Source organism: Salmo salar, chromosome ssa06 (genome assembly GCF_905237065.1).
Source record: "Salmo salar chromosome ssa06, Ssal_v3.1, whole genome shotgun sequence".
Classification (NCBI taxonomy): Eukaryota; Metazoa; Chordata; class Actinopteri; order Salmoniformes; family Salmonidae; genus Salmo; species Salmo salar.
Window position 1 is genome coordinate 17344086 of NC_059447.1, and position 258898 is coordinate 17602983.

General features: G+C 43.7%; 4 protein-coding genes and 1 long non-coding RNA gene across 9 annotated transcripts; 3 read left to right on the forward strand and 2 right to left on the reverse strand.

The window, feature by feature from the left end:
- The first annotated feature begins 35256 nt into the window (after positions 1-35256).
- On the forward strand, positions 35257-133074 carry LOC106606471 (ras-related protein Rab-26). The gene is given in 10 exon segments (XM_014202684.2): positions 35257-35925; positions 35928-36086; positions 41642-41752; positions 80235-80276; positions 81426-81492; positions 90450-90502; positions 125456-125521; positions 126580-126636; positions 131623-131699; positions 132588-133074. Coding segments are annotated over 10 exon segments (777 nt in total). The 5' UTR covers positions 35257-35880; the 3' UTR covers positions 132688-133074.
- A 6932-nt stretch (positions 133075-140006) lies between these two features.
- LOC106606469 (arf-GAP with dual PH domain-containing protein 1) lies at positions 140007-165842 on the reverse strand. 3 transcript variants are annotated; one of them, XM_045719859.1, is made up of 11 exons: positions 165452-165842; positions 158733-158863; positions 156419-156510; positions 153151-153233; positions 148139-148251; positions 146638-146784; positions 145740-145823; positions 145344-145406; positions 143168-143239; positions 140676-140904; positions 140007-140163 (listed from the first exon to the last, which is right to left on the reverse strand). In XM_045719859.1, exons 1-11 carry the CDS (start codon positions 165540-165542, stop codon positions 140135-140137), a joined length of 1134 nt encoding a protein of 377 aa, XP_045575815.1. In that variant the 5' UTR covers positions 165543-165842; the 3' UTR covers positions 140007-140134. The 3 variants fall into 3 exon arrangements, with proteins under 3 accessions (XP_045575815.1, XP_045575817.1, XP_045575816.1); XM_045719861.1 differs by lacking the exon at positions 158733-158863 and having other exon boundaries at positions 165452-165835; XM_045719860.1 differs by lacking the exons at positions 158733-158863; positions 165452-165842 and adding an exon at positions 157853-157933.
- Positions 165843-179074: 13232 nt separating this feature from the next.
- LOC106606407 (uncharacterized) lies at positions 179075-182260 on the forward strand. Its single transcript, XR_006770159.1, has 3 exons — positions 179075-180258; positions 180457-180636; positions 180801-182260. It is a non-coding gene; the product is annotated as an uncharacterized lncRNA (long non-coding RNA).
- Positions 182261-227735: 45475 nt separating this feature from the next.
- LOC106606404 (RNA-binding protein with serine-rich domain 1) lies at positions 227736-233797 on the reverse strand. The gene is made up of 7 exons (XM_014202571.2): positions 233529-233797; positions 232818-232964; positions 232445-232612; positions 232023-232128; positions 229367-229520; positions 228638-228779; positions 227736-228288 (listed from the first exon to the last, which is right to left on the reverse strand). Coding segments are annotated over exons 1-7 (819 nt in total). The 5' UTR covers positions 233531-233797; the 3' UTR covers positions 227736-228188.
- On the forward strand, positions 233605-247396 carry LOC106606409 (uncharacterized). 3 transcript variants are annotated; one of them, XM_014202581.2, is made up of 4 exons: positions 233605-233816; positions 234431-235159; positions 235449-235595; positions 245527-247396. In XM_014202581.2, the coding sequence occupies exons 2-4, from the start codon at positions 234503-234505 to the stop codon at positions 246544-246546; spliced, it is 1824 nt and encodes a 607-aa protein (XP_014058056.2). In that variant the 5' UTR covers positions 233605-233816; positions 234431-234502; the 3' UTR covers positions 246547-247396. The 3 variants fall into 3 exon arrangements, with proteins under 3 accessions (XP_014058056.2, XP_014058057.2, XP_014058058.2); XM_014202582.2 differs by having other exon boundaries at positions 233606-233816; positions 234403-235159; XM_014202583.2 differs by having other exon boundaries at positions 233614-233697.
- The last annotated feature ends 11502 nt before the right edge of the window (positions 247397-258898 follow it).

Sequence of the window (258898 nt, forward strand, 5' to 3'; positions counted from 1 at the left end):
CACACACACACATATCACACACACACATATCACACAGACACACATATCACACACACACACACACACATATCACACACACATATCACACAAACACACACATATCACACACACACATATCACATGCACACACACACATATCACACACACACATATCACACACACACACATATCACACACACACACATATCACACACACACACACATATCACAGACACACATATCACACACACATATCACACACACACACATATCACACACACACATTACACACACACACACATATCACACACACACACACACACACACACACACACACACACACACACACACACACACACACACACACACACACACACACACACACACACACACACATATCACACACACACACACACACATATACACACACATATCACACACACATATCACACACACACATATCACACACACACACACACATATACACACACATATCACACACACATATCACACACACACATATCACAGACACACATATCACACACACACATATCACACACAAACACACACACCTATCACACACACACACACACACATATCACAGACACACATGTCACAGACACAGACACACACACACACACACATCACACACACAAATGTCACACACACACACACAAATCACACACACACATATCACACACACATATCACAGACACACATATCACACACACACACACACATATAACACACACACACACACACATTTATCACACACACATATCACACACACACACACACACACACACACATATCACACACACACATTACACACACACACATATCACACACACACACACACACATATCACACACACACACACACATATACACACACATATCACACACACATATCACACACACACATATCACACACACACACGCACACATATCACACACACACACACACACACACATATACACACACATATCACACACACATATCACACACACACATATCACAGACACACATATCACACACACACATATCACACACAAACACAGAAACCTATCACACACACACACACACACACACACACACACACACACACACACACGTATCACACACACACATATCACAGACACACATGTCACAGACACAGACACACACACACACACACACACACATCACACACACAAATGTCACAAACACACACACATATCACACACACACACACACACATATCACACACACACACACACATATACACACACATATCACACACACATATCACACACACACATATCGCACACACACACGCACACATATCACACACACACACACATATACACACATATCACACACACATATCACACACACACATATCACACACAAACACACACACACACATATATCACACACACACACACATATATCACACACACACATATCACACACACACATTTCACACACACACACATTTCACACACACACACATATATCACACACACACATACACACATATCACACACACACATATCACACACACATATATCACACACACACATATCACACACACACATATCACACACACACACATATATCACACACACACACACACACACACACACACACATATCACAGGCACACACACACATATCACACACACACACATATCACACACATATCACACACATTTCACACACTCACATATCTCACACACACACACACATATCACACACACACACATCACACACACACACATCACACACACACTTATCACACACACACACACACACACATTTCACACACACACATATCACACACACGTCACACACACACATATCACACACACACACATACATCACAGACACACACATACATATCACACGCACACATATCACACATATCACACACGGACTTATCACACACACACACACACACACATATCACACACACACACTTATCACACTGTCATGACGTTGGCCTCTTTGAGTACAGGGAGGCCAGTTGACCCCCTCCCCCTTGCACCATCCCCCAACCTACCTTCCCCCACCCAGGCCCTGTGTGAAGGGGTGGTAAAATTCTAGAGGAGAATCTCTTGCCACATGTCCCAGTTGAGACACAGAGGGGTTTCATAGAGAGACACAGGAAATTCTTCCAACTCTGGATGACTCTTAGTAAAGGCTGGGTTCGTGCAGATACAACAATTTACGACGTTTGGAATGAGACTGGACTCGAGGTAAAATACACCATTTAAACCAGAAGATAATCGGCCTATACTATAATATAATATATAATATTATAATATAGGAAAGTTATATTAGGAAAATTATAACTTTGTAATCTGAATATTTTCTTTGGTGCCCCGATCTCCTAGTTAATTATAGTTAAACGATTAATCAGTTTAATCGCGTGATAATAATTACAGGGAGTTATTTTGATAAACATGTCTTCAGTTTAATGGTACCCCAAAGACACAACAACACACACACACACACTTATCACACACACATTTTTCACACACACACATATCACAGACACACATGTCACAGACACAGACACACACACACACACACACACACACACACACACACACACACACACAACACACACATATCACACACACACATATCACACACGCACAGACATCACACACACACACACATATCACACACACATATCACACACACACATATCACAGACACACACACACACACATATCACACACACACACATATCACACACACACACACAGACACACATATCACACACACATATCACAGACACACACACATCACACACATCACAGACACACACATATCACAGACACACACACACACATATCACACACACACATATCACAGACACACATACACACATATCACACACAGACATATCACACACACACATATCACAGACACACGCACATATCACGCTCTCTGAGTCGGTACAGCCACCTGGTTTCTTCACGCTTCACGCAGACAGAAACAAGCATCTCTCTGGTAAGAAGAAGGGTGGGGGTGTAGGCTTTATGATTAACGAGACGTGGTGTGATCATAACAACATGCAGGAACTCAAGTCATTTTGTTCACCTGACTTAGAATTCCTCAATATCAAATGCCGACTGCAATATCTAGCAAGAGAATTCTCTTTGATTATAATCACAGCCGTTGTATATCCCCCCCAAGCAGACACCTCGACGGCCCTGAAAGAACTTCATTGGACTCTATGTAAACTGGAAACCACATATCCTGAGGCTGCATTTATTGTAGCCGGGGATTTTAACCAGGCTAATCTGAAAACAAGGCTCCCCAAATTCTATCAGCATATCGGTTGTGCTACCAGGGCTGGCAAAACCCTAGACCACTGTTATTCTAACTTCCGCAACGCATATAAGGCCCTCCCCCACCCTCCCTTTGTAAAAGCTGACCACGACTCCATTTTGTTGCTCCCAGCCTATAGACAGAAGCTAAAACAGGAAGCTCCCGCCCTCAGGTCTGTTCAACACTGGTCCAACTAATCGGATTCCACTCTTCAAGATTGCTTCGCTCACATGGACTGGGATATGTTCCGCATTGCTGCGAACAACAACATTGACGAATACGCTGACTCGGTGTGCGAGTTCATTAACAAGTGCATCGGTGATGTCGTACCAACAGCGTCTATTAAAACATTCCCCAACCAGAAACCATGGATTGATGGCAGCATTCGCGCAAAACTGAATGCGCGAACCACTGCTTTTAATCAGGGCAAAGTGACCGGAAACATGACCGAATATAAACAGTGTAGCTATTCCCTCCGCAAGGCAATCAAACAAGCTAAGCGTCAGTACAGAGACAAAGTGGAGTCGCAATTCAACGGCTCAGACACGAGAGGTATGTGGCAGGGTCTACAGTCAATCACGGACTACAAAAGAAAAATCAGCCCCGTTGCAGATCACGATGCCTTGCTCCCAGACAGACTAAACAACTTCTTTGCTCGCTTTGAGGACAGTACAGTGCCACTAACACGGCCCGCTACCAAAACCTGCGGGCTCTCCTTCACTGCAGCCAATGTGAGTAAAACATTTAAACGTGTTAACCCTCGCAAGGCTGCAGGCCCAGACGGCATCCCCGGCCGCGTCCTCAGAGCATGCGCAGACCAGCTGGCTGGTGTGTTTACAGAGATATTCAATCAATCCTTATCCCAGTCTGCTATCCCCACATGCTTCAAGAGGGCCACCATTGTTCCTGTTCCCAAGAAAGCCAAGGTAACTGAGCTAAATGACTACCGCCCTGTAGCACTCACTTCCGCCATCATGAAGTGCTTTGAGAGACTAGTCAAGGACCATATTACCTCCACCCTACCTGACACCCTAGACCCACTCCAATTTGCTTACCGACCCAATAGGTCCACAGACGACGCAATCGCCATCACACTGCACACTGCCCTAACCCATCTGGACAAGAGGAATACCTATGTAAGAATGCTGTTCATTGATTACAGCTCAGCATTTAACACCATAGTACCCTCCAAACTCGTCATTAAGCTCAAGACCCTGGGTCTCGAACCCGCCCTGTGCAACTGGGTCCTGGACTTCCTGACGGGCCGCCCCCAGGTGGTGAGGGTAGGTAACAACATCTCCACCCCACTGATCCTCAACACTGGGTCCCCACAAGGGTGCGTTCTCAGCCCTCTTCTGTACTCCCTGTTCACCCATGACTGCGTGGCCATGCACGCTTCCATCTCAATCATCAAGTTTGCAAACGACACTACAGTGGTAGGCTTGATTACCAACAACGATGAGACGGCCTACAGGGAGGAGGTGAGGGCCCTCAGAGTGTGGTGTCAGGAAAATAACCTCGCACTCAATGTCAACAAAACAAAAGAGATGATCGTGGACTTCAGGAAACAGCAGAGGGAGCAGTCCCCTATCTACATTGGCGGGACAGTAGTGGAGAGGGTGGAGAGTTTTAAGTTCCTCGGCGTACACATCACGGACAAACTGAAATGGTCCACCCACACAGACAGCGTGGTGAAGAAGGCACAGCAGCGCCTCTTCAACCTCAGGAGGCTGAAGAAATTCGGCTTGTCACCAAAAACACTCACAAACTTTTACAGATGCACAATCGAGAGCATCCTGTCAGGCTGTATCACTGCCTGGTATGGCAGCTGCTCCACCCATAACCGGAAGGCTCTCCAGAGGGTAGTGAGGTCTGCACAACGCATCACCGGGTGCAAACTACCTGCCCTCCAGGACACCTACATCACCCGATGTCACAGGAAGGCCAAAAAGATCATCAAGGACAGCAACCACCCGAGCCACTGCCTGTTCACCCCGCTAACATCCAGAAGGCGAGGTCAGTACAGGTGCATCAAAGCTGGGACCGAGAGACTGAAAACAACTTCTATCTCAAGGCCATCAGACTGTTAAACAGCCATCGCCAACATACTGACTCAACTCAAGCCACTTTAATAATGGGAAAATTGATGTAATCAATTTATCACTTACCACTTTATATTATTTATATTAGATAATGTTTACATAACCTACATTATTCATCTCATATGTATATACTGTACGCCATACCATCTACTGTATCTTGCCATCTTGATGTAATTAGATGTATCACTAGCCACTTTAAACAATGCCACTTTATATAATGTTTTCATAACCTACATTACTCATCTCATATGTATATACTGTACTCTATACCATCTACTGCATCTTGCCATCCTGATGTAATCTATCACTAGCCACCTTAAACAATGCTGCTTTATATGTTTTCATACCCTACAATACTCATCTCATATGTATATACTGTACTCCATACCATCTATTACATCTTTCCTTTGCCGTTCGGTCATTACTCGTTTATATATTTTTATGTACATATTCTTATTCATTCCTTTACACTTGTGTGTACAAGGTAGTTGTTGTGGAATTGGTAGATTACTTGTTAGATATTACTGCATGGTCGGAACTAAAAGCACAAGCATTTCGCTACACTTGCATTAACACCTGCTAACCATGTGTATGTGACAAATACATTTGATTTGATTTGATCACACATACACCCATATCACACACACACATATCACATACACACACACACACACACACACACACACACACACACACACACACACACACACACACACACACACACACACACACACACACACACACATCAAACACACACATATCACAGACACACACACACATATCACACACACACACACATCACACACACACCCATATCACAGACACAAACACACATATCACAGACACACACACACATATCACACACACACACATATCACACACACACATATCACAGACACACACACACATCACACACACACATATCACACACACACATATCACACACACACACACACACATATCACACACACACACACATATCACAGACACACACACACATATCACACACACATGTCACACACACATATCACAGACACACACACACACACACATATCACATATCACACACACACATATCACATATCACACACACACACATATCACACACATATCATATCACTGAGTATTTTTCTTGAAGCCTAAGACCTTGCTTACCAAATGAAAATAAAAGTGGACTGGAGCCGGAGTTAATGTGCTGTTGTGGTTTTGGAAGTTGGTATTGAGGTCCATGGGGAGATGCTGTGCGTAGAGTCTCCTATGGCCGAGGGCCTGAGGCTGAAGTAAGGAGCGTGTGGATGCTTTCTGGGTGGTAATGTGAACAGTCAATATATCAGTCAATGTTGGCCTTGACAGCTCGCTCTGTCTCTATCTGTCTCTCTGTCTCTCTGTCTCTCTCGCTCTCTCTCTCTCTCTCTCTCTCTCTCTCTCTTCTCTCTCTCCCTCTCCCTCCTCGCGGCCTCGTTCAACCTTTTTCTCTATTCGAAGTGTCCCAATCTACATGGGGCTGATATCAGTCTGGGGGCCACAAGAAAGCAGCTTGCTGGCCTGACGGGACTCCTAGGCCTTGAATTCTAGTCCACAGCTCTACTCTCTCCGTATCAGGTCTTCAGTAATGGAAATCAGGTCCCTTCAGATGCATGCTGGGTAGTGGGCGTGGCTAGTGGGTATATTACGATGTGGCGTTTACAGGGGCTAGACGGTTATCGCCCAGGTTCAACAAGGTGGGGTGTTGAGGTGGGGTGTCAGGAAGGTGTAAGGTGGGGTCCAGGGGCCCTGAAAGAGCGCTCACAGTGTGTCTAGGCTGGGGGGTAGACTGGGGGTAGACTGGGGGTAGACTGGGGGTAGGCTAGGGGTAGACTGGGGGTAGACTGGGGGTAGACTGGGGGTAGCATGGGGACTGTGTGGGGCTGAGAGCGACAGAGCACTCTTTTTTGAAACATGGAAAATGTTAATCTAGTCGTTGAGTTCCTTTAGGTATGGTGTGACTTCTCCTGACTTCTCCTGACTTCTCCTGACTTCTCCTGACTTCTCATTACTTCTCCTGACTTCTCCTGACTTCTCCTGTCTTCTCATTACTTCTCCTGACTTCTCCTGACTTCTCCTGTCTTCTCATTACTTCTCCTGACTTCTCCTGACTTCTCCTGACTTCTCCTGACTTCTCCTGTCTTCTCATGACTTCTCCTGACTTCTCCTGACTTCTCCTGTCTTCTCATGACTTCTCCTGACTTCTCCTGACTTCTCCTGTCTTCTCATGACTTCTCCTGACTTCTCCTGACTTCTCCTGACTTCTCCTGTCTTCTCATGACTTCTCCTGACTTCTCATGACTTCTCCTGACTTCTCATGACTTCTCATATACAAAGACTTGACTGATAAGAGGGGGCTGCTGCCATGCTAATGGGGCGGCAGGTAGCCTGGTGGTTAGAGCGTTGGGCCAGTAACCAAAAAGTTGTTAGATTGAATCCCCGAGCTGACAAGGTAAAAAATCTGTTGTTCTTCCCCTGAACAAGGCAGTTATCCCACTGTTCCTAGGCCTTCATTGTAAATAAGAATTTGTTCTTATTAACTGACTTGCCTAGTTAAATAAAGGTTAAATAAAAAATGAGGGTGGGTGTTTGGGTGTGGCATGTGTGTGTCTCAGCCCTTCTGTACGTCCCTATCTCTCTATATGTCTCAGGCCATCATGAACAGGAAGTGGGACTGCCTGTCCTCCACTGTGATTCTGATTCAGATAGCTCCCTGACGTCTAGGCCTAGTTGTTCACTACACTTGGAGGTGAAGTTCCATAATTATGCTCCCCGGGGCTATTTGTGTGTTTTATGGATCTGAACTTGTGACCTTGGCTACATCACAAAACAATTAATCATATTGTTTTCCTCTTCTCTTTTATACATGTTAAACATCTGGGGGTTAAACCTCCTCGGGTTGACGCTAGTGACAGTTAAGGAGTTAAACATGAGACTGCATAAATCCTCCCTTTCCTCTGTACCTCCCCATCTCTCCCCTTCCACCCTCTCCCTCCCTCTTCACCCTTCTTGTGTGTGTGTGTGTGTAGTCTTGAGGAGTGCAGATCCCCACCTTCCTCTTTAAATCCCCCTCCTCCCCCTCTTCCCCTCCTCTCCCTCTTCCCCCTCTCCCCTCTTCCCCTCTCTACCTCTTCCCCCTCTCCCCTCCTCCCCCTCTTCCCCCTCTCCCCTCTCCCCTCCGCCCCTCTTCCCCTCTCTCCCTCCTCTTCCCTCCTCCCCCTCTTCCCCTCACTTGCTCTTCCCCCTCTCCCCTCCGCCCCCTCTTCCCCTCTCTCCCTCTTCCCCCTCTTCCCCCTCTCCCTCTCCCCTCCGCCCCTCTTCCCCTCTCTCCCTCCTCTTCCCTCCTCCCCTCTTCCCCTCACTTGCTCTTCCCCCTCTCCCCTCCGCCCCTCTTCCCCTCTCTCCCTCTTCCCCCTCTCCCCTCCTCCCCTCTTCCCCTCTCCCCTTCTCTCTCTTTTCCGCCCATGTGTCTCAGTAGTCTTGACTCTCGTCCTTTATCCCCCTTCTCTCCTCTCCCATCTCTCCCATCTCTCCCTTTCTCTCCCTGCACTCCCTCTCAACCCCCTCTGAAGGAGTGCAGATCCACACGTTCCTATACCTCCCCCTCACTGCCCATCCCCCTTCTCCCTGTCCACCCCCCAATAGCCTCAGTAGTCTCAAAGAGGGCAGATTCTCTGCTGCAACATCTGAAGTTTATTTGGGATTCCCCGGGGAGATGCGGTGGGGCTCCGCGTCTCGAGGAAATTGCCAGCGCTCTCCACTTGGCACACACACTGCACTTCACTTCACAGTCTCTCTCTCTCTCTCTCTCGCGCGCGCGCTCTCTCTCCCCCTTCTCTCTATCTCGCTCTCTCTCTCGCTCTCTCTCTCCCACCTTCTCTCTATCTCTCTCTCTATCTCTCTCTCGCTCTCTCTCTCCCACCTTCTCTCTATCTCTCTATCTCTCTCTCTCTCTCTCTCTCTCTCCCACCTTCTCTCTATCTCTCTATCTCTCTCTCGCTCTCTCTCTCCCACCTTCTCTCTATCTCTCTCTCTATCTCTCTCTCTCTCTCTCTCTCCCCCTTCTCACACTCTCTCTCTCTCTTCCTCTCTCTCGTTCTCTCTCTGTGATCCTCCTCTTCACCCTTCACCAGTCCTCAGGTGCACCACCGGGTATTCCATTCACAGATAAGAAGACCAATTCATTGATACAAGTGAATTTTCAAATATCTTTGCTACTTTTTATTCATTTATGTATTGTCATTTATGGCAAGTGGTATTGGGACTGTAAAACAATGCGTAACCGTCCAAGTGTATTAGTCCACAAAGCAAACAACAATACTCCTCTTCTTCCTCACAACCTCAGAATGTTTCAATGCCTCAAGGCCCTTATCCACAGTCTTTCAGATAATCGGCCTTCCATCTACACTAAAGCGGACATGTCTACCATTATCTGCTAAGGAGCTGCCATCTCTGACTGACTGAGTCTGTCTAAACGTGGCCAGTCCAACCCAGACTTTGTGCAAGAGGAAATCTTGAGGAGAGAAAATAGAGGTCTACACTCCACATAGGAGAAGCCTTTTTGGTTCCATGTAGAACCGTCTGTGTAAAGGGCTCTACATACAGTATAACTCAGAAGGGTTCTTCAAAATGTTCTCTCATGGGGACATGCACCCTTTTAGGATCTAAATAGATAAAGCTCTGACGAAGGCCGTGAGCTTATTAAAGCTTATTAAAGCTTAATAAAGATCAGTGATACTATCAAGAGCCGTGTGCAGTTTCCTTTTCCTTCCTCTTGTTCAACTGTTACCATGCACCTGCCAAAAATATTGCTCAGATGTGCGAGTGCCTTTTGAATTTAGAATCTAGATAGTACCATTTTTACTAAGAGTGTATACAGTAAGTAACCCAGCTCATCTATGAGCTATCCAAGTTAACCCACTGTGACAATTCCCCATGCAGACACCAAACCCGAAGACCACTGCTGGGAAGAAAGATGATACCACCCCAAGGCCCACAACAGACCATCTAACAGCCATGTTCCGATATAAGTTAGAGGAGGCATAGGAGGAGGAGGAAGAGGAGGAGAAGGTGGAGGAGCAGTGATGAATCTGACTATGGGGTCTGACAGTCTACCACTCTCTCGCTCTTTGCCTCTCTCTCTCCTTCTCTTTCTCTTTCTCTTTCTCTCTCTTTATCTCTCTTTCTCTCTCTCTTCTCTCTCTCTTTCTCTCTCTCTCTCTCTCTCACTCCCTCTCCCTCTCTGCCCTGTGCACCATTCACGTGACTTCCAGATGGTGAAGATGACACAGAGTTATGTAACCCTCCCCCCTTCCATCACCATCCTCCCTTCCTCTCCCCCCATCACCCTCAAGCACTGCACCCATTCCCTCTCTCCCCCCTCACCCTCTCCCCGTCTCCCTCATATATCTATTTCCCACTTGGCTGTAGTTGGGGGTTAAGTCAAGTTATCCACTCTCGGGGCGGGGGATGGTCAGAGACAAACAGAGACAGGGGATGGCATCTCCAGTGACCCGGAGGTACTTATCCCCTGATCCATGGTGACCCTCGGGGCAGGAAGTAGCGTCTGTGGCCAAGTGACCTCCACTGACAGCCCTTTTCCTGTCCCAGCGCTGCAGGAAGGAAGGATGCGGTTTGTTGTCCTCAGGCGCCGCTCCTCTCCTACTTTCCTCCTCTCCTCCTCTCCTCCTCCACCAAATAAAGAAAAACGTCATTATTAATTCCAGGCTCATCTCTGGAATCCAACTCTCGCTTTGTCCCTGTCCTTCTATTTCTCTCTGAGTCTCACTTTTTTATTCTCTAGGTTGTTCTCTCTCAACTACCCTCTCCTAAGCTCTCTCTCAACTACTCTCCCCTCATCTCTCATCATCTACCCTCTTCTCATCTCTCATCTCTCTCTTCCCTCTCAACTACCCTCTCCTCTTCTCTCGTCTCTGTCTCTCTTCCCTCTCAACTACCCTCATTGAATCTTTCTCTCTCTCAACTACCCTCTCCTCATCACTCATCTCTCTCTTCCCTCTCAACTAACCTCTCCTCATCTCTCATCTCTCTCAACTACTCTCTCCTCATCTCTCATCATCTACCCTCTTCTCATCTCTCATCTCTCTCTTCCCTCTCAACTACCCTCTCCTCTTCTCTCGTCTCTGTCTCTCTTCCCTCTCAACTACCCTAATTTAATCTTTCTCTCTCTCAACTACCCTCTCCTCATCACTCATCTCTCTCTTCCCTCTCAACTAACCTCTCCTCATCTCTCATCTCTCTCAACTACCCTCTCCTCATCACTCATCTCTCTCTTCCCTCTCAACTAACCTCTCCTCATCTCTCATCTCTCTCAACTAACCTCTCCTCATCTCTCATCTCTCTCAACTACCCTCTCCTCATCTCTTATCTCTCACTCGCCTAAGTTTCCCACCACTTTTTCCCTCCTCTCTTTTGTCATCCTGTCTTTCTCCTCTCTTTCTTCTCTTCATCTCTGTGCCCGTGGTGTGAGACATAAGCAAACATTGTGGACACTGGCAGACCACAGAATCACAATTCCAAGTCTATTATCCCTTAGGGGCTGGTGGGATATTGTTTTATAGTTGTTTTACAGTCACGTTATAGTCTCCTCTATAACATTGATTTGTTTATTTGTGTGTTTGTCTGTTCCATTGACCGAATGTCTTATATATATATATATATATAAAACACAGACAGGAATACGATGGATTTTGTTTATTGTGGTCCCGAAACCCCACAGTCAGGCTTCTGGGTTTAGTCTCATCTCCAATGATGCACACACACACATACACACAGACTCATACACACACACACACACACACACACACACACACACACACACACACACACATACACGCTGCCATTTGGTCTTAGTTAGGATTTAAGGGGACTTCCAGTCAGTGAGCCTACATCAAATGTATTTTGTTTTGTCTGTAATTGATATATTGAATATGAACTCAGTAGCAAGAGACTGTGAATGTACTGTAGTGTTTGGGTAGGAGAGCTCTAAAACCAGTCCTCTATTAGCCGTCATTTATTATTTTGAACAGTGGGAACAATAACAATCCATGCGAAGATATACAGTGAATTCTAAAAGTATTTAGACCTCTTTTTGTTACGTTACAGGCTTATTCAAAAAAGAATATGTTTATGTCCTCATCAATCTACACACAATACCACATCATGACGAAGCAAAAACTGTTTTAGATTTGTTTTAAAATGTATTAGAAATAAAAATAACAGAAATATCACATTTACATAAGTATTCAGACCCTTTACTCAGTACTTGGTTGAAACACCTTTGGCAGTGATTACAGCCTTGAGTCTTCTTGGGTATGACGCTACAAGCTTGGCACACCTGTATTTGGGGAGTTTCTCCCATTCTTCTCTACAGATCCTCTCAAGCTCTGTCAGGTGGGATGGGGAGCGTCGCTGCACAGCTACTTTCAAGGTCTCTCCAAAGATGTTAGATCGGGTTCGAGTTTGGGCTCTTGCTAGTCCACTCAAGGACATTCAGAGACTTGTCCCGAAGCCACTCCTACATTGTGTTGGCTGTGTGCTTAGGGTTGTTGTCCTATTGGAAGGTGAACATAAGCCCCAGTCTGAGGTCCTGAGCTCTCTGGAGCAGGATTTCATCAAGGATCTCTCTGTAATTTTCTCCGTTCATCTTTCCGTCGATCCTGACTAGTCTCCCAGTCCCTGCCGCTGAAGAATATCCCCACAGCATGATGCTGTCACCACCATGCTTCACTGTAGGGATGGTGGCAGGTTTCCTCCAATCTTGGTTTCATCAGACCAGATAATCTTGTTTCTCATGGTCTGATAGTCCTTTAGGTGCCTTTTGGCAAACTCCAAGCTGGCTGCGGTGCCTTTTTTTCTGAGGAGTGGCTTCTGTCTGGCCACTCTACCATAAAGGCCTGATTGGTGGAGTGCTGTAGAGATGGCTGTCCTTCTGGAAGGTTCTCCCATCTCCACAGAGGAACTCTGGAGCTCTGTCAGAGTGACCATCGGGTTCTGGCTCACCTCCATGACCAAGGCCCTTCTCCCCCGATTGTTCAGTTTGACCGGGCAACCAGCTCCAGAAAGAGTCTTGGTGGTTCCAAACTTCTTCCATTTAATGATGGAGTCCACTGTGGTCTTGGGGATCTTTAATGCTGCAGAAATGTTTTGTTACCCTTCCCCAGATCTGAGCCTCGACACAATATTGTCTCGGAGCTCTACGGACAATTCCTTCGACCTCATGGCTTGGTTTTTGCTCTGACATGTACTGTCAACTGTAGGACTTTATATAGACAGTTATGTGGCTTTCCAAATCATGTCCAATCAATGAATTTACCGCAGGTGGACTCCAATCAAGTTGTAGAAACATCTCAAGGATGAGCAATGGAAACAGGATGCACCTGAGCTAAATTTTGAGTCTCATTGCAAAGGCTCTGAGTATTTATGTAAATAAGGAATTTCGTATTTGTTATGTTATTTTTACATTTACGAACATTTCAACAACAAAAAACACTGTTGTAGCTTTGTCATTATGGGGTTTTGTGTGTAGATTGATGAGGGGAAAATATGTCATCCATTTTAGAATAAGACTGTGACGTAACAAAACGTGGAAAAGGGGAAGGGGTCTGATTACTTTCCTAATGCGCTGTATGTATATAAATAGTGATTACAGAAGGTTGGTGGACATTAATTGGGAAGGATGAGCTCGTGGTAATGGCTGGAGTAGAATAGGTGGAATGGTATTGAATACATCAAACACATGATTTCCACGTGTTACATGTGATTCCCTGTGTTCCTTTCTAGCTTTGATTATGACCCGTCGTCCCCTAAGGAGTCTAAACTGAAAGTGATGCTTCCTGACTGAGAGATGTGGTTGTCTCTCTTAACTACTGTGCCATTAATATGAATACAATACTGTAAATTACTCTGGAAAAGAGCGTCTTCTAAATGACTGAAATGTCTCAATGTCTAAAATGAATTGAACAGTGAACCTGAGTACATCAGTTTGGATTCCAGGCTAAGGGATGACTCCAGCAGAAACTGTGCTAACTCTGCAGTGAGCCATATTCAACATTCTCCTCAGTAAGACACAATCTGTGAGCTTTATGTGGAATGGGAAAGTGATGATACTGTTTCAGATAATAGGATGTGTGTTACTGCTAGAGAAATGTATTGACATGGCCAGTGGATTCTACTGAGGTCCCCCAAATCTGCAGGCAGGTGTTATTGCTCCCCACTGCAGTGTGAGTAGTTATACTGCCACCTAGTGGGCATTACAGTTCAGAGAGAATTTCCTCTGATAGATCTACTTCTGTAGCTGTGTTTACACATTATTATCATTTTTTAAATTGTAACCTTTATTTAACTAGGCAAGTCAGATAAGAACAAATTCTTATTTACAATGATGGCCTACACTGGCCAAACCCGGATGACGCTGGGCCAATTGTGCGCCGCCCTATGGGGCTCCCAATCACTGCCAGCTGTGATACAGCCTGGATTCGAACCAGGGTGTCTGTAGTGACGCCTCAAGCACTGAGATGCAGTGCCATAGACCGCTGCGCTACTCGGGAGCCCTATTCTGGGAACCCAATTCTGATAAAAAATCACTAATTGGTCTTTTGACCAAAGATCAAAGATCGGCTCTGAAATATATTTGACGTGAAAAGATCTGATGTGATCGGTGAAAATACCAATTAGTGAAAATAATTATTGGAATTGGGCTGCATGTGTGAACACATTCTAAGGGGCTGGAATGGAATACATGGAATGGCATCAAACAGATAGATGGCATCTGCTCCAGCCATTACCACGAGCTCATCCTCCCTAATTAAGGTGCCACCAACCTCCTGTGCAGCCTATGTGTCGCAGAGGAGTAAAGTTGCACTCATTTTATGGAATGTAAAATGTATGATTAAATGATCAAATTGAGACATATTACCGAACTTTAAGCTTATTATAGATTGTCTGATTTTATAGGATTGCGGATTAAGACAAGTCAAGCTTTCACCAAATCCTATATAGTCCTTGTTGTCTGCCTGGATGAGCCTGGTGGTCTCACTCTCCTTCACTACACATCTAGATCCAACCTGATAGCTCTCAGACCCACATCTGGCCCCTCGAGTAGACCCCTGCTCCATGGTTAGGCCCCTGGCAAAGACTGGAGAGGTGGTGCGTTCGTGCGAGTGTGTATGTGCGCCCGCGTGCGAGTATATGTGCGCGTGCGTGTGTGTGTGTCAGAAAATGAAGGATTAATCATTACTTACGACCAACCAAGAAAAGGCCTAGGCATCACTCTAAAACCTTACTGCTAGCTGCACAACCCTGTGGAGGGAGAGACGGAAAGATGGAGAGAAAGAGGGAGATGGAGACGGGTGAAAAAGAGAAGGTCGTAAAAGCGGGAGCGAGGTTTGTTTAGCCATGTTGGGCTAATTGGTCTCAGCGGGCCAACTAATGGTTTTAGTTTTATGGCCGGCATCCGTTGAAAATAACTGGGCACGAACACAGAGATGTTTGGTTTTATGCATTTTCATTAATTTTTTCATTAAACCCAGGGAAATTAACCCAGAGTGAAGTCACCTAATTTAACGCCACACTTGCTGCGGCCTGAAAATGGATTAATTCAACAGATGCTCAATATGTAGGCCTATTTAACTTACCAGGTTTAATAAAGGCAATAAATACCTAAATTACTTTTGGCATGTTTTAAAACTATGGCAAATACTGTAATTCACTTTTACAGAAACAGAGTATTTCATATGTTTCATATTTTAAAGGATTTATATTGAACTAGAATCTAGATTGTAGCTGATCACATATTTCAGCAGGGTCTGTGCCTTGCCCTGTACGATATATCAAGTTGTATAATGTGTTTTTTAGAAACCAAGTATTTTATATTTCACATTTCAGATGACAGGGAACTATATTGAAGCTAATCAACATTTTTCAACCACACACTGGTTGACATCTCTCTCTCTCTCTCTCTCTCTCTCTCTCTCTCAGTTGTAAGTGCCCCCACTCATATTCTTCCCCTTCACCACCAGTCCTTATTGTCCTCCTTCATCAGGCTGTGGCTCAAGCATGTGACACCACCACAGCTCTCTCTCACATGGTGTTAGTCCGCCTCAACAAGCCTCAACCACCTATCAAAGGATCCCAAACCGGCCTTTCATAATTTACTTAACGAGTGTTTGTTCTCCTGAGTAATCTGATCCTAGATTAGATTCGCCCAGAGAGCTGTAGTCCTCCCAGTCCTGTGGTCTAGCATGTGACCACAGCGAGAATGGCGAGAGCCAATGCCAACTGTGAGTTGACGCTGCGGGCCTGGCAAGCCACAGCTTGTCCGCCGGTAATGAAAAAACAACACGGGGTGAGGCTGGAGTGATGGAGCGGGGCCCGGGCTAGTCATAAGATAGCGCCAACGCAACTGTCCCTGCCACATTAGTTGGCACTGGCCGTAGTGCTGCACCAGTTGTCACGGCCCCTAATCCCGCCTGTTGAATGACCTCATCATTGCTCGACCCGGGCCTGGCCCTGAGCACTCTGCAGCGGCTGCCATCGCTCGTTACTGCACCAGCCAGGCAGCCGTTAGCTGCTCAGCACGCGCTGACAGAACATGTGGAGGTATAAACAGGCACGTGTATGTGGAGATGTAAACATGTAAACATGATTAGCCTAAATAATGAGTTAGAAGCCAGTCTACAGAGGCTGTCATTGCTTACTCCTGTAGTAGGCAGCCGTTAGCTAGTCAGCACACACACATAGAACATGTGAAGGTACACACACTGAACATGTGAGCTGGCAGGCTTCCACAAAATGCCTTTTCTACAATATACACACAACACACAATATACACACAATATAAACATGCATGTGACTAAAATAACTAGACACTTGCTCTGTTTGCACCTCCTCCACACACACACACACACACACACACACACACACACACACACACACACACACACACACACACATCCCAGCTGTCACCACTGCAGAAGCCCTACAAACACACATATGCACCCTCACAAATACACACACTCAACCACCCACACACACACCATTTTCATTTCAGTTCTGAACCTAATCTGCCCACTCTGAACCTAATCTGGTGTGTGTGTGTGTGTGTGTGTGTGTGTGTGTGTGTGTGTGTGTGTGTGTGTGTGTGTGTGTGTGTGTGTGTGTGTGTGTGTGTGTGTGTGTGTGTGTGTGTGTGTGTGTGTGTCACCCTCTCACAGTGCCATGGTACCATGCAAGCTTCCAACTGAGCCCAGTAAAGTGGCACTGAGTCAGAGGGAAAGGAAAGGCATGGTCTGCTTCCCAAATGGGACCCTATTCCCTGTTAAGTGCACTCCTTTTGACCAGGGCTAATAGGGCTCTGGTCAAATGTAGTGGACTATGTCGGGAATAGGGTGCCATTTGGGACACAACCTCATGACCTTTTACTGAGCCATTTACTGGGGCCTCCTCAGTGCTGTGAAATATTACTGCCACCTAAAACAGAATCTGCTTAGAATCTACTCCTAGAGGAAAGAGAGGAGTGAACACAACTCATTTGACATGCCTTGTATTTGAACTATCTTCTCCTTCATCTTTCTCTTTCTTCCTGTCTATCTCAATCCATCTCTTAGCCTATCTTACCCAACGTTAAAGCTTGTAGCATAGCCATCACTCCGTATGTAATCTGGCCTGTGCTTACGCTGCATTTCTCCCTGCTGTTTGCTTGTGTACTCTCCCTGTCACCACATCGCTCAGCAACCGTTAGCGGCTAGCGCCATGTGCGAGGTCACAAATCACGTCACCTCTGCAACGGGAGACGGTGACACTGACACTTTCAGGAAGCACCCTGGGTGTGGGGGATTTATGGCAGTGGGGCCCCGGGAAGCCCTGAATGCAGAGAATGACCCCATTAAGAGGTAACTGGCATCCCTCCTATCCCTCCTTGTAGAGAGGACAACAAGTGGTGGTTAGCACTAATCGATAAATCAGGAAGAGATTTATCTGAGAGAGAGAGACAGAGAGACACAGAGAGAGAGAGAGAGCGAGAGAGTGAGAGAGAGAGAGCGAGAGAGTGAGAGAGAGTGAGAGAGAGTGAGAGAGAGTGAGGGAGAGCGAGAGAGAAAGCGCCGGAGAGGGAGAGATATATATAGAGAGAGATATATAGAGAGAGATATAGAGAGAGAGAACAAGAGAGAAAGCGTACGAGAGAGAGAGGTGTATATATATATATATATATATATATATATATATATATATATATATATAGAGAGAGAGAGAGAGAGAGAGAGAGAGAGAACGAGAGAGAATAAGAACGAGAGTAAAAGAGAGAGCTGAATAAATGCGTAGCAGATATATTTTCCCCTTGATGATAATTCTGGCACTATTTGAGTTTTCCGTCCTGGAACCCAGGCCGTTGCCTGCCTGTCCATGGAGTATTGAGCATGTATTATTTTCAACACCTCAGATTAAGCCCCAGCTACAGCTCTCTGTGGCCTAGCTATCTGAGACCTCCTGCTGGGTTACTGTTAAATACAACATGAAAAGTCCAGGCCTATTTAAAAAGTGCCAAAGCAGGGGGGATTGCCATGTTGCACTAGGCTACAATATTGTCATGATGTTGGTGTATGAGAGTGCAACTGACACAATGGCAAGTCTAAGGGTACGTCCGAAATGGCACCTCATTCCCTACATAGAGCCCTGGTCAGACGTAGGGCACTATACAGTGTAGGAATATACCACCTACTCACTGGAGAAGGGGAAAGAGTTTAAATATCACACCAGCGTGATGTTGTCATTGACTTGGTATCTGTGGGGTATATCAGTCAAATAGAGTGGCTGAAAGTAATATACTAAAATGCTGACATATAACCCAACCCGTGGCTTTACCAGTCAAAATGAATGACAAACCTGCTAGTGAACATGGATCAAGTAGATCCATTCCACTCCACTAGCTTTATTGATTGTGTTTTGATCCAGTCTTGATCTCTTCCTGGGCTCCTGAGCTGTCATTACTCTAAGTACGGTGCTACTTTAAAGTCCCATACAGTATATATGTATGTGTGAAGGTGACGTCATGAAAACAGTTGAATGTTTTATGAGTCAAGTAATAGCATGGAAAACAATTATATTGAGAGTTTGTTAAAACTGCTTTGCCATGGCTTTGAAGCTTGTCTTTCTATTCTTATTACTAATTTTGGTCTCTCTCTCTCTCTCTCTCTCTCTCTCTCTCTCTCTCTCTCTCTCTCTCTCTCTCTCTCTCTCTCTCTCTCTCTCTCTCTCTCTCTCATTGGGATGGGAAACGTGTTAACATTGCCAAAGCAAGTGAGGTAGATAATATACAAAAGTGAAGTAAACAATAAAAATTAAGAGTAAACATTACACATACAGAAGTTTCAAAACAATAAAGACATTACAAATGTCATATTATGTATACTGTGTTGTAAGAATGTACAAATGGTTAAAGTACACAAGGGGAAATAAATAAGCATAAACATGGGTTGTATTTACAATGGTGTTTGTTCTTCCCTGGTTCCCCTTTTCTTGTGGCAACAGGTCACAAATCTTTCTGCTGTGATTGCACACTGTGGTATTTCACCCAGTAGATATGGGAGTTTATCAAAATTGGGTTTGTTTTCGAATTCTTTGTGGATCTGTGTAATCTGAGGGAAATATGTGTCTCTAATATGGTCATACATTTGGCAGGAGGATAGGAAGTGCAGCTCAGTTTCCACCTCATTTTGTGGGCAGTGTGCACATAGCCTGTCTTCTCTTGAGAGCCATGTCTGCCTACGGCGGCCTTTCTCAATAGCAAGGCTTGTCACGACTTCCGCCGAAGTCAGTCCCTCTCCTTGTTCGGGCGGCGTTCGGCGGTCGACGTCACCGGCCTTCTAGCCATCGCAGATCCACTTTTCATTTTCCATTTGTTTTGTCTTTGTCTTACACACCTGGTTTCAATTCCCCAATTACTTGTTCATTATTTAACCCTCTGTTCCCCCATGTTTGTTTGTGAGTACTTGTTTATTGTATTGCGGTCCGTATTTGTGGCCTTGTATTTATACAACGTGTATTGTGATATATTTGAGTAAAATTGCTTTCATTACTCATATCTGCTGTCCTGCGCCTGACTCATCTCACCAGCTACACACAGACGCTTTACAGAATTACTCACCTGAAATGGAGTCAGCAGGACTTTTTCCTTTTCGGTCGAAGAGTGCGTCCAGCAGCACACGACCATGTTACAACGTCTGGGCACCGCCATGGATCGCGTGCTGCAGACGATGGATCGATGGGAGAGAGAAGGAGGTCTTCCAACGCCTCCACCAGCCCCACTACAGCAGGCTCCACTGTCCACCCCTCCTTCACCCGGTCCCAGCGGGATTCGGCTCGCACTCCCGAGGGAGTATGATGGGACGGCTGCCGGATGCCAGGGGTTCCTACTCCAGCTGAAGCACGACCTGGCGACCGTCCACCCGGCTCCTTCGGGACGTGAGAGCGTGTCCGCCCTCGTCTCCTGCCTCTCAGGAAAAGCCCTGGAGTGGGCCAAGGCCGTATGGAGTGAGAGAGACGCGGCGTTGGACCATTACGCAGAGTTCACCCGCCGCTTTCGGGCAGTTTTCGACCACCCGCCTGAGGGTCGAGCGGCAGGTGAACATCTGTTCCACCTGAGGCAGGGGACGAGGAGCGAGCAGGATTTCACTTTGGACTTCCGGACCCTGGCCACCAGTGCGGGATGGAACGACAGACTGCACTACCGGTGCAGTCTGCGCGAGGACGTCCGTCGGTTGTTGGCCTGCCGAGACACCACCCTCACGTTGGACCAGCTGGTGGACCTGTCCAGAGGAGGGGTCATTCCCTGTACCATCTGTGGCCGCAGAGGGCACACTGCAGGTCAGTGCTGGGGGGATTCCTCAGGGAGTCGAGGCAGCAGGCAGGGCACTATCGTGTCACCCCAGGTGAGTCGGCACCAGGCTCACCCAGAGCCCCCTGTTGCTCACATGTATGTGATTATTACATTTCCTGAGTTTTCTCCGCATTCCCAGCATAAGGCGCTCGTAGATTCAGGCGCAGCTGGGAATTTTATTGACCGTTCATTTGCCCATAGTTTAGGGATCCCCCTTGTTCCTGTGGATGTGCCCTTCCCTGTGCATGCCATAGATACTCAACCATAGGGTCAGGGCTGATTAGGGAGGCCACCGCTCCACTAGACATGGTTATGCAGGAGGGTTACAAGGAGAGAATCAGTCTCTTCCTTATTGATTCTCCTGCGTTTCCCGTGGTGCTGGGCCTACCCTGGTTGGCCTGTCATGACCCCACTATTTCGCGGCAACAGAGGGCTCTCAAGGGGTGGTCACGAAAGTGCTCAGGCAGGTGTGTAGGGGTTTCCATCAGTGTGACTACGGTGGAAAGTCCAGACCAGGTCTCCACCGTGTGCATCCCTACAGAATATGCCGATTTGGAAACATATGTCTCCAAATCTCTGGGGCAGGGATACATTCGGCCCTCCACTTCACCTGCCTCCTCGAGTTTATTTTTTGTGAAGAAGAAGGATGAGGGTCTGCGCCTGTGTATTGACTATCGAGGTATCAATCAGATGACTGTGAGGTACAGTTACCTGCTGCCTCTCATCGCCAGTGTGATTGAGTCAATGCACGGGGCGCACTTCTTCACAAAATTGGATCTCAGGAGTGCTTACAACCTGGTGCGTATCCAGGAGGGGGACGAATGGAAGATGACATTTAGTACCACCTTAGAGCACTATGAGTACCTCGTCATGCCGTACGGGTTGATGAATGCTCCATCAGTCGTCCAGGTCTTTGTTGACGAGATTTTCTGGGACCTGCACGGGCAGGGTGTAGTGGTGTATGACGACATTCTGATATACTCCGCTACTTGCGCCGAGCATGTGTCCCTGGTGCGCAGGGTGCTTGGTCGACTGTTGGAGCATGACCTGTACGTCAAGGCTGAGAAATGTCTGTTCTTCCAAAAGTCCGTCTCCTTCCTAGGGTACCGCACTTCCACTTCAGGGGTGGAGATGGAGAATGACCGCATTTCAGCCGTGCGTAATTGGCCGACTCCCACCACGGTAAAGGAAGTGCAGCGGTTTCTAGGGTTTGCCAACTACTACCGGAGGTTTATCTGGGGTTTTGGTCAGGTAGCAGCTCCCATTACCTCACTGCTGAAGGGGGGACCGGTGCGACTGCAGTGGTCGGCTGAGGCGGACAGGGCTTTTGGTCACCTGAAGGCTCTGTTGACCTCGGCTCCCGTGCTGGCTCATCCGTGTCCCTCTTTGGCGTTCATAGTGGAGGTGGACGCGTCCGAGGCTGGGATAGGAGCCGTGCTCTCTCAGCGCTTCGGCACGCCACCAAAGCTACACCCCTGTGCTTTCTTTTTGAAGAAGCTCAGCCCGGCGGAGCGAAACTATGATGTGGGGGACCGGGAGCTGTTGGCTGTTGTCAAGGCTCTGAAGGCGTGGAGACATTGGCTTGAGGGGGCTAAACACCCTTTTCTCATCTGGACTGACCACCGCAATCTGGAGTACATCCCGGGTGGCGAGGAGACTGAACCCTCGCCAGGCAAGGTGGGCCATGTTCTTTACCCGTTTTGTTTTCACTCTGTCCTACAGACCAGGTTCCCAGAACGCCAAGGCAGACGCACAGTCCCGGATGTATGACACAGAGGAGCGGTCCATGGATCACACTCCCATACTTCCAGCCTCTTGCCTGGTGGCACTGGTGGTGTGGGAGCTGGACGCGGACATCGAGCAGGCGTTACACACAGAGCCCACTCCCCCCCAGTGTCCAGCTGGGCGCCTGTACGTTCCGTCTGCTGTCCGCGACCGTTTGATCTATTGGGCCCACACGTCACCCTCCTCTGGTCACCCTGGCATCGGTCGGACGGTGCGTTGCCTTAGTGGGAAGTACTGGTGGTCCACCTTGGCCAAAGACGTGAGGGTTTATGTTTCCTCCTGCTCGGTGCGCGCCCAGTGCAAGGCTCCCAGGCACCTGCCCAGAGGGAAGTTACAACCCCTACCCTACGGCCGTGGTTGCACCTGTCGGTGGACTTCCTGACGGATCTTCCTCCCTCACAGAGCAACACCACGATCCTGGTCATTGTGAATCGGTTTTCTAAGTCCTGCCGTCTCCTCCCTTTGCCCGGTCTCCCTACGGCCCTACAGACTGCGGAGGCCCTGTTCACTCACATCTTCCAGCACTACGGGGTGCCTGAGGACATAGTCTCTGATCGGGGTCCCCAGTTGACATCCAGGGTCTGGAGAGCGTTCATGGAACGTCTGGGGGTCTCGGTCAGCCTCACCTCAGGTTTTCACCCCGAGAGTAACGGGCAGGTGGAGAGAGTAAACCAGGATGTGGGTAGGTTTCTGCGGTCATATTGCCAGGACCAGCCAGGGGAGTGGGCGGCGTTCATCCCCTGGGCAGAGATGGCCTAAAACTCACTCCGCCACTCCTCCACTAACCTCTCTCCCTTCCAGTGCGTACTGGGGTATCAGCCGGTTCTGACACCTTGGCATTAGAGCCAGATCGAAGCTCCTGCGGTGGACGAATGGTTTAACCTCTCTAGGGTCGGCGGGACGAAATCGTCCCACCTACTCAACAGCCAGTTGAATCCCGTGGCGCGTTATTCAAATACCTTAGAAATGCTATTACTTCAATATCTCAAACATATTACTATTTTACACCATTTTAAAGACAAGACTCTCGTTAACCTCTATGGGCTAGGTGGGACGCTTGCGTCCCACCTACTCAACAGCCAGTTGAATCCTGTGGCGCGTTATTCAAATCCTTAGATATGCTATTACTTCAATTTTTCAGAAATATGACTATTTTACACCATTTTAAAGATAAGACTCTCATTAATCTAACCACACTGTCCGATTTCAAAAAGGCTTTACAACGAAAGCAAAACATTAGATTATGTCAGCAGACTACCCAGCCAGAAATAATCAGACACCCATTTTTCAATCTAGCATATAATGTCACATAAACCCAAACCACAGCTAAATGTAGCACTAACCTTTGATCTTCATCAGATGACAACCCTAGGACATTATGTTATACAATACATGCATGTTTTGTTCAATCAAGTTCATATTTATATCAAAAAACAGCTTTTTACATTAGCATATGACTAGCATGTGACTAGCATTCCCACCGAACACTGCCGGTGAATTTACTAAATTACTCACGATAAACGTTCACAAAAAACATAACAATTATTTTAAGAATTATAGATACAGAACTCCTCTATGCACTCGCTATGTCCGATTTTAAAATAGCTTTTCGGGTAAAAGCACATTTTGCAATATTCTGAGTAGATAGCACGCCATCACAGGCAAGCTATTTAGACACCCACCAAGTTTAGCCCTGACCAAAGTCAGACTTACTATAAGAAAAATGTTATTACCTTTGCTGTTCTTCGTCAGAATGCACTCCCAGGACTTCTACTTCAATAACAAATGTTGGTTTGGTTCAAAATAATCCATAGTTATGTTCAAATATCCTCTGTTTTGTTTGTGCGTTCAAGACACTATCTGAATGGTAAAGAAGGGTGACGCGCACAACGCATTTCGTGACAAAACATTTCTAAATATTCCATTACCGTACTTCGAAGCATGTCAACCGCTGTTTAAAATCAATTTTTATGCCATTTTTCTCATAAAAAAAGCGATAATATTCCGACCGGGAAAGCGTGTTTACGTTCAAAGACGAAAGAAAATAAAACATGGGGTCGACTCGTGCACGAGCCTCAGTCTGATGGTACTCTGACCGGCCACTATCCAAACGCGCTAATGTTTTTCAGCCAGAGGCTGGAATTACATCATTCAGCTTTTTCCCGGGTTCTGAGAGCCTATGGGAGCCGTAGGAAGTGTCACGTTACAGCAAAGATCCTCAGTTTTCAATAAACAGAGCCAAGAAGAACAAGAACTTGTCAGACAGGCCACTTCCTGTAAGGAATCTTCTCAGGTTTTTGCCTGCCATATGAGTTCTGTTATACTCACAGACACCATTCAAACAGTTTTAGAAACTTTAGGGTGTTTTCTATCCAAAGCCAATAATTATATGCATATTCTAGTTACTGGACAGGAGTAGTAACCAGATTAAATCGGGTACGTTTTTTATCCGGCCGTGCAAATACTGCCCCCTATCCCCAACAGGTTAAGCGCTCGGAGGAGACCTGGGACGCCGCCCATGTGCACCTGCAATGGGCCGTGAGGCGGCAGAAGGCGAGCGCCGACCGCCACCACAGTGAGGCTGGGTCTGGCTCTCGACCCGAAACCTGCCCCTCCGCCTGCCCTGCCGGAAGCTGTATCCGCGGTTTGTGGGGCCATTCAAAGTCCTGAGGAGACTGAACGAGGTATGCTACAAGTTATAGCTTCCCCCAGATTACCGTATTAATCCCTCGTTCCATGTGTGTCTCCTCAGGCCGGTGGTGGCTGGTCCACTCCAGGAGTCTGAGGTGCGGGAGGTTCCTCCGCCCCCTCTGGACATCGAGGGGGCCCCGGCGTATGCTGTTCGAGCCATCCTGGACTCGAGGCGTCGGGCGAGGGTCCTTCAGTACCTCGTGGAGTGGGAGGGGTACGGTCCAGAGGAGAGACGCTGGGTGCCGGTGGAGGACGTCTTGGACCCTTCGTTGCTGCGGGAGTTCCACCGTCTCCATCCGGATCGCCCTGCGCCTTGTCCTCCGGGTCGTCCCCAAGGTTGGTGTCGGCACGCTGCTGGAGCCGCACGTCAAGGGGGGGTACTGTCACGACTTCCGCTGAAGTCGGTCCCTCTCCTTGTTTGGGCGGCGTTCGGCGGTCGACGTCACCGGGCCTTCTAGCCTCCGCCGATCCACTTTTCATTTTCCATTTGTTTTGTCTTTGTCTTACACACCTGGTTTCAATTCCCCAATTACTTGTGCATTATTTAACCCTCTGTTCCCCCATGTTTGTTTGTGAGTAATTGTTTATTGTATTGCGTTCCGTATTTGTGGCCTTATATTTATACAACGTGTATTGTGATATATTTGAGTAAAATTGCTTTCATTACTCATATCTGCTGTCCTGCGCCTGACTCATCTCACCAGCTACACACAGACGCTTTACAAGGCTATGCTCACTGAGTCTTTACATAGTCAAAGCTTTCCTTAAGTTTGGGTCAGTCACAATGGTCAGGTATTCTGCCACTGTGTACTCTCTGTTTAGGGCCAAATAGCATTCTAGTTTGCTCAGTTTTTTTGTTAATTCTTTCCAATGTGTCAAGTAATTATCTATTTGTTTTCTCATGCTTTGGTTGGGTCTAATTGTGCTGCTGTCCTGGGGCTCTGTGGGGTGTGTTTGTGTTTGTGAACAGAGTCCCAGGACCAGCTTGCTTAGGGGACTCTTCTCTAGGTTCATCTCTCTGTAGGTGATGGCTTTGTTATTGAAGGTTTCGGAATCGCTTCCTTTTAGGTGGTTGTACAATTTAACAGCTCTTTTCTGGATTTTGATAATTAGTGGGTACTGGCCTAATTCTGATCTGCATGCATTATGTGGTGTTCTACAGTGTGGGAAAAAAGTATTTGATCCCCTGCTGATTTTGTACATTTTCCCACTGACAAAGAAATGATCAGTCTATAATTTTAATGGTAGATTTATTTGAACAGAATAACAACAAAAAAATCCAGAAAACGCATGTCAAAAATGTTATAAATAGATTTGCATTTTAATGAGGGAAATAAGTATTTGACCCCTCTGCAAAACATGACTTAGTACTTGGTGGCAAAACCCTTGTTGGCAATCACAGAGGTCAGACGTTTCTTGTAGTTGGCCACCAGGTTTGCACACATCTCAGGAGGGATTTTGTCCTACTCCTCTTTGCAGATCTTCTCCAAGTCATTAAGGTTTCAAGGCTGATGTTTGGCAACTCGAACCTTCAGCTCCCTCCACAGATCTTCTATGGGATTAAGGTCTGGAGACTGGCTAGGCCACTCCAGGACCTTAATGTGCTTCTTCTTGAGCCACTCCTTTGTTGCCTTGGCCGTGTGTTTTGGGTAATTGTCATGCTGGAATACCCATCCACGACCCATTTTCAATGCCCTGGCTGAGGGAAGGAGGTTCTCACCCAAGATTTGACAGTACATGGCCCCGTCCATCGTCCCTTTGATGCGGTGAAGTTGTCCTGTCCCCTTAGCAGAAAAACACCTCCAAAGCATAATGTTTCCACTTCCATGTTTGACGGTGGGGATGGTGTTCTTGGGGTCATAGGCAGCATTCCTCCTCCTCCAAACACGGCGAGTTGAGTTGATGCCAAAGAGCACAATTTTGGTCTCATCTGACCACAACACTTTCACCCAGTTGTCCTCTGAATCATTCAGATGTTCATTGGCAAACTTCAGACGGGCATGTATATGTGCTTTCTTGAGCAGGGGGACTTTCTTGCGGGCACTGCAGGATTTCAGTCCTTCACGGCATAGTGTGTTACCAATTGTTTTCTTGGTGACTATGTTCCCAGCTGCCTTGAGATCATTGACAAGATCCTCCCGTGTTGTTCTGGGCTGATTCCTCACCGTTCTCATGATCATTGCAACTCCACGAGGTGAGATCTTGCATGGAGCCCCAGGCCGAGGGAGATTGACAGTTCTTTTGTGTTTCTTCCATTTGCGAATAATCGCACCAACTGTTGTCACCTTCTCACCAAGCTGCTTGGCGATGGTCTTGTAGCCCATTCCAGCCTTGTGTAGGTCTACAATCTTGTCCCTGACATCCTTGGAGAGCTCTTTGGTCTTGGCCATGGTGGAGAGTTTGGAATCTGATTGACTGATTGATTGCTTCTGTGGACAGGTGTCTTTTATGCAGGTAACAAACTGAGATTAGGAGCACTCCCTTTAAGAGTGTGCTCCTTGTCTCAGCTCGTTACCTGTGTAAAAGACACCTGGGAGCCAGAAATCTTTCTGATTGAGAGGGGGTCAAATACTTATTTCCCCCATTAAAATGTAAATCAACTTATAACAATTTTGACTTGCGGTTTTGGGGATTTTATTGTTGTTATTCTGTCTCTCACTGTTCAAATAAACCTACCATTAAAATTATAGACTGATCATTTCTTTGTCAGTGGGCAAAGGTACAAAGTCAGCAGGGGATCAAATACTTTTTTCCCTCACTGTACGTTGTACACGGAGGATATATTTGCAGAATTCTGCATGCACAGTCTCAATTTTGTGTTTGTTCCATCTTGTGAATTCTTGGTTGGTGAGCGGACCCCAGACCTCACAACCATAAAGGGCAATGGGTTATATGACTGATTCAAGTATTTTTAGCCAGATCCTAATTGGTATGTTGAATTTTATGTTCCTTTTGATGGCATAGAATGCCCTTCTTGCCTTGTCTCTCAGATCATTCACAGCTTTGTGATAGTTACCTGTGGCACTGATGTTTAGGCAAAGGTATGTATATTTTTTTGTGTGCTCTAGGGCAACGGTGTCTAGATGGAATTTGTATTTGTGGTCCTTACGACTGGACCTTTTTTGGAACACCATTATTTTGGTCTTACTGAGATTTACTGTCAGGGCCCAGGTCTGGCAGAATCTGTGCAGAATATCTAGATGCTGCTGTAGGCCCTTCTTGGTTGGTGACAGAAGCACCAGATCATCAGCAAACAGTAGACATTTCTAGTAGGGTGAGGCCGGGTGCTGCAGACTTTTTTAGTGCCCGCGCCTATTTGTTGATATATATGTTGAAGAGGGTGGGGCTTAAGCTGCATCCCTGTCTCACCCCATGGCCCTGTGAAAAGAAATGTATGTGTTTTTTGCCTATTTTAACCGCACACATGTTGTTTGTGTACATGGATTTTATAATGTCGTATGTTTTACCCCCAACACCACTTTCCATCAATTTGTGTAGCAGACCCTCATGCCAAATTGAGTCGAAGGCTATTTTGAAATCAACAAAGCATGAGAAGACTTTGCCTTTGTTTTGGTTTGTTTGTTTGTCAATTAGGGTGTGCAGGGTGAATACATTGTCTGTTGTACGGTAATTTGGTAAAAAGCCAATTTGACATTTGCTCAGTACATTGTTTTCACTGAGGAAATGTACGAGTCTGCTGTTAATGATAATGCAGAAGATTTTCCCAAGGTTGCTGTTGACGCATATCCCACGGTAGTTATTGGGGTCAAATTTTGTGGATTGGGGTGATCAGTCCTTGGTTCCAAATATTGGGGAAGATGCCAGAGCTAAGGATGATGTTAAAGAGTTTTAGTATAGCCAATTGGAATTTGTTGTCTGTATATTTGATCATTTCATTGAGAATACCATCAACACCACATGCCTTTTTGGGTTGGAGGGTTTTTAATTTTGTCCTGTAGCTCATTCAAGGAAATTGGAGAATCCAGTGGGTTCTGGTAGTCTTTAATAGTTGATTCTAAGATTTGTATTTGATCATGTATATGTTTTTGCTCTTTGTTCTTTGTTATAGAGCCAAAAAGATTGGAGAAGTGGTTTACCCATACATCTCAATTTTGGATAGTTAATTCTTCATGTTGTTCTTTGTTTAGTGTTTTCCAATTTTCCCAGAAGTAGTTAGAGTCTATGGATTCTTCAATTACATTGAGCTGATTTCTGATGTGCTGTTCCTTCTTTTTCCGTAGTGTATTTCTGTATTGTTTTAGTGATTCACCATAGTGAAGGCGTAGACTCAGGTTTTCTGGGTCTCTATGTTTTTGGTTGGACAGGTTTCTCAATTTCTTTCTTAGATTTTTGCATTCTTCATCAAACCATTTGTCATTTTTGTTCATTTTCTTTGGTTTTCTATTTGAGAATTTTCGATTTGATAGGGAAGCTGAGAGGTCAAATATACTGTTAAGATTTTCTACTGCCAAGTTTACACCTTCACTATTACAGTGGAACGTTTTACCCAGGAAATTGTCTAAAAGGGAATGAATTTGTTGTTGCCTAATTTGTTTTTTGGTAGGTTTCCAAACTGCATTCCTTCCATCTATAGCATTTCTTAATGTTACTCAGTTCCTTTGGCTTTGATGCCTCATGATTGAGTATTGCTCTGTTCAAGTAGACTGTGATTTTGCTGTGGTCTGATAGGGGTGTCAGTGGGCTGACTGTGAACGCTCTGAGAGACTCTGGGTTGAGGTCAGTGATAAAGTAGTCTACAGTACTACTGCCAAGAGATGAGCTATAGATGTACCTACCATAGGAGTCCCCTCGAAGCCTACCATTGACTATGTACATACCCAGCGTGCGACAGAGCTGCAGGAGTTGTGACCCGTTTTTGTTGGTTATGTTGTCATAGTTGTGCCTAGGGGGGCATATGGGGGAGGGAATGCTGTCACCTGCAGGCAGGTGTTTGTCCCCCTGTGTGCTGAGGGTGTCGGGTTCTTGTCCGATTCTGGCATTTAGGTCGCCACAGACTAGTACATGTTCCTGGGCCTGGAAATGATTGATTTCCCCCTACAGGATGGAGAAGCTGTCTTCATTAAAGTATGGGGATTCTAGTGGGGGGATATAGGTAGCACACAGGAGGAAATTTTTCTCTGTTAAGATAATTTCCTTTTTAATTTCTAGCCAAATGTAAAATGTTCCTGTTTTGATTAATTTAATAATGGAGTGAGTTAGGTCTGCTCTATACCAAATTAGCATACCCCCTGAGTCCCTTCCCTGTTTCACACCTGGTAGTTTGGTGGATGGGACTACCAGCTCTCTGTAACCTAGAGGGCTACCAGTGGGTACGTCTCCTCTATACCAGGTTTCTTGCAGGATGACAATGTCTGTATTACCGATTTCTTTGGTGAAGTCCAGGTTCCTGCTCTTTAGGCCAAAGGCAGATGACCTCAGGCCTTGGATATTCAAGGATGAGATAGTGAAGGCTTTGTGTTCCATAAAGTGTCCAATGTTGGTCGTGTGGTTTGGCCTCAGGCCAGTAAGTGTGAGCAGAGCCTGCTGAACATCTGGTACATGCCATTGGCTTGGGCTAGTGTAAGAGTGGGGGTTGGGCCTGTTTGCCCGCTCACTGCCTGGGCGTATGTGTGACTTCCATGTTGAGGCCCTCTTCACGGGGGTGGGGTGCATGGGGTGAGCAGGAGGGGCATAGGTCTGATCTGAGGGGGCCTAAATGGGGTGTGGGCATGGTTGACTTGGGGCGGTGTTGATTGGTTGGGGTGGGGGTGTGGATGTGGCTGGTGGTGCTGTGGTCTGGATGTAAGTCCTCTTGGTGTGTGTCCTCTATGTGTAGGTCCAGGGGGGGTCCCGCAGGTCTGGGAGGGTGTCTCGCTGGTCTGGGCAGGGTGTCTATTGATCTGTTGCTCCTGTGTGAAGTGTTGGGGATACGTTTGAGAGCGATGTCCTTTAGAGTCTCTCCTCTCCATCTCTCCTCTCTATCTCTCCATCTCGCTCTCTCTCTCTGTCTAAATCCATCTCTTCGCCAATCTTACCCAACGTTAAAGCCTGTAACATAGCCACCACTCCGTATGTAATCTGGCCTGTGTTACGCTGCATTTTTCCCTGCTGTTTGTTTGTGTACTCTCCCTTTCACCACCACTTAGCTTTCATCCCTTTTCACCAAACACATGTTACTACCAGGAAACACCATTTGAGGTGAGTCTCAAACAACAATAACACATACCCATGCCAAAACACTAAGGCCAACAGTAATAAGCTTTTTAATTGAAACCCCAAGTCACCCCTCCGCCTTTCTCTGTCCCTGGTAATCTTTGTTCTCTCTGTCCACTTTAAGACACCAAAGGAATAGAATGAGCTAGAGAAGGAGGGAGAGAGTGAGTGCCCAGCAGTCCAGTGGTGGTCACCCTGCCAAGTAACGACTGAGAGTCGTAGGAGAGGGACGTGCACTGGCAGGATGCCCCTCGGCCCTCGCAGCACTTGGTACTGTAGGGGCAGCTGAGGGAGTGAGTGAAGGTTAAAATGCTACCCCCCCAACACTTGCTAGGTCTTTGGGTGGGGTGGGTGGATGAGCGGCTGGCCCGGGCGACTGCAGGGCCCTTCAAGCCCCTCTTAACCCACGCTCAGGGCACCTGACCCTGGGTAAACGTACACATTCCTGGGGCTCTCTGGACGTAGATGGACGTGCTGTGTGTTGTGACACCGAGTGTGTTCTGACCTCACAGCAACGGCTATGGCACACTGCCCCTATGTCCCCCATCACTTCCAAATCAACGTATCTAGTACCCAAGCACCTGACCAAGGACCTGCTGGCATTCGTTACTGTAGAAAACACCTGGGTTCAATTACAATTTGAAATCTTTCAAATACTCTTAGCGTTTGCTTTAGCCTGCCTGGAGTGCCATATGGGTGGGATCTGCACCAGACAAGCTCAATCAAGAACAGATAATGCATTTGAAATTATGTAAAATATTGTTTGGACCCAGGTCTGATGTTTCAGGGTGTTGGTGGTGATTTGAGATATTGTCATGGTGATTTGAGATATTGTCTTGGTGATTTGAGATATTGTCATGGGCAACACTTCATGCCCAAGGTGTGGCTAGTGTGATGTTAAACTGTGGGCGTAATGACGTTGATGAAATCATACAGTAATTAGAACAATATTTGCACAGTTAAATAACATTATACTGCTAACATCTGCAGGGACATAAAAGGAAGATAATAGTATCTGTGGCGTGTTTTTATTAGTTTGAGCACAAACAACATAATGTTGTGTCCCAGTTATCACATCGATCTCAAAATGAAATAAAAACATGACACTCAAGCTGGTCTCTTAAACTCTAAGGAGTTTTGCACACGCATGCTGAAACACATGCACACACATGGCAATTAAACGCCCGTATTCAGGAGCACACTGACAGGTCATATTCAACCCGCCTTGACAAGGCTGTTCATTTCTCTAGGAGCATGGATGAATTCCAGGCCACTCTTTTTATCTCTGCCCTCCTTTCCTCCTGCTTTCCTCCTGCTTTCCTCCTTGCCTCTAACATGTCCAGCTGTTCCAAGTGGAGACAGCTGCGTTTGGAGTGGAACCAATCAGCTGTCAGAGGAGAGAGAGGGGTGACGGAGAGGTGGGGGATGAGGGTTTAGGGGGTGAGTGGGACAAGAGGGGGATGTGGTCCCAGGGAGAGGCCTCTGGCTCTGTCCCCCTCTCTGAGGTAGTGGTGGGGGGAGGGAGAGGGTGGTGTGTTGGAGCAAGGGAGGGTGGAGGTCTAAAAATGCTGACAGACAGCAGTTTTGGGGCCAAGGAGAGGTGGGCCTGGGCTGCCAGCTGTCCTTGTGCGTCCAGACAGTCCCTCTCGTCCCTCTCACTAGACCGTTGAGTTGGGCAGCAGGGTCAACTCACTGGTTTGACCATTAAAATGTCTCCTGAGTGCATAAGTATGAACTTTATTTCTTTATTTCTATGAGTGCTGGGGTAAAAAGGTCTAAAGACACTGTCTGTCTGTCTGTCTGTCTCTGTGTGTGTGTCTCCCTCTCGGTGTGTGTGTGTGTGTGTGTGTGTGTGTGTGTGTGTGTGTGTGTGTGTGTGTGTGTGTGTGTGTGTGTGTGTGTGTGTGTGTGTGTGTGTGTGTGTGTGTGTGTGAGAAAATGTCAAGACAGACAGATCACCTTTTTGGACTGAGCTAAGTAATTCAAAGAAAACCTATAAACAAAGTAACGGAGGTAAAAAAGCACTCAATCACGTGTATGACTTTTCAATAGATGTGCCTGTTCATTTGTCTGTGATATGCCATTAGCTTTCCCATTGTTTTAATATTGTGATGCCTGGAGCAACAACAACAAAAATACTAAACATATTAATGTGAAATTAAAATAAAGTGAACATGAACATGCTAATTGAATGGTCTTTCTTTTGCCCTTCCAATTCCAAATGTAATGTCTGGCCTGTAGCTCCCTCTGGTGGCGCTTTACTAAAATCATTTAAATCACTGTAAATCTTCAATAGACTGATTCTAATGCCCAATCGACAATACAATCATAGTTTATCAGGTGCAGTCTTCATTGTTCCAACTGTATTAAGTTATCATGCAGATATAACGTGGTTAACAGATCCATGGCTCTGCGTGGTAGTCTAGGATACAGTCTGAACACAGTTGATGTTGAAATAGCATGACTGGTGTGCAGGTAAACGTTGAGCACTAATTAAATTCTCATATTCGGGATGAATTTAGGTCTGTGGATTACGTTATCTTGGTTTTTGAGTAAAGCGAATACTTGCGAAATGTGTGTCTGCTTATTCAAAAAGTTGTGTTGGTTATTAACATAGGAAACACAGGAAATGGCTATCACTTTGACTTTGAATTATTGTTCAGATGTGAATTTACATATGCATTCATGTTGAATAGCCATAGACTAATGAACTTTGAATCACTTCGAGATTAGATCACCGTGCTGCGCATGTGCAGTGTTAAAGCAAGTTCCTTTCTATTCAATAAACAAACGTAGGCTACCGCCAGCTGGTAGTTACCACAGCCACAAAGTCATAATTATGACTATACCTCGCCTATTTCTACAATGTATCTTCTTAAAATCTGATTTTAAACCTAACCTTAACCTTTAATTAAGACCAAAAATTCCAAAATACAATTTTTACGATAGGCCTATAGCCAATTTGACTTTGTGGCTGTGGTAACGCGCCTCGATACCCCAGAACAACAAGAACAATAATTATTGTTCACTCACTGGCATAGGGGCATCTGTGCATAGTTGACTGATTGATTCTTGATGAACATTTTACAATTATTACTCTTGTCATCCCAAGAACTGGTAGGTATACTTTACCGACTCACAACAACAATTGGCCACTTAACGCGCGCATACGAGGAAAAACTATGAGTTTGAAAGATAATTAAACAGAATTGTGTGTTTTCAGAAACGTATACTGTTTCAGCCTAACCAGCTCAGTATTGCTCCACTTTACAGATAGCCGGTGGATGTATTTGAAAGGGCAGCGGTCGCTTTCCATGGTGCTGAATGGCTGTTAAAATGCAGTGTTCCTTTGAAAGTATTTCATAATTCCTACAAGCAGCCCGCGAAATGTTGTCCATCAGCACTCAAAACTTCGCTTTTCTTCTCGCTCACCGCACACGCTCGAAAGGTGGAGTTTGTTAGTGCGTTGCCTAAGAACCCCGGCTGCCTGTGGCTATTGGAAAAGGCTGCTGAAATCCCAGTCTCATCATTGGCAATGCAAAAGCAGGAGGGACCGGAACAAGGACAAGAGCGCAAGTCACCTCTGTTTCGGGAGGTAGTCTAGCAGTGTGGGTTTCGCTCTACAGAGAGAAGACGCAATTGGAACCGTTAACTCGTTCTATTGTGACATGAGAAAGGTGTCGCTAGCCATGATTTCAACGTGCAGGTGAAACCGGAGAGGATGTTTTTTATTTCAGTCCCACTGCACAACTTCTAAAACAAAAAACTATAATTCAACTTGTTTATCGTGCGCGAGCGCTCAGATATTTCGCGCCACTCTCAAACGTCACACTTTCTCCACAACTATAAACTGTTTGGAGTGAAACAAATGTCCCGCAAAAAGGCGGGTAAGGGCAAAAACGCCAACAGCAGCCCGAAGACAGGCAGCCGACAGGCAGCCCCACCGGAAAACAGAAGGGGGAAACTGGGAAGAGCACCGTAGGGACGGGGAGCGTGGTGCAGGCGAACGGTATGGTTCATCCGAGCAGACCCTCACTCAGCAACAGCAGCGAGTTTTATGACATCGCATTCAAGGTAAATGCACCTGAGCATTATGATAGCCCTTATTTGTAAACAATAACATTAGGTAACTTTATTATTTCATCTCAGTATATTGCTAGTTTGCTAGGCTATTGTTAGGGCTGCGTCAATTCAATTCTGGTATCAGAACAACATTTAACACTAGGCTACTGAATATATTTTCAGCTGTTTATTAATAGAATTAGTCAAGCAGAATAAATGGTAAATGCAATCTTCGTATATACGGGTTCACTGTAACACCTCGCAGGGCAAACAGAGAACTGAAAATGACATAAGTTCTTCATTAAATACTCTGACAGAGATAGTTCCTGCTCACTGCTGGCCTGTCAGAGGGAGGATGAGCGTGGTTTAAACTTACTCATCCTATCGTTGGCGTGCAGGCTGGTCCCAGCCTCTAGACGCATCTTTGTTGCCAAGCATAGTTGTCTTCTAGCTTATCTTCATGTGTGTACCCGAGAGTCAGACACCCAAGGACAGTGCCTGTTCTTGTGCCACAGCCATTCTCCCCTCTATCAGTTCCTCACAATCACCTTTCCATGAGCGGCCCCACAACCAGGCATTGTGTGTGTGTGTCACGAGTCTACTCAGCCTACACTACTAGCCAGCAACCCTCCAGTTAGTCATGTCTATTATATGTTGCTCAATCTATGTTAATACAATATAAACCTATTAGTGCATTACAGTCCGTTCATACTTAGGCCTACATCTACTGTAAATGGTAATGCATCACATCTAATAAGTGAAATAAAACCCAACACTGTGTGTGTGTGTGTGTGTGTGTGTGTGTGTGTGTGTGTGTAGGGCTACATACACATGACCGGTTGATGGGCTACATACACATGACCGGTTGATGGGCTACATACACATGACCGGTTGATGGGCTACATACACATGACCGGTTGATGGGCTACACACACATGACCGGTTGATGGGCTACACACACATGACCGGTTGATGGGCTACACACACATGACCGGTTGATGGGCTACACACACATGACCGGTTGATGGGCTACATACACATGACCGGTTGATGGGCTACATACACATGACCGGTTGATGGGCTACATACACATGACCGGTTGATGGGCTACATACACATGACCGGTTGATGGGCTACATACACATGACCGGTTGATGGGCTACATACACATGACCGGTTGATGGGCTACATACACATGACCGGTTGATGGGCTACATACACATGACCGGTTGATGGGCTACATACACATGACCGGTTGATGGGCTACATACACATGACCGGTTGATGGGCTACATACACATGACCGGTTGATGGGCTACATACACATGACCGGTTGATGGGCTACATACACATGACCGGTTGATGGGCTACATACACATGACCGGTTGATGGGCTACATACACATGACCGGTTGATGGGCTACATACACATGACCGGTTGATGGGCTACAGGTAATAAATGTAATGTGTGAATGTGCATCAAGCAAATAGACCTAGGTTAGCCTACATGTTTGAAAGGACTAATGGGATGTAAACATTATGTTGTGTTTAACTTTAATCACCACAGTGACCTTTTGTGTTCACTTTGTCAAGCCTGGGGTGTTCTACAAGACCACAAAACACTCATTCATCAAACTGAGCTAATGCCTCTGCCACAGCTGTGTCACTAAAGACAATCAATAGCACCTCAGCAACCAATGAAGGTCACATGGGACCAAGAGCCAACACATCTCATAATGTTCTCTATTTGGCAGTTTTCTGTGTACTAGTGAAGCCTTGATGTCTTAAGGCTAATCAACAGGTTGTGATGGGTATCAATTCATCCTGTCACTGCTTCAAAGTTCTCTCTCTTCCTTACCCCATCTCTCTCTCCTCTCTCTTCTTTCTTATCCTTTTCCTCCTCTCTCTCCATTTCCCTCTCTTTCCCTTTCTGTGCCATGCCTAAATGTGTTGCCAAACTCTCATCCCCCTGGCTGTCCTTCTGGTGATGTGCCTGTCTGTCTTTGAAGTGACTGTTTGATGTGATGACTTGTTTTCTGTTTTTCACATATCTCTGACTATTGAAAATATTGTATTCCCTGCTGAGTGTAATTTCTCTACTACATATACCTCTAAATGTAGCCTATCTTTTCCCACACACATGTATTTTAGTAAGAGCCAACTGATTAAACAAAGGGAAGCAGTGGTTATTAGGAAGAGCCAACTGATTAAACAAAGGGAAGCAGTGGTTATTAGGAAGAGCCAACTGATTAAACAAAGGGAAGCAGTGGTTATTAGGAAGAGCCAACTGATTAAACAAAGGGAAGCAGTGGTTATTAGGAAGCGCCAACTGATTAAACAAAGGGAAGCAGTGGTTATTAGGAAGAGCCAACTGATTAAACAAAGGGAAGCAGTGGTTATTAGGAAGAGCCAACTGATTAAACAAAGGGAAGCAGTGGTTATTAGGAAGCGCCAACTGATTAAACAAAGGGAAGCAGTGGTTATTAGGAAGAGCCAACTGATTAAACAAAGGGAAGCAGTGGTTATTAGGAAGAGCCAACTGATTAAACAAAGGGAAGCAGTGGTTATTAGGAAGAGCCAACTGATTAAACAAAGGGAAGCAGTGGTTATTAGGAAGAGCCAACTGATTAAACAAAGGGAAGCAGTGGTTATTAGGAAGAGCCAACATGTTTTCTACCAATACCCATCCTATTGATGAGTCACTGTTAGTTAGGCTGTCTGAATGGTAGTCTATTTCTCTGATATACTCCTGTTCCTCCATTAAGAGTGAGGATATACTGAACCAAAATATAAACGCAACATGTAAAGTGTTGGTCTCATGTTCCATGAGCTGAAATAAAAGATCCCTGTTAGTGAGCATTTCGCCTTTGCCAAAATAATCTGTCCACCTGACTGTTGTGGCATATCAATAAGCTGATTAAACAGCATGTTCATTACACAGGTGCACCTTGTGCTGGGGACAATATTAGGTCAACGTTGTGAACAGTGTCCCATCTTGGCGATGGGGTTATGGTATGGGCAGGCATAAACTACAGACAACAAGAACAATTGCATTTTATCAATGGCAATTTGAACGCACAGAGATTCAGTGACGAGATCCTGTGGCCCATTGTTGTACCATTCATCTGCCGCCATCACCTCATGTTTCAGCTTGATAATGCATGGCCCCATGTCAAATGAATCTGTACACAATTCCTGGAAGACTAAAACTGTCCCAGTTCTTCCATGGCCTACATACTCATCAGACATGTCACCCATTGAGCATGTTTGGGATGCTCTGGATCAATGTATGACAGCGTATTTCAGTTCCTGCCAAGATCCAGAAATTTCGCACAGCCATTGAAGAGGTGTGAGACAACATTCCACAGGCCACAATCAACAGCCTGATCAACTCTATGCGAAGGAGAAGTGTCGCGCTGCACGAGGCAAATGGTGGTCACACCAGATACTGACTGGTTTTCTGATCCATGCCCCTACCTTTTTTTTTAAGGTATCTGTGACCAACAGATGCATATCTGTATTCCCAGTCATGTGAAATCCATAGATTAGGGCCTAATGAAATGTATTTCAATTGACTGATTTCCTTATATGAACTGTAACTCATTGAAATTGTTGCGTTTTAATATTTTTGTTCAGTTTTGAAGGAGCGTGCAATTGGCATGCTGACTGCAGGAATGTCCAACCGGCCTCACAACCCTTCATTGTTTTAGCCAGTTAGAAATGTGGCAGCTCTTGAAAAGGATAGGCCTAGAGCAACAACCCAACCCCTGGAGAGAGTTGCAGATTTACAGAATGAAGAGGCTGTCATTCAATTTGGCACCCTTGAGACTATTACACATAAATACTTTCACAGTGGAGCTCATTTGTAGCATTTCATACATTGCTCACCTCAGTTGAGCTCACAAGCATTATGCCAACTGTAGGCTGTTAATTACATCATTCAAGCCCAAAACCGAGAGAGCCTTAAAGGATCACTTCACTTAAACTGTATTTAGATATTTTGTTCATTATTCCACTGTTGATACATTCCCAAAACAATGTGCATGTCACAAGATAGTTTTTGCTCTGTAGTGAAAGTGCTCTTATGATGAAGATGCGTTCAGAGTGAAATATCAGTTGAAACAACGGCTAAAACCAGTGGGGAAAAAACTCCTAACACCAATGTTCTTCCTTCGCATCACTGACTCAAACATCAGAGAGAAGTTCGTTTGCTATGTGCTGAGGGAAACTCTGCTCATAGACACTGAGAGCGAAACCACAGCGTTTTCCAATCAGTTTACTGGGCCCCGAATGAGATGTAGCCTGCACCCTACAAAAGGGTTTGATTTGCGGAGCACCATTGGATCCGCTGTTGTATTTCAGCATATGAGGAGTGTGCAGGGGCTGGCGGCCTGGGAGAGCCTGGTTTATTACAGCTGATCTGTGCTGAGGCAGCGGCCATATGTCGCTCACCGTACACTCTGTAGAGCAGCACATAGTCTGGGTGATGATTAACAGAGGAAAAACAGGGCACTTCACTTCCTGCTCTATTCACTCTGCCTGGGTCTGTTTAAAATACTGCTGTTTTAAAGAGGGAGACAGAGAGGATGAAAGAACAGAGGAGGGGATGAGAGGGGAAGAGGGGTAGATAAGGATAAGAGAGGATGTGGGAACAGGAGAGAAGATTAGAGGAATGAAGATGCCACTGAGATTTTATCAACCTGACCTGACCTGGCTAGATCTCTACTGCGTCTCTCCTTCCATCACCCCTCCACCATCCATCCTTTCCTCCTCCCCTCCTGGGATGACATGATAATCCTTCAGACTGAGGCCCCAGGCCCCTGTGGTCCCCCAGCTAACATGATTACACTAAACACATCCACTCTATAACATCATCAGGCCCCAGAAAGAGAGGAATGTGTGCAGCAGGACCCTCACTCATGCACACACACGCACAGAATTCAGTATTGCTATCTGACCCAAATTAAGAGGAGAAGCTAATTTCCAGATGCCCAGTCACACTCTCATCTCTACTGGCCAAACACCAACATGTCGAGACAGAGAGCTTTAATCCATTTATCATAATCAAGGTTTAATGAGAATCTGATAATAATTCTGAACAAAACAAATGACCAGATGTGCAATAATGTCTTGGTGACTTCCTTATAGCCACTTGTGTTCCTGATGTCTACCTGTGTTATGTGACTTTGGGTCGGCCTCTTAAGTGAATGGAATTATCGTGGTTGTCTGGCTGGAGGTCTGATATTTCCTGTAGTGAACATCGGCATTGTGTACAGCAGTGATTCTTAACTAACCTGGAGTATGGCTGGAACAACATGGCTGGAACAACGCGCTGGAACACACCAATATGTTGTGACCAGGGACGTTATGAGGGAGGAGATTGGGGGTTGTGCTGAAAGACTATTGGACTGTTTTGTCTCTCTGGGGAAGTGCACTGGAACCTGTCATGTTCATGTTGTCCTTGTTACATTGAGACAAAGGGAATGTTCACTTACTGTTTGACCTTGCTTTGTGGGATGTGTGTTTAAAACCCCTTTCATTCAGTTTGTCCCTCTTGCTGTGCTGTAGGTGATGCTGGTGGGAGACTCCGGGGTGGGGAAGACCTGTCTGCTGGTGCGCTTCAAAGATGGAGCCTTCCTGGCAGGAAGCTTCATCTCTACTGTGGGCATCGACTTCAGGGTGAGTGGGGATGGATAATACATGGACACACACACACACACACACACATTTCTATAAAAAGGGTAACATTCAATCAATGTGCTTCATACCTCATATTTGTATCTAAAATGGGTCCATTCCTGGCTGAACGTTTCAATAGATTGTTTCCAGAACAGATTTTTTCCTGTGTCTTTATGCCCTCTGGCTGGAAGTGTTTCCTCTGTGGATACCCGTCTCTCTGGAAGACATATCGATTCTTAAATTAGTTTGACATGCTTTCATTTAGGAACCGTCCCCTGCTGATTGGCATCTCCTCCCCTGTGCCAAATTCACGGCCCCCCATGGGCAGAGAGAAATACATCTAGGAATGAATCTGGGTTCTGGAATTTAATTTCCAATGAGTATGGGGGGGAGGTTGTTTGTGTGTGTGTCAGTGGAGGCTGCTGAGGAGAGGATGGCTGATAATAATGGCTGGAATGGAGCAATATGTTTGAAGTATTTGATACCATTCCACCTATACTGTTCCAGCCATTACCACGAGCCCGTCCTCCCCAATTAAGGTGCCACCAACCTCCTGTGGTGTGTGTTTGTGTATCTGTTTATCTGTTGGTGTGTCACGGTTGTTGTCGGTGAATGAGGACCAAAACGCAGCAGGTACGTGAATGCTCATCTTGATTTTTAATTATCTTCAAAATGAACGTACAAAATAACAAAACACGAACGATCAACAAAAACACTCTGGTAAGGCACAAGGCGAAACACAGAACAATCACCCACAAATCACACACACAAACACACCCTAATATATGGGACTCTCAATCAAAGGCAGATAGACAACACCTGCCTTCAACTGAGAGTCCCAACCCCAATTAACCAAACATAGAAACACACACACCAGACTAACCATAGAATACAACCACATAGACCATCAACCAAAAACCCAGAAATACTAAATCAAACACCCTTTACACAAACACAACACCCCGAACCACATAAAACAAATACCCTCTGCCACGTCCTGACCAAACTACAAAAACAATTAACCTTATACTGGCCAGGACGTGACAGTACCCCCCCCTTAAAGGTGCTACCCCAGAAGCACCTTAAAAAATAACCCCAAGCAACACCAACAAAAAAAAGTCCCCTTTTCTAAAGGGAGGGAAGGGAGGGTGGCTGCCGTCAACGACGGCACTGTGCTACACCCCCCCTCCCCAACCCACCTATTTCTGGAGGTGGCTCTGGTTCCGGCCGTTCCAGGCTGTCGGGCCACTCTGGCATCGCCGAGGGGCAGTCGGGCCAGTCTGGCATCGCCGGGGGGCAGTCGGGGCAGTCTGGCAATTCGGGACGCAGTCGGGGCAGTCTGGCAATTCGGGACAGTCGGGGCAGTCTGGCAATTCGGGACAGTCGGGGCAGTCTGGCAGTTCGGGGCAGTCTGGCCACTCCGGCAGTTCGGGGCAGTCTGGCCACTCCGGCAGTTCGGGGCAGTCTGGCCACTCCGGCAGTTCGGGGCAGTCTGGCCACTCCGGCAGTTCGGGGCAGTCTGGCCACTCCGGCAGTTCGGGGCAGTCTGGCCACTCCGGCAGTTCGGGGCAGTCTGGCCACTCCGGCAGTTCGGGGCAGTCTGGCCACTCCGGCAGTTCAGGGCAGTCTGGCCACTCCGGCAGTTCAGGGCAGTCTGGCCACTCCGGCAGTTCAGGGCAGTCTGGCCACTCCGGCAGTTCAGGGCAGTCTGGCCACTCCGGCAGTTCAGGGCAGTCTGGCCACTCCGGCAGTTCAGGGCAGTCTGGCCACTCCGGCAGTTCAGCGCAGTCTGGCCACTCCGGCAGTTCAGCGCAGTCTGGCCACTCCGGCAGTTCAGCGCAGTCTGGCCACTCCGGCAGTTCAGCGCAGTCTGGCCACTCCGGCAGTTCAGCACTGGCGGGCAGCTCTGACGATGACTGTTGACTGGCGGGCAGCTCTGACGATGACTGTTGACTGGCGGGCAGCTCTGACGATGACTGTTGACTGGCGGGCAGCTCTGACGATGACTGTTGACTGGCGGGCAGCTCTGACGATGACTGTTGACTGGCGGGCAGATCTGACGATGACTTGACTGGCGGGCAGCTCTGACGATGACTTGACTGGCGGGCAGCTCTGACGATGACTGTTGACTGGCGGGCAGCTCTGATGAAGACTGTTGACTGGCGAGGCTGGGTTGACGCACTTGTAGCCTGGTGCGTGGTGCTGGTACTGGGCTTACCAGATTATGTACACGCACCCCCAGGCTAGTGCGGGGAGCGGGAACAGGACGAGTCGGACTGGGTTGACGCACTTCCGGGTCCGCACGAGAGTCAGGAGCTGGAAACCCAGGGCTATGGAGGCGCACAGTCGGTCTCGATCTTACCTCCTGCACAACCCGTCTTGGCTGGATGGAACTAGTAGCCCTGTACGAGCGGGGTGCCCGTACAGGGCAGACTGGGCTGTGCAGGGGCCTGATGGTAGCCGTGCGTAGAGCGGGAGTTGGGTAGCCTGGTCCTCGGAGGCGTACCGGCGACCAGATGCGCTGCGCAGGCATCCTCCTACCAGGCTGGATGCCCGCTCTAGCACGGCACCTGCGAGGGGCTGGAATAACGCGCACCGGACTGTGCGTGCGTATGGGTGAGATAGTGCGCTCCTCAGCGAAACATAGCGCTCTCCACCCCATACGCTCCTCCATATAACCACGAGTAGCTGGCTTCTGGCTCTTCTTACGCCTAGCCAAACTACCCGTGTGCCCCCCCCCCAAAATTTTCTTGGGGGTGCCTCTCGTGCTTCTCCTTCAGCGCGTACTTGGCCTCGTACCACTGCCTCTCTGCCTTGGCTGCCTCAATTTCCCACTGCGGGCGTCGATAATCCCCAGCCTGGTGCCAAGGTCCGGCCCCGTCCAGAACTTCCTCCCAGGTCCATTTCTCCCGCCAGTCCAACTCGAACTCCGTCTGCTCCTTCCTCTGCTGCTTGGTCCTTTGGTGGTGGGTGATTCTGTCACGGTTGTTGTCGGTGAATGAGGACCAAAACGCAGCAGGTACGTGAATGCTCATCTTGATTTTTAATTATCTTCAAAATGAACGTACAAAATAACAAAACACGAACGATCAACAAAAACAGTCTGGTAAGGCACAAGGCGAAACACAGAACAATCACCCACAAATCACACACACAAACACACCCTAATATATGGGACTCTCAATCAAAGGCAGATAGACAACACCTGCCTTCAACTGAGAGTCCCAACCCCAATTAACCAAACATAGAAACACACACACCAGACTAACCATAGAATACAACCACATAGACCATCAACCAAAAACCCAGAAATACTAAATCAAACACCCTTTACACAAACACAACACCCCGAACCACATAAAACAAATACCCTCTGCCACGTCCTGACCAAACTACAAAAACAATTAACCTTATACTGGCCAGGACGTGACATGGTGTGTATGTGTGCCTGCATTTGTGTGTGTGTTGTTCCTGGTTGGTTTCTCCTTCATTGTATTTATGTATTGCTTCTTGATGTAATGCTACTGCACTGCTTTTGTTCATCTCTTTTCATTACGTTTAACTGCAGACTCTATAGACTCAAGGCTAGTGCAAGCTATAGCCCTTAAAGCCTTTCCTTTAGAGTGGTCACACATGCTGTAGTATTATCTGACTAGCCACAGCGGCTCTGAACTCCTAACATAAAGGCTTACTGCCTCGTTTGCTCATGTCATATTGATTGATTATTTAATTGTGTTGCTGCCCTGAGACCCTCACGATTACGTTTTCACCCTCAAGGTTCTCCCTGACTCTCCTCTGCATGGCCTCTTGGTAAACCGTTCCTCTACTGGATCTCATCCAGCTTGTAAAACCTTTGTGATTCACACCATAAAACCTTCCCATTCAATCCTATTAAATCTATAATATTTCAATGCCATTATATTTCAAATTCTTTGTCATTATTACCCTCAAGGTTCTCCCTGGCTCCCCTCTGCATGGCCTCTTGTTACAGTACAACACTTCCTCTACAGCAGGGCTCATCAACTAGATTCATCCACCATGTAAAACCTTTGCGATTCACACCAAAGAAATTGAATGAATATAACTGATATTCTAGTAATTATATTTCTATGTTTCACTATTTCTCATAAAATGGTCACAATTGTGGCTTTTGTTGATTCTCATACTGCATGAACCTAGATATAGCAGGCATAGAACCTTCATATCTCTACTGGGCCACACCATTTTTGCACCATTAGTTGTATTCTATATGTCATGTCATGCTGTAGAAACCATTCCTTCTGGCCATGTTAGTGCCTTCTCCATATACTATCATAATGCGTTGCAGGACTTGCTAAAAGCAACCATAACTTATGTATCAGCCTCTATGTTGGCTTTAAGTATGGGATGGATGTGTGTCTACGGTCTAAGTATGTGTGTATATGCAGGAGAGGGAGAAGAGTATTAAAATCTATAATTATCGGTAAATGATGGGAGGGTTTGCTGTGGCAGAAGGCCATCCACGGGGGGATGGCCTTCTGCTTTTGCCCATAGGGCTCTGGTCAAAGGTAGTGCTCTATGTAGGGTAGTGCTCTATGTAGGGTATCGGGTGCCATGTCGGACACAGACCAGGAGATTACTCTGTGCTTGATTGCTCTGGCCTCTGGAGTGCCTGGATCATGACAGACCCCGTAAATGATTACTCAGCCTCCCGTCAGCAGGTCATGGACAGCATCAGCAGGACAGCGGCTCTGAATGGGAGGTGTGTGTCTGGTCCCATATTGTGTGTGTGTGGGCGTAAATGACTTTAGACTTCTGCTATTGAAATGTTTTCAGTTGAGCTCCCAGAGACCTGGTGAAATGGACTTCTGATACTTTCTTCATCTCACAGTTCAATGGCGTTCGTAGCAATTTGCATTGTGTATCAGATAGCTTTTTCAGTGAGGGATATGTCTCCTTTTGTATCATAAAAACACCACACACACACACACGTAGACAGACACGCACGTGCAAACGCAGACAAACACACATATGCATGCACACACACAGACACTAATCTGTCATTTTGGTAAAACATACTGGTGGAAATACTTTTCTTTGTAACAGTAACTTTTAAATAGACCAGGAAGACACAGCTGTACATTGCACTAGTTCAACCACATACTGACCCAAAACTGTATTAATAGGTTGTTTCCATGACGACGTCACAGCATTGAGCGGTTATATAGAGGTCTACTGAGTGGCTCAGTTCTCTTATCTTACAGAAGACCTCAGCAACAAACTTCAGAGTGAAATAATCTGCTGTTCTAGAACTTTGTAAAGACTTAAGTTGTCATAGCTCCTCTAGAAGTTCAACATCTCTGCTGTTCTGGAATGTCTTTGAGTCACATCCTTGTTCCTCCTGAAAAGGAGCACAAGCCAGATTCAGTGTGAGGTCTACGACTCCATGCCAAGCTCCGCATGGAGCTCCAACCTGCAGGCCACCAGAGCCATGACCATCATGGCTATTATCCTGGGGTTTCTGGGAGTCATGGTCTCCATGGTCAGGCACAAGACCACCAACTACATTAAGGGCAAGATAACCAAGTTGATAATTATAAGAAGAATATTCTTCATCCTGGCCGGAATTCTCATCCTCATTCCTGTCTCCTGGAAGGCCAGGGCAATCCTCAGCGACTCCTCCAATGAGTTGACCGGAGAGAAGAGGGAACTGGGGGGAGCACTCTACTTTGGCTGGGGGGCTGCAGCCTTTCTCCTGATTGGAGGGGCCATGCTTAGCAGAACTCTGTATGCGATCTACCTACCTCATCCCCATATTGTTTTTATTTACTTTTCTGCTCTTTTGCACACCAGTATCTCTACTTACACATCATCATCTGCTCATCTATCACTCCAGTGTTAATCTGCTGAATTGTAATTACTTCGCTACTATGGCCTATTTATTGCTTTACCTCCTCACGCCATTTGCACACACTGTACAGTATATAGACTTACTTTTTTTTCTATTGTGTTATTGACTGTACTCTTGTTTATTCCATGTGTAACTCTGTGTTGTTGTTTGTGTTGCATTGCTTTGCTTTATCTTGGCCAGGTCGCAGTTGTAAATGAGAACTTGTTCTCAACTAGCCTACCTGGTTAAATAAAGGTGAAATAAATAAACACAAGTGGAACAGAGGTCGCGGCCATCACCACGGGGGTCATAGGATGGATAATCTCCATGGTGACCTGGGCATGTGCTTTAGGAATGTTAGACCTTCTGCAATACAGAAGGAAACTGATTTTATCCTTCTCCTCCATTATGCCTGGGCTGATATTATTTTTAGGGCTGATATTCTTCCTCTACAGATCAAAGTACAATAACTGCATCAAGAGGAATCCGTCTAAAGCCGAAGTGATTAACTTTGTCGGACTATTGTTCGTCATGGCTGGTTTAGATCAGCTGATCTTTACCTCCTTTGTTGCCTTCGACTTGACACAACTTGAACCCTGACAACTTCCTGCAGAGTAATGGCCTTGTGTTTTCAGCTGAACCCATTAGGTGGGCTGCTTCAATAGTTCTAATAGGAGGGACTATACTCTGCTGCTGCTTTAAGAAGAAAATATTTAAGAAAGAAAAGCAGAAGTTGACAATTGACTCTACTGTATTGACCTAAATCGTGTCCTGCGTGATCTTTATTTATCTTAACCTTACCACTTCTGTGTTTGTGAATCTGAGAGCAGCAAATAGTTGTAAGCAATTAGATGATTGGTGATGGATACGCTTCATGGTCTGTACCCACACTGGACCCTGCAGGGTAAGATTGCCCACCACTTGTCAAAACACTTGAAAGGTAGATGTAAGCATGTTGTATAGGGCTGACTGAGGTGGGATGTTTTATAGGTGGTGGAACTGACACCAAAATCAATTGCGTTTCCATTATTATGAATAATAAATGCTATTAGTCAACTCCTGTGCTGTCTCCTGACTTCATTTGTTTATTGGGTGGAACTATGTTCTTCCTCATAGCTCAGGTTGTTTCTGGACAGTGACAACATGTCAGATCAAGGTGTAGCTTTAGACACTCGGGGTTTTAGTTGATCACACAAATGTATATTGAACTAGTTGTTCAGCTATGTGGGTATCAACAACTCTCACTCACTCACTCACTCACTGTATCACCCTCTCCCCTTCTATATTTTCTATTTCCTACCTCCCTGACTCTCCCTTTATCCCTCCATTATGTAACTGTTGCCTCTCTGGTGCTCCAGTGTCAGGGCTGGGTTCATGTCCAGGATGGTGCAACTCAATATTAGGAAGGTGTTCCTAATGTTTAGTATACTCAGTGTGTTCTGCCTCTTTAAGAGCAGAATGTTGATTAATGTCCAACATTCATTTAAATGTTGGTAAATTTTTGTTGTGATTATGTAAGCTTGTTTCAGCTCCAATTTTCTATTGGTTTAGGAACAGGCATACGCTCCCAGGAGGGTTATGTTTTGGTTTGGTTACATAAGAGAGAGAGACACAATTAATTCACTGCATCAATCAGTGTTTTTTTAATTTTTTATTCATTCATTTCTTATATAATCTGCGTACTCCGTTATTAAGAGGAACATACAAAAATCTCTTATTGACGAGAAAGAGGCAGTGGCTGCTGCAGCTGCCTGGCACATTTTCAAAAGGAAAGACAACATTTCAATGATTGTCGTTCGTATAATACATTTTCCTTTATGAAATAGGCCATCAAACTACTCATGTGACAGCGAATGAAAAGATTGGGGGTGGGCTCTTCTAGTCCATATTTAGTCTCAACTGTGGTTGCTGGGGAAATGTTTTTGCAGCGAGGTTAAAACTGGTTTCTGGTTTCAAGGCCTTGTTATTACGAAGAATGCTAGATGCTTAATGTGTCCAGGTTTTACCTGATTCCAGGCACTTTATGATGCGTCTCCAATATCCACATGGTTTATTAGTCAGCAGATTGCCATTTCCACATAACATGGTGTGTGTGTGTGTGTGTGTGTGTGTGTGTGTGTGTGTGTGTGTGTGTGTGTGTGTGTGTGTGTGTGTGTGTGTGTGTGTGTTTGCATTTGTGCAAGCGAAAGTGCAATATTCCAATGAGAGAAATTGGAGGAAGCTAAGTCATTGTGTATGCATCTGAGGCTCTCCAACCACCTGTCTCTCTCTGAGTTCGGTTAGTCTGTTGTCTCACCAAAGCACGTCAATCAATCACTTTATGGACAGACTCAGTTGTTCCAGATGTGAACAATATGTAATAGACTGTCAGACGCTCCAGTCAGGCTCATCAACTCTGTTACCCACAGATACAAGCAATCAACGTTTCAACCCATTAATATCAATGTGCTACACACACACACACACACACACACACACACACACACACACACACACACACACACACACACACACACACACTACACACTGTTCTCCTCACATTGTGATTGTTCTCATCCATCATTGTCTGAGAGTCGAAACATAGTCATGTCACTTCAGTTATTCTCCAGATTGCTCTTTGGATATTTATATATCTCATTGCTGAGAATAATATGTGTGAGGAGGAGTGGGTCACAGTGTCACTGCTGTTGACTCCCCCAAAGATACTGGTGGGGAAATGGAATCATACAGTATCTCATCAACAGCAGTATATCCCATGGCAACTCATTATAGCAGAGAGAAACTATACCGTCTTGCTGAATTTGATCAATTTGGCTTGGTCTAACTGGTATTTGTTCAGTGCAAACCAGGATATAAATAGCATGTTTTATTTGAAATACTTTAGAAGCATTTGATTTAGTTTGTCTGGTATAATGGAACCAATAAAACAGTCCTATCAGGTAAGCTAAATCAAGCGCACCTAAAATATTTCAAAGAAAACAACATATTTAAAATGTTCAACCCAGGTCTGCACTCAGTGCACCGAATACTATCAACATCAGCATTTACCCTTACATGTCTTCAACTTGAGCGAGAGGGGTTGATAATTCCCATGACAACCAATATTCCCATGACAACCATAATGGGTCAAGGAAATGTCCCCATTGGATGCCAACCAACAGCGGTACGTCCTCTTAAAAGGCATTGAGGGAAAGGAAGGATGAGAGCATGAAAAGACACAAAAGGGAGAGGTGGAGAGCAGATTGTATAGAGCAATATCCTGTTTCTCTCCTCTTCTCCTTCTCTCCTCTTCTCCTTCCAAGCCAAATAACAACCTCTTCTGATGGGCTCTGTTTATTACTGATTTGTTGTTGAGCGTTAGAAAGACGCTCTCCCTCCCTCCCCATTTCTTTGTATAATCTACCTCCCCTCTTCTTCTGTGTAGAAGTAATCTCTCTCAATCCTACTGCTCTCACTCACACTTCTAACTGCATAAATCTGTCTGTTCCCTCCCTGAGTGACATCTCCTGGCATTATACAGCTACGTCCCAAATGACACCCTGTTCCCTATTCAGTGCATTACCTTTCACCAGGGCCCATAGGGACACAGCCTAGATGTATGCCTTTCGGGACAAGACAAATGTTCTGTTTCATCATGTATGAAGTCGGTTGGTTAAAAGGTATGAGTGGAATTGATGGAAGCTCATGTGGATCTGAGATCAAAGCTGGGGTTCTGGGCCCGTATCGAGAGAAAGCGTGCTGATCTAGGAACAGATCCCCTCCTGTCCTTGTAATCATATTCGTTATGACCTAAAAGGCTGAACTGGTCCTAGAACAGCACTCCTATTCTGAGACAACCCTGGTGGTGTTTCTTGTTATGCATCCATATAGGCGTTCACAGAGACCAGTGTTGTTAGTGGCGGTCCACAAGAAACGTTCCCAATCACCAAGTCCCATTGATTAGACTATTGATAGCTCTGTCCTTGTTCTCATTCAGGTCCTGCTGGGTATGTCAGGAGCTTGACCGCTCTTGTCCTGACACTGTCACCATATGTCTCCTCAACTGTTGTCATGTACAGTGTCCTAAGTCATTTGTTATTGTCTCTCCTTGGTTGAGTGTGTGAATGTCTTTCTATTGACAGGTGTTATTGTATTTATGTACACCTGTGCGTGTCTGTCGACGCCTGCGTGTGTGTGTGCATCACCATCTCTGATCAGAATGCAGGGCCACTGTTGACCTCGGTGGCTGTCATCCCTTCCCCTGATCCCAGCCTTTCTGAGCTTGTGTGTAATAGTTCAGTCTATATCGACATGCGTGGCACTTCTAATGAGCTGTGGTCTGTCTGTGGTGACAGGTCATACATTTACATGTCAGTCATTTAGCAACTGTTCTTAAATGCAAGTAAAACTAAATGCATGCTCTTCAACCGATCGCTGCCCGCCCATCTAGCATCACTACTCTGGACGGTTCTGACTTAGAATATGTGGACAACTACAAATACCTAGGTGTCTGGTTAGACTGTAAACTCTCCTTCCAGACTCACATTAAGCATCTCCAATCCAAAATTAAATCTAAAATTGGCTTCCTATTTCGCCACAAAGCATCCTTCACTCATGCTGCCAAACATTCCCTCGTGAAACTGACTATCCTACCGATCCTTGTCTTTGGCGATGTCATTTACAAAATAGCCTCCAACACTCTACTCAGCAAATTGGATGCAATCTATCACAGTGCCATCCGTTTTGTCACCAAAGCCCCATAAACTACCCTCCACTGCAACCTGTATGCTCTCGTTGGCTGGCCCTCGCTTTATATTTGTCGCCAAACCCACTGGCTCCAGATCATCTATAAGTCTTTGCTAGGTAAAACCCCGCCTTATCTCAGCTCACTGGTCACCATAGCAGCACGTGCTCCAGCAGGTGTATTTCACTGGTCACCCCCAAAGCCAACTCCGCCTTTGGCTGCCTTTCCTTCCAGTTCTCTGCTGCCAATGACTGACTGGAACGAATTGCAAAAATCACTGAAGCTGGAGACTTATCTCCCTCGCTAACTTTAAGCGTCAGCTGTCAGAGCAGCTTACCGATCATTGCACCTGTACATAGCCCATCTGTAAATAGCCCACCCAACTTCCTCATCCCCATATTGTTATATATATATTTTTTGCTCCTTTGCACCCCATTATCTCTACTTGCACATTCATCTTCTGCACATCTATCACTCCAGTGTTTAATTGCTAAATTGTAATTATTTTGCCACTATGGCCTACTTATTCCCTTACCTCCCTAATCTTACTTCATTTGCACACACTGTATATAGACCTTTCTATTGTGTTATTGACTGTACGCTTGTTTATTCCATGTGTAACTCTGTGTTGTTTGTGTCGCACTGCTTTGCTTTATCTTGGCCAGGTCGCAGTTGTAAATGAGAACTTGTTCTCAACTGTCCTACCTGGTGAAATAAAATAAGTAAAGACACTTTTATCCAGAGCCACTTACAGTTAGTGTATTCATCTTAAAATAGCTAGGTGAGACAACCACATATCACAATGGTAGTAAGTACATTTTTCCTCAAAGATGTTATCAGCAAGTTACCAATAGGATAACTATTGCCCTCCCCATCTCTCCCTTGGGGATAGATTACCTGGATCATGTTCATTAGGGCATACAATGGAAAACGTTTTGTAGTGGGAAAATGAAAAATGTTTCTTATTGGACAAGTCTGGGTAGTCCCTCTCTGTTTCAATCCATTTACATATGTTTGGACCGACTGGACGCAACCCTGATGGCTGACATCAATGCCATAATCCTCCTGGCATTGGCTCCTCCATCTTGGACGAGGAGGCTAGAAGTGATACGTCTAGCTGCTTGTCCTTAGACTACCCCACATATAGGTCAATCTATGGCCCTGAGTTGTTCCTGACCACTTGGACCGGGCCAGGAACAACTCTGGGCCCTTATAGGTAATGCCTCTGACCTGTTGGCCCTAACACACCCAGAAGAAAAAACACTTACCGCAGGGAAACGTTTTTTATCCGAACAGTTGCAGGCACTACGGCACTCTAGTGTCAGCTAATTAATACTACTTTAGCGGTCCCAAAAAACTTTTAGTGCCTGCAACTGTACATTATATCTGTCAGTGGAGCTTTTATACATTGGAGGAGTCACAGAGAAGCTTTGTCTTAGTGATGGACTGTAGGGCTGGTCTTTTACAGTGATGCAGGTGTCCTGGGGATCTATGGACTCCGCCCTACGGAGTCCAGCCATAGAGATGGACAATGGGCACCCTCGGCTATCTTTGCCATTGATTCTTTCTGCAGTCTAAGTGAGGTAGGTGTCTCTGTGATCTAGGACACCATGGCCACTCTATAGATGCTAGGTTTTGCAGTGTGTTCGGGATGTCTCAATGTTTGTTGCTGTTAGCATTGCCCGGGTCTGATTTAGTAACTTGTCGAGTGAGATACTGACTAACAGATAAAGAAATAGATATTCTCACAGATGTCAGTCAATCTGGTGCCTTATGTGCAGTTTATAGGATCGGTATATCATGTTCCTGTGGTTCTTGAATGTTGCAATACTTTGCAGAATTGGAACATACTCAAGTATCAGGTGTGTAGATTACCAAGTTGCTCTTGCCATAGACCATCAGTGGCTCCAGTTCCCTGGCACCTCGGGGCTTCAGAGTACGGAGTGGATGAGCAGAGGGCCTATTGCATAGAATCGATCTCTCCTACCTCCTTTCTCCCCTTGTTCAGATGAGACAGAACTGAGCTCAGCACATTCTGACAGGGAAGTTGCAGCTGGTTAATGCATTGGAGTGTATGTTAGGTAGCCATGGGAACCAGACCTGTCTGTGTTCTCATTCTACTCTTTACCAGGTGCAACTCCTTGTCATATGCCAAACATGTATGTTTTTAGGTTATGTTTTGGTATGTTTAGGGTGCATTTTTAGGTCATTCTGCTGGAATTAATTGTGACAGGATTAGTGGAATGTTGACTTGTAGGTGAGTGCACTAGGCTAGTGTATGTGAGAGGTTTAGTGTGTCTCTCTATCCCCATGAGTATAAAGGCATTGCTTTGCACCTGCAGGGTCAGTCTAAATGTCACGCTCACAGTTAGCCTTCCTCTTCCTACTCCTCATCCTCTAATTTCTTACATTCTTTCCTCCTCTCCCGGGTCACTCAATCTATCACCCGCATAAATGCTCACACACACACTACAGAAGTGTCTTCCTTATTTCCCCATTCACTTTCTAAGGACACAGTACATTTTGACCCAACACAAGACGTCATTTCTCACCTCAGTGATATGCAGTTTGGTGGAAAATAGAAAAACAGTTGTGCCATTTCACCTCGCAGCCGGATGCTTTAAAAACGAGACATTGGCCTCAGCGGGGTGGGTCAGATATGAGTGAGTGTGCGTCTCTCTCTTTTTCCTCCTCGCTGTTTCTCTCTTTCCTCCTCGCTGTCTCTGTTTCTCCTCCTCCCCTCATCTTTCTTTCCCTCCCCCTTCTTTCTCCCCATCCCAAAGTCACACTGAGCTGTGCCTGACCTTCAACCACTGTTCCCCTCTCCTCTCCCCCTCTCTGCACCTGTCCCCAGGCCACATCGTCTGCATGTTAACAGAGAGCGAGCGAGAGAGACCCACCCCCTCTGGCATCCCTGCTGTATTAACCTTGATCAAAGGGTGATGTGCTGATTGGAGGATTCTTCTACTACACAAGGGCTCTGAACTCCTCTACAGTGTCTCCTTCATCATTGCTTTGTGGTCTAGTGAATGTTTAATGTTTCTCTTTCTGCCTTTAAAGTTATCTCGGTTAACCCAGAATTAAAGTCTTGTGTAATTGGTCAGATGCACGATTAAGTTCTGGGTGCATACTTAAGAGAAAGGAGGATGGGAACCGGAATGAAGCGCTCCACACTCTCTCTTTGCAAGTCTATGGGCCAGATGTCCCCTCCCCTTCCGAAATTCTAAAGATGCTAACAACTGCGATTATTTTATTTTTTTTCTCTCCAAATAACCAGGGACGAAAAACCCAAGAACCAGAACTGATGCTGCTTGTTATCTCACGTATCATGACAGATCTACCATTTATGTTTTCGTAGTCTGTCCATTAGCCTTAACGAGACATAAACCTCTTTGAGAAGATGCTATACAGTAGCTACAACTTATGAATAACTGTTGAGCACAGTTGCGGGCACTAAAACATTTTTTTTTTGTAAGAAATAGCCAGGTCACAACTCTAGCTCATGCTTGCGTTTGACAGGTCTTAGAATGTTATAATGGCATCTTAAAGCATTATATCCAGTGACTTTAAATACCTGTCAGCTTCAACGACAGTGTTACCGAAGTTTCTAAATGTGGTTGTAGAGATATGAATGCAACTGATTCTGTCTGGGTGAATATCTTTTAATCATAGTGAACTGTACAGACGCCAAATCTTAATTTTATCATACTGAAATGCAAACTTTTAGTGTATTAGAGGTTTAAAAAGGCTTCTAAAGTTTATACTTTCTGCTTTAAAATATCAGCCTTGATTTTTCTCTAATTCATTTTTTTTTATCAACCCCTATAAAACAATTCCATGAATTATAATCCACAATCCAATTCACATTTCCTGTTGCTGCAGGATTATTTTCCTGCTGTGTGAAACTGGCACAAATTAAGATACGGCATCTGTATGCAGACAGCAGCCTTCCCAGGGTGGAGAAGGAGTAGGTGGTGTGCGTGTGTTTGTTTATGTGGAGGACTGTGCAACAGGTTTGGGTGTGTGTCACTCAGTCTGTAGAGGTTGAGGAGAAGAGGCCAAAGGGGGAAGCCAGTGATGTTGCATGCTGTCTCATTAACTGAACCACTGAGCCAGTCTTATGGAGGGAGCAGATCACTGAACCACTGAGCCAGTCTTATGGAGGGAGCAGATCACTGAACCACTGAGCCAGCCTTATGGAGGGAGTGGATCACTGAACCACTGAGCCAGTCTTATGGAGGGAGCGGATAACTGAGCCAGTCTTATGGAGGGAGTGGATCACTGAACCACTGAGCCAGTCTTATGGAGGGAGCAGCTGTCTAGGCTGGTCTAATCTATAGCACTGCCATGCGCGGTAATCAGAGAGCATCAGACTACAAACACACCACCACGCTCACACACACATACTGTAAACATGCAATCGACACTCACAACACACACACACACACACACACACAGATACTGTAATCAACAGACACAAAACTCTCTAATGTAGACAGACTCAAAAAAACACTCAAAAGCACCCACACACACTCACAACATTATAACGAGCGCCTTTTAAAAGCCTCATTTTTGTCTGTCCAGGGTGCTGCTCTACGGCTTGAATCCCAGCCTTAGAAAGCTCAGGAAGAAGCAGCTTCACTGTCTTTCAATTATTCTAAGAGCGGTGTGTCTTGTGAGTGAGGTGTGTAAAAAAAAAAAAAAAAAACTCGGTAGAAAACCAGAGGAGAAAATAATTGTACTGTAGCGTTCAACATGTGGGAGGATGATAAGAAGCAGGCAGGCAGTGAAGTAGACTGATTAACCATCATGAAAACCAGCCAGGCAGTGAAAATCGACTGATTTAACCGAGGCTTACTGAAGTTCCTCTCTGGTTTGATATTTCCGTCATAGAGGAGTTCTTTACTGGCACCGCTGTCAGCTCTCACAGGAGGAAGCAAAGCTGGGAGTGTGTGTGTGTGTGTGTGCGCCTTTTTAGTTCCTTGTAAGACCAGCCCGTCCCCATCCATTAGCTAGAAGATATTGTGTATGTGTGTGCGAGCGTGCCTGTGTTTTCTCTATTATCTTCTCACTTGTTTGAGGGTTTGTGAAATGATAGACCCAGTCTTAATCACTTCACAGAGTGACAGTAATGTTTATTCTTGAGAATTAGATTTAGATTAGTTAGGGCTTTTATAACACACGCACAATCGGAAAATAAGTCGTCTCGAGACAGCTTCTGTTTGTGCTTCACTCGAGACGGGAAGATTAACTTTATAATTGTATCATCATCATTACCATCATCACCATCATCATTAGCACCGTCATCATCATTCAGCATAATAGGATGTAAGTCCTGCTTTTTGCTTTGGACCGACTTAGCAGCAAGTTTGTCAGAGCTATTCTCTATTGTGGTGCATCGGGCTGAATGGTAATATCACACTGCTACATTATGGTCCTGTAGAAGAAGACATGGAAATAGTACAATATATTGGTGCTGCATTGTGCTCCTGTAGAATGAAGAAGATTCCAGAACAGCAGAGATGTTGAACTTCCAGAGGAGATCCTGGAGCTATGACAGTTTCAGTCTTTACAAAGTTCTAGAACAGCAGATTCGTTCACTCTGAAATTTGTTGCTGAGGTCTTCTGTAAGATAAGAGAACTGAGCCACTCAGTAGACCTCTATATCTGCTCAATGCTGTGATGTTGTCATGGAAACACAACCTATTGAGGCAGTTTGGTTGTGGTTGATATCCACATGGCTGAAAAACAAGTGCAATATACAGCTCCACCCAATGAACACATTAAGTTAGGAGTTGAATAATAACATTTTATTGTAAATAACTGTCACTTTTTAGGCGACCCAACCAAATTCATACATAAATGTGTGTTATAGACCTGTAATTTTCATTGAAAGCAAGTCTGAGTGGTATATGTTCTATTTGCGCTATTTCTATGCTTCCCGTTCTTACATTTTGATTTGTGTCTTTTACTTTCGGTTTTGTACACCAGCTTCAAACAGCTGAAAGTACAATATTTTTGGTTATGGAAAGTATGTTCCACGGTGGTTTAGATGGTACAATGATTCTCTACACATAAACTGAAATTAGGCGAACTATTCACATTTGAGATGTCTGCATAGTGCAACTTTAAAGCAGCAGAGTATTGTCCCTCCTATCAGAAGCAGCAAAGCATGGTCCCTCCTATCAGCAGCAGAGGGCATTACTCCGCAGGAAGTTGTCCGGGTCCGAGTTTTGTGTTAAGTCGAGGGCAAAAAAGAAGACCGATTTAGCTGGATGATACCAGCCATGATGAACAATATTGCGGCAGAGTTAGTAACTTAAGCTTTAGATACTCCAGCTGAAGTAGAGCACTCCCCCCAAGTTCCCTCTTCTCGCTGATCAACAATTTGTAGTCACTCATGTCATCATGGAAACAACCTGTTAATACAGAATTGTGGTTGTGGTTTGTATCCATAGCTGCAGCACCCCTTTGATAAATCACAAGAAAAAAATATAGATATTAATAAAACATTTGTACACTAGGCCTTTATTGCGCCTGCATGAGCGTAGAAAAATACTCGCCAACAAAACATTTCCTTAGCACATTAGGTCTACTTACCACTATGTTTAGCCAACTGTACAAAGTTTTTCTACCGGTAGCTTGCAAAGTAAATATGATCAGCTAACAGTACATCGGCAAATACACCCCTCTGCTGCTTGACAGGCAGAGCCCAAAAGGGATGGGAATGTAACCTAAACCACTCATACTTGTCAGGTATAATTCACTTTAATTTTATACCACTCAAATATCCAATTAATAGTGGCCGTTATGGAGAGATATCGTGAGGCTCAGTGGAGGCTGCTGAGGGGAGGACGGCTCAAAATAATTGCTGGAACGGAGTAAATGGAATGGCATCAAACACATGGAAACAATGGGTGTTTCTCAATATGCATACTACCGTGCTCCACACTCTCATGCTCCAAGTGAATTCCCCAAGGAGGTTCTCTTGAGTATGTTCTTGTGTGGAGAACGCATAACATTACATTTGAGAAGCACTCGCACTCCCCCTACTATATTACCTTACGCTGCATCTCCTCATTCACTGAACCTTCTTCCATCCATTTGTTGGTAGCTAGCTAAAAATTATTTGTGGCTATCTGGCTAGCTAACAGTAGTAGCTTGCCAGTTAGCTCTATTGACTTACTATGGGCTTGGGACCTACGCACACTACAATGGATATTGGAAGCAGGTAACCGTGCCAAAATGAACACAGCATGTATTTATTAACGTATCAAGATAAAATATTTTACTTAGGCAATATATGAGATGTGAATAGGCAACATTTCATTGCGAAGTCAGTTTATTTTCTCTCGCTTCATAATTTTTTTTTACAGTTGCATCATATTTCTTTGCATACTTTCTGTTGAAGTTTGCATCGATGCATGCTTCAAAATATGTACAAATGGAGTGTGCATTCGAGAAGTGCCCTGCATGCTCCGTTTCGCATACTTTGATTTTGACTCATACTCCAACCCTCCGTGCTCCAATTTGCGTGCTCGGACCCCAGTAGAATGCATTTTGAGAAATCCCATGTGTTTTGATGTACAGTGCCTTCGGAAAGTTTCCATTGATCATCCTTCAGATGTTTCTTCAACTTGATTGGAGTCCACCTGTGGTAAATTCAATTGATTGGACATGATTTGGAAAGGCACACACCTGTCTATATAAGGTCTCACAGTTGACAGTGCATGTCAGAGCAAAAACCAAGCCATGAGGTCGAAGGAATTGTCCGTAGAGCTCTGAGACAGGATTGTGTTGAGGCACAGATCTGGGGAAGGGTACCAAAACATTTCTGCAGCATTGAAGGTCCCCATGAACACAGTGACCTCCATCATTCTTAAATGGAAGAAGTTTGGAACCACCAAGACTCTTCCTAGAGATGGCCGACTGGCCAAACTGAGCAATCGGGGGAGAAGGGCCTTGGTCAGGGAGGTGACCACTCCTCAGTAAAAGGCACGACAGCCCGCTTGGGGTTTGCCAAAAGGCACCTAAAGGACTCTCAGGCCATGGGAAACAAGATTATCTGGTCTGATGAAACCAAGATCGAACTCTTTGGACTGAATGTCAAGCGTCACATCTGGAGGAATCCTGGCACCGTCCCTATGGTAAAACGTGGTGGCAGCATCATGCTCTTGGGATGTTTTTCAGCAGCAGGGACTGGGAAACAAGTGAGGATCGAGGGGAAAGATGAACGGAGCAAAGTACAGAGATCCTTGACGAAAACCTGCTCCAGAGCGCTCAGGACCTCAGGCTGGGGGCGAAGGTTCACCTTCCAACACGACAATGACCCTAAGCACACAGCCAAGACAACGCAGAAGTGGCTGCGGGACAAGTCTCTGAATTTCTTTGAGTGGCCCAGCCAGAGTTCGGACTTGAACCCAATCGAACATCTCTGGAGAGACCCGGTAATAGCTGTGCAGTAACGCTCCCCATCCATCGTGACAGAGCTTGAGAGGATCTGCAGAGATGAATGGGAGATGCTGCCCAATTACAAGTGTGGCAATCTTGTAGCGTCATACCCAAGAAGACTTGAGGCTGTAATCGCTGCCAAAAGTGCTTCAATAAAGTACTGAGTAAATGTTCTGAATCCTTATGTAAATGTGATATTTCAGATTATTTTACATTTGCAAACATTTCTAAAAACTTGTTTTTACTTTGTCATTATAGGCTATTGTGTGTAGATTGCTGAGGAAAAAAAACAATTTTAGAATAAGGCTGTAACGTAAAAAATGTTGAAAAAGTCAAGGGGTCTGAATATTTTCCGAATGCACTCTATTTGATACAATTCCACTAATTCTACTCCAGCCATTACCATGAGCCTGTCCTCCCCAATTAAGGTACCACCAACCCCCTGTGGTGAGGCTACCCTTGTGTACCTGATTGTGACATTAATAAGGACCTATTAAATGACATGTAGGGCTATGTCATGAACCAGCAAAGTTCTAAAATGGTGTGATAATGGCAGCCATTTTGGTCAGGGAGAAATCAGAACCATTCTAATTGGAATGAATGGCAGTGGAATTATAGGCAAAGCCAAACAGAATCTTGGGGGATCTTTTTTCTATTTTCTGTGGCGATTTCTTCTGAAAATCTGCATAATTCTGTGGAAAGCTTTTTTTGCCTCTTGTGTAGTAACATTATTTAATAACTTTGGGAACAGGGATTTATGTAAATATATGCTTAATTATGTGTATTAGATGACAATGAACCTACAGTTATCCTTCTACTAAAGCTCAGTCAAAAATAACCTCTACAGACTCAACCATTTTATTGTAAATGTTTCCTTATGGAAAGATATGACATAAATAAATAGGGCATCGTCAACAAAGTGCAAAGGCATATAAATACAAATAATACATTGATGAATCCATCTGTAAATTGTGACGTACAGCAGATCAGCCACCAGGGGGAGACTCGTCGAGGCCTGGTAACAGATGGAGTATACATCACAAGGCAATGGCTCCATCTGCTGCACGTGCCAGGTCTCGACGGGCTCTCCAGCCAGGACTAATTGGGGCTGATTGGGAGCTGGTGAGTAATCAAGGGCGGATTGCTCACCAGCTGTGCAAGGCCAACATCATGACGCCACAAGGAAGCTGCCAGATGACGGTGGGTGTAGTGCCAGAGTTGCCGGTACCTCTCCGAGTAGGACGGGATTGTCCTCTGTTCGCAGCCTTATGGGGGCACGAGTTGAGGAAGAAGGTATGAGCTGACCGAAGAAGAGAGCGGGGACGACCAATAACTTGCGTGGCCCGGAAGCAACCGGTTAACCTCTATGGGCTAGGTGGGACGCTAGCGTGCCACCCGTGGTGCACTCCATCAACAGCAGGTGCATTTCAAGAGCGGCAAATTTGAATCCAAATAAATGTCAAAATTCAAATTTTTCAAACATACAACTATTTTACACCCTTTGAAAGATAAACATCTCCTTAATCTAACCACGTTTTACGATTTCAAAAAGGTTTTACGGCGAAAGCATAAATTTAGAGTATGTTAGGACAGTACATTTACAAGAGTTGTGTGTAATGTTTTGTCAAGTCAAAGACAGGGTCACCAAAACCATAAAACCAGCTAAAATGATGCACTAACCTTTTACAATCTCCATCAGATGACACTCCTAGGACATTATGTTAGACAATGCATGCATTTTTAGTTCTATCAAGTTCATATTTATATCCAAAAACAGCGTTTTACTATGGCATTGATGTTGAGGAAATCGTTTCCCTCCAATAACCGGCAGTCAAGTCAGCGTCACAAATTAAATAATTAAAATTAGAAAACATTGGTAAAATATTATATTGTCATTTAAAGAATTATAGATTTACATCTCTTGAACGCAATCAACTTGCCAGATTTAAAAATAACCTTACTGGGAAATCACACTTTGCAATAATCTGAGCACTGCGCCCAGAAAAATACGCGTTGCGATACAGACTAGACGTCATGTTGGGGAGATCTAAAATCGAAAATACGATGTAAATAATCCATTACCTTTGATTCTCTTCATCAGATGTCACTTCCAGGTATCACAGGTCCATAACGAATGTAGTTTTGTTCAAAAAAGCTCATCATTTATGTCCAAAAATCTCCGTCTTGTTAGCACATGATCTAAGCCAGCCGGACTTCTCGTCATGAACGAGGGGAAAAAATATATTTACGTTCGTTCAAACATGTCAAACGTTGTATAGCATAAATCATTAGGGCCTTTTTAACCAGAACATGAATAATATTCAAGGTGGACGAATGCATACTCTTTTATAACGTATTGGAACGAGGGTACCCAACATGAACTCGCGCGCCAGGTGTCTAATGGGACATCATCGTTCCATAGCTCTTGTTCGGTCAGATCTCCCTCCAGAAGACTCAAAACACTTTGTAAAGGCTGGTGACATCTAGTGGAAGCAATAGGAAGTGCCAAAATATTCCTCAGCCCCTGTGTTTTTCAATGGGATAGGTTTAAAGGCAATACAACACATCAGGTATCCACTTCCTGTCAGAAAATGTCTCAGGGTTTTGCCTGCCAAATGAGTTCTGTTATACTCACAGACACCATTCAAACAGTTTTAGAAAATTTAGGGTGTTTTCTATCCATATATAATAAGTATATGCATATTCTAGTTACTGGGTAGGATTAGTAACCAGATTAAATCGGGTACATTTTTTTATCCAGACGTGCAAATGCTGCCCCCTAGCCCTAACAGGTTAACCAGCAGGTGTCTATGGCTCCGGAGTCGGAACCCGAACCCCCTGGGGAACCCCTGGAGGAGTCCAGCCTCCCCCTCCTCGATTTCGAGGGGCCAGTCGAGACCCCCACTGGGGGCCAACTGAGGGAACAATTCGGAATGGCCCAGTGGGAGGATCCGAATTTGAAAGCTGCCACCACCCAAGTGATAGCGGTGGATGGACAGCTACTTTCAGGGGTGAGTGACTGGCGATACCCCCATTTCCAAATTAAGAATAACCTTTTGTATCAGGTGTCGCGCCAACAGGGGGAACTTCGAGAGGTATTGTTGCTGCCCTGACGGTACGTAGGAACTGTTCTTCAGCTGGCCCACACCCACCTGTTGGGGGTGCACCTGGGAATGGAGAAGACCCGGGAACGGATCGCCGCCTGGTTCCACTGGCCTGGGATGAGGAGGGCCGTGGAAGACTACTCTCGCAGCTGCCCGGAGTTTCAACTCACAGCCCCGAAAGCACACTTCCAAAACCCTCTGGTCCCCCTGCCGATCATCGGGGTGCCCTTTGAACGCATTGCCATGGACATAGTTGGACCCCTGGTAGACTGCACGAGGACACAGGTACATCTTGGTAATAGTAGACTATGCCACCCGGTATCCCGAGGTCATTCCCCTATGGGCGGCGGTATCCAAGGGAATTGCCCGGGAGCTGCTCCACCTCTTTAGCCGGGTGGGCATCCCGAACGAGATCCTGGCAGACCAAGGTACAGAGTTTTATGTCCCGCCTCGTGAAAGAGTTGTGTGCTCTCCTGCAGATCAAGCAGATCCGGACATCCGTTTTTCACCCGCAGACGGATGGGCTCGTCGAGCGCTTTAACAAAACGCTCAAACAGATGCTGCGGAAGGTCATCGAGCAGGACGGGAAGAACTGGGACCAGCTACTACCCCATCTAATGTTCTGAATCCGAGAAGTACCCCAATCCTCCACTGGGTTTTCCCCGTTCGAACTCCTCTACAGGAGGAGGCCACGTGGCCTACTGGACCACGCCAAGGAGGTGTGGGAAGCCCAACCGACCCCCTTACGCAGCGTGGTAGAGAATGTGGAGACGATGCGGGAGCGGATGACAGCCATATGGCCAGTCGTGAGGGAATATATGGAGAAGGCCCAACGCGCCCAAGCCCAGGTCTACAATCACAGAGCCCAGCCCCGAGAATTCCAGGTGGGAGACGGGGTGTTGGTATTGATCCTCCCCAAGTAAGTTCCTGGCAACATGGCATGGACCATACGAGGTGATTGAGAAGCTGGGACCTGTCAATTACCACGTACGGCAACCGGGGAGACGGAAACCCCAACAGGTTTACCACGTGAACCTGTTGAAGAAGTGGCACAAGAGGACAGCCTTGGCCATGTTATGGTTGGGACCCAGGACGCCAATGGTACCAATGGAAGTCCCGTTGAATGAGGACCTCGACCCGGCCCAGAAGCAAGAGCTCAGGGAGCTTGTCGATCGGAACAGGGCGGTCTTCTCCGAGAAGCTGGGCCGCACGACCCTCATTGAACACCACATCTGTACCCGGCCCGGGGAAACGGTACGAAAGAGGCCATATCAGATTCTGGAGGGCCGAAAGGAGGCCGTGAAACAGGAAGTGGAGGCTATGCTGAGGATGGGGGTCGTGGAAGAGTCCCATAGCGCATGGTGCAGCCCCATCGTGTTGGTGCCCAAACCGGACGGTAGCCTCCGCTTCTGTAACGATTTCTGGGGGGTGAACGACATCAGCTTGTTCGATGCATATCCCATGCCGAGGGTGGACGAGCTCATCGACCGATTGGGAAAGGCCCGGTACATCAGCACCCTTGACCTGACCAAAGGTTAATATCCTTTCTTCCACCTACCACCTGGGCTGGATCTAGAACAGTTAGTGACTTGATCCAGGTGAAGGCAGGGGTGCTTCTCCAGCACAGTCTGCAGCTTGATTGAGCATGCTGCCATGGCATACTGGAACAACTCAGGCTCTCCTGCACTGTCTTCCTCTGGAAACTGCCCCAGCAGTTCAGTTGTATGAGGGCGCCAGCCGTCAGCCCCAGCTGTTCTGCCATTCTCAAACTGCATTTGCAGGTCCTCCAGCTTGCTGGCGACGTTGTGAGCTGTTGGCACAGAGGTCTCCTTCAGCTTAGTAGCTAACCTGACAATCTTCACACTATGCTCCACAATGAACACTGCCTGGGCCTTCTGCTGGGTCTTGTTCCCTCAGCAGCTCACAAAGGTCCTGGTCACACTTCGTCATTTCCGGTAAGGTCGTAGTGAAGTCGGTGAGCACATCCATGTAATCTGCCAGGTAATCCACAGCACGTATCCAGGAACCCCACCTGGTCTGCACAACATACACAGGCATCACAGTAGAATGGACATTTTCAAGCATGAATGATCTCAGCTCCAGATAACGCTGGGGTGCCTGACAGAACACTTTCTTCACCAGAGCACACAGCCTGTTCATGTCCTCCAGGCTCAGGAGATGGGCAAAGCAGGTGACGTGTCCGGAGTTGTGGAAAAGGCCCTTCAAGATGCTGGTGAAAGCCTTCTTCATGTAGCTAGCTGAGTCGCTTACAAAAGCCCACACATTATTAAAGTCAACCCCATTGTTGTTGAGATAGGAAATGACAACTTGGGACACAGAGGTAAAGTTTACTTTATCCAAGAAAGGCAGATCTGCTACAACAAGTCGTTTACACACCGGCTGGTGTAGGATGGCGAGTGCACATCTTCCAAAGGCATCGATCGTCTCAAGGATGACATAAATATCCTTTCCCTCTACAGTATCTTTGATGTCCTGCACATAGAGATCTGGCAAGTATTCTGTACGCAGATGGGGTGGCGCTGGGATACATTTTACATTTTTTTACATTTTAGTCATTTAGTAGACGCTCTTATCCAGAGCGACTTACAGTAGTGAATACATACACTTCATTTCATACATGTTTTTTTTTTTTTTTTTCCTTTTTTTCCTGTGCTGGCCCCCCGTGGGAATCGAACCCACAATCCTGGTGTTGCAAACACCATGCTCTACCAACTGAGCTACAGGGAAGCCACAGCTACAGGGATAGACCCTCCCTGCTTGCAGTGCTTCTTCAGAAATGTGGAGAACTTGGGCCCCTTCTCGAGGTATATCTGCTTTAATTAATGATCTTGAAGTCCAAGATTAACTCCTTTCTCTCAGCTGTGGAGGGAATCTTTAACAGACAGTAGGCCAGGGGCTGTGTTCTTGTTTGGACTGGAAAACAATTTAGAAAATAAATAACAATGGTTCATTTGGTAAATTTAAGAATTTTCAGGTTGAGTTCAATAGCAGGCCTACAATAGATCTCAGTCTTTGAAGCTAAGCACACTCTCTCCTGAAGCCACACACATACACAGACCGCCCATAAACCTGACAGAGAGGCCTGGAACACATAGAAACAGACAGCCCATAAACCTGACAGAATGTCTCTCACACAAAAACATTTTCAATCAATGATAACAAAAAAAGTCACTAAATATGTCTGTGACTTGCTGCTTTTGTCTTTCCTAACTTGTCACTTGTTTTGATAGCTCCACCACGTCACTTTGGCTAATTTGTTAGCTAGCTAACATTACTTCAGCATTACTTCAGCTAAGTTAGCTAGCTAGCCTAAATGATGTGATCGAGCTGGAGTGACAGCATGGAAAGCTTGCCAGGCTAATGTTAACTAGCTCACTTGCCACTCTATGTAGATACAGACAAAAATGGATTTGTCAAGAACAGATATTAGCTAACTACAACAAACCTACTAGCTAGTTAATATATCTGTCGCTAGCTAAAGCATCCAAATGTTTACCTGGTCCACTAGCCCTCCTATTTTTCTGTCGGAGTGACCTCAGGTGCTCCACCTCAGTTTGACACCGACTGTAATCGATTGAATGCTGACAGACTTTGCGGACAAGTACTCCTCCATCCTCGTACAGTTCAGCTGGAAACTCCTTGGCCTTATCCCTGGCTGTTATTCTGGTCGCCAAGTATTTACTCCTCAGCTCCTCTGCTGTTAATCTGTTATTTTTGTTGATACTTTTTTCCTCAGACAGCTGTCATTCATCCACGGAGCTGTCTGCACCCTGCACCTCTCACTCACAACTTTTCGTTGATTTGAGATACATCAATGAGGAAAAAATGTTATTCAACAAGTCAATTTTATTTAACTTTGCTATCAGCTGGCAGCTTATTTTTAGCTTTAGAATCCAATGCATTTAATTGGAAATTCTGCGGATTTTCGTCGAGGTCTTGTCATAGGTGACGCATTTCCTGCTTTTACTTATGCAGGAAAATAAAAGTAAGGCATGTGATATATAATTATTGTCAACCTAAAATAATCTCATATAATTATAGTTCATACAGGTTTTATACCAACTCTGTATACATAGCATCTAAAATATACATTGAGCGTAGAAAACATTAAGGACACCTACTCTTTCCATGGCAGACTGACCAGTTTAATCCAGGTGAAAGCTATGATCTCTTATTGATGTCACTTAAATCCACTTCAATCAGTGTAGATGAAGGGGAGGACCAACTGACCTACTCCCTGACCAAAATGGCTGACATTTTATGCTGTCATAATAACATTCATGTCCATTCTTGTATTCCAATGGCTAATTATATGGCTTTGACTGCCTCGTCTATTTCAAAATTATAGAGAAGTCATAGAAAGGTATTTTTTCACATCTATGTTTCACCTAAATGACTGACTGAGACACTGAACACACTATATGGAACAAATGTTTACTGTTTACTGTGTGTGTGTGTGTGTGTGTGTGTGTGTGTGTGTGTGTGTGTGTGTGTGTGTGTGTGTGTGTGTGTGTGTGTGTGTGTGTGTGTGTGTGTGTGTGTGTGTGTGTGCCCCTGCTTATTTGGGTAATGATAAAATCGTATTGTTTGATCCACTGTCATCTGGTTATAAACTCAGACCACCTACGCCTTCATAAGAAATGTTATCCCTGTCCAGGAACAACCCCTGAGCTATGAGGAAGTACATAGTTCCACCCAATGAACAAATGAAGTTAAGAGACAGCACAGGAGTTGAATAATAACATTTTATTGTAAATAATAATGAAAAAAGTAATTCATATTAATGGAAAAGCAATTCACTTTGATGGCAGTTCCACCACCTATAAAACTTCACACCTCAACCAGCTCTTAAACAACATCTGCATGTCCCTTCAAAGAGTTTTTAAAAGGAAGTGACTACTGTGAGTCTGTTTCATGCATCGCTGAGTCAAGACAAGTAGTGGGCAATCTTACCCTGCAGGGTCCAGTGTGGGTACAGACCATGAAGCGTAGCCATCACCAATCATCTAATTGCTTACAACTATTTGCTGCTCTCAGATTCACAAACATGTAAGATACGGTTTAGGTCAATAGAGTCAATGCTCAACTCAGGCTTTTCTTTTTTAAAGCAGCAGCAGAGTATAGTCCCTCCTATTAGAACTATTGAAGCAGCCCACCTAATGGGTTCAGCTGAAAACATAAGCCCATTACTCTGCAGGAAGTTGTCAGGGTTCAAGTTTTGTGTCAAGTCGAAGGCAACAAAGGAGGTAAAGATCAGCTGATCTAAACCAGCCATGACGAACAATAGTCCGACAAAGTTAATCACTTCGGCTTTAGACGGATTCCTCTTGATGCAGTTATTGTACTTTGATCTGTAGAGGAAGAATATCAGCCCTAAAAATAATATCAGCCCAGGCATAAGGAGGAGAAGGATAAAATCAGTTTCCTTCTGTATTGCAGAAGGTCTAACTGTCACGTTCTGACCTGTAAAGGGGTTATTTGTTATTGTAGTTTGGTCAGGACGTGGCAGGGGGTGTTTGTTTTATGTGGTTTGGGGTTTGTTGGGTTATGTTATTATGTAAGAGGGGTGTTTGTTTAGAGAGTTTCGGGGTTTGTTGGGCTATGTTCTATGTTAGTATATTTCTATGTTTATCTAGTATGTCTAGTTCTATGTTTAGTTAATGGAGTTCACCATCAATTGGAAGCAGCTGCTCCTAGTTGCTTCTAATTGAAGGTCCTATTTAAGAGAGGTGTTTTTCTGTGGGATTTTGTGGGTAGTTGTCTCCTGTTTAGTCTCTGAGCACCTGACAGGACTGTTAGTGTTGTTCATTTGTTTTTGTATACGTGATTTGTTTGTTTTTCCTTCTTCACATTAAAAAGAAGATGAGTACACACGTTCCCGCTGCGTTTTGGTCTGATCCTTACGACACCCGTTACACTAACTTTCCTAAAGCACATGCCCAGGTCACCATGGAGATTATCCATCCTATGACCCCCGTGGTGATGGCCGCGACCTCTGTTCCACTTGTATACAGAGTTCTGCTAAGTATGGCCCCTCCAATCAGGAGAAAGGCTGCAGCCCCCCAGCCAAAGTAGAGTGCTCCCCCCAGTTCCCACTTCTCTCCAGTCAACTCATTGGAGGAGTCGCTGAGGATTGCCCTGGCCTTCCAGGAGACAGGAATGAGGATGAGAATTCCGGCCAGGATGAAGAATATTCTTCTTATAATTATCAACTTGGTTATCTTGCCCTTAATGTAGTTGGTGGTCTTGTCCCTGACCATGGAGACCATGACTCCCAGAAACCCCAGGATAATAGCCATGATGGTCATGGCTCTGGTGGCCTGCAGGTTGGAGCTCCATGCGGAGCTTGGCATGGAGTCGTAGACCTCACACTGAATCTGGCTCGTGCTCCTTTTCACACAGCTCATCCACAGGCCGTCCCAGACCTCCTCCGTGGTGACAAAGTTAGCTGCTATGAAGGTTGTCTCCATCCAGGTGGGGAGTGCACACACTACAATGGTGGTGATTAATCCTATGACTCCCAGGACGATGCCCTCAATCTCCATGCCCATCGACATCCTGGGTCCCTGGGTGCATTTCTCTACACCTGCCCTTCCTGGAGGAACAAGGATGTGACTCAAAGACATTCCAGAACAGCAGAGATGTTGAACTTCTAGAGGAGCTATGACAACTTAAGTCTTTACAAAGTTCTAGAACAGCAGATTATTTCACTCTGAAGTTTGTTGCTGAGGTCTTCTGTAAAATAAGAGAACTGAGCCACTCAGTAGACCTCTATATAACCGCTCAATGCTGTGACGTCGTCATGGAAACACATAACCTATTAATACAGTTTTGGGTCAGTATGTGGTTGTGGTTGAACTAGTGCAATGTACAGCTGTGTCTTCCTGGTCTATTTAAAAGTTACTGTTACATAGAAAAGTATTTCCTCCAGTATGTATTATTAAAATTACAGATTTGTGTGTGTGTGTGTGTGTGTGTGTGTGTGTGTGTGTGTGTGTGTGCGCGCTCTGGCTGGGGTAGCGTTTCTAATTAGTGAGATTGAGCTGTTCCACCTGCTGTCCTAATGCCACCAGGATGCAAAGAGGCCGACCCTGAAGAGGAACATGAATATTTAACAGCACTTACTGGAGGGACGGAGAGATGGTGTTATTTTGCTCAGTAATTACTGACAGACCCTGGGGTCTAGGCTAGACTGGACTGTACATCTCCAGAGCAGCTTGTCAGAGAGCACAGTAATGGGGAAATAAACTCAAAGACTGAGGCCCTCTGAGAGATGGGAAGGATGGAGGGAGTAGAGGGAGGGAGGGAGAAGGCGGAAGATGGGAATGGACAGGTAAGGAGGGGGAGAGATGTGGCAGAGGGAGAAAGATTGAGAAGAGAGCGTGAGAGATGGAGAGATTAGAGGACAGGGAGGGTAGAGAGAGGATGAAGAATCGTGTGGGTGTGTATATATATGTGTATGTATGTATGTATGTATGTATGTATGTATGTATATATATATATATGTGTATGTATGTATGTATGTATGTATGTGGCATGGAGTATATATATATATATATATATATATATATATATATATATATATATATATATATATATATATATATATATATATGTGTGTGTATATATATATATATTGTGTATTATATATATATATATATATATATATATATATATATATATATATATATATATATACTGCTAAAAAAATAAAGGGAACACTTAAACAACACATCCTAGATCTGAATGAAATAAATAATCTTATTAAATACTTTTTTCTTTACATAGTTGAATGTGCTGACAACAAAATCACACAAAAATAAATCAATGGAAATCCAATTTATCAACCCATGGAGGTCTGGATTTGGAGTCACACTCAAAATTAAAGTGGAAAACCACACTACAGGCATATCCAACTTTGATGTAATGTCCTTAAAACAAGTCAAAATGAGGCTCAGTAGTGTGTGTGGCCTCCACGTGCCTGTATGACCTCCCTACAACGCCTGGGCATGCTCCTGATGAGGTGGCGGATGGTCTCCTGAGGGATCTCCTCCCAGACCTGGACTAAAGCATCCGCCAACTCCTGGACAGTCTGTGGTGCAACGTGGCGTTGTTGGATGGAGCGAGACATGATGTCCCAGATGTGCTCAATTGGATTCAGGTCTGGGGAACGGGCGGGCCAGTCCATAGCATCAATGCCTTCCTCTTGCAGGAACTGCTGACACACTCCAGCCACATGAGGTCTAGCATTGTCTTGCATTAGGAGGAACCCAGGGCCAACCGCACCAGCATATGGTCTCACAAGGGATCTGAGGATCTCATCTCGGTACCTAATGGCAGTCAGGCTACCTCTGGCGAGCACATGGAGGGCTGTGCGGCCCCCAAAGAAATGCCACCCCACACCATGACTGACCCACTGCCAAACCGGTCATGCTGGAGGATGTTGCAGGCAGCAGAACGTTCTCCACGGCGTCTCCAGACTCTGTCACGTCTGTCACATGTGCTCAGTGTGAACCTGCTTTCATCTGTGAAGAGCACAGGGCGCCAGTGGCGAATTTGCCAATCTTGGTGTTCTCTGGCAAATGCCAAACATCCTGCACGGTGTTGGGCTGTAAGCACAACCCCCACCTGTGGACGTCGGGCCCTCATACCACCCTCATGGAGTCTGTTTCTGACCGTTTGAGCAGACACATGCACATTTGTGGCCTGCTGGAGGTCATTTTGCAGGGCTCTGGCAGTGCTTCTCCTGCTCCTCCTTGCACAAAGGCGGAGGTAGCGGTCCTGCTGCTGGGTTGTTGCCCTCCTACGGCCTCCTCCACGTCTCCTGATGTACTGGCCTGTCTCCTGGTAGCGCCTCCATACTCTGGACACTACGCTGACAGACACAGCAAACCTTCTTGCCACAGCTCGCATTGATGTGCCATCCTGGATGAGCTGCACTACCTGAGCCACTTGTGTGGGTTGTAGACTCCGTCTCATGCTACCACTAGAGTGAAAGCACGCAAGCATTCAAAAGTGACCAAAACATCAGCCAGGAAGCATAGGAACAGAGGACTGAGGATTTACTGTTTTGCCCCTGTGCCTGTTCAATCCCAGTGTGTCTTAATTTAAGTTACTTGTAAAAGGCTATTGGGACCTGTCTTGTGGCCTGGTGGGAGATGAGACCTGTCTTGTGGCCTGGTGGGAGATGAGACCTGTCTTGTGGTCTGGTGAGAGATGAGACCTGTCTTGTGGCCTGGTGGGAGATGAGACCTGTCTTGTGCCCTGGTGGGAGATGAGACCTGTCTTGTGCCCTGGTGGGAGATGAGACCTGTCTTGTGCCCTGGTGGGAGATGAGACCTGTCCTGTGGCCTGGTGGTAGATGAGACCTGTCTTGTGGCCTGGTGGTAGATGAGACCTGTCTTGTGGCCTGGTGGGAGATGAGACCTGTCTTGTGGTCTGGTGGGAGATGAGACCTGTCTTGTGGCCTGGTGGTAGATGAGACCTGTCTTGTGGCCTGGTGGTAGATGAGACCTGTCTTGTGGCCTGGTGGTAGATGAGACCTGTCTTGTGGCCTGGTGGTAGATGAGACCTGTCTTGTGGCCTGGTGGGAGATGAGACCTGTCTTGTGGCCTGGTGGGAGATGAGACCTGTCTTGTGGCCTGGTGGGAGATGAGACCTGTCCTGTGCCCTGGTGGGAGATGAGACCTGTCCTGTGGTCTGGTGGTAGATGAATAGTGGTCTGGGAAACTAACTCTCACAGTCTCACATCAGAATTAGATGTCCATCCATGTTTCTCAAATGTCAAATTTTGAAGTTGTTGCAGACGTCAAAATTAAAATTGTGTTAACCATTTGGAGTGAATGCCTAAACTTTATGGTAAGGGTGTGTGTTTGTGTATCTGTGTGTCTTTGAGCGTGCACAGTACCGTTTGGCAAACCCTGACAGGTCTCCAAAAAGGAGAGGAGCAGAGAGGGCCTTCCTATCTCTGAGGGCCTCAGTCTTTGAGTTTATTTCCCCATTACTGCTCTCTCTGACAAGCCGCTCTGGAGATGTCCAGTCTAGCCTAGACCCCTGTGGGTCTGTCAGTAATTACTGAGCAAAATAACTATCTGTCTTTCTCTTTCTGTCTGTCTGTCTGTCTGTCTGTCTGTCTGTCTGTCTGTCTGTCTGTCTGTCTGTCTGTCTGTCTGTCTGTCTGTCTGTCTGTCTGTCTGGCGGTCTCTCTGGCGCTATCTCTCGGTCTCTCTGGCGCTATCTCTCGGTCTCTCTGGCGCTATCTCTCGGTCTCTCTGGCGCTATCTCTCGGTCTGTCTGGCGCTATCTCTCGGTCTCTCTGGCGCTATCTCTCGGTCTCTCTGGCGCTATCTCTCGGTCTCTCTGGCGCTCTCTCTCTCTGTCTCTCTGGCGCTCTCTCTCTCTGTCTCTCTGGCGCTCTCTCTCTCTGTCTCTCTGGCGCTCTCTCTCTCTGTCTCTCTGGCGCTCTCTCTCTCTGGCGCTCTCTCTGGCGCTCTCTCTGGCGCTCTCTCTCGGTCGGTCGCTCTCTCTCTCTGTCGGTCGGTCGCTCTCTCTCGGTCTCTCTCTCTGTCGGTCGCTCTCTCTCTCGGTCGGTCGGTCGCTCTCTCTCGGTCTCTCACTCGGTTGGTCAGTCTCTCGGTCGGTCTTTTGCTCTCTCTCGGTCTCGGTCGCTCTCTCGGTCGGTCGCTCTCTCTCGCTCTTTCTCGGTCGGTCGCTCTCTCTCGCTCTTTCTCGGTCGGTCGCTCTCTCTCGGTCTTTCTCGGTCGGTCGCTCTCTCTCGGTCTTTCTCGGTCGGTTGCTCTCTCTCGGTCTTTCTCGGTCGGTCGCTCTCTCTCGGTCTTTCTCGGTCGGTCGCTCTCTCTCGGTCTTTCTCGGTCGGTCGCTCTCTCGGTCTTTCTCGGTCGGTCGCTCTCTCTCGGTCTTTCTCGGTCGGTCGCTCTCTCTCGGTCTTTCTCGGTCGGTCGCTCTTTCTCGGTCGGTCGCTCTCTCTCGGTCTTTCTCTCTCGGTCGCTCTTTCTCGGTCGGTCGCTCTCTCTCGGTCTTTCTCAGTCGGTCGCTCTCTCTCGGTCTTTCTCGGTCGGTCGCTCTATCTCGGTCTTTCTCGGTCGGTCGCTCTCTCTCGGTCTTTCTCGGTCGGTCGCTCTTTCTCGGTCGGTCGCTCTCTCTCGGTCTTTCTCGGTCGGTCGCTCTCGGTCGGTCGCTCTCGGTCGGTCGCTCTCGGTCGGTCGCTCTCTCTCGGTCGCTCTCTCTCTCTGTCTCTCTCTCGGTCGCTCTCTCTCTCTGTCTCTCGGTCGGTCGGTCGTTCTCGGTCTGTCAATTGGTCGGTCGCTCTCTCTCGGTCGGTCGCTCTCTCTCTCGGTCTCACTCGGTTGGTCAGTCTCTCGGTCGGTCGTTTGCTCTCTCTCGGTCTCGGTCGCTCTCTCTCTCGGTCTCACTCAGTTGGTCAGTCTCTCGGTCGGTCGTTTGCTCTCTCTCGGGCTCGTTCGCTCTCTGTCTTTCTCTCGGTCTCGCTCGGTCGATCGGTTTCTCTCTCTCTCCCTCCTCCACTAGTACTGTATTATCACTGTTAATTCATCTCCTCCACTAGTACTGTATTGTCACTGTTAATTCATCTCCTCCACTAGTACTGTATTGTCACTGTTAATTCATCTCCTCCACTAGTACTGTATTGTCACTGTTAATTCATCTCCTCCACTAGTACTGTATTGTCACTGTTAATTCATCTCCTCCACTCTGTAGGAACTAAAAGGCAGGAAAGCTAAAAGGGCTTACTCTCCTATCAGTGTTTTCGTTTCATACCTTGAAGGGCCTTCAGTCAGTACATTGTGAAAGCACTTTCCTTAAATCTTGTATTATAAATGCACTCTCCGCAGCTCTTCTGAGAAATATGCCTGGGATTTATTTATATATTAAGTGCAAATAGGAGAGCTCTTTATCCAGCTTTTACTGTAATGGAAAATAGTCTACATTATCAGGTAGTATCATTTTATTTTGTAGGCAGGCTTTTGTGTGTGTGTGTGTGTGTGTGTGTGTGTGTGTGTGTGTGTGTGTGTGTGTGTGTGTGTGTGTGTGTGTGTGTGTGTGTGTGTGTGTGTGTGTGTGTGTGTGTGTGTGTGTGTGTGTGTGTGTGTGTACAGTATATATGTATGGGGATGGTCTGACTGGCGCTTTGGGAATGGAAAGGACCTGAGAGAGGGAGGGAGGTTCCCTCACAGAATCACTCAAACTAAATAATGTTCAGTCATGTGTTTTTCAAACATTCTTAGCCTGTAAAACAGTGTTAGATTGATCCATGTGTCTGATAATGATTGATGCGAGGAGAACACAGCTTCTCTCAGCCCCGGTAGATTGACAGATCAATTGACCATCATACAATACCTGTTGGCAGTGCCTCCACAATCAACTCTTTGAGAGAGAGAGCCCATTGGAGTCCTGTGGCAGTTTCAGCTGCTCTAATGCCATCAGGCTGAGTGGACCTAGACATGATACATGATGATTAGGCCTAGTCATCCCATCTATCAGTGCATTCTAGCGAGCTGTATCCTAAACCCCACAGGGCACCACTTTACAGTGTGTTTTCTCTGGGTCACTGAATATTGAACAAGCCTGAAGCACGATGTGAGCTGTCTTTCATGGCAGAGACACACAGACTCCACTCATGTCTTAGACTGTGATTACTGAGAGGAACAACCCAGAGTCGTGTTCTTTAGGGCACGCAATGGAAAATGTTTTTAAACATTTTGCAACGGGCAGTGAAAATTACCTTTGTTTTTTTATTGGACCCATCCAGGTAGTCCCTTCTTGTTTCAGTCTGTTTTCTTCTGTTTGGTGCCTAATGAACACCACCACTGAATATGTATGAGTCCTCTTCACTAGAACCCTGGGAGGGTAAATCAACAAGTCATCAAAGATTGTATCTTTATCAGTAGTGCTCTGTGTGGGCGGAGTAGGCGATCTTGAAGGAGTAGAGCATCTTTTCTGTTTCCCCGGGGAAGGGAAAGCAGGGGGGTCAGGCGCATCTCACAGCAACAAGGGATAATCTGAGACTGTTTTCTGAGCGTCACCATGGGGTTGCCATGGCGTTAGTGATGAATCAGACCTGCGTTTTGTTTGTGCTTTGATTTGCTTCATTGTAATGTTGATGTAAGCTTGTGAACAGAGGTGAGATCACAGAGATTTAATAGTTTTATCTTTAGAGGGGAGTCATACTGTAATTTATATATGCCTTCCCTACCTCGGTACACAGATACATGCAGATACACAAGTATACACACTTTAAAGATGTTAATTGATGAGGAGGAACTAGGAAGTGTCCCCTGATAAATTGGATACAGAGATTAACTGAGTTTATTGGTCAGTTTGTTGTGTAACCATGGATATGGAATGGCTCCCGGAAGGGTCTTTGAGAAAAAACAAATTGTGTGAATCAACTGTTTTTGTTCAGGATTTAAAGAGTAAGGTATAAAAAAAAATATATGTTTAATATCATGAATACTTACTGTACCTTTGGTGGCTTTTATTTTATTGACCTAAAACATCCAATCCGGTATTCAATCTGATCGTGCTTGTCGACAATGCACCATTTTAAAGGTCATTTCTGATCAAGCTGACATATGCTGCATTTTACTGTGAATGCAATCTCCGCGAAAGCAGTGACATTGTCTTTTAAAAGCTGCATTGTCGGCAACGTGCGATCGATCATATTGAATCCCAGGCCTAGTGACAGTAATTCTGCGTAACTCAAGATACCAGTTTGGAGATTTCCTAGGACAATGCCCTGTAGAATAGTCACATTGACCTGTGATCGATGGAAGAATAGATGACTTCCCAGAACTGTCTGTGGTATTTAACCTTGCTGTAGCCATGAGCTGAACTTTGCCATTTGTCACTTTGTGGCTGTAGGATCTTAGAGAACATCCACGTTGAGCTGAGTCACTGATGGCTAAGTTCCAATATCCACACTAGCGTACTACTTAGAATGCATGGTCAATATACAGGTAACTGCCAAAATAACGGAAACACGAGGAGATGAGGGATACAAAGTGTATTAAAATCAGGTGCTTCCACACAGGTGTGGTAACCTGAGTTAATTAAGTAATTAACATCCCATCATGTATAGGATCATGTATAAAAATGACCAGTTCCCCATTATTTTGGGTACCATGGCTAGAAGAGATCTGTGAGGAGGTGTCTCAAAGGAGCATACTGCTTTAAAGTGTGTGTGTGTGTGTGCACCAGATATTAACCCAATTGAACACCAGTTATGGGAGATTCTGGAGCAGGGTTTTCCCACCACTATCAACAAAACATCAAATAATGGAATTTGTCGGGGAAGAATGGTGTCTCATCCCTCCGATAGAGTTGCAGACACTTGTAGAATCTATGCCAAGGCGCATTAAAGCTGTTCTGGCTTGTGGTTGCCCAAAGCCCTATTGACACTTGGTGTTGGTGTTCCTTTCTTTTTGCAGTTACATGTACATTGCTTCCTTCACTAAGTGGTATGGGGGTGTTGATCTTGGGGAAGAGCCACCTCACCTGTTTCTGGAGGGAGGAGTGGAATGCAGTGGAGCGCATCACTAGAGAGCTGGGTTATAGAATAAGGACTGAGAAGATGAGAGAGGGATAGGTGAGAGAAGGAGAGGAGGGGGAGGAGGAGGAGGGAGGGAGAATAATAGGGTTAGGTGAGAGGAGGAGGAGAGGGAGAAAAACAGGGTTGGGTGAGAGGAGAAGGAGGAGAACAAGGGGCGACGAGGAGATCCTCTGGAGGAACAGGCCAACGTTATTAACAAAGGGACCTGGAACACTGCATTATTGATGGAGGGAAGAGGAAGAGACAAAGGAGAGGTGGACAGGTGGAGGCTATTATGCCATCAGGAAGGAGAGGAGTGAAGGGAAGGATTTCTCCATCTCTTCCTGATTTGTAAAGTATGGGGAGAAGTTTCTCACACACTGTAGCTGCACGAACACACACGGAGAGAGAGAATGTCATCTACATTTTGATTTGGTTATCTAAGCTATTTAAGTACAGTGCATTTGGAAAGTATTCAGACCCCTTGACTTTTTCCACATTTTGTTACGTTACAGCCTTATTGTAAAATGTATTAAATAAAACATTTTCCTCATCAATCTACACACAATACTCCATAATGACAGTGAAGATAGGTTTTTAGACATTTTAGCGTGTTCAGACCCTTTGCTATGAGACTCGAAATTGAGGTCAGGTGCATCCTGTTTCCATTGATCATCCTTGAGATGTTTCTACAATTTGATTTGAGTCCACCTGTGGTAAATTCAATTGATTGGACATGATTTGGAAAGGCACACACCTGTCTATATAAGGTCCCACAGTTGACAGTGCATTTCAGAGCAAATACCAAGCCATGTGGTCGAAGGAATTGTCCGTAGAGCTCTGAGACAGGATTGTGTTGAGGCACTGGGGAAGGGTTCCAAAAAATGTATGCCGCATTGAAGGTCCCCAAGAACTCAGTGGCCTCCATCATTCTTAAATGGAAGCAGTTTGGAGCCACCAAGACTCTTCCTAGAGCTGGCCGCACTGCCAAACTGAGCAATCGGGGGAGAAGGGCCTTGGTCAGGGAGATCACCAAGAACCCGATGGTCTGACAGAGCTCCAGAGTTCTTCTGTGGAGATGGAACCTTCTGGAAAGACAACCATCTCTGTAGCGCTCCACCAATCAGGCCTTTATGGTAGAGTGGCTAGATGGAAGCCACTCCTCAGTAAAAGGAACGACAGCCCGCTTGGAATTAAAGGACTCTCAGAACATGAGAAACAAGATTCTCTGGTCTGATGAAACCAAGATTGTACTCTTTGGCCTGAATGCCAAGCGTTACATCTGGAGGAAACCTGGCACCATCCCTACGGTAAAGCATAGTGGTTGCAGCATCATGCTGTGGGGATGTTTTTCAGTGGCAGGGACTGATGCTCCCCATCCAACCTAACAGAACTTGAGAGGATCTGCAGAGAATGGGAGAAACAGACCAAATACAGGTGTGCCAAGTTTTTATCGTCATACCCAAGAAGACTCTAAACTGTAATCGCTGCTCACAGTGCTTCAACAAAGTACTGAGTAAAGGGTCTGAATAATTAATTTGCAAAAAATGTAAAGAATCCCGTTTTTGCTTTGTCATTATGGGGTACAGTATTGTGTGTAGATTGAGGGGAAAGAACAATTTTAATATATTTTAGAACATGGCTGTAACATAACAAAATGTGGAAAAATTCAAGGGGTCTGAATACTTTCCGAATGCACTGTATGTCTTATTAATGACCATTCATGTATTCCTGCTTTCCTTTTCCAGAATAAAGTGCTGAACATTGACAGACTGAAGGTGAAGCTTCAGGTAAGAGCCTTATAATGGATTCTATAATCTGTCTTTATTTCTCAATCCTCATCAGTGTGATGCCCAAACTATACAGCCCCTGTAACCCCATCAGGCGGTGTGTGTGTGTGTGTGTGTGTGTGTGTGTGTGTGTGTGTGTGTGTGTGTGTGTGTGTGTGTGTGTGTGTGTGTGTGTGTGTGTGTGTGTGTGTGTGTGTGTGTGTGTGTGTGTGTGTGAATTCCCATCTCTCCTACAGTGATCTATCAGGGTTATCACCACAGATTAAGTGCACAATCAATAACCTCATTTTTTTGTCTAAATAACTAATAAAAATAATTAGGATTCAGTAGTTATATCTCCATGAATCTTCTACACTAAGCCCAATGTTCTCCTGACCCCAGTCACTCACTATAGAGGCTCTCTGTTTCTCTGTCTGTGTGTCTTTTTCTTTCCCTCTCTCTCTCTCCCTTTCCCTCTCTCTCTCTCTCTTTCTCTCATCCTCCTCTCTCTCTGTCAATTCAATTTAAGAAGCTTTATTGGCATTGGAAGCATATTTTTATATTGCCAAAGCCACTACATTGGATTTGTTTGTTTTTTGTGGGCTGTGTGCACATAGCCTGTCTTCTCTTGAGAAAAGGGGGAGGGGGGGACAGTAGCAAATGCTGAAGGAGATTGAGAGGCATAATTAGCAGAAATTCCACAGAGGTTGGACGAATGGGGTGACAGGGCGGAGGCAACCACTAGTTTATATTCATGAGTATGACCTTATGCCTGCTTCACCTACCTGCACAGCATGCTGGGAAGTCACTAAGACTCCATATTCCTTATCGAGCTTCCCCCCAGTTTGAATACTAGTTCAAAACTTTCCTAAAATCAATTCTAAATTGGTCCTCTACCCCCTACTTTAAGTTAAGTGAGAGCTACAGTGAATGCCATTAGAATTTTTGTTTGTGAGACTTTAAATCTATGTTTTACCTCAAAGGAGCTTTAAGTAAAGCAATGAAACAGTGGTAGTGAAGTGATTCATTCCTATAGAGGTGAATCCTAACTTCCCATTGACATCACTGCAAGAGTCAGTGACAATTTGACTTGAGAACTTAATTTCCCATTGGGGTGAATTCTATAAATTTACCTTTAATAATAATAGTTCTCCTTCTTCTTTTCTCCAGATCTGGGACACAGCTGGACAGGAGCGTTTCCGCAGCGTCACGCACGCCTACTACCGTGACGCCAATGGTGAGACACACACACACACACACACACACACACACACACTTCCTCTTTTTCTCTCACACACCCAGACAAACACACTTGTGTGATTCTGTCTCAATACCGCTCCAGCTGCTGTGGTGACAGAAACAAGAGGGATTCTCTCCCTCATTAAGAAACAAGCTGCATTATACATTACTTAAAGTGCTGCTTAGTATGCTGAGTTTCATAACATTTAAATGCAGATTAGGATGATATGTAAATTAGCTGAACAAAATGTATGGTTCACTTCTTTGTGTACATGTCTATGAGCATGCAATTTGATTATTACCATTGGTCTTGAAAGCATGACTGTCTTTAAATTAATCCTCTTTTTTCATTTTTATTCTGGATGGGTGAGTGGATGGATGGATGGATGGATAGATGGGTGGATGGATGGATGGATGGATGGGTGGATGGATGGATGGCTGGATAGATGGATGGATAGCATATTCACATGGTGCATGTTTCTAATGTTTCCAGTCTCCTTAAAGGCATGTGCTCACCTTGATTCGGTCTTATTTAGCAACATTTGAAATTATGTTTTTTACATCGGATAAAAGCCGCGAAACAGAGCTACAAAATTATATATTATTCACTGCATATGAGGAACAATTGGAAAGTAGTTCTGCTTTGAATGTTGATAAACTAGTAACCTCACTTTTGAATGTTTTGGTACCTACTGGAGAGCTCTTCTTTGTCTACACCCATTCAGCATCGTTCACACCCTCTTAACCTCTATGGGCTATGTGTCCCACGCCAAGCGTCCCACCCCTGGTACACCCTATCAACAACAGGTGAAATATCAAGAGCGCCAAATTTGAAAACAATTAAATGTCATAATTCAAATTTCTCAAACATACAACTATCTTACACCCTTTGAAAGATAAACATCTCCTTAATCTAACCACGTTGTCCGATTTTCAAAAAGGCTTTACGGCGAAAGCATAAAGTTAGATTATGTTAGGAGAGTACATTGACAATAGCTGTGTGTAATGTTTTGTCAATTCAAAGACAGGCGTCACCAAAAGCAGAAAACCAGCTAAAGTTATGCACTAACCTTTGACAATCTCCATCAGATGACACTCCTAGGACATTATGTTAGACAATATATGCATTTTTTGTTCTATCAAGTTCATATTTATATCCAAAAACAGCGTTTTACTATGGCGTTGATGTTGAGGAAATCGTTTCCCTCCAATAACCGCCAGTCTATCAGCACAAATTAAATAATTACTATTCGAAAACATTGGTAAAATATTATATTGTCATTCAAAGAATTATAGATTTACATCTCTTGAACGCAACCGGATTGCCAGATTTAAAAATAACCTTACTGGGAAATCACACTTTGCAATAATCTGAGCACTGCGCCCAGAAAAATACGCTTTGCGATACAGACTAACCGCCATGTTGGAGAGATCTAAAATTGAAAATACTATGTAAATAATCCATTACCTTTGATTCTCTTCATCAGATGTCACTTCCAGGAATCCCAGGTCCATAACAAATGTAGTTTTGTTCGAAAAAGCTCATAATTTATGTCCAAAAAGCTCCGTGTTGTTAGCACATGATCTATGCCCGCCGGACTTGTCTTCATAAACGAGGTGGAAAAAAATATTTACGTTCGTTCAAACATGTCAAACGTTGTATAGCATAAATCATTAGTGCCTTTTTTAACCAGAACATGAATAATATTCAAGGCGGACGATTGCATTCTCTTTTAAAACGTATTGGAACGAGAGTACCCAACATGAACTCGCGCGCCAGAGTCTAATCGGCCATCACCGTTCCAAGGCTCTTGTTCGGTCAGATCACAGTTCGGTCACAGTATAAGACTCAAAACACTTTGTAAAGACTGGTGACATCTAGTGGAAGCCATAGGAAGTGCTCAAAGATTAATAAGCCCCTGTGTGTTTCAATGGCGTAGGCTTAAAGGTAATTCAACACATCAGGTATCCACTTCCTGTCAGAATTTGTCTCAGGGTTTTGACTGCCATATGAGTTCTGTTATACTTACAGACACCATTCAAACAGTTTTAGAAAATTCAGAGTGTTTTCTATCCAACCCTGAACAATAATATGCATATTCTAGCTTCTGAGTTGGTGTAGGAGGCAGTTAAAAATGGGCACATATTTTTTTCAAAATTCTCAATACTGCCCCCTAGCCCCAACAGGTTTTAAGTTTAGCTCCACCCATCTCTTTAAGGGTTGATCTGAGCATTCTGTCCTAACAGCAGTCAAAGCACCCAAGCTAACTGGCTAACAGTTGTCGCAGTGACATTCTATTAAAATGGACACTTGCATAGTGGAGTCTATTGTTAAGACATGTAGCTAGCTAGCTAAACAATGAACCATAACCACAACTCATGACGTTACTACTAGGTTCAATGTTAGCTAGCTAACATTAGGCTATAACAAGCAAAGCAAATGGCTCTGAGATACGAATAATAAGATCATACATGTAACATTGGGGCGGCAAGTAGCCTAGTGGTTAGTGTTGGACTAGTAACCGAAAGGTTGCAAGATCGAATCCCCGAGCTGACAAAGTAAAAATCTGTCGTTCTGACCCTGAACAAGGCAGTTAACCCACTGTTCCTAGGCCATCATTGAAAATAAGAATTTGTTCTTAACTGACTTGCCTAGTTAAATAAAGAAAAAAAAATTAGCTAGCGAGCCAGCCAGCTAACTTTAGCAAGCTAGCTAACAGTACACTTTAACTTGGAATGAAAAGACTATGTCAAAATTAGAAACGTGTAATATCTGAAAATGTAGATAGCTAGACTATCTTACCCGTGGTCTGAAATCGGAGTAGCTAGCCAGAGCGGATTTACCAGCTACGTCTATCAACGGTTGCCGCCGTGACATTCTATTTTGTTGTAGCTAGCTAGCTACCAACCACTGGTGCCACTGGTGTCCACTCCAGGTGGTATTGGAATGGTTTTATAAAGAGAAACTCCTCTCCTCTGGCTAGCCAGATTGACATAAATCTCCACTAAAGCAGTACCGGGCTGGCTGACCTGTCCTCTCTAGAGGCTTTATTAGGACAAAAGGTATTATATTCATCATGGAAAAGGTTACATTTAGATATGGACATCATCATTGTCATCATCAACAGCAGTGTCTCCTTCATCTTCATGTCCTTATCATTATTCATGGTCATCATCATCATAATATTCATCATCATATTTGTCTTCTTCCTCATCATTATCATAATCACCACTCTCATTATCGTGGGGGTGTGTGTGTGTGTGGCTCCCCTGTAGCTCAGTTGGTAGAGCATGGCACTTGTAAAGCCAGGGTTGTGGGTTTGATACCCACGGGGGACCAATACAAAAACTTATGCACTCAGTACCGTAAGTTGCTCTGGAGAAGAGCTTCTGTTACAGTAAGTGACTAAAATGTATGCTCCAGCTCTCCACTCAGCCATTTGATCAGGTATGTGGGGTGTATGTTTTAGCCTCTACACCCTGTCACATAAACACTTCATCCACATCAACTGAATGTGGTTATAACCCCAAAGCTTTTGCTTTTGATATGGTTCCCTGGGACATTTCTGTAACCCAAACAACTTCTCAGCTACCCTGCGAGATAGGAAGTCAGTGGCTGCTGCCCAAATAGCACCCTATTCCCTATGTAGTGCACTACATTTGACCAGGTCCCATAGGGCTATGGTCAAAAGTAGTGCACTACATAGGGAAGATGGTGCCATTTGCGCCGCACACAGTTCCTTTTGAAGTCAACGAGGCACAGACATTAGTTGAGGGACTGCTTCAGTGATTTCTACAGCTTTAGTAAAGCAAAGACAGTCAAACCCCTGGCAGCAAGTCACTGCCTCCCACAGCTCGGCAGATCTCACTGAAATTCTCAGCAACAGCAAAGAGTTCTACTGTATCACTTCACTTTTTCAGTGCTGAGAGTATTGTGTGCCGTGCATAAAAAGTTTTCCAGAAATAATAATAACTCTCTCTCTCTCTGTCTCCTTTGTTGCCTTGGCCGTGTGTTTTGGGTCATTGTCATGCTGGAATACCCATCCACGACCCATTTTCAATGCCCTGGCTGAGGGAAGGAGGTTCTCACCCAAGATTTGACGGTGCATGGCCCCGTCCATCGTCCCTTTGATGCGGTGAACTTGTCCTGTCCCCTTAGCAGAAAAACACCCCCAAAGCATAATGTTTCCACCTCCATGTTTGACGGTGGGGATGATGTTCTTGGGGTCATAGGCAGCATTCCTCCTCCTCCAAACACGGCGAGTTGAGTTGATGCCAAAGAGCTCCATTTTGGTCTCATCTGACCACAACACTTTCACCCAGTTGTCCTCTGAATCATTCAGATGTTCACTGGCAAACTTCAGACGGGCATGTATATGTGCTTTCTTGAGCAGGGGGACTTTCTTGCGGGCGCTGCAGGATTTCAGTCCTTCACGGCGTAGTGTGTTACCAATTGTTTTCTTGGTGACTATGGTTCCAGTTGCCTTAAGATCATTGACAAGATCCTCCCGTGTAGTTTTGGGCTGATTCCTCACCGTTCTCATGATCATTGCAACTCCACGAGGTGAGATCTTGCATGGAGCCCCAGGCCGAGGGAGATTGACAGGTTTTTTGTGTTTCTTCCATTTGCGAATAATCGCACCAACTGTTGTCACCTTCTCACCAAGCTGCTTGGCGTTGGTCTTGTAGCCCATTCCAGCCTTGTGTAGGTCTACAATCTTGTCCCTGACATCCTTGGAGAGCTCTTTGGTCTTGGCCATGGTGGAGAGTTTGGAATCTGATTGATTGATTGCTTCTGTGGACAGGTGTCTTTTATGCAGGTACCAAACTGAGATTAGGAGCACTCCCTTTAAGAGTGTGCTCCTAATCTCAGCTCGTTACCTGTATAAAAGACACCTGGGAGCCAGAAATCTTTCTGATTGAGAGGGGGTCAAATACTTATTTCCCTCATTAAAACGGTTCAAATAAACCTACCATTAAAATGATAGACTGATCATTTCTTTGTCAATGGGCAAACGTACAAAATCAGCAGGGGATCAAATACTTTTTTCCCTCACTGTATATCCTCTATCTCTCTATTTATGTATCTATCTATCATCTCCCTCCGTTCTCACCCTTTGAGGAGAACCCTGTCTGGCCATGAGACAGATAAGAGAGACAGGACATCTACCAGAAACAAATAGCCCAGTGGAGAGACTACTATAGCCTAGCCTACACCCGCTCTACTTAGACAGGGATGTATGTGGAAGTGGCTAAATTAATCATCCGTGTTTTTAGATGGTGAATAGCCTGGTCCCAGATCTGTTTTTGTTGTCTTGCCAGCTCCTCCCAAACAATGACCTCAGGAAATGGCAAGACGGCACAAACAGATCTGAGATAAAGCTAGAGGGAGAACAAACACTCCCCTCCTCTGTTTTCTCATTACCCTAATCTTTCATCATCTTTCCCTAATTGTTTACCATCCTACAGAAATCTACAGTCATTGCTCAGAAAGAGAGAAAGTAATTTAATATTCTCCCATGCCTTTTGGGTGAAATATCACAGCAGCAAGATTTGTGAGCTGTTGTCACAAGAAAAGGGCAACCAGTGAAGAACAAACACCATTGTAAATACAACCCATATTTATTTATTTTCACTTTTGTAGTTGAACTATTTGCACATTGTTACAACACTGTATATAGAAATAATATGACATTTGAAATGTCATATTATTCCCATATGTTTCCCATGTAAATAAAGCCCCTTAAATCGGAGAGGGAGGGAGGGAGAGAGAGAGAGATTTGGGAAAAAGACCGTCCTCTTTCTCGGAGTGGCAGCACACTCAGCCACAGAGGAGCATGATAAATGAAGTGTGCGGTTATCTGAGAGAGTCAGTCGACTTTAAGTCTCTGGTTTGTCCAACAGAGATCAGTCTTTTGTAGTTGTAGCTTGTTATTATGGATACCTCGGATACATCAGACGTACCAATGGTCGTTTGATAGGGAAACGTTTTCCAGAATGGATCTTTCAGAGTACCACCCGGTAGTTTTCGGTCATGTTAACCAGACTAAAGTACTTAAACAGCTGCAGACTGAATGTTCCTGTGTAGCCTTTAGTTTTGTAGAGATGTTCTAGTTCTCTGTTGAAGTTTCAGAGTTCTAGCCATTACGTCCCTCTCAGCTCACACTGTTGGACTCGTTGGTTTAATGTACATTTTATCGGAAGTGGGTTTTATACACTTCTGGGAAAAGGGGGTGCTCCATGACGCCGATGTAATGTCTGCGCTCACTTGGGCGTGGCCAACTGACTTGGTTAAGACTTCATATGAAAAACAATTCTCTCATTTAGAAGGCTAACTTCACATTACATCTTCTCACAAATAGTTTCATATTTAACCTCTATGGGCCAGTGGGACGCTACTCAACAGCCAGTGTAATCCCGTGGCGCGATATTCAAATACCTTAGAAATGCTATTACTTCAATTTCTCAAACATTTGACTATTTTACACCATTTTAAAGACAAGACTCTCGTTAATCTAACCACACTGTCCGATTTCAAAAAGACTTTACAACGAAAGCAAAACATTAGATTATGTCAGCAGAGTACCCAGTCAGAAATAATCAGACACCCATTTTTCAAGCTAGCATATAATGTCACATAAACCCAAACCACAGCTAAATGCAGCACTAACCTTTGATGATCTTCATCAGATGACAATCCTAGGACATTAAGTTATACAATACATGCATGTTTTGTTCAATCAAGTTCATATTTATATCAAAAACCAGCTTTTTACATTAGCATGTGACTAGCATGTGACTAGCATTCCCACCGAACACTTCCGGTGAATTTACTAAATTACTCACGATAAACGTTCACAAAAAACATAACAATTATTTTAAGAATTATAGATACAGAACTCCTTTATGCACTCGCTATGTCCGATTTTAAAATAGCTTTTCGGTGAAAGCACATTTTGCAATATTCTGAGTAGATAGCCCGGCCATCACAGGCTAGCTATTTTGACACCCACCAAGTGTGGTACTCACCAAACTCCGATTTACTATTAGAAAAGTTTGATTACCTTTGCTGTCTTCGTCAGAATGCACTCCCAGGACTTCTAATTCAATAACAAATGTTGGTTTGGTTCCAAATAATCCATAGTTATATCCAAATAGCGGCGTTTTGTTCGTGCGTTCAAGACACTATCCGATGGGTAAAGAAGGGTGACGCGCCCGACGCGTTTCGTGACAAAAAAATTCAAAATATTCCATTACCGTACTTCGAAGCATGTCAACCGCTGTTTAAAATCAGTTTTTATGCTATTATTCTCGTAAATAGGCGATAATATTCAGACCGGGAGTCGTTGTTTTCGTTCAAAGAGAGAGAAAGTAAACATGGTGTCGGCTCGTGCACGCGCCTCCAGTCTCATTGTCCTCAGATCGACCACTTACAAAATGCGCTAATGTTTTTCATCCATGGCCTGCAAAGCCACCATTCATCGTTCTGGCGCCTTCTGAGAGCCTATGGGAGCGTTAGAAAATGTCACGTCATGCCAGAGATCCCCTGTTTTGGTTAGAGATGATCAAGAAGGCCATGAAATGGTCAGAGAGAGCGCTTCCTGTTTGGAATCTTCTCAGGTTTTGGCCTGCCAAATGAGTTCTGTTATACTCACAGACACCATTCAAACAGTTTTAGAAACTTTAGGGTGTTTTCTATCCAAATCAAACAATTATATGCATATTCTAGTTACTGGGCAGGAGTAGTAACCAGATTAAATCGGGTACGTTTTTTTTATCCGGCCGTGCAAATACTGCCCCCTATCACCAACAGGTTAATCATATACGTTCCCCCGCATTTGGATGTGACCCTGACAACTGGGAAATATATACGTTCAGAGATAGTTATGTTGTTATACTGTCCTTCGTGAGATACCCAAACAACTGATCTGACTTAATTATTCTTCAAGTACCCACGGACCACTCCAACTGCTTAGATTTACAGAAATATTGTTTAATTCCCCACTTTTGGATGATGGAGTTTTGGCGGGAAGAATGTCTTTGTTCTACAGAGTAAATCCTCTCTCAGTACTGCATGACCGTCATAAAACGGCCATCTTCCCCTCTGCGGGAGAGAGAGGGCGCTGTAGAGCGGACCCACTGTAACCTGATCCTTCAGATTCTCATCTCTACCCCCGTCTCTCAGTGTCTCTCAGTATCTCTCATCTCTACCCCTGTCTCTCAGTATCTCTCTTCTCATCTCTACCCCCGTCTCTCAGTATCTCTCTTCTCATCTCTACCCCCGTCTCTCAGTATCTCTCTTCTCATCTCTACCCCCGTCTCTCAGTATCTCTCTTCTCATCTCTACCCCCGTCTCTCAGTATCTCTCTTCTCATCTCTACCCCCGTCTCTCAGTATCTCTCTTCTCATCTCTACCCCCGTCTCTCAGTATCTCTCCAACTACCTCCAGGTATTGTCTTAATCAATTTAATATCACACTGTCTGGATCAGTTTAATGGGTAACTATATATCACACTGTCTGTGGATTGTCTATCATATAAACAGGAGCATATGATATGTTTGTTAGGTCTTTTGAAATATGTATTATGTAAGAATTGCTTGTCATAAAGGATATATCTCAAAAGTAATGTTTACACATTTTTAGGCCTTGTCCTCTCTGAGCCTGGGCAGGCTGACTGGCTGTGTAGGGCAGGCCTGTCTTAATCAGGCCCGCAGAGAGCAAGAAGGAGAATGTACTCTGTTATGTGCCCTCCTCAATAAAAATGAATAAAGGAACTCTGTCAACCGTGAACTAATTGGGAAGCCACAGGTCCAAGAGGCTAAGCCTAAAGGACAAATTGGAAAGTTAGCCGAGAATTAGTTTCAAATTATCTCTTTGTTGTCAATGGGTACTGCCAGGCCTGCTAATTCACTACCATTTTCTCTCTCTCCTCTCTTTCTCTGTCTCTATCTTAGCTCTCCTGCTACTCTATGACGTGACCAACAGAACATCTTTTGACAACATAAAGGTAGGACTCTCCATTTCTCTTCTTCTTTTATCTTCCCCTTTTTTTGTTCTAATAAGCCCTGAAAATAGCCTGTAATAAGCAGACCAAGTGCTTTCATAGAACCTATTTGGCTAATTATTGTGTTAGAAGCTTTCTAAGTGACTTGGAGGTCTGTTTGATAATGAAGAAAATATGTCTGTCTCTCAAGTGTAATTTTGTAACAAAGCCATAACAGTGTTATGATATATCATTATATTGCGTGTGGGAGGGATGTAAGATCCTGTCTTTTCTTTATCTGCTGCTGCTGCACCTGTCAGCAATAGGGAGAGGGGGAGAGATTGTACCCTTGTGTGTGTGATTGACAGTGTAGCTTTAGCCCTAGGGGGGCTGTTAGTCCCGGCTGTCTGTGTGACTCTGTCTCCCTATAGGCTGCCTCAAGTACCATCCGTCTGTCTGTCTTTGTCTGTCCGTCTGCCAGCATGCCTGTCTCTCCTCATCACCAGAGCTCTCAGCGGAGCCTCTAACAGTGTGCTGATGGCCACTGAACGGATGTGGCTCACAGGGCGTGTTTCTGTCACTCTGTGGTATTGCCTCAGACCTGTGATTAGTGATTCTACGAGATGGAAAAATCAGGTGTTGTTCTGTGTGCTCACCATGGACCTTGTGCTATTCACTTTCAAGTTTGATGTTTTTCCTAACGTCAAAGGTTTTTAGGGAAGCCTATGCAATTTTCTGAAAAGATATATGGTAAAGTTTTACTCCAAAGCATCAACACTTGTGGCAGTCATTGGTACATTGATTTGTATTCATTGTTTCCCTTACACCTAATGCCCATGAACTGGACCTGCTGCCTACCAGACCTGGGTTCAAATACTATTTGAAATAATAGTATTAATAAGATGTGCTTGATTGAGCTTGTCTGTTGCAATGGAACCAAAAGAGATGTCCCATGTAAACCCCGCCCACCTGGTACTCCAGACAGGCAAAGGCAAACGCTCAAGGTATTTGAAAGATTTGAAATAGTATTTGAACCCAGGTATGCTGCGTACACTACATTACAGTACAAAGCCTAACTTGAGATGTGCACACTTAACTTAACCCCTTAGAGTTGATTGACGCACTGTTGCATCAGTTGAAGTTGCATAACAAAAAAATCCCCATCAAAATATGTCAGTTTAAGCTAGAGATATCAGTTTTTTTTATATCAGTCTCAATCTGAGGTGAATGGTGGCAGAGCTAGAGTGGTGTTTGTCAGACCATGAGACATCCCAAAAATCGGTCTTCTCACATAAATGTCTGTAGCGTCCGAAAGCTTTGACCTACAAACTAGGACCCCTCTATGGAAAGATCAGACTCACGAACATGATGTGTTCTCAGATTTGCTCTACGACCCCCATAAGTGTCAGGAGTCTGGTCTGAAGTCGATGTGCCAACTTCTGTTTGCCAACTTGTGTTTGGCCCTCAACCATTTGGGCTACAAACTAATGGGACCCCACAAGTGTCACGGGACTCGTCTGAAGGTAACCGGTACTGGTTTTTAAAAAACAATGGAAGTATGAAGGTAGTGTTGTGCCTACCCAAAAAAAGGTTAAATATGTGTAAAAAAATCTATGAAACAAAATACTTCCTGAGCTTTCTTATATCTCGTAGATATAGGACATGTACACTTCAAATCCTTTTTTGCCATTCATAAATGTGTTATTCAATGCGTAGTAAAGGCCAAAATCTATATTTTATCAAATAATTGCTTCATATTTATTTATTATTATTACACGTAAAGGGGTCCTAAAATTGAAAAATCAAATGGCGAAATACTCCATAATATAACCATCCTAAAACAATTCCATATGTCATCTTAGCACCCCTCCCCCCTCCAACGTCTTTGACTGTAAAGAAATTACACGTTAATCATGCATTCATGCCAACGGAAGATTTGCTTGAAAACTCTATTCACATGTAAGTCCCTCAAGTTAGGATTTCAGGCCTGTTTTCAACTAATGTGTTCAACTTGAAATGAAACTGAACACAATGAGCAGGATTGGATGGCTGTAGCCAGGATATGTATGTTAGCTCTGGATGAAGAATGGTTTGGCCTCCTTCTGGCAGCAGCAGCAGGAACACTGGTCCCAGATAACAGGATGAAGAATGGCGTAGATAAGAATTACCCAACCACTCACAAAGAAGACATTCATTATCTACAAGTTATGTGATTTATTGCATTGCAGTCCAACTCCCGTTTTTCTGGTGTATGAAGTAGGGTTCTAAAATGTCGGTATCTTTCCCACAATTCCCAGGTTTTACAGAATTCCACGTAGGAGGATTATTCTCGCCTGATTCCAGGAATGTTTCAACCAGGACCTCTGGGAAGCCTGGACATTTTGGGAAAGAGAGTAATTTTGCAACCCCAGTGTGAATTAGATATGAAGGATTGTATAGTTCATACCAGTGGGATCTTACTGGTCAAAAGGACTATTATAAGGTGGTGTTTATAGGCTTGTGTGCTGCTTATAAATATAATAAAGAGCTTTATTTCTGTAGTGTCCCATGCCTCTATATTTGTGCCATCACTTGCTATAGCTTCATTAAAGGACTCTTCAAAGGGCTTTCTTACTCTACATGCTAACTTACATGGGAAGGCAATTTGGTTCATTATGCCAATGGCTACCGAAATATTACCACCCACTGAAATAAATGTCTGATTGCGAGTCGTCTTTTTAAAATTCCTTATTTTTATGACTCCACACACACATTTTCTCCAAGCCTCGTGAAAGGGTGTTTTAGAATGGAACATGGGAAGAAATGTTAACAATTCTATCATTTCTACAATGTGTGAACTCTATTCAGGGCCAGGGCAGAACCATGGGATGAGCCGTGAAAGTGAATAAAGGAAAGGAGTGGAATAGAGATGAAAGTAAAGAAGTGCAGAGAGTTGGGAAGTGAGAGGATGAAGGGGGGAGGGATGGGAGAGAGGAGAGAGAGATCCACATATGGTGTGATTATAGCAGGCTCATGCTTAACCCATTTTCTGACAGACACTACCAGCCCAGTACTCACTACTTTTGAACTACACTCTTACAAAAAAGAGTTCCAAAAGGGTTCTTCGGCTGTCCGCATAGGATAACCCTTTTTTGTTCCAGGTAGAACTATTTCGGGTTCCATGTAGAACTGTCAGTGGAAAGGGTTTAACATGGAACCCAAAAGGGTTCTTCCTGGAACCAAAAGGGTTTTTCAAAGGGTTCTTCTATGGGGACAGCCGAGGAACTGCTTTAGGTTCTAGATGGCACCTTTATTTCTAAGAGTGTGACATCCTCTATGTATTATAGTGATTTAACTGTACCCTACTGTAACAGTTGTTTTGTTGTGTGTTGATGTTGAAGGGTAGGATTGCCTCATTTGTTAGAGCAAGACTTCCAATGCTTTCAGTGCCATGGGTATGTTATCAATGACATCTGCAAGTCATTTACATCCTGCGTATACTATTTATCTAAAAGCATTTCTCTTCCCACTATATGAAAAGGGAGAGGTAATTTAGCAGAAGCTTTTATACAAACGTACCTAATGACTGCATACATGTTAGTATACGTATGTGATCCCACTAGGAATCAAACTCACAACCCTGGTGTTGCTAGCGCCACACTCTTACCAACTGTGCAACACAGGATCTCATGTCTGTGTCCAGAATGATGTGCCAAACAACCTGGTGTTGTTTCCACAAAGTTGTCTTCCTATACAACAGAAGGTGTGGTCATTCTTAACAGCCATGGGAGATGAGAGTCCTTTAGAAGAAGGGATTTAGAGAAGAGAGGACAGAGGGATAAAGAGAGAGTTGTTCTTGTTATTGCCACTCAATTCAAAGAGAGAAATATGGTTTGTCCATCTGCCCAGAGATGAGGACTATAAAGCCAGGTTCTCCTGGAGAGGCAGCTGTGTCTCACCCTCAATTACTGTCACTACCACTGGAAATGAGAATGAGAGAGAAGCCATTCCATCTCTCCTCTCCCTTCTCTCCTCACCTGACATGAACTCTCCTCTTTTCCTTTCCTCTTCACTCTCTTCCTCTCCTCCCTTTCCATCTCCTCTCTTTTCAGATCCCCTCCCTCTCCCATCTTCCCCTCCCTCTCCTCTCCTGTCTTCTCCTCCTCTCATCTCCCTTGCCTTGGCATCCTCATTCAGTCACTGAAGATTACAGCTGCAGTGACACACTGACGGGCTGCAGATGCCCAGCGGTGCTCCACTGCCTAATGACCATAACGAGAGCTAATACATGTTAATTAATGCTAATGGTGATGAATACCAAAAAACAGGACGAAGAAGGAGCGAGAAACGGGTAGGCCAATCCTTCGATCCTCTATCCCCCTAACCCTCTATCGCCCCCCTGCCATGCATCAGTCTAGCCCCAGATGACATTGGAGAGGCACAGACATCAGAACCACAGGAGACTGAGAATGACCCTTGGGAGAGCTACTGATCATGCACGGTGTCCTTCAAAACTAACTGACTTTAAACTGTAAGGGAGTGAATGTTATTTATAATAAGGATTACATGGAGAAGACCGGACCTCTCTGAAATGAAAATGGATGGTCCTCCATTCAGCAAAATATATTTGACCTAAACCCTCCCTGAACACTTGACAAATCCCTGAACACTTGATAAAAAACAAGTGACCTTCCCGTATACCACTAATAATAATTAAAACTATGTGGATAGCAGAGAACATGTCTACCGTTTACCCTCCTTGGACAGACCAGAGCCTTAGATATGCGGTTTTGGAAACTGTTCTTTGTTTTGCAACCATTACATGGCAACGCAGGAATTTAGATATTTTTTTTATGGTGTACAGGGCTGCAGGACAGAAGGTTGTGGGTTCGCAGACCACCGTGGACAAGAGTAGGGGTAGAAAGACGGTAGGTAAAATGTGTAAAATCACTGAGGAAGCCAAGCCAGTAAAAAATCCATATTTCACCCTATGTTGTGATGTTCATTCCTACGCCATCGTGATATACAATAAGGCCATGACAACAAAAGACAACAGTCACACAGTGGCGGAATAAATTCAACTACACATACGTTTGTTTCATCACAAAACAGGAGAGCGACGTCTGTCAGGTGAAGTCCACAAAGCAAATATTGATTTCTGAGTGCGTTCTCAAATATATTTTTTTTTGGGGGGGGACTCACCCTACTTGTAGACTATTTGAACGCCAATGCCGTCCTCCTTTCATGTTGGCAAAGCGGTCTATGGCTCTGTACGCTTTTAGTTTTTGTTTTCATAGGCTAGCAAACATTTTAGCTAGGTAGCCTAACTTCCTTGCATGGGCAACAATGAATCAGCTAGGTTAGCTAGCTGGTTAATGTGAGCCTACTAGGCTACATCTATGTTACATATTGAACTTCAATCATCTCAGGCCAGTGGCCATATACAGAGCATTCGGAAAGTATTCAGACACCTTGACTTTTCCCACATTTTGTTTTGTTACAACCTTATTCTAAAATGGAATAAGGCTTTTCCTCATCAATTTACACACAGTACCCCATAATGAAAAAGCAAAAACAGGTTTTTAGACATAAACTGAAATATTAAATTTGCATGAGTATTCAGACCCCTTACTTTGTTGAAGCACCTTTTGGCAACGATTAAAGCCTCAAGTCTTCTTGGGTATGATGCTACAAGGTTGGTACACCTGTGTTTGGGAAGTTTCTCCAATTCTTTGCAGATCCACTCAAGCTTTGTCAGGTTAGATGGGGAGCGTCGCTGCACAGCGATTTTCAGGTATCTCCAGAAATGTTAGATCGGGTTCATGTCCGGGCTCTGGCTGGGCCACTCAAGGACATTCAAAGGCTTGTCCTGAAGCCATTCCTGTGTTGTCTTTGCTGTGTGCTTAGGGTCGTTGTCTTGTTGGAAGGTGAACCGTCACCCCAGTCTGAGGCCCTGAGCAATCTGGAGCAGGTTTTCATCAAGGATCTCTTTGTACTTTGCTCCGTTCATCTTTCCCTCCATCCTGACTAGTCTCCCAGTCCCTGCAGCTGGGAAAACATTCCCACAGCATGATGCCGCCACCAACATGCTTCACCGTAAGGATGGTGCCAGGTTTCCTCGCTTGGCATTCATTTACATTTTAGTCATTTAGCAGACGCTCTTATCCAGAACGACTTACAGTAGTGAATGCATACATTTCATACATTTCTTGCTCCGTACTGGTCCCCCGTGGGAATCGAACCCACAACCCTGGCGTTGCAAACACCATGCTCTACCAACTGAGCCACACGGGACCGTTCAGGCCAAGGAGTTCAAACTTGGTTTCATCAGACCAGAGAATCTTGTTTCTCATGGTCTGAGAGTCCATTAGGTGCCTTTTGGCAAACTCCAAGCGGGTTGTCATGTGCCTTTTACTGAGGAGTGGCTTCCGTCTGGCCTCTCTACCATAAAGGCCTAATTGGTGGACTGCTGCAGAGATGGTTGTCCTTCTGGAAGGTTCTCCCATTTCCACAGAGGAACTCTGGATCTCTATCAGAGTGACCATCTGGTTCTTGGTCACCTCCCTGACCAAGGCCCTTCTCCCCAACTGCTCAGTTTGGTCTGGCGGCCATCTCTGGGAAGAGTCTTGGTGGTTCAAACTTCTTCCATATAATTGTTTTGTCAAGGGAGGCCAAATGCATGCTGGCATTAATCAATCAAATGCTACAACAGCAACATGTCATACTCTTTTGTTCCAGACAGCATTAGATACATGGGCTACACATATTGAGACAGAGGGGCGCTGTTTCCCTCTGATGATTTCTCAGGTGATATTCAGCCACTTGCAAATCGATGGAAAATTCTGAAAACCCAGAGAGCGGAAAGATAAATTATTTTATAATATTTGTATTTAATTGGTGAAATATTTGGAAGTCTGGCTTCCCTTGGCATCTATGAATACACGTTGCTGTGGAAAGCTGTAAATGTGTTACGTGCGTTGATGGAATGATCGGACCAAGGTGCAGCATGGTAGGCGAACATTTTACTTTTATTAAAATGAACACCGACAAAACAACAAAATACAAAAACGAACGTAAAGTTCTGCAGGCTATACAGCAGCTATACAAAAACAAGATCCCACAAACTAAGGTGGGAAAAAGGCTGCCTAAATATGATCCCCAATCAGAGACAAAGATAGATTGGGAACCATACCCGGCAAACAAAGAAATAGAAAAACTAGAATGCCCACCCAAATCACACCCTGACCTAACCAAATAGAGAAATAAAAAGTCTCTCTAAGGTCAGGGCGTGACAAAATGAATCTATCATTGTATTTGCAGGTCCAAGAAAAAATTGCCTTTCATAAACATTCCATGCAATTCTATGTCATTTGACATATTAGCAGAATATTTTTTTTATACCACACAAATTAATGAAATTACGGACTAAGAATGGACAGTTTGAGAGGCTTAGGTGTTCATCTTATCATATTTCTCCAATGCCAAATCAGTGTGTCTTGTTTGCAACGAAACTGTCTCTGTTTGCAAACAATTAAATCTGAGACATCGTCAGGAATCTGAGCACCACCCCAGACAGAGTAGTCCTACCGACGCAGAAAAATGTAAGCTTTAACTGCTGGCTACTCTTCTTCCGTAGCTTAACCCTACGAGTGATTACTTCCCAAGCAAAGTCTACTTTTTGTCTCCTCGGCTATATGTATCGGAGTCACGTCTGTCCCAGGTATTTTATAGCTTATGGATCATTTGATTGAGACCACACTAAATAGCCTTTAGGCGCGCATGGTATTGCGCGCCCAGCGGAGAATCCGAGATGAGGGGCGGCATCAGGCACACATTGATATATAGCCTAATAAGCAACTTATTCAAAAACACTGAGAAATATTCACATTTCATCAATTACAAATTACATGACCCTCCCCTGGACTAGAGTTAAAAAATACTAAACCCTTCCCTCGACTGAAAATGAAAAACATGACCCTCCCCCATTTTCCTCCAGGTAAACGTTCTGAAAATGTCAATCCATCACTAAGCAAGTGGTATTGCTAAAATTCCTTTAGAAGGGCACTTCACCCATTTTTAACATCATATTCATGATCTCCAGCATCATTCCAGTGTCTACATGGATGTTATACATTCTTTAGTCAAGAGCTTTTCTTCTTTCTTCAAGATAAGAAGAAGGGGTCTAGCAAAATAAACGCTGTTGACCTGTGTTTACCCTTCACTACATCCCTGGTTGGACCCACAGAGACGTATCGCTAGTTACTGTGGTCAGTGCTGCCATGAATCTGGATTGTTTTCCTTATTGAACTGACCAGAGGACAAATTCGTCACTTTCAGACATTTTAATGGGAAGAACCCCCCACTGACCGATCAGCAGAGGAATAAATGTTTTTAGATCAGAAGACAGGTTTGAAGGAGGAACATCTAGGGTTCTATAAACAAGCATGTCCAAAGTAAGTCATGCATGATCTGAGATATGTATGGAACCAATTGTACAGTTTTTAATCGAGTCAGTAAGGTTGTGTGGAACAAGATAATAATCATATCCTGAATAAGAGTCCATTTGTCTCTTTGCTGCTGTAAAATGTAGTCCACTGTCAGTGGTCCTATTCCTATATGTACTGGTGTACAGTAGTTCTGTTGATGAGGCTGGCCCAGTAAGGGCAGTTACAGGCTGGAATATCAACGAACCAGCTATAGTAATGTCTATGCATTATCTTTGTTGTCCAACTAGCTTACTTCCTATGAACACAGGGCTTATTCTCAAGGCTGGAAACATCTACCTGTATGGGGAGTTTACCTAGCAGGAGTTCTTCTGTTTTGTTTGTACAGTAAAACCCATCTGTGATTGTATTCAACCATAAAGAAAAAGAGCTACTGAGCCTAATGTTGTTCTGTCCAGCTTTTCATTTGGACGTTCTTCCCCCAGGGTGCGTCGAGCGGTGGCTGTGCAGTGATCCAGGTATCTGCTCTGCTCACAGCACCAAAGCCACTCAGCTTTATAACCACATGACCAATCAATGTCTCCAAATTGAATTGGGAATATTCAATCTGAATAAACTGCACGCTTTTTCTTGTGCAATTTGAATCAGCACTGTTCACCCTCCAGATGTTCTATCTGCACTGAGGCTGTGTGAGTGTGTGTTTGTCTGCGTCTGTTTGTGTGTGTGTGTGTGTGTGTGTGTGTGTGTGTGTGTGTGTGTGTGTGTGTGTGTGTGTGTGTGTGTGTGTGTGTGTGTGTGTGTGTGTGTGTGTGTGTGTGTGTGTGTGTGTGCTTGCACCTGCCTGCATGTGTGCGCACTCTTCAGACAGAGGAGAGACCACTGACGGTAACAGCAGCAGAATTTAAACCTTTTGTTCTAAGGTTTCCTTCATGCTCACAGTGCCCCAGGGGCCATGGGGCTACCTTCATGTTTCTCTGCACACTTGTTATTTAAATGTCAGGCCACCTTGTCAGATGCCCGCCTGCTGTTTCAGAGTGAACAGTGTTAGTCTGTCTAACAGAGTAATAGAGGCTTCCAGGGGAATTGAATAGATGTTGGTCTGTGCATTTCTCACCTTTCCAGGCTCTGTTTGTGTTATTTAATAGGTTAATGATGTGCTGTGTATCCAGTTACAGAGTTCCCCCTGATTTATGGAGGTAGAGTCCTGTCAAAAAGACGTGGAAATAGATGTTGAGGAGACGGTGGATCGTAAACTGTTAGAGAAGTTGCATCATAATGCTTGTGGGCAAATCAAAGCACTGAGAGACAGATTTCGTAGAATGACGTGTCATAACCCAACACTGTGACATGGTGATGTCTGCGTCCGGTGCTCATTACCTTGTCACTTATCAACATAATAGTTAAGGATCCAGTATAGATTCTATAGATTATAACATCTGGCTCCAACCGTCCATTAGCATGTCTGTTCCATAGCCTCTTCTTATGATTGCATGTCCTTGACTGTGATTGAATGCATGGACAGAGAGAGGTTCATCCCAAAAAGGGTTGTCACAGAAAATTGATTCCCCATGACTAACAGTTCCTCCTGTGGATAGTTCCATTTCCCTTTACGTCAGCCTCGGGGAGAAACATGGCACTTTCATTGTATACTACACACACACACACACACACAACACACACACACACACACACACACACACACACACACACAGGTTGTCTGGAGACGCCTCATAAGATGTCACTTGATTTTAGTCACCAGCTCAATTTGATTTTGTGCGAGAGATGAACTAGCGTGTGGACCCAGCTGAGTGTGTGTCCAGGGTGGGACGATCACTGAGAGTGTAGCACTCTGTCTGCTTAGTGAGCCAGTGATTGATGAGAGCAGCAGGGTGGTGAAGGTTACACCCATTTTGGCATTTGCATTAGAGGTCGACCAATTAATCGGCAAGGCTGATTTAATTAGGGCCGATTTCAAGTTTTCATAACAATTGGTAACTGGAATTTTTGGATGCCGATTATGGCTGATTACATTGCACTCCACGAGGAGACTGCGTGGAAGGCTGACTACCTGTTATGCGAGTGCAGCAAGGAGCCAAGGTAAGTTGCTAGCTAGCATTAAACGTATCTTATAAAAACAATCTTAACATAATCACTTGTTAACTACACATGGTTGATATTACTAGTTTAACTAGCTTGTCCTGCGTTGCATATAATCAATGCGGTGCTTGTTAATTTATCATCGAATCATAGCCTACTTCGCCAAACGGGTGATGATTTAACAAAAGCACTATCGTTGCACCAATGTACCTAACCATAAACATCATTGCCTTTCTTAAAATCAATACACAACTATATTTTTTAAACCTGAATATTTAGTTAAAAGAAATTCGTGTTAGCAGGCAATAATAATTAGGGAAATTGTCACTTCACTTGCATTCAGTGCAAGCAGAGTCAGGGTATATGCAGCAGTTTGGGCCGCCTGGCTCGTTGAGAACTGTGTGAAGACCATTTCTTCCTAAAAATGACCATAATTAATTTGCCAGAATTTTACATAATTATGACATAACATTGAATGTTGTGCAATGTAACAGTAATATTTAGACTTAGGGATGCCACCCGTTAGATAAAATATGGAACGGTTCTGTATTTCACTGAAAGAATAAACATTTTGTTTTCGAAATGATAGTTTCCAGATTTGACCATATTAATGACCTAAGGCTCGTATTTATGTGTGTTTATTATATTATAATTAAGTATATGATTTGATATTTGATAGCGCAGTCTGAATGAGCAGTGGTAGGCAGCAGCAGGCTCGTAAACATTAATTCAAACAGCACTTTCCTGCATTTGCCAGCAGCTCTTCGCAATGCTTGAAGCACAGCGCTGTTTATGACTTCAAGCCTATCAACTCCTGAGATTAGGCTGGCAATACTATAGTGCCTATAAAAACATCCAATAGTCAAAGGTATATGAAATACAAATGGTATAAAGAGAAATAGTCCTATTCCTATAATTACTACAACCTAAAACTTCTTAACTGGGAATATTGAAGACTCATGTTAAAAGGAACCACCAGCTTTCATATGTTCTGAGCATGGAACTTAAACGTTAGCTTTTTTACACATATTGCACTTTTACTTTCTTCTCCAACACTGTGTTTTTGCATTATTTAAACCAAATTGAACATGTTTCATTATTTATTTGAGACTAAATTGATTTTATTGATGTATTATATTATTGATGTATTATATATATATATATATCTAAAAATCGTCCGATTTAATCGGCATCGGCTTTTTTTGGTCCTCCAATAATCAGTATCGGCGTTGAAAAAATCATAATCGGTCGACCTCTAATTTGCATTATGTCTCTCACCAAGGAAAGCTGTGATGAGAAGCAGACTGCCTGAAAATATCTAGGTAGCTATCTATATAAAATTTATTTTTGTCTCTGAACATAGGTTGGTGAAGCAGTTATACCTTCGATTTGCTCAGTAATGCTCCTTCTGTTGTAACCAATAAAGTTTTTTTGGCCTTGTATAATGATGAGGCGTGAATGTTCAAAGTCAAGACAGAGTTCTGGGTACTGACTGGTCATTGTGCTGTATAACTGTTCCCTTCCTCATCGTGTACCCTTGGTAAGCACTCTTGGCACTCTATAAAATATCCCTCCCCAAATTATCTATCAGTCTCATAATGTGTTTGGTTACAGTGGAGATATCCCCCTTAAAATGGTCTATCAGTCTCATAATGTGTTTGGTTACAGTGGAGGTATCCCCCTTAAAATGGTCTATCAGTCTCATAATGTGTTTGGTTACAGTGGAGATATCCCCCTTAAAATGGTCTATCAGTCTCATAATGTGTTTGGTTACAGTGGAGATATCCCCCTTAAAATGGTCTATCAGTCTCATAATGTGTTTGGTTACAGTGGAGGTATCCCCCTTAAAATGGTCTATCAGTCTCATAATGTGTTTGGTTACAGTGGAGGTATCCCCCTTAAAATGGTCTATCAGTCTCATAATGTGTTTGGTTACAGTGGAGATATCCCCCTTAAAATGGTCTATCAGTCTCATAATGTGTTTGGTTACAGTGGAGATATCCCCCTTAAAATGGTCTATCAGTCTCATAATGTGTTTGGTTACAGTGGAGATATCCCCCTTAAAATGGTCTATCAGTCTCATAATGTGTTTGGTTACAGTGGAGATATCCCCCTTAAAATGGTCTATCAGTCTCATAATGTGTTTGGTTACAGTGGAGGTATCCCCCTTAAAATGGTCTATCAGTCTCATAATGTGTTTGGTTACAGTGGAGATATCCCCCTTAAAATGGTCTATCAGTCTCATAATGTGTTTGGTTACAGTGGAGGTATCCCCCTTAAAATGGTCTATCAGTCTCATAATGTGTTTGGTTACAGTGGAGATATCCCCCTTAAAATGGTCTATCAGTCTCATAATGTGTTTGGTTACAGTGGAGGTATCCCCCTTAAAATGGTCTATCAGTCTCATAATGTGTTTGGTTACAGTGGAGATAGATAGATAGTTTTGAGGGGGATATCTATTATGTCACCAGAATAACACCCTCAATATGTATTGGAAAGGAGCATCAAGTTTATCACCTTGAAATAAGTTCTGATAATCTTGCATCTGTAGCTTAATAAACGGTATGCTTTCCCAACGAGTCGTAGTGGGAGGACCACAGAACATGTCATCGCGTGACTCCAACTTTACTTCCATATGATTGCTATTATGTCAATATTTGCACCCAGACGTTGTAAATAACCATTTGAAATAACCATGTGTGTGTCTCAGAGGAGGAGCACATATTTCCGTACATCATTTACAGCACTACAGTGCATAACAAAGTGCACTTTATGAGTGGGGGCTACAGTAAATTGTTACCAGACAACATCAGTCTAGGTAAGCTCAAACTTAAAATGTCTTTAACCAGGTCCACTTCATTCAACCAACTTGAAGAGCCACTGAACTGACATATTTAAAATTGTTCAACGTTTCGCATTTACATGCCATTCCACCGCTCCCTCTTTTATTGAAATGCGTGAAAACTTTCAAATATTAGTTTCCAACTTCGTATGAATACATTCCCTATTTGGGGAAAAACCTATTCACCGTAATAATGCGTTTCGTGCTCTGCCAAGGACATAGCCTTTGTCCCAAATGACTCCCTATACCCTATGTAGTGCACTACTTTTGACCATGGCCCATACGGCTCTGGTCAAAAGTAGTGCACTATGTAGAGAATAGGGTGTCATGTTGGATGCAGACATAAGACTTGGTGAGCTGCATACATTCCTGCAGTATAATTGCCCATCACTGTCCGTGTGTGTAACGCATAACAGGTGCTAATGCAGGATTTATTTTTTACACCTGCTTCAATTAGGCCCATGAAGAGGACGCACGGCACTGAGGGGTTGTTGAGATCATGCTATGAGTGATAGCACGCCCAGGGATAGGCAGCAGTGTGATGGGTGCGCTAATGTTAATTGATTCCAACCAATGTGTGATGTGTGGAATTTTAAGAAGGAGGAAAGGAGAGGAAGCAATGAATAGCTAAGCTAAGTCCAACCCCTCCCATGTCTACCTACATTATATATTTATTTTGTTCTTTCTTTCTCTCGTCCCTTTTCATCCCCCTCTTACAGAATCACTTTCCCTCTACCTTTCTATCCCCCCTCTATCTTCCTCCTCACCCCCTTGTTGAATCACTCCCCCTTTTATATTTCTCTCTACCTCTCTCATTAGCTCTCTCTCTCTTCCCCTATTTCTCTCTGTGATGAGGTCGGTCTTGATCACTCCTTGATCCCACGTTAAGTCTATTTTAAGTCAGCCTGGTCCTTTGTAGTCTCCTCTGTGAGGTGGGGCGATAGTGAGACGTTGGGGTTAAACTGTGCTCTGCATAGCTTTTTAATTGTTGCTATATTTACTTGTTTTGGATCTAAAAGGCATTCAACGTGAGCAGGGTGCAAGACCTTCTGTTGCTCTGTCAAGGCTGTCTCTAAGCTGAGGAATAAATCTTGCCCTCTCTCTCTCTTGGTCTCTGTTTCTCTCTCTCTTCACAACATGAGTTTCAAAAGAATACAGACATTTTAAATGTTATATTATTGGCTATGTACAGTGTTGTAACAATGTGCACATAGTTGAAGTACGAAAGGACATATATAAACAGGTAAATATGGGTTGTATTTACAATGGTGTTTGTTATTCACTTATTGCCCTTTTCTTGTGGCAACATGTCACAAATTTTGCTGGTGTGTTTGCACACTGTGGTATTTCACCTAATAGATATGGGTATGTGATATGTGATTTGCTTTAAAATTCTTTGTGGGACTGTGTAATTTGAGGGAAATGTGTGTCTTGAATATGGTCATACATTTGGCAGAAGGTTAGGAATTGCAGCTCAGTTTCCACCTAATATTGTGGGCAGTGTGCACATAGCCTGTCTTCTCTTGACAGCCAGGTCTGCCTACGGTGGCCTCTCTCAATAGCAAGGCTATGCTCACTGAGTCTGTACATATTCAAAGCTTTCCTTTAGTTTGGGTCAGTCACAGTGGTCAGGTATTCTGAAACTGTGTACTCTCTAATTAGGGTCAAATAGCATTCTAGTTTACTCAGGTTTTTGGTTAATAATTTCTAATGTGTCAAGTAATTATCTTTTTGTTTTCTCATGATTTGGTTGGGTCTAATTGTGTTGCTGTCCTTGGGCTCTGTCAGGTCTGTTTGTGTTTGTGAACAGAGCCCCATAATCAGCTGGCTGAGGGGACTCTTCTCTAGGTTCATCTCTCTGTACACTCTTAGAAAAAAGGGTTCCAAAAGGGTTTTATGGCCATCCCCATTGGATAACCCTTTTTGGTTCCAGGTAAAACCTTCTTTGGAAAGGGTTCTACATGGAACCAAAAAGGGTTCTCCTATGGGGACAGCAGAAGAACCATGTCAGGCTCTAGATAGTAAAAAAAAGTATAAGTGATGGCTTTGTTATGGAACGTTAGACAATCACTTCCCTCTAGGTGGTTGTAGAATTTAACGGCTCTTTTCTGGATTTTGATAATTGGCAGGTATCGTCCTAATTCTGCTCAGCATGCATTATTTGGGGTTTTACTTTGTACACGGAGAGTCTCAATTTGGTGTTTGTCCCATTTTGTGAATTCTTGGTTGGTCAGTGGACCCCAGACCTTACTGCTATAGAGGGCAATGGGTTCTATAACTGATTCAAGTAATTGAGATGCCGAATTTGATGTTGCTTTTGATGGCGTAGAAGGCCCTTTTTGCCTTGTCTCTCAGATCGTTCACAGCTTTGTTGAAGTTGAAGTTACCTGTGGTGCTGAGGTAGGTGTAGTTCTTTGTGCTCTAAGGGAATGGTGTCTAGATGGAATTTGTAGTCCTGGCAACTGGATCTTTTTTGGAACACCGTTATTTTTGTCTTACTGAGATTCACTGTCATGGCTCAGGTCTGACAGAATCTGTGCATTAGATCTAGGTGCTGCTCCCACAACAACGCTTTCCATCAATTTATATAGCAGACCCTCATGCCAAATTGAGTGAAAATATATATTTTTTATCAACAAAGCATGAGAAGACTTTGCTTTTGTTTTGGTTTATTTGTTTGTCAATTAGGGTGTGCAGGGTGAATATGTGATCTGACGTATGTTAATTTGGTAAAAACCCAATTTGACATTTGCTCAGGACATTGTCTTCACTAAGGAAATGTAGGAGTCTGCTGTTAATGATAATGCAGAGGGTTTTCCCACGGTTGCTGTTGACGCATATCCCACAGTCAAATTTGTCTCCACTTTTGTGGATTGGGGTGATCAGTCCTTTGGTCCAAATATTGAGGAAGATGCCAGAGCTGTTAGAGTTTAAGTATAGCCATTTGGAATTTGTGGTCTGTATGGTGTCTCTCTCTCTCTGTCTCTCTCTCTCTCTGTCTCTCTCTCTGTCTCTGTCTGTCTCTCAGCCGTCTACTGTTCAATGTCTATTCCTCTCTTTGACAAGTTCAACTTTCCTAATGCTTGTCTCTGGGGTGGTTTCTCCTCCACAACTATGAAAATATATATATTTTATTTTCTAACCTGTCTTTTTGTCTTCATCAAGGAGCCATGACTGGATAGTTTGGATGGGCCAAGCAGAATGATACTAAAGTGGGAAGGTTGGGAGAGATTGGGAGGGACTGACAGAGAGTACTGCCTCAGGGCATCACCAGGGAGATAGTTAGTTAGTTACATTCTCTTCTTACTCTAGCTGCATCAGCACATTCACTTTATCCCTGAGGGAGGGAGGGAGGGAGGGAGGGAGGGAGGGAGGGAGGGAGGGAGGGAGGGAGGGAGGGAGGGAGGGAGGGAGGGAGGGAGGGAGAGCAGGGGGAGCAGGGGGAGCAGGGGGAGGGAGAGCAGGGGGAGGGATTGGTTTTCAGTTTCACTTCACTAGGAGGCCAATGACTTGTTGATCTGAATTGGATCTCAAACCTGCGACCCACGAGCTAAATATGTCCCGTGAGTCGATGTAATGTGGCTCTGAAGACCATTAATAGTGGGTCTACTCTAACCTCTTTGGCCTAGGAAAAAATTCTGGAACAGTGTGGTGTTCAAGCAAACTGCTGATAATATCAGTCACTCACAGGGACTTTTCCCTCTGAGAAGTGAAGTTGGGATGGATTTTGTTAAACTTGGACTAGATTGCTGATTGGATACTGCCTCGAGGGGAGAGGAGACGAGAGAGCCTGTACGGTCGCGCGCACACACACACACACACACACACACACACACACACACACACACACACACACACACACACACACACACACACACACACACACACACACACACACACTATGACAGCTCCCATCACTCTTCATAAACACTTCAGTCAAAGGCAGGTTGGTCAGACTCCACTCTCATCCCTCTCAGCAGATTCAAGCATCAGTCAGGTTTTTTTTTTAGGAACACGAAAATAGCTTTTGTTCCGCTGCCGCCCCTGGCCAGAGAAATTAGACAATGACTGTTGTTTTCAGTTTTAGTTTTGTGTTACAGGTTTATTCTGTAGGCAGGTGAATGAATGTCATTAGATGTGTTTTTAATTCCTATTTGTATAGTTTGCAGTGAAATGTAGTGATTCCGGCTGATTCCACTGAGCATTCAGTCATTCTGCTGAGCTACTGTTTACTATGAGATCATGTTTACCAGCAGTTACTGTTTTACTATGAGATACTGTTTACCATGAGATACGGTTTACCATGAGATACGGTTTACCATGAGATACTGTTTACCATGAGATACTGTTTACCATCAGATACTGTTTACCATCAGATACTGTTTACCATCAGTTACTGTTTACCATGAGCTACTGTTTACCAGCAGTTACTGTTTACCGTGTGTGTGTGTGTGTGTGTGTGTGTGTGTGTGTGTGTGTGTGTGTGTGTGTGTGTGTGTGTGTGTGTGTGTGTGTGTGTGTGTGTGTGTGTGTGTGTGTGTGTTCAGTTCACAGAGGGTAAGAACTTTAGGAGACTGGCAAGTTTCAGAAGAAAGTTCTTTGTTTCTGGCCATTTTGAGCCTGTAATCGAACCCACAAATGCTGATGCTCCAGATACTCAACTAGTCTAAAGAAGGCCAGTTTTATTGCTTCTTTAATCAGAACATCAGTTTTCAGCTGTGCTAACATAATTGAAAAATAGTTTTCTAATTAGCCTTTTAAAATGATAAACTTGGATTAGCTTACACAACGTGCCATTGGAACACAGGAGTGATTGTTGCTGATAATGGGCCTTTGTACGCCTATGTAGATATTCCATAAGAAATCTGCCGTTTCCAGCTACAATAGTCATTTACAACATTAACAAAGTCTACACTGTATTTCTGATCAATTTGATGTTATTTTAATGGCCAAAAATTTTGCTTTTCTTTAAAAAACAAGGACATTTCTAAGTGACCCCAAACTTTTGAACGGTAGTGTGTGTTTAACAGTTGCTTTTCGACTATGCTTCACTTTGGTCTGAAAGAAAGCCAGACAAGTGTCTCACAGTGGCTGATCCGCCCCCTCACAACGTTGATCCATATTATAGGGCTCTTACCTTAGATACAGCTGTCTGTCTGGACTATCAGTCATTTAAAAAAACATGTTTAATCTGGGAGGGATAGAGGAGAGATGCTCAGCTAACCCTTTAGATAACTGTGTGTGTCTGTGTTGTCTGGAAGCTGTGAGAGACCTGTTGCTCCTACCTGTTCAGGCAGTGTGTGTGTGTGTGTGTGTGTGTGTGTGTGTGTGTGTGTGTGTGTGTGTGTGTGTGTGTGTGTGTGTGTGTGTGTGTGTGTGTGTGTGTGTGTGTGTGTGTGTGTGTGTGTGTGTGTGTGTGTGTGTGAAGAGGATACAGGTGCAGTAGAGAGTACTTGTACACCAGCACAAACAGCATGTCCTGAAACATGGTAATCTCAACAAGTGACTTTCTTTTCTTCGCTAGGTTTATCCTAGCTTTCAGGTCGATCATGTTCCCCCTCCCTGGAGATGAGGCCTAGATTCTCCCAGAATCCCTAGATTCTCTACATGGTCTGTGTCCAAAATGGCACCCTAGTCCCCATATAGTGCACTGCTTTTGAAAACAAGGGGCCCTATAAAGGGAATAGGGTGCCATTTGGGATGGAGACAATATAACTAGCGAGTGCTTTCTTCAGAGCCATTTTACCGTGACTGTGCCTGTTTCTGTGAGCCAGATTACACAGTGCTGCCTGTCTGTTTATGAAGAAACTCAGATGATCAAAGAGCAGGCAGAACAGCACTGTCAGTCAGCCAGGGAAAATCCCCTCAGACTTACACAACAGTGTGACACAAACATCTGGGAGTTTGGTATGATGCCGTATAACACTAAGTAACACAGCAATGTCTTTTGGCTCTGTACTATACAATCAATTAAAGGTTGCAAGATTGTTGCTGTAACCAATGGCAAAATCCGGGACATTGTCACCCTGCCCTCCAATTAAAGCAAAGTAGGACAAACAGCAAACATGGTATCTGCAGTGCCCTCACGTTCTCCCACCTGTCACTCCACGACACACCCCTGTCAGGTACACAACACGCCACAAACACCCCTTTCTCACCTTTTCAATCATTCTCTTTTCTCTTTCTGTCTTTCTTCTCCTTTCTGCATCCACCTGTCTCACCTTCTTTCTCCTTCAGTCTCTCTATTTTACTAGCACTCTCTCTTTTTTCTAATTTCTCTACCCCACCCTTTCCCCCCCTCTCTCTCCCCACCCTCTCCCCCTCTCTCTCCCCACCCTCTCCCCCTCTTTCTCCCCAACCTCTCCCCCTCTTTCTCCCCACCCTCTCCCCCTCTTTCTCCCCACCCTCTCCCCTTCTCTCTCTCCCCACCCTCTCCCCCTCTTTCTCCCCTCTTCTCTCTCTCCTCTACCCTCCTCTCTCCCCCCGACCCTCTCTTCCCACCCTCTCTCCCCACCCTCTCCCCTTCTCTCTCTCTCCCACCCTCTCCCCTTCTCTCTCTCCCCCACCTTCTACCCTTCTCTCTCTCCCCTACCCTCTACCCTTCTCTCTTTCCACCCACCTTCTCCCCTTCTCTCTCTCCAGCCACCCTCTCCCCTTCTCTCTCTCCCCCAACGCTCTACCCTTCTCTCTCTCCCCACACCCTCTACCCTTCTCTCTCTCTCTCTCTTATGCTTTCTTTTACTGTTCAGTGCACAGCTTGAGGTTAACATATCAGCTCCAGTCATCCTTCTCTCCCTCCCTCCATCCCTCTATCCCTCCCTCCCAGCAGTCTCTCTGTCATTTGGGCCCTGACCGTGGCCCTCCACAGCCCCACATATTCAAACCATCAGTCACTCTGATGGGAGTTCTGCCGGAGTCCTGCTGTATGTCGGGACACACACACATATATATAACACACACACACACACACACACACACACACACACACACACACACACACACACACACACACACACACACACACACACACACACACACACACAAAATCATACTTCCTCTTTCTCTCTCTCTCCCTCCATCTGTAATATTATTGCTCCATCTCATCTCCAACATTCTCCTCCCCCTCTTCTGCTCCCCCCTCTTTGAATGTGCTAAGAGTGAGAAATATGGTCTCACTCACTTTAAACAAGAATATGCCTCATTTCCTTCATGTTGAGTGTGTGTACATTTCGTGGCTATCCATTTTCGTTTATGGCAGTTCAACAAACATGGATTAAGAGCAGAAATGAAAGTAGTTTTTAAGACATACCAAAGTCAGATAACTTGGCTTTATCTTGTTATGAAGTCAGTTGACAGAATATGAATAGAAATCCCATTGATCCATTGGCCATGATGGGATTACATCTCTCAACTACCCCTCTGCCATGTCTGTTGGATGGTTGGAGGGTTGATTCCAGGGCTGGAGGGATGGAGGGTTGATGCCAGCCAGGGTCCCAGAAATAGATCACCCCCTCTGCCACCCTCTGTCACCTAATAATTTGCCATTTGGCTGCATATGCATTTGGGATAAGTGGTGTCCGACTGAGTCCTGCTGTTCTGATTGGACCTCACTGATAACCCCCTCTGCGCATCACTTCCTGCCAGTGGGGTGAACCACGTATTGTGGGGCCAGATTGCACCTTACGAACATGTAATTTCCTCCTGGGAATGAGGGGATTATTAGCATGCCAGGTGCATTGTGGGGTATTGGAGGAGTAACTCCTTTCTCAGTTTGTCTTTCCTTGGTTACTTGTGTCCTTTCTCCTAACCACCTTCTCAAAATGCATTGGATGAGAAGACCTAAGGGAAGAGACCTTGAATCTCCTCCTCCAATACGTTTTGAGAAGGAGGCAAGGAGAGAGGACATGAGGAATTGAGGAAAGATGAATAACTAGTTAGCTTCAAGAACCTTCTCCACTGAGAAAGAGCCATAAGGTTCTTCAAGAACCTTCTCCTCAGTGAACTAGCTATAGACTTTGAAGACTGACCTCCAACAATATGTCTGCCAACGTCTCTCTGCCTGATATAACACTTTACTAAAATTACATTTCATTTAATCATGAGGAGAATCCGTATTCTCTGTCCAGTGCAGGTGTTAACTATTGTCAATTCAGTTCAGAGCATTCAATTATTTACACCGTCCTCGCGGCTGGTAAAAAGTCTCTCCTCTCGTCTCTCCAACAGGTTGATAAGCGGGTGTGTAATTGGACATAAAGGATGTGTAACACGTTAAAGCTGCTCTGGAAAATGGATTGGTGTCAACACTGTGGAGGAGAGAGAGAGGGAGGGAGGGAGGGAGGGAGGGAGGGAGGGAGGGAGGGAGGGAGGGAGGGGAGGGGGAGAGAGAGGGGGAGGGAGAGAGATATGCCCTGACTTAGCTCCGGATAATTGTTGAATGTAATGAGAACCGACTTCACAAAATACCCTTTGAGGTTCATCTGGAAAAGAAAAGAGAAACGTTCTCTGAACTGTAAGTATGTTTGGTGTTTACTTTGTTTTAATGAACACAGGTCATCACCACCACTAGGCTGGAGAGATGGTGCTTATTTACACAAACAGTATGCTAATGTCTGTTGCAAATATACCAGTTTGTTTGTGTAAATACAGAAACAGGCGGAGAGGGAGGGTGAAATGGAGAACATTTTAGATTTGGTTGGGTTTGTCTCTCTTTGTGTTTCACTCGTTTAAAAAGCACTTTGTGGAACAGCCCTTTGCTGTCTAAATCATCCCTGTGCGGCCGTAGCGTAGCTATCGTAGCTAAATGCCTGTGGTTGTTTAGTATTCACCAGGCCACTGTCTCCTTTCCTAATAGGCTGTTAATCACACGGCTCCTATTCATCTAGGGCCTGTCATCATACCCACGTTCCAACACTAGTAAAGGAGAGGTTAATTACAATGTCTGTTCGTTTTCTCATTCAATCGCTCACTCTTTATCATTCTCTCTTTTCTGCTCTTTCTTTCTCTCTCACACACTGTCTGTCTCTCTCTCTCTCTCTCTCTCCCTCTCTCCCTTTAAGATTTATATTCTTCTACACCTGAGCTGTCATGATTCCAACGGAGCTGTCTTGAGTCACAGGATGTTTCTCCATAGCAGCATTGTCTGTCCTGCTAGTCGTAGTCAGTGTGTGCTAAATGCCTTAGCAGGTGACCAGTCACTTCTTATATCAAACACTTGTTATATCAATGACCCGTTTCCAAAGCCAGGATTCAGTCATATGTTTTCCTTCAGGCTGTCTGCCTACACTGTATCCTGTATACAGTCGTGGCCAAAAGTATTGAGAATGACACAAATATTAATTTTCACAAAGTTTGCTGCTTCAGTGTCTTTAGATATTTTTGTTACTATGGAATACTGAAGTATAATTACAAGCATTTCATAAGTGTCAAAGGCTTTTATTGACAATTACATGAAGTTGATGCAAAGAGTCAGTATTTGCAGTGTTGACCCTTCTTTTTCAAGACCTCTGTAATCCGCTCTGGCATGCTGTCAATTAACTTCTGGGCCACATCCTGACAGATGGCAGCCAATTCTTGCATAATCAATGCTTGGAATTTGTCAGAATTTGTGGGTTTTTGTTTGTCCACCCGCCTCTTGAGGATTGACCACAAGTTCTCAATGGGATTAAGGTCTGGGGATTTTCCTGGCCATGGACCCAAAATATCGATGTTTTGTTCCCCAAGCCACTTAGTTACCACTTTTGCCTTTTGCCACTCCATCATGCTGGAAAATGCATTGTTCGTCACCAAACTGTTCCTGGATGGTTGGGAGAAGTTGCTCTCGGAGGATGTGTTGGTACCATTCTTTATTCATGGCTGTGTTGTTAGGCAAAATTGTGAGTGAGCCCACTCCCTTGGCTGAGAAGCAACTCCACACATGAATGGTCTTAGGATGCTTTACTGTTGGCATGACACAGGACTGATGGTAGCGCTCACCTTGTCTTCTCCAGACAAGCTTTTTCCCGGATGCCCAAACAATCGGAAAGGGGATTCATCAGAGAAAATTACTTTACCCCAGTCCTCAGCAGTCCAATCCCTGTACCTTCTGCAGAATATCAGTCTGTCCCTGATGTTTTTCCTGGAGAGAAGTGGCTTCTTTGCTGCCCTTCTTGACACCAGGCCATCCTCCAAAAGTCTTCGCCTCACTGTGCGTGCAGATGCACTCACACCTGCCTGCTGCCATTCCTGAGCAAGCTCTGTACTGGTGGTGCCCCGATCCCGCAACTGACTCAACTTTAGGAGACAGTCCTGGCGCATGCTGGACTTTCTTGGGTGCCCCGAAGCCTTCCTCACAACAATTGAACCGCACTCCTTGAAGTTCTTGATGATCCGATAAATGGTTGATTTAGGTGCAATCTTGCTGGCAGCAATATCCTTGCCTGTGAAGCCCTTTTTGTGCAAAGCAATGATGACGGCACGTGTTTCCTTGCAGGTAACCATGGCTGACAGAGGAAGAACAATGATTCTAAGCACCACACTCGTTTTGAAGTTTCCAGTCTGTTATTTCAACTCAATCAGCATGACAGAGTGATCTCCAGCCTTGTCCTCGTCAACACTCACACCTGTGTTAACAAGAGAATCACTGACATGATGTCAGCTGGTCCTTTTGTGGCAGGGCTGAAATGCAATGGAAATGTTTTTGGGGGATTCAGTTCATTTGTATGGCAAAGAGGGACTTTGCAATTAATTGCAATTCATCTGATCACTCTTCATAACATTCTGGAGTATATGCAAATTGCCATCATACAAACTGAGTCAGCAGACTTAATATAAAATTCATATTTGTGTCATTCTCAAAGCTTTTGGCCACGACTGTACCTGGTCCTTCTGTGATTGGAATACATATACTCTGTTTTGAATTACATTCCAGCCCGAGAGTAGAACTCCACTGTGTCTCTCTGTATGCTTCTCTTTTCGCTGGTATCTTCATCCTCTAGCCTGATCCCAGATCTGTTTGCGCTGTCTTCATCCTCTTGCCTGGTCCCAGATCTGTTTGTGCTTTCTTCATCCTCTAGCCTGGTCCCAGATCTGTTTGTGCTGTCTTCATCCTCTTGCCTGGTCCCAGATCTGTTTGTGCTGTCTTCATCCTCTAACCTGGTCCCAGATCTGTTTGTGCTGTCTTCATCCTCTAACCTGGTCCCAGATCTGTTTGTGCTTTCTTCATCCTCTTGCCTGGTCCCAGATCTGTTTGTGCTGTCTTCATCCTCTAACCTGGTCCCAGATCTGTTTGTGCTGTCTTCATCCTCTAACCTGGTCCCAGATCTGTTTGTGCTGTCTTCATCCTCTAACCTGGTCCCAGATCTGTTTGTGCTTTCTTCATCCTCTTGCCTGGTCCCAGATCTGTTTGTGCTGTCTTCATCCTCTAACCTGGTCCCAGATCTGTTTGTGCTGTCTTCATCCTCTAACCTGGTCCCAGATCTGTTTGTGCTGTCTTCATCCTCTAACCTGGTCCCAGATCTGTTTGTGCTTTCTTCATCCTCTTACCTGGTCCCAGATCTGTTTGTGCTGTCTTCATCCTCTAACCTGGTCCCAGATCTGTTTGTGCTGTCTTCATCCTCTAGCCTGGTCCCAGATCTGTTTGTGCTGTCTTCATCCTCTAACCTGGTCCCAGATCTGTTTGTGCTGTCTTCATCCTCTTGCCTGGTCCCAGATCTGTTTGTGCTGTCTTCATCCTCTAGCCTGGTCCCAGATCTGTTTGTGCTGTCTTCATCCTCTAACCTGGTCCCAGATCTGTTTGTGCTGTCTTCATCCTCTAACCTGGTCCCAGATCTGTTTGTGCTGTCTTCATCCTCTAACCTGGTCCCAGATCTGTTTGTGCTGTCTTCATCCTCTAGCCTGGTCCCAGATCTGTTTGTGCTGTCTTCATCCTCTAACCTGGTCCCAGATCTGTTTGTGCTGTCTTCATCCTCTATCCTGGTCCCAGATCTGTTTGTGCTGTCTTCATCCTCTACCCTGGTCCCAGATCTGTTTGTGCTGTCTTCATCCTCTAGCCTGGTCCCAGATCTGTTTGTGCTGTCTTCATCCTCTAACCTGGTCCCAGATCTGTTTGTGCTGTCTTCATCCTCTAACCTGGTCCCAGATCTGTTTGTGCTGTCTTCATCCTCTAGCCTGGTCCCAGATCTGTTTGTGCTGTCTTCATCCTCTAACCTGGTCCCAGATCTGTTTGTGCTTTCTTCATCCTCTTGCCTGGTCCCAGATCTGTTTGTTCTACCGTTTCCCGGGATAGATGGGGACGAGATGTCACCTGGAAAGAATTATGGTTGTGGCGTTGGTGGTGAAATTACCCATGAGGGGGAACCAGCCGTAAACAGCTCAATAATGGTTAATTACTGGTTTTGGTTAATTACAAGTCAAAATGGGACCAGAGGACATTTATAGGCAAGCTGTCGAATAGAGGGGAGAGGTTGTGTTCCAGTCAACTTGATTTATTGTTGGAGAATGGTTATGAGACATGAAGGGACGTGTGTTCAAGGTTGCCATGTTGGAGAAATGTCTTGTTATATAAATGTTTAGGGAGGCCAGGTTTGAAAATAACAATTTGTTATGATACACAAGTTATGATACACAAAGATACTTGTGTTGAGGGTTGGTCGTGTTCAGGGTTGCCAGGTTGAAGAATAACAATTATTTACCCCTGGCTCAACTGGTCTGGTTAGGAATAAGGCCCCTCATGGTATTCTGCTGTGTTGTGCTGTTCTGTCGTGCTTTACTAGTCAGACAAGGTTAAGGAGAGCCAACGACTCAGTTCTGTTTTAGTTTGTTACTCTGTTGCCCTGATAGGGAGTGAGTTGCGTTGACGATGAGCAATGTGACATTGTGTCTTTTCCAGTCAAGTTCCAAGCAATAAAGTGTCAAGAATGAATCAATAGTACAACATTCAAATCAAAATATGTTGATCCATCACCGATTACTCATGTCTGTATTCATGTGCTCACATCTAGTCGATAAGTAGCAAAGTGCTCAATTGAGTAAATGACAGTTGGTCATATAGAATGTAAATAAGTGGGGAACGCATTTACTGTGGGAGACCTTGTACACTGTCCTGAATTGGGTATTACACACTCTACCCTCCTGAATCACTCTGTTCTATAATATTCAAAAAGACGACCCAAGTTTAACTCAATTATGTCAATGAAGGAAGTAAATTGAAATTCCTAATTTAGGTTTCAGTTTACTTCCTGAATTGACTGAGTTGAAATTGACCATGATCTCAACCATGATCTCAACCATAGACATGACTGTTTTAATGTCTCCTTGGTTTACATTGTAAACACAAGTAAATGGCCCCTCTAACATCCTCTGTCTCCATCTGCCTCCCTGTTTATCTGGGTGAGTAAGGTTGTGTACTATCAGGCAGGCTTTGAGGGCATTCATCAGCCTGAAGAGGTGGCCTGGAGGCTGGGTTGTGGACGCAGGGTCTCCCCCTCCCTTCCTTGGCCCATGGTGCCTCTCTCCTGGGTTATTACCTGGGTTGTGTATATTAGGGCACACAAAGGAAAACATTTTAAAACGCTTTGCAACAAACAACGGACATTAGCGTTTCTTATTGGACGAGTCAAGGTATTCCAATAAGTTTGTTTTCTTCTGTTTTGGAGCATATTGAACTGAGCCCTGCCTAAACATCCCTGACCTCATTAGCGCTGAGTACATTAAAACACAAATCCGATTTCCTATAGTGAACTCAGAGGCTAAAAATACACTCAGACAAAGGGATGGCTTCTCTCCTAACAGGCTGAGGAGGTATGAGTGTTGAAGACAGATAATACATGTTGTTATCTTCTTATAGCCAACCATCGTCTGTCCAAATGGGCATACATTACAGAGGTTAGAAGATGTTTTCACACACACATGGCTACATGCATGGCGCACACTACACACTACCAGGGTTGGAAAAAGTACTGAAATATCCTACTCAAGTAGAGGTAAAATTACTGGAACGACTCATAGAAAAAGTGCTCAGAGTAAAAGTATTTGAGTTAAATAAAAACATTGACCTTGACAATTAGCTAATTTCAGTAAGGTTACCTGAACGTTGTTTACACTGATTTTTTCCATGCATTACAGGAAGTGAGGAAATGAATGTACAGTAGGAACTAAGTACAAGAAGGCACATCTGTATGTTAAAAAAACGTAAGTATTTGTAAAAAATATACTATTAACATTTGGAAATAAATTAAACATTCAAAGCAATTAGTGTATTGATAAATAAAAAAGCAATACAAAATAAAGTGCATAAACCATGAAGTTGCCAGACTTCAATATACTTCAGACTCCATATAAAAACATGTCTTTCACCAATTCAACCCTCTGTTACTAATTACTTTACACCTCTGCACACTACACACACTACACACACACCAGAGGGACCCAAACTCACTCAATTACTATACAAATACAACACTGACAAATTACAACATAAACAGAGAAGCCTTCCCTTGGTGGTTGGTAATGAAAAACACCTGGCTGTACTGCAAGACAACTCAACCGTCTGGATTTAGTTAGTAGTAACTGTCTGGGCTTAACAGCACATTGATAGACATACTAATGGAAATATGGCTAGCGCTCCATGTTGGGCCTAATGTAAAGCCTTTTACAATAGCCATCAACCACACAATACAAGATGGGAGAGAGGCAGAAGGGGGGAGAGAAATGGAGGGGAAGAGAGAGGGATAGAGAGAGGGAGTGGGAGAGAGGGAGCATTCCACGCTTTGCATGTAAAATAGCAGTCCATCGAAACCCTATTCTCCTGGATGTCATCACACAATGCTGCACTGAGTAATGCTGCCCTTTTATGTAAAAATGAACATTCAACAATCAACCATCGCACAGGGACATGCACATGGAGGTTGCAAAGTGGATTTTCAAAGTGCATGCTAATTCTGGTTACAGCTGAAGTGGAAATGCTCAACACCACAAAAGGTTTTTGCTCAGTCGTGAATTGAACACCTTGTTTCCGCCCCCCTTTTATGTTCAAACTGGGCATTGTGGGTATGCTACGATGCCACACTACAGCCATCGGACCATTGAGGGAATGCTTCCTTTAAAATCAATGAATGTCCAATGGCAGCATCCAAGCTCAAGAATCGCAGAGGTAAAAAAAAGGCTGTAAGGCTGACGCGGGTTCATTCTATTTTGTGAATTAAAATAATGAGAAATAAAGTTGATTTTGGTTGCATATGGCCTCCACTAGACACCACTGGCTATTTTAATAAGATTTATGAAGTCAAGAAGCTTCTAGCTAGCTACATTGACTAGTACAGTAGGGAAAATAAAGATCATCTTCCATTCCTCAAAACAACATGCTCTGTGTAGGAGGTAGAGTGTTGCATTGACACGACGCTGATGACAACGCAACGCTTATATTTGGGCTGAGGAGTTAGCCTTGTCCCAGACATGTTTGTGTCCAAACATGACAATGACCATAGGAGTTGGCAAGACACAAACAGATCTTGGATCAAGCTATCACACAGTGTTTCTACAGCTGATCCCACCCCCCTGTACAGTCATGGAGATGTTGTTTTGTCAGTAACTCCACTTGAGTCTATGAGAGACCCATTGGCTATTAAGGACGCACAGACTCACATTAGGATCATTAAAGTGTTGACATGGTATCCAATGTGCTCTAATGAGTCAATGACTTCACCTTTATCACTATTATTCTGTTTGAGTGACTAACTAATGGCATCCCACTGGGCACAGACTTCAGTTCAACGTCTAGTTTTGATTTACATTTGGTTGAGTTGTCAAATTACGTGAATTCAACCTGAAAATACAAAATTCCCTTACATTGATGACTTTTTTCAAATCAAATCAGTTTTCCATTTTCATTTAACGTCATCACATTGAATTTGTGGGTTGAAATTAGAGGTCGACCGATTATGATTTTCAACGCCGATACCGCTTTTTGGAGGACCAAAAAAAGCCGATACCGATTAATCAGACGTTTAAAAAAAAAATATGTATATGCATATATTTGTAATAATGACAATTACAACAATACTGAATGAACACTTATTTTAACTTAATATAATACATCAATAAAATCAATTTTGTCTCAAATAAATAATGAAACATGTACAATTTGGTTTAAATAATGCAAAAACACAGTGTTGGAGAAGAAAGTAAAAGTGCAATATGTGTAAAAAAGCTAACGTTTAAGTTCCTTGCTCAGAACATGAGAACATATGAAAGCTGGTGGTTCCTTTTAACATGAGTCTTCAATATTCCCAGGTAAGAAGTTTTAGGTTGTAGTTATTATAGGACTATTTCTCTCTATACCATTTGTATTTCATATACCTTTGACTATTGGATGTTCTAATAGGTACTTTAGTATTGCCAGCCTAATCTCAGGAGTTGATAGGCTTGAAGTCATAAACAGCGCAATGCTTGAAGCACAGCGAAGAGCTGCTGGCAAATGCAGGAAAGTGCTGTTTGAATGAATGCTTACGAGCCTGCTGCTGCCTACCACCGCTCAGTCAGACTGCTCTATCAAATCATAAACTTAATTATAATAGAATAACACACAGAAATACGAGCCTTAGGTCATTAATATGATCAAATCCGGAAACTATCATTTCGAAAACAAAATGTTTATTCTTTCAGTGAAATACAGAACCGTTCTGTATTTTATCTAACGGGTGGCATCCCTAAGTCTAAATATTACTGTTACATTGCACAACCTTCAATGTTATGTCATAATTATGTACAATTCTGGCAAATTAATTATGGTCTTTGTTAGGAAGAAATGGTCTTCACACAGTTCACAACGAGCCAGGCGGCCCAAACTGCTGCGTATACCCTGACTCTGCTTGCACAGAACGCAAGAGAAGTGACCCAATTTCCCTAGTTATAAGAAATTCATGTTAGCAGGCAATATTAACTAAATATGCAGGTTTAAAAATATATACATGTGTATTGATTTTAAGAAAGGCATTGATGTTTATGGTTAGGTACATAGGTGCAACGACAGTGCTTTTTTCGCAAATGCGCTTGTTAAATCACCCGTTTGGCGATTCAATGACAGGCACGCATCGATTATATGCAACGCAGGACAAGCTAGATAAACTAGTAATATCATCAACCATGTGTAGTTAACTAGTGATTATGTTAAGATTGATTTGTTTTTTATAAGATAAGTTTAATGCTAGCTAGCAACTTACCTTGGCTCCTTGCTGCACTCGCATAACAGGTAGTCAGCCTGCTACGCAGTCTCCTCGTGGAGTGCAATGTAATCGGCAATGATCAGTGTCCAAAAATACCGATTGTTATGAAACCTTGAAATCGGCCCTAATTAATCGGCCATTCCGATTAATCGGCCGACCTCTAGTTGAAATGATGTGGAAACAACATTGACTCAACCCCTTTTTGCCCAGTGGGATGTGTTTCAGAGGTTTATCGGATAGTTAAAGGGATAGTGAACACACATTACAATGAAAACAGGATTCAGAGTAAGGAAACCAATATGTAATTTGGTTGAACTATCCCTTGAAGTTTGATTAGATATCAAGTCAAGTATCTTTTATCCTTTAGCTTCACAGTTTAAAGGCACAGTACAACATTAAAACATCAAAGCAAGCTTACCAAGTCCAGACATAGGCCTTCAACATTTGAAAAAGAGCAGCACAGCATAGAGTGTGGCCATCCAATGCAAATGCGCTAGGTTTATTGTGGCTCATATATCATTCTGTTAGATGTGGCTGGATGGGCAGAGCTTGGAGCCATGTTTTCTTCCTTGGTTTGGAGGTGTAGCTGATCTGAGACCTGGGTTCAAATAGTATTAGAAAACTTTGAGTTAGCGTTAGCCTGCCTGAAGTGGGTGGGGTTTTGGGACTACTCCATTGGTTAAATTGTGCCAAGGCAAGCTCAATCGATCACATCTTAAGTATTTGAAACATTTTTAACCCAGTTCTGCTGCTGATCCAGGTGAGGAGATGGGATGATGTGGCAATAGGCTGGTGTATACATGCTGCAGATGGGTGGGGGGGTTATTTGGCTGCAGAGTGTCCTCATCCCTTATTCTATCAGATGTGGGCATTGCCTTACAGAGGTGATGATTGGCTTGAATGTGAATGAGAGGCTTTGAAGATGGAGACTCCACCTCCAGTTGGACAAAAGTTGGCCAGACAACTCCACACTAGTGTGTGTCATCAGATTAAGGCAAAGGTTACGTCCTGATTCTCCACTCTTCTCCCAAACTGAACACTAGATGCACACTCCTAATGATGTTTTGAAAAGGATTGGACAAGTGTCAGCATTGCCTGGAACACCGTTCTGCCATAGGGCCTGGATGGATTGAACAGTCTCTTTTCCCCCAACATGACCACTGACGTCAGAGGACTTTATTGGTAGAAGGGTCATGTTTCCCCAAGACGCTGATTTTTCCCCCACTAATGGTTCAGGTTAGGATAGAGGGAGGGGAAGCTGATCCTGGATCTGTACCAAGGGGAAACATCCCCCGGAGCACTTTATAGGCCTCTAACTAACAGGTCATCAGTATGTAACACAGCTATTAACAGAGAGGTCATTATTTAACTTCTCCTACTAATATGTGCTCAATATGGACCGTGGTAGACCTGATGTCATCACCGATTTCCCTGTAAGGTCTCTAATGGGTTCACCACAGGGTGTCTCTCCCATTCCTCACACACAAACTTAAACACACACTTACACACACACACACCAGGTCATCTCCATGTGATCGAGGGGTTAAATCGTTACACCCACCAGGTCATCTCCATGTGACCGAGGGGTTAAATCGTTACACCCACCAGGTCATCTCCATGTGACTGAGGGGTTAAATCGTTACACCCACCAGGTCATCTCCATGTGACCGAGGGTTAAATCATCCACCAGGTCATCTCCATGTGACCGAGGGGTTAAATCGTTACACCCACCAGGTCATCTCCATGTGACTGAGGGGTTAAATCGTTACACCCACCAGGTCATCTCCATGTGACCGAGGGGTTAAATCATTACACCCACCAGGTCATCTCCATGTGACCGAGGGGTTAAATCGTTACACCCACCAGGTCATCTCCATGTGACCGAGGGGTTAAATCGTTACACCCACCACGTCATCTCCAGATGTAATTAGAAGAGTCCCAACTTGGAGAAACAGACTCTCGTCTCCATGTTCAAACAGAAAGGAGGATTGATTGCGGTGCAGTCAGAAAGCCAATGTGGACTTTTTCACTGGGATGGAGCAATTAAGCATCATTATAGTGGTGCTCTGCATGGAGTACAGCTTAGATGAGGGGTGGATCTATGCCCCAGTCGATTTAAAAACCTATTAACGATGGAATGGATGTATGGCCTGGCCTTCTTGCTGCTCAGTGGTCAGAAGTGTTACTGTTGTTGTTGTGATGATGAGGCATTGGGTTGCCAGGTGACAGTGATTATATGGGCTGGTGTGTAATAAAGCTTTTTATTATTTCCCTTATGCCCTGTCCAGGCCTTGTCTCTAGAGGGGTTTATTACTGCTGATGCTGTTTGGACTGTACTCATTCTGCCCAATACACTCCCTCTGTCTCTCTCTCCCTCTGTCTCTCTCTCCCTCTCTCTCTCTCCCTCTCGCTCTCTCTCCCTCCGTCTCCCTATGGCTCTGTCTCTCTCCCTCTCTCTCCCTCTGTCTCTCCTTGCTTAAGATTTCTTAACCTTTCTTAACCTTACAAAGATATGTTAATAAGTCTGTGGGTGCTGTACGCCAGGAGTAATTTGAAAATGGCCAACAGTCGTAAATAAAGTTTATTTCTGTACATGTATTGTATCTGCAGTCTCCAGTCGTTCTGCTGATGTAATAGATCTCAAGACATTAATTTATTTGCAAGTCCTGGCCATCATTTTCATTCAATATCTCTCCTCTACCTTTTTTTATCTGTCAGCTGCAACAGCCTCTCTGTTCTTCCTTTGTCCTATGTCTTATTGGATTCCCTCTCCCTACTTGTCCTTTTGTGTCCTCAGACAATATTGTCTCTGTCTGACTCCTCTCTTTCTCATGAGCATCTCTTCTTCCATACTTGTCCTTGTTTTTCCTCGTCTATGCCTCTCCTCTCTCCTCTCTGTCTCTGTATCCTGGGTGTCTCTCCTCTCTGTCTCTGTATCCTGGGTGTCTCTCCTCTCTGTCTCTGTATCCGGAGTGACTCTCCTCTCTGTCTCTGTATCCTGAGTGTCTCTCCTCTCTGTGTCCTGAGTGTCTCTCCTCTCTCTCTGTATCCTGGGTGTCTCTCCTCTCTGTATCCTGAGTGTCTCTCCTCTCTGTCTCTGCATCCTGAGTGTCTCTCCTCTCTCTCTGTATCCTGAGTGTCTCTCCTCTCTCTCTGCATCCTGAGTGTCTCTCCTCTCTCTCTGCATCCTGAGTGTCTCTCCTCTCTCTCTGTATCCTGAGTGTCTCTCCTCTCTCTCTGCATCCTGAGTGTCTCTCCTCTCTCTCTGTGTATCCTGAGTGTCTCTCCTCTCTCTCTGCATCCTGAGTGTCTCTCCTCTCTCTCTGCATCCTGAGTGTCTCTCCTCTCTCTCTGCATCCTGAGTGTCTCTCCTCTTCTCTCTGTATCCTGAGTGTCTCTCCTCTCTCTCTGTGTATCCTGAGTGTCTCTCCTCTCTCTCTCTGTATCCTGAGTGTCTCTCCCTCTCTCTCTGTATCCCGAGTGTCTCTCCCTCTCTCTCTGTATCCCGAGTGTCTCTCCCTCTCTCTGTATCCCGAGTGTCTCTCCCTCTCTCTCTGTATCCCGAGTGTCTCTCCCTCTCTCTCTGTATCCCGAGTGTCTCTCCCTCTCTCTTTGTATCCCGAGTGTCTCTCCCTCTCTCTCTGTATCCCGAGTGTCTCTCCCTCTCTCTCTGTATCCCGAGTGTCTCTCCCTCTCTCTCTGTATCCCGAGTGTCCCTCCTCTCTCTCTGCATCCTGAGTGTCTCTCCCTCTCTCTCTGCATCCCGAGTGTCTCTCCCTCTCTCTCTGTATCCCGAGTGTCTCTCCCTCTCTCTCTGTATCCCGAGTGTCTCTCCCTCTCTCTCTGTATCCCGAGTGTCTCTCCCTCTCTCTCTGTATCCCGAGTGTCTCTCGCCTCGCTCTCTGTATCCCAAGTGTCTCTCCCTCTCTCTCTGTATCCCGAGTGTCTCTCGCCTCGCTCTCTGTATCCCGAGTGTCTCTCGCCTCTCTCTCTGTATCCCGAGTGTCTCTCGCCTCGCTCTCTGTATCCCGAGTGTCTCTCGCCTCGCTCTCTGTATCCCGAGTGTCTCTCGCCTCTCTCTCTGTATCCCGAGTGTCTCTCGCCTCTCTCTCTGTATCCCGAGTGTCTCTCGCCTCGCTCTCTGTATCCCGAGTGTCTCTCGCCTCGCTCTCCGTGTCCCGAGGGTCTCTCGCCTCGCTCTCTGTATCCCGAGTGTCTCTCGCCTCGCTCTCTGTGTCCCGAGTGTCTCTCGCCTCGCTCTCTGTGTCCCGAGTGTCTCTCGCCTCTGTGTCCCGAGTGTCTCTCGCCTCTGTGTCCCGAGTGTCTCTCTTCTCTGTCTCTGTATCCTGAGTGACTCTCCACTCTGTATCCTGAGTGTCTTATCATGTCTCTCCTTTTGTTGTCATCTCCACCCCAGGCCTGGCTGACTGAGATCCATGATTACGCCCAGCAGGATGTGGTCCTGATGCTGCTGGGAAACAAGGTGAGGTTTCCTGGGATTGGCCTGAACCCAGACGGACACACCTGCAGCCACACCAGACGGCAGCCCAGACACAACACAGACACAACAGACAGACAGACAGGCAGACACAAAGAAAACAGACAGACACAACAACCATAAACAATAGACAGAGAAACAAAAATAAATGTACAGTATAAACGTAGCCCAGGACTTGGAGGATCTATTCCCAGTATATCCTCATAGTGTAACACTAAACACTAAATCTACCTTTTAAGTGAGAATACGCATTTTTCTGAAGCTCAAAAATAAAGGAAATTCACATGAGCACCACAATGCCTACTCCACCCATGCTCTACCAAGGTTTTCCAACACACAGCTTTGACCTAATACAGTAGCTGTGTTGGTCTACTGTACTTTAAAACTACATGTAGGCAGGTTGCAATCATTCTGGTTTTAACATTGAGCATCAATCTGAGCCTATTTAGTAACCCGGTGTCCGGATTCACTTCTATATGTTCTATGAGTACTTCAGTGTCTACTTCCTGATTCAAAACTATGTGTCCATTGGAACAATAAAGTAATCTCTAGTCTACTGGAATTGCTTCTAACCCTGACACGTCTGCTGCCAGATGACAACACAGACACAACACCAGATCAGCACATATGCAGGAGGGATGTAACAAATCACTGCTACTATAAATAAGTCCCATCCAAATACTACTAGAACAGGGAACAGATGCTTGGTCCGGAAGTTTAGTCTAATTTAAACAGTCCCCACACACCGGGAATCATCCCCTCATTAGAATGCTCACACATAATCTAGACTCATTAAGAATTCTAGGTCTGATCCCATATTCTGTACGGAATGTGTTTTTCTCCATTATGTAACCCTCCTGGAACAATGTGATTTTAAGACAAGCCCCTGCATTGATGATAGTGAGACTGAGGACTGAGGCTAGTCATGCATGGTGGTGCTATGGTGGTATCAGGGAATCTCTACCTTTCTCATCTCTCTTTTTCTCTTTCTGTCTTTCTTTCGGTCTCTCTCTCTCGCGTTTCTTTTTCTGATCTGTCCCCAGGCTGATGCCACGCAGCAGAGGGTGGTAAAGAGAGAGGATGGAGAGAGGCTGGCCAAGGTGAGTGTCACTTAGTTTAGTTAATACTGAGGAAGATGCAGATTGACTCAAGCAGTGAAGGACACCACAGCCAATTAACTGTCTCCCCTCTCTCTCTCTCTCTCTCTCTCTCTCTCTCTCTCACTCTCACTCTCTCTCTCTGTATCTCTCTCTCTGTATCTCTGTATCTGTATCTACAGTTCAAGTCGGAAGTTTACGTACACCTTAGCCAAATACATTGAAACTCAGTTTTTCACAATTCCTGACATGTACAGTGGGGGGGAAAAGTATTTGATCCCCTGCTGATTTTGTATGTTTGCCCACTGATAAAGAAAGGATCAGTCTATAATTTTAATGGTAGGTTTATTTGAACAGTGAGAGACAGAATAACAACAAAAATATCCAGAAAAACGCATGTCAAAAATGTTATAAATTGATTTGTATTTTAATGAGGGAAATAAGTATTTGACCCCCTCTCAATCAGAAACATTTCTGGCTCCCAGGTGTCTTTTATACAGGTAACGAGCTGAGATTGGGAGCACACTCTTAAAGGGAGTGCTCCAAACCGCAGCTTGTTACCTGTAAAAAAGACACATGTCCACAGAAGCAATCAATCAATCTGATTCCAAACTCTCCACCATGGCCAAGACCAAAGAGCTCTCCAAGGATGTCAGGGACAAGATTGTAGACCTACACAAGGCTGGAATGGGCTACAAGACCATCACCAAGCAGCTTGGTGAGAAGGTGACAACATTTGGTGCGATTATTCGCAAATGGAAGAAACACAAAAGAACTGTCAATATCCCTCGGCCTGGGGCTCCATGCAAGATCTCACCTCGTGGGGTTGCAATGATCATGAGAACGGTGAGGAATCAGCCCAGAACTACACGGGAGGATCTTGTCAATGATCTCAAGGCAGCTGGGACCATAGTCACCAAGAAAACAATTGGTAACACACTACGCCGTGAAGGACTGAAATCCTGCAGCGCCCGCAAGGTCCCCCTGCTCAAGAATACATATACATGCCCGTCTGAAGTTTGCCAATGAACATCTGAATGATTCAGAGGACAACTGGGTGAAAGTGTTGTGGTCAGATGAGACCAAAATGGAGCACTTTGGCATCAACTCAACTCGCCGTGTTTGGAGGAGGAGGAATGCTGCCTATGACCCCAAGAACACCATCTCCACCGTCAAACATGGAGGTGGAAACATTATGCTTTGGGGGTGTTTTTCTGCTAAGGGGACAGGACAACTTCACCGCATCATTTGACGGGGCAATGTACTGTCAAATCTTGGGTGAGAACCTCCTTCCCTCAGCCAGGGCATTGAAAATGGGTCGTGGATGGGTATTCCAGTATGACAATGACCCAAAACACACGGCCAAGGCAACAAAGGAGTAGCTCAAGAAGAAACACATTAAGGTCCTGGAGTGGCCTAGCCAGTCTCCAGACCTTAATCCCATAGAAAATCTGTGGAGGGAGCTGAAGGTTCGAGTTGCCAAACGTCAGCCTCGAAACCTTAATGACTTGGAGAAGATCTGCAAAGAGGAGTAGGACAAAATGTGTGCAAACCTGGTGGCCAACTACAAGAAACATCTGACCTCTGTGATTGCCAACAAGGGTTTTGCCACCAAGTACTAAGTCATGTTTTGCAGAGGGGTCAAATACTTATTTCCCTCATTAAAATGGAAATCATTTTATAACATTTTTTACATGCATTTTTCTGGATTTTTTTGTTGTTATTCTGTCTCTCACTGTTCATATAAACCTACCATTAAAATTATAGACTGATCATTTCTTTGTAAGTGGGCAAACGTTCAAAATCAGCAGGGGATCAAATACTTTTTTCCCCCACTGTAATCCTAGTGACAATTCCCTGTCTTAGGTCAGTTAGGATCACCACTTTATTTTAAGAATGTGAAATCTCAGAATAATAGTAGAAAGAGTGATTTATTTCATATTTTATTTCTTTCATCACATTCCCAGTGGGTCAGAACTGTATATACGCTCAATTAATATTTGGTAGCGTTGCCTTTAAATTGTTTAACCCGGGTCAAACGTTTCGGGTAGCCTTTCACAAGCTTCCCACAATAAGGTGGGTGAATTTTTGCCCATTCCTCCTGACAGCTGGTGTAACTGAGTCAGGTTTGTAGGCCTCCTTGCTCGCACACGCTTTTTTAGTTTTGCCCGCAAATGTTCTATAGGATTGAGGTCAGGGCTTTGTGACGGCCACTCCAATACCTTGACTTTGTTGTCCTTAAGCCATTTTGCCACAACTTTGGAAGTGTGCTTGGGGTCATTGTCCATTTGGAAGACCCATTTGCAACCAAGCTTTAACTTCCTGACTGATGTCTTGAGATGTTGCTTCAATATATCCACATCATTTTCCTGCCTCATGAAGCCATCTATTTTGTGAAGTGCACCAGTCCCTCCTGCAGCAAAGCACCCACACAACATGATGCTGCCACCCTGTGCTTCACGGTTGGGATGGTGTTCTTCGGCTTGCAAGTGTCCCCCTTTTTCCTCCAAACATAACAATGGTCATTATGGCCAAACAGTTCTATTTTTGTTTCATCAGACCAGAGGACATTTCTCCAAGAAGTACGATCTTTGTCCCCATGTGCAGTTGCAAACCGTAGTCTGACTTTTTTATGGCGGGTTTTGGAGCAGTGGCTTCTTCCTTGTTGAGTGGCCTTTCAGGTTATGTCGATATAGGTCTCGTTTTACTGTGGATATAGATACTTTTGTACCTGTTTCCTCCAGGATCTTCACAAGATCCTTTGCTGTTGTTCTGGGATTGATTTGCACTTGTCGCACCAAAGTACGGTCATCTCTAAGAGACAGAACACGTCTCCTTCCTGAGCGGTATGACGGCTGCGTGGTCCCATGGTGTTTATACTTGCGTACTATTGTTTGTACAGATGAACGTGGTACCTTCAGATGTTTGGAAATTGCTCCCAATGACGAACCAGTCTTGTGGAGGTGTACAATTTTTTTCTGAGGTCTTGGCTGATTTCTTTTGATTTTCCCATGATGTCAAGCAAAGAGGCACTGAGTTTGAAGGTAGGCCTTGAAATACATCCACAGGTACACCTCCAATGGACTCAGGCTAATTGACATCATTTATCAGAAGCTTCTAAAGCCATGACATCATTTTCTGGAATTTTCCAAGATGCTTAAAGGCACAGTCAACTTAGTGTATGTAAACTTCTGACCCACTGGAATTGTGATACAGTGAATTATATGTGAATTAATCTGTCTGTAAACAATTGTTGGATAAATTACTAGTTTGTTAACAAGAAATTTGTGGAGTGGTTGAAAAACAAGTTTTAATGACTCCAACCTAAGTGTATGTAAACTTACGACTTCAACTGTATCTCTCTCTCTCTCTGTCTGTATCTCTCTCTATCTCTCTCTGTTTCTCTCTCCGTATCTCTCTCGCTCTGTATCTATCTCTCTCTCTTTCTCTGTTTCTCTCTTTCTCTGTATCGCTCTTTTTCTGTATCTCTTTCTCTCTCTTTCTCTCTCTGTATCTCTCTCTTTCTCTCTCTGTATCTCTCTCTCTGTATATATATCTCTCTCTCTGTCTGTCTGTCTGTCTGTCTCTCGCTCGCTCTGTCTGTCTCGCTCTCTCTCTTCTCTCTCTTTCTCGCAATTTAATTCTAGCAGCTTTATTGGCATGGAAAACATATGTATATGTTGCTAAAGCACTCTCTCTCTCTCTCTCTCTCTCTTTCTTTCTTTCTTTCTTTCTTTCCTTCTTTCCTTCTTTCCTTTCTTTCCTTCTTTCCTTCTTTCTTTCCTTCTTTCTTTCTTTCCTTCTTTCTTTCTTATTGGACTCAGTCCCTTGATCCAATTCATATTGATTTTCACCGTTGGGAGGAAAATGCACCATCTGCAAGAAATAAAAGATAAATATCAAGAAGAAAGGCCAGGTTTATGAGATATTACTTTACCATAGAACATGAATGTAGTCTGTTTGTGTACACTATCTTAGCACCAAGGATCACATCCTGCTATCTTGATATTATCTACAGGCTCTTTCATGCTTCTACAGGATGGACATCTAGTCTCCTTTTTTATATGTTTGTATTCTCTCTATAAACATATGCATACAATACAACAGTGAGGAATATTTCGTTTAACTCAATTTCACAGCGATGTACTCTCAGATGAATACAGATACTGGTGCAAATAGGACTTTGAACGTTGCAGGAAATGTGAATACACTTTCTCATTCCCCCTGACTACTGCTGTGGAACACGGCTACAATATAAATATCAAAGTGCCTTGCAGACCTGGGTTCAGCTACTATTTGAAATCATGTCAAATAGTTTAGATGGGCTTGATTGAGCTTGCTTTGCGCAATGGAACCAATAAGAAAGTCCCAAAATTCCAAGCCCCGCCCATCCGACTCTCCAGACAGGCTAAAGCAAACGCTCCAAGTATTTAATGGACTTCAAATAGTATTTAAACCCAGTCTGGTGCATTCCTCTAGTGCTGATAGCATAAACCTGGAGAGAGGAACACATTAGCCTAGTCATTACTATGGTGCTGGATGCTGAGACAAATCTCCCACGCACACCCTGCCTGAGGAATTGTTTGTCACATAGCTAGCATTCCAATCTGCTCATTGGAATGGTTCTGAACTGAAGGTGCACTCCCAGCAGTACTATAGTCAGTCCAGGACAGATGTGTTGTAGTGTCTGTATGATTTCCCTGTGTTGTTGTGTCTTCTGGGTGCTGATGGTGAATGTTAAAACGGGTTTATGCTCAATATTCTTTGTCATTAGCTGCTGTGCCTAAAACACGCACATCATTTGTTACTGCCTGGCCAGCCAGAGGGCAACAATGGTCTCTAATACTGTTACCATTAGCAGCAAAGTAACTTTGTCCCCAGGCTATCAGGGAGGATATCTGGTGCTCTAGACTAGCTACAAAGACACTCAAGACAATGTGAATGTGGAGTGTTCAACTCAAGATGCCCTGCCTGTCTGTTTCTCTGCAGGAGTTTGGGGTTCCATACATGGAGACCAGTGCAAAGTCTGGCCTCAATGTGGAGTTAGCCTTCACTGCTGTGGCCAAGTGAGTATGAAACTACACAGGGGTCCAGTCCAGAAACAAGCCCTAGCCACTGTCCTCTAGCCTTTAGCCCCTTGTCCCTGGCCTCTAGCCTTTAGGCCCTAGCCACTGTCCTTTAGCCCCTTGTCCCTGGCCTCTAGCCTTTAGCCCCTTATCCCTGGCATCTAGCCTTTAGCCCCTTGTCCCTGGCCTATAGCCCCTTGTCCCTTTCCTCTAGCCTTTAGCCCCTTGTCCCTGGCCTCTAGCCTTTAGTCCCTGGCCTCTAGCCTGTAGACCCTTGTCCTTGGCCTCTAGTCTTTATCCCCTCGTCCCTGGCCTCTAGCCTTTATCCCCTTGTCCCTGGCCTCTAGCCTTTATCCCCTTGTCCCTGGCCTCTAGCCTTTAGCCCCTTGTCCCTGGCCTCTAGCCTTTATCCCCTTGTCCCTGGCCTCTAGTCTTTATCCCCTTGTCCCTGGCCTCTAGTCCTAGACCCTGGGCTCTAGCCTGCAGCCCCTAGACCCTAGCCTTTAGTCCCTGGGCTCTAGCTCCTAGACCCTGGCCTCTAGCCTTCAGTCCCTGGGCTCTAGCTCCTAGACCCTGGCCTCTAGCCTGCAGCCCCTAGACCCTAGCCTTTAGTCCCTGGGCTCTAGCTCCTAGATCCTGGCCTCTAGCCTGCAGCCCCTAGACCCTAGCCTTTAGTCCCTGGGCTCTAGCTCCTAGACCCTGGCCTCTAGCCTTTAGTCCCTGGGCTCTAGCTCCTAGTCCCTGGTTCTCTAGCCTTCAGCCCCTAGACCCTGGCTCACTCTCTCCCTCTCTATTCATCTACACTGTTCCACTTCCTCCTACTTGACTTCTCACTCCATTCCATCTCTTTCTCTTTTCCTCCTCCCTTCTCATCTCTTCCTTTCTCAGAGAGCTGAAGCACAGGTCTATGAAGGAGCCCAACGAGCCCAAGTTTAAGCTTCAGGACTACGTCAACAAGGAGATGAAGAGTGCTGGATGTGCATGTTAGAACATGTTAACCTTGGGGTGGCAGGGTAGCCTAAAGGTTGCAAGTTCAAATCCCCGAGCTGATAAGGTACAAATCTGTCATTCTGCCCCTGAACAGGCAGTTAACCCACTGTTCCTAGGCCGTCATTGAAAATAAGAATTTGCGTGCGTGCGTGTGCGTGCTAGCTCGTGTCTTGCTCCACGTCTGATGTATTACACTCATACAAGGTGATATTATATGACTGCCTGTGGCCTCAGCCTGTGAGATAGAGAGCCAGTCATGTGTGAGATATACCTACATCACTAACCACACAGTTTGCCATTCCTTTGTCCTCTCTATGCCCTCTGAAAAAATCCATTATGTCCATATTCTAATATTATCTGTGAGGCGTCTCTCTCCTCTCCTCACCTCTCTTTTCCTCTCTTTTCTCTCCTCTCTCTCTCCTCTTTTCTGTCTGACCATGTTAACCCTATGACTGTCTGACCAGGTTAACCCTATAACTGTCTGACCATGTTAACCCTGTGACTGTCTGACCATGTTAACCCTATGACTGTCTGACCCTGTTAACCCTGTGACTTTCTGACCCTGTTAACCCCATAGCTTTCTGACCCTCCCCATGACTTTCTGACCCTGTTAACCCTATGACTTTCTGACCCTGTTAACCCTATGACTGTCTGACGCTATTAACCCTATGACTGTCTGACCATGTTTACCCTATGACTGTCTGACCATGATAACCCTATGACTGTCTGACCCTGTTAACCCCATGACTTTCTGACCCTGTTAACCCCATGACTTTCTGACCCTGTTAACCCCATGACTTTCTGACCCTGTTAACCCCATGACTGTCTGACCCTGTTAACCCCATGACTGTCTGACCCTGTTAACCCCATGACTTTCTGACCCTGTTAACCCCATGACTGTCTGACCCTGTTAACCCCATGACTGTCTGACCCTGTTAACCCCATGACTGTCTGACCCTGTTAACCCCGTGACTGTCTGACCCTGTTAACCCCGTGACTGTCTGACCCTGTTGTTAACCTTGTGACTGTCTGACCATGATAACCCTATGACTGTCTGACCATGTTAACCCCATGACTGTCTGACCATGTTAACCCCATGACTGTCTGACCATGTTAACCCTATGACTGTCTGACCAGGTTAACCCTATGACTGTCTGACCAGGTTAACCCTATAACTGTCTGACCATGTTAACCCTGTGACTGTCTGACCATGTTAACCCCGTGACTGTCTGACCATGTTAACCCTATAGCTGTCTGACCATGTTAACCCTGTGACTGTCTGACCATGTTAACCCTGTGACTGTCTGACCATGTTAACCCTGTGACTGTCTGACCATGTTAACCCTGTGACTGTCTGACCATGTTAACCCTGTGACTGTCTGACCATGTTAACCCTGTGAACCCTGCTGTCTGACCATGTTAACCCTGTGACTGTCTGACCATGTTAACCCTATAGCTGTCTGACCATGACTGTCTGACCATGTTAACCTTATGACTGTCTGACCCTGTTAATAACCCCATGACTGTCTGACCATGTTAACCTTATGACTGTCTGACCCTGTTAACCCCATGACTTTCTGACCCTGATAACCCTGGAAGTGCATCTCTCATGACCGCAGCTACCCATCTAGCTCACTCAAACTAGCTAATCTAGAACCCTCAAACTAGCTGATCTAGAACCACTCAAACTAGCTGATCTAAAACCACTCAAACTAGCTGATCTAAAACCACTCAAACTAGCTGATCTAGAACCACTCAAACTAGCTGATCTAAAACCACTCAAACTAGCTGATCTAGAACCACTCAAACTAGCTGATCTAGAACCACTCAAACTAGCTGATCTAGAACCACTCAAACTAGCTGATCTAGAACCACTCAAACTAGCTGATCTAGAACCACTCAAACTAGCTGATCTAGAACCACTCAAACTAGCTGATATAGAACCACTCAAACTAGCTGACCTAGCTACTTTTTTTGCCTATTTCTTTTTAAATGACTTTTTTTGATTATTTTGCTTAACACCTTGAGATTCTGAACCTCCATCACTGTCTTACTTGGTTAAACTCCACTGTCAGTTCTCCTGCTTGATCCAACGTGTTCATAATAAGAAAAGGAAAAGTGACAATGTCCCGCAGAGCTCATTGTATGAATGTATCCCTGTACAGTATCTGGATGAATGTATATATTGTATGTAGTCGAATGTTTATAGTCAGGTCATTGTCAGTTGTCAGGCTGGCTCAGTATCACAGTACAGATGTAGGATCTTAATTTGAGCCAGTTCTTGACCGCAGGAAAATAATCCTGCAGCAACAGGAAATGTGAATTATTATGTGGATTATAATTAATGGGCATTTTTGTAGGGGTTGATACATTTTCGTTAAGGCAAATCAAGTCTGACATTTTAAAGTGGAAATTACAATCTTTAGAAGCCTTTTTAAACCTTGAATAGATTACACGTTTGCTTTTCCTGCTGTGCAGGGAAATTCTCAGCGACAAAGAGTGATCAAATTAAGATTCTACATCATAAAGTCATATGTTCAGGCTTTTTCAGCCAACTTCAACTCACCAGCATTCTAATCTCCTACAGTGGTATTCATTTATAACAAGCATTTTCCTAAAGATCACCCATAAGCGAATGTAGTGAAATGTATATTCAGCGTTAGATTTAAGACATTGATGGAAAATGTTAAAGTGTAGTGTTTTACCTGTCAATCAAAATAAAGGCAGATTTGAATTCAGTGGCAATTTCAAAATCACTCTGAAGTCCAATAAATCTAAAGTAAATACAGTTTTAGAAATAGATTATGGTTAATGCATACATCTATTTTTCTGGTGGAAAAATACTAATTACAATGTACAAAATCTTGAATTTATTTCAGTTGGCTTTTCCTGCCAGTAAATGTTTAGTCGAGCCTTCGGTCCGTAGATCTCTTGTAGTTGTGTTAAGTGTAGACCTAGCTTGATAACGAAGCTTTGAACCTAGAGAGAACTCAAATGAAGCAAATAAAAGCATTTTTTGTGAATTTTGTCTAAAGTGTTGTACAGTAATTTGGAACGAAATATACAATAATGAAGAAAGGGAAACCAATAATATTTTGCAATATCTTTATGACTAGGCTATTGTTTCATGTTGTTTGAATCATCAATACTCTTTTGCTGCCTATTTTTTGTAATATATGTATATGGTGAATGTTATGTATATAAAGTGTTTGTCATCTTTAAATGTTTAATCAGGGTCATATCTTTTGAAAATCTTCAAGGATTTTTGTATTTACATGACATTATTTTTCTTTTCTTTCTTAACCACAAATTAAGATGTCATGTTGTTTGATTCTCATCTTTTATCAGTTCTCGGTTAATAATCAGTATTTCAAAGATCCTTCATGTACTTTCAGTATATTACCATCAACATCCATAGAAACAGAATATTAAATGTACAGTATTTACAGAACTTGAAATGAGATGTCCAGACAATGTATTGTTATACCTTCATGAGTTGTTTTACTACTTTTCAGTGTGCAACGACTTTCTTCTCAAATTAAAGTTCAATACAATAAAGATTACAACAAAATACTAGTCATTGTTGGGACTCTTGATCCAATCCAATGTGTCTCAATGTCTTTTTGTCACTTAAAAAGAACACATTGGAAATCATGGGAGTTTCTCAATTGGGGAAAAGTCTGTCCTCTTCTTGACTCCTAAATACTTTTGTATTTTGTGACCCATAAAATGAAAAGTGGTTGCCATATGTAGACGAGTGTCAATTTGTTAATAGGCAAATGGAGTAGTGTCCTCCTCAATAGCCTTCTCCCAGCGAGGAAGCACAAATGTATCCTCTCGGCTCCGTATCGTAGAAGCGTTTTGAAATCCGCCACAAAATCATATTTTTTCTTCTCGGAGGAGAAACGCATGCTCACGTTTAAAAACAATATGCTACTAAATCTGTTGTCTATAAAATGTCTGGCTACATTTCTTTTTAACACTTTACACATATTTTGGGATTCCTATCTAACTGTAATATGCCTGATGGCCACTAGTGAAGGAAAGTCTAATTTAATGCAAGCACATTTGTGTCCACGTTTTCTACCAGGAGAGGGCGGCGGAGAGGACGCGCGGAGTCGAGCAAAACCAATTGAGATTCTCCCCGTGTAAAAATCTGAGTACGAGTGTGTTCAAAGTTTTGACTTTGTCTTCCTCTGCTAGTAAAGATAAGTTACAATATATGGAAAGGACCTGTAGGCAGGACACCAAAATTACATATTAGAATACTTTAGAAATTCATCATTCCCTGTTTTCCTTTAGATTAGCAATTTCTGAAGTATTTTAACAGGGCCCATAACATCAACTGACATATTAAATAGTATTTTTTCACTGGAGAAACTTATTCAAGTAATCCACAATTCTCCCTTTCAAATTTAGTCACTTACAGCTATAAAATAAAGGTTCCTATACCTGCAGTGCTTGTCATAATGTTAAGCTTCACAACACAAAGTGCTAAATAAATTAATATACATCTGCACCAATACAAAGAAATGAACAAGGAAATACATCCACAGTATCAATGTCTGTTTTGGAAACTACTAGAGAGACAGAGCAGTTATTATTCACTAGAGACACAAAATGGCCCTATCACATTCAGTCAGTTCTCACTGGCCTTAATGTATTATTCAGTCCAGTCTCAAAAGAGAAGAAGGAAAATATTCACTATCAACTATCAAAGCAGCATAACATTAGCTTGGTCCTGGATCGGTTAGTGCGGTTTTGCCAACTTGAGAATGGCCATAGGACTTGTCAAGACCGCAATAACAGATCTGGGACCAGGTTAGCATATCATGTCATTTAACAAACAAGGTCCACATCACACTTGTACATTCAGTCCAGGAGCCAACATTACACATATACCAGCTGTATCTCTTTTGTAAATGGTCAAGTTATTTTCTCACAACTGTAGGACAGTTAGGAAAACATTCATATGACTTTGCATTGGGCCGATTTACTGAACCTTCTCATCAATGACCTCGAACACTAATCTGCACTATACTGCCTTTGCAGTATGTCCACCTCCGTACAACACAGAATCCACGGCAGGATCCCTCACTCTGCTTATATAGATATAGCCCCTCTGTAAATGGTTTATTCCCACTGTAATCAGCCTATACTCCACAGTTTGATGTTTTATCGTTACTGTTCCGGTGTTGTATATTCTGTATGATGTCTATGTGTCTGTATTCTGTTTGTATATTGTATACCGCTGGCAGCACCAAGGCACATTCTGGGTATGTGTAAATGTACTTGGCAAATAATGGTGATTCTGATTCTGATTAACAGTGTGTGTGTATGAAATGGCCCCCTCTTCCCTATAGTGTACTACTACTACTACTACTACTACTACTACTATTACCAGAGCCCTATAAAGGTGCTTTATAGGGAATAGGGTGCCATTTCAGATGTACTCCTGAGTCCAACGACATGGAAAGATAAAGTGACTAAGAGGGTGGAGTTGGCACAAAGCTGAGTCTGGAGATACATGAGGCAGGGTCATAGAGATGAATAGAGGGTGCACTTGCCAGAAAATCTGTTTTAGCATGTGTAGTGCCTAGTGCTGAGCGATTAATCGAAATGTCGATTATTTTTCGTTTTTTGAACAACTAATTGACCGACGTCGGTTAAATTATTTGAAATCCATTTTGTTCGGGTTGCACAGTTTCTCTAGAGATAAATTGCATACAGCCTGAACTGTGCAAAATAGTAGGGAGTTGTAGTTTCCAACAGGGCTAATATTCTACATATTTTAGAGCATAAAACGTGGTAATTAACTACAATGACCATAATCCATTGCGAATCTACTTGTCCCGTGTTTCTTTTCAATTGCTATGGAAGAGACAGAAGAATGCGTGATTGTGAGGTGATATAGAGAGCATCTGTTGCTTCACAAGGTATCTCTACCTGAAAATACATGATCTAAGTGATTGATAGCTGGTATTCAGCAGTCATAAAGTATGCCTCATTTACTTTAAAGAACTACTAAAATTGAACTACTAAAATGGTTATTTTGTCAGACAGCATAGGCATCAGCTCTATGGAGATGAGATGATGACTCGGAATGAAATAATAAAGTCATAAAATGAAACAAATGTAAATACACAACAACTGAAATATTTGATGAAAGTAATGTGAATAAATGATGGGTAATAAGTGATAAGCAGTAATGGGCAGTCACTACCTTCATGGGAATTTTATTAATTTGTTTTATTCTGTGTTACAGTATTCAACCCACATTATGAATAGCGCATTTAATGTAAAAAATACTTGATTATTTTCTTATCTAACCGAACCGACCTCAAAAAGCACTAATCACTCAGCACTAGCAGCGCCATTGAAGGGTATGTAGTCAACTTGGTGGGACTTCCTATGAGTTAAGGAGGTCAACATAATTCTGGGCTGTCTTTCCAACTATACTGAACAAAAATATAAATGGAACATGTAAAGTGTTGGTCCCATGTTTCATGAGCTGAAATAAAAGATCCCAGAAACGTTCCATTTGCACAAAAAGCTTATTTCTCTCCAATTTTGTGCACACATTTGTTTACATCCCTGTTAGTGAGCATTTCTCCTTTGCCAAGATAATCCATCTACCTGACAGGTGTGGCATATAAAGAAGACGGTTAAACAGCATGATCATTACACAGGTACACCTTGTGCTGGGGAGAATAAAATGCCAATCTAAAATGTGCAGTTTTATCACACAACACAATGGCACAGATGTCTCAAGTTTTAAGGGACCATGCAATTGGCATGCTGACTGCAGGAATGTCCACCAGAGCTGTTGCCAGTGAACTGAATGTTAATTTCTCTGCCATAAGCCATCTCCAACGTCATTTTAGAGAATTTGCCAGTATGTCCAACCAGCCTCACAACCGCAGACCACGTGTAACCACACCAGCCCAGGACCTCCACATCCGGCTTTTTCACCTGCGGGTGATGAAACGGAGGAGTATTTCTGTCTGTAATAAAGCACTTTTGTGGGGAAAAACTAATTCTGATTGGCTGGGCTCCCAAGTGGGTGGGCCTATGCCCTCCTAGGCCTCCCATGGCTGCGCCCCTGCCCAGTCGTGAAATCCATAGATTAGGGCCTAATTTATTTATTTCAATTGACTGATATGATCTGTAACTCTATAAAATCGTTGAAATTGTTGCATGTTGCGTTTATATTTTTGTTCATTATATATGGGCAGGATTTGGGGTAAGGCAGAGTAGAGGAGTATGGCAACAGGACAGTAACACCACCCTCTGTAGTCCTCTCTACCCCCTCTTTTACTGCTCTGTGTGGTTTATCTTTAATTGTATATCTTTTTTTCTCCTTATGAGGAGAAGGATCCTATTTGACTGTCTTCATCCAGGGGATATGTCCAGCCTCCCTCTTTTTCCTTCTTGTCCTCCTCCTCTCAGGGCTTGTGCTTAAAGTGGGCCTCCACTGCAAAGAAAGAGAGAGAGATAGAGAGAGCAGTCACTTAACCAGGTACCAGGAGAAATTAACTGTGTAAAATAGAGTGGTTCAGCTCCACATAAACTGTCATAGCCTCTACTGTCATGAACTCAGTGGAAGCATTGAGCTATCAATTCACCAATCATCAGAAGGGTATCAAATGTATTGGCGAGAAATATCCACCAATGGAAAGTGATTAGGTCACTATTAGTATGCTGGACACCATACTCAACATATCACCCATAGTAAAAGACCCCAAATATTATTCAACTAAGGGGCGGCAGGTAGCCTAGCAGTTAAGAGTGTTGGGCCAGTAATCAAAAGGACGCTGGCTCGAATCCCCAGGCCGACTAGGGGGAAAATCTGTCTATGTGCCCTTGAGCAAGGCACTTAACCCTAATTTCTCTTATAAGTCGCTCTGGATAAGATTGTCAGCTAAATGTAGAAAATGTATATGTTTTCCTTGGACAAATCCTGGGTAGAGCCATGTGAATGGTTACCTGCATATTCCTGGGGCAGCATAGGTCGATTCACCAAACCCTGAAAGGCAGCCATCCAATCCTGCTGCTCCTCCTCGGTCTCACACGTAAACAGGAACTTCCTGTCGGGTGTTACTATGGTGATGCCAAACTGCCAGTGGTAGCCCTGGGTGGATGGGGGAAGGCCGGGGAGCACAGTGTAGCTGTTCTCCTTACTACCAATGAACACCTCACCGCGCGCATAGGCATCCTCACAAAGAAACAGAGAGAGAGGAGACTCAGAGAGGGGTGTGTGTGTGTGTGTGTGTGTGTGTGTGTGTGTGTGTGTGTGTGTGTGTGTGTGTGTGTGTGTGTGTGTGTGTGTGTGTGTGTGTGTGTGTGTGTGTGTGTGTGTGTGTGAACGTGTTTAACTATACTTGTGGGGACCAGAAGTCTCCGCAAGAATAGTAAACAAACAAAAATTTGACCAACTGGGGACATTTTGTTAGTTCCCACAAGGTCAAATGCTATTTCTAAGGAGTTTAGGGTTAAGGTTAGAATTAGGTTTAGGTCCAGGGTTAGGAGCTATGGTTCGTTTTAGGGTTAGGTTAAGGGTAAAGGATAGGTTTTTTGGTAAGAGTTAGGGGTTAGAGAAAATAAATTTTGAATGGGACTGAATTGTGTGTCCCCAAAAGGTTAGTTATCCTCTTACATCTAGACGTTCCGCTAGCGGAACACCTGCTCCAATATCCAATGATAGGCGTGGCGCGAATTACAAATTCCTCAAAAATACAAAAACTTCAATTTTTCAAACATATGACTATTTCACAGCATTTTAAAGACAAGACTCTCCTTTATCTAACCACACTGTCCGATTTCAAAAAGGCTATGCAGCGAAAGCAAAACATTAGATTATGTCAGCAGAGTACCAAGCCAGAAATAATCAGACACCCATTTTTCAAGCTAGCATATAATGTCACAAAAACCCAGAAGACAGCTAAATGCAGCACTAACCTTTGATGATCTTCATCAGATGACACACCTAGGACATTATGTTATACAATACATGCATGTTTTGTTCATTCAAGTTCATATTTATATCAAAAACAGCTTTTTACATTAGCATGTGACGTTCAGAACTAGCATACCCCCCGCAAACTTCCGGGGAATTTGCTAACAATTTACTAAATTACTCACGATAAACGTTCACAAAAAGCATAACAATTATTTTAAGAATTATAGATACAGAACTCCTCTATGCACTCGATATGTCCGATTTTAAAATAGCTTTTTGGTGAAAGCACATTTTGCAATATTCTAAGTACATAGCCCAGCCATCACGGGCTAGCTATTTAGACACCCGGCAAGTTTAGCACTCACCAATATCAGATTTACTATTATAAAAGTTTGATTACCTTTTGTTGTCTTCGTCAGAATGCACTCCCAGGACTGCTACTTCAATAACAAATGTTGGTTTGGTCCAAAATAATCCATCGTTATATCCGAATAGCGGCGTTTTGTTCGTGCGTCCCAGACACTATCCGAAATGGTAAATCAGGGTCGTGCGCATGGCGCAATTCGTGACAAAAAAAATCTAAATATTCCATTACCGTACTTCGAAGCATGTCAACCGCTGTTTAAAATCCATTTTTATGCAATTTTTCTCGTACAAAAGCGATAATATTCCGACCGGGAATGTCCATTTAGCTAAACAGAGGAAAGAAAACAAAGCTTTCGGTCGACGCGGGCACGAGCCTGAGTCTCACAGTACTGTAACCAGCCACTACCCAAACGCGCTACTTTGTTTCAGCCAGAGCCTGCAAAGCCACGATTCAGCGTTTTGCCGCCTTCTGAGAGCCTATGGCAGCCGTAGGAAGTGTCACGGGACAGCTAAGATCCTCACTCTTCAATAAACAGAGACAAGAAGAACGACACCTTGTCAGACAGGCCACTTCCTGCATGAAATCTTCTCAGGTTTTTGCCTGCCATATGAGTTCTGTTATACTCACAGACACCATTCAAACAGTTTTAGAAACTTTAGGGTGTTTTCTATCCAAAGCCAATAATTATATGCATATTCTAGTTACTGGGCAGGAGTAGTAACCAGATTAAATCGGGTACGTTTTTTATCCAGCCGTGAAAATACTGCCCCCTAGCCATAACAGGTTAAACAAGACTGTGTCTGTGTGTACCTGTTACATGTGTAATGTGTGCGTCTGACCAGCCACATTGTATATGAGGTCCAATAGATCATTTGGGTATGTTTGTTTGCATAATATGACATGCAAATAACATTAGTTCAGTACCACTGTACTATAAGTGCCTTAATGCTTTATATGACTTGTCATAACAACCAATGAACTGCTTATAATGGGTATTATGCATTTATTATCAATCAGAGCTATTATCAGTCATTTTGGAGCCTGTTGAAACGTAAGCCCTAAATAAAGTGTTACTAATAGTTCTGAAATGGTACAGCACCATCTCTTTGACCGATATGACATGGCACCTAATTTACCCACTGACTATCTTACCAGAGGATCCTTGAAGTACATGAGTCTCCTGTCATCTATAGTGAACCATCTCTTCTTGAAGCCCTCTGTGTGCTGTAAGAGGGAAACCGGAGACCGAGGTTGAAGGAATTAAAGAGGCTGTACAGAAGTTTAGTTGCTAATGATTCACCTAAATATATTGTCTTTCTGTCCAATGAGTTCATTTCTGGGCAATATGTCTGTCCATTTAGGGGACACCTTTTAGTTTCAGAGCCCCCCCCAGAGGCAAAAGTTCTGTATAACCTCTTTAATGAAGAAACGTTGTTTACAACTGTGATAATGCACTATTATTGTACTCTCATAACTAATTGCTTTCTTTGCTTACATACAGGATCACATACTGGAATAACAATACATTATCCACACCAAGCAGTACAAGGCAAGCATTCAGCTCACAGGCCCTGCAAATATACAGTGAGGGAGAAAAGTATTTGATTCCCTGCTGATTTTGTACGTTTGCCCACTGACAAAGAAATGATCAGTCTATAATTTTAATGGTAGGTTTATTTGACAGAATAACAACAACAAAAATCCCGAAAAACGCATTTAAAAAAAATTATAAATTGATTTGCATTTTAATGAGGGAAATAACTATTTGACCCCTCTGCAAAACATGACTTAGTACCCTGTTGGCAAACCCCTTGTTGGCAATCACAGAGGTCAGACGTTTCCTGTAGTTGGCCACCAGGTTTGCACACATCTCAGGAGGGATTTTGTCCCACTCCTCTTTGCAGATCTTCTCCAAGTAATTAAGGTTTCAAGGCTGACTTTTGGCAACTCGAACCTTCAGCTCCCTCCACATATTTTCTATGGGATTAAGGTCTGGAGACTGGCTAGGCCACTCCAGGACCTTAATGTGCTTCTTCTTGAGCTACTCCTTTGTTGCCTTGGCCGTGTGTTTTGGGTCATTGTCATGCTGGAATACCCATCCACGACCCATTTTCAATGCCCTGGCTGAGGGAAGGAGGTTCTCACCCAAGATTTGACAGTTCATGGCCCCGTCCATCTTTCCTTTTGATGCAGTGAAGTTGTCCTGTCCCCTTAGCAGAAAAACACCCCCAAAGCATGTTTCCACCTCCATGTTTGACGGTGGGGATGGTGTTCTTGGGGTCATAGGCAGCATTCCTCCTCCTCCAAACACGGCGAGTTGAGTTGATGCCAAAGAGCTCCATTTTGGTCTCATCTGACCACCACACTTTCACCCAGTTGTCATCTGAATCATTCAGATGTTCATTGGCAAACTTCAGACGGGCATGTATATGTGCTTTCTTGAGCAGGGGGACCTTGCGGGCACTGCAGGATTTCAGTCCTTCATGGCGTAGTGTGTTACCAATTGTTTTCTTGGTGACTATGGTCCCAGCTGCCTTGAGATCATTGACAAGATCCTCCCATGTAGTTCTGGGCTGATTGCTTACCGTTCTCATGATCATTGCAACTCCACGAGGTGAGATCTTGCATGAAGCCCCAGGCCGAGGGAGATTGACAGTTATTTTGTGTTTCTTCCATTTGCGAATAATCGCACCAACTGTTGTCACCTTCTCACCAAGCTGCTTGGTGATGTTCTTGTAGCCCATTCCAGCCTTGTGTAGGTCTACAATCTTGTCCCTGACATCCTTGGAGAGCTCTTTGGTCTTGGCCATGGTGGAGAGTTTGGAATCTGATTGATTGATTGATTCTGTGGACAGGTGTCTTTTATACAGGTAACAAAATGAGATTAGGAGCACTCCCTTTAAGAGTGTGCTCCTAATCTCAGCTTGTTACCTGTATAAAAGACACCTGGGAGCCAGAAATCTTTCTGATTGAGAGGGGGTCAAATACTTATTTCCCTCATTAAAATGCAAATCAATTTAAAACATTTTTCACATGCATTTTTCTGTATTTTTTTGTTGTTATTCTGTCTCTCACTGTTCAAATAAACCTACCATTAAAATTATAGACTGATCATTTCTTTGTCAGTGGGCAAACGTACAAAATCAGCAGGGGATCAAATACTTTTTTCCCTCATTGGCTGAGGTTGTACATGGCCATTATTAATGAGGTAGTTTTGTGTGGTACAAATTAAACCCCATTCGCAGTGAAACCCAATGGGCTGATGAAGTTAGAAGCATTAAGTGCTGTGTCGCAAAGTAACTAAAGTGTATGTATTAAAAGACTTCACCTTTGGACCCGTCTTCTCCATGTAGCCTTCCTTGATGTAGTTTCGTGTTAGCTTTGGCACCAACTGGACGAATACATGAGAAGAAGGAGAAATGTTTTATTCTGTGACCATGTGATGGTGTGTGTAGCCAGTCTCAATTCCCTCCCTACCCCTTCCCATTGGCCCTAACCCTTCCATGTTTGCAGATCCATAAGGTATAAGCAATATGATGGAAGATACACCAGTACACTGCTTATATCTATCAAGACCCTTGGGATATGCAAACATTGAAGGGTTATAAGGCCAAGGAGAAGGGGTAGGGAGAAGAATTGAGCCAGCTGTATATAATACCTGTGTATACTAGAGAGGAAGGGACTGAGGGATTAATGAGAGAACGATAAGATGAGAGAGACTCACATCAGCGTGATGGGCCCCAGGGAAAGCGACCTGTAGGTAGTGAAATCTGGCTGCTCTGATGGCGTTGAACCAGTCCACCATTTCCTTAAAACACAACAGACATGCTAACATGATCTGGGTCCTGTTCAATGGGCATGAAACGGAAGGCCACTTTTTGTGCTACCTACACTGAACACGACCCAATCTCCATACACACTGACAGCCGATAGAGACTCTTTCCTGGCAATAATCCACCATTACTGTAAATAGTAGTCAACTTTGATTTCAGAATATTTCCTACTGGATTTAGGGTGTATTTAAAGGCATGCAATTGCAACGTATGTCCTGCAGAGGGAAATATACTCCTACTCAGCTGCCAGCCACTTAGATAGAGACAGTCCACTCCTGGGTGGTGTTCTCCGGGAAACAGAAGAAAACGCTTTAAAACTGAGTGAACCAGGGAGGTACTTACTGAACTTGACCAATAAGAAATGCTCATTTATGTTTTCTGTTGAAAAATGTTTTGCTACAGTGTGCTAAACAAAGATGACCTAGATGAATGTAATTTTGTGGGACTGGTGTGAATGCAAATGAACCATTCCGGAGCATGCAGATATCCAGATCAAGTCAAGAGAATGTACTTGATATGGGACTGTTGACCTGCATTGCTCAGGGTCGTGTTCATTAGACACCAAACAAAAGAAAAACTAATTGGAACAGGGAGGGACTACTTCAACTTGTCCAATAAGAGAAGTCATTTTCGTTTCTAGATCTGAATGTTCTTTTTTATTCTGTTGTGCACCCTAATAAACATGGCCCAGGAGTCGACTGTACATTCCTGACTGTCTATTTTTGTCCAGCAGCAGCCAAGCGAACACCCAACGACCACACAACATTGCCTCAAATTTGTTCACCTCACCTTGCCATCCTTGTGGTAGACAAAGATGTTCCTAGTGCTGTTGTCCTTCAGATAGGTGACCTGCAGGCCGTGGGGCTGGCCTATCTTCCCAGGCTGGAAGGAGGCGTTCAGGGTGTGGATCTTCATCAGAGCCTTGGGCTCTCTGGCCTGTACAGGAGAGAAGAGTATTCATCATCATCATCATCACTGCCGTCATCATCACCACCGTCGTCATCATCATCATCACCATCATCATCATCATAACTACCACCATAATCATCCTCACCACCGCCACCATCATCACCACCATCATCATCATCACCACAATCATCATCACCCCCACCATCATCACCCCCAACATCATCATCACCGCCACCATCATCATCCTCACCACCACTACCACATCATCTTCATAACCACCACCATCATCATCCTCACCACCACCATCATAACCACCATCATCATCATCACCTCCACCATCATCACCCCCACTATCATCACCACCACCACCACCAACATCATCACCACCACCATCATCATCGCCATCATCACCACCATCATCATCCCACCACCATCATCTTCATCACCACCCACCATCATCACCACTACCACCATCAGCATCATCATCACCACCACCATCATCATCACCACCACCATCATCATCACCATCGTCATCACCACCATCATCATCATCATCATCATCATCATTGTTCGGCTGCAGAACAATCAACTATGAGCTTCCTCTAGTAACTACAGTCACTAGCAAGGTTTGCTATTTTATGTGGCTGAAGCCAGTTGTCCCCTATCAGGCCTAGAATGTATGGGAGGTATGATGTTCACTGACACCCAGGTCTTCTTTTGGTGAAATGTAGAGTATGTAGAATTTGTCCTGAACAACTGATTAAGGGTCAGATATTCTTTGCATTCAACTGATGGTTAAGGTAAGGATTGGGAATAGAGTAATCTGATCTGTGGTTAAGGACAACTTCTATTTGAAACAGGCACAGGGAGTCGCCAATGTTTATGGTGAGGTATGTGGCATCATTCTTTACTGGATTTAACATGCATCTTTTGTTGATATGCAAAGTAGGAGACAATGCCACTATGTGGAACAGAACAACTGGGGAATGTGAGCAGATCAGAATCAGAAGTTTGAGACGATAACAGTGTACTATTGTCAGAGATAGTCAGGAGAAAGGAATGAAGAGGAGGAGGACGGGGAGGAGGAGGAGAACGGAATGAGAAGGAAGGCGAAGGAAGGGGGTATGAGAAATGGGAGATTTTGCATAATGATCTAAGCAATTACAATATACCTGACATTTCCCAAGGTGTGTGTTATTTCAAGCAATTGCAGCTCAGGACCTCAGAGTGCAATTGAGATGAGACTCAGACACTCACAAATGCAAAGAGAAAGAAGAAGAGTCAGAGAGAGGGGGAGAAAGAGAGAGGGAGGGATATAGAGAGGGGAGACAGAGAGAGAAAGGGGGGAGAAAGAGAGAGATATACATAGCACTACACTCACATCATGCTTGTTGAAGTACTTCAGAGCACCATCCCGCTCTGACAGAATACATTTTCGGCTCAGGAACTGTCCGTTATCTCGGGCCCGTTTCCATAGAAACCCCTCTCGGTACCCTGCAAGGAGAGGAGAGGAACCACAGGGGTCCCATTCCAAAGACAAAGGAGCAAAGGAGAGGAGGAGAGAGAGAAGGAGATGAGGAGAGTGTAAAAGGGGGAGCCACAAAATAACAGGATTCAGTAGTGAAGCTGGGGTCCAGTAGACTGTGTGTGTGTGTGTGTGTGTGTGTGTGTGTGTGTGTGTGTGTGTGTGTGTGTGTGTGTGTGTGTGTGTGTGTGTGTGTGTGTGTGTGTGTGTGTGTGTTGCTGAGGCTGGGTCAAGGTGGTGATGTCTGTCGTCTTTGTCTTTAGCTAGCATGAATAATTCACCTTGAATTGTCTCAGCAGAGATCAATGGCTTCTTCCAACATTACGATCAATGCTGAAATCAACACTCTGCCCTATTCAGCAAGCGCACACACACCATGGCTTTGTGCTCCCTGTCTGTTCCTGTCACTGGCCTCGCTGCCCTCACTAAGTCTCAGCCAACAGACAGAGACAACTAGGACTGTCACTGCCCTACACTGCCAACACTCACACACACACACACACACACACACACACACACACACACACACACACACACACACACACACACACACACACACACACACACACACACACACACACACACACGTGAATAGAGTATTAATATCAAACTATCAAATCCCATTAATCTGCAATGCACTAAAAGACAGACAACAGGGTGAAAGAATGAGACTGAAGAATGAAGAGCAGACTGGCATTTCATCTCAGTTAATACTGCTGTGAAAGTGTTCCAATTTCCTTAAGGCCTATGCAGACTGTACGATTTTAGCTGTCTTATGCCACGATTTTGCCATCCCAGAACAATTGTCCACGTCGTGGGAACATTCTTAGGTTGCAAATGATTTTTGGACATCTTGGCTCGTTCAGTGTGACACGGTCTACGGTCGGACATCTTGGCTCGTTCAGTGTGACGGGATCTACGGTCGGACATCTTGGCTCATTCAGTGTGACGGGGTCTACGGTCGGACATCTTGGCTCGTTCAGTGTGACGGGGTCTACGGTCGGACATCTTGGCTCGTTCAGTGTGACGGGGTCTACGGTCGTACATCTTGGCTCGTTCAGTGTGACGGGGTCTACGGTCGGACATCTTGGCTCGTTCAGTGTGACGGGGTCTACGGTCTGACATTATGGCTCGTTCAGTGTGACGGGGTCTGATTAAGTACCACTACATGTGGTCGTAGGCTATAACAAAGTTCTGTCAGTGTCCCAATTTTTTCACCTTTTATCGTGTAGTGTGGCTGGTGGTACGTGCCAGTCCCGGTGACTGACCAATAGGAAGACGTCTGGCACTGAGTATGCACACAATAATACGATTATTGTGAATAGATTAATATAATCATTTGATTTAAATGTTTACATGCTGTGAAGTAAGAAGGATGTCCCTAATAATCTTGTTTATAAACACATCTGAAATCAGCAATCAAAATAAACATTGTACTACAGCGACCATGTTATTTTGGGGAAGCCTGTTTGATTCTGAGTTTGAACATGTAGAGTTAGTATGTGAAAACTGTTTCTAAGATGCATACTTTCAGTTCACTCACACATAAGCATAGAGAGAGGCTTGCGCTGCTGGTGCTGGCACATGTGCAGATCAAACATACCGCTGCAGTTGAAGTAGCCAACGTCGGCTGATGTCACCAAGATGGCATAGCAGTCAGACGACCTTTGTCCTCATCTTGTCGTGTCCCGTGTATATATATATTTACATCTTTTCTTCGCATATCTTTTTATATATTTTTTTCTAAAAACTCAACTTCAAAACACTCTCCTGCAACCCGCCTCACCAATTTAAAAAAAAAAAGTATTATTTACCTCAAATATGAAATCCACAACAGAAGCTAGCCAGAAGTTAGCCAGAAGTTAGCCAGTTCACTAGCTAACGTTAGAATTCAGCTAACCACGGTTGGCAGTCATTAGCTATCCCTTAGCTCGAAAAGCTATCGCCAGTTTTGTACAACACGACTCAGACCAGAGCATACCGGACCTATTTTCTCTCCATATCCCCGGATTTCTACCGCAAGCTCTGGACATTTACACCTGGATCTTGCAGCTAGCTAGCTGCTATCCGAGTGACTATTGGCTAACGTCGGTCCTGGAGCTAACATCAATTATCCTGGAGCTAGCCAGCTGAAGAGTTCCATCAGCCACTCCTGGGCTACAATCACCTATCCGGACCCGTTTTACTGCCGATGCGGAGCCCCATCAGGCCTTCACGACTGGACTACCGACGTTATCTGCCCGAGGGAGTTATCCAACTGGCCCCTCCATCGCGACGTAACCTGAACGCCCATCTATCGGCTGCTATCTGAACAGGTCTATCGGCCAATTTTCTTGGGCCACTATAACTATTTTGCCAATTGGATTGGTCCCCTCTACCACACGGAACCCCACTAATCTACCGACGGAAACGCACGAGGTCGCTAAAAACAGACCATCTTCTGCCAACTTGCCACCCATGGCCCGGCTAGCTGTCTGAATCGCCGTGACCACAACCGACCTCACTACTCACTGGACCCTTTTGATCACTTGGCTAAGCATGCCTCTCCTTCATGTCAATATGCCTTGTCCATTGCTGTTCTGGTTAGTGTTTTTTGGCTTATTTCACTGTAGAGCCTCTAGCCCTGCTCATTATACCTTATCCAACCTCTCAGTTCCACCACCCACACATGCGATGACATCACCTGGTTTCAATGATGTTTCTAGAGACAATATCTCTCTCATCATCACTCAATGCCTAGGTTTACCTCCACTGTATTCACATCCTACCATACCTTTGTCTGTACATTATACCTTGAAGCTATTTTATCGCCCCCAGAAACCTGCTCCTTTTACTCTCTGTTCCGGACGTCCTAGACGACCAATTTTCATAGCTTTTAGCCGTACCCTTATCCTACTCCTCCTATGTTCCTCTGGCGATGTAGGGGTGAATCCAGGCCCTGCAGTGCCTAGCTCCACTCCTATTCCCCAGGCGCTTTCTTTTGATGACTTCTGTAACCGTAATAGCCTTGGTTTAATGCATGTTAACATTAGAAGCCTCCTCCCTAAGTTTGTTTTATTCAGTTCTTTAGCACACTCTGCCAACCCGGATGTCCTAGCCGTGTCTGAATCCTGACTTAGGAAGACCATTAAAAACTCTGAAATCTCCATCCCTAACTACAACAGTTTCAGACAAAATAGAATGGCCAAAGGGGGCGGTGTTGCAATCTACTGCAGAGATAGCCTGCAGAGTTCTGTCCTACTATCCAGGTCTGTACCCAAACAATTCTACTTTTAAAAATCCACCTCTCTAAAAACAAGTCTCTCACCGTTGCCGCCTGCTATAGACCACCCTATGCCCCCAGCTGTGCTCTGGACACCATATGAGAACTGATTGCCCCCCATCCATCTTCAGAGCTCGTGCTGCTAGGTGACCTAAACTGGGACATGCTTAACACCCAAGCCATCCTACAATCTAAGCTTGATGCCCTCAATCTCACACAAATTATCAATGAACCTACCAGGTACCACCCCAAAGCCGTAAACACGGGCACCCTCATAGATATCATCCTAACCAACTTGCCCTCTAAATACACCTCTGCTGTTTTCAACCAAGATCTCAGCGATCACTGCCGCATTGCCTGCATCCGTAATGGGTCAGCGGTCAAACGACCTCCACTCATCACTGTCAAACGCTCCCTGAAACACTTCAGCGAGCAGGCCTTTCTAATCGACCTGGCCCTGGTATCCTGGAAGGATATTGACCTCATCCCTTCAGTAGAGGATGCCTGGTTGTTATTTTTTTTAAATGCCTTCCTCACCATCTTAAATAAGCATGCATGCCCCATTCAAGAAATTTAGAACCAGGAACAGATATAGCCCTTGGTTCTCTCCAGACCCGTCTGCCCTTAACCAACACAAAAACATCCTGTGGCGTTCTGCATTAGCATCGAACAGCCCCCGTGATATGCAACGTTTCAGGGAAGTTAGAAACCAATATACACAGGCAGTTAGAAAAGCAAAGGCTAGCTTTTTCAAGCAGAAATTTGCTTCCTGCAACACAAACTCAAAAAGGTTCTGGGACACTGTAAAGGCCATGGAGAATAAGAGCACCTCCTCCTAGCTGCCCATTGCACTGAGGATAGGAAACTCTGTCACCACCGATAAATCCACTATAATTGAGAATTTCAATAAGCATTTTTCTATGGCTGGTCATGCTTTCCACCTGGCTACCCCTACTCCGGTCAACAGCACTGCACCCCCCCACAGCAACTCGCCCAAGCCTTCCCTATTTCTCCTTCTCCCAAATCCAGTCAACTGATGTTCTGAAAGAGCTGCAAAATCTGGACCCCTACAAATCAGCCGGGCTAGTCAATCTGGACCCTTTCTTTCTAAAATCATCTGCCGAAATTGTTGCAACCCCTATTACTAGCCTGTTCAACCTCTCTTTCGTGTCATCTGAGATTCCCAAAGATTGAAAAGCAGCTGCGGTCATCTCCCTCTTCAAAGGGGGGGGCCACTCTTGACCCAAACTGCTACAGACCTATATCAATCCTACCCTGCCTTTCTATAGTCTTCGAAAGCCATGTCAACAAACAGATTACCGACCATTTCGAATCCCACCGCACCTTCTCCGCTATGCAATCTGGTTTCTGTCTGTCTGTCTGTCTGTCTGTCTGTCTGTCTGTCTGTCTGTCTGTCTGTCTGTCTGTCTGTCTGTCTGTCTGTCTGTCTGTCTGTCTGTCTGTCTGTCTGTCTGTCTGTCTGTCTGTCTGTCTGTCTGTCTGTCTGTCTGTCTGTCTGTCTGTCTGTCTGTCTGTCTGTCTGTCTGTGTGTGCATGCGAGCGTGCTTGTTTGTGTGCATGCGTTTGTGTGTGTACTCAGCCTTACCTGCAGAGTAAGGCTCCTGTCTCTCCACACACACAAACTCCTTCCTCTCGTATCTGGCTCTGATCCACTGTTCCCGAAGGAGCCTGCAGAAACACTTGGTGTTTGTTTACTATATTTACTGTGTTTATGCTTGAAAAGATTCCCTGTCAATAATGTCTCATTAACCAACATGGATGACAGATCAGGGTGGTGTTCATTAGGGCACGCAACTGAAAATGTTTTGCAACGGAACACAAAAATAAGTATTTCTTATTGGACCAGTCCAGATAGTTCCTCCCTGTTTCAGTCCGTTTGGTGCCTAATGAACTCAACCCTGGAGTTCTCATCCAGTGAGTGTGAAATGGTGTACTTATCTTTTAAATATAATAAATATTATATTGCTCCTCTGCCCTGTCAAATATTTTTATTACAGAAATGATTAGAATGGACGGTCACCCATAAAAATACTTTGACACACTTCTCTCCAATTCCCTCTGCCTCGCTCTGAATTTATCATTCCCATTCCATGTCTAGTTCCCTCCCTTCCTCGCTACCACACCTCATCAATCCTCCTCTCCTCTCTCGTGTATTCTAGTCTTTCTAGTCTCTCTACCACACCTCATCAATCCTCCTCCTCTCCTCTCTCGTGTATTCTAGTCTTTCTAGTCTCTACCACATCTCATCAATCCTCCTCTCTTCTCTCTTGTCGCTCTACTCTATTGCGTGTGGTTGCCTCTCACCTCTAAAAATACCTTCCCAGATCTCCCCAGCAGTAGAAGCCCTGTGTAGCAGCTTAAAATATTGTTGGTGATTGTGTTGTTATTGATATCACTGGAGGCCATTCACTGCTTGAATCAACATTATTTCCAGGTCATTTCAACCCCAAGAATGTGTGTGATTGAATCAACGTGGAGAAAACAAGTTAGATTTGCAAAAAGTCCTAGTTCATATCTAAATCCAATGAAATTTTGAAATGTTTTTCTGATTTCACATTGAATTCACGTCATTTGACAACTCAACCAAATGTAAATCAAAACTAGACGTTGAAGTGAAGTCTGTGCCCAGTGGGACTGTTATCCCCCAGGAGAACCAGGCTGAGGACTCCATTTGGAAGGGTACTGTCAACACTTGGGGCATTATCTTACATCCAGTAGCGTCACTCCTACACTCGTCCCTCAACCAGAGCAAGCGGAATCCTCGAGCGATCTGACGTAAGACAATGAACGCACTGTGGCTGCATTCCAAACTGTTGCCTTTCCTCTGGCCTCTGCCATTGATGACTAAACATTGCACACCTGAAAGGAGGAACCTGTCTAGGTAACCAACATCTGGTAATGGTTCTACCTCCTAGACTCTACGTGGAGCTTCCTCCATATGACTATAACTCATTTAGTCTTTGAGAGGTTGTCATTTTAGAGGTGTGCCAATGAGAAGCCCACAAGTTTAAAGTTGGTCATGTTTGGTGAAGTTTGGTAAGCCGTTTGTTCCTGTTGGTTACAAATCTAGCCTTTGCATTGTGTTATGTTACAGTGTTTAGAGGGCCCACTGAGTGGAGCGGTCACACAGACAGAGGGTGACCCAGCTGAGCGACCTAGATCATGGCATGAAGGGGTGGGTGGTTAGGCCAGCAGTCTGTGTGTGTTGGACGGTAGTAGGGCCAGGGACCAAGACACTTACTGGCAGTCTGTGTGTGTTGGACGGTTGTAGGGCCAGGGACCAAGACACTTACTGGCAGTCTGTGTGTGTTGGACGGTTGTAGGGCCAGGGACCAAGACACTTACTGGCAGTCTGTGTGTGTTGGACGGTTGTAGGGCCAGGGACCAAGACACTTACTGGCAGTCTGTGTGTGTTGGACGGTTGTAGGGCCAGGGACCAAGACACTTACTGGCAGTCTGTGTGTGTTGGACGGTTGTAGGGCCAGGGACCAAGACACTTACTGGCAGTCTGTGTGTGTTGGACGGTTGTAGGGCCAGGGACCAAGACACTTACTGGCAGTCTGTGTGTGTTGGACGGTTGTAGGGCCAGGGACCAAGACACTTACTGGCAGTCTGTGTGTGTTGGACGGTTGTAGGGCCAGGGACCAAGACACTTACTGGCAGTCTGTGTGTGTTGGACGGTTGTAGGGCCAGGGACCAAGACACTTACTGGCAGTCTGTGTGTGTTGGACGGTTGTAGGGCCAGGGACCAAGACACTTACTGGCAGTCTGTGTGTGTTGGACGGTTGTAGGGCCAGGGACCAAGACACTTACTGGCAGTCTGTGTGTGTTGGACGGTTGTAGGGCCAGGGACCAAGACACTTACTGGCAGTCTGTGTGTGTTGGACGGTTGTAGGGCCAGGGACCAAGACACTTACTGGCAGTCTGTGTGTGTTGGACGGTTGTAGGGCCAGGGACCAAGACACTTACTGGCAGTCTGTGTGTGTTGGACGGTTGTAGGGCCAGGGACCAAGACACTTACTGGCAGTCTGTGTGTGTTGGACGGTTGTAGGGCCAGGGACCAAGACACTTACTGGCAGTCTGTGTGTGTTGGACGGTTGTAGGGCCAGGGACCAAGACACTTACTGGCAGTCTGTGTGTGTTGGACGGTTGTAGGGCCAGGGACCAAGACACTTACTGGCAGTCTGTGTGTGTTGGACGGTTGTAGGGCCAGGGACCAAGACACTTACTGGCAGTCTGTGTGTGTTGGACGGTTGTAGGGCCAGGGACCAAGACACTTACTGGCAGTCTGTGTGTGTTGGACGGTTGTAGGGCCAGGGACCAAGACACTTACTGGCAGTCTGTGTGTGTTGGACGGTTGTAGGGCCAGGGACCAAGACACTTACTGGCAGTCTGTGTGTGTTGGACGGTTGTAGGGCCAGGGACCAAGACACTTACTGGCAGTCTGTGTGTGTTGGACGGTTGTAGGGCCAGGGACCAAGACACTTACTGGCAGTCTGTGTGTGTTGGACGGTTGTAGGGCCAGGGACCAAGACACTTACTGGCAGTCTGTGTGTGTTGGACGGTTGTAGGGCCAGGGACCAAGACACTTACTGGCAGTCTGTGTGTGTTGGACGGTTGTAGGGCCAGGGACCAAGACACTTACTGGCAGTCTGTGTGTGTTGGACGGTTGTAGGGCCAGGGACCAAGACACTTACTGGCAGTCTGTGTGTGTTGGACGGTTGTAGGGCCAGGGACCAAGACACTTACTGGCAGTCTGTGTGTGTTGGACGGTTGTAGGGCCAGGGACCAAGACACTTACTGGCAGTCTGTGTGTGTTGGACGGTAGTAGGGCCAGGGACCAAGACACTTACTGGCAGTCTGTGTGTGTTGGACGGTAGTAGAAAACAGGCACCTTCTGTTCATATTTGGCTTTAGCAGCATCGTTGCCGTTGGACGCCATAAACTGCAATCACAGAGAGAAAGAGATGTTTCATGAGCTGGGTTTCACTCACACACACACTCATGCATACATTTACATACATACCCACACATGCACTGTGCTGGCATGCACACAAGATCAATACCAAACCTTGACACCTTATCTCTAGCCTCGCACCCCTTTTTCTCTCATTCTGCCTTCCTTCAACTCATTTAGTCTCCATCTCCCTTCTTTCCCTTCCTCCATCAATCACCTGCCAGAATTAGGGCCGAGAGGCTGTCCTCACAACACTGCCCCCCATACACACACACACACAAACACACCACACAAACACAAATACACACACAAACACACACACAAACACAAATACACACACAAACACACCACACAAACACAAACACACCACACAAACACAAATACACACACAAACACACACACAAACACAAATACACACACAAACACACCACACAAACACAAACACACCACACAAACACAAATACACACACACACACACCACACACACACAAACACACCACACAAACACAAATACACACACACACACAAACACACCACACAAACACAAATACACACACAAACACACACACAAACACAAATACACACACAAACACACCACACAAACACAAACACACCACACAAACACAAATACACACACACACACACACACCACACACACACAAACACACCACACAAACACAAATACACACACACACACACAACACACCACACAAACACAAATACACACACAAACACAGACACACACAACACAAACACACCACACAAACACAAATACACACACAAACACAGACACACACACAACACACCACACAAACACACACACACACACACAAACACACCACACAAACACAAATACACACACAAACACACCACACAAACACACCACACAAACACACCACACACACACAAATACACACACAAACACAAATACACACACACCACACCACACAAACACACACACACACAACACACCACACACACACACACACACACACACAAACACAGACACACACAACACACCACACACACACAAACACAGACACACACAACACACCACACACACACAAACACAAATACACACACAAACACAAATACACACACAAACACACCACACCACACAAACACACACACACACACACACACCACACAAACACACACACACAAACACAGACACACACAACACACCATACAAACACACACACAAGCACACAACACAAACACAGACAACACACCACACAAACACACACACACACACACACACAGAACCAATGGCAAACTCAAATCATCTCTACCTCTACATCACTCCATGGGTCCAACAGGACAGACTCACCTCTACCTCTGCATCACTCCATGGGTCCAGCAGGACAGACTCACCTCTACCTCTGCACCACTCCATGGGTCCAACACGACAGACTCACCTCTACCTCTGCACCACTCCATGGGTCCAGCAGGACAGACTCACCTCTACCTCTGCACCACTCCATGGGTCCAGCAGGACAGACTCACCTCTACCTCTGCACCACTCCATGGGTCCAGCAGGACAGACTCACCTCTACCTCTGCATCACTCCATGGATCCAGCAGGACAGACTCACCTCTACCTCTGCATCCCTCCATGGGTCCAGCAGGACAGACTCACCTCTACCTCTGCACCACTCCATGGGTCCAGCAGGACAGACTCACCTCTACCTCTGCACCACTCCATGGGTCCAGCAGGACAGACTCACCTCTACCTCTGCATCACTCCATGGATCCAGCAGGACAGACTCACCTCTACCTCTGCATCACTCCATGGGTCCAGCAGGACAGACTCACCTCTACCTCTGCACCACTCCATGGGTCCAGCAGGACAGACTCACCTCTACCTCTGCACCACTCCATGGGTCCAGCAGGACAGACTCACCTCTACCTCTGCACCACTCCATGGGTCCAGCAGGACAGACTCACCTCTACCTCTGCATCCCTCCATGGGTCCAGCAGGACAGACTCACCTCTACCTCTGCACCACTCCATGGGTCCAGCAGGACAGACTCACCTCTACCTCTGCACCACTCCATGGGTCCAGCAGGACAGACTCACCTCTACCTCTGCATCACTCCATGGGTCCAGCAGGACAGACTCACCTCTACCTCTGCACCACTCCATGGGTCCAGCAGGACAGACTCACCTCTACCTCTGCATCACTCCATGGGTCCAGCAGGACAGACTCACCTCTACCTCTGCATCACTCCATGGGTCCAGCAGGACAGACTTGACTTTGCTGATCTGGGAGATGTTTCTATGGAGACCCGAGCAGCTCTGACACACAAACACACCCAGGGTGTAGGACGCCCACTCCGGGTCTGAAAAACACACAAACACACACACACACACACACACACACACACACACACACACACACACACACACACACACACACACACACACACACACACACACACACACACACACACACACACACACACACACACAGAGAAGACATGCAGACACGCACACAGGAAACACCCTTAGCAACAATGACAGTACTACAAATGAGGAAGTTCATTTCAAGGCTGCCTCAGACTAACAGAGACAGAACAGGCCACTACTACCATGACATGGTTACCACAGACCTTTAGACTGATATCTTAAAGGTCCAAAGCAGCCGTTTTTATCTCAATATCATAGCATTTCTGGGGAACTATTATGTACTTTACTGTGATTGTTTTCAATTAAAATGGTCAAAAGGAACCAAAATAGCTTCTTAACAAAGAGCAATTTCACAAGCAAGAGTTTTGCTAGGACTGTCTGGGAGTGGTCTGAGTGGAAAGGGGAAAACTAACTGTTATTGGCAGAGGTTTGAAACTCTCTTTCTTATTGGTCTATTAACTAATTCTGATGTCACCAGGCAGGCCAAAACTCCATCCCACCAAAACTTCCTGAAATTTCAGCCGGTCTTTTCAAACAGCTCTAACACTAAAAGGGCATTATCATCATTTTAATTTAAGTGTTATTCCAACATCAAAGTGTGTAAATATATATATAAAACACAGGAAAATGACTGCAGACAGACAGACAGGCAGAGAGACAGAGAGAGAGACAGAGAGAGAGAGAAGCGAGCGAGCGAGCAGACCGAGCGAGACAGACCGACCGACCGACAGACAGACAGACAGACAGACAGACAGACAGACAGACAGACAGACAGACAGACAGACAGACAGACAGACAGACAGACAGACAGACAGACAGACAGACAGACAGACAGACAGACGGAATCTATAGAGCCCAACGACCCCCTGGAAAGCATACTCCTCTGCTTTAACAAGATATGGCATAACTTCCTGTAAGTATTTTTCCTAAAAAGACTCTCATGTGGCTCAGTAAGTTTGCATGAAATGTAGCTTTAATACAAGGCAGCCAAGAAAGAGTGATGTGAAGCACATTCTAGTGTCATTCCAGGCCTTCAGGGCCTGTATTCTGTTTTACAGTCTGTCCCCAACATCAGCACAGGTCGCAGTAAGTTCAACCTGAACTGGAAAAGGCCGAGCCTGTGGTCAAAATATGATGAAAGCAACAGAAGACTTTAGAAGAATGTGGTATATGTAATTTCCTGCATGAGCTCTCTAGCTATGCCAAAGTACATTGTTTGTAGACTGTATGTCTGATCAGCATTATTGTATGAGATGCTTTTATTCTGTTTTGGTTTCAGTGGCTGCTGTTTATGACTGGGTCATAGGACTAGAGCAAGTCGTTTTCTATGGAGCATGCAGTCATTGTATCTAACTCATGTAACTCAGCCAAACAGCACACCAGGGTATAACCATTAGACACATTGATATCCTTAAGTAGCCTGCCACTGCTCTGTTGCACTTAGATGTACATCTACTAATTAAAGGGATAGTGGTGGATATACAGTGGATCTCCCAATTAAAGGGATAGTGCGAGATTATCATAAACCTGCAAAAAAGACTATTATAAAATTATATAACATTTTTGACGTGCGTTTTTCTGGATTTTTTTGTTGTTATTCTGTCTCTCACTATTCAAATAAACCTACCATTAAAATTATAGACTGATTTTGTACGTTTGCCCACTGACAAAGAAATGATCAGTCTATAATTTTAATGGTAGGTTTATTTGAACAGTGAGAGACAGAATAACAACAACAAAAATCCAGAAAAACGCATGCAAATTTTTTTATAAAATTACTTGCATTTTAATGAGGGAAATAAGTATTTGACCCCTCTGCAAAACATGACTTAGTACTTGGTGGCAAAACCCTTGTTGGCAATCACAGAGGTCAGACGTTTCTTGTAGTTGGCCACCAGGTTCGCACACATCTCAGGAGGGATTTTGTCCCACTCCACTTTGCAGATCTTCTCCAAGTCATTAAGGTTTCGAGGCTGATGTTTGGCAACTCGAACCTTCAACTCCCTCCACAGATTTCCTATGGGATTAAGGTCTGGAGACTGGCTAGGCCACTCCAGGACCTTAATGTGCTTCTTCTTGAGCCACTCCTTTGTTGCCTTGGCCGTGTGTTTTGGGTCATTGTCATGCTGGAATACCCATCCACGACCCATTTTCAATGCCCTAGCTGAGGGAAGGAGGTTCTCACCCAAGATTTGACGGTACATGGCCCCGTCCATCGTCCCTTTGATGCGGTGAAGTTGTCCTGTCCCCTTAGCAGAAAAACACCCCCAAAGCATAATGTTTCCACCTCCATGTTTGACGGTGGGGATGGTGTTCTTGGGGTCATAGGCAGCATTCCTCCTCCTCCAAACACGGCTAGTTGAGTTGATGCCAAAGAGCTCCATTTTGGTCTCATCTGACCACAACACTTTCACCCAGTTGTCCTCTGAATCATTCAGATGTTCATTGGCAAACTTCAGACGGGCATGTATATGTGCTTTCTTGAGCAGGATTTCAGTCCTTCACGGCGTAGTGTGTTACCAATTGTTTTCTTGGTGACTATGGTCCCAGTTGCCTTGAGATCATTGACAAGATCCTCCCGTGTAGTTTTGGGCTGATTCCTCACCGTTCTCATGATCATTGCAACTCTACGAGGAGATCTTGCATGGAGCCCCAGGCCGAGGGAGATTGACAGTTCTTTTGTGTTTCTTCCCTTTGCAAATAATCACACCAACTGTTGTCACCTTCTCACCAAGGTGCTGGGCGTTGGTCTTGTAGCACATTCCAGCCTTGTGTAGGTCTACAATCTTGTCCCTGACATCCTTGGAGAGCTCTTTGGTCTTGGCCATGGTGGAGAGTTTGGAATCTGATTGATTGATTGCCTCTGTGGACTGGTGTCTTTTATACAGGTAACAAACTGAGATTAGAGCACTCCCTTTAACCTCTCTGGGCCAGTGGGACGCTTGCGTCCCACCTACTCAACAGCCAGTGTAATCCCGTGGCGCGATATTCAAATACCTTAGAAATGCTATTACTTTAATTTCTCAAACATATGACTATTTTACACCATTTTAAAGACAAGACTCTCGTTAATCTAACCACACTGTCCGATTTCAAAAAGGCTTTACAACGAAAGCAAAACATGAGATTATGTCAGCAGAGTACCCAGCCAGAAATAATCAGCCACCCATTTTTCAAGCTAGCATATAATGTCACATAAACCCAAACCACAGCTAAATGCAGCACTAACCTTTGATGATCTTTATCAGATGACAATCCTAGGACATTATGTTATACAATACATGCATGTTTTGATCAATAAAGTTCATATTTATATCAAAAAACAGCTTTTTACATTAGCATGTGACTAGCATGTGACTAGCATTCCCACCGAACACTTCCGGTGAATTTACTAAATTACTCACGATAAACGTTCACAAAAAACATAACAATTAATTTAAGAATTATAGATACAGAACTCCTTTATGCACTCGCTATGTCCGATTTTAAAATAGCTTTTCAGTGAAAGCACATTTTGCAATATTCTGAGTAGATAGCCCGGCCATCACAGGCTAGCTATTTTGACACCCACCAAGTGTGGTACTCACCAAACTCCGATTTACTATTAGAAAAGTTTGATTACCTTTGCTGTTCTTCGTCAGAATGCACTCCCAGGACTTCTACTTCAATAACAAATGTTGGTTTGGTCCCAAATAATCCATTGTTATATCCAAATAGCGGCGTTTTGTTTGTGCGTTCAAGACACTATCCGAAGGGTAAAGAAGGGTGACGCCCCCGACGCGTTTTCGTGACAAAAAATTCAAAATATTCCATTACCGTACTTCGAAGCATGTCAAACGCTGTTTAAAATCAATTTTTATGCTATTTTTCTCGTAAAAAAAGCGATAATATTCCGACCGGGAGTCGTTGTTTTCGTTCAAAGAGAGAGAAAGTAAACATGGTGCCGGCTCGTGCACGCGCCTCCAGTCTCATTGTCCTCAGATCGACCACTTACAAAATGCGCTACTGTTTTTCAGCCAGGGCCTGCAAAGCCACCATTCATCGTTCTGGCGCCTTCTGAGAGCCTATGGGAGCATTAGAAAATGTCACGTCATGCCAGAGATCCCCTGTTTTGGTTAGAGATGATCAAGAAGGCCAAGAAAAAGTCAGAGAGAGCGCTTCCTGTTTGGAATCTTCTCAGGTTTTGGCCTGCCAAATGAGTTCTGTTATACTCACAGACACCATTCAAACAGTTTTAGAAACTTTAGGGTGCTTTCTATCCAAATCAAACAATTATATGCATATTCTAGTTACTGGGCAGGAGTAGTAACCAGATTCAATCGGGTACGTTTTTTATCCGGCCGTGCAAATACTGCCCCCTATCCCCAACAGGTTATTAAGAGTGTGCTCCTAATCTCAGCTCATTACCTGTATAAAAGACACCTGGGAGCCAGAAATGTTTCTGATTGAGAGGGGATCAAATACTTATTTCCCTCATTAAAATGCAATTCAATTTATAACATTTTTGACATGCGTTTTTCTGGATTTTTTTGTTGTTATTCTGTTCAAATAAACCTACCATTAAAAATTATACACTGATCATTTCTTTGTCAGTGGGCAAACGTACAAAATCAGCAGGGGATCAAATACTTTATTTCTCACTGTAGATACTGTATTTCTTTCAAAAGCCAAACAGGACAAGACATAACTGCGAACTCTGTGACCTCGGATCCAGAGATGAGCTCATAGCTGAGTCACCATGGGAACATGTGGGTGTGCTCAGCACTCAGCCTTGGGTTATGTTCATTAGGGCATGTCACACAAAAAAATGCTTTACGTTATGCAATGGAACAAAATAAATTGAGCTTCTTATTGGACAATTCCAGGCAATCTGTCCCTGTTTCAGTCAGTTTTTCTTCCATTTTGTGCCTAATGAACACAACCCTGGAGTATCTATCGTCTCCATGCAGAGCAGACTGGCTCCACAGGCTAAACTGGTCCTCTGATCTGCATCATTAATAGCACAGCACTCCTGATGAAATATTAGTGTCACTTGGCATTGGCCTTATGAAAGAGCAGGTGGCATTTGCAGGATTTAATAGATTACAGTGTTCTACTATGTGATGAGGCCCATGAAAAAAATAAACAAGCTCTTTACAGTTAAGTATGACATACTGTATGTCTCGTCCACTCATACCACTGACATCTTGTAAGAACGGGAAGCTATATTCCAAATTTTATGTCTTATTTTGTCATCATGTTATCAAATCAAATGTCATTGGTCACATACACATGATTAGCAGATGTTATTGCTAGTGTAACGAAATGCTTGTGGGACTAGAAGCGAGGCAGCCATCTCTGTCGACGTCATCTCACTAGATCAGTAATGTCATGGTGATCTGGTGGCACTTCGGGTGCTCAGGGAAGGGCCACAAACAAAACACATTACAGATCCTCTTATTCTTCCAAGAAACACTTGATACGGAAGGAGGCAGACAGACTTCCTGAGGAATCTAAATGATCCATAAGGATAGTTAAATTATTTAATGATGGAATACAGTAGATGTTATGTTGACTGGACCCTCTTAAGTCTTTTCAAAATCCATGCAGTTGCTATTCATTGCACATATGAATTACTACCCTGAAAATAAATATCACTATTTGACTTCGAGCCTTGACTTGTATAGCATAGTAACTGCTACAGTAGATGGAACCAGGGGATTAATATTGGATAGATCGAGGTTAATGGCAGGGCACGTCCACTTGAATGAGTCATAGCATTAAGAAATCATAACTAGTCTGTAACGTATTCCTGGTCAGTGGACACAATAAGCTTATGGAGACTGTATTACAACCTACATTATGATTAGATGTAGGTCTCGCTCTGTGGTGGTAGATAATGCTATAGACTGGCATTGGTCAGATGGGCTAGGGAGAGAGAGAGAGCCTGGGGAACTCACACATGGAATTAGGCCTAAATCCCAAAATATTATGTTATTCTGTCAGTCAGCCTGCCTGTCACGCTCTCAAGGTCCCAGTCTCTCGCTCTCTCTCGGTCTCCCTCTCTCTCTGATACAAACATTTAAATGTTGACCAGATTTCACTCTATTGTCATGCAATGACACCAGTTTGACTTCACTAGAGTGTAAACAGACAGTGATAACTCTTATAACTGCAAACAACTGAGCACTACAGTAGCCTACTGTACCTGCATGGCAGCATCTCGGATTTACATACAGAATAATACGAAATCCTCTGAGACCAGGCTGTGCAGTGAACATGATCGCTAGAGTATCCAATTACCCAAATCAAAACACATTTACAACACCATCAAGACAGAGTATTCCTATATTAACCTACCCGCAACTTGATGGTATATGGTCTATGATTAAATAATCCATTATCTAATGCGAGAGGGTAGCGCTGCTTGCGTGGCGAAACGCAGCGACCTTGTTCATAGCCTACCTGTCTGGAGAATCGCGCGCGCCACCTGACCTGACATATTTGAGACATTGATGCGACCATAGTAGCCTAGACTGTACCTGCGGCTCCGCAATCCACACAGCTCCCGTTCCCTGGTCTCTCCAACAGCTTTATCAAAAGCTGTTTATTCTTTTCTTGATCCGTAGCCATGTTAAGAATGTATTTTCTGATTCAATGAATTGATCAACTCCAAAACCTCGAAAGTGAAGGCTGACGGCTGTTCGAGCGTAGTTAAATAATATCCACTGTGCCCCGGGGGCAGTGATGTGATGAAAACACTATCGCATCTGAGACATGAGAAATAGTGTCCAAGTCGCAATAATTATTATGAAAACATATATCCAACGAAATGTACAGCTACAGCTGAATATTCCGTGTGAATTCCACCCTACTCTTACTCCCAGTTCCTGCAATCTACACATCAGTGTTCTCTCTCTCTCTCTTTCTCGCTCGCTCGCTCTCTTTCAAAAGTGAGACCTCAAGCGGACATTCAGTTATTGAAAACATTTTCCAAGGCAGTCCCATTAAAAATAATTTCCCTTCCTTTTTGCTTCGTCTTAATCGATAACTTTATTGATTCTCTGTAGCTCAGGCTGTCTGAAATGTCATGTTGGCAAAAACGGGCATTTACTTGTTCTGGAATGTTACCTGTTCTAGTCCGCTGAAAGGTATAATGGAATTTGTGCAACCAACTGACTAAAATGTATATTCGGTAGAAAAATACTAATCAGTAGGTGCCCATTCACCACTTGGGGGTGGGTTGCCCATTCATCACTTGGGGGTGAGTTGCCCATTCACCACTTGGGGGTGAGTTGCCCATTCACCACTTGAGGGTGAGTTGCCCATTCACCACTTGGGGTGAGTGGAGCATCAGTAGCACACTGCACGGGTACTGCATTATTGATGGCTCTGCTCCCTCCACCTTTCCTTCAGATGAATAATCTTGAAAACTAGAGGGCGGTAGAGCTGCATTTTGGCATTTTATTCCCGCTCACTTGACAACTCACCGGCATCCAGAAATTTCCGTGACGTCTCCATTTCAAGAGAATGTAGACCTATGTAGACCTAAACTTTAAACCAGCCATGAATCCACAGAACACTAAAATGGAAGTACGAAGTTCACTCTTTCTGATCATCCTCAAGAGTTTTACTGCGTATCATTTTATTTATTTAACCTTTATTTAACCAGGAAACTACTGTAGAAACCTTGTTTGCAAGTGGGGCAATAGGTTACCAGGAAATAGTCAAAGTTGCATTGAATATTTTGGATGTAGAGTGTTGCATTCAGAATAATTAATACAAGTAAGCAGCAGGCCAATAATAATATATTTTACCATTCAGCAAACAGTGTTACGAAACCACCTAGCTAGTCTACTGATTTTGCTACACTATTTAAGTCTATGGATCCTAGGCATAGCTAAATGGTCTGTAACCTGATTTAATATTGTGTGTATTTACATGAGAAGTCAGAGTAGAGTGGGTCTGGCATTCAAAAGAACAACGCATATGCAGAAAATACTTCAGATGAGCTAAATCACTTCTATGCTCGCTTCGAGGCAAGCAACACTGAGGCACGCATGAGAGCATCAGCTGTTCCGGATGACTGTGTGATCACGCTCTCCGTAGCCGACTGTGAGTAAGACCTTTAAACAGGTCAACATTCACAAGGCTGCTGAGCCAGACGGATTACCAGAACGTGTGCTCCGGGCATGTGCTGACCAACTGGCAGGTGTCTTCACTTACATTTTCAACATGCCCCTGATTGTGTCTGTAATACCAACATGTTTCAAGCAGACCACCATAGACCCTGTGCCCAAGAACACTAAGGTAACCTGCCTAAATGACCACAGACCCGTAGCACTCACGTCCGTAGCCATGAAGTGCTTTGGAAGGCTGGTAATGGCTCATATTAATACCATTATCCCAGAAACCCTAAACCCACTCCAATTTGCACACCGCTCAAACAGATCCACAGATGATACAATCTCTATTGTACTCCACACTGCCCTTTCCCACCTGGACAAAAGGAACACCTATGTGAGAATGTTATTCATTGACTACAGCTCAGCGTTCAACACCGTAGTGCCCTCAAAGCTCATCACTAAGCTAAGGACCCTGGGACTAAACACCTCCCTCTGCAACTGGATCCTGGACTTCCTGACTGGCCGCTCCCAGGTGATAAGGGTAGGTAGCAACACATCTGCCACGCTGATCCTCAACACTGGAGCCACTCAGGGGTGCGTGCTCAGTCCCCTCCTGTATTCCCTGTTCACCCATGACTGCATGGCCAGGCACGACTCCAACACCATCATTAAGTTTGCAGACGACACAACAGGGGTAGGCCTGATCACCGACAACAACGAGATAGCCTATAGGAGGAGGACAGAGACCTGGTTGGGTTGTGCCAGAATAACAACCTATCCCTCAGCGTTATCAAGACAAAGTAGATGATTGTGGACTACAGGAAAAGGAGGACCGAGCACGCCCCCATTCTCATCGACGGGGCTGTAGTGGAGAAGGTTGAGATCTTCATGTTCCTTGGTGTCCAAATCACAAACAAACTAACATGGTCTAAACACACCAAGACAGTCGTGAAGAGGGCACGACAAAGCCTATTCCCCCTCAGGAAACTAAAAAGATTTGGCATGGGTCCTCAGATCCTCAAAAGGTTCTACTGCTGCAACATCGAAAGCATCCTGACTGCTTGCATCACTGCCTGGTACGGCAACTGCTCGGCCTCTGACCTCAAGGCACTACAGAGGGTAGTGCGTACGGCCCAGTATATCACTGGGGCTAAGTACCATCCAAGACCTCTACACCAGGCGGTGTCAGAGGAATGCCCTACAAATTGTCAAAGACCCCAGCCACCCCAGTCATAGACTGTTCTCTCTACTACCGCAGGCAGTACCAGAGCTTCAAGTCTAGGACCAAAAGGCTTCTCAACAGCTTTTACCCCCAAGCCATAAGACTTAAGAACAGGTAATCAAATGGCTACCCGGACTATTTGCATTGTGTCCCGCCCAAACCCCCCCAACCCTACCCCCTCCCCCAACCCCTCTTTTACGCTGCTGCAACTCTCTGTTTATCATCTATGCATAGTCACTTTAACTATGTACATATTACCTCAATTAGTACCGGTACCACCTGTATATATCCTCGCTACTGTTATTTTCACTGTCATTTTACTGGGTTTTTTCTTTCTTTACTTGTCTATTGTTTACCTAAAACCTATTTTTTACTTAAAAATGGCACTGTTGGTTAGGGCTTGTATGTAAGCATTTCACTGTTAGGTCTACACCTGTTGTATTTGGCGCACGTGACTTGATTTGAAATATGTTGGTGGATCTCTGATATTATGGGGCTATTTTGCTTCCACTGGTCCTGGGGCCCTTGTTAAGGTCAACGGCATCATGAACTTTACCAAGTACCAGGACATTTACAAATACCTGGTTGCCTCTGCCAGGAAGCTGAAACTTGGCCGCAAGTGGATCTTCCAGCAAGACAATAACCCCAAGCACACATCAAAATCCACAAAGAAATAGTTAACTGCCCATAAAATCAACATTTTGCAATAGCCATCTCAGTCTCCGGACTTGAACCTCATTGAAAACCTGTGGTCTGAATTGAAGAGGGCAGTCCATAAGCACAGACAAATGATATCAAGGATCTGTAAGGATTCTGTATGGAGGAATGGTCTAAGATCCCTCTCGGCATGTTCTTCAATCTTATAAAACATTCTAGAAAAAGGCTCAACGTTGTTATCCTAGCATGGGGAGGGTGCTGGAGTATTGAAAACAGGGGATCCAATCATCCCTATCCTTTTGAGATTTGTTTTATTACATGTTAAACAAAATCTCTTTCTCTGAGCAATTTTGTTAATATAAAAAAAAAGTTTTTAATGTTGAGCATACAATATAGCTCAGTATTTGAATTTGTTTTTATATAGTCTTTTTTGCTCATCTTTATAAAAGGATCCAATAGTTTTGGACACCACTATGTACAACATTTTAACTACAAAAGGCCCAAAACCGAAACATTCAATCCAAAACCAAAGGCCCACATGGACCTCCATCTCCAGCAGCCTCACAGCTCTGAGAGCTGACACACTGATTGATCACCTGCACCTGTGCATAATCAAGGATTCCTGGCAGAGCACAGCACCTGACCAGTTGGTGATGCCACCTGGCGATTGATTGTAGAAGTGGTAGTGTAGTGTAGTACAACTAATAACTAAACTACCAAACCTATTCCAACAGTATGTGTGTCTAGCTAGCCAATAAACTTAGAGTGGCATATAGACTTACAGAATCCACTAAAATCGACAAACACAGGAGCCCAACCAGGGAAACATTTTGTACATCTATTATATACACATTAAGAATATGCATACAACTGTGGTATTTAAAATCTGCCTACGTACAGTCCATATCTTAGACCTGAAGTCTTCACCTCTTCATGATATGACCTTGGACCCAGAACTAAGAATTGATCAAGGTGTTTTGCCAGGAAAGCAACATCAATTATTTAACTTTAAATTACTTGAGTGTTGGTAAACTAATAATATTGCTATTTACAACAGAAGGAAGGGTCGACACTATCTGGCCAAGTTGCAAAGGCAAAGAGACTAACCACGTGTGTGAATAAAAATATTCATCACAAGCAGTTTATGAAAACAATTTCGGGGGCAACATTAAAACCTCTCTGGGGCAGGGGGCAGTGTTTTGACATCCGGATGAAAAGCGTACCCAAAGTAAACTGCCTTCTACTCAGTCCCAAAAGCTAGGATATGCATATAATTGGTAGTATTGGATAGAAAACACTCTAAAGTTTCCAAAACTGTTAAAATAATGTCTGTGAGTATAACAGAACTGATATGGCAGGCCAAAATCTGAGAAAAATCCATCCAGGAAGTGGAATTATTTTCATCTGGCTGTACTTCATTCAACTCAATGCCTATAGAGAATCCAATGGGTTAGGAATCAGATTGCAGTACCTATGGCTTCCACTAGATGTTAACAGTCTTTAGACATGATATCAGGCTTTTATCTTGAAAAACGATGAGTAAAAAGCCATTTTAGTCAGAGGACCACGGAAGTATACAGTGCTGGTTTCGCGCGTTCCTGCGAGCTCGCAGCTCGTTCTTTTTCCTTTCTATTGAAGACGCTTTTGTCCGGTTGAAATATTATTGATTATTTAGAGAAAAGGATTGATTATAAACATCGTTTGACATGTTTCGACGAACTTTACCTGTACTTTTCGGATTTTTCGTCTGCCTATTGTGACCGCCTCTGAGCTTGTGGATTACTGAATAAAACGCGCCAACAAAACTGAGATTTTTGGATATAAAGAGGGACTTTATCGAACAAAACGAAAATGTATTGAGTAAATGGGAGTCTTCTGAGTGCAACCATATGAAGATCATCAAAGGTAAGTGATTAATTTTATCGCTATTTCTGACTTGTGTAATTCCTGTACTTGGCTGGTAACTGTTTGTAATGATTTGTCTGCTGGGCGCTGTGCTCAGATAATCGCATGGTATGCTTTCGCCGTAAAGCCTTTTCGAAATCTGACACAGCGGCTGGATTAACAAGAAGTTCATCTTTAAGCAGATGTAAAACACTTGTATATATTTATTAATGTTTATCATGAGTATTTCTGTTTTTGAATTTGGCGCTCTGCAATTTCACTGGATGTTGGCCAGGTGGGATGTTAGCGTCCCACCTGCCCTAGAGAGGTTTAACCAGCAGCCATCGAGTAAACCTTGCACCCGGGACATTAGGGGTGTAATCATTATGCCGATTCTGTTGCAAAACGTTTCGTCTGTTGCAAAACATTTTGCAACAGAAACAGTTTACTCCTAAAGGTAAACGCAAACGAGAGTTTATTGGACAAATCTAGGTAGGTTCCTCCCCGCTTTGTTACGTTTGCTCTGTTTTCTTTTGTTCTTATTTAAGAATAAACCCAGTTTCATCAGCTCTGTACTGCTGTTTTCATTTTACACCACCAGATGGCAATATCTTCCTCACTTAATATCTCTCCAAATTCACTATGAGCCCTGTACCAGTAGCTGAGATGAGATTAGCAGTTTCTTTGACACCAGAAATGTACAGGCTTTACGTTCTAATTCTCTAAGGTTTTTGGACCTAGACTTGGCGGGCTGAGCAAGCACTCATGAGAGGCCCCCGTGTGGAGGATCAGAGTGGCAAATGTGTTGTTACCTACCCTTATCACCGGGGGGCGGCCCATCAGGTAGTCCAGGATCCAGTTGCAGAGGGAGGTGTTTAGTCCCATGGTCCTTAGCTTAGTGATGAACTTTGAGGGCACTGTGGTGTTGAACGCTGAGCTGTAGTCAATGAATAGCTTTCTCACATAGGTGTTCCTTTTGTCCAGGTGGGAAAGTGCAGTGTGGAGTGCAATAGATATTGCATCATCTGTGGATCTGCTGGGGCGGTATGCAAATTGGAGGGTATCCAGGGTTTCTGGGATAATGGTGTTGATGACCATCCATGACCAGCCTTTCAAAGCACTTCCTGGCTACAGACGTGAGTGCTACTGGTCGGTAGTCATTTAGGCAGGTTATTTTAGTGTTCTTGGGCACAGGGACTATGGTGGTCTGCTTAAAACATGTTGGTATTACAGACTCGGACAGGGAGAGGTTGAAAATGTCAGTGAAGACACTTGCCAGTTGGTCAGCGCATGCTCGTAGTACACGTTCTGGTAATCCATCTGGCCCAGCGGCCTTGTGAATGTTGACCTGTTTAAAGGTCTTACTCACATCAGCTACAGAGAGCTTGATCACACAGTCATCCGGAAATAGCTGATGCTCTCATGCATGGTTCAGTGTTACTTGCCTATATGCGAACATATAAGTAATTTAGCTAGCCTGGTGTCACTGGGCAGCTCGCAGCGGTGCTTCCCTTTGTAGTCTGTAATATTTTGCAAGCCCTGCCACATCCGTCGAGCGTTGGAGCCAGTGTAGTACGATTCGATCTTAGTCCTGTATTGACGCTTTGCCTGTTGGATGGTTCGTCGAAGGGCATAGCAGGATTTCTTATAAGCTTCCGGTTTAGAGTCCTGCTCCTTGAAAGCGGCAGCTCTACACTTTAGCTCAGTGCGAATGTTGCCCGTAAACCATGGCTTCTAGTTGGGGTACATATAGTCACTGTGGGGACGACGTCATTGATGCAGTTATTGATGAAGCCAGTGACTGATGTGGTGTACTCCTCAATGCCATTGGAAGAATCCCGGAACATATTCCAGTCTGTGCTAGCAAAACAGTCCTGTAGCTGACCACTTTTTTATTGACCGAGTCACTGGTGGTTCCTGCTTTAGTTTTTGCTTGTAAGCAGGAATCAGGAGGATATAATTATGGTCAGATTTGCCAAATGGAGGGCGAGGGAGAGCTTTGTACGTGTCTCTGTGTGTGGAATAAAGGTGGTCTAGAGTTTTTTCCCTCTGGTTGCACATTTAACATACTGGTAAAAATGAGGTAAAATTAATTTAAGTTTCCCTGCATTAAAGTCCCCGGCTACTAGGAGCGCCGCCTCTGGATGAGCATTTTCCTGTTTGCTTATAGCCACATACAGCTCATTGAGTGTGGTCTTGTTGCCAGCATCGGTTTATGGTGGTAAATAGACAGCTACAAAGAATATAGATGAAAACTCTCTTGGTAGTGTGGTCTACAGCTTATCATGAGATACTCTACCTCAGGCAAACAAAACCTCAAGACTTCCTTAGAAATCATGCACCAGCTGTTGTTTACAAATATACATAGACCGCCACCCCGTCTTACCAGAGGCTGCTGTCCTACACTGTCTATACAGTGTATAACCCGCCAGCTGTATGTTATTCATGTCATCATTCAGCCACGACTCTGTGAAACTTAACCCTCTATGGCATGGTGTTGCCCTCAGGAAACAAAATACCTTTTTGGACCTCACACCACCCCTTAAAATGTTTTTAATAATAAATAAATATGTAATATCACCTGACATGTCTGTGTCCAATGAAATGAGGGGCTGAAGTGGGTGTGACCTTTTCTCTGGGGGTGGAGCTGTCCTTTCAGGAAGCAAAGCCGCATGGGACACAATGCCACCAAATGTTTAAATTGAAATAACTTTATATAAAAGAAATGTGCATGAGTATGTAAAGAAGTATGTTTGATTGTTTAAAGACTTATTTTGTTTTTATTTATATACTAAAACTGTGTTTTTTGGTTCATTGCCTCAGATTAACATTGTGCAGTTAGACCACTTTGGTTCGGGCAATATCATGCTAAAGTGTGGAGATGTGCTCGGATGCATAATTATGACTATAGTAAAGTAAAAAAAATTGACTATCTACTGATACTTACAGGAAATGGACACAATAACATTTTATGGGGGGAAGGAACATGACCGAGCAGTTAGGGTTATTCCCTCTGACAGTGAGGACAGTGAGCTTGATCCCCAAATCAGGTTTGAGAGACAGGAGGTCAGGGGCAGTTAGGGGTCATACAATGTAACACAAAAGCAAGCCCCTTAACCTCACTACAAAAGAATTGGAGCAGTTCCTGGGTATTGTGGTGTACATGTCATTGTTTGGTTTACCAGGCACCCGCATGTTTTGGAACAAAGCCTGCTGAGTGTTCCAAGTAGCTGACACCATGACACTGAATAAATGGGAGGCCATCAAAAAATAACTGCACTTCAGTGACAGGAGGAAAATGATGATCCACTCCACAAGATCCGACCACTGGTCAATCATCTAACCTCAAAACTGACAAGCTCTTCTTCAACAACTAGTTTACGAGTATCCCCCTTGTGCTCACACTGGCTCAGCAGGGAATTCCCTGCACTGGTATTGTTCGTGGCAACAGACTACCAGACGTCAACTTGATGTGCGATGCTGAGCTGAAGAGAGCAGGACGTGGATCTTTTGAACAGAAGATGGCCATGGTTGGAGAAACAACCTTGCATGTTGTGAAGTGGTACGATAACCACTCAGTGACCCTTCTGAGTGATTACACTGGAACCCACCCAGCCACTGAGGTTGACATGTGTGATCGCAAGCCAAAGATGATCATCAAAGTCCCCTGCCCTGTTGTGGTGAAACAATACAACAAGAATTTGGGTGGGGTGGATCTGCTTGACTCACTGATTGCACTGTACCGGAACAAAATCAGATCAAAGAAGTGGTACCACCGGCTGGTGTTCCACTTCCTGGATATGATCATTGTGACCACTTGGTTGCTCTTCCGAAGAGATTGTGAAGGCACTGGCATAAGAAAGAAAAAACAAATGAAGCTGTATACCTTCAAGTCATAAATCACTGAAGGCAAAAGTGGAAAGAGTCTGCAGTGCAAGAAATGTCGTCCCAGTTCTACAATTGCTGGTGAGTATGAGGAGAGGGGGAGAAAAGGACCCGCTGCTCCAATTCCAGTCCCTGACGTGCGCCTGGATGCCACAGCCCACTGGATGATTATGGCTGAAAAGAAGGGGAGATGCAAGGTACCAGGGTGCACAGGTACACCAAAAGCCAAGTGCTGGAAATGTGATGTCCACCTCTGTTTCACATCCACCAGAAATGTGATATCCACCTGTTTCACATCCACCAGAAATGTGATGTCCACCTGTGTTTCACATCCACCAGCAACTGCTTCCTGAGGTTCCACACAGATAGGAAATCAGAGTATGCTTTGTCAAAAAGAGAAACACTGATTCAAACAATAACCCACACAAACACACATTCAGACATACTGAAACACACACACACTCACACATATACCTGCACACACAGGCTAACCCCTCCACACACACACACACACACACACACACACACACACACACACACACACACACACACACACACACACACACACAGACAAACACACACTCTCACACACACTCTCACACACACAGACAGTCATTTGGATGTTGGTTTATATGTTTATATGAAATGTGAGAAACATTTATACATGAGGTGTTAGTTGTAATTAGTAGTAATTTGTTTATTTTATTGTTTGATGTTTTGATTTAAAGCTTCTAATTGTGATTGGTTGGAACCGTTTGTGGTTGATGTTTGTCAAAATTAAAAAATGTCTAATGCATATAATGCTTGTTTTCCTTATTCCACTTATCATATGTACTATAGAAAACCTTGGTGTTTCAGTAGCACATCGTAGCGCATTGTTGTCCTGAGGCAACAAACCAATATCTGGTTGGGGGGGGACACATTTTATGATGGATATATTATCAGGGACCCCCAAGCTCCCAAATAATGCGGTGAAATATTTCCCCCCTCCCCAAAATGAGTTTTTAATGTCCCGTTGGTAGGATATACGTGCTTGTAGTTCGTCTAATTTATTATCCAATGATTGTACGTTGGCTAATAGGACCGATGGTAAAGACAGATTACCCACTCACCGCCGGATCCTTACAAGGCACCCTGACCTTCGTCCTCGATATCTCCGTCTCTTTCTCCTGTGAATGACGGGGATGAGGGTCTTGTCGGGTGTCTGGAGTAAATCCCTCGGTGAGCATAGCCTTGCTATTGAGAAAGGCCACCGAAGTCAGACCTGGCTCTCAAGAGAGGACAGGCTATGTGCACACTACCCACAAAATGAGTTGGAAACTGAGCTGAAGTTCCTAACCTCCTGCCAAATGTATGACCACATTAGAGACACATATTTCCCTCAGATTACACAGACCCACAAAGAATTTGAAAACAAATCCAATTTTAATCAACTCCAATATCTATTGGGTGAAATACCACAGTGTGCAATCACAGCAGCAAGATTTGTGACCTGTTGACACAAGAAAAGGACAACCAGTGAAGATCAAACACCATTGTAAATACAACCTACACTTATATTTATTTTCCCTGTTGTACTTTAATTGTTTTCACATCATTACAACACCGTATATAGACATAATATGACATTTGAAATGTCTTTATTACTTTGGAATTTGAGTGTAATGTTTACTGTTAAGTTTGTTATTGTTTATTTCACTTGTGTTTATTATCTATTTCACTTGCTTTGGCAATGTAAACATATGTTTCCCATGCCAATAAAGCCCCTTAAATTGTATTGAAATTGAATTGGTACCAAAGGTATTTATAACTAACCCAAGATAATTCATCTGCGTCGTTTACAGTGGGAGCAAATGAAGCATAGTGAGCAGAACAACCAATGAGGTGGGCAAAGCCAAGAATATAGCGAGATCCTATTGGAGTATTGTATTGTGTATTTGCATATTTCCGTTTGGGAACGCCTCCTCGATTCAAACTCGATTCGACCTTCCTCGCCTTCTAAACAACGCACCTTTTAAATAATTTGGCAAAGCGTCAAGTCTATAAAACTTGGTGCACTGTGTTCATAACAAATTCTATTTTTGGGAACAGAAACATGTATTGAGATCAGATGCTTCATCGATGAGAATATTAGCAGAATGTGGGCCCAGGTTCACCTGCTTCCATCCTCTCCCATGCACAACTGGACTTCCTCTCACTACCATAGATGTAAGGGCATGCTTCAGCTTTATAGCCCTGTGACATGTCTGGGTAACAACTTCTATCTGTAAGATTTCTTGTCAGTGAGCACTGCACTAAGGTATGATGGCGTAACATGCACAAAATAGCTACTAGCTTTCCGGATCCTTCACGTCAAAATGTCATTTTGCCTATCGATTTAATGTCCAAAAGAAAAACATAACTGTTGAATGTTAAATGACGAGACAGAGGCATTGATGCGAGTAACCAGTCTTGTTCAGTATATTGCAATACATCCGGGTATTTCAAGCATCCGGGTGTCACCTGACTGTCTAAGGGGAGTATTGATGGGCGAGGGAGCGGCCGACCTGTGATCCCCTGGCTCTTCACCCAGTGCCTCAGGCCCCATGTGACTTGCTGGGGTTCTGTCTTTCGTCATGCAACCCCTTTGACCATCAGGGTTCTGAGTAGGTGCTGGCTCAGCAATCCGAAGGTCAACCCTGTTACGACGGTACAGTGATCCATTCACTTCGACCAAGTAGGAGCGTTGTGCCACTTTCTGTACACAGGATCAGAGTCTCCAGAGGCCCGTCCGGTCCCCTGGTAGTGGCTTCATCTGCACCGTTTCACCCACCCTGAGCTCAGGTAAGTCTTTTGCTGATTTGTCATAGATGAACTTGGAGACCTGTCTTCTGTGACGTAGCTTCACCAGCACGTCTGTCACCACACATGGCTCAAGGAGAGTGCTGGCTACTGGCAGAGCTGCTTTTAAGCACCGTGCCATGAGGCGCTGGGCCGGGCTGCTATCCATGCCTTCTGTCGGGGTATTGCGCCATTGCAGGATTGCTTTCCAGGCATCTTTGCCCTCTCGCAGAGCTTTTTTGCAGAGGTTCTTTGCGATTTTGACTGCGGACTCCGCCTTCCCATTAGCTTTTGGGTGTCGTGGTGATGAAGTGACGTGCTCGAATTCCCAGTCTGCAGCAAATTTCCGGAACTCAACTCCGGACAATTGGGGTCCATTGTCTGAAATTGCCCTATCTGGCTGGCCATAGCGGGCAAACTGAGCCTTGCAGCGTTTGATCGTTGTCTCTGCTGAGAGGTCGGGGAGGAGGTCAATCTCCCAGAAGTCTGAGTAATGATCGACTGCCAGCAGAAAGTCTTTGCTACTGTGCTGGAAGAGATCTAGACTTACTATCTGCCAGGGGCGCATCGGTAGCTCGTGGGACATCATCGTCTCTCTCTGTTGCTCAATGGCATATTCATTGCAGATTGCGCATTTACTGACAGTCTTTGATTTCACTCTGCATTCCTGGCCAATACAGTGTGTCACGTGCTTGTCTGTAACAGGCCTCACCTCCTATGTGACTTGAGTAAACGCGCGCCAACATCTCAAGGCGCAGAGACCGGGGAATAACGACTTTCTGACCCTTGAATATTACTCCATTTTGAACACTGAGCTCCTCTTTGACTGGCCAATAATCTCTGACGGCTAAAGCAGTTTCTTCCTTGCAGTCGGGCCAGCCCATCAGAATCACAGACCTCAATGCCTGGAGTTGCTCGTCCCTGTCTGTGTGCTGTCTGATTTGTATAAGGCGCTGGTCCGTAACATTGAGGTAGTCAGCCTGGTTGATGTGTTCAACATCCACTTGCTCTGTTTGTAAGCTGAACACCGGGTGTCGTTCATGCATGGAGCGTGTGTGAGTGCCTGATGCAGTAGTTGAATGTTAAATGACGAGACAGAGGCATTGATGCGAGTAACCAGTCTTGTTCAGTATATTGCAATACAGCCGGGTATTTCAAGCACACCGGTAAAAACACTGGAGTTGCAGTAATTAACATTTACCAACAGATGGCATCACTGTGCCATTTTACACCCATAACAATAACTGCAGCTGGGTAAATTAATATGTTAAAATCTGTATGGATGTTACTTCTTTCTTCTCTTCTGTGCCCCACCCTAAAACATTTTAACTCTCAGTCATTCATTTGCTTGGCTTCAGCACCCACGGCAATCATGAACAACTTTGTAAGTAGAAATCAATAATACAAATTACAATATTAATTATCTAAATATTACTATTAATACCATATTAATATTACATTAAGTTCGTTAAAGATTCGTTTTTCTATTTACAGGGGCAGTTACCACCTACAAGGTTAGTGTCAATTGTGATCACTTATGATAGTGCAAGAATAATATAGACTATATATTTTTAAGGAGTGCATTTGTGAGATAATTGTAGATATTATTAAAATAGTTAGTTCAGCAAATATGTTTCCTTATTTTGAAAGCAGTCTATGGACAAGGGCAGACTGCAATCCACACTTTTATTTGATTAACTAGCCAGTTACAACAAATGCTAATAAGCATTTTAGGACCAAAAATAAAAAGACGTCCCTTTACCCCTTTCAGTATGTTTTAAATGTCATGTCCAAAATCATCTCTTAAATTGATTGTTAGTCGATGACTTGGTTTTACATTATTTTGCAATGATTATGGCATGATTTAATGGGATACTTAGGCCTTTTGGCAATGAGGCCCTTTATCTACTTCCCCAGAGTCAGATGAACTTGTAGATACACTTTTTATGTCTCTGTGTCCATCTAGTATGAAGGAAGTTAGAGGTTGTTTCGCGAGCTGGAAGTCTATGGGTATCGACCCATGAGAGGTTGACTTGAAAGTAGTGCCAACTCTCATTTGTTAGCAGTGGCTAGTTAATCGAAACCAAATTGTGGATTACAGTTAGTTCTTATTCACATACTGCATTCAAGGTAAGAAAACAACTATCTAAAAATGTAATTACGCTGAACTATCCCTTTAATCTGTTCAGAAGTAGTTAACATGCAGATTTATTTCCAGAGCACATTTTGCTGTACAAACTTGATAGGACAATTATTATGTTATTGAGCTGTAGAATTTAATATATCATTTGTGTTAAACTGTTTTTCTAGTTATTGTAATAAAGTTCAATTGTTAATTACCTAGTATTGTAGTTGATCAGAGTTGTTAAATTGCTTAACTAGTGAAATTGCACAACTATAACAAATGCTGCCAATTTGTGTACTCAAGAAAACGAAAAAGACAGTAAAAAATAAGGAAACTCAACTTGCTTTCACATTATGCAGGGAAAATGGGATAACACAGCTCAAACAGAGAAGGGCTGCTTGAATTGGGTTTGAACAGCATTTTGTAAAAATCATTACTTACTGTATGTGATCTTTATTAAACTTTACAATACCCCTTTTTAGGAGACCAACAGCTACTTATTGAGAACGGAGGAAAAGAAATGATGGAAGCTTAAAGTCATCAGGAACAGCATTTATTGGACAGGTTATAAAGCTTTGGCGTATTCCCCTGTGGATGGGAGTTGACGGAATACAAGATTACGTGAATATGGTACACATCGCCTAATTAAATACACTAATCATACTCCTAAAATACATTCCCACATATTTAGCATATTTTTGGTTTAGTATACATTTCATCATGTTACAAATTAATTGTTTCAAGAACAAACAATTATTAATTGATCTTGTTATACAATGTATACATTGTTCGTTAATTAAGTTATTAATTATTCATGTTTGTTAAAAGTTGCTTCATAGCATCTTTTTCTTAGGTCACATTCATCAGGCCAGTCTTCTTCCAAATGCCTTCTTTGAGTCTCCAGAGGGTAGGCTTGTGATGTACGATTTAGAAAGAAGATTTCCACAGGCATTCCACAATTACAAGGATCCACCCCACCAGACTCCATTTTCCATTCTTCTGACTTTGGTAAGTGTGTAAATGGAATGTATTTAACCTGAAGCTTTTGTCCTCGACCAATTTCCACATCAACAAAATTAACAATAAACAATGACAATAAAACACCTTATAGAAAACATGTATTGTCCTTGTAGCTTATTGAATATTGCATGTTTTACTTGTTTGTTTTTCAGGCTGTCAGGATTTATGGTCATGAAGATCAAATAAAATACTTTCTTCAACGTTTCCTGAAAGCATTGACCTTGCCCACCAGAAGAAAAGGCGAGAGTAACTACACACACTACTACACTCTGGAGGCTACTGTCATTGCTGTGTGCTACAACGAAACCAACGGAGTGAAGTACTATGGAGCATCCCTGTCCTGCAGAGGGGAGCGAGAAAAGAACTTTATGATCAATTGGTCATGTCTACATGTGTGGCATGACTATGTGTCTTATGCAGTGTTGTCATTCAGACATGATGAACAGGGAAACGGTATCAGATTCCCTGTCACCGTAAAATGCAGCGCATTCTACAGGAATCCCCAGACCAACTTTTATGAAGACCGAAGGCCGTGCAAGAACTGTGGGGATCTTTTCTCTCTCTCAAACCCTGAGATGGACAGAAATGACTTTCCCTACGGAAACTGTGCCGAAACGGAGTGCCTGAGTAAACTTATTTTCAATGATCAGGATGTCCTGAGCAAAATGATTTTGGGATCCTACTACACAAGGGAAAAACTGAATGGTCTTAGACAAATGGCAGCAAATGCTTTGGAACATGGTCTTAAGGCATAGGTCTACTTAGCACCCATGAACAGTGTGCATTTGGCCGTCATTTGCAAACCAAGTGCAAACTGTGACTGTGTAAACTTCTATTATGTGATCAGGATGTCTGCAGCAATATGAGTTTTGTACACTACACAAGAGAAAATGTCTTAGAAAAATGATAGAAAAAGCTTTTGAACATTTAGGTTTTGTTCCACACAGGTTTTATACATGGTGTTTTTGCTGTGTTTGACTTGGAAGTTTCCTCTGAAACTACAAGAACAATGGTGTTCTTTAATCACTCAACTGTGATTAAGGCAAGTAAATGGTTTCTGCCATTGAGCGTTGTGAATTACAGCTCGGACAAACAATATAATTATTACCACTAACAACAAGACATAGAAAGCAGCAACTTTGGGAATACATTTTGAAGTTGTTTTACTTTTTGGTTTGGTCTTTGTGTTTGGTTGTTTATTTTTATTTATTTATATTGGGGGATGTTTAATTGTAATAAGCTATCAACTTTGTCCCTTATCAAATAGTCTGCCATGTGCTTTGTGTCACAGTGGAAAATGAATGAAATGAAAATGAACACATTTCTGATGTGACAGGAAACTGCAGAAAGGGTGTGACACTGAACTTGTTTGAATGCAGACCATTCAGTGAAACCACAGCTAAAACAGCAGACTAAAACAACAGACAGCATGATCAATACCTAAAATGATGTTACTTTATGACACAAACTTATCTTGTAAATATTTTGAATCCATCAATAAATTAGAATTCTTAAAGGTTGGTTGTATGTTTTATAGTTTCCTTCCAGTTTGCTGCTATAACTTGGACCAGATCTCTCTGGCAAAATACATTTTTATCTCAAAGTGAAATAAAACAGGTTTTGGGGCGAACTCAAACTCCCACCACCAGTAACACCTACTTGTGTGATGCATTACAGTCATGCTGTAACAGAGAGGACTCGCTATTCCATTTATTTATTGTAACGCGGTGCGTAACTGGTGGCAGTGAAGTCAGACGCAGGAGAGCAGAACTAGGCAATAGCCGGAGCAGTTTAATCATAAACCAACGGCACTTAAAAATAACAAGCAAATGGGGCCAAAAACCGACGCGCACCAGAAAACAACGTGCACAAGGACTTACAACAAACAATTCCACACATAGACATGGGGGGAACAGAGGGTTAAATACACAACACGTAATGAGGGAATGAAAACCAGATTTTAACAAGCTCTTCCACATCCCTGATTCACAGCATCTGCATTCTTTCCATATGACTCACCATCCCATGAGCCCCTCCCTCTCACACAGCAGTATGCTCTTATCATATAGAGTATAAACTTAATATTATAGCATAGCTTCTTTGTTATATTATATAGGTTATGCAAACAAATAGTTGGTCAAACCCTAACACCCCCAACCCCCTCTGTTTCAGCCTCCAGTGTCTATGCTGCAATAGTCTATGTGCTGGGGGCCTAGGGTCAGTCTGTTATATCTGGTGTAATTCTCCTGTCTTATCTGGTGTCCTGTGTGAATTTAAGAATGCTCCCTCTAATTCTCTCTATCTCTCTCCCTCCACTCCCGTAGGACCTGAGCCCTAGGACCATGCCTAAGGACTACCTGGCCTAATGACTCCTGGCTGTCCCCAGTCCACCTGGTCGTGCTGCTGCTATGGAACCCTGACCTGTTCACAGAACTCGCTACCTTGTCCCGGTACCTGCTATTTTCGTCTGTCTCTCTCTCTCTACGATAGTGCCTGTGCCCAAGAACACTAAGGTAACCTGCCTAAATGACTACCGGCCCATAGCACTCACGTCTGTAGCCATTAAGTGCTTTGATAGGCTGGTCATGGCTCACATCAACACCATCATCCCAGAAACCCTAGACCCAATCCAATTTGCATACCGCCCCAAAAGATCAACAGATGATGCAATCTCTATTGCACTCCACACTGCCCTTTCCCACCTGGACAAAAGGAACACCTATGTGAGAATGCTATTAATTGACTACAGCTCAGCGTTCAAAACCATAGTGCCGTCAAAGCTCATCAATAAGCTAAGGATCCTGGGACTAAACACCTCCCTCTGCAACTGGATCCTGAACTTCCTGACGGGCTGCCCCCAGGTGGTAAGGGTAGGTAACAACACATTTGCCACGTTGATCCTCAACACAGGGGCCCCTTAGGGGTGCGTGCTCAGCCCCCTCCTGTACTCCCTATTCACTCATGACTGCACGGCCAGGCACGACTCCAACACCATCATTAGATTTGCCGATGACACAACAGTGGTAGGCCTGATCACCGACAACGACGAGCCAGCCTATAGGGAAGAAGTCAGAGACCTGGCCGTGTGGTGCCAGGACAACAACCTCTCCCTCAACGTGATCAAGACAAAGGAGATGATTGTAGACTACAGGAAAAGGAGGACCGAGCACGCCCCCATTCTCATCGACGGGGCTGCAGTGGAGCAGGTTGAGAGCTTCAAGTTCCTTGGTGTCCACATCATCAACAAACTAACATGGTCCAAGCACACCAAGACAGTTGTGAAGCGGGCACGACAAAACCTATTCCCCCTCAGGAAACTGAAAAGATATGTCATGGTTCCTCAGATCCTCAAAAGGTTCAACAGCTGCACCATCGAGAGGATCCTGACTGGTTGCATCACTGCCTGGTATGGCAACTGCTCGTCCTCCAACCGCAAGACACTACAGAGGGTAGTGCGAGTGGCCCAGTACATCACTGGGGCCAACCTTCCTGCCATCCAGGACCTCTATACCAGGCGGTGTCAGAGGAAGGCCCTAAAAATTGTCAAAGACTCCAGCCACCCTAGTCATAGACTGCTTTCTCTGCTACTGCACGGCAAGCAGTACTGGAGCATCAAGTCTAGGTCCAAGAGGCTTCTAAACAGCTTCTACCCCCAAGTCATAAGACTCATGAACATCTAGTCAAATGGCTACCCCCCTCTCCACACCACTCTCTGTTATCATCTATGAATAGTCACTTTAATAACTCTACCTACATGAACATACTACCTCAACTAATCGGTGCCCCCGCACATTGACTCTGTACCAGCACCCCCCTGTATATATTGTTAGTTTTTTACTAATGCTCTTTAATTACTTATTACTTTTATCTCTTAATCTTATCTGTATTTTTTTTTAAATGCACTGTTGGTTAGGGGCTCGTAAGTAAGCATTTCACTGTAAGGTTGTTGTATTTAAAGATAAAGGTAAACGCAGCCATTGCTAGCTAGCCAACTCTACCAGCACTGTATCATTTTTAGTCAATAAGATTTTTGCAACGTAAGCTTAACTTTCTGAACTTTCGAGACGTGTAGTCCACTTGTGTAGCTAGCAGGACTGACTTTGTGTTAGCTAGCCAACGTTTAATTACTTCTGCGTTATGAAAGGAACTAGACACGGACACGAATGATCCATTGGTAGTTTGTTGTAACCAAGTATTGGTGCTAACCGTGTGTTATTGGATGCTAGCATGCTAGTTAGATAAGGCATCATAGGATACGGTGCACTGGGTGGGTTTCACGGAAGAATACTGTACCAAGTTATCTAGCTGAATAAACTAAGTTTGAGCCTATTCCTGGAAACATTGAACCACTGTAGTTTACATCAATTATAATTTCTAAAGTGGAAGTTGGAAAAGTTATATTTGAGTGTTTCAGTGAATGGTTAGTGAGGGAGGCCCAGTTCTCTCGCTTCCCCAGTTGTTTAGTTAATTTTCATTCCAATCTCCTTTGCATTAGCGTAGCCTCTCCTGTAGCCTGTCAACTATGTGTCTGTCTATCCCTGTTCTCTCCTCTCTGCACAGGCCACACAAACGCTTCACACCGCGTGGCCGCTGCCACTCTAATGTGGTGGTCCCAGCGCGCACGACCCACGTGGAGTTCCAGGTCTCCGGCAGCCTCTGGAACTGCCGGTCTGCGGCCAACAAGGCAGAGTTAATCTCAGCCTATGCTACCCTCCAGTCCCTCGACTTCTTGGTGCTGACGGAAACATGGATTACCACAGAAAACACTGCTACTCCTACTGCTCTCCCCTCGTCTGACCACGTGTTCTCGCATACCCCGAGAGCATCTGGTCAGCGGGGTGGTGGCACTGGAATCCTCATCTCTCCCAAGTGGACATTCTCTCTTTCTCCCCTGACCCATCTGTCTATCTTCTCCTTTGAATTCCATGCTGTCACAGTCACTAGCCCATTCAAGCTTAACATCCTTATCATTTATCGCCCTCCAGGTTCCCTTGGAGAGTTCATCAATGAGCTTGACGCCTTGATAAGTTCCTTTCCTGAGGATGGCTCACCCCTCACAGTTCTGGGTGACTTTAACCTCCCTACGTCTACCTTTGATTCATTTCTCTCTGCCTCCTTCTTTCCACTCCTCTCCTCTTTTGACCTCACCCTCTCACCGTCCCCCCCTACTCACAAGGCAGGCAATACGCTTGACCTCATCTTTACTAGATGCTGTTCTTCTACTAATCTCACTGCAACTCCCCTCCAAGTCTCCAACCACTACCTTGTATCCTTTTCCCTCTCGCTCTCCTCCAACACTACTCACTCTGCCCCTACTCAGATGGTATTGCACGGTCGCAACCTTCGCTTTCTCTCTCCTGCTACTCTCTCCTCTTCCATCCTATCATCTCTTCCCTCTGCTCAATCCTTCTCCAACCAATCTCCTGATTCTGCTTCCTCAACCCTCCTCTCCTCCCTTTCTGCATCCTTTGACTCTCTATGTCCCCTCTCCTCACGGCCGGCTCGGTCCTCCCCTCCTGCTCCGTGGCTTGATGACTCATTGCGAGCTCACAGAACAGGGCTCTGGGCAGCCGAGCGGAAATGGAGGAAAACTAGCCTCCCTGCGGACCTGGCATCTTTTCACTCCCTCCTCTCTACATTTTCTTCCTCTGTTTCTGCTGCTAAAGACACTTTCTACCACTCTAAATTCCAAGCATTTGCCTCTAACCCTAGGAAGCTCTTTGCCACCTTCTCCTCCCTCCTGAATCTTCCTCCCCCTCCCCCCCCTCCTTCCTCTCTGCGGATGACTTCGTCACCCGTTTTGAAAAGAAGGTTGACAACATCCGATCCTCGTTTGTTAAGTCAAACGACACCGCTGGTCCAGCTCACGTTGCCCTACCCTATGCTTTGACCTCATTCTCCCCTCTCTCTCCAGATGAAATCTTGCGACTTGTGACGGCCGGCCGCCCAACAACCTGCCCGCTTGACCCTATCCCCTCCTTTCTTCTCCAGACCATTTCCGGAGACCTTCTCACCTCGCTCATCAACTCATCCTTGACCGCTGGCTACGTCCCTTCCGTCTTCAAGAGAGCGAGAGTTGCACCCCTTCTCAAAAAACCTACACTCGATCCCTCCGGTGTCAACAACTACAGACCAGTATCCCTTCTTTCTTTTCTCTCCAAAACTCTTGAGCGTGCAGTCCTTGGCCAGCTCTCTTGCTATCTCTCTCAGAATGACCTTCTTGATCCAAATCAGTCAGGTTTCAAGACTGGTCATTCAACTGAGACTGCTCTTCTCTGTGTCACGGAGGCTCTCCGCACTGCTAAAGCTAACTCTCTCTCCTCTGCTCTCATCCTTCTAGACCTATCTGCTGCCTTTGATACTGTGAACCATCAGATCCTCCTCTCCACCCTCTCCGAGTTGGGCATCTCTAGCGCTGCTCACTCTTGGATTGCGTCCTACCTGACAGGTCGCTCCTACCAGGTGGCGTGGCGAGAATCCATCTCCCACCACTGGTGTCCCCCAGGGCTCAGTTCTAGTCCCTCTCCTATTCTCGCTATACACCAACTCACTTGGCTCTGTCATATCCTCACATGGTCTCTCCTATCATTGCTACGCAGACGACACACAATTCATCTTCTCCTTTCCCCCTTCTGATAACCAGGTGGCGAATCGCATCTCTGCATGTCTGAAAGACATATCAGTGTGGATGACAGATCACCACCTCAAGCTGAACCTCGGCAAGACGGAGCTGCTCTTCCTCCCGGGGAAGGACTGCCCGTTCCATGATCTCGCCATCACGGTTGACAACTCCATTGTGTCCTCCTCCCAGAGTGCTAAGAGCCTTGGCGTGACCCTGGACAACACCCTGTCGTTCTCCGCTAACATCAAGGCGGTGTCCCGATCCTGTAGGTTCATGCTCTACAACATTCGCAGAGTATGACCCTGCCTTACAAAGAAGCGGCGCAGGTCCTAATCCAGGCACTTGTCATCTCCCATCTGGATTACTGCAACTCACTGCTGGCGGGGCTCCCTGCCTGTGCCATTAAACCCCTACAACTCATCCAGAACGCCGCAGCCCATCTTGTGTTCAACCTTCCCAAGTTCTCTCACGTCACCCCGCTCCACCGCACACTCCACTGGCTTCCAGTTGAAGCTCGCATCTGCTACAAGACCATGGTGCTTGCCTACGGAGCTGTGAGGGGAACGGCACCTCCGTACCTTCAGGCTCTGATCAGTCCCTACACCCAAAGAAGGGCACTGCGTTCATCCACCTCTGGCCTGCTCGCCTCCCTACCTCTGCGGAAGCACAGTTCCCGCTCAGCCCAGTCAAAACTGTTCGCTGCTCTGGCACCCCAATGGTGGAACAAGCTCCCTCACAACGCCAGGACAGCAGAGTCAATCACCACCTTCCGGAGACACCTGAAACCCCACCTCTTTAACTTCTATGGGCTAGGTGGGACGTTAGCGTCCCACTCTATTCAACAGGCAGTGGAATAGCGTGGCGCGAAATACAAATACCTCAAAAATGCTATAACTTCAATTTCTCAAACATATTAATATTTTACACCATTTGAAAGATAAGACTCTCGTTAATCCAACCACATTGTCCGATTTCCAAAAGGCTTTACAGCGAAAGCAAAACATTAGATTATGTCAGGAGAGTACCCAGCCAAAAATAATCACACAGCCATTTTCAAAGCAAGCATATATGTCACAAAAACCCAAACCACAGCTAAATGCAGCACTAACCTTTGATGATCTTCATCAGATGACACTCCTAGGACATTATGTTATACAATACATGCATGTTTTGTTCAATCAAGTTCATATTTATATCAAAAACCAGCTTTTTACATTAGCATGTGATGTTCAGAACTAGCATACCCACCGAAAACGTCCGGTGAATTTACTAAATTACTCATCATAAACGTTGAAAAAATACACAACAATTCTTTTAAGAATTCTAGATACAGAACTCCTTTATGCAACCGCTATGTCAGATTTTAAAATAGCTTTTCGGCGAAAGCACATTTTGCAATATTCTGAGTACATAGCTCAGCCATCACAGGCTAGCTATTCAGACACCCGCCAACGTCGGGGCAACCTAAACTCCGAATTACTATTAGAAAAATTGGTTTACCTTTGCTGATCTTCGTCATAATGCACTCCCAGGACTTCTACTTCAACCACAAATGTTGTTTTGGTTCCAAATAATCCATAGTTATATCCAAATACCTCCGTTTTGTTTGTGCGTTCAGGTCACTATCCAAAGGGTAATGCACGAGCGCATTTCGTGACAAAAAATGTCAAAATATTCCATTACCGTACTTAGAAGCATGTCAAACGCTGTTTAAAATCAATTTTTATGCTATTTTTCTTGTAAAATAGCGATAATATTCCAACCGGACAACGTTGTATTCATTCAAAGAGGGAAAGAAAAAAATGGCGAGGTCTCGTGAATGCGCGTCTCCAGTCTCTCTGTCCCCAGGCAGACCACTGACAAACTCTGCTCCTGTTATCTGCCCAGAGACAGGAGACGCGTCAATCCGCTTTCTGAAGGCTTTAGAGAGCCATATGGAAGCCTTAGAAAGTGTCACGTAACAGCTCAGATGCTGTAATTTCGATAGAGATGCAACAGAAGGACTACAAATTGTCAGACAGGCCACTTCCTGCATGGAATCGTCTCAGGTTTTTGCCTGTTATACTCACAGACACTATTCAAACAGTTTTAGAAACTTTAGAGTGTTTTCTATCCAAATCTACTAATAATATGCATATTCTCGTTTCTGGGCAAGAGTAGTAACCAGATTAAATCGGGTACGTCTTTTATCCGGACGTGAAAATACTGCCCCCTAGCCCAGACAGGTTAAGGAATACCTGGGATAGGATAAAGTAATCCCCCCCCCCCCCCAAACAAAAGATATAGATGTACTATTGTAAAGTGGTTGTTCCACTGGACATCATAAGGTGAATGCACCAATTTGTAAGTCGCTCTGGATAAGAGCGTCTGCTAAATGACGTAAATGTAAATGTAAATTTGGCGCATGTGACTAATAACATTTCATCTGAAGTCAGTTAAGAACAAATTCTTATTTACAATGACGGTACTGACCTGTTGCACCCTCTACCACATGGCAAGCGGTACCGGAGCGCCAAGTCTAAGTCCAAAAGGCTTCTTAACAGCTTCTACTCCCAAGCCATAAGACTACTGAACAGTTAAACAAATGGCTACCCAGGCTATTTGCATTGTCCCCACCGCACCCCACATTTTTACGCTGCTGCTACTCTCTGTTTATTATCCATGCATAGTTACTTTACCTCTACATATTACCTCAATTACCTCGACTAACCTGTGCACCTGCACATTGACTCTGTACCGGTACCCCCTGTTTATAGCCTATTTTTTATTATTTTAAAAATAATAATTACATTTACTTCAGTTCATTTCAGTAAAGACTTTAACACTTTTTTATTCTTAATACTGCATCGTTGGTTAAGGTCTTGTAAGTAAGCATTTCACTGTAAGGTCTACACCTGTTGTATTCGGCGCATGTGACAAATAAAATTTGATTTGATTTAGATATCTACCTCAATTACCTCGTACCCCTCCACATCGACCAGTACTAGTGACCTGTGTATACAGCCAAGTTATCGTTACTCATTGTGTATTTATTAATTGTCTTATTATATTTCTATAATTTCTATTTTTTTCTCTTTGCATTGTTGGGAAAGAACAATAAGTAAGCATTTCACTGTTAGTCTACACCTGCTGTTTACAAAGCCTGACACATACATTTTTACTTTATTTGATAATAAACTGAACAGACCTCTTTTTAAAACCCTAAGGTTGATGTTCGCGCCCCCTCGGGAATCAAATTAGCATAATAAAGTCCCATAAATCCCCATAAAAATCTGTCAGTTTAAGCTAGAGATATGTATTTTTTTCATTGGATGCGTCTTTATCCACCACATACTTCCACATCTGCGGTGAAACGTGATAGAGCTGGAATGAAGTTTGTCAGACCATGAGGCATCCCGAAAACCGGTCTTCTCACAAAATCGTATGTAACGTCCGAACGGTTTGGCCTACAACTTATGACCCCTCTATGGAAAGATGAGACTCTCAAGAACATGATGGTGTTTGAATAGCACTTGCGAAGTTTGAATAGCACTTGCAAACAATTGCAACCAGTAAATTTAGCAGGTGTCATGATGTTGGCCTGTGGGTAAGGTTTATGACCCCCCCCATAAATACCTTTCTCCCTTCCCCTCTCTTACTGACCCTACTGAAGGACTGCTGTCCTGTTAAATATAGAGAGTCTGGGAACATCAAACAAATGGGGAAAGGTACCACATATTTTGTTAATAAAACCAGTTGGAAATATGCTTGGGAACGTAATGAGTATGTATGTCAGTTCGGTTGTCATCTGAGACCTTATGACTGATGACAGGATGACATAAACTGTACCTGGGAAAGTATCCACCCTCTAGTTATCAGAGTCACATGGAATTGTTATGCAATTGAAATGTTTGATATTGAAAATGTTTGTTAGGAGATTAAATGTAATTTTAGCTTCCGAATGAGAGATTTGGGTTTTCATAAGGAAAGTGCCCTGCTCGATCAGTGGCCCAACCCTGTGAAGAGACAAGGGTTATAAACGATGAAACACCTCCCTCCCCCTCTCCACTATATAATCCTTTGACGAAAAGATAACCACGTAGTTCCAGTACGGGAGGTCTGCAGCCTCTACGTTAGAAGGACACACATGTCAAGGACAGAACTAAGCCAACCTCGGCGTGAGCTTTGGTGGCGAATGGTATGAACTTTGAGCTTATTCACTACAGAAGTGCTACTTCCTAGCCGTTGAGTTAGCAGCGGCCGCTGCTTACGTGGGCTAGGAAAGGACGGACGACGGATCCAGTCTAACAACCAGACGAAGATACCACCACGTATCCAATTGACCCCCATTGACATTCTTCCGAAAACAGGGAGATCTGTTGGCCAACCCGGCCAGCATCTACGACCAATCTACCGAAGCGCAGCTCAGAGTAAATATTTATTGCATTTTCCTTTTCCAAATGGGCGGTAATTTAGAATGCATAAGATAATGTATTTACGATAGCATAGCTGCTGTTTCTGTGTTCCTAAATCTTCCCGATCTTTCATTCAAGCCCAACCCCCTTTCCTTTGTGTAACCAGCCGTCATATCTGTTCCGTCTACCGGGACGTTTTCTGTATGACATCATTGTATTCTGTGTATTTGTAATTCTGTGTGATTAGTTAGGTATTTAGTAAATAAATAATTAAACCCAATTTTACAGTGCCTTCTCCACTTGTTAGCAGAGTATACTCTGCTTCCTAAGAATTTACATTGTTCAATGATCCGAAAAGCGTCTGAACAGACATTTTTGGCGCCCCCTGTGTGGACTCTAAAACTAGGCCGCACGTTTGGGTAATTTCGATAACACATAATGGAGCCCCCGTGCGAGGAATCTAAAATAGGATGAAGCTTTTATTTTGATTCAGCATATATAAAATTGAAAAGCAGATTACATAATATACCAAGTTGATTATATACATTATGGGAATTGTAGACTGGAATTATTGGTGCGTGTGTGTTCCGGAGAATAGCCTCCGTGTTGTGCTCTGACGTAGTCAGTGGGTAGCATAAACTATACATGTATGTATGATGGCTGATAAAGCTATCTGAGAAATAGCGCGTTTGGCCAAACGCTAAGTATTTCTGCCTCTCGCGTTTCAGACGCGTGTTGGCTAGGTCATTATTAATTTCTCGAGCGAGGACAAAGAGCCAGCCGATTGAAATTTAGGAGAGATTAGCTTGACCAGCGATAAGTATCTCTCTGTCTCTCGCGTTTCGATGCGAGTAGACCACGGTGCAGTTCGTTGTTTCCCGCGAGTTCCGGTTAAAACATTGTCAAATATCGCCGAAAAGGGTTTGAACATAATACGTTATAAGTAAAACCTTTCCCTTGCCAAGGGAATCCTATGTTGAGCATTTTTCAGGCATAAAGTAGCATTAGCTTGCTCGAGATGCTAAGCTAACAAAAAAGGAAAACAGCCATTTTGTTTTGTGCCACATTGTAAGTCATCCGACTTGCGGAACGAAAGTCCTGCCCTGGGTACTTCCTTTCGATTTTAGCGTGTGCCAGCAGGGACCTTTGAAGAGTCACCAGTACTTTGCTTCAAGTAGAATTAGTCAGGTGACACTCAAGTCGTTACTCGTGATATCCAGACGGATATCGATGTCTTTTTCAATTGAACTAATAAGTGAAATTGCTAGATTTACATTCTCAAGTTTAAATAATATCCAAATTGATGAGTTTTCTAAATGAGACATTGTAATCTTTTTCCACATTAACCTAGATGAATAAACCTCTCAGGTTAATTCAAGTTTAAATCCCAAATAGCCTATATAGGTTTGATTTATCATTAAAATTGATCAATCAGTAAAATTTGGTTTTTGCAAAACCCATTCAGTAATCCAGTACTGACAGAAGTCCCGCCCCCGCGGGAATCCCATGTGGCTTCGGCCCAAGGAAGAAGTGTACCATAGTGGGAAGTGCTCCCAACATTTAATCTACTGTTTACACTTATGATATCCAATCAATGGAGATTGTATGGATTATCATCTCATTCAATTTAATAAGTTAAATTGTTGAACATACCTTAATGTTCTTGCAATCAAATGAGACACTTTTAAACTTCCCATATTAACCTGGATGAAGCAACCTCTCAGGTTAATTCAAGTTTAATACCCAGATAGCCTACCCAGGTAGGATTAATCATTGGCATTGATTAATTAATTCAATTTGCTTTTGCAAATTCATTCACGTCCAACTTCCACATTACTGGTACAGTACTGATGGTTCGTCAACATCTATAAATAGATTAAACCTGTCTTTGCAGCTTCCAATGAATTCCAAACCCAAACATTGAAAAAAAATAGGAACATTTTTCCTCTAAATTTTTCTAATAATGTGCAAGCTACCAAAGGAGGTGGTCACCACTCCTCCGCTAATTAGTGAACCTCCACCCATAAAAGGATTGATCTCTGACCTCAGCAGTGATACCAACCCTAATTATGCCATTAGAAAAACAACAGCCGAAATTGCGAACGCTCTCCAAAATCAACCATCAAATACAGGCTTTGTGACTGTTCTCTCCACTTTAGCACTTATGTATCGCCATCAAAGGTTGGCATCGGTCCAATACCACAGTGCACAGCTGAAGCACGTGCAAGACATGGCTAACATGAGGGCACAGGTGGAGAGAACTGAGCAACTATTGACAAAAGCAGGAAATGAAAACATTCTGCTAGTCGAGGAACTGCGTTTGAAATCGGAACAATTAAAAGTAATTGCAAATACTTATGACGATGAACGAGCACAAACTCTCCAACAAAATCGTCATCTGCAGGAACAACTCGATTTAGCCAAAACTAAATGCGATGTAGTCCACGCCAAACTAGATAAATCTGTCGAGTTATCTACAAACAGGAACGCGCAATTTGATAACATGCAGGCAGTTTTGTTGAACGTTACTCAAGGTAACAATGTTCTACTCCAAATTCTGCAGACCAAAGACGATCAGTTGATGAACACAAATGACAAAGTTGGATGACAAATCAGCAGAACTTATTGAAGTCGCTGACCAAATGAATGATGAGAGAACTCAGGTGATGAGGATGGAAATATTGATTTCTAAGCAAGCAAAGGAAATCTCATCACTGAATCTCTCGCTCCGTACTCGAGACCTCTATCTGCAAACCATGACAGATAAGTTTGAGACCGAAAGGAGCAGGTGTGACACTCACGTGTCCAAAATTGGTACTCTAAGCGCTCAAGTGGACTCTGCAATGCAGCAGAAGACCACCCTTAGGTACCATCTGGAGGAAGTCCAGAATGGTCACGCTCTACAGCATGACTACCCATCCAAGCAACCGGAGTCCGGTACTCAAAGGAGTGAAGACGATAGGTTTCAGACATTGCCTCCATCATGTGTCCCTCAGTCTTCTCCTCTTGGCCATTCGGCACTGAGTAATATGGAGCCTCTTGGCCAACAAAGCCAAAGCTTGGCTTCTCCTCTTGGCCTGTCGGCCCCAATTTCTCCACAGGATGAAGCCAACCCTCTCCGCCCGCTTGGCGCGGAATACCTTGACAAACTCGTCAAGAATTTCCCCACCTTTGACCCCATTCCAGGTCAGCCAAACGATACTGAGACGTTCCTAGCTGACATAGAGGACGCGTTGGGTGGCTACCCGAATGCTACGGGTTCTGACAGGGTTTACCTGTTGAAGCGAACGTCGAATAGACACGTGACAAGGTTCATTCGTCTACAACAGCAACACGTGCTAAATGACTACGCTAAACTTGCCACAGCTTTGATATTAGAATTCAGTGGTTCTGCGACTCGCAAACACGATAGCTCACTGGCTAACACCGTCAAACAAGCTCGGAACGAACACCCACAAGCTTACTATCATAGGCTTCGTTCAGCTTACTTTGGCCTACTCACAGAAACAGGAATGGAAGAGCTGTTACCATTCAAACAAATGTTTCTGTCGAACATGTATCCCACCTTCATTACCTACTTGGGCCCTGCCGCCCACGTTGGCCTGCCTATCTTACAACTCAGAGAGCTCGCAAGCACAGCTTTTGAGGCATCAATAGTTCACAACGCTAAGAGCCCTGACCACTCAGTTTTGAAGTTTAACCAGGAGCACTCACTCCAGTTAGAGGGTGCATTATCAGGTATTGGAGCGTCGAGAGATGACGCACAACAACAGTTTCTACCTCGAAACCATGATTCCAATAACCGCCGCGGTCGAAATAACTGTAAAGTACGTCGCCTTCAAAACGACTACCGCTACAATCGACCTGTTCGCTACGTTCCTGCACCCAACCCACACAAAGTGTCAGAGCACAAGGGTAACAAAGGGTTGAAGGACGATCAAAACGTAGACCAATGTTCTCCAGAAGTCCCACTACGGGAAGAACTAAAGCGAGAACAATTTGAGAAAAGGGTAAAAGATAAGTCACAAGGACTAGACGGGGAATTACCGGACACCAGGTCCGCAGAAATTAACACCCATAGCAAGGACGTTAAAGTTCAAATTTCTCCCGCTCTCATTCAAGACCCTATCCAGGGCCCGCTTGATCAAGAAACAAGCCCCCGGGCTCTGTCTATAGACTCTGATACAAAAGTTGCGAAGAAAAAGGTCAAACGCTTCGTTAAAGCCAAGCCCACTCAAAATCTGAAAAGTCAATCTGCTTCCATCTTGAACAGACATGGCACATCACGTCGTTGCGAACGACCACTCCACTTTGTGGGGAATATGTCCACTAACCACGAATCTAAACGGCCATACCTGGAAACAGTCCTGGAGGACTGCTTAGCTTGTCATGCGCTAATTGATTCGGGTGCAACAATATCACTCATCTCTCAAACATTGTTTGATGATCTCAAAAGGGCTTTGAAGCCAACTAAACGTTGGTTAAAAGTGGAACGATGCGACACTAAACTTCGAGGGGTCACTCAGACTACCTCGCCTCTCACATTTAGAGTCATGCTGAAACTACACTTCCAGGACGTATCGCTCGTTCACCCTGTGTATGTTACCAGCCTCGAAACTGTAACCCTGCTACTTGGAGCAGACTTGATGGATCGGTTACTCCCATTGATGGATTGGAAAACCAACCAGGTATGGTCACAGGCCACAGTGCCTTCTCCACTGACCACACTGTCTTCCCCTAACGCTAGCTGCAACGCAGTCCTTCACGAGGGGTATCTGTCGAAAGCACCCCTTTGGGAAAAGACGTTTAGAAACCTCTTGGTGCAGAATCCGATCCAAGGAGATATTACGATATCTCGACACATTCCATCAGCCAATCTGATTGACCATTCTTTTCATGATTTCGAGCCAGCTGTCTCTGTGAATGAGCAACTCCTTGCAGTCGTGCAATACGGTAGTTGAGATGAACTTCTCTTGCCCTTTGGACACTTCCGCAAGCACTGCGGCCGTCTCAGCAAGAAAAACATTGATGCACAGAGTACACTCTGCTTCCGAGGATACACCTTCCGCTTTGTTGGGGACTGTCACCCCTTACAATGACACTAATGGCGTCAGTCCAGCATCTGACCCGATGACTCCCACTGGTGAAACACTGCGATATCACAGACCGATATCCTCGTCTCAGTTTGCAGGTACTGAAGAGGTTGCCACACGCGGACACGGTGGTGACTGACAGACCTCAACAGCCACTGAGGGTGTTGAAGCACAAACACCAGGAGATTTGGTTGAAAGGTTACAGCCATTCTCATAATAACGCGGCCACTGACAACTCGTACATAGGGTCCGACCTTTTCGTTTGCGCCTCGGACACCAACACCACCCGCTGGTGGGGGGGTCCCGAGACACAAAGGGGGGGAATAGTAGCCCAGACCCATGATGAGCCTCATCGAGGCCGGTGGGGGGGTCGAGACTACGGACAACACCGTACGAGGCCGCCAGAGCATAAATCAAATCTAGTTGTAAACTCCCCTATGAGAACAGTGAGGAGCAGACAGGCCCCTAGACGGGGATTATCTTAGAACACGTCTAAGATAGTACTGAGGTGTACCACACTGGTCGTAAAGGAAGTCCAATGGACTTGTCCACCTCCAAAACAAATGGAAACAATAATCATTCCTTGCCATGTGTAGGTTCAACTACAATACAACTAGTAATATGCTCCAATCATGTGTTCCGGTAGATAATATTTCAGAATAAATCGGTAGGACAACTGGACCCCTTGAATACCAGTACCAATACCGCAGTCAGTCCAGCAACACTCAGTAAGAGGATTAGTAACCTCACAAGTTAAATTGCTATTGATAATAGCGACATAGGAGTCACTCAGAGTGCAACACGGGGAAGGGAATCTCCATTGCACTCTTCCAATGGTTAACACATGCCACTAATAAATAGAACCCTCCGTCCAGGAGAAAATTATTAGAAGTCATGAACCATGATCACACCACGTACGACTGGTCTAATACTTAGAGTACTTCCGTCGTGAGGTTAGCTCCTCCGGGGATAACATAGCAATGAAATTGACTTCATACCTACTGCCACTACAATAGTGGAAGACACAGTGACTTGTAGAAAACTACTACAGACTCCCTTGACACCAATTCTGACTGACCTCCAGGCATTGACCTGAAAATTACCTGACTACGTCAGACTCATTCTGAACAAGTTGTAATCTGTCAGGATACTTGGTTTTCTTCCCTTGACATGCGCGATTGTGTAAGCATAAACGCACATGCACAACGGAACTTCCAATTAGGATTTATGCTAGGATCACTTAAGGGTCCAAGCAAAATACCAGCCTTAGTAAAGTTGAACATTTACTTCTAGGCCTTTGACTCTACAGCACTCACCAGTTTTCTAACCAGAAGTCCATAGGTCATCCTGTAGACTGCCCAAAACTAGTGACTTACAGCTGTAGACTTATCATATAGTTGTCAACTGAGGATAGTACCCTAAGCGCCACCCCGCAAATTAGGAAAGCCCTAGATATGACATTAGACAATGCCATGATAGGGTCATTTTGCCAAGACCATGGACGTAGATAGAATACAGTCCAATTAGATGATTAAGGTGGCATAACTATATTTTGTTTTGTTTATGCTTTCATTCATTTTGTTTCATTTTCTTCGGCACATAGAAAGTGATAGAGCCATAAACAACTCCCCCCATACAACCATCAGTTAGTGCCACAACGCCGCTCATTTGGGGGGGAATGTAATGATATATTTCATGAGTGTGTGTGCGTTGTTAACATCTGCCTAAGTTACTGCCCAGATATTCTAGTCTGGACGACCAGACGACGGGTCCGGAACGGCGATCCCAATCCGGACATCCGCTGCCGAGTCATGGAACGGACATCTTCATTTGCAGAGACCCTACCCGGGTCGACCACCAGAGGGGGGACTGCAATAGCAACCACCAACTGGACATCTGCTGCCCAGCCTTGGAGCGGACTTCTTCATTTGCAGACACCCTACCCAGGTCGACCGCCAGATGGGGACCACAACGATGATCCACAACCAGGACAACCCACGTTCATTTTTATGATTGGTTTACAACATGCAGTTTAATCGCAAGATTGAACCCAACATGGGGAGACTGTCATGACGTTGGCCTGTGGGTAAGGTTTATGACCCCCCCCATAAATACCTTTCTCCCTTCCCCTCTCTTACTGACCCTACTGAAGGACTGCTGTCCTGTTAAATATAGAAAGTCTGGGAACATCAAACAAATGGGGAAAGGTACCACATATTTTGTTAATAAAACCAGTTGGAAATATGCTTGGGAACGTAATGAGTATGTATGTCAGTTCGGTTGTCATCTGAGACCTTATGACTGATGACAGGACGACATAAACTGTACCTGGGAAAGTATCCACCCTCTAGTTATCAGAGTCACATGGAATTGTTATGCAATTGAAATGTTTGATATTGAAAATGTTTGTTAGGAGATGAAATGTAATTTTAGCTTCCGAATGAGAGATTTGGGTTTTCATAAGGAAAGTGCCCTGCTCGATCAGTGGCCCAACCCTGTGAAGAGACAAGGGTTATAAACGATGAAACACCTCCCTCCCCCTCTCCACTATATAATCCTTTGACGAAAAGATAACCACATAGTTCCAGTACGGGAGGTCTGCAGCCTCTACGTTAGAAGGACACACATGTCAAGGACAGAACTAAGCCAACCTCGGCGTGAGCTCTGGTATGAACTGGTATGAACTTTGAGCTTATTCACTACAGAAGTGCTACTTCCTAGCCACTGAGTTAGCAGCGGCCGCTGCTAACGTGGGTTAGGAAAGGACTGACGACGGATCCAGTCTAACAACCAGACGAAGATACCACCACGTATCCAATGGACCACCATTGACATTCTTCCGAAAACAGGGAGATCTGTTGGCCAACCCGGCCAGCATCTACGACCAATCTACCGAAGCGCAGCTCAGTGTAAATAAATAATTAAACCCAATTTTGTATTGCTGATTCAACTTGTTAGCCAGGGTTCATGAAGATAGCCAAGAATTTACAACTTTCATTATGAGACTGAAAATAAGACAAGGGTTAATATTGACTGCTATCGAGGTAAAATATTACTAAGTATTTTAAGAGTTTATTCGGAAGATAACAGCTCTATAAACGTTCTTCCGTGGTGCCCCGACTTTCTAGTTAATTACATTTACATGATTAGCTTAATCAGGTAATATTAATTACAGAGAAATCATTTTATAAGTTAGCATGTCATATCACTTAATCCGGCATAGGCAAAGACACGACACAGGTGATCTACCAAAAATGCTAAATACTACAGCCACATTAAAATACTACAGACTACCTGTTTTGTTCACAGCTATATCTTGCTGGATAAACTTAAAAGAAGAGATATCAAGTTCAAGTTCCGAGTTTAACTTCATTATTTCATACTGAAATTTGGTTTGGATGATGAACACTAATATAAAAAATATACACACTATAAAAACAATAATTAAAATAATGAATATGCACATGATCCATGATTACTCTCCAGAAAAACATTATTGTCCTCATAGGTACTCTTGTATATTGAATTCATATCTGACATTCTTTTTTATCTGTATTTAAAAAATAAAACAAATTGGTTGGATTTTCTTCTGGAAGAAGCACTGCTGTGGTGGAACAATACATTTTAGTTTATCCTAGACCTTAATAACCTCTCTTGGGTAGGGGGCAGTATTTTGACGTCCGGATGAAAAGCGTGCAAGTAGTAACCTGCCTGCTACTCAGGCCCAGAAGGTAGGATATGCATATTATTAGTAGATTTGGATAGAAAACACTGAAGTTTCTAAAACTGTTTGAATGATGTCTGTGAGTATAACAGAACTCATATGGCAGGCAAAAACCTGAGAAAAAAATCCAACCAGGAAGTGTGGAAATCTGAGGTTTGTAGTTTTTCAAGTGATTGCCTATCTAATACACAGTGTCTGTGGGGTCATTTTGCACTTCCTAAGGCGTCCACTAGATGTCAACAGTCTTTAGAACGTTGTTTCATGCTTCTACTGTGAATGGGGAGAGAATAAGAGCATATGGAGTCAGATGACTGAGAAAATGACATGAGCTCAATCGCGCACACTCCCATGAGAGTTAGGTGTGTTCCTTTTCCTTTCTGAAGACAAAGGAATCGTCCGGTTGGAATATTATGGAAGATTTATGATAAAAACATCCTAAAGATTGATTGTATACATCGTTTGACATGTTTCTACGAACTGTAATATAACTTTTTTGACATTTTGTCTGAATTTACTGTGCGAGCACAGTGGATTTGGATTACTCGAATGAACGCGCAAACAAAATGGAGGTATTTGGACATAAAGATGAACTTTATCGAACAAAATGAACATTTATTCTGGAACTGGGATTCCTGGGAGTGCATTCCGATGAAGATCATCAAAGGTAAGTGAATATTTATAATGTTATTTGTGACTTCTGTTGACTCCAAAATGGCGGGTATCTGTATGGCTTCTTTTGGTGTCTGAGCGCTGTACTCAGATTATTGCAAAGTTTTCGTTCGGCGTAAAGCTTTTTTGAAATCTGACACAGCGGTTGAATTAAGGAGAAGTGTATCTATAATTCTTTGAATAACAGTTGTATATTTTATCAACGTTTATGATGAGTATTTCAGTAAATTGATGTGCTCATTCACCGGAAGTTTTGGGAGGCAAAACATTTCTGAACATTACACGCCAATGTAAAATGGGGTGTTTGGATATAAATATGAACTTTATCGAGCAAAACATACATGTATTGTGTAACATGAAGTCCTATGAGTGCTATCTGATGAAGATCATCAAAGGTTAGTGATTAATTTTAGCTGTATTTCTGTTTTTTGGGACACCTCTCCTTGCTTGGAAAATGGCTGTGTGGTTTTTCTTTTCTAGGCGCTGTCCTAACATAATCTAATGTTATGCTTTCGCCGTAAAGCTTTTTTGAAATCGGACAGTGTGGTTGGATTAACGAGAAGTGTATCTTTAAAATGGGATATAATATTTGTATGTTTGAGAAATTTGAATGATGAGATTTTTGTTGTTTTGAATTTGGTGCCCTGCTATTTCACTGGCTGTTGGAGAGTGTGTCCCGCAGGTGTTTCCCGCTAGCGTCCCACATACCCCAGAGAGGTTCAGTCCTTTGTCAGGTGCTGGCCCTGCAGATTCTAACATTTGACTAACCCCTGAAACTGCAAGAACAATTGTGATCTTTGCTCACTCAACTGTGACTAAGGCAACTATGCTATAGTCATAATGCCTAGGCAAACAGTTATGAATTACAGCTTGGACTTCAAACAAGAAAAATATTACCACTAATAGCAGACATAGAAAGCATCAACCATGGGAATTGATTCTGAAATCGTTTTACTTTTTGGTTTAGTCTGTGTTTTTTTTAATTACTTTAATAAGCTATCAACTTTGTCTATTATCAAATACCCTGCCATGTGTTTTGTGTAACAGTGGAAATTGTATGCACATTTCTGATGTAACATGAAGCTGCAGCTGCAACGTGGTCCCAGAGCATTTCTAAATATTCTTTGCGTAAACCCGAGACACTCTTTTTAGTATGATATGTTACGTTTCGTATGGTATTTATTAGTTTGTGGATGTCCATCACCCATTTCATATTATATGTTATGAATTACAATTATTATTATATGTTACGAATTTGCAAAAACGTACAATATGTTACAAATTAGAAAAATGTACAATATGTTACAATATTTCAAATTGTATGATATGTTATGAATTCTAGCTAAGTAGCTAAAGTTAGCAAGCTGGCTAACATTAGCTAGGGTTAGGGTTAATTTTAGGAGTTAGGTTAAGGCTATGGTTACGGGAAGGGTAAGGGTAAGTTAAAAGGGTTAAGGTTAGGGTTAGGGACGAGTTAGCTAACATGCTAATTAGTTGCAAAGTAGCTAATAAAGTAGTAAGTAGTTGAAAAGTTGTAATATTATAAATATATATATATATATTAGCTAAAATGCTAGTTGTTTGTGATGAGATTCGATTTCGCAACCTTTGGGTTGCTAGACTTTCACGTTATGTGCTAACCCATCCACCCCGATAAACATCCTACTTTTGTTTTTGCCTTAAGTACACATCTGTTTTATGTAACCATACCAAACTTAACATATCATACTCATTTGAGTGTCCCCGCATTTACATTTACTATGATACCAGGCTAGCAGAAAGGGTGTGACACTGAACTTGTGTAACACCGGACAAATAGACAGCATGATGAATAGCTACATTGATGTTACTTTATGATACAAACTTATATTGTAAATATTTTTTTATCCATTATCAAAATAGAATTCCTGAAAGTTGATTGGTTTTAGTTTCCTCCTGCTGCTATATCTTGGACCAGATATCTCTTGTTAAATGTATTTCATCTCAATGAGAGTAAAATAAAATAAATAAGCAGATTTTGGGGCTTCCCAGCTGGACGAGGGGGCTAAAGGGGTCTTAGCCCTACTCAGTTCAAAATGTAATGCCCTCAGTTTTAGTTTTATTTCCGTATATAAAAATATCAAAAAAAGTACAAAATGATTGAGTGCCAGGTTGGCGAAAAAACTATCTGTGTCTCCGATGCGCTGTGTCTGCGCAATGGACAAGGAGCTCCGCTGTGATGTGTAAAATTTTATCAATGTTTACTTTTTTCCTCATCAATCTACACACAACGCCCCATAATCACAAAGCGAAATCAGGTTTAATGTATTAAAAACCGAGCAATTGGGGGAGAAGGGCCTCGGTCAGGCAGGTGACCAAGAACCCAATAGTCACTCTGACACACAGGCGGAAATCCCAGGGGGGAATTTGACTGTTTGTCGTTGGTGGCTGACCTCCAGTAAGAAGTTCAAACAAAGGATATGTTAGACATTTCTTTACTTCTACCACTCAATACAAGAAAACACATGTATAACCGTCACCAGTCTTCATTTTCGCTGCATTAAATTACAGGTCACGCTCTATGTTAGCGAGTGGTTAGCTGATGTTTGCTAGCTAGCTACAGTAACATCAACCAGTGTTTGCAGTTGTTTGAATTTGAGTCAATGAGAGAAGCTAGCAATTCAATGTAGTGTTCCTTAGCTGGCAAGGTAACAGCGGGTTCGTGTCTACCGTCTGAAAGGCACCCAATACACGTAACTAACGTGAGGTTAATCCAGTCAATCGCACCATAGCGATGTTTTATGTTGGCAGGGTTCACACACACACTAGCTGAATTTGCAGAGCTAGCGAGCAAACTAAAGCAAACATTAGTTAGCAAGCTAGCTAGTACCTATTCCATTTATGTGGCGCCATCAAATATGGAATCTTTGCTATCGTCAGTTTATTCCAAGATCAGCATGCAGCTGTAGTGCTTCTTAGTCCCTGTTATAAGGTTAGCATAAACTGAACTCCAAACCGAACAGAACTACACTCTCTTCTACCATTGTCTTAAATATCTTTAATGGCCTCGTTGCAAAAGCTAAATTGTAGCTAGGGGACTTTGAAGCACCTGTGTACCGTTAATGGAGTACACTGACGATAGCAAAGATTATAGCAAACACCACAGAAACGGAATTGGTGCTCCCTAACTCTGCAAATTCAGCTATCGTTGGAAGCCAGCCAATATAAAACAAACTATTAAAATGACAAAAGGTTGCCACATACGTTGTGTAAATGGTGAACTCATACAGCTGTCAACCCTTGTCACTGCAATCCGTTTCACATTTGCTAGCTGACTCACTAGCTACCTTTTAGATCGAAGCCCATCTAGAATGATAGAAGCCCATCTCCTACTGTAAATAACCTGCACACTGTGTGTGTAGTCAGCCAGGTAGCAAAATGGCGGACATCAGTATTTTTCAGTACACCAAAACGCAAAGACTAGTTAATATCAAGGAGTGAAATGTTAATGGAAATGTTTCACAATGATGTCATTAGGCAGAGCAGGTAACAGATGGCACACAGGCAGCAGAGCTGGGCAGAGACGGGGAGTCTCAGGTAAGTAAGTTGAGTCTTTGTTTGGCAACATTATGAAAGGTTCTCTTTTTTTTAAACTTGTAAAATAGGGACATAATTGGAAAATGCCATGGATACTCCCACTGTCATCTTAAACTGGTGACTGAACTAAGATTTGTTTAAGGCAATGGTATTGCTTTTTGTGATTGTGTAGTTGTGGGTACCGGTAGTTAGCAAACACCTCATTTTTTTCCCTAGGAGACAGACTGAGTCAGTGAGGGTGGTGAAAGGGAAAGAGCCAGGGAGAGAGACTTCAGAGGACAGTGTCACAGCCACTGCAGGACCAGGTGTCAACCTTGTTGCCAGCAGCACCAGTATAGGGGACAGTGGCACAGCATTGTCCAGTTACCTCAGTGATAGTACAAAACCATATCAGCCACACCCACAATTTATAGAACTGCAAACTCTAGCCAACAGAGTGTTGATGTTTCAAGAGAGATGGTTTCGCGATTTCCCCTGGCTACATTATAATCCATCAATAAAAGGAGTGTTGTGTTTTCACTGTAGCCAAGGGTTTTCAAGCCAGCCATCTTTTGGCCAAAGAGCGGATGCTGCCTTCATTAGTGCAGGATTTAGGAACTGGAGAAAAGCCATTGAAAAATTCACAGCACATCAAAACTGCCAAACCCACTTCCACTTTGTAACTGTAACAGCATACCAGCTAAATCTAATCAGTGCCCAGTTATCCAGCGCGTGGGGTCAACAGCAGAAATGACGAAAGCTACCTTGCACTGTATGAGAAAGCAACAACATTGATTGAATCTATTGAGACACACTCAAGGCGATTTGCTGGCAAAGCAGTGGATCACTATAGGGCAGAATGTTTTTAAGTGTTGGATGGTGTGGAGGTTCAGTTTGGTGACCGTTTTGACCAGGACAGTCTAAACGTCCTGCAAAAGTTGGAACGAGCGCTTCTCACGGGGGAGTTGGATGAGTCTAGATCAGTACCCTGAGCTGAACATAGATTCTCTTTCAGTGCAGATCCCTCTCTTTCACAACAAATACCCCTGTAGCAGCAGTGGAGAGGCAGCAGAGGTGCATCCAGTGAAGGTGCGGGGGTTGGTTGACCAAGTTGAGGTGCTGATCAGAATTTTGTTTTTGGTGCCAGTGTCTTCATGTGAGGCTGAGAGGAGTTTCAGTGCACTCCACAGGTGAAAGACTTGGCTGTGGGCTAGCATGGGCCAAGAGAGACTGAACGGCGTAGTTGTCTGTAATATACATAAAGACAGGCTGGACAGTCTCGAGGGAAAATATCTGCCAGCAATTTGTTGGATCCATTGAAACCCGCAAACAAATGTTTGTTTCTTTTGTTCAGTAGTGTGTATAGCAGTGGTTCTCAACCTTTTTTTGGTACTCGAACTCCTGCATATTTTGAGGCAAGGCGGGCAAGGTTTTGAGCTGTCCTCAGGGACCCCCTGTATATTATATGTAAAGGTACTGGAATCTTTGTGGTGCTGAATACGTTCATTACACTTTTTTTTTTTATTTCACGGACCCCTAGGGTTCCACGGACCCCTGTTTGAGAACCCCTGGTATATAGTATGATATTTATTATTTTGTTTAGTAGTTTTTAGTACATGACAGTACACTTACTAATGATTTATTTTGTTATTTTAAATTGCATACTTTGTGTGACATACTTGTCCATAGCTGCTGTTTGAAGAGTTGAGACACTGACTGAACAATAAATAAGTATTTTTGAAGGATATTTTGGTTGATTTATTTGGGTTATTCATTGAAGTAGTTCTTTCACTTTTAGAACTGTACTTATTTTGAGCTTTTTGTTCTTGTAAAGCTATTGTAGTAGACTCAGGCCAGTGGCACATATTTAATGACTATATAAATGTATCAGAAAAAGTAAAATAAAAATGTCAATTCAATACAGAGACCAACTTTGTGATGGCTCTCAATTGAGATTATTTTAGATGAGAGCACACCATGTTCATTGTATTTACGAAAACTGCACCCATACACAGTGTACAGTACCATTGCTGGCCTTTCTTGGTATTGCTGGTTGTAAATACAAATATCTGCATACATACTGGACTGGTAAGGAACACTGCTATAACTATTATTATTAGTAGTAGTAGTATTATAATGATTTAAACATTTGAACAAGTTGGGACAACCCTTCAGTTAACTACTGTACCTATCAATTATCCAGTAGTAGTGATTATGGTTCCTCAATATACATTTAACATATTACAACGTAGGTTATATGTTGCAGCACTACTTTTGGTGTCCCCTCAGGAATTGCTCTTGAGAAAATTTAACGTAATTGTCCCCTCCAAAGTTGATATCAGATTTTCACCCCTGCTCTGACAGAGGAAAAATGTTGATAAAACCTGTTTTTACTTTGTCATTATGAGGTATTGTGTGTAGATTGATGAGGGGAAAAAACAAATTAATACATTTTAGAATAAGGCTGTAATGAAACAAAATGTGGAAAAGGTCAAGGGGTCTGAATACTTTCCGAATGCAGTTTATTGCCGAAAATAATGGTTACATGTCAAAAAATATAACATGTTTACTGTTTTTTCTTATATCTCAGACAAACACTTCAGAACAAACTTCCTGTAGATTTCTTGAGGGGGACTGTTCTTTCATGTAGTGACTCTGTTATTCAATGCATGTGTATGGGCTATTAGCAGTCAGGCCAAATAAAATGTTCACCAAATAATTTTGTATATCTTTTTTATACTTCATGGTCTTAAGGATCCACCCCTTTTTTTCAATTCACTGTAATAGCTACTGACAATTGGACAGTGCAGTTAGATGAACAATAATTGAAGCTTTCTGCCAATATCAGATATGTCTATGTCCTGGGAAATGTTTTCGAATAAAAGATGATAACAATCCGTTTTTGACAACCACAAGATGATATGGCATAAGGTAGCTAGCTTGATTAACATTGATAATATGATTAAACTAGCTAACTTAATTATAAACAACGTTAGTTAGCTTATCAGGGTAGCTAAAATCTTATTGGTTGAAGAATTTTTCCGACCAAAAGGCACATGAATGAAAAAGTCATATTTCCAACATCGCAGTTAGGAAATAGAACGCTCCGACGACTACATTAACGCAGCATTAACCTACAAGGAATTACGATCGTGTGCTGAATGCGCTTATAGAAATAAATGCCTATAAAAACGTATCAAACTGATGGGATACAGAAGCTACAATCCTTGCCAAATGACGAGAGTTTTATCACAACTTCAAAATGGACTGGTTGATTGAAGTAGGGAAATATGTATTCCAGCAATGAGTCATTTTCAGTTTTGGTGACTTTGCGGGTGAACCTAGGTATCACAGTCACAAAGTCAACATTGTCTATATCGTAAATATTAATATAAAAAAGCTTAAGGTTTGGTTTAGGCACAAGGTTAACAGTGTGATTAAGGTTAGGGTTAAGGGTTAGGTTTAAAATCTGATTTTAAGAAGCGAAATTGTAGAAACAAGCAGGGTTTCTGACTTTGTGGCTGTGGTAACTATTGACGACCCAACATTGCGAACCGCTAGTGGCTTTTAGAATTGGTTAACCTTGGCTATTACTACCCTGCATATAGACAGCATCCACACTGGAAATATGCAAAAACATTAGTTTCTGATAAAATAATTTATATGTTTAAGGTTTTGACTAAATGATTCCACCCTGAAAATGTATAACTGAGTGATTATCATACTAATTCTATAAATGTGTGTGCATAGGACAAGCAGAGACATTCAAGGAAAAGAGGAACTGTTAACAGACAGCTTGTGACAGACAACTTGTGACTACTGTGAAACTGATAACAGGAAGGTCTCCCCACCCAGGGAGGAGAGAAACCTTTAGGCTTGCATTAGATTATGTAACATGGGGCAGGATATGATAAGCAATGTATGTGATGGAGAAGACTTGTAAATAAGCATTGACAGTGTTAAAGAAGAGGAGTGGGCATTTGTAAGGGGTATGACATATGATATGACCAAATGTTAGGTATAAAAGGCTGTGTACATTGTATGATATTCAGAGCTCTCGTAAATAAACGTCCTGACCATTGTTAGCTGGGTCTCAGTCTGTTTCTTTCAAACGGAACCTTACACCTTCTGGTATACAAGCTGAGTAGTTAAATTGAAGTTTGGTTTAAGAACATTGATAACTTAATTCACGTAACAGTTTCATAAAGACAAAGAGCGTATTTTCTTCAGAACCATTAAGCCTAGGCCTACTCTCCAAACATGTCGTGGCCCTAATTCATCCCCATGCAGTGTTCAATTAAGAATTGTTAATACATAATTAACTAAATCGAACGACTGTATATCAAAAAGAAGACAGATTTAAGTTGGCAACCCTGAAAAATGTCTTTCAATATGCTAAATTGTGATCTGATTTTGTTCAGACGCGAGATGCGAATCACTTCGCAGTATTCTGTTCTATTTTAATCTCTTATGTTACATCATGCTTTTACTATAAAATAGGTGTATTGACTGTGATAAGTGCTTGGGAAATAAGAGTGTCTCTATTAGCAAAACAAGGCTATGAAATTATACAGCCATAGGCTTCTATAAGCAAGCGCCACACTAAGGTTACTACTTTATTGAAGATGTGTTCCAGGATATAATATAACCAGTGGATATTACAGTTTCAATAAATTCATCTTAAATGGGTTTTTTATTGACAGTTGACCTACATGAAACAATTTAGCTATTAGGATTCCTTACCTGTAATTGTTATGATACATTGGGCATTGTTGACATATTTCCCAGTGCAGACATTGTTCTAAAAATAGCTTATTTTTTTACTGGAGTACTCGAACAGTCAAAAAAAGTCAAATGCCATCTCTAGGTTTATACGGAATGTTTAGGTGTATACAACCATTTCATGTAAGCCTATTTCAACTTTATTTGGTGAGTTTCACTCAAATAAACTACTTATTGAGGTGACATTTAAAATTATAATTGTCATGTTGATTTGATGGGATGGTAGACCAATCCAATAATTGTTTTGATCTATATTATTCATGAGTAGTGTTTATTCTTTTGGTGTGGATTTTTCTAGTTTAAGTGCTTTTTTTGCCCTACTTGTTCACCAGCATTTGTATTGTTTTCCCCACAGTCATCGGGGAATCACCACATCAATGGGGTAAAGATATTTTAATTATAAAAATGTAAGATATATATATATATATATATATATATATATATATATATATATATATATATATGAGGCCCCAGGTTATTTACATGGAAATGACATTGACCCACACTTTGTTTATTACGTTTATTGACTTGCTGAATTTCAATTGTTTAAGAATTTACTCAAGGCATGTCTGGGTTCCTTACCTAGTTTGCAAATGTGTATTTCTTGTTGTTTTAGTTAAATTAATAAATAATTGTACAGTTTAATAAAACAATACTTATACTATTTTATCATTTTATACAGGTTGTTAAAGAAGATAAAGACTGAGTTTCTTCACTGTGAGAGAGGAAAAAAAGGTACCAGCCGACTTTCTATTTGTAGTGTATTGTCATCCAATGGCCTTTCTATTAAGACACTTTAAAAGGAAATGTCAGATTCGCTGGCATATGCAGCATTTACCTTGAATGTGATCTCCGTGAACTCGGGAACCTTTAAAAGCCACATTGCCTATTACCCGCAATCAGATTGAATCCCAGGTTTAGACAACACTAGACCTCATATTTTACACGTTTATTGTTTTTCAATAAACAATTTCCGTGAACATTCAAATTTCATGGTAGAGAAATTGAATGTCATAAGAAGATAAAGTTGCTTGCTTACTGGTGAGAGGGCCCACTAGGGCCCCTCCTTCACTATATGAAAACATTGTCTTCATGTTTTATGATTGGTTGTCATTCTATACTATATGAGGCCTAAGGCCGATTCTTTAAAAATCCACAAGGAAATCAAAAAGCTAGCTGATCCCATAGATTTCCATTCGTTGCGCTGATTCTATTTAGCATTCCCTCCAGAAACTACCTTCAACTTCCTTCAAACTGCATGCAGAGACAAAAAATGGTATCCATGAGTTCATATGACTCTGGGTAAGTAGAACAATTGCCAACATCTCAAACTATTCCTTTAAGTGAATTTCAAAGTTATGGGCCTTTCAGAATTCAGTGTTCCAAACAACCTCCATTTCTAATGTGTTCGTATCTCAGATGTCCTACTGTACATTTGGGACCCATTCAAAGAAGCATTACTAACTAGTCACGGCTCTAAATGGGAACACATCAAGTATATCACGTTTGTCTGATTTATACCATAACTTATTGACAACTGTTTATAACCCATCTTTGCTGCTTTCTTTTCATAGTTTTCGTCAGAGCTTTTTCATCCTCTGTCGTATTAATGCATAGTGGCTGAATTCCTTTATTGAGATATACTAGTGACTCCAACATGTCCATTAAACCACCACATGTGCCTGTGGGAGACTTGTACGAAGTTTGAGAAGTAGTACATTTTTCAAACTAGGATTTTGGCCGTGATGCGTGACAAATCTCTCTGAAAGTCGGTGGTACCTGGACATCAGAGAAGACAGATAGCTCTGGACACCAGATTCATCAGTGCCAAAGAAGAAATGTTGGATGAAGATATTTCATTATATAGGTAGGCTATCAAGTGTTCGATTGGTGTGACAGAAGAAACATTCAATCAATGTGTTTGTGGATCTGCAGGTGAATGCATGTGAACAGTGTGACAGAAGAAAACATGGATGTAGGTGATGGGTGATGATATTTGGACTGATGTCTCAGCTGTGAGGAGGTTGTTTGGCTGTGTTGGTCAATGAGTGTCTGTGATACTCTGTTCCCTTTTCACCACCTCCCATTGAAGAATCATTCCGGACTTGGTTTTACGTTTCCAAAATGAACGTTTAATTAAGAATTGACTGTAATTACCTGCCCTATTGGACATTAAAACAATACAGTAGCTGTACATTTTGTGTTGCCAAACAAAGCTATATTTTCCCTATGCTAACCAACGTAGGCCTACAGTATGTATTACGCAAAAACAGCTTTCTTTCACCTCCAAAACATGTCACAACTTGGACCCACTATCACCGACCCCATTGCTGAAACCCTCATTCACGCCTGGACTATTGCAACACCATTCTCTAAAGACTCCCTGACAAAACACTGGACCTACTTCCATACATTCAAACTCAGCTGTCAGAGTCCTCACACACACCGGACCTTGGGACATCACAACCTTCATCCAACTTCACTGGCTCCCAGTTCAATCCAGCATCATCTTCAAACTACTCTTACTAACCTACAAATAGACTGGCCCCCACATACCTCTCTGACCTCCTACACTCCCACCGATTTACTGCGCTCCTCTGACACTGGCCTCCTCACCATCCCTCGCAACAGGCTCCGCTCCATGTGAGAACGTCCTTTTATCAGTGCAGGCCCCCAGCTCTGGAACTCCCTCTCCATGTCAGAACCTCACAATCCATACACATATTCTAGTCCACACTAAGACACCTCTTCACACAGGCTTACCCAAAATGGCTGTTGTCTAAGCTTTTATCTCTTGTTGTTTACTCCCCTGGTTAGTCTGTCATCATGTTTAGTGTTCTATCTGGTTAGTCTGTCGTGTTTAGTGTTCTATCTGGTTAGTCTGTCATCGTGTTTAGTGCTCTCCCTGTTTAGTCTGTCATCATGTTTAGTGCTCTCCCTGGTTAGTCTGTCATCATGTTTAGTGCTCTCCCTGGTTAGTCTGTCATCATGTTTAGTGCTCTCCCTGGTTAGTCTGTCATCATGTTTAGTGCTGTCCCTGTTTAGTCTGTCATCATGTTTAGTGTTCTCTCCCTGGTTAGTCTGTCATCATGTTTAGTGTTCTCCCTGGTTAGTCTGTCATGTTTAGTGTTCTCCCTGGTTAGTCTGTCATCATGTTTAGTGCTGTCCCTGGTTAGTCTGTCATCATGTTTAGTGCTGTCCCTGTTTAGTCTGTCATCATGTTTAGTGTTCTCCCTGGTTAGTCTGTCATCATGTTTAGTGTTCTCTATGGTTAGTCTGTCATCGTGTTTAGTGTTCTCCCTGTTTAGTCTGTCATCATGTTTAGTGTTCTCCCTGGTTAGTCTGTCATCATGTTTAGTGTTCTCCCTGGTTAGTCTGTCATCATGTTTAGTGTTCTCCCTGTTTAGTCTGTCATCATGTTTAGTGTTCTCTATGGTTAGTCTGTCATCATGTTTAGTGTTCTCCCTGGTTAGTCTGTCATGTTTAGTGTTCTCTCTGGTTAGTCTGTCATCATGTTTAGTGTTCTCCCTGGTTAGTCTGTCATCATGTTTAGTGTTCTCCCTGTTTAGTCTGTCATCATGTTTAGTGTTCTCCCTGGTTAGTCTGTCATCATGTTTAGTGTTCTCCCTGTTTAGTCTGTCATCATGTTTAGTGTTCTCCCTGGTTAGTCTGTCATGTTTAGTGTTCTCCCTGGTTAGTCTGTCATCATGTTTAGTGTTCTCCCTGGTTAGTCTGTCATCATGTTTAGTGTTCTCCCTGGTTAGTCTGTCATCATGTTTAGTGTTCTCCCTGTTTAGTCTGTCATCATGTTTAGTGTTCTCCCTGGTTAGTCTGTCATCATGTTTAGTGTTCTCCCTGGTTAGTCTGTCATCATGTTTAGTGTTCTCTCCCTGGTTAGTCTGTCATCATGTTTAGTGTTCTCCCTGGTTAGTCTGTCATCGTGTTTAGTGCTCTCCCTGGTTAGTCTGTCATCATGTTTGAAAAGCACTTAAAATAAAATGTATTATTATTCATATTAAATCACCCTCGGTTAACGCTGGCAGTCAAATAAGAAATAATAATAATAAACTATGCACTCAGAATGTCAATAAATTCATTAGTTATCTGATTAGATCACTTTTATCCATAGACTTGATGAAGCACTTCAGCTTCCTACCCCGCTAACCTGGATTTCTAACAATCATGGACGTGGTGAGAAAAAGGTCTATTGACCTTAGTGAAACCCTTGCTGCATCACAGGTTAACACTGCTGTCAGGTCGAGAGTACGATTTCAGGGGTATATTTGGAAGATTAACATTTTAAGACTGTAGCACCGACCTACAAAAGCACTTGAAGCCAATTTCACAAACTTCGGGAGCAAGAAGCTTACCACATTTGAGCGTACCAGTTGGCTTGGACCACAGGAAGATGTCATCACAGCTGAAAACATGTACTGTGACAGCATCAAGATGACCTCCTCTTCATCCACATTTGACCTCAGCCAGTCCGCAGCAACCTTAGCAGCTGATGGGATTTAGCTGCGTGATTTGAGTTACAGCACCAACATTCAAAACAGTACTGCCACAGTGCAAGACAACTAACTGAGACTATACCCACAACTATACCTTCAGAGATATAAAATGTGACAGCTCAAGCCAAAAGCACAACATGAAAGCTTCCAGGAACAATGGTTGAACATCTGATATGTGATATGTGAGAACCACCCATCATTGTATGTTTAAAGAGATGCTCCGGGACTTTTGTATAATTTCAACCAGTAGTTTTGAAAGTGGTGCACACTAGACAAAACAGGCCCCCTGTACTACATCATCAAATGATATGTTACTTCCTGCAAATCCTTATTATTATATACATTTTTGTGTGTGCAATTCAGGTGATATGTTACGAATCCAATTTATAAAATATGTTATGAATTTGTTGTGCTTAAGATCCAGGACTGCATCTTTAAATGAGATGGCTAATAATACATTAGATTCAAAATGTCTATATTTGCAGGTTGTAAGTAGGATGTTCTGCACTCTTGACCATTACAATGTTAAATATATTTTCTAATTATTGTCAATTGTTGCCACAGATGCTGTAGAATTCCTTGGCCAAATCAAAGAGATTGTATCAAAACATCGCAACAGCAAGATTCCTCTTGCAAAGCCGAAAAGTTACGAGTTGAGAATCGGGGGTCTGGAGGACACTGTCCACGCTGGAGATGGTGAACAGTTAGAAGTTTGGAAAGACTGCTACCTTCCAGAGAGAATGGAGATGGTGGTCATTGGTGCCCTGGATGACTTCCGATGTTCAGCAGCAGGATGGCAGCTGGTTCTCCTGTTATGTGAAGATGGCAATGTCTTCGCCTACGAGTTTGAAGTTCTACACCTGGTTGCCAGAAGCTTGGAGGATCTCTTTAAATCTGGAGCGGAATTCCCAGGACTGGAGAAATTCAGATTTGGAGAATGCTTTGAGGAAATGGTAAGACCCAGCAATATTACATTAACTTAGCAAACTTATTTACTTATTCTGTGTTTAACGTTAATAAACGAGGTAATCATGTGTTGTTATTGTCAGTTACAGTAGGTCTTGCATCTTATTCGTCTACATGTCATTGTTCACGAATAATTCAAAAATGTAGACATACAGTGTAATGTGTCCTTGCACTGAGTAAGCTGCTGGACTAGTCGGCTAGTTATTCCACAGTTATCTTTTTTCAGACTGAGGAAGAGATGGAGAAAGAGATGCAATTTGATGAACTAAAGAAAATCGATGACGAGCATTTTCAGTTCCGAAGAAGATTGGAGATTGAGATGCTGGAGGATCTCAAAGCAATCAGTCAATCTGAGGTAATAATTACTGTTTGATTCAGACTGAGGGTATGGTACACATAGCAAAACATGACAAAAGTGTGTATATTGAAATCAGGCAAAGTTTAAGGCAAAAATCTATTATCTGTGCTCGCCCCTAGGTGAACAGACCCTAATACTGTTGTTTGCTTATGTTAATGCTGTCAAAATGTCCATAAATGATTACGGTAATATTGTGGTGAACTATTTGTGATTTTCCATAACCACTATGTTGTTGATAATGTTTCAGTCAACCATCCAACCCAACAATGTAATGAAGAGCCAAGTCGGACCGGATTTACATTGGCAGCACTGCAAACCATCAGGAAATCTCACATGTCAAATGCCATTGGTGGGCCTCGACCTTGTCTTGCGATGAATACAGATCACAAACTGCACTTTTTGTTTTGCTGTTTGACTGTACAGTATTATCTCTGCACAGGGACTGGTTTATGGACTTCATGTCAAAAAGAGTCTGGATTTCAGCATGAACATGTTTTATGTTTTTCTACTTTGAGTTTAAGGCCCAGAAAGGCGCAACGTTTGAGTAGTGCTTGCAAACAATTTGTGGCCAGTAAATTTAGTGTAAATTTAACTTCATCACTCCAAAGGAAAATGTGGTTTGCATGATGAACGTACAACACTACATATAATGCAAAACAAACGGACACTGTAAAAACTATAAGTAAAATAGTTCATACCCATGTCCAGACAGACATTCTTGTCCTCATAGGTACTCTTGTATATTGAATGCATATCTGACATTTTATTTTCTCTGTATTTTTTAACAAGTTGTGTGACACTTTGTATTAAAAACATGTGCTATTACATTTAGATTGACATTTTAGTCATTTAGCTGACGCTCTTATGCAGTATAGAGAGTGCATACAATTTAGTCAATTATCAGTTGCAGCCTACATCCACATTTCCAGCCATTTGGGACATGGGACTTCTATATCTGCCTGGTCAGCCATTGAGGAGTTGTGGCTTTATTAGAGTTGTCCATCTTCATCTATTAATATGTGAATCTGTTGGATTTCTTCTGGAAGAAGTGGTGGAACAATATACTTTAGTTTATCCTAGACCTTAACAGACCCTGAAAAATGTGCCCTAAATTGTACGAAGGCAGACTGAATTTATTACAGAGTTTGTTACGTAAGGGCAATACGAAGTGGTTGTTCTCTCATATAGACTCTGTTTTGTACATTGCATGCACTGCTGTGTTTCTTATCTAAGATACCAGTGTTCAGAACTGGGTGTTTAATCAATTCGCTTTTATGGTATTTCATCGGAAATGTCCTTGAATCATCATGCACTAACCTCATCTTTGCCCTGTACAATTCATTCACTTACAGACAAGTTCAGACCTGATATGTCTTACCACTTAGAGCCTGTCAAGATACAGTAGTAGCCAGATGAATTTTCTTTTCCAGATGAATGATAGGCCTATGCCCCGCACTTGAACAAATAAATGCTCCATAGTCTAGTTTGTAACTTCTACAGCTACGACCGGAAATTACTTTTCGTAGCAACTTAGGAGAGCATTTTAGCTAATCCTTTTCCTAACCTTAACCTAATTCTCCTAACCTGCTACCTTAATTATCTTAACCTGCTGCGTAAGTTCTCCTAACCTGCTATGAAAAATGTATACCACTTTGTCAAAATCTGACATACCAGTCTTGGTACCAGTCTGTTTTGCTATCATTCCACTCTGTGCTAAACATATGACACGGAGTACAGGAAGTGGAATGTTAGCTAAACAGACTGGTAACCTGGCTACATGCCCAACCCTTAAACACATCAACTCTCAGTCATGAATTTGATTGGCTTCAGTGAGCAGCTCTGTAAGTAGAAATCAATAATGAAAATGACAATATTAATCATCTTATTATTACTATTAATACCATCTTAAAATTAGATTAGTTTGTTAAAGATTCGTTTTTCTATTTACAGGGGCAGTTCACGTCTAAAAGACAGTTAGTGTGTGAATTGTGATCAATTATGATACAGGAAAATAGTTATATACCATGCATTGGGAAAGTATTCAGACACCTTCACTTTTTCCACAATGTGTTACGTTACAGCCTTATTCTAAAATAGATTACATTAAACATTTTCCTCATCAATCTACACACAATACCCCATAATGACAAAGTAAAAAAACAGGTTTTTAGAAATGTTTGCACATTTATTCTAAATAAAAAGCAGACACCTTATTTACATAAGTATTCAGACCCTTTGCTATGAGACACAAAATTGAGCTCATGTGCATCCTGTTTCCATTGATCATCCTTGAGATGTTTCTACAACTTGATTGGAGTCCACCTGTGGTAAATTCAATTGATTGGACATGATTTGGAAAGGCACACACCAGTCTACATCAGGTCACACATTTGACAGTGCATGTCAGAGCAAAAACCAAGCCATGAGGTCGAAGGAATTGTCCGCAGAGCTCTTAGACAGGATTGTGTTTGAAGCAAAGATCTTGGGAAGGGTACCAAACAATTTCTGCAGCGTTGATGTTCCCCAATAACACAGTGGCCTCCATCATTCTTAAATGGAAGACGTTTGGAACCACCAAGACTCTTCCTATAGCTGGCTACCCGGCCAAACTGAGCAATCGGGGGAGAAGGGCCTTGTTCAGGGAGGTGACCAAGAACCCGATGGTCACTCTGACAGAGCTCCAGAGTTCCTCTGTGGAGATGGGAGTACCTTCCAGAAGGACAACCATCTCTGCAGCACTGTACCAATCAGGCCTTTATATGGTAGAGTGGCCAGACGCAAGCCACTCCCCAGTAAACAGCACATGACAGTCCACTTGGAGTTTGCCAAAAGGCATCTAAAGGACTCTCCGACCATGAGAAACAAGATTCTCTAGTCTGATGAAACCAAGACTGGACTCTTTGGCCCGACTGCCAAGCGTCATGTCTGGAGGAGATCTGACACCGTCCCTACGGTGAAGCATGGTGGTGGCAGCATCATGCTGTGGGGATGTTTTTCAGTGGCAGGGACTCTGAGATTAGTCCAGATCGAGGGAAAGATGAATGGAGCAAAGCATAGAGTGATCCTTGATGAAAACCTGCTCCAGAGCGCTCAGGACCTCAGGCTGGGGCAATGGGTTCACCTTCCAACAGAACAACGACCTTAAGCACACAGCCAAGACAACGTAGGAGTGGCTTCGGGACAAGTCTCTGAATGTCCTTGAGTGGCCCAGTCAGAGCCCGGACTTGAACCCAATCGAACATCTCTGGAGAGACATGAAAATAGCTGTGTACTGACGGTCCCCATCCAACCTGACAGAGCTTGAGAGGATCTGCAGAGAAGAATGGGAGAAACGACCCAAATACAGGTGTGCCAAGCTTGTAGCGCCATACCCAAGAAGACTTGAGGCTGTAATCACTGCCAAAGGTGATTCAACAAAGTACTGAGTAAAGGGTCTGAATACTTATGTAAATGTGACATTTCAGTTTATTTATTTTTTTGCAAACATTTCTAAAAACCTGTTTTTGTTTTATCATTATAGGGTATTGTGTGTTGATTGATTAGGGGAAAAAATGATTTCATCCATTTTAGAATAAATCTGTAACGTAACAAAATATGGAAAAAGTCATGGTCTGAATGCTTTCCGATTGCACTGTATATTTGCTATGATTTTTAAAAAGGAGTGCATTTGTGAGATAATTGTAGATATGATTAAAATAGTTACTTCAGCAAATTACATATTTAGATATTTATTTCCTTATTTTAAAAGCAGTCCATGGACAAGGGGTGACTGCAATCCACACTCATTGTGATTAACTAGCCAATTCCAACAAATGCTTATAAGCATTTTGGGACCAAAAAAAGTAAATTTATGCCATGTTAAAAATTTCATGTCCAAATCATCTCCTAAATTGATTTTAACTCAATGACTTTTTAAATTATTTTGCGATGATTTTTGAATTACATTTTGGTAAACATGAGAGGCTGACTTGAAAGTAGTGCCAACTGCTATTTGTTTGCATTGGCTAGTTGAATGAAACCAAATTGTGGACTGCAGTCAGACTTCAAATCCACATATTGCTTCAGGGCAAGGAAACAACTATCAAAAAATGTATTTCACTAAACTCCCTTTAGGCTTTTGGAACTGTATTAGTTAACATGTAGATTTATTTCCAGAGTTAAAATTACACTTTGCTGTACAAACTTAGCAAGACAATAACTTGTCAAACGGCCAAATGTGATTGTGCAGTAGAATTTGCAGTGTTGCCTCCCGACTGGTGCAGCGGTCTAAGGCACTGTATCACAGTGCTTGAGGCGTCACTACAGACCCGGGTTTGATCCCAGGCTGTGTTGCAGCCGGCCGCGACCGGGAGACCCATGAGGAGGCTCACAATTGGCCCAGCATCTTCAGGGTTAGGGGAGGGTTTGGCTGGCCGGATGTCCTTTGCGCTCTAGCGACTCCTTGTGGCGGGCTGAGGGCATGCACGCAGTTGTAAGGAGTTTCCTCCAACACATTGGTGTGGCTGGCTTCCTGGTTAAGCAAGCAGTGTGTCAAGAAGCAGTGCGTCTTGGCAGGGTCGAGTTTCAGAGGATGCGTGGCTGTTGACCTTCACCTCTCCCGTGTCCGTAAGGGGGTTGCAACGATGGGACAAGATTGTAACTACCAATTGGATATCATGAAAAAGGAGTAAAAAAAATAAATATATATATTTTTTTTACTCCTTTTTACTCCTTTTACTCCTTTACTCCTTTTACTACTTTACAGTTGAAGTCGGAAGTTTACATACACTTAGGTTGAAGTCATTAAAACTCATTTTTCAACCACTCCACAAATTTCTTGTTAACAAACTATAGTTTGGGTGAAGTCGGTTAGGACATCTACCTTGTGCATGACACAAGTCATTTTTCCAACAATTGTTTACAGACAGATTATTTCACTGTATCACAATTCCAATTCCAGTGGGTCAGAAGTTTGGAAAATTCCATAAAATGATGTCATGGCTTTGGAAGCTTCTGATAGGCTAATTGAAACCATTTGAGTCAATTGGAGGTGTACCTGTGGATGTATTTCAAGGCCTACCTTCAAACTCAGTGCCTCTTTGCTTGGCATCATGGGAAAATCAAAAGAAATCAGCCAAGACCTCAGAAAAAAAATTGTAGACCTCCACAAGTCTCGTTCATCCTTGGGAGCAATTTCCAAACATCTGAAGGTACCACATTCATCTGTACAAACAATAGTACGCAAGTATAAACACCATGGGACCACGCAGCCGTCGTACCGCTCAGGAAGGAGACGTGTTCTGTCTCCTAGAGAAGAACGTACTTTGGTGCGAAATGTGCAAATCAATCCCAGAACAACAGCAAAGAACCTTGTGAAGATGCTGCAGGAAACAGGTACAAAATTATCTATATCCACAGTAGAACGAACGAGTCCTATATCGACATAACCTGAAAGGCCGCTCAGCAAGGAAGAAGCCATTTTTCCAAAACCGCCATAAAAAAGCCAGACTACGGTTGGCAACTGCACATGGGGACAAAGATCGTACTTTTTGGAGAAATGTCCTCTGGTCTGATAAAATAGAACTGTTTGGCCATAATGACCATCATTATGTTTGGAGGTTAAAGAGGGAGGCTTGCAAGCCGAAGAACACCATCCCAACCGTGAAGAACGGCGGTGGCAGCATCATGTTGTGGGGGTGCTTTGCCGCAGGAGGGACTGGTGCACTTCACAAAATAGATTGAATCATGAGGAAAGAAAATCATGTGGATACATTGAAGCAACATCTCAAGACATCAGTCAGGAAGTTAAAGCTTGGTCGCAAATGGGTCTTCCAAATGGACAATGACCCCAAGCATACTTCAAAAGTTGTGGCAAATTGGAGTGGCCATCACAACCTCAAACCTATAGAAAATTTGTGGGCAGAACTGAAAAAGCGTGTGCGAGCCAGGAGGCCTACAAACTTGACTCAGTTAAACCAGCTGTCAGGAGGAATGGGCCAAAATTCACCCAACTTATTGTGGGAAGCTTGTGGAAGGCTTCCCGAAACTTTGACCCAAGTCAAACAATTGAAAGTCAATGCTACCAGATACTAATTGAGTGTATGTAAACGGCTGACCCACTGGGAATGTGATGAAAGAAATAAAAGCTGAAATAAATAATTCTCTCTACTATTATTCTGACACATCACATTCTTTAAATAAAGTGGTGGTCCTAACTGACCTAAGACATGGAATTTTTTCTTGGATTAAATGTCAGGAATTGTGAAAAACTGACTTTAAATGTATTTGGCTAAGGTGTATGTAAACTTCTGAATTCAACTGTATACAGTGAGGGGAAAAAGTATTTGATCCCCTGCTGATTTTGTACGTTTGCCCACTGACAAAGAAATGATCAGTCTATCATTTTAATAGTAGGTTTATATGAACAGTGAGAGACAGAATAACAACAAAAAAATCCAGAAAAACGTATGTCAAAAATGTTATAAATTGGTTTGAATTTTAATGAGGGAAATAAGTATTTGACCCCTCTGCAAAACATGACTTAGTACTTGGTGGCAAAACCCTTGTTGGCAGTCACAGAGGTCAGACGTTTCTTGTAGTTGGCCACCAGGTTTGCACACATCTCAGGAGGGATTTTGTCCCACTCCTCTTTGCAGATCTTCTCCAGGTCATTAAGGTTTCGAGGCTGGTGTTTGGCAACTCGAACCTTCAGCTCCCTCCACAGATTTCCTATGGGATTAAGGTCTGGAGACTGGCTAGGCCACTCCAGGACCTTAATGCGCATCTTCTTGAGCTACTCCTTTGTTGCCTTGGCCGTGTGTTTTGGGTCATTGTCATGCTGGAATACCCATCTACGACCCATTTTCAATGCCCTGGCTGAGGGAAGGATGTTCTCACCCAGGATTTGACGGTACATGGCCCCGTCCATCGTCCCTTTGATGTGGTGAAGTTGTCCTGTCCCCTTAGCAGAAAAACACCCCCAAAGCATAATATTTCCACCTCCATGTTTGACGGTGGGGATGGTGTTCTTGGGGTCATAGGCAGCATTCCTCCTCCTCCAAACACGGCGAGTTGAGTTGATGCCAAAGAGCTCCATTTTGGTCTCATCTGACCACAACACTTTCACCCAGTTGTCCTCTGAATCATTCAGATGTTCATTGGCAAACTTCAGACGGGCATGTATATGTGCTTTCTTGAGCAGGGGGACTTTCTTGCAGGCGCTGCAGGATTTCAGTCCTTCACGGCGTAGTGTGTTACCAATTGTTTTCTTGGTGACTATGGTCCCAGCTGCCTTGAGATCATTGACAAGATCCTCCCGTGTAGTTCTGGGCTGATTCCTCACCATTCTCATGATCATTGCAACTCCACGAGGTGAGATTTTGCATGGAGCCCTAGGCCGAGGGAGATTGACAGTTATTTTGTGTTTCTTCCATTTGCGAATAATCGCACCAACTGTTGTCACCTTCTCACCAAGCTGCTTGGCAATGGTCTTGTAGCCCATTCCAGCCTTTTGTAGGTCTACAATCTTGTCCCTGACATCCTTGGAGAGCTCTTTGGTCTTGGCCATGGTGGAGAGTTTGGAATCTGATTGATTGATTGCTTCTGTGGACAGGTGTCTTTTATACAGGTAACAAACTGAGATTAGGAGCACTCCCTTTAAGAGTGTACTCCTAATCTCAGCTCGTTACCTGTATAAAAGACACCTGGGAGCCAGAAATCTTTCTGATTGAGAGGGGGTCAAATACTTATTTCCCTCATTAAAATGCAAATCTATTTATAACATTTTTGACATGCGTTTTTCTGGACCATTGCCAAGCAGCTGCAGAAGATCTGCAAAGAGGAGTGGGACAAAATCCCTCCTGAGATGTGTGCAAACCTGGTGGCCAACTACAAGAAACGTCTGACCTCTGTGACTGCCAACAAGGGTTTTGCCACCAAGTACTAAGTCATGTTTTGCAGAGGGGTCAAATACTTATTTCCCTCATTAAAATTCAAACCAATTTATAACATTTTTGACATACGTTTTTCTGGATTTTTTTGTTGTTATTCTGTCTTTCACTGTTCAAATAAACCTACCATTAAAATGATAGACTGATCATTTCTTTGTCAGTGGGCAAACGTACAAAATCAGCAGGGGATCAAATACTTTTTTCCCTCACTGTATATATATATATATATATATATATATATATATATATATATATATATATATATGAAACACATTTCTACAGACTTTCATTTGTGCTAAGCTGTTTTTCAAAATATTGTATTAAAGTTTAGTTGTTAATAACTTAACTTGCTTAATTTTTTAACTTACCTTAAATTTTCCCAGCATGCAGGGAAAATGGGTAGTGCTGCTTGAAAAATTGTTTTCATCATTATTTACTGTACATTAACTTTATTCTACTTTACAATACCACTTTTCAGGAGACCAACAGCTACTTATCTGAAATGGATGAAAATAAATTATGGAAGCTTAAAGCCATTGGGAACAGCATTCATTAGACAGGTTGTGAGGCTATGGAGTAGAGGTTGACACTTGAACATTACTCCCGCGGATCTTGTGGGTTCCGTGGGATTCTGGCAGGAATTGAGTGAGTTTCTAGAGTCAAGTTTTGGACGGGACAGGAGCACCAGTCCACAGGAAAGAAGTTAAATTAAATAAATATTTATGTTTTTTTAGGGGGTAGATCAGGTTTAATATTGCAGATAGATTGTGGCTTCTATCAATGTACTTGTCTGCATTATCTCCAATCCCCCATATATTTGGGGGTAAATATATATTTTTTCCTTTATTATTTTCCCCTAACCCTATCATCCCTCCCCTAATTGGAGTAAACTCATGGACAACCATACTTATGCTTTTACTTCCAGTTTATACATACCAATATACATTTTACAGACACAGTATATTTTACATTAGTTATCTTGTCTTTTTATTATTTCTCCCATCCTTCAGCTCCCATCTATCTTTCTATTCTCATAGTTTCTACAGATTGTAAATTAAAAAACATTTTTTTTACAGTATCTTTCATACAGTATTTGGTTTCATTTGAACTGCATGTTCTTGATTCTGTAAATGAGTCCAAACATACAGTACAACATGGTATAACAACTTCCTCATACTTACAGATGAGAAATGTTACTGGTATGGCCCAACAAAAAATATGTCCATGTCATCAAGTTTTTTTTGTCAGAAGCCATTTGGGCTCCCGAGTGGCGCAGTATTCTAAGGCACTGCATCTCAGTGAAAGAGGCATCACTACAGTCCCTGGTTCAAATCCAGGCTGTATCACATCTGGCCATGATTGGGAGTCCCAAATGGTGGCACACAATTGGCCCAGCATTGTCTGGGGTAGGCTGTCATTGTAAATAAGAATTTGTTCTTAACTGACTTGCCGAGTAAAATAAAGGTAAAAAAAATACCTAATAGTTATTTAGCAATGTGGAACAAAAAAGAGACATTATTAACATCAGGTAGAGTTGATATGGTTATAAGAGGATATATTATATTAACACAAACAAGAGAGAAGATTGAAACAGTTTGGCTTATCACATTGATGTTGTAAATGTTATATTGTTGCATCCAATATGCCATCAGTTAATGTAATATAGTTAGTCTTGACAGAATAATTGTGTTATACCTTGATTTTCTGAGATGCCTCAACCATAGGGTGGTTACAAATCCTTGGTGTTTATGTCTTCTGTGGTCAGCACTCTGCAGCACAACAATAATGATTGGCAACGCCATCATGTTCTCTCCAGTCTGTTGCAGAAACGAAACCTCAGAGCAGCTTCGCATCCTGTTGCTAAACCCTGTAATAGCAGCATTGTCAGTAAAAACAACTGTCAGCACAATAAACAAACAGACAAAATAAAAGTACAAAAAAATAAGGTCAAAATAAAACATAACAAAAAGTATGTTTGAATGACACAGGGGCAGTGTTGTTACAGTTAATACAGGTTTGCCTGAGGCTAATGCACACATACACGGACACACACACATATTCAGTTGGCCTTGCTGTTATGATGTTTGTTGTCCTTGATGTATTTAGTTTTTTTGCATTGTTATTTTCTGTTTTCCTTTGTCTTTTTTCTCTTTTGTCCATATTGTTGGTTGTTGGTGCATTGGGGGACGGTCTTGAGGGTGGGGAATGGAATTATTATTATTATTTTTTCATTCTCGGTGGGGGGATTGGGTGGGGGGGTGGTCTTGGATGGTTGAGGGGCAGTTCTTGGAGAATTGTGGGGGGGGATCTTGGAAGGCTGGTGGGAGATCTGTCGACGTGTCCTAGGCTACTTGTGCACCACCAAGTCAGAACAGTAGGCTAAGTTCTGAGGGTGAAAGGTTTCGCTGATGGCCAAGTGTAGCGGTGGAAAGGATTCACTCCATGGTGCTGAAAAGAAAGCTCTGCTGTTGGGTCAGGTTTATGTAGGCCCTAACAATTTGGGGGGAAATGTTTGTCACCGTGTAGTGGCATGCATCTAAAAAAATAAAATAAGTTGAGTTTGCCCCACTAAGATTTACATGCTAAAATTGCCACTGAGGGTGGCAACACCCTCGTGTTGTCTCCTGTCTGTTACAGAAACGAAACCTCAGAGCAACAAGCCTCTTAAACACTAGCAGTAAAACAGTGGTAAAATAAAAAAAAACACAGGGATGAGTGATAAAAAGTTGTGTTATGTAAGTGTACTCTGGTCTAGAAGTCCATCTTTATCTGCCTTATATCAATGTATCAATAGCCTACAATGTACTGTGCCATGTGCACCATACCTTTAGATGTGTTCATGTCAGAGTAAATAGATGTTTGCAACTTAACCTGTTTTATGTTGTTGCAGAACATGAGAGGGGGAGAGAGACCTCGAGGTCATCTACCACTACAGTGTGGCCCACTGTGTGGACTGTGGGGGGTGTTGTCATCACACAGAATAAAAGAGAAGAACATGAGAGGAGGGAGAGAGACCTCAAGGTCATCTACCACTACAGTGTGGCCCACTGTGTGGACTGTGGGGGGTGTTGTCATCACACAGAATAAAAGAGAGGATGAGCTCCATCACCATCATCTTAGGCTGGGCTTCACAAACAGACAGAGAACTATTGATAATCATTAAAGTAGATAATGATCACGGTGAAGCAACCAATTCTGGGAACAACAATGTTCAAACACCTTCAAATATAACCCGTGAAGACCTTTTAGGTCAATTTCCTTGATTGATTCTGAAGTCAGTAAGTCACGATTACCATTGTACCCCCATGGTCTAGACCTGCACTTCGATTTTACAGACCAGAGGAGTATACTACGACGCTAGCTAAATGCTAGCTGAAGTGGAGTTAGCCTGGCCTGGAGCAGGTTAGAGCTTAAGGATTCGTTGCCATAGAAATGTACCTGGCTAAAAGGTGAGCCAAGTTGAATTCAGAATCGACCAAAGTCAGCTGCTAAGTCCTCTATCCCGCTTCGTAGTATAGCCCTCAGGCTGAAAAACTACAATACAAACTTTTGTTGTATAAGTCAAAGTGAACTACACTAATCAGACACATGGTTATCTGTTGAATCAATTGCTTTCCCCCCAATTACAATAACTTATTTCAATAGAAACGGACGGTTCTGAACGATCAGTTGAAGAATGATGCGATTATATAGCCCAGAGGGCGATTTAGTAGGACGTGATGCATACGTTTTGAGATTCCAATGGTCACACCCATATCGATCAGGTCACATGCCTTAACACCCACTGAACAAGAGCAAACATACCAGTAAGACTGTTGAAGAATGGTGCAAACCGTTCTGCGCTCGACCGAACACTCATTTGGCATAAAATAAACCACTTGTATATTTATTTATTTTACCGTTATTTAGGTAAGTCAGTTAAGAACAAATTCTTATTTTCAATGACGGCCTAGGAACTTCCTTGTTCAGGGGCAGAACGACAGACTTTTACCTTGTCAGCTCAGGGATTCGATCTTGCAACCTTTGTTACTAGTCCAACGCTCTAACCACTAGGCTACCTGCCACCCGTATGTGAAGACACTGCCCTCTGCTGGAGAAGTTTAAACCTTACTACACTAATCATGGGAGAATCTCAATTAGATATTCTCCCTTCCTCATGTCCTCCTTTTGAAAAAGGTCAAAGGCAATTGAGGATCGGAGGCGAGGAACTGTAGAAACAAGTGCGCTTGTATGAAATGACACTGCTCCTCCACTGGTGTCATCAGGGAAAGGACTTTTACAGAGGTGGAATCCAAAAATGTGTTAAGTGTTCAATAGAAACACAGCTAGTTGTGCTAGACATTTTATCCATAAAAGGACAAGTAGCGTACTGTTTTTAAATGTGTGCATGTGTTTCTTATATGGCTAAATATAGAAATGTGTCTCTAGCTAGTCAAACTTAGGCTGGCATATAGATTTAAAGAAGACACAGAAATTGACAAACAGTTTGAGGTTGAAGTTTCTTCCTTTTTATTTTCAAAGCATGTTCAAAATCAGTACACGGTGGTAAAAAGACAGGCTACACATCTTGAGCAAATCATTAGTAATAAAACAAAGCCTGAGCTCTGATTGGATAACAAAGGACATGACGATCAACAAGTAATCTGAACGACTGTGTGGGAACCTTAAAATGAAAACTGGAAAAACGTAATGAGACAAACAAAGAAACTAGACTGTTCACTTCAGACAAATTCTTTTGAGGTACAAGCTCAATTGTATTTCCTTGATTCCTTTCATCCTCTCTTCTCGCCACCTCAAAGCACATTGGAGGAGAAGGAACATTCCGATTCTGTCCTCCAATGCATTTTCAGGAAGAGACGAGGGGACAGGATGCGAGAATTCATGGAAAATACATTCACCCTAGGTTGTTGTGGTGGGCGGGTGGGTAGCGTTGTTCCTCTACCGTGAGGAGTTGGAACTGGACCGGGAACGATGACGTCTGCGCCCCGGGGACCTGGAGCGTCGGCGCACGGGGGACCGTCTCCTTGGTGACCGAGACCTGCAGGTAAACAAAGCATCACTTTTGTGTCAGTAAAGTACCTTTATATTGCATCATTTGAAGAAACTATCAACAGGTCAACATATTACACCACAAGGAGCTAGAGGCGCTAGGAGTAGAGAATTACATTTACGTCATTTAGCAGACGCTCTTAAACACTACAGTAATGTTCTCAGGACAGTAGGTCAGATTGGAGGATTCAAATTACTGTTGAAATTGGTGATTGAACCAAGTATTTGTTACCAGTATTGTACTATAAATCCAGGACGTCCAGGTCACCATAACATGGGCTAGAGCTATCAGAGCAGGGCTATCAGACCACCAGACCCACCAGGGCCCCAACACTAACCTTCTCCTCATGCGAGGTGGGGTGCGGCGCCACATGGGGGGAGGTGGGGGCATTCTGCGTGGGGGTGACTGTCTACGAGGGGGAGGGCGTATCCTTGGAGCCAGCACGGCAGAGGTGGTGATCTCCTGACCATCAATCTGACCTGGGAACAGAGGAAAGACAGAAATACGCACAAACCTCAACGTCATACTAGAAACATCTCTGTTAAAATGTAACTCCAAAACATTGAGATTTCAGACTGACACAAAGCAGTACAAGGGATTAGCCAATAGTCCAACAAAGGCTCTGCACTGTCTTCCAGAGATGATACATTGGGGACATAGCGTTCGCATGAAAGAACGCCATCATTGTATGTTTTTAGCTGCTCCACTGGAAGCTGGTATCACGGACGAAGCACAAACCACTAAGCGTTTATCCTTCGTGAGTCACACATTGACTGGGAGAAAATTAAAAAGCCTCTCACAGCTAATCTCCAGTCACGTGCTGTTCGTGCAACCAGTGTAACAGCCAGGTTTAATTGGCTACAATGGAAGTGTATTACTTGTAGCTCAAAAAAGTATGTACCAGGTCTGTTATAGTTACAGTCTACAAGGTTGTGTACAGTAGGCACAAAACGACCGGAAACCAAGAGGAACTATCTGAACCTGTCCAATAAGAATTGCTCATTTTCATTTGCAAAACATTCTACTACGCTGTGGCCTAATGAACATGCCCAAGATGCCCTCGTACCACCATCCATGTGTTTCAGGGCCTTCTGGGCCTCCTCTGGAGTCTCGAACTCCACATAGGCGTAGCCCCTGGACAGGTTTGGGTGGAGCCTCTCCACTGGCATGTCAATCATCTTGATCTTGCCGTAGGTGGCAAAGATCTCCTGGATGTGGTCCTGTTCAACAGAAGATAAAAATGACTTCAACATTTATCTCTGATGACATGGTCTCGACATACAATTCCTTCAAAGAGAATAAGTATATATTTACTTTAAGTCGCAACATGTAGAAATCACTCCGCTATACATAGCTGCTAAAATACTAAAATGTTCAACTACTTTCAGTTTGTGTGACAAAACAAGCAATGTAGGCTATAGTGTAGAGAATCATTGTACCATCTAAAGCACTGTGAAATATATTTTCAATATCCCAAAATATCAGTATATACAGTTTTAGAACGCCTACTCATTCATGGCTTCTTTATTTTTACCATCTTCTACATTGTAGAATAATAGTGAAGACATCAAAACTATGAAATAACATATGGAATCATGTAGTAAGTAAAAAATAAAATAAAAAGATATTTGAAATTCTTCAAATAGCCACCCTTTGCCTTGATGACCGCTTTGCACACCCGTGGCATTCTCTCAACCAGCTTCATGAAGTAGTCACCTGGAATGCACTTCAATTAACAGGTGTGCCTTGTTAATTTGTGGAATTTCTTTCCTTCTTGATGTGTTTGAGCCAATCAGTTGTGTTGTGACAAGGTAGGGGGATATACAGAAGACAGCCCTATTTGGTAAAAGACCAAGTCCATATTATGGCAAGAACAGCTCAAATAAGTAAAGAGAAACAATAGTCCATCATTACTTTAAGACATGATGGTAAGGCAATACGGAACATTTCAAGAACTTTGAAAGTTTCTTCAAGTGCAGTCGTAAAAACCATCAAGCTCTATGATGAAACTGGCTCTCATGAGAACCGCCACAGGAAAGGAAATCCCAGAGTTACCTCTGTTGCAGAGGATAAGTTCATTAGAGTTAACTGCACTTCAGGTTGCAGCCCAAATAAATGCTTCACAGAGTTCAAGTAACAGACATCTCAACATCAACTGTTCAGAGGAGACCGTGTGAATCAGGCCTTCATGGTCGAATTGCTGCAAAGAAACCACTACTAAAGGACACCAATAAGAAGAAGATACTTGCTTGGGCCAAGAAACACGAGCAATGGACATTAAACCGATGGAAATTTGTCCTTTGGGCTGGAGTCCAAATTTGAGATTTTTGGTTCCAACCGCCGTGTCTTTGTGAGACGCGGTGTGGGTGAACGGATGATCTCTGCATGTGTATTTCCCACCGTGAAGCATGGAGGAGGTGGTGTGATGGTGTGGGGGTGCTTTGCTGGTGACACTGTCAGTGATTTACTTAGAATTCAAGGCACACTTAACCAGCATGGCTACAGCATTCTGCAGCGATATGCCATCCCATCTGGTTTGGACTTAGTGGGACTATCATTCGTTTTTTCAACAGGGCAATGACCCAACACACCTCCAGGCTGTGTAAGGGCTATTTTACCAAGAAGGAAAGTGATGGAGTGCTGCATCAGATGACCTGGCCTCCACAATCACACAACCTCAAAAAATGTTGATGGTTTGGGATGAGTCCAACCGCAGAGTGAAGGAAAAGCAGCCAACGAGTGCTCAGCATATGTGGAACTCCTTCAAGACTGTTGTAAAAGCATTCCAAGTGAAGCTGGTTGAGAGAATGCCAAGAGTATGCAAAGCTGTCATCAAGGTAAAGGGTGGCTATTTGAAGAATCTCAAATATATTTTGATTTGTTTAACACTTTTGGTTACTACATGATTCCTTGTGTTATTTCATAGTTTTGATGTCTTCACTATTATTCTACAAGGTAGAAAACAGTAAAAAGAAAAACACATGCATGAGTAGGTGTTCTAAACTTTTTGACCGGTAGTGTGTGTGTGTGTGCATATATCTTTATTTATCCACTGTACAACAATATGTATTTTCACAGCCACAGTACCTAGCCCCCTAATGTTCCTAGCTAATTTTGTAAAAGAACATGCTGTAAGCCTAATATACGATCGGTACTTCAGAATTCGCTCTAGGCCAGGTACTCTTAACTGCCTTCTCCCGGATATTTTCAAATAGTTCATAATTCAATACAATAATATTGACAATTCCAAGCACCCTGCAAAATTGTGAGATCATGAGAGGATACACAACTGCTACTAACCGCTAACACTGTGCTGCTCCCAGCCTGTTATGTCAATAGTGTGTCCGAGGGTTGGGCACTGTGGCACAAAAACACACATTTCCATCGAACAATGGAGAAATAAAGATCTATCTATTTGATATTTTATTTTGAAAACTCCTTATGAATGATAAAGGTGTTATGAATGTCTTCATGAATGATTGACTGCAACACTCGTAAAGGTGTTATGAAGGTTGTTATTAATGATTGACTGCAACACTCAGAAAGGTGTTATGAATTCCTTGTGTATTATACCACCTTCAAGTAAAGTGTGACTTCAAAAATATCTATACATTTTACATACAAAATTCCCATTGTTGAATTTGGGTTTATTTACACTTGCACACCAACTGTAGAAAGCCCAGAAACACAGCTAGGATGAGCCGTGTCGTGTAGTCCCTCACCTTGGTCACATTTCTGGTCAGCCTTCCTAGGTGAACTTTGGTGGGCTTGGGGCTCGGGCTCCTTCTCCTTCGCTCCTTGTCATCCCCCTTCTTCTGTGTTTTGGACCTGCAGCACAATGGACAGTCATTACAAAACCATGAGAGTTTACTAAGTGAAAAGACACTGTTTAAAGCGGGACAAACTTGTAGTTTTTCCCACAACTGAACCATTTTGATCATGATAAAACGGCATTCTCAACCAGACCAAGGGTTCAAATAGTATTTGACATATTTCAACTACTTTCAGTGTGTGCCACTGGTTCCATTGTCCTAGACTAAGATAAAATATTTGGACGATTTCAAATACTATGTGAACCCAGGGAATGTCCCGATGAGCAGACACTGTTTAGGACCACAATCACAATGTATCAGCTAGTACTCACGCGGAGCGGGAGCGGCGACGGTTGTCGTGGCGGCGGCGACCGGGGTCGGGCGACCCAGAGGAACTAGATGAGCTGGAGGAGCTGGACCTGGAAGACCCAGAGCGGCTGGTGCCAGAGGAACTAGAGCCGCTGGAGGAACCAGAGCTGGAGCCAGAGCTGCTGCTGGAACTGGGTAGTAAGATATACATACACAAACAGATGGAAACTGAGCAGAACAGGGAGGTACCATCTGAAATTCGTGGCCCACTTTGGAACATAGGGCATTCCAGCTTGGCTTGGCAGTGTGAAAAGCCCTAGCTAGTGTGTCCTAAAGCACTGTTTGAGGTAGTTAAAGACTATACAGAGTCTGAAAGAGCAAGGGGAGGCATCTCACCTGCTGCTGCTCCCAGTGGATGCACTGCGTCGTTTGTGGCCCTTCTCCCTGCCTCTCTCCTTGTCCCCCCCTTCTTTAGTGGCAGTCTTCTCTTTTCCCCGGTCCTTTGACTTTTCCTCCTCCTTACGCTTTGTGGGTGACGGTGCCCTAAGTACGTGAAAAAAAATATCAATTAAGTTAGATGCAATTAAAAAGAATGAATACATGATAAATACTGCTAACTTGCATTATAAAATAAGCCAGGGGCAGTTGCAGTATAACAGTCTTATTCACTCATCACCAATAAACTATCTAGCTTGCTCTCCAATGTTGGTTAAATACAATTGTGATTTAGCTAACGTTAGCGTTAGCTAAATAATCAGAATGTAGGGCTAACTAAGAGAACTAACTAATATGGACATAAACTAGCTCGTGCAGTGTGCAAGAAAGTGTAGACACAGTACTAGTAAGATCGCTACCGAACAGCATTATTAAGTTCTTCATCTTCAAACGCTATCTAACTGTTTATTTGTTGCGTTCATGCGGCCGCCATTGCCTTCCTCCATTCATAGAACAAGCAAGGCCAGAAACGATAGCTAATTAGCAACGTTGTGCCCTGCTCTGTTTGTGTAGCTCAAGCATTAAAATGCATCTAATGTAATGCCAAAATGGTCAACACTGAGAAGATCATAATATGGAATAGAAATACTTATATAAACCCAGAATACGTACATTTCGTTCGAGTCGGAAGCAGTCTCAACCACTCGTTCCTCTGTGCTAAATCTGACGCGTAATGATGACGTTGTCGCCTAAACGACGTTTTCCACCTTTTTTCTTGTCAACATTCATATGAAAATCTTTAGCTAGCTATCAACCCTCGACCACTGGTTCTACCAGTAAGGTTAGCTAATAGTTACTTGTTAAAAATGTTTGTTTTCCCCTAACGATTTAGCTTGCACACTAAAGGGAACGATATGGGTCATTTTCAAATGAGCTGAAAACGTCCAGTATCGTATTGAGGTGAGTTGGCACCGCGATCAAATATTCTTAGCTAGAACTAGCTCACGTTAGTTAGCTGTCTAGAAAAAAATCCTTTCCTTTCTTCAACGTTAGGTTAGGACCGTTAACCTGTGTGTTCACATTGTGGGACAGGTTTGATGCTATCTAGCTAAAATATTTACTAGCTAGACAATGGACAGTACACAGTGTCCCAACGTTGATGCTAGACTGCTGGGACCGGTGGAGTAATAAAAGTAGACTACGCTACGGCTTCCAATCTTAGTTCAGGTGGAAGTCTGTGGCAGAGGCTAGGACACACTGCCAGCCGTGTTCTATTGGCTTATGTATTCTGTTTATTTAGCTTATTAAATCTAGCTAATAATTTATGTCTATTGCCAAAAATAATCAGTCATTTTTGCCTGGAGTCCTGTCCTTCACAAGTTAAATTGCTTTTAATGTCAGGCTAGCTGTCAATGTGAGGTTTCAGGTGAAGAAGATTATGTGATAGAATTGGTGCCATCTGTGTGATTTCTGATCAGTTTAACTACACTAGCCTAATGTATTTATGTGTTTGAAAGTCTAATTCCAAATGCTCTATTTACTACAGTTAGTAGTGAATTCTCTTGTCTCAACAGATAGAAGTAGCCTAAGTCCCGATTGGAGAAGGGCTCTTGTGGAGTGGAGCAGCCTGGAGTGAGTGACCAACCATGGGCCGTCTGGACGATGCTGCCAAGCGCAAGGTGGTGGAGCTGCGGCAGGCGGGCCTGAGCTTCCGCAAGATCAAGGCGGTGCTGGAGCTGGAGAATATCCGGGTGTCTGCCCAGGCCATCTACCTGTACCTCAAGGAGTTCCAGAGGAAGAAGGTCCAGAGGGGTGGTGAAAGTGCTGCAGCCCTAGAGCCACAGACCACACCTGGGGTTGGGGCAGGGAGGGGAGATGGTGGAAGCCGGGAGGGCTGGAACGACCAGCAAATACGGAATCTACTGCGGGAGGCATCACGCCACGCAGGCTATGTTGCGGCGTCAGAGTTCGCCAAGCAGTGTCCTGGTTCCACTCCTCCTGAGGTCAGGGGTCAGGGGCCGTCTGGGACAGGAGGCGAAGGCGCCAGCAGAGGACAGAGCAACAGGACAGAGAAACAGGAGGAAGGAAACAAGGAGGAGGACGGGAACAAGGAGGAGGATGAGGACATCCAGATTGTCAGTGTTACATCATTGGCTCAGAACTCTCAACAGAGGGGTCTTCCACCCGCAGGAGCAGCGGCTGTGACCTACATGCGTAAGAGAGCCACACCCTCGCCAGCTACTAACCCCATACTGGCAGCACGCAAAAGGCTTCTGGATAAGGCTTTGTCTCATAGAGCAAAGGTAGGCAGAACCTGTTTTGCTAACATTCCACTCCTTGTACTCTGTTATTTTGCATGTCAAGGAGTTGAATTGTAGCAGAAACAGACTGGTACCCAGACTAATTTACAATCCTTTTGAAATGTTTCAGTAAAAAAAAATGAATTTCTTGTTGAACATGTTCAGGTAGTACCCCCACACAGTACACTTTCTGAACAACCCTGGTTTGAAACGAATGATCAAATGAGAGGTGTCATTACTGTGGTGATCATGTCATTTCTAGGCTTTGATTGGATCCTTTCTCCCCCCCCAGACAAGAGACTCTTATCAGTCCTACCAGCAGGTAGCAGCTCTGTTGAGAAGAGAACAGTCTAATGCTCCTGGTTCTGATGTCCAGAGACCTGTGGCAGCAGATCAACCACCGTCTTATGACCCAGTCGCTCAGAGGCTTACTCAAGCGGTGAGTACAAGGCGAAGGAAACTCACCATAATATACACAATTATTTTAAATAGTGTCGATTCATCAATGTCACCAACCGGCTCGAAGTTCGTAACAAAAAGGGAGACAACGTGGAGATAAGGAATACAAAATATATTTATTAACTGAACTAAATACAAGTGAGTGGTTGCGTGCATAAATGTGATGAGGGGTGTTGAAAGGTGCCAAAGCAAACAAATAAAACAGCCACAACCAAAATCTAACAGTGTGTCTGCATGGAGAGAGTCTCAATGAATGGTGAAGAGGTATTTATCCCGGGACACAACCGAGCCCAGGTATCCCATTTTGCTGACGACCTTTCCAGCTCCCACCAACATCCTATTAAGGAAAACAAGAGCAAAGAACAACGACATTCTGTCCCTTTGATGTGCCACACATTGAGATGGAATGCTTGTAAAAATGAACACCATCTCATTATCCTCTGGTTAGGACACATGGACCGACCCAACATACACCTCGAAGTGTTGTAGTGCCCATATGAGTGCTAGCGCCTCTTTTCCATGACAGTAGTTCAACTGATAATGGTTAAACTTTTTGGAAAAGAAACTAACAGGCCTCTCAACACCAGAGACATCTGCTTGCAGCAAAACTGCACCTGCCCCCACATGACTAGCATCCACATGCAAGGTAAATGACAAATCCACACTAGGAGCAGCCAGCACTGGAGTTGAGGTAAGAAACCTCTTTGCATCTTCAAAAGCCTGTTGAAAATGAGAAGACCAGACGTAAACGTAAATCTGTCATGGTAGTGACCACAGTAGAGAAGTTCCTACAAAAACTACGGTAATAACCAATCATTCCCAAGAAACGCATCAGTTCCTTTTTAGTAGTTGGTGGGGGAAAAGCATCAGTAGCTACCACCTTAGCCCAAACAGGACGCACTTCACCCTGCCCAACCACCTTGCCAAGGTATGTAAAGGTCACCTGAGCAAATTCACATTTAGCCAGATTGATCGTGAGGCGACACGCAGCTAGGCGGTGGAACAAGGCTTGAACACGTGACAGATGTTCCTCCCAAGTATCTGCATATATCACTACATCGTCCAGGGCACCCGGCCAGACCGGAGATAACCCTGTTCATAAGGTCGCTGAAAAGTGGCAGGTGCATTACGCAGGCCGAAACACATAACCCAATACGAGTACAGACCAGAGGGTGTAATAAAGGCAGAGATTTCACATGCCCTACTCGTCAGTGGCACCTGCCAATAGCCCTTTAACAGGTCACATTTGCACAAACTTAGCTGCTCCGACCTAACCAACGCAGTCCTCCATCCGAGGAAGAGGAAATTAATCTGGCTTAGTGACACTTTACCTTACGGTAGTCCGTACAAAATCTGTTTGTCCCATCCAGTTTACTGAACAAGATACATGAAGCCCAACTTGAGAAAGGCTCTGCTATATCACTCTCCAGCATGTACCTGACCTCAGCATCCAGACAACACCGTTTCGCTGAAGAAACTATAGATCCGCTGACTAATGGGGTCAGCATCCCCAACGTCAATATTGTGTTTTATTAACTTTGTAGGTGTAGATGTATCAGAAGACAAACCTGGAAATCTCTGAATCAGACCGACCATCTCTTCCCGCCCATCAAAAGGTAAATGAGTGAGAAGCCTGTCTAAAACATCCAGTGTCTCTGAATTTTTCAATCTACCCTGCAGTATGCAATCGTCAGGACCAGGAACATCTTCCTCCCCATGCACAGACCTAGCATGACAAGAACCCAGCGAAATAACGGTATCGGCCAAAATAACAAGTTTACCGTCCTCTGTAGACTCCCACTGTTCAGCCTCAGAGGAACGTGCATAATAGGGTTTTAACAGATTTACATGGCACAGTTGGTGTGCTTTCCTCCGTTCTGGAGTGGCAACTAGATAGTTTTGCTCAGTGTACAACCGTATATGGACCTTGAAACTTGGCTTGAAAAGGAGAACCAACAATTGGCAGCAGAGCAAGAACCTGGCCACCTGGACTAAAGTGACGAGGCTCAGTTCGGCGATCAAATATGCCCTTCATCCTGTCCTGTGAAGATGATAGCTTTTCTTTAGCCATTTCACCAGCGGCGTACAGGCGAAATCACACAAAATAACAGGGACTGAGGGGGCTCAGGAGACCTCCAGTCATCCTGGAGAACTGATAGAAGTCCACGCACCCTATGTCCAAACACAAGGTAATTTGGACTGAAACCCGTGCTCTCCTGTGAAACCTCCCTAGCGGCTAACAGTAACCAAGGCAACTCCTCCCAAGCCATCTCAGTACAATAAGCTCTCAAAGACTGAAGTGTGATGGAAACGTTCCAGCGCTTCTTGACTCTGCGCGTGATAGGTGCTAGACAAATTGTGTTTAATATGGAGCTGTTGGAGAACCTGACCAAACAGATTAGAGGTGAAATTAAATCCTTGATCACTCTGAATGACCTTAGGGATTTCAAACAGTGAAAGCTTTCAGCACAGACTTAGCCGTGATAGGCAGCAGGAAACCTAGTGGTCCGACACATTACAGTGAACAGGTAACGACTACCTTTTTTAAGAACGAGGCAGAGGACCAACAGTCAGACTCAAAAGGTTGGCTGAGTACAGGAATAAGAAACAGTGGTACCGGCTTAATAGCTTGATTAGGTTTACCAGTTAATTGACAGATGTGACAAGTTTTGAACTCAGAAAAATCCCTCTAACCTAGGCCAAAAGAAATGTCTTAATATGCGATTGAAGGTTTTCCCTCACACCCATATGTCCAGCAACGTTGTGGGAAGTCGTCAACACCAACCCACAAAGCTTAACTGGTACAACCTGACTTAATAGCCTCCCCCACAAAACAATTACCATGAGACACCCACTTTCTCATCAGAACGTCCTCTTGGAGAAAATAGCCATGGGCGACATCTCCCAACTGTTCCACAGGCACAATTTGGTCACGCAACTCTAATGTGGGGTCAGCCCGTTGCGCCTTGATTAGATCGGCGCAGGGTACAGGGAAAGTAGTGACAGAATTCTTTGTGCCATTCTCGTTGCCGGCGCAGTGACCAGGTCGCCACGACTCAGAACGCGCCACTGCACACGTAGAAAACATCTCTGGGAAACTCTGTGCACTCATCAGGAATCTCTACAAATGACGGCTTAGCGGAAACCACTAGATGGAAACAGTAGGCCAGACACTCACCAGCCAAGTTATTCCCAAGGATAGCGTCAATACCCTCAACAGGGGCGAAAATCTGATATCCACTTTGGAGGGGACAATTACATGAAATTTTCTCAAGAGCAATTCCTGAGGGGGACACCAAAAGTAGTGCTGTAACACATAGCCTACATTGTAATATGGTAAATGTATATTGAGGAACCAAAGAATTAAGGTGTTTGCCGTACTCCTAACTACCGGTACCCAAAACTACACAACTAATCACAATAGCAATACCATTGCCTTTAACAAATCTTAGTTCAGTCACCAGTTTAAGTTGAGAGTGGGGGTATCCATGGCATTTTCCAATTATGTTCCTATTTTACAAGTCAAAAAAAATTGAGAACCTTTCATAATGTTGCCAAACAAAGACTAACAAACTTACCTGAGACTCCCTGTCTCTGCCAGTCTGTCCCTGCATATCTGTCCCCAACTCTACTGTCTGTGTGCCATCTGTTGCCTGCTCTACCTAATGACATCATTGTGAAACATTTCCATTAGAATTTCATTTCTTTCTTATGAACATTTTATCAACTAGTCTTTGAGATATTAGGCTACTAGGGTTCTTACTATGCGTTTTGGTGTACTGAAAAATACTCTGATGTCCGTCTTTTATTTTTCTACCTGGCTGGCTACACAGTGTGTAGGTTATTTACAGTAGGAGATGGGCTTCTATCATCTTCAATCATTCTATATGGGCTTCGATCTAAAAGGTAGCTAGCAAATGTGAAACGGATTAAAATGACATGAGTTGACAGCTGTAGGAGTTCACCATTTACACAACATATGCTGCAACCTTTTGTAATTTTAAGAGTTTGTTTCATATTGGCTGGCTTCCAACAATAGCTGAATTTGCAAAGCTAGCGAGCACCAATTCAGTTTCAGTGGTGTTTGCTATAATTTTTGCTACCCGGGTTAAATAAAGGTGAAATAAAATAAATAAAAAGTTCCCTTGCGACAATTTAGCTTTTGCAACGAGACCATTAAATATATTTAAGACACTGGTAGAAGAGTGTAGTTCTGTTCAGTTTGGACTTCAGTTTATCGCTAACCTTATCACAGGGACTTTGAAGCACTAACTTACATCATCTGCGTGCTGATTCCATCTTTGACGACGCCACATAAATGGAATAGGTACTAGCTAGCTTAATAGTTAATATTTGCGCGCTAGCTCTGCATATTCAGCTAGTGTGTGTGTTCGCGATTGACTGGATGAACCTCACGGCAGTTACGTAGCAAGCTAAGGAACTGGCAGTGGATCAAAACAATTGTGGCAAAGGGCGGGGTCGCAATCTTTTGAAACTTAAAAACGCACTATTAACCTGTTAGGGCTAGGGGGCAGCATTGACATGGCTGGATAAAAAACATACCCGATTTAATCTGGTTACCACTCCTACTCAGTAACTAGAATATGCATATACTTATTACATATGGATAGAAAACACCCTAAATTTTCTAAAACTGTTTGAATGGTGTCTGAGTATAACAGAACTCAAATGGCAGGTCAAAACCTGAGAGATTCCTTTACAGGAAGTGGCCTGTCTGACCATTTCTGGAACTTCTTTGCCATCTCTATCATTTACTAAGGATCTCTGCTCTAACGTGACACTTCCCACGTCTTCCATAGGCTCTCAGAGCCCGGGAAAAAACAGAATGTCGTCATTCCAGCCCCAGGCTGAAACACATTATCGCCTTTCTCAAGTGGCCCATCAAGAGACACTAGCTTATGCGCGTGACCCCGACCGCCCCCGCCTTTGGGATTTTTTTCCTCTGTTTGCCGAAAAGGAGATTCCCTGTCGGAATATTATCGCTTTTCTACGAGAAAAATGACGTAAAAATTGATTTTAAACAGCGGTTGACATGCTTCGACGTACGGCAATGGAATACTTTGAATTTTATTGTCAGGAATTGCGCCAAGCGCGTGACACTTCTTTACTATTTCGGATAGTGTCTGGAACGCACGAACAAAACGCCGCTATTCGGATATAACGATGGATTATTTTGGACCAAACCAACATTTGTTATTGAAGTAGACGTCCTGGGTGTGCATTCTGACGAAGACAACAAAAGGTAATGACATTTTTATAATAGTAAATATGATTATGGTGAGTGCTAAACTTGCCGGGTGTCTAAATAGCGAGCCCGTGATGCCTGGGCTATGTACTTAGAATATTGCAAAATGTGCTTTCACCAAAAAGCTATTTTAAAATCGGACATATCGAGTGCATAGAGGAGGTCTGTATCTATAATTCTTAAAATAATTGTTATGCTTTTTGTGAACGTTTATCGTGAGTAATTTAGTAAAATGTTAGCGAATTCCCCGGAAGTTTGCGGGGGTATGCTAGTTCTGAACGTCACATGCTAATGTAAAAAGCTGGTTTTTGATATAAATATGAACTTGATTGAACAAAACATGCATGTATTGTATAACATAATGTCCTAGGGTTGTCATCTGATGAAGATCATCAAAGGTGAGTGCTGCATTTAGCTGTCTTCTGGGTTTTGGTGACATTATATGCTGGCTTGAAAAATGGGTGTCTGATTATTTCTGGCTTGGTACTCTGCTGACATAATCTAATGTTTTGCTTTCGTTGTAAAGCCTTTTTGAAATCGGACAGTGTGGTTAGATTAACGAGAGTCTTATCTTTAAATGGCTGTAAAATAGTCATATGTTTGAGAAATTGAAGTAATAGGATTTTTAAGATTTTGAAAATCGCGCCACAGGCTGGCAGTGGCTGTTACGTAGGTGGGACGAATTCGTCCCGCCGGTCCCATAGAGGTTATTAAGTGTCTAATCAGCACAATTGCTTTCATTGCGTATTATTAATATTATTTAAATTACAGTTATGTTTCAGTGATATATTGGGGGGGACAAATCATTTTTCCCAGGATGGGGGGGTCGTGTCCCCCCCCCGGGATTTCCGCCCCTGACCCTCAATAGGCAACGAAGGACGCACCCCCACAACAATCTCACCAGTCCACAATCCAACATCAGTTTATGCAATGGGACTGACAGGGTTTAAACCTTCTCCCCTAATTAAAACTCTATTCCCCGAATCAGTCTCAGCAGAGAAGGGTAACAGACTCCAACACAAACAACTCAGAGGCACCTGTGTCTCTCAGGATCTTCACTGGCACTAGGTCGTTACTTCCTAACATAGACAAAACCCTCCGTAATGAAAGGTAAATAGTCTGGGTCAGTATGGACTTTCACATGCCCCTGGGCCTGAGCCAGTATCAGGAGTGAACTGATATGGGACAGGCGCTGCTAACGCCGTAGGCTTAGATATAACGTAAGCGCAAGTACTGAATTTACCCTTAGCCCTGAGAACCCGGACATTCGTTTTTCCAATGTCCTGAACCCTGACAGTAGTGACACTCTTAACCAAAGTCAGCTTTACCACAGGAGTCAGGCTCAACCCTAGTTGAATGAAACTCTGCCCGTGAACCAGAGCATGTCGGTGAGCGAAGGCCAAATCTCTCCAAACACCCCCACTCACTCCGAATACGGGGCTCTGCAAAGACACGCGAGTCAAAACATACTCGTCTGCCAAAACCGCAGCTTCAGCGACAGTCTTTACTTTTTCATTCGTTAATGTACGTGGCTATCCGATCAGGGATTGTGTGCTTAAATTCTCTAGCATAATCACACAGCCCTTGGAAGTCATAACTGCAGAGGACGGAACACCAGCGATTAAACTGAAGATAAACTCAACATGAGTGTTAATCATACCTTTTTAAAGTTTTAAATCGTTGGCGGTAAGCCTCAGGAACCAATTTGTAAATCTGTAACACAGCCGTTTTAACCTTATCATAACTGACACTGTCAGCCACACTAAGAGCTGAATATGCTTCCTGCGCTTTCAGTCAACACACTGCAACATTAAAGTGCGGTCAGAATCAGGCCAACTCCTTGCGTCAGCAACACGTTCAAACAATGAAAAGAATGTCTCAGGGTCCTTCTCATAAAATTGTCAACAACTAAGTTTCCAACAATATCAAATGTGTCCGGGGTACGACCAAAAGAGGAACAACCCCTAGGTAAATCTGGGTCATCTTCCCAGAGCAAACTCTCCCCTGAGAGCTTTCCTTCCCTAACCAACTCAAGCCGCTCTTGTTGCAGCTTTATTTTTGCATGCTCCAAATCCTGTTTAAATTCCAATTCCTTGTCATACTTTACCTGTAACAGAAGCAGTTCTTTCTGCTGTTCAAAAAGACTAATATGGCTAACAGATGGAGCAGCCATTGTAACGAAATGGGGAGACGGCGAGTCCTCGTCAGAAGCTGCCCCAGTGGTAACTTCAAGAATACCACTCCAGATTGGCCTTCAATATCAACAGAAGAATTTTAGACATTTTCCACTCATTTCAACATTGTAGTGTTCAGCAATCTTCAACAGCTGTTCTTTAGTACATCATTCTAACAGTTCCTCTGATGGAAAGCGAATGAACGTGTCTACGTAAGACGCCATAGTCACAAGTAATACAAAAATTATCACGCTCTTCCCCTCTGCTGAGCACACCAGACCGGACCACAAGAGAAATGACAATCACACTGGGCACCACAGAAGAGATGATATATGGACCTTCCCCAAAACCTACAATAACTCAACCCTAGTCTGCGGATTTGAGGTAGGTAATTACACACTGTAGCCCGCCGGCACGGGAAAAAAAACACACCCAGCACGCTGGCAGATTCCACCAAGCCACGGATGAGCCCCCGAGACAACTGCTCAGTCCACAGACACCACACAAAAATAAATATTAACCATGCCCAACGTATTCCAAAATGAAACACGTCACTAAGCCTAACAGGGGAAAAAGAAAGACTATAGCTCTGGGTAGTAAGTTTCACTACCCTACCCAAATCTCCCACCGAGGTACACAGCCGATTGTGCTCACCTCAGACCGATGTCCCAACAGCGAGTAGGGCAAGAGTCTTCAGCCTGGGTAGGGGCTTGGAAACGAACCTATGTACTCTCTCCAACGCAGCACACAGCAAACTATCCACTGCAGTAGCAAGTTTACCAAACAAAAAAGGCAGCCAACACTGGGCACCAAACATTACACCGCAAAAGCTGTAACAAAAGATGCAAACAAAGCACCTACAGAGTTCTCAAACATTAACTCCACGTTTTCTCCAAAACACAAATACTAGTAAGCCAAACGACACGAGTATTAGTCCTTTATAATGCAGCAAAGTGCTATATGCCAAAATGTCTAGGAACCAACCTTCAGATCCCAGACGAGCCCCCACTTGTCACAAACCAGCTCGAAGTTTGTAACAGAAAGGGAGACAACATGGCGATAAGGAATAACAAAATATTTAACTGACGTGAACTAAATACAATTGTGAGTGATTGCACACATAAATGTGATAATGAAGGGTGTTGACCGGTGCCACAACCAAAATCTAATAGTGTGTCTGCATGGAGAGAGTCTCCTCAATGAATGGGAAAGAGGTGTATTTATCCCGGGACACACCCGAGCCCAGGTGTGTCCCATTTCACTGACGACCCTCCCGGCGCCGCCCACTGACATCCTATTAAGGAAAACAAGAGCAAAGAGAAAGAATTCGGCAGACAGAGTGGGAGAGTCGTCACAATCAACAATTTATCTTTAAGTTGTCTATTGAAATTAACAGTATTACAAAAGTTTAACAGTGGTACATCTTTCAATCAAACAAAAGGTTGAGCAAACACTCGTTTTGATCAGTTTACATCAGGCAATGCAGTTCCTCCCAACACGTGGCATGCGCTGAGTGTTTGGTCATCCTTTTGTTGGATTTCTGTTCATTTCTTGGAAAGAGTACGACAGTTAAAGTGTTTTGTTACAGTATATGAGTAGGGAAGGTCAGGGACAGGAGTAACACATTTTGAAGTTGTTTTAAACATCTTTATTTAACACTGTTTGATTTAAAGATTTCAGAATTTCACATGAACAACTTACATTTTGTCTGCTAACTAAAGGTAGGCTACAGTTCCATGTATACTTTTCACAATTCTGGCTTAGACCCAAGGTCCGAAAGTTACCCCAATAGCAGGGACAGTTGTAACACTGTCTTTAATGGTAAAACATTAGGGGTAATTCAACAATGGTATGATTTAAAAACAGTAAATACACAGAATTGACAAAGAAAACGAGTTAGGCTTGTCATATTGACCAGAAACTGAATAGCTGAAAAACTATATTTAGTATTAGCGTTCAAAATGAAAAATGTGACATTTACATTTTTTTCAAAGGTTGCATTGTTGCATTGCCAGAGTTGATGTAAAGAAGTGAAATTTTATATAAATATGTTCATGTGTCTAAATGCTATATAATTTTAGGTAAAGGGGTAAGTTGTAACAATGAGTTACAACAACTAACCCCAATCATGGGAGTCTTGTGAAAAAATACAACAATTATTGTCATCAACTATACCAATCAAAAGGCCTTATCTTACTGATAAAATATGTGTCGATACATAGAGAATGTTCCAAAGGTCAATAATAAAAATAGAGAGGCAGCAAAAATATATTTTAAAACATGGCCTCAAAACAAAGCTGTCAATGAAACCAAAGATAATTGATGGATAAATTTGTTTTTAAATTAAACTTCATAGTCATGTAAAGACTAACCAATCATTGGCACATGGAACAGCTTTCTAAGTAGGTTTTAATTTGATATATTTAGCCTGTTACAACTGACCCATGTTACAATGGACTTGTACTCTGCAGAGGAATTTGGATGGCCAGCAAGGAGCCAGTGTTCCCAGACAGATGTTCCAGCAGAGAGTCGGTGGCCAAGCTGTCCGCTCCCCACACCCTGCTCCTCCCCGTGTGGGCATCCGGCTCCCTAACTCCCCACCACCACCACCCACCTCCCAGGGTAGTAGCCCTGTCATCCGCCTCCAAAGCCCTGGGAGCCAGGGCATGAACCAGAGCCTTCTCAGGAGAGACAGGAACCCCAGCCCTCAGCAGGCAGCTCACCAGGAGACCGGAGGGAGATGCGGGGGAGGGGGTGGTGGTCTCCAGGAGCAGGTCCAGACCCTGGGCTCTGAGATCCACAGCCTGAGCCTGGCGGTGCGCATGCTGGTGGAGCAGCAGTACCGGCTGGAGAGGGAGCAGGTCCAGCAGACCCAGGTCCAGAGGCAGATTCTCAGCACCCTGCAGACCCTGGCCTCAAGACTGGAGGCACCCTGTACCAGCCTCCACCAGCGACAGCATCCCAAAACTCCCCCACCCCCGGTCTTACCTGCCTCAGGCTCTGCCTCCTACAGCCAGGACACATTCCCCTTCAGCCAAGGAGGGTATGCTCAGTGCAGCCAGGCCCAGCCCAGCTACAACGGGATGGACAGCTCCAGTCTGGAGACCATAGAGACCTTCAAACTGTCCGGACAGAGCCCCCATGGCATCAACGGCTTCCAGACGGGCAGCAGCAGTACCGATAGCCTCCCACTCACACACACCCCTACATACACACTGGCGCACACACAGCCTTACTCGTCATCCTACACACAGCAGCCACACACTCAAACACACATGCCCTCATGCACACAGTCTTACGCCACCACATACACGCAGTCACACACACAGTCCTATAGAGGAACAGACAGTACAGACTATCCCAGCACCAGCACAGAGGGAGCTCTCCAGGACTGCATGGCCCCCACCCAGGCCTCTGTTGACCTGGACTCAGACATCACAGTCTCCCCACAGGAAACCCAGCTCAACATCATTAAAGTGGAGGCACTCTAACATGCTGACCAGACCGTGCGTGCGCTATCGCGCGCATGTTGATTTTGTCCACCCACACCAGACGCAATCAGGACACGCAGGTTGAAATATCAAAACGAACTCTGAACCAACTATATTCATTTGGGGATAGGTCGAAAAGCATTAAACATTTATGTCAATTTAGTTAGCTAGCTTGCTATTGCTAGCTAATTTGTCCTGGGATATAAACGCGATCGGTGTGGTCAGCATGTAAGGCTTTAGTTCACTCATATCCAGACTTATAGGGACAGTTTTCTGGACACAGATTACGCCTAGTCCGAGACTTAAAAGCACGTTCAATGTATAATGGAAATTCTAGAAAAGGTGCTTTAGTCCAGAACTATGCTTAAATTGGTGTCTGGGAAACCAACCCCATAGGGTTCTGTTCCATAGTTTAAATCCAAAGTTGCTTCTGCTCTGTTCACATTTGTACATTTAATTATCCACTACCTCTCCTTTAGCCAAATGTTTCAGTACATGTTATGTCTTGGGTTTTTAAGGGATTTCTTATGTTTTTGAAGCATGTGTCATTATTTTAGAACCGTGATATCCCCATAGAAAAGAATACCACTTCATTGTCCATTCTGAAAGGAACATTTGTCCTCGAGGCTATCTACCATTTTTACATGAAACACTTATCAAAGAGCAATATAGAAGCATGTCTTATCATTTTAATAATGCATTTTGATTCTGTTGCCATCAGTCTTTACAGAGCATAAAGCTCTGCTGCCTTCTGCTAGACCAGCCTTAAAGTGCAGAATGTCCTGTCTGTGTACAGAACTAAATGTACTTGAATAAAGTGCTACATAATATCCAACAAATTAGGAAGTTATTTTGGTTGTAATATTTATGGCAGTGTTACAGTGGAACTGATAGCCTTTTAACTACTTTGCAGATATGAAACAAACAGACAATCATATCAGTCAAAATATCAAATTCCCAGTTCATGCTTCAAAACCAACTTTACAAGACTTTTTAAAAATAGGTTATATTTTACAAAAAAAATCCATGACCTAAGGCATTGTTTGCAGAATATATGAATGCAGTTCAATGCATAATTAATATAATTCACCAATACATTTCTTGGTAGTACATTTCTTGCTAAATGACAGCTGGTCTGGTACATTGTTTGCTCCCGCCACCCATTGGGGTGGGGGGGGGGGGGGGTGTACAGACATGCCACAGTCCTAGCTAGGCTTCTAAAATGTTGCAGTCTGGCTTCGGTTTTTAACGCTTGACAATGATTAACCAAAAAACTAAACCTTCAACAAAACACAACACGAGAGAGTAACATGTAGGCCTATTACAGCAACATTTGAGCCGTAACCTAGGTTGGCTACTCAACTACAGTATACAGTATTTAGAGTGCTGCAGTCAACTGCACCGGTGATCCATGCAGTGCAAAAAAAGGAATAACATGTTTTACGTTTAAATGTTACAACAATCCAAAGCTAAGTTGTTATTTGGAGTTAATACTTTTTGATATTGGTTGCAGCATATTGTGCACAATAGTACAAAGGCTGGAATAATATTATTTATCTCTGGTTTTAATATATTAAAATGCGACAGCATCCTATGTACATAAGTGGACATTATAAAGGGCCATATTTCTCCTAAGAAAACAATGGCCAGTTTGGATCGCAGTTGCACGTACAAAACAAAAAACAAATAGGTTATGTCTGGTCCGTGATTTCATTGGAGGAGTGGGTGAGTGACCAACTTTCCCCCATCATATTGTTTTTCGTTGGCTACAGCTAGAGATGCTGCAGCTGTCATTTGGTTAGCTAGCTAAGCTGAACTTGAACGACTGTTATCCAGTTAGCATATCTCTTAGTTGTCAGTCAAATATATTTGGCATCGATCAAAAGGGTGGGCAGGCCAGTTCCCATTCCGTTGTCAAAATGTGGGTAGGGACATGCTTGCATTGACAGGCAAGCTGCAGAAGGACGAGCAGGCTACTATTCCCCAACTTTTATCAGGGCAATTTTGACGGCCAACTAGCTGAAAAAGTTTGAGAGCGTTTATCTAATGTTCCCTCGTTAGATTTTAGCTCATCTCGCTGTGACTAGCATTAGTTGTTGATCTTGTTGATGTGCATAGGTAATTGAGGGAGAGCAAAGTGAATGATTGCAGGCCCTTGCAGTGTTACCAAGTCCTCAGTAAGGAAAGTAGCTATTGGCTGTCCTAAAAGTCCCTAAATGACGTCATCACCTAATTTGCATAATTGGCCATGTGCATGTAATTGTGATGGATGCTGTAGGAGAGAGGAATAATGTCGTGGGAGAGACAAAAAGTGAGTAAAAAACACCCTAAATATGTTTAGAACTACAAATGAACTTTCTTCTGTCGATTCTTGTTTTTTTTAATGTCACAATTCCAACCCTCCTCCTTTATCCGGGCTTGGGACCGACAAAAGTGACCCAAAAAAGACACTCTGGCAGAGTTATTTTATTTTTTTGTTTTTTGTTTCTTAATTTGGTTTGGTTTTTATCCTTATGGTCCACTTAGGAGCCTACAACAAGTCACAGTAAAACATGAACATTTTTAACCATAACATTTTATACATTTTTTTTGTATAAAATCTAAATGGACCAAAAAGAGACAATAGAATAAACTGTCAATGGCAATGTGAGAAAATTATGGTAACTAGTCTGGCCCTAATTCAGTTTTAAATTATTATTATTTTTTTATGTAAACCAGGGCGGGATAAGTCAGTGGGGGCTTCCCGCATGCGTGATTTATTTGCAGTCTGGACGCAGAGGGGTGAGCATCTCCTGCTCTGACTGCAGCTGGGAGGGACTGCTGTGCGAGGACTGGGCCGCCTGTAAGTGCTTTGGGACAGGCTGCTCGTTGAGAAGAGTAAGAAGGAATTGTGCTTTCACGTCAGAGTCTCCAAAAGTCTCCAATAACACCAGAAAAAGTCACTAGATTTGTCGCTAGTCACTTTTTTGAAAATCTGTCGCTAGAGGGTTCTGAATACTCGCTAAATATAGCGACAAAGTCGCTAAGTTGGAAACACTGGCCTTGTGGCAACTGGCTTATTTGCATATAGGCCTACTGTAGCTCTGATTGGCTATGGCGCACCGGTCTGTGTAGGATCCGGTCCTGGACAGGACAGATGTTTTTATTCGGTTTTATTTAATTCTGTGTCATTGTCCAAATGCACGGCCGCTTTCCGACTCTATTGCTATATAATGTTCACGAATGCCTTACTATATGTCATTCCCAAACATTGTATACATTTATGATAATGTAAAAATGACCATATCTAAGTACTCGCTTGTCAGAATATTAAAAAAAAGGTGTTACAAATATTTCATGTTGCTAAATGCTGTCAATTCCACTTTGAGCCTTTAACAGTTTTGATGAAATCTTCTAGTTGAATGTTCTACATAGTGATTGCTTCCAACTGAGCGCAGACAGCAATTCAACATCTATTGCACTTTGGTTCAATGTAATTTATTTTGGTGAATGACAGTGACTCCAGGATTTTTGGATTTAACAAAAATTTGCAGAATTACTGCCGATGTCAAGCAGAATCATGAAGTGTATTATTGATTAGCAATACATATGGAGCCGTCTGACATTACTAACCAAATAGTCAAAGGCTAATCAGAAGCCATTTTATCTTTGAGGTGTATCCAAGCTTAGCAGAGTCAATCATCTAACGTTAGCGGTTATCAATAACTGACACGGTTAGTGTTATGTACCTTTAAACAGGACAAGAAAGCTTAAAGGTGCTATATTGGATTATCGTGCCCAAATTTACCCAAATGTATTATATGTAAATAGTAATTAGTAGCTCATACTAACCACTAGCTAACGTCAATGGACAAGGAGAAGATTAAATTAGCCACCAGCCAGCTAGAGAACAGTTTGTAAACAACTTTACTTCAAGCAAGACTTTTTGGCTGCGTTTACACAGGCAGCCCAATTCTGGTCTTTTGCCAAATTGTTGGCAAAAGAGCTGATCTGATTGGTCAAAAGACCAAATAGTGGAAAAAGATCAGAATTGGGCTGCCTGTGTAAATGCAGACTTTGTTTCAAGTGTCCTTTCATAACTGGTACCGCTCACGGAGAGAAAGTAGGCAGCCAAACTTCCACTCCTGCTGGCGCTAGCTAGATAGTTAGTGTTAACCATATTTGCTAGCTAGAACTAAGAAGTATGCTTGTGTTACGGGAATTAAGTTATCAATGTTCTTAAACCAAACTTAAAACTACTCAGTCTACCCCACCAGAGTGTGTAAGATTCTGGTTGAATGAAGCAGACGGAGAACCAGCCTACAATGGTCAAAACGTTTATTTATGAGAGCTCTAAAATTCATACAATGCACACAGCCTTTTTATATTACCACACACACACACACACACACACACACACACACACACACACACACACACACACACACACACACACACACAAATAAACTTACATCAGTAGAGAACTCCACCCCGCTTTAGGCGGCTGTATTTTTCCACAGTACACATACATTCCTTATCAAACCTTGCCACCTGTCTTCTAATCTCCTGCCAACTAAGCCGTTCCCAGGCCGTTGTTTCTCTCCCTAATTTAGGGAGGCCTCTTCTCCTGTTCCTTTCCCAAGGTCGTCTTATCAACTCTGCCCTGTTCATTTTGAAGTGGTAACAGTGTCTTAGTCTTAAACCATCTCCTCACACACAGTATTCAATTATAGTTTTTAACATATTATTATAGCCTTATAATTACCTAATACATTTCAACTGGTTATATGGTTTCTGATTGAAATCATTTAGTCAAACCTTTAATCATATAATTTCCATTACAGCTTGCTAGTCATATATACACACACACACATATACAGTTGAAGTCGGAAGTTTACATACACCTTAGCCAAATACATTTAAACTCAGTTTTTGACATTTAATTCTTGACATTTAATCCTAGTAAAAATTCCCTGTCTTAGCTCAGTTAGTATATCCACTTTATTTTAAGAATGTGAAATGTCAGAATAATAGTAGAGAGAATTATTTATTTCAGCTTTTATTTCTTTCATCACATTCCCAGTGGGTCAGAAATGTACATACAGTCAATTAGTATTTGGTAGCATTGCCTTTAAATTGTTTAACTTGGGTCAAATGTTATGGGTAGCCTTCCACAAGCTTCCCACAATAAGTTGGAAGTTGGAATAAGAATTTTGGCCCATTCTGACAGAACAGGTGTAACCGAGTCAGGTTTGTTGGCCTCCTTGCTCGCACACGCTTTTTCAGTTCTGCCCACAAATTTTCTATAGGATTGAGGTCAGGGCTTTGTAATGGCCACTCCAATACCTTGACTTTGTTGTCCTTAAGCCATTTTGCCACAACTTTGGAAGTATGCTTGGGTTCATTGTCCATTTGGAAGACCCATTTGCGACCAAGCTTTAACTTCCTGACTGATGTCTTGAGATGTTGCTTCAATATAGCTACATTATTTTCCTGCCTCATGATGTCATCTATCTTGTGAAGTGCACCAGTCCCTCCTGCAGCTAAGCACCCCTACAACATGATGCTGCCACCCCTGTGCTTCACGGTTGGGATGGTGTTCTTCGGTTTGCAAGCCTCTCCCTTTTTCCTCCAAACATAACAATGGTCATTATGGCCAAACAGTTCTATTTTTCTTTCATCAGACCAGAGGACATTTATCCAAAAAGTACAATCTTTGTCCCCATTTGCAGTTGCAAACCGTAGCCTGGCTTTTTTATGATGGTTTTGGAGCAGTGGCTTCTTCCTTGCTGAGCAGCCTTTCAGGTTATGTCGATATAGGACTTGTTTTACTGTGGATATAGATACTTTTGGACCTGTTTCCTCCAGCATCTTCACAAGGTCCTTTGCTGTTGTTCTGGGATTGATTTGCACTTTTCAGACGCGTCTTCTTCCTGAGCGGTATGATGGCTGCGTAGTCCCATGGTGTTTATACTTGCGTACTATTGTTTGTACAGATAAACGTGGTACCTTCAGGCATTTGGAAATTGCTGACTTGTGGAGGAACCAGGCTTGTGGAGGTCTGCAATTTTTTTTCTGAGGTCTTGGCTGATTTCTTTTGATTTTCCCATGATGTCAAGCAAAGAGGCACTGAGTTTGAAGGTAGGTCTTGAAATACATCCGCAGGTATACCTCCAATTGACTCAAATGATGTCAATTAGCCTATCAGAAGCTTCTAAAGCCATGACATCATTTTCTGGAACGTTCCAAGCTGTTTAAAGGCACAGACACCTTAGTGTATGTAAACTGGAAATGTGATACAGTGAGTTTTAAGTGAAAAAATCTGTCTGTAAACAATTGTTGGAAAAATGACTTGTGTCATACACAAAGTAGATGTCCTAACCGACTTGCCAAAACTATAGTTTGTTAACAAAACATTTGTGGAGGGGTTGAAAAACGAGTTTTAATGACTCCAACCTAAAAGTGTATGTAAACTTCCGACTTCAACTGTATGTAAGCCAGTCGTTATGTTGGGCACTCTCTTTTCCCAATACCACATCACTGTCTGATCTTACATCCATGGCTCTTATGGGAGGTCTTCTCCTCCAGGCTCCCAGCACGGTGACACTGCTGGGCACTGTGCTGTTTCTGCTGGTCCTCTACCTCCACTCCTCTGGTTCCAGCTCTGAGGAACAGCGGAAGGAACCTCCAGGACCCAGGCCACTGCCCCTGCTTGGTAACATGCTCCAGCTGGATCTCAAGAAGCCCTACTGCTCTCTCTGCGAGGTAAGATGTAGTCCTCCGTTTCTTTCAGAACAAAACATGATGAGGTTGTTGATTTCATCTGTGAGATGTTATCTGTTTTATCTCACTTATATAGTTTTCTTGCCATTTCACCAGGTTTGAAAAGTTCAGTAAACAAACTGATAGAACGGACTTCCGCACATTGTACATGCTTTTAGCTGGTGAATGTTGTTTAATGCTCTATTCTGTAATGTATTTCAATAGATATGTCCTGCCCAAGTAACCTGGTCCCAGATGTTTTTTGCTGGGACCAGGCTATGGTCAAAATACTTTGTGACAGTGACCAAAGCGTTGCAAGGAAAGAGATGAGGACACTTTAGAATATTGAGATGCACCCTAGGAATATTCATTCAGGGATCTTGTTAACAAAACAGACCTGGTTTCAAATACATAGTGTAAGAAGCTTTGTCTAAATAGATATTTTGAAATGTTTTTTTAAGTCTTTAAAATACAGTGAATAGTATTTGAACCCAGGTCTGACCTCAACTGTAAACCCCTGTTTAACAAGCCATATGTGATGTCCTATTTTGTGCTTCTTCATATATGACTACGAGGCATAACTGTGTACTTTATGTATGCTTTGTCTGTCCAGCTCTCCAAGAAATATGGCTCCATCTTTACGATTCACTTTGGACCCAAGAAAGTAGTTGTTCTGGCAGGATACAAGACGGTCATTGGCGACTCCATTACCCGCAGTATTAGACTTAAAACGAATCATCCAGCGATCATACACTGTTTACCAGGGGGCAGGGCTACCGACGTTAAGGCTAATCTAAAGACGGTGCTGGCTAAAGCTAAAACTGGCGAGTGTAGAGAGTATAGAGATATTGTTATCCACGTCGGCACCAACGATGTTAGGATGAAACAGTCAGAGGTCACCAAGCGCAACATAGCTTCAGCGTGTAAATCAGCTAGAAAGATGTGTCGGCATCGATTAATTGTCTCTGGCCCCCTCCCAGTTAGGGGGAGTGATGAGCTCTACAGCAGTCTCACAACTCAATCGCTGGTTGAAAACTGTTTTCTGCCCCTCCCAAAAGATAGAATTTGTAGATAATTGGCCCTCTTTCTGGGACTCACCCACAAACAGGACCAAGCCTGGCCTGTTGAGGAGTGACGGACTCCATCCTAGCTGGAGGGGTGCTCTCATCTTATCTACGAACATAGACAGGGCTCTAACTCCTCTAGCTCCACAATGAAATAGGGTGAAGGCCAGGGTGTTAGCCAGCCTGCCAGCTTAGTGGAGTCTGCCACTAGCACAGTCAGCGTAGTTAGCTCAGCTTTCCCCATTGAGACCGTGTCTGTGCCTCGATCTAGGTTGGGCAAAATTAAAAATGGCGGTGTTCGCTTTAGCAATCTCACTAGTATAAAGACCTCCTCCATTCCTGCCATTATTGAAAGAGATCGTGATACCTCACATCTCAAAATTGGGTTACTTAATGTTAGATCCCTCACTTCCAAGGCAGTTATAGTCAATGAACTAATCACTGATCATAATCTTGATGTGATTGGCCTGACTGAAACATGGCTTAAGCCTGATGAATTTACTGTGTTAAATGAGGCCTCACCCCCTGGTTACACTAGTGACCATACCCCCCGTGCATCCGGCAAAGGTGGAGGTGTTGCTAACATTTACGATAGCAAATTTCAATTTACAAAAAAAAAAACAATGACGTTTTCGTCTTTTGAGCTTCTAGTCATGAAATCTATGCAGCCTACTCACTCACTTTTTATAGCTACTGTTTACAGGCCTCCTGGGCCATATGCAGTGTTCCTCACTGAGTTCCCTGAATTCCTATCGGATCTCATAGCAGATAATATTCAAATTTTTGGTGACTTTAACATTCACATGGAAAAGTCCACAGACCCACTCCAAAAGGCTTTCGGAGCCATCATCGACTCAGTGGGTTTTATCCAACATGTCTCTGGACCTACTCACTGCCACAGTCATACTCTGGACCTAGTTTTGTCCCATGGAATAAATGTTGTGGATCTTAATGTTTTTCCTCATAATCCTGGACTATCGGACCACCATTTTATTACGTTTGCAATCGCAACAAATAATCTGCTCAGACCCCAACCAAGGAGCATTAAAAGTCGTGCTATAAATTCTCAGACAACCCAAAGATTCCTTGATGCCCTTCCAGACTGCCTCTGCCTACCCAAGGACGTCAGAGGACAAAAATCAGTTAACCACCTAACCGAGGAACTCAATTTAACCTTGCGCAATACCCTACATGCAGTTGCACCCCTAAAAACTAAAAACATCTGTCATAAGAAACTAGCTCCCTGGTATACAGAAAATACACGAGCTCTGAAGCAAGCTTCCAGAAAATTGGAATGGAAATGGCACCACACCAAACTGGAAGTCTTCCGACTAGCTTGGAAAGACAGTACCGTGCAGTATCGAAGAGCCCTCACTGCTGCTCGATCATCCTATTTTTCCAACTTAATTGAGGAAAATAAGAACAATCCGAAATTTCTTTTTGATACTGTCGCAAAGCTAACTAAAAAGCAGCCTTCGCAAATGGAGGATGGCTTTCACTTCAGCAGTAATAAATTTATGAACTTCTTTGAGGAAAAGATCATGATCATTAGAAAGCAAATTACAGACTCCTCTTTAAATCTGGGTATTCCTCCAAAGCTCCATTGTCCTGAGTCTACACAACTCTGCCAGGACCTAGGATCAAGGGAGATACTAAAGTGTTTTTGTACTATATCTCTTGACACAATGATGAAAATAATCATGGCCTCCAAACCCTCAAGCTGCATACTGGACCCTATTCCAACTAAACTACTGAAAGAGCTGCTTCCTGTGCTTGGCCCTCCTATGTTGAACATAATAAACGGCTCTCTATCCACCGGATGTGTACCAAGCTCACTAAAAGTGGCAGTAATAAAGCCTCTCTTGAAAAAGCCGAATCTTGATCCAGAAATTATAAAAAACTATCGGCCTATATCGAATCTTCCATTCCTCTCAAAAATTTTAGAAAAAGCTGTTGCACAGCAACTCACTGCCTTCCTGAAGACAAACAATGTATACGAAACGCTTCAGTCTGGTTTTAGACCCCATCATAGCACTGAGACTGCACTTGTGAAGGTGGTAAATGACCTTTTAATGACGTCAGACCGAGGCTCTGCATCTGTCCTCGTGCTCCTAGATCTTAGTGCCGCTTTTGATACCATCGATCACCACATTCTTTTGGAGAGATTGGAAACCCAAATTGGTCTACATGGACAAGTTCTGGCCTGGTTTAGATCTTATCTGTCGGAAAGATATCAGTTTGTCTCTGTGAATGGTTTGTCCTCTGACAAATCAATTGTAAATTTCGGTGTTCCTCAAGGTTCCGTTTTAGGACCACTATTGTTTTCACTATATATTTTACCTCTTAGGGATGTCATTCAAAAACATAATGTTAAATTTCACTGCTATGCGGACGACACACAGCTGTACATTTCAATGAAACATGGTGAAGCCCCGAAAATTGCCCTCGCTAGAAGCCTGTGTTTCAGACATAAAGAAGTGGATGGCTGCAAACTTTCTACTTTTAAACTCGGACAAAACAGAGATGCTTGTTCTAGGTCCCAAGAAACAAAGAGATCTTCTGTTGAATCTGACAATTAATCTGGATGGTTGTACAGTCGTCTCAAATAAAACTGTGAAGGACCTCGGCGTTACTCTGGACCCTGATCTCTCTTTTGAAGAACATATCAAGACTGTTTCAAGGACAGATTTTTTCCATCTACGTAACATTGCAAAAATCAGAAACTTTCTGTCCAAAAATGACGCAGAAAAATTAATCCATGCTTTTGTTACTTCTAGGCTGGACTACTGCAATGCTCTACTTTCCGGCTACCCGGATAAAGCACTAAACAAACTTCAGTTAGTGCTAAATACGGCTGCTAGAATCCTGACTAGAACCAAAAAATGTGATCATATTACTCCAGTGCTAGCCTCCCTACACTGGCTTCCTGTTAAGGCAAGGGCTGATTTCAAGGTTTTACTGCTAACCTACAAAGCATTACATGGGCTTGCTCCTACCTATCTTTCCGATTTGGTCCTGCCGTACATACCTACAGGGAAGCTACGGTCACAAGACGCAGGCCTCCTAATTGTCCCTAGAATTTCTAAGCAAATGGCTGGAGGTAGGGCTTTCTCCTATAGAGCTCCATTTTTATGGAATGGTCTGCCTACCAATGTGAGAGACGCAGACTCAGTCTCAACCTTTAAGTCTTTACTGAAGACTTATCTCTTCAGTAGGTCCTATGATTAAGTATAGTCTGGCCCAGGAGTGTGAAGGTGAACGGAAAGGCTGGAGCAACGAACCACCCTTGCTGTCTCTGCCTTGCCGGTTCCCCTCTTTCCACTGGGATTCTCTGCCTCTAACCCTTTTACAGGGGCTGAGTCACTGGCTTACTGGTGTTCTTCCATGCCGTCCATGGGAGGGGTGCGTCACTTGAGTGGGTTGAGTCACTGACGTGGTCTTCCTGTCTGGGTTGGCGCCCCCCCTTGGGTTGTGCCATGGCGGAGATCGTTGTGGGCTATACTCGGCCTTGTCTTAGGATGGTAAGTTGGTGGTTGGAGACATCCCTCTAGTGGTGTGGGGGCTGTGCTTTGGCAAAGTGGGTGGGGTTATATCCTGCCTGTTTGGCCCTGTCCGGGGTATCATCGGATGGGGCCACAGTGTCTTCTGATCCCTCCTGTCTCAGCCTCCAGTATTTATGCTGCAGTAGTTTATGTGTCGGGGGGCTAGGGTCAGTCTGTTACATCTGGAGTATTTCTCTTGTCTTATCCGGTGTCCTGTGTGAATTTAAATATGCTCTCTCTAATTCTCTCTTTCTCTCTTTCTGTCTTTCTCTCGGAGGACCTGAGCCCTAGGACCATGCCTCAGGACTACCTGGTATGATGACTCCTTGCTGTCCCCAGTCCACCTGGCCGTGCTGCTGCTCCAGTTTCAACTGTTCTGCCTGCGGCTATGGAACCCTGACCTGTTCACCGGACGTGCTTGTTGCACCCTCGACAACTACTATGATTATTATTATTTGACCATGCTGGTCATTTATGAACATTTTAACATCTTGACCATGTTCTGTTATAATATCCACCCTGCTCAGCCAGAAGAGGACTGGCCACCCCTCATAGCCTGGTTCCTCTCTAGGTTTCTTCCTAGGTTTTTGGCCTTTCTAGGGAGTTTTTCCTAGGGAGTTTTTCCTAGCCACCGTGCTTCTTTCACATGCTTTGCTTGCTGTTTGGGGTTTTAGGCTGGGTTTCTGTACAGCACTTTGAGATATCAGCTGATGTACGAAGGGCTATATAAATAAATTTGATTTGATTTGATTTGGTCAAGCAGGCGCTGGTAAACCAGGCAGAGGACTTTGGGGACAGGGACATCACGCCTGTGTTCTATGAGTTCAACCATGGACATGGTAATGATATTTTACTCTTATTCTGCTATGTCCCATTCTTAAAGGGATAGTTCACCAAAATTACAAAATCACATATTGGGTTTCCTTACCCTGTATTCAGTCTATGGACAAGCTAAGACAGAAATCCATGTTTAAGTTTTGTTTACCTGGCCACTGTCTACAACAG

Bases quoted from the DNA above. Each gene is read 5' to 3' on its own strand.
- LOC106606469 (XM_045719859.1), bottom strand. From the start codon at position 165,542: ATGGCTACGGATCAAGAAAAGAATAAACAGCTTTTGATAAAGCTGTTG. The intron at 145,824-146,637 runs GTGAGGTGAACA...TTGTGTTTTAAG, and splicing joins TCTACCACAAGGATGGCAAG to GAAATGGTGGACTGGTTCAA. The intron at 140,905-143,167 runs GTAAGATAGTCA...TTTCTTTGTGAG, and splicing joins TGTACTTCAAGGATCCTCTG to GATGCCTATGCGCGCGGTGA.
- LOC106606404 (XM_014202571.2), bottom strand. The intron at 232,129-232,444 runs GTGAGTACTAGC...ATTGTGCTGCAG, and splicing joins CGTCGCCGCTCCCGCTCCGC to GTCCAAAACACAGAAGAAGG. The intron at 228,780-229,366 runs GTACGAGGGCAT...CTCTGTTCCCAG, and splicing joins CCTGAAACACATGGATGGTG to GTCAGATTGATGGTCAGGAG.
- LOC106606409 (XM_014202581.2), top strand. From the start codon at position 234,503: ATGGGCCGTCTGGACGATGCTGCCAAGCGCAAGGTGGTGGAGCTGCGG. The intron at 235,160-235,448 runs GTAGGCAGAACC...CTCCCCCCCCAG, and splicing joins CTTTGTCTCATAGAGCAAAG to ACAAGAGACTCTTATCAGTC. The intron at 235,596-245,526 runs GTGAGTACAAGG...TGTACTCTGCAG, and splicing joins CTCAGAGGCTTACTCAAGCG to AGGAATTTGGATGGCCAGCA.